General features: G+C 39.2%; 6 protein-coding genes, 2 long non-coding RNA genes and 2 other non-coding genes across 14 annotated transcripts; 5 read left to right on the forward strand and 5 right to left on the reverse strand.

Annotated features, from left to right (window-relative positions):
• The first annotated feature begins 14,348 nt into the window (after positions 1 to 14,348).
• LOC109412653 (prohibitin-2) lies at positions 14,349 to 40,656 on the forward strand. 4 transcript variants are annotated; one of them, XM_019686280.3, is made up of 6 exons: positions 14,349 to 14,490; positions 14,580 to 14,773; positions 15,497 to 16,155; positions 16,229 to 16,325; positions 40,328 to 40,474; positions 40,538 to 40,656. In XM_019686280.3, exons 2-6 carry the CDS (start codon positions 14,641 to 14,643, stop codon positions 40,549 to 40,551), a joined length of 1,050 nt encoding a protein of 349 aa, XP_019541825.2. In that variant the 5' UTR covers positions 14,349 to 14,490; positions 14,580 to 14,640; the 3' UTR covers positions 40,552 to 40,656. The 4 variants fall into 4 exon arrangements, with proteins under 4 accessions (XP_019541825.2, XP_019541827.2, XP_029714043.1 ...); XM_019686282.3 differs by having other exon boundaries at positions 40,328 to 40,471; XM_029858183.2 differs by lacking the exons at positions 40,328 to 40,474; positions 40,538 to 40,656 and adding exons at positions 16,756 to 16,800; positions 39,846 to 40,177.
• A 3,176-nt stretch (positions 40,657 to 43,832) lies between these two features.
• Positions 43,833 to 199,852, reverse strand: LOC109412683 (kelch-like protein 17). 2 transcript variants are annotated; one of them, XM_062850624.1, is made up of 10 exons: positions 199,656 to 199,852; positions 119,719 to 120,303; positions 97,092 to 97,284; positions 96,726 to 96,822; positions 80,472 to 80,593; positions 80,267 to 80,381; positions 57,945 to 58,051; positions 47,796 to 48,271; positions 47,217 to 47,729; positions 43,833 to 47,157 (listed from the first exon to the last, which is right to left on the reverse strand). In XM_062850624.1, the coding sequence occupies exons 2-10, from the start codon at positions 119,742 to 119,744 to the stop codon at positions 46,947 to 46,949; spliced, it is 1,860 nt and encodes a 619-aa protein (XP_062706608.1). In that variant the 5' UTR covers positions 119,745 to 120,303; positions 199,656 to 199,852; the 3' UTR covers positions 43,833 to 46,946. The 2 variants fall into 2 exon arrangements, with proteins under 2 accessions (XP_062706608.1, XP_062706607.1); XM_062850623.1 differs by lacking the exon at positions 199,656 to 199,852 and adding an exon at positions 173,008 to 173,772.
• LOC134285923 (uncharacterized) lies at positions 88,977 to 89,540 on the reverse strand. Its single transcript, XR_009996802.1, has 3 exons — positions 89,316 to 89,540; positions 89,166 to 89,232; positions 88,977 to 89,107 (listed from the first exon to the last, which is right to left on the reverse strand). It is a non-coding gene; the product is annotated as an uncharacterized LOC134285923 (long non-coding RNA).
• LOC109412699 (nucleosome assembly protein 1-like 1) lies at positions 128,623 to 129,671 on the forward strand. The gene has a single exon (XM_019686321.3). The coding sequence runs from the start codon at positions 128,648 to 128,650 to the stop codon at positions 129,629 to 129,631; it is 984 nt and encodes a 327-aa protein (XP_019541866.3). The 5' UTR covers positions 128,623 to 128,647; the 3' UTR covers positions 129,632 to 129,671.
• LOC115255073 (uncharacterized) lies at positions 151,368 to 151,685 on the forward strand. The gene is made up of 2 exons (XR_009996803.1): positions 151,368 to 151,520; positions 151,588 to 151,685. It is a non-coding gene; the product is annotated as an uncharacterized LOC115255073 (long non-coding RNA).
• LOC134286228 (uncharacterized) lies at positions 160,851 to 162,851 on the forward strand. Its single transcript, XM_062847813.1, has one exon. It carries the CDS (start codon positions 160,851 to 160,853, stop codon positions 162,849 to 162,851), a length of 2,001 nt encoding a protein of 666 aa, XP_062703797.1.
• Positions 162,958 to 166,383, forward strand: LOC134286229 (uncharacterized). Its single transcript, XM_062847814.1, has one exon. The coding sequence runs from the start codon at positions 162,958 to 162,960 to the stop codon at positions 166,381 to 166,383; it is 3,426 nt and encodes a 1,141-aa protein (XP_062703798.1).
• Positions 199,853 to 236,353: 36,501 nt separating the features above from the next.
• On the reverse strand, positions 236,354 to 236,480 carry LOC115267681 (U5 spliceosomal RNA). The gene has a single exon (XR_009998474.1). It is a non-coding gene; the product is annotated as a U5 spliceosomal RNA (small nuclear RNA).
• A 1,193-nt stretch (positions 236,481 to 237,673) lies between these two features.
• Positions 237,674 to 237,800, reverse strand: LOC115267682 (U5 spliceosomal RNA). The gene has a single exon (XR_009998478.1). It is a non-coding gene; the product is annotated as a U5 spliceosomal RNA (small nuclear RNA).
• An 11,717-nt stretch (positions 237,801 to 249,517) lies between these two features.
• Positions 249,518 to 259,819, reverse strand: LOC134286230 (uncharacterized). Its single transcript, XM_062847815.1, has 2 exons — positions 259,794 to 259,819; positions 249,518 to 250,748 (listed from the first exon to the last, which is right to left on the reverse strand). Exons 1-2 carry the CDS (start codon positions 259,817 to 259,819, stop codon positions 249,518 to 249,520), a joined length of 1,257 nt encoding a protein of 418 aa, XP_062703799.1.
• Between the last annotated feature and the right edge of the window lie 8,930 nt (positions 259,820 to 268,749).

Genomic DNA, 268,749 nt, shown 5'->3' on the forward strand with positions numbered 1-268,749 from the left:
AGTACTGTTTACCATACTGTTCACAACTGTTTACTACAGTATCTCCATAGTACCGTATAACATCCAAAGCAACAATAAATCAACAGTACCATAAACAGTTTCAACAGTATGGTAGATGGTTATCGAGAAAATTACAATATGGGAGATAGGCGGTTAAGTTATGTTACAATAAAAATTTGGCATTTTTCTCGAACAAAATTTTCGTAAAACAGTATACCAAACTGTGGACTTACAATCCATTTTTCAAAGTGATAACAGAGAACCAAACTGTTACATAATAGTTTAACAATAAATTAAACGGAAATTTGTAACCATCAATGAAACTGTTGGTTTATTGTGTAATATGGTATTTTTAACAGCATGCTATACTGTGTGGTTATATTTTCACAATTTGAACTTTTTTTTCCAGAATTGGCTGTTTTCTTATAACTTCTTCCCAAGCAAAGAAATTTCACCAAAAAAATGAGCATTTAATTTGATTTAAAATCGCCATGAAAATTGTTTGCTTGCGAAAGTAGTTATTTGGAAATAGCGAAATGATTTGGATATTATTACCATAGCGATAGGCAGAAAAGTTGAATGTGAGTTTCGTATATTTTATTGAACGCAGGAACAAAGTAGCGATACTGAAAATAGGAAAAACACTTCCGGAATCCTAATGCGCCACAAACACGATCACAACCATGAATGGATCGGTCCGCAAGATGCCCAAGTAACCATTAAGCCGTAAAAATGGCATTAAGTCGGCTCTATAGTCAAATGTAGAACCTGGCTAACAGAGCTAATTGGTTTTATATCCTCTTATAGCGCTGCTCAAAAGCCACTTTTGGCGAATTATTCGGCTGATATACGGCCAACTTTAAAATATCGTACCAAGTCTCTGGAGCGAAAGTTGTCAAAAGTGAGGCAAAAAAAAAGAAAAAAATTTGTTTATCTTCTGTTCTTTTCTAACTTCCTTCGCTTCCATTGAAGTTGCTTTTTTGCTACTTCATCCAGATTTTAGCTGTTGTCCTCCGAGTTCCTGATCAAGTCCAAATCCGTTGCCTTTCTCATCTGCTCCACCAATGCACCATGGGAATGGTGTGATCAAACTAGTATTTAAACCATGAAAAACAAAAAATAGTTTGGGCATTTCGAGGGTTGAAAATGATATGGGATGAGGATGATTCAGTGGTAAGGTTGGTGGTGACGAACGCAGGAATTGATGCAGGAGAAGCAATGTTTATATAAATGGTCGGGAAACGTTTCACAAGAAGAGGGAAACGAGCTGGAGTTTGTCTTGATTGAAAAAAATGGAATAATCAAGACAACCAAATTCCATTATGTATTTAACAGAAGAAGCAATGTTTATATAAATGGTCGGGAAACGTTTCACAAGAAGAGGGAAACGAGCTGGAGTTTGTCTTGATTGAAAAAGCAACTTCAATGGAAGCGAAGGAAGTTAGAAAAGAACAGAAGATAAACAAAATTTTTTCTTTTTTTTTCCTCTACCATTCCGATAAACATGCCAACAACAAAAATAATCCCGTTTCGTCAATCCCGTCCGACATGGATGTTTAAAATGTATTGATCATGACCGACTCGAGTCTGTTTTGGTCGAAATCTATTTTGATTGATATAAACGTCATGTGCTCCAAGCCCTGTGACAGCACTGACAAACTTCTTTACAGCTTGTAGGCTTTATATAGGCTTACAGGGCTTAATTTAGTTCTTACTGGTTATAGTGCCTATAAGCATTAGGAATGCTTATATAGAGCTACTTAGCACTGAAAAGCTGTTTAATGGCCGTTTTAATGCTCAGAACAGTGCTTAGTGGTTACCTGGGTGGTTACCGAAACCGGATGGTTTCCGGCCTACGTCTATTAATGACTGCCGCAATCAGATCATGCCTTGTATCCAGCTGCCGCAGCGGCTCCTGCTACTGTTGTTTCTGGATGGATTGTTGCGACGGAAGTTCCCAGGATCTGGCAGGGAGTGCATTTCTTCTTATTGAGAATTGAGCGACGGTCCACCCTCTAAACATCTACCGACGGCGCGCCTCTTTAGTGCGTGCCTCTTTAGTGCGCATCTTGCGTGCACCTCTTTTATAGCCTCTTTAATATTGTTTACCTGAGTTCATTCAATAAAAGTTGTTAACCGTGACCGCGCGTGTTTGAATTCTTGTCCGGTATTTAATCCGAAGTTCTGTCCGCTATCTTTCGCCAACCACGTTGTTCCGTTGCGTCGGAGTGTCCTCCCAGACCCACAGGTTTTGGTCCCAGTGGAGGTTGCGCGGAAGTAGTGATTTCGGTACGGTTTAAACGCGAAAAAGTGTTCGATCGGTTCGGCAAAGTTTTGCCGCGGAACGTGTCAGTGCGTGTTCGTGTGTGTACACAGGAGGATGGAGGCGATCAACAAATTCACCAAGCTGAACAACCAGAACTGGGCTTCTTGGAAGTTCAGAATGGAGATGATGTTGACCCGCGAGGAATTATGGTACGTCGTCGGAACGCCGAAGCCCGAACCCATGCAAGCCGCCGCCGCGGCACAGTGGGACAAGGACGACAGGAAGGCCCGCGCTACCATGGGGCTGTGCATTGATGAAAATCAGTACAGCCTCGTGAAGACTGCTGCTACTGCCATGGACTTTTGGGAGCAGTTGAGAACGTACCATGAGAAGGTCACCGTGACGTCAAGAGTTTCCCTCCTGAAGAAACTTTGCAACGTGAACCTGCTCGAAGGCGGCGACCTGGAAAGCCACTTATTCGACGTAGAAGAGCTCTTCGAGAGGTTGCAGAATGCCGGTCAAGCCCTGGAGGAATCCCTGAAGGTAGCTATGATCCTGCGAAGTTTGCCGGATTCATACAGCAGCCTGGTGACCGCGTTAGAGAGTCGCCCCGACGCGGATCTGACGCTGCAGCTCGTAAAATCAAAGCTACTGGATGAATACGAGCGGCGTAAGGATCGTTCCAGTGGATCATCGAGTGACAAGGCCATGAAAGCGGGGGTGAAAACGAGTTCTACTGTTGCTTCGGAGAAGACATGCTTTTTCTGCAAAAAGAAAGGGCACTTGCGTCGGAACTGCCGACTGTTCCAGGCGCGGCAGAAACAAGACAGCGGTGAAGGCCAGAAGAGCGAAACCCCGAAGGCGAAGCAGGTGAGCAGCGCGGTGCTATTTATGGTCGGATCGAACCACCGCAGCAAGTGGATTATTGACAGCGGCGCTAGCAGTCATATGACCAGCGACAGGCAGTTTTTTGCAACGTTGGACGAGTCAAGCGCTCCTGATGTGTTCCTGGCAGACGGGACTGCTGTGAAGTCGGCCGGTTGCGGCGAAGGTAAGGTGTACGGTGTCGATGGATGTGGTGGCACGGTGGAGATCACGCTCACGAATGTCCTCTACGTGCCGTCACTGAACTGTGGATTGCTTTCTGTGACGAAGTTGGCCTCCAAAGGATTAACGGTGGTTTGCAAGGACAACTGCTGCAACATCTGCGATGGTGACGGTAAGGTCGTCGCCAAGGGAGTCCGTTCGGGAAGTTTGTACCAGCTGAAGATCGTCGAGACGGTTATGCACGCTGAAGCTACAGGTAAGCACCACAATGATTTTTGCCAACATCGGTGGCACCGCCGATTCGGTCATAGGGACCCTTCCGTTGTGGATAAAATTTCCAAGGATAAGCTGGCCGTTGGGTTTGAGGTTAAGGACTGTGGTATTCGACTGACGTGCAAAGCGTGCCTGGAAGGCAAGCTGTCGCGCACACCGATCCCGAAGAAAGCGGAGCGGAAATCAACACAGATCCTGGATTTGGTCCATACAGACCTGTGTGGGCCAATGGAAACGCCAACACCGAGTGGGAACAGATATCTCATGACGCTTATTGACGACTACAGTCGATATTGCGTTGTGTACTTGCTGTCGAAGAAATCTGAGGCCGCAGACAAGATTGTGGAGTATGTGCGTTACGTGGAGAATCGGTTCGGCAGGAAGCCACGCGTCATTCGATCCGACGGTGGCGGGGAGTATGCGAATGACAAGCTGCGGAGTTTCTTTGCGAAGGAGGGGATTCGCGCGCAGTTTACCACCGCGTATACGCCCCAACAGAACGGCGTAGCCGAACGGCGTAACAGATATCTTCAAGAGATGGCTCGAACGATGCTCCTGGACGCGGGGCTGGACAAAAAGTTCTGGGGAGAAGCGACGCTGACAGCTGCATACTTGCAGAATCGGCTCCCCTCGCGCTCAGTGGACGTCACCCCCTTCGAAAAGTGGTTCGGCCGGAAACCCAACTTGGATCATCTGAAGGTGTATGGTTGCAAGGCGTGGGTGCACATTCCCGACGTGAAACGAAAGAAGTTCGACAGTAAGGCGCAGAAGCTCACTTTCATCGGGTACTCGGAGCAGCATAAGGCCTATCGGTTTGTGGATCTGGCTACGGAGAAGGTTACGGTGAGCCGTGATGCGAAATTCATGGAAACGGACGGCGAAGTTGCGTCTCCGGAGAAGGCGCGATGCGATCCCGTCAAGGACGAGTTCCAGTGGATTCCGGACGAAATTCCGAAGCGTAGTGCAGGACCAAATGCTGAAGCGGACGAGGAAGCGGAGCCGTTGCAGAGCGATGAAGAGGCTGAAGAAAATGAGTGTTCTGATAAGTCAGAGAGTGAACAAAGTGAGACTGAACATTATTTTGACGTGAGTGATTCTTATTTGATGGACGATCCTCTTGACATTAAAAGTGAACCGAACAATGACGTTGATGCGGATAGCGTTTCGGCGGGCAGGCAGACGACGAGACGGAATCGAGGAAAGTTGCCCGGGCGCTATTCCGACTTCGTAGTTGGAGTGGCTACGCAGTTGATGGCTGAACCAGTGAGCTACAGCGAGGCGGTGAAGTGTCCTGAAAGTGAGTCGTGGAAGCGTGCGATGGAGGACGAACTCCAGTCGCACACGCAAAACGGTACTTGGGAGCTGTGTGACCTGCCTCAAGGGAAGAAACTGATCGGAAGCCGCTGGGTATACAAAGCAAAGTGCAATGAAGCGGGCGAAGTTGTAAGGTTCAAGGCACGGATTGTGGCGCAGGGATACAGGCAGCAACACGGCTTGGACTTTGAGGAAGTGTTTGCCCCTGTTACCCGACATGCCACGTTGCGGACGTTGCTGGCGCTGGCTGGGAGGAACGGGTTGCGTTTGATTCACCTGGATGTCAAAACAGCCTACCTCTATGGCGACATCGACGAGGAACTGTATATGCGTCAGCCACCAGGTTATGCAGTTCCAGGGCAGGAGGAGAAAGTGTGCCGCCTGCGTCGCAGCATCTACGGTTTGAAGCAAAGCGCGAGATGCTGGAATCGGAAGTTGACTGAAGTGTTGAGGAGCTTGGGGTTCAAGTCAAGCACAGCGGATCCCTGCTTGTTTGTTGCTGACCGGAATGGGAAGAAGACCTATTTGATCGTGTACGTCGACGACTTCCTTGTTGGCTGCGCGGATGAAGAAGAAATTTCCCGGATTTTCGATCAGATGAAGCGACACTTCGAAATCAACTGGCTGGGTGAAGTGAAGTTCTTTTTGGGAATGGAAATCGAGCGTGGTGCGGATGGTATCTACAGTCTGAGTCTAAAAGCGTATATCGACAAACTCATTGCGCGGCTGGGATTCGAACAGGCAAAGCCGGCCAAGACACCTATGGACCAGGGATACTTGAAGGACCGTTCGGAGAGCGAGCCTATGGAAGACGGCACGATGTACCGTAGCATTGTCGGTGCGTTGATGTACTTGGCGACTTGTGGACGTCCTGACATAGCTACGAGTGCTTCCATCTTGGACCGCAAGTTTAGCAAGCCAAACGACCAAGACTGGACGGCTGCAAAACGGGTGGTCCGTTTTCTAAAAGGGACTATGGACTGGAAGCTAAGACTCGGCGACGGAAAGGGCAACGTACTGGAGGCTTTTTCGGACGCTGATTGGGCCGGTGATGCCCAAACACGGAAATCGATGACCGGTTTCGTGGTGTTCTACGCTGGAGGATTGGTATCGTGGACCAGCAGGCGCCAGAACTGTGTCAGCCTTTCAACAATGGAAGCCGAATATGTGGCACTCGGCGAGACATGCCAAGAAGTACTCTGGATGCGGCGTCTGTTGGCAGATCTCGGTGAAAATGTGGATGAAGCTACAGTCGTCTACGAGGATAATCAGGGGTGCTTGAGTTTCGTGACTTCCGAGCGTACCAGTAAGAGGAGCAAGCACATTGAAACGAAGCAGTGTTTCGTCCGGGACCTCTGCGAGCGGCGACTGGTGCAGTTACGGTACTGTCCAACAGAAACCATGAAGGCAGACATCTTGACTAAACCGCTCGGGGCGGTAAAGCATCGTGAACTGGCAGAGTTGCTGGGACTAGGAGGAGTCTGAGGACTTACCGTCGAGGAGGAGTATTGAGAATTGAGCGACGGTCCACCCTCTAAACATCTACCGACGGCGCGCCTCTTTAGTGCGTGCCTCTTTAGTGCGCATCTTGCGTGCACCTCTTTTATAGCCTCTTTAATATTGTTTACCTGAGTTCATTCAATAAAAGTTGTTAACCGTGACCGCGCGTGTTTGAATTCTTGTCCGGTATTTAATCCGAAGTTCTGTCCGCTATCTTTCGCCAACCACGTTGTTCCGTTGCTTCGGAGTGTCCTCCCAGACCCACACTTCTGACATGATGCACTATTATTCAGGGGTTTGCCTCCAGCAATTGATTGCAACCCGGCAGGGAGCTTCGACGTGTATCCTGAATTCCAAAGGCAAAAAGTTTGAAATTGGTGGACATTGTAAGATCAGAGCGATCTATCAGAAAGCTTACTCACCTCTAAGATCCAATTTCGTCCGGTCCGATGCTGGATTAACCCAATGAAGCCATTGGAAGTCGGATTTTCCCGTGGTTTTTCTGCACATGACGGTGCGAGACTTTTGTTTTGTTTCTATGTTCAGCAACGAAGGCGACGAACGATACTGTAGTGTATTAACACGAACCGTCCCGACTTTCTGGCATGCTACGTCATACTAAATTATACAACACCAATACTGGTAAAGATACCAGATGTTCCTACCTTATATAGAAGGCCTTGATTGATACATTGACAGATAGCGAAAGGTAGAGAGAGGGGAGATTAGTCAGTGACAGACGGGCGCGGAGGTGAATACTACAACTGGCGAACGAGGATGGATTCTAAACAGCACGGTGGGTTGTTGTTGTTTTTCTTCTTAATGAACAGTTTCCGGATCAAGTGGAGGAACGGCCAGGAAAGGAATCCATTTGCATGATTTGGATTTGACCAAGAATGGACGGTTTTCGGTAGCCGGTGGAGAAATGTTTATTTTGATGCTCGTGATTTGCACGATGAGCGGAAGTTATCCAGTAAAGTGTTTATTTTTACTCATTGTGTGGCTTGCATGCAAGGAAGGGAAGATTGCATGCATTTGAATGAAAAGGGAGAAGTGGTCAAGTGTGCGCAACGATACCTTTTGAGCGTCTTATTGCTGCGCATCTTTTGATTATATCGGAGTTGCGAGAATCGTAAGGATTCTCCGCGTTTAGAAAATCATTAGGATTTCTTGGGTTGCGAAGATCGGAAGGATCTTCCAGTTGCGAGAATCGTAAGGATTCTCCATGTTCAGAAAATCAGGAGGATTTTCTCGGATTGCGAAGATCGGAAGGATCTTCCAGTAGCGAGAATCGTAAGGATTCTCCGTGTTCAGAAAATCAGGAGGATTTTCTCGGATTGCGAAGATCGGAAGGATCTTCCAGTAGCGAGAATCGTAAAGATTCTCCGTGTTCAGAAAATCAGGAGGATTTTCTCGGATTGCGAAGATCGGAAGGATCTTCCAGTAGCGAGAATCGTAAGGATTCGCCGTGTTAAGAAAATCAGGAGGATTTTCATGGGTTGCGAATATCAGAAAGATCTTCCAGTTGCGAGAATCTTAAGGATTCTCCGTGTTCAGAAAATCAGGAGGACTTTCTTGGGTTTCGAAGATCATTAGAATCTTCCAGTGGCGAGAATCGTAAGGATTCTTCGTGTTTAGAATACCAGGAGGATTTTCTTGGGTTTCGAAGATCAAAAGGATCTTCCAGTTGTGAGAATTATTTAGATTCTCCGTGTTCAGAATATCTGGAGGATTTTCTTGGGTTACGAAGTTAGAAAGGATCTTTCAGTTGCAAGAATTGTGAGGATTCTTCGTGTTCACAAAATCAGGAGGATTTTCTTAAGTTGCGCATATCGGAAGGGTCTTCCAGTTGCGAGAATCACAAGGATTCTCTGAATTCAGGAAATCTGGAAGATACCCGGGTAGTGAAAATCGGAAGGATCTTTCAATCGCATGTATCCTAGCGATTCTACGTGTTATGAAAATCAGGAGGATTTTCTTGTGTTGCGAAAATCGAAAGGATCTTTCAGTGGCGAGTGTTTCGGGGATCCTCAGTGTTTCAAGGTTGCTAAGATATGAAGGACCTTCCATTTGCGAGAAACTTGAGGAGCCTCCTCGTTAAGAAAATCTTGAAATATCCTAAGTTTGCGAAGACCGGAAGGATTTTCCAGTGACGAAAATCTTAAGGATTCACTATGTTACGGAGGGCGGAAGGATCTTCTGCAAGAATCGCGAGGAATCAGTAAGTGTAAAGAATTTGCCATGGGCATGTAGAAGCGTATAAGCTACGTAAATACAAGGAACGTCATTGGGTGGCAAAGATACAGGATAATAACTCAAAAACGGATTCTTAAGATTTCATCCGACGTTTTGGTCACTATATAACCAACAGTCAAAATTCGAAAAAAAAGAAGAATGTTCCAGTTAAGATAATCGTGGTTATACTGGAGGATCCATATAGTCGATGTGGTAAACGCTGGAGTATTTAACTACACCGAGAGTGCCTGGGGTTTATTGCAGAATATTCAAGTAACTTTTAATATGGAATTTTACTTGACATTCTTGAACGTAAAGTGTATCCATCACACAATAATGTGGCATGTTACACGATGGGAGAATACAAAAAAAATGTGATTGGCGAAGAGAGGTCTCTGAGAATATATTATCGTCGCAGCACTAAATCGAAGTCGTGACTCGCGCGACATGTGAAGTTATAGATGCGAAGTAAATTTGAACAAATGGTGTTAGCATTGCGCATCATTCAGCTAGCTAAGAGCTACTACATGCACTCATGCGAATCGAGTAGTGACACATTAAAGTGAGTAAAAACCAGGGTAAAAACTCAATTTTCGCACCCCAGTCCACTTCGGATTTCAAGCAACAGCATAATAGTCGCAATGTTCATGTTACACTGAACTGAGAAACTAGTTTGGTCCCATTAGGACCGTCACGCCATTAAGAAAAGGAATCGAAGTGAGGATTCACTGCACTTTTGGGAATTAGCAAGGAGTTGTACGTTTGTGATTGTTTTATATTTACGAAAATACTAATTGTTCGTGTTTACAAAAATACTAAGTATTCGTGTTACTGAAGCTGAAAGAAGCTGCCGAATTCGAGAAAAGATAGAGGCAATGAACGATAGTGCTAAGATTGGATCGTTGATGAGTCTAAGGGAAGTGGTTTATGAGATGACGGCCTGCACATGATGTCTGTGTAGCTTTGCAACATGGAGTAGCTAATAATCATGTGGTGAGATTTCGGTTGAATTGCTGAACGGTATATGAATCAGCTGATTTGAAAAGGATGAAATAAAAAAAAAATATCCAGAAGAATGGAGTCAGTTGAGTTGTGTGAAATAGTGAGAGATGAAGATGAACAGGATGGATCAGTATCCCAACTGATATGGAGAGTTGAGAGTTGAGAATCGTGACGGTCAGCATACCTTATTGTCATACATGCTCGCCTCATTCGTTTTGTCAAATTGGAGACTGCAGGTTACATTCCCGTTCCGGTCGAAAAAAAATAAAAGAATTTCGGCTTCATTGTGCTTACAACACAATATACAATTTCACGCAATGGCAGGTGGGAGGAGGCACTTCAATTAATAACTCTGATAGTGCACAAAGAGAACGGGGTTGAAGAAAGACAGGTCGGGTTCTAGTAAGTGTCAGGATTTCAAAAGAAGCAAAAGCATCAACTAATGAATTGATTCGTTTAGTTCTGAGTGAAAATGTCGAGAATCACAGAACACACTTTTGGTTGTCCTACTGTTGTGTTTTGTACTACTCAAAAAAAAAATCAAAGTATTAAACGCAGCTCTAACGTGTTGCTGCTGACCGCATAACAACCGAAAGGTTGAGTGAGTGTATTATAGGTATGTGACCCACAGAGGTGAATTACACTTTGAAAACTTTACGGCCTATTTAACTAATTCACAAACTAATCATAAGTTAAACGAAAAATCAGCATGGATTTGAATATCTGATTGCTGTGGATGCGTTGATTCTGGTCACATTCTTGATAATTTCAGTAACTAGCGACTGGAATAATCTTTCTTGGGAAACGCTGTTCTCGTTTTCCCGTACACTGGGGACAAACTTCAATATAGTATCCGATTACTAATTTAGAAAGTTTGAATTCAAAGAGTGTTTCAATGAATTATTTGGAGGCCGTCACTGTGAGATTGATTATAAGGTGTCAATCCTAAGTATGGAAGTACTTGTGAGCCCAATTCTGATCATGTTTTGACGGCAAGCGCTGTAACGAATAACCGGAAATAAGAACTGTTATATTCTTCAGATAAAGAAAAGCAAGGCAAAATGTTTGGTATGTTTGAAATATAAATGAATTTCAACATATATCTACTTTAGACAGGACGACATTCCCTTTTTCCGAATAAACAGCTGATCCACATGTATGTAAACTTCGAGTTGTTTCGATGATAGAGATAGAGTTAATTTGGCGTAAGCGTATGTGGATTGAGCTCGTAACAATAGTATTGATGTCTCCGATGTTAAAAATAATAATTACACGGAGCAATGAAACTCGATAAATGTAAAAAAATGAATTCATGTAGGTGCAACGTAACATGAACTAATGTTTCGAATTGGAATGGTATTGCCATCGTTTAGGATAAGTTTGGTTATATCGCACGTGACATTTAGAACAAGAGAAGGAATTTGAAGTGGTATGAAGAAAATAGTTACTGCATAGATAGCTACAGACGTCTCTAAACAAAAATAAACTAAAATAAAAAAGTAAGGGAGATTATGGCAGAATCAACGTACAGTAGACGTAAAATAACTGTAACATGTTTAATGATCGAGATAATGAGGAGGATAGGTCAAAGGTTGGACTTGTTGTTAAACGAATCACATGCTTCTTGGATGATCGTATTCGTTAGATTATTCAGATTTTAACTGATCTGAAGTGATTTCAGAATATGTAGTCAATCATATGGGACTCGAAATAATTGCAACTTTTCTTCGGTATAAATGAGTTACTCTAACATGTTGTACGGCGCTTTTGGCCAAGATTTATGTATTAATATTCGGCTATAGTAACGAGCACTTTATTTATTGTTGAGGGGGGATTGTAGTGTATTAACACGAACCGTCCCGACTTTCTGGCATGCTACGTCATACTAAATTATACAACACCAATACTGGTAAAGATACCAGATGTTCCTACCTTATATAGAAGGCCTTGATTGATACATTGATAGATAGCGAAAGGTAGAGAGAGGGGAGATTAGTCAGTGACAGACGGGCGCGGAGGTGAATACTACAGATACGTTTCGTGATCCAATCAAATCGTTTACAGATACAAATAAGTTTTACTATTTGTGATACTGTTCAACAAATGTAATAAATAGTGAAATGTATTGGTCTGGGCACAGACAAACAGACGTAACACTCTGATAATTCACATCGTACACCGATTTAACGGTCTTTTTCAAAATTTGATAGTTGGCCAACTGCCCAACCGTGGCGCTCGCATCGTTTTTGTTCGAGTTTGACGTTTGCTCACTACCGCCACCTAGTTGGTAGTCGGCCAAACATAGGCCTTTTAGCATTGGGCGAATATGTTTCCGTGACTATGATTTGAATCGAAAAATGTTCGAAGTGTTACGTCTGTTTGTCTGTGGTCTGGGTGTGTTGCGGAAACATGAAAGCTCACCGTTTGATATACTGTGATCCCATATTTCTACCATGCCATCTGAGTTTGCATCCCCGAATCATTTAAATAACATCGTGAGCACATTATGCTATACTGTTATTCTTTGGTATGTGTTATCGAAACTGTAATTTATGGTCAACAGTTTTGGAAATCAAATTGTTGAACATGAAAGCAACAGTTTGCGATACATTAACCTTACCCTTTGGAACTAACTTATTGTTGTAAGTGTATTGCGATTTTTTTTTCGACTTAGACTTTAATGCGATAAATTTCGTCGTACTCATATTTCGCTTTCGATTTCGCTGTCAATCTCAGTCGCAGGGTTTTTGCAACTCGCCCGATAATGTGACAGTTTTCGCCGGCCGTCTCAATGTTTACCATTAAGGTCTTTTGTTCTCGGTCCACCAGCTGGTCATGTTTACACAACAAAACCAGCTGGTTTACCGATGTTTACGTTCATCCTCATTGTTCTCGGCTACCAGCTGTTTATGTTTTCATAACAAAATCAGCTGGTTTCGCCTGAATCGGGGAAAGAAGGCGAAAATGTGTCATAAATGTTAGGTTAGTACCAGATTAGAGCGAGTTCAATTTCGTCGCCAAAGTCTGATTATTCGTAAAAAATACAATATGCCAAACTGTTTTTTTCTATGCGGGACGGCTAATAACAAGACAGACAGCTCCCACCCTGTTGCAGGCGACATGGTTGAAACACAGACAAACAGACATAACTCTTGAAGGAAATTCATCAAAAACTTTTGCCCGGTGTCTTTTTCATGAGCACACTGCCACCTGTTGGTATAACCGCGCGAGACACTGTCGGCCATGATGGATTTCGATTTGACGTTTGCTAACACGCACACTACTACACAAATCGCCTGTAATTTTCGTTTGCATCATTCAGCAGCGTGTACACAGGCAAACGTCAAATCGATCGAACACTAGCGCCTCTGGTGGAAGGATCGCGCAAATCAAATGTAATTTGAATTGATCGTTAAATGCATGTGCCAAGCTGTTTTGAAGAGTGTTACGTCTGTTTGTCTGTGGTTGAAACGTCCTCAAGGATTCACAGGAACATTAAAATATGATTGTGTGCGTGTACATGCAAATACGTACACGGAAATTATAGCATCGCATGCACACTCATTCATGATGTTGTTCCCTGGAGTCGTTCGTGGCTCTAGTGTGCTTGTAGCTCCCAAGGTATATGGAGCAAGAGGGTAGATCAAGGGGTAGATGTCTGTCTTGTTATTAGCCGTCTTCGGTTGAATATAATCGATTTCCGTATCATAATGGTTTCGGAACGGAAAACGTAAATTTAATTTTCACCAAGGGGTTGGAAACTCTGACTGAAATAATTTCTTCGTTGTTTGTTTTGATGTTGATTTGCCCGATCAACGCTGGCGGTGGGAAATCTAAACGGTCGGAACCCTGGTCGGAACGATCTTACATCTTGCAGGATGTTGCGGTATTCCGGTTCCGGTAAGCCAGAAAAGCTGTTTATTTCATAAAGTAATTATACCGTATTACCCCGCTAATACGACACCGACTGTTGTCGAATAACCGGGGTAAACTTTTAATTCGACAAACTGGCCACCCTACACTATCATGCTCATTGAACTTTGGCAACTCTATTTTTGTTTTTGTTTTGATTTCCGGATTTGTTATGCAACATAATTGCAACAAATATTGCGGTGATGCGAATGAAAAGCTCGTTCTTTCTACGATTATTGCCATCCTCAGTTCATTCCGGTTGGTCTCCAGCCGGTTTGGGTGTAGAATAGCACCAACTCAGAACTTCCGGAATTAGCGGCTGCAAGAGGAGCTGCTGCGGGTGGGAGTATAAGCGCAATATCAAACTGTTTTGCATTTACAGTGTACATCGCTGTGACATTCGAACACTTTTTAATTCGACATGTGTCGAATAAGCGGGGTACGAATTAAAAAGTGTCGTATTAAAACGTGTCGAACCAACGGGGTAAGACGGTAACATCTAATATTTTTCAACAATTTTTATTTCAGGATTCTGAAGCTGTCGATCAGATGATTGAATCGCCTAAAACTCCCTCGAAAGCAAGAGCGTTTGCCCAATTCGGGACAATGCGTCGCCAAAAGTTCAAAAGCGCAAGCCTTGGCGCAAGCGGAACGCTCAAGAAAACCACGCCGAAAAAGCAAATTTAAATGGATCATTGAAGCCGACTTTTCCGCTACTCACCGCTTCAAAACAAAAGCGCCACCGTTTATGTGCACCGTTTTATGTACAACCCTGTTGAAGCTGTTATACGTGTTATACAAATGTTGACATTTTCATTGATTCAGCGCATCTGTCAAATGGTTGCTGAATTTTGGATTGCTGCTGACTGAAAGAAAAACTTCAGAAAGTGTGAGATTTTCATTGCATTCGTACGTGCAGTTGTTGGTGTACGCGTTCCAAAGTAGGTGTAAAAAAGACCTGAATTCTACAAAATTTCATCACATATTCCGGCGCGGTGATTGTGCAACTCTATCCATTGGTTCTTTCCAGCTCTAAAAACTCCATTTGAAAAGCGTAGTTTTTACGCATTGTCTGCGTCGGCGGTTCCAAAATGGCTCAGAGCAAACTGAACGATTTGGCCGGAAAATTCGGTAAGGGTGGACCACCCGGATTGGCGACCGGCCTGAAGCTGCTGGCAGCTGTCGGTGCCGCTGCCTACGGAATCAACAATTCCATGTTCACAGGTAAGTTTGGGTTTTGGTTCTGTGAGGGATTTTAAGCAGTTTTGAAGTCTTGAATGTAGAGAACATAACCTTCAAATACCGCTGGAACTTGATTGGGGCTGATTTCACATGGAGATTACACAATATAATACGGATTGACATAATCCGGGAGGATACTCTCTCTTTATGGATTCTGGATATATTGAAAAGTTTGAAACGCGTTGGAAGTGCATCAGTTTTACAAAAACTTAGCATATTCAAAAGAAAACATATTGGAAGCTATTGGAAGTAGCTAGTTATTGTTACATAACATGCCGCTATAAGAGAGCCTGTGCATCCATCCATCATTGACATATAATTAAGTACAAGTTTTATTGAACATCCTTCTAAACTATTCTACTTAGCTAATAAGAAAAACATGTCAACATCTTCATCGATATGCGATCGAAAGGTCTTAATAGGATCCTACTTGAAAAGATTGCATAGTACCGCAAAAAGCGTGTCAGATTTGAAAACTTTTAAGAAGCCGATCCTTAGGGTTTCTGTTCCATGTTGCAGCTAGGATCTACTGCCTCCGATACTATTTGTGAAGAAACATTCGACAATGTGACAAGAAAAATGCTACAAAATTTTCCATCCTTTCAAATATTGAATTTCGACTCCGCAAAACTTACACGCGATTGAGCCCCGCGAAATAGATAAAAACATCTCAATTATTCTGACACTGTTTCATTTCTTTTTCAGTCGAAGGTGGCCACCGTGCAATCATGTTTAACCGAATTGGCGGAGTCGGTGATGACATCTTCAGTGAAGGACTACACTTCCGAGTTCCGTGGTTCCAGTACCCGATTGTGTACGACATCCGTTCCCGCCCGAGGAAAATCTCGTCCCCAACTGGTTCGAAGGATTTGCAGATGGTCAATATCTCGCTCCGAGTGTTGTCCCGCCCAGATGCCCTCCGATTGCCCACGATGTACCGTCAGCTTGGATTGGACTACGACGAAAAGGTGCTGCCATCGATTTGCAACGAAGTGCTCAAGAGTGTGGTCGCCAAGTTCAATGCCTCCCAGCTGATTACCCAGCGTCAGCAGGTTTCGCTGCTTATCCGCCGGGAGCTGGTGGAGCGCGCGAAGGATTTCAACATCATTCTGGATGACGTTTCGCTTACGGAGCTCAGCTTTGGCAAGGAATATACGGCGGCCGTCGAAAGCAAACAAGTGGCCCAGCAGGAAGCCCAGCGGGCTGCTTTCCTGGTGGAGCGTGCCAAGCAGGAACGTCAACAGAAGATTGTCCAGGCCGAGGGAGAAGCTGAGGCCGCAAAAATGTTGGGTCTGGCCGTTAGTCAAAACCCTGGCTACCTAAAGCTCAGGAAGATCCGCGCCGCACAGAACATTGCTCGAACGGTGAGAAGACAAAAATATCTTTCATTTATTTACAATACAATAATTAAATCTTTATGTTTTTTTTAATTTTCAGATCGCCAACTCGCAGAACCGTGTCTACCTCTCCGCCAACAGTCTGATGTTGAACATTTCCGATGCCGAGTTCGACGACATGTCCAAGAGGGTTTCAAGTAAGAAATGATATGCCCATTACCCTACATTTAAGATGATGATCAAGGGGATTTGGTAGATACAGTTAAGGCCAAAGACGTGCCGTTATATTGCATTTCTTTGAATATGTATATAGTTATCAATACCACAAATTAAAAGGAAATGAAATGCGTCGAATGGTGATTCCTCCTAAATTGAGCATTGATTTCAAATTGCTTTAGGGAATTTCTGTTCCGATTGGTTTCAAATATAAGGGCAGAATATGCGATTTTGATCCAGGAATATTCGGAATCACCGCTTGGATGCATTTTAATTTGTTTTTAGTAATCAGGATTAGCAGCGTTTTATTTTGTGTTTTTTTTTGTAGCTTCATGAAACGTTGAAATAAACATGTAAGAGTAAATGTATGTCCCACTTGTATCGCTCTTCTATTCTACTTTGACACGCCAGCCGACGTGAAACTGGATCACCCGGGTCTGTTGGGAACTTTGTTAGGTAAATCATTCAGTATAATAGATAGGGTGGGGCGGGGCAAGATGGGTCGCGGGGCAAGATGGGTCAGTGCCATTTTCGGGCGCATTACTCATGTTTTGATTATGTTAATAATTTTGTTAGATGACTAGCATGAATATACAAAAGTTTGGGGCATTGATAGAAAAATTATTCACTCTCATTGGAAATAAAAAATAAAATGGTTTTTAGCCATTTTTCTTATGCGATACATTCCATATAATCTCCATATAAACGGCCGCGGGGCAAGATGGGTCACCTTCAATTTTGAACGTATTTTTGGAGCATTCAAAAGTTATTTATTTTTTATTACAAGACTATCTCATAAATGACTTCAATCAAGCGGAATGAACGCTCGAAATTATAACATAAAATTATGATATTTTTTAAGTGAAAACATCGATTTTCAAGTCGCCTTAGGACCACTCAAATTGTAAAGTTTTTTATAGTCCAAATAAATTTATAAAACGTTTACTAGTAGCTCTTGTTTACTCAGTATGGATATGGAGCATATATGAATGCGGAACAAATCTTTTATTTTGACGTTTTTCGTTGAGAAAATGTGAATTACTTAAAAGGTGACCCATCTTGCCCCGCACTTTTTTCACGGCGCAAAATCGATCACTTTTTAAAACTGCTTGTTTAACATCATATTTTGTATTTAATGAACTTTTTATCAACTTTTAGTATAGCTAACTAGTGTATTAAAGAGTAGCGGACGACTACAAACCAATACGATTTGTATTTACAAAGTTATGGTGGTCCATCCTTAGGCGACCCATCTTGCCCCGCCCCACCCTACAACCAAGTAAACCAAAGAAGATTGAACAATTGGATACCAGAATTCTACCAATAATCTTACTCCGAGATGAACGACCTGTGTAAGAAAATAACATTAAGAAAGTAGGGTATTTTAACCAATAGTGGAGCCCTTAGTAGCTGAAATTTGTTCTGATCGTGAAAATATTATGATATCCTAATTAAATTGTCTTTACCAATGGTTGCACAACAAGATCTATATCTTTCCTACATATTGCACACAAAAACCAAGCGAAAACACCTTATATTTCTCATAAAATAATTATTTGAAATCTCGATCAAATTATCCTATAGTGGACCTCGCGGGGTCCACTATTGGGTTGTTGGGGTCCACTATTGGGTAGATCGTATTCTCTTACAATGTTAAATCGGTGACAATAGTGGACCCCCCTTAGATTTAACCTATAGTGGACCCCCAAACTTGTTTACATTTACAAATTTGTTCAAATAATCAAATTATCGCTTTCCAGACTAGTTTTATCACATGGAACTGCTGTCTAGGGACATGAGCCATGGTCTCCCAGTGGAAGTTTACCGGTAGAAGCAGATTTGAGCGGGAAATTTGAGAATAATTGCTAGGGGTCCACTATAGGTTAAGGGTCCACTATTGGATAAAATACCCTAATTCGTAGATCCCAAAAAGTAAGAAATTTGAAAAGAAAAACTCAATAATCGAGTTGTTTCCTTGGGATTCCAACAATCATCAAAGAGAAATTTTATTTGATGTTTTGTCGGTTTGATGTTTTGTCGGCCGTTTTGTTCTCTTCGTCATGAGGGGTTTTTTAAACCTGTTGAGCTCAAAATTGGCGTCAAATCTTTCCCAACCATGATGAATTATGCCGTGTAGGCACCAATCTTTACGCATTTCGGTGATAACCACTCCTTCAAAGCCAAGTTTTTCTACATTCATATTTTCTCCACATGCCCAAAATCACTAGATAGTATTCCGTAAAACAAAAGTTCTCATTATGCATCAGCAATATTGTTTAACAATTTTTTGAAAAGTGCACAAAGTATGGTGCGTTTACGGTACGACCAAGTTTCATGCATTTCGGCCGGGCCGACAAAAACCCCTCATGACGAAGAGAACAAACCTGCCGATAATGCCCAAAGTCACCCTATGTAAGTTGTCGAGGAACACAGATTCATGTAGGATGTAGGTACTGTCGTTCTGCGCATGCTTATCCCATGCTGTATGGGAATCCCTATGCACACGGGACAATTGTGCGTAGAACGGCAGTGTACTAACCAAATTCCGATGAAGTAGAAGAATCTTGGTTGGTACATACAAATATTTTTGAAAATGATACGCCTGCATGAGACTTACCTCCCTGGGCTTGGTTTATATCTTCCAGGAAGCATTGATTTTCGTCATATGACCATTGTGCTTTGCAGTGTTGATTGGTTGAACTGAATGTAGATTCAATGGTAAATTTTAAAATCAGATAATTCAATCCTCTGATATAGTGATTCCAATTATACTACGGCATAGTGTAACGGCGATTCTATAACATTCCCCAGAAAACCATTCCCCAGAATACCAATCCCCAGAATTCCATTCCCCAGAAAACCATTTCCCAGAATGTACCATTTCCCAGAATGTACCATTTCCCAGAAATCCGTTCCCCAGAAATCCATTCCCCAGAATGCACCATTCCCCAGAAATCCATTCCCCAGAATGTATCATTCCCCAGAAAAGCTTAATATACTCTGCTAAAAAGTTTAATTCGATACACAAACAGTAAAATGTTGATCAAAATGATATGTTATACCCCGGACAGACATGTGATACGAGTATTATTCCTGTACAACGGTACGCAGTGTCAAGAAAATTCTAACTCATTTCAAGCGCAATTGTACAGTGATTCTTGTATCACATGTGTGTCATAAGTATTAAAGGCAAGGATTTTAACATTATAGTGTTATTACGAGCAAATATCTATTTCTTGTACGGTATATGAAACAAATTAAGGTAAAAATGTATACATACATACATATCCATAAAAATATTCTACAATAGTAAACGTTTGAATTACCATTGTACACAGTTGCATGTTGATCTTTAAACCTATCTTGAAAGTTCACAAACTGTTAGTTGCGTTGCTATAAAATGTTTTGTTCTTGACAGATTTGTGAAAATTGTGCAGCACTTGTTTTACGATGAATAACGTTTTAAAAGTGATGTGCAAAATTTACAGAGAAAACGCATATTCTTCTGATGTTGTTCAGTGTACAAGATACTTAAGACTCAACTGACCACGTTTTTCTTTGCAAACGGTTGGAGGGATCCATCCCAATGGCTGTTCCTAATTATTCGCTTCAAAGGCTCTTCATTCATGCGGTATGAGAAGGGCTTTCATCATTATTCCAATACTATGGAATGGAATAGAAAAAGTGAACATATAAGCAGTTTGAATGCCAACAGAAGGGAAAAAGTATCATTGTTTTCCTTTTGGCATTCAAAAACCCAACAATGTTCCTTCTTTTTAAACAATATTCTTCTTAAAATTAAGGCAATTAGTAAAAAATTTTAAATTATAACTGCTTACATTTTCAACATAGATTCTCCCTTCTTTTCTACATAGGCTGTTCTTTCGAATTGCACTTTTCAGGAAATTATGGGCATTATTACAACCACCGGTGTTAAATTGCTGTTATATTTATTATTAATTTTTTTTTTTCAAATTTCTAAACACCTGTGCTTGTGGTGCCGATTGTAACTAGCCTAAACATTGTAACTCGAAAGAACAGCCTATGTAGAAAAGAAGGGAAAATCTATGTTGAAAAAGTAAGCAGTTGTGATGCCGATAATTTCCTGAAAAGTGCAATTCGAAAGAACAGCCTATGCAGCAAAGAAGGAAAAGTCTATGTTGAAAATGAAAGCAGTTATAATTCCAATAATTGTACCAATTGCCTAAATTCTAAAAAAAAAAGCTTGTTTAAAAAAAGGAACAGTGTTGGGTTTTTGAATGCCGCAAGGAAAACAATGTCACCACAGACAAACAGACGTAACACTTCGAACATTTTTCGATTTAAATTTTAGTCTCGGAAATAGGTTCGCTTAATTCTAAAAGGACTGAATTTGGCCAATCATCAACTAGGTGGCAGTAGTGAGCAAACGTCAAACTCAAACAAAAACTATGCGAGCGCCGCGAATTGGCAGTTGGTCAACTCTCAAATTTTCAAATAAACCGTTAAATCGATGTACGATGGAAATTATCAGAGTGTTACGTTTCCTTCTTCGTTAAAAAAAATGTTTGAGTCGTTATAAGAATTGTTGGCATTACAACTGCTTATATGTTTATCAAAAATTTTCCCTTCTTTTGCATAGGCTGTTCTTTCCAGTTGCACTTTTCAAGAAATTATCGGCATTGCAACTGCTTACTTTTTTAACATTGATTCTCCCTTCTTTTTTGCATAGGCTGTTCTTTCGAATTGCACTTTTCGGGAAATTATGGGCATTACAGCCTCCACCGGTGTTAAAATTGCTGTTATATTTATTTCATATTTTTTCTAAATTTCTAAACACCTGTGCTTGTGGTGCCGATAATGACCTGAATAGTGTAACTTGAAAGAATAGCCTATGCAGAAAAGAAGGAAAAAACTACGTAGAAAATGTAAAAAGTTCTGATGCCGATAATTTACTGAAAAGTACAATTCGAAAGAACAGCCTATGCAGAAAAGAAGGAAAAATGTATGTTGAAAAAGTAAGCAGTTGCGATGCCAATAATTATACCAATAGCCAAAATTGTAAAGGCAAATCATGCTTATTTCCGAAGTCTTTCTTGTCAAATAAGAATTTTTGGCAGGATGTTTCTTCCGGTGATTTTTTACGAATAAATATTTGATTTTTAGCTATTAATATAAACCATTCAGAATTAAAGCAATAGTTTTATTTTTTTCTGGGGAATGGTACATTCTGGGGAATGGAATTCTGGGGAATGGTACATTCTGGGGAATGGATTTCTGGGAAATGGTACATTCTGGGGAATGGGTTTCTGGGAAATGGTTTTCTGGGGAATGGTACATTCTGGGGAATGGAATTCTGGGGATTGGTTTTCTGGGGAATGGTTTTCTGGGGAATGTTATAGAATCGTAACGGCATGTTGTCGAAATCACTTATGTACCGGGAAAATATAATTCCAAGCTAGTGAGAATATTACCACTGAGGGGGGTTATGAGCCCAGTCAGACCCTTGATGGGACAATAATGTGGGATAGTATATGGGAATACCATTGAAGGTGGTAATAATCTCCGAGGCTTATGAAATCCGACAGGGCGCGTGCATTAGGCTGCAGATCTATGCTAAGGGAGATCAGTAGCATCTGTTTGTTATTAGTAGAACAAAATGCCGTTCTATGAAAACGCAATGTGAGTGATCTCCTATGGTGCTGTAGTACTATAAATGATCTCATTCTCTGTGAATTCTAACTTTGGCTATCTAGTCAGTAAATAGTAACATTATTATGAGCTAAACCTTAAAAGTAATCATTTTCAAAATATGACAAGGTTTTGAAGGCAAACATGAGATGAGTATCAGATTTTAATCTTTTAATGAGTCATTAGCATAATCGTATGTGAGACATAGGGTCATGTCGAGCAATTGATTCAGTACTACAAATCCACGCGGACAATTTCATTACAAACTATTGGTTTTCGTCAGTCTTATGACGGAAAGGCTCAGCTATGCTGCAGATCCATATAAGGTATTGTACCATTTGGGCAGGTGTACCTATTTTGGGCACTTGTCGCTAACCCTAAGTCAATTTCAAACCGATTGATTTTAATTATTGTACAGAGTTAGATACTGTACGGGCCTAGCTCTGGACAAAATTTCAAATCAATCGGTTTGAAATTGACTTAGTTATAGCGGTGCCCAAAATGGGTACACCTGCCCAAATGGTACAAGACCCTATTAGAGTCCGTTCATAAACATACAGACCGAACCCTCATAAAATTTTGTCCATGCAAAACCAAAATTGCATGAAGTTACAACTTTGCCTCTCCTCATGAAGTATATGTGATTTATGAACGAACTCCTAGTTGAATCAAATTAATGGATTTTTATTTCTGGGGCACCCATTGGGTATCACTTTGTTAAGCCATATTAAAATAATCACTATCATTATCAATGAATGCTATCCACTCAAGATCTTCGCTACATTAAATTTTGAATTACTGGAGGCTCCACTTATTAACAAATTTACAACAAACACGCTATAACAGTATCTAGAGAATCGTGGAGGGTGAGAAACCTGAACTAGTAGCAGTATTCATATAGATCAACAATTATAATCTATTATTCAATCATTGCAACATTATACTAATATGTGCGGGCCGCCCATTTGCGGAGTTGTGCGGCCAATTATTCTCTTTCCATTCCAGAAACGACCGTTTTGAAGCAAGAAGTGTCCCAATGGCCAACACAAACGGGACTTGTCCGAAACACACAAGATAGGGTAGGGCGGGGCAAGATGAGCACCCTAAGGATCACGTTGAGTTTATTGAAGGTTAACACAATTTTTCAAAGTACCTCTCAGTAGTTCTTTTCTATATCATGTTTTCTATCACCCATAAACATGGGAGGGTTCAAAATTCACAATAAGAATGATTTATTTGACTAAACAAAAAAGATGTTTTATGGTCAGTTCGAACATGGTACGGGGCAAGACGAGCACCCCTACGGGGAAAGAAGAGCACTTCATTAAAATCCCAATATTTTAACAATAAATTGGCCATACAGTGATTGATATAGTAAACCTTGTTTATAGCTATGGTATCACGTTCTAAAATTATCAATTTTTTCGATTATTGAAAAAAAAACCATACTTTATACAAAATGATCCGAAAAACAATAAATGATTATTAAGTTGCTTATTTTTAGGAATTTACGCAATCAAATAGTTGCAGAGGTTACGGAAACCTATGGTCGGTACTATTGAGTGGGTTACAATAATTTCAAAATATTTTCTATATTCCCCTGATGGGGAATAATGGGTGCTCATCTTGCCCCACTATAGTTAAATAACTAAAATTGAATAAATTTTAATGTTTGTTTTTAGAAAATATTTTCTAATGTAAATTAAAATGCTTTGCAATAAGCTAGTAATGTTGGCTAATAACCAGAATTATGGTAGAAATTTGATTCTGACATAAAAACCTTATTTTATTCTGATGATTTCTTATAAGAAAATGCTAAAAATCCATGCTATTGACTAATTTGACGATATTTTTTAATTCGTTCATTATGAAATTCCTTTTATCAGGTTTACAAACAGGATGAACATTATTCTAAAGGATTATGATGTTGTTTAGACAAAATTCATCATAAAAGTAGTAAAACGGAGGGGTGCTCATCTTGCCCCGGGTGGCTATCTTGCCCCGTCCTACCCTAAGTACAACAATTTTATAATCAGGCACCCTACTCTTTCTACTACTTTGCTAATAGATAATGCAATATGCATACTTCAATATCAATTATTTGTTTGTTTGCGCCTTTATTTATGACACTATTGAAGCATTCGTGTCACCGCGAAATAGTTAATAATTTATCTTATTCACATTTTTCAATTCACTTTAAAGTATCTAACACTGCTTTTACAATTGTGTATGTAAACTTGTATCTTAATTATGTTCATTATTAATAGTAGTCTGATAATCCAAGTCTAGTGATTTTTTTTTCCCAAGGAATAGAAAGAGTTGGTGTCATAATCAATACAATACTTGAAACTGGAAACTCCTTATTTCCCCCTATGGGTTATATATAGGGAGGGGCGGGACATTCGAGCCTACTCATCAGTGGAAAGGACTTGATATGCTAATCGGTTTAGCATAGGGCAGATACAAGTCTAATGGTAGACGTATCGCCCAGCGAAACAACGCAGATTGGCCACGGCCCGGGGGTGCGTTGATTATAACAGAACAGAATAGATACGCCTGCATGAGACTTACCTGTTGTAGGTATTCAATTAACCCTTTACTTTCCACGACTTTGAACGACTATTTCTATACCAAGAAAGTGTTTCCGAAAAAAGTGCTTGAACAAAAGTTATTGCAAAGGAGACTGGGCGAATCTGGGCCCGGAATGTACACTAATGACCCATAGCTCTTTCGAAGGGTCTAATTGAGACAAGAAAAAATTGCTATGGGGCCAAAAATATTCATCATGGGAGAAAAAAGTTATTTGTATGGGACGGATTTTAGTTGTTTTTGTTGTAATTATTTGCATTATTTTTTACAAGCAACCTATCTCAAATAAACCAAATGTCTCATTTGTCAGAGTTATTGGGCATTGCATTGTTTTGATTTTGTATGGGATTTTGACGTTTCTTGGCCTTGTTGTTTACAAAATTTCTGTAAGAGTGAAAGAGAAGGAGATAATTTGATGCAGTGCCCTATACACAATAATAAGTCAATCTATTACAAAAAGCAGATAGGTACTAATGATTTCAGGAACATGCCTGTGCATAGAAAAGATTGGGGTTTCTGCAAGTTTTTTGGAAAAAGTGGAGGGGCACGTAGTGTATTAATCTACACTGAGGATACTGCAACTCCGAAAATCATACGAATCCACTATGATTTTTTGCCACAAGAATTTCTTGCAAAAATCATAGTTTACGAACTATGATTTTGGATTCAAAGCATCAACTATTATTGTCATACTGTTTTTTTTTTTTTTTTTTTTCAAATCGTTTATTTGTAAGGCTCAGGCGTGTATTACACTTGACGGAGCCAAAATCAATATGTTTGTTACAAAATTTCAATAAATTATTCTGTATAAAAATCAATTTTATCTACTTCTAAATTCAATGCTGCAGCTATTCTAATTTTATCTTCTGCTATCAATTGGCGTTGTTCAGTTTCATCATCAATCCAATCATACGACGCCACTCTGCATCTCTGTCTCCTAGGAGAGTCACGAGTGGCAGCCAGGTTCGCTCCGCTGCATGTTGATCTGTTTGCGTTCTTCTTCTTTTGTGACCGGTTGGACTCCAAATCCGATGAACGTTGTCGCTTCACGTCGGGCTTACTCAATTTCTGCTTCATTGTTCCTTTGTTTTGATCAGTGATGTCCGGCTCTGCATTGTCTGTTTTAGCAATAGCTAGGTCTTCTTCCTTGTCGTTGCACACGGTCTCAATAATACCGTTCGCAACTTCAGCTGTTGGTCGGTTTCTACAACCACTGCGTCGATCTTCAAAAATGGGACAGGACTTTTTCAAATGTGATTCCGACTTACACACAAAGCACTTCGGTTTCAATCCATCATAATAGATCCTCCCTTTTCGGTTGAGGAAGAAGAGAGTCTCCGGGATGTCTTTTTCAACCGCCATGTAAACGCCACGGACTCCCGTGAACATGTCGAGCTGATACTCTGGTGGGAACCGTTCACGTACGGTTCGCTTGATTCTTCCATATTTGGCCATTACGGATGACAATTCTGAGTCGGATATTTCGGGAGGAAGGTCGAAAATCCGCACGTATCGATTGTTTCCTCCAGCGACGGACATTTGCACCATTACCTGCTTACCATTACTGTAATGGAAAGGCAAAGTCTTTGGGTTGTTTATCAACGTAAACTGCATTGCGTCCTCGTTTTTAAAACGTATAAATACTGACTTTTCCTCAGATATCTTATACGCTGTCTCCATCATGCACTTATCACCTTTCAGTGATTTGATAAAACGTCCCATATCAACCAAGCTTGGTTGAATGGCATTTTCCTGGGAACAAAAAAGCCAGAGTGTTCTTTATCACCACTTCGCTGGACATTGTGACCAGTAGGTACGAACGCCGCGCAAAGTCAAAACCAGCACCGAAAATAAACGGATGAGCAAACAAACGCGTCTGTTCGCCTCGAAGCGTGACCGTGTACTGATGTCATACTGTTACTGTATAAATTTCATAACACTCACGTATGAAAATCATACCGATAACGTATAAAAACTGAACTATGTCTTATGACTATCATACATATTTTTATGGAATATTTTGCACAAATTAAAAAAAATCGCAACCTGGAATCGAACCAGGAACGTCAAGGTTACCGAGTGCGTGCTTTACTCATTCGCCCATCGACGCTTTGGAAGTTGAAGTGGTTAGAAGCCAATTAAAGGTTTTGTTGTTTTTTTTGGCAATGATGTTTCATAACACATCTTATGATTTTCATACGATGCTTCTTATGAGATTTTTCATACGACTAGTCTTATGGATTTCGCTTTTCAATGTATGAAAAACATACGAGAACTATGAAATGATCAAAAAAATAAAAATAGCTGATTCATAAGATGTAAACTATGATAAACATACGAACAGTATCCTCAGTGTATGTATTGATATTATTATAGTGGAATGGGTATAACCAAAGGCATTATACCTAAAAACTCTTACCTTGAGCAAGTGCTTGTGCAATGTACGGATTCTAATGTGCTGAAACACAGTGAAACATATCAAAATATAAGGGGAGTATGAAAAATAAACATTTTGAGTCAAGTGAAACTTGGCATTTAATTAAGGTGTTTTAATTATGTATGTGATGCACTAGGTTCTATGAATAATATTCATTGCTGTACCGTGAGGATACCAGAAATATTGTGACTTTAGGTAGACGACAATGCTTTCAATAAGAAGCTCGATTACTTGGGATGTTTGATCTCAGCAAAAACATTGTAACCTTGGGAATAGTAAGTAAATTCAATATACATACAGGGGATGGCCAAAATGTTTGGGATAGGCAAGTTTTTGTCTCCCACAAAAAAATTCAACATGCTGTAACTTTTCATAGAGTGCATAAAAAAATCTCAAATTTTGACTGTTTGTCAACCTATTATATGTGCATCATTGGTACAAATTTGGGCTCGATTGATTGATTTTTCTCAAAGTTAGAAACATTCGGGTGAAACACTGTTATTTAGACAACTAGTTTTTGAACTGTCATATCTCGGAAACCAGTGAACCGAATCGAATGAATTTTTTAACGTTTATCAACAATATATTGATACTTAATACGACGTTATAAAATGTAATATTTTCTCACGGCGAATTAAGTTATACCGGATTGAAATTTTTACCCATATAGAGGAAAATAATTCAAATTTGCAATACCACACAAAAATTACAAAATGTGTTTTTTCTTCAATCTAAATAGGCTCTAATATATCTGATTAAAGATAACTTGAGAACAGAAGTAGAAAATCTTTGGACATCAACACTAATTTTTATTGATATTGACGTAAAAAAAATACATTTTTTCGAGAAAAATCCAAAAAGTGTCAATCCATGATAACTTTTTTCAACGTTTAAAAAGTACATATGTTTTAATAGTTTGTGAAACATTTACATATTGATAGTGTACGTTCAAAATTTCATTCAATTCGGTTCACTGGTTTCCGAGATATGACACCTCAAAAATGAGTTGTCTGAAAAATAGTGTTTTACGCAAACGGTTCTAACTTTGCGAAATATTAATCAATCGAGCCCAAATTGATACCAATGATGCACACATAATAGGTTGACAAACAGTCAAAATTTGAGATTTTTTGATGCGCTCTATGAAAAGTTATAGCTTGTTGAACTTTTTTGTGAGAGAAAAAAAAGTTGCCTATCCCAAACATTTTGGCCATCCCCTGTATAATGGATCTAAGAAGATTCGGATACCGAGAGAAATATCTAGGGCTATTCCAAAAATAAAACGGGATTAAAAAAAAAAGCTGGCGATTTATGGAGCAAGATGCTAGTAAAAAGCAAAGAGTTAGTGGAAAAGGCTGACTATTTGAGCAAAAAGCTCATATTAGAGCAGGAAGTTGAAGATTCTGGGAAGAAGCAGATGAATACTATAGAAGTCGTCGTAAACCTCAAGAAACTTAAAAAAACTGGGTATTCTGGAAAGCAACCGAGGGCTCTAGAAACATGCTGGTGGTTCTGAGGAGGAAGTGGTGATTTCAAGGGAACTAGAAAAAATAATGGAATTCAAAGATAGAAGCTTTGGATTCTAGCTAGGATTGGATAACACTGAAGGAAACAAGGGTTTCTTAGGGACAGCTGTTTGTGTTTGAATATACTGGCGATTAATTGTGATATGATATCACTGATATCGAGAGGCACAACAGCAAGCTTTGTAGGCGATGTGGGGACGAATATCATAAGGCAGGTCAAACCATCCCAAGTGCTTGATTTGTTGCGGGAAATACGCGAACAACATGTACAGCGGTCCTAGTCTTCAAAAGAACTTTGATGATAAGTCACAGTACAAACTACTGTGACGCAAACCAGCAACTGATAGATTCAGACAGTCGCTGAGTGGGAGATGGATATCGCCGTCATAAAGGACCACCCGAATACCCCTCAGTCAGCCAGTGATCGTATAAGATGTTGCATAGATGTTAAAGTGGAGGCCATATGCGTGTATGCCTCCATTTAGGCGCATGTAAAATGTGTTGGAGCTAGTCCACCGTGACCACGCAGGCCATAGCGAGGCTAGCTCCGTCGATGCCCGTTTCTTAATAATAAATAAAAAGAACGCAAGACATCTTCCATTCAGGTATATACAATTTAACAATCTCCTTCCATAATAATATACCTCTGCCATCTCTCCAACAATTGTACCTACCAACAATACTGCCACCGTTCACGTACCTGAAGGTTCGACGCTACCCGAGCGTTCAACGCTACCTAACTTCCAACAAAATGTACGCATATCGCCTCCACTTTAACATCCTATGCAATATCTTATACGATCACTGGTTGACTGGGCCACCGATATCGGCAACTGGATCGGCGATATGAACAACGGGTGAATACCCCGTCCAGGAGTAGGTGTTGGAACAGTTCACTCAGATACTGGACTGTATGACCGCTGAGCTGATAGGGCAAAGACCGGGTGACAGGTGATTCCAATGCTTGGATCGTGTAAAAGAGATGCCGTTTCACGAACCAGCTTGGTCAGACTCTGCTAAAGGCTCTGATCATACTAGGTTTCGCACTGGCTAATGTCGGTACTGAAATGCCTTTAGCCGGAAAGGAGACGATTATTGACTATAAAGATTCATCCATGTCAATGAGTACTTGTAGGCCGCGCCTTTGCAGATTTTGTCGTGCTTTAGCACGAGGATATTTTTTTTTTCGAGTGCGGTGGCTTCAGAGTCCGTGAACTTGGCATCGCTCATCATCGCCTTCAAAATCTCTTAGCGCTCAGACTCGTTTGTCTGGATGACGAGGGTGTCTTCCTTCTTGCCGTAGCGTCCCTAAGCTCATGTTCCTCATTCTTCTTTCTTTTCTACTTCTACCTGTCCACAAGCTCCAGAAAGCGTTCTTCCCCTTACCCGCCCTAATCTGTGGTCGCTGAGGAGGACCTACACATAGTCGCAAGCCCCTGCTCCCTTCGATCTGGGTCGAGCCGGCCGATCAAGGCCCACTCTTCCAAGCTTGCAAGTATTACTGATCTTCACTCTCCGGGTTAAAAACCGGCCTTACGAACGCCGCCTGGTAGCACCTCTCCTGTCGGCTGCGCAGCCACCTCCATTTTTCTGCACTCTACTCATCCTTATTTTTGTTATGGTCTTCATTAACCATGATTCATCCATGACCTCTCCCGACATGCTAATCAGGAAGAAAATGGGGTTCCCTGGGTTCTCTATACTGGCACTTCGCACACAGCTACCTCATACTGTCCCTACACTGCTTAAAGAATTACCTAGCTTACCCGCTTCTTGCGAAGAGGTTAAACCCCAGACAACCAGGAGTCGCATAAGAATGCACGCAGTACATCGTAAAAAATACTATTTTAAGCATCTATCGCATACATGTATGGCGGAGGAATAATTTTCATCGCATATGATGTTATTTTTGTACTTATTGCGATGTATCTGGAAAAGTCGCATTAGAATACAAATCAACTTTTATATTTTTTTTTTAAATCGTATCAAATAAATTCGCTTAATAGCATACTGCGATGATTACATATACGATTTCTCTTGGTACTTGTCATATTATGCCAGTTTAACTCGTATTGGTGTACGAATGAAATCGCATGAATGAACGTTAAAGGGTGCATAACAACTCGCATAAGCTAGAAACGTTTACGTTGACATAATAGGGTCTTGTACCATTTGGGCAGGTGTACCTATTTTGGGCACTTGCCGCTATAACTAAGTCAATTTTAAACCGATTGATTTGAAATTTTGTATAGAGTTAGGCATGTACAGTAGACCTGTTCACTTTGAAACTTTTTTTCTCCGATTCTCCGTGACACATCAAATTATCAATCCACATGTAAAACCAAGTCTTCAGTCCAAAATTGAGCCAAATTGATGAAGATTTAAAGGTGTATCAAAACGATTTTGTGTTTTTTTAGCCGTTTTCACAGAAATTTACTCAGAAATTCACAAAATTGCTCCGAAAAGATGTCGGATATACCGTTAGGATATAGTTAGAACAATACTCTACAACTTTGCCGAAGACACTACGGTGTTTAAATTGCGTATTTCGAAGTTATTCAACAATTTTAGTTAAAAAATCACGAAAAAACACGATATTTTTACGATTTTACATATAAAAGTCATGTAATTTTACATTGTTTTAAGTGACTAAATTTATTAGCGATTACTCCTTTGTGTAACGAACATTTCGTCCATACACCGTTTTTGTGTAGGAATTCGTTTTCATTGACTAATTATCAAAAGTATGTCTCGTTGAGACTAAAAATCGTACAGAGTTACCAGCACGAATTAAAACAAAGTTACCCATGATTAAGACGTCATGCCATCGTATGCTAATGTCTTTTGATTCAAGTATCAGAAATGGTGTATATGGTAAGGCTCGAGCCCGTGGATCAGAAGGTCCCAGGTTCAAGCTCAAATACATGATAAACTTTTTTTTTCTTTCTTTGTAGCAGTTAGGATGATGAATCTGCCATGACTTACACGCAATCTCCCAAATAATAATGATCGGGACCTGCCAGTTAAGCCCATTCCAGGACTAGCTAGATATTGAGTTTATACTTGTTGACAATAAATCGTGTCGACGAGATCATCTGGGCGAAATATTGAGCATCTGTTTGATAATGATCAATTTAGCTGAAACAATTCAATACGATGATGGAATGCTTCTGGATGCAACATTTTACAGACAACTGTGGGTGCCGCTTACTTGTTATCTATCTACCCACAAATCAGAACAACTACACGATGAAGGGAAACTTCATTCTTACTATACACTCTACGGTTTCGAAACAATGCTATGATGCCAAATTGCAATGAGATGCAGTGCGTAGATTCATCAACTTATAGCAGGATCGAGACGCAAAAAAATGCTATTCCAGGACTCGAACCTTGAATCTTCGAATCCACAATCTCATGCTCAACCATCTACACCAAATTTAAACTGATGCAGATGAGACAAAAAAGTGTAATAACGTTTAAATCATGGGTAACTTTGTTTTATTTTATGCTGGCAACTCTGTACAATTTTTAGTATCAACGTGACAAACTTTTGATAATTAGTCAATGAAAACGAATTTCTACACTAAAATGATGTATGGACGAAATGTTCGTAACACATAGGAGCAATAGCTCATAAAATTAGTCACTTAAAACAATGTAAAATTACATGACTTTTACATGAAAAATCGTAAAATTATTGTATTTTTTCGTGATTTTTTAACGAAAATTGTTGAATAACTTTGAAATACGCAATTTAAACACCATAGTGTCTTCGGCAAAGTTGTAGAGTATTGTTCTAACTATATTTTAACGGTGTTTTTGGTACCTTTTTGGTGCAATTTTCTGGATATTGATGTACATTTTTGTGAAAATGGTCGAAATAACACAAAATCGATTTGATACACCTCTAAACCTTTATCAATTTGGCTCATTTTTGGACTGAAGCCTTGCTTTTGCATGTGGATTGATAATTTGATGTGACACGGGTAGGTCAAAAAAAGTGAACAGGTCTAATGTACAGTATCTAACTCTGTACAAAAATTCAAATCAATCGGTTTGAAATTGACTTAGTTATAGCGGTAAGTGCCCAAAATAGGTACACCTGCTCAAATGGTACAATACCCTACGATTTGATATGTGAAAACATTGAAATATTGAAAGAGGTGCTGTTGGACTGTCCATGCAGTGCCAAATAACTACAAAACAGTGAATAGTCATCGTTATGGTTATAAACTCATGAGTTTTGTTTTGTGGCTCTGATAATCAACAATAGATGGCGCTAGCCAGAGAGGGGAAGTGGAAACAGTGCGGGAAATCACGCTTAGCCGGATTTTTTCTCCTGATAGTCTGGCGAACACGCTCGTAAAGTGTGGCTCGATAATTCAATGGTCATTAGTTTGACACTGAGATGACAATAATTGTTTTTTTTTCGAATATTATAAGGTCGCATAAGGTGTTATATTACGTCGCAATAAGGCACACCGTACTTCACATAAGATGTAGCTTCAAGTCTTATGGCGTTATTGTTGTCCTACCAATGCACGTATATGGGCTCCACTTTTGCACGCATAAGGCACTTTTGCTGCATCGTATGCGATGTAACTTAACTGCTAAAAGTACGTATAATACGGTCATAAACTTCATTATACGTGCCAACTGGTTGTCTGGGGCTCGCCGCTACCGCCACTAACTGATTTTTGATTATTGTTGTTCTCAGTTTGCAATCCCACGAGTGGCAGTGGAAAAACGTCCACCACGCCATGCTTCGTTAACGATGGAGCACCTTCTTCACCACTTCGATCATGTATTCCTTAATTCCAAGTTATCCAAGATATTAAAAGTTTTTGACCTTCTCTTCTACTCTTCCAGCTACTGTTAAGTTGGAGGGGTAGTCCGTGTTGACGTATAATGATTTGGTCTTGCTGACATTGATAGTTAGACCTGCCGCAAAGAAACGTTCGGCTAGGTCATTGAGCTTACTCTGCTTGACAAAGCACCATTGGTCTAGTAGGGCTACATCATTAGATAAATGGAAGTCATTCAGATGCTCCATAATAATGGGCTGCTAATGTAGCCTACAATTCGATGCACGGTCAAATGCCCCCACAAATATCTCGTTGATTAAGATAAGGAACAGTAGCGGTGATAGTACATCCTTGCCTCACAACCCTTGCGACAACCCGGTTGGTCGAATAAAGCTTGACTCTAATCAAAGCGATTTTTTTCATACTCCCCTTATATTTTGACATGTTTCACTGTGTTTCAACATTAGAATCTGTACATTTCACAATCACTTGCTCAAGGGAAGGGTTTTTAGGTATAATACCTTTGGTTGTACCCATTAATACATAGATTAATACACTACGTGCCCCTCCACTTTTCCCAAAAAACTTGCAGAAACCCCAACCTTTTCTATGCACTGGCCTGTTCCTGAAATCATTAGTATCTGCTTTTTGTAATAGATTGACTTATTATTGTGTATAACACTGACAGATGAGACATTTGGTTTATTTGAGATAGGTTGCTTGTAAAAAATAAAGCAAATAGTTACAACAAAAACAACTAAAATCCGTCACATATAATGTCAAATAACTTTTTTCTCCCATGATGAATATTTTTGGCCCCATAGCAACTTTTTCGAAAGAGCTATGGGTCATTGGTGTACACTCCGGGCCCAGACTCCATACATTTTTGCCCAGTCTCTTTAGCCAAATTTTACGAAATCGTCGAAAAAAAAATTTGGTTGTTATTCAATAGGTTTTTGATTGTTTATCAATAGTTCCACTATTGAAACAAGTAGTTGGCAGTTGGGTTTACCTAATGAGATTACAATCATATTCTAAAACCTATTGCAATATATTCATCTAATTGAGGGGCCCAGAATCAAAGGGGTGTAAGTGACCATTTTGTCGATTTTGAGCTGAGCATATCATAAAATTCTTCAAATTTCAAGCTTTCAGGAACTTTTTTAAGATTGTTTCTACGATGATTAAAAAAAATTACAATAAATCAGAGAAATTGGGTTGATTTTGAAACTCCGTACATTTTGTATGGGAAGAAAAATTGGTCAAAAACTTTAAACCTCATTTACTCGAAAGTGGGTTTTTTTCACTTACACCCCTTTGCTTCTAACGCCCTCAATTCTGTTTGTCACGAGTTCGTCGAAAATCGATGGTGCTCTAGAGCAACCATGGGAAGTAGAGGGTTAATAAAAGCGTCACCAAATTGGCTAGCTGCAACGCTCGTCCGTTGAGTGGTACTTCTCTTCTTCTGATTAAAATCTGCATGTCTTCCAAGAAAACAACAAAGCCGCTGGAGCAGATCAGCTACCAAGCGAGCTTCTAAAATACGGTGGAGAAGCACTGGTGAGAGCACTACACTGGGTCATTACCAAGATATCGTGTGTCCCATCTACAAAAAGGGCGACAAGTTGGATTGCGGGAACTACCGCGCGATCACACTACTGAGCGCTGCCTACAAGATGCTCTCTCAAATTTTATGCCGCCGTCTATCGCCGATTGCAAGAGAGTTCGTGGGGCAATATCATGCTGGATTCATGGGTGAACGCGCTACAACGGACCAGATGGTCGCCATCCTCCAGGTGTTGCAGAAATGCCGCGAATACAACGTGCCCACACATCACTTGTTCATAGATTGCAAGTCGGCGTATGATACAATCGATCGAGAACAGCTATGGCAGATTATGCACGAATACGGATTCCCGGATAAGCTGATACGATTGATCAAGGCGACGATGGATCGAGTGATGTGCGTAGTCCGAGTATCAGGGACACTCTCGAGTCCCTTCGAATCTCGCTGAGGGTTACGGCAAGGTGATGGTGCTTGCTTTAGAGGGTGTAATTAGGAGAGCGGGGATAAACACGAGTGGAACGATTTTCACGAAGTCCGTTCAGCTGCTTGGTTTCGCTGATGTTATTGATATTTTTTTTTACCAGTTCGTTTATTTAAAGGCTCACCCGCCGAAAACAGCTTTACAGAGCCAAAATTCGAATATAATTATACATAGTATAACTAAAACTATTTCGCTTTTCTATTTCTAACTGCAAAAACTTTTTCTTGCGACAGAATGTCGATAACGCGATCCGCTCCATGACCCGTGTTTGAGGAACACTGCTCATTGCAAACTTTCTTTGTTTCATTCTCCTCATGTTTTTTCGATCGCCGTCGCTTGTGTGTTACCACATTATAGTCCGCCGAAGAGTTCGTTTCATTGTCATCAATGTCGGTCCAGTTGTCGTCGTTCTGTTTTCCTTCCTCTGTCGTAGGTACGCGTGATGGTGCACTCGGTAGAGTAGGTGATGATTTGCGCTGCTGGTTTATTGGTGGAAAATCGGTGTGATCAAACAAACCATCGGCTGATGATAATGATGGTGATGCTGCTGATGGAATATTATCAACGGTGTATGAATCCGTGCGCTTCTCTGTCGGCTGGGATGGACCTCGTGATTTGGGTTGGTTTGGGTAAACGACCATTGTAGTTTCATTTTGTATCGTAATGACTGGAGGAATATCGCGGAATAAGTTCATATGAAGTACCCGTACTCCGTTAGACATGCCGGGGAAATAATGCTTCCATTTTTCTTCCCTTATGGAGATTACCTCCCCAAATTTCAGCATAGAGTCGATTATGGCTTTGTCACTAACCGACGGAGACAAGTCCAGTACTCGAACGGTTACAGCGTCGCCATCTTCGTGCACCGGAATGCGGAACGCTTTGCCGCTACAAACCATTGTTCTTTTCAGATTATGATCTGACTGGTAGCGACACACGACTTCGGTGGAAACCATTTCAATAAGCAGGCAGTTCCGTATGTGATGGAGCTGTATGCTCCTGACATCGGCATATTGAAGATTTATTTCCTTCTCCAAAAAATCTTGAACTTTCCCAATTTCAGGACGAATTGGGAGAACACTGAAGTCAACCACTAATGTGTTTTTTTCGCACACCGTACATTTTACACATGCAGCGGTCGAAAACAAGAAACTCGACAAGAGATCAAAAAAAAAGCGCGACTGTCGTATACGATGTGTGGCTGTGAACTGGATATTGATATTATTGCTCGTAAATTTGAGACGATGGCGGAAACGTACATCCGACTAAAGAGTGAAGCTAGGCGAATCGGATTAGTCATTAATGTATCGAAGATAAAGTACATGATGGCAAAGGGCTCCAGGGAGGAATCACCGTGCCCGCCACCCCGAATTTATATCGACGGTGATGAAATCGAGGCGGTTGAAAAATTCGTGTACTTGGGCTCACTGGTGACCGCCGACAACGACACCAGCAGAGACTCTACGATCGAATAAAGTTCGCCGTAACACGAAATTAACTATCTAAAAAACGCTGATTAGGCCGATCGTCCTTTATGGGCACGAAACATGGGCCCTACGTGCAGAGGACCAACGCACTCTTGGAGTTTTCGAACGGAAGGTGTTGCGTACCATCTACGGCGGAGTGGATGTCGGATAGCAACCCGACTAAAATGGTTATCGAGAGTCATCCGACCGGTACAAGAAGACGTGGTGCGCAGCGAGCTAGGTGGGTCGACCAAGTGGAGGACGATCTGCGGACCCTACGCAGAGTGCGGAACTGGAGACAAACAGCCATAGACCGAGTGGAATGGAGACGGCTACTATGCACAGCAGAGGCCACCCCGGTCTTAGCCTGATCGGTAAGGTAAGTAACACTCGTCCGTTGAGTGGTACTTCTCTTGAACAAAATCTGCATGTTTTCCAAGAACTGCTTCAGGGATTTCTCCAGAAGTTTCGGCAGGAGATTTTATTAATGTTAATTCTAGGATTCTCTAGTTGTTCCCTCAGAGATTCCTCCATAATTTTTTTCTCGGATTCCTCCAGGAGTTTCCTTCGGGGATTCCTTTAAAGCTCCGTCAAGAGTTTGTCCTGAAGTTCATTCAGAAAGTCCTTCAGAACACCGCTAGGCATGGTGGTTTCTCCCAATGGCGGAAGGTTCGAAAGAATTTGAAACTTGAAACTATTGGGGAATCAGCAACGCTACAGGTCGTAAGCCCTGGCAAAGTGTGGATCGTTTTGATGGCTGTGATCCCTGATCATCATGTAATCAAAACCCCAGGGATACCCAAGTGACTATACTGTTGTGGAGTGGGGGTTGGATGTGTGGGGCGCATATATGGACAGGCATTACTATGGACCGTTAGGGCTGTGTAGTGTGTATGGGCGGGGCATGGATCTACGATTGTTGAATTGCGATTATACTGGTATAGTAGTGATTCAGCAGTGGTGGCGCTGTTTTCCGCTTTTGTTCGGCCTTGGTGGTTTGTGTGGAACGGTGCGTGTCGGTGTGTGTGCTTCGTACGTACGGTGCATGCGGATTCAGCAGTGTGGTTACTTGGGTAGTGTGGGATAATTGGGTTTGGTACTGAGGGGGTCGTCGTTTGTTTGGCCGACACCATTGAGTGCTCAATGGTGGCGGTTGTATTGGTGACGACTTCTTCAGCTTAATTGAGTTGTCCAAAAAAGTCTCACGAAACCTACTGCAAGCCTATCCATATACGCGAGAACAAAAGATGTTTACAAAGTTCTTACATATAGATTAACACGGGAAATCTGAACACAAACCACTACCACACAGGCATTTGGATTGGTCAATGATCTCATTTATACCACCCACATACTTTTGGGTAGAGGGACCGCTTTGTAATCCAAAAGAGGGATTTAAACTCTGCGTTACAGGTTGGGTGAGGTCATGCAGATAGAAGCAACCCAGGTGACCGTGCGACTCGGGACATGATGCATGCGTGAGTGCGGTGTGTTTAGGGCGTGCGTTGTCCTGTGTGTGCAGTTGGAGTGGAGAGGGGCCCTTCTCAACCCTAGATCGGTTTCGGTTGTGCATGCGGGGTAGCGTTTGCCTTATTTGTGCCGTGTTATGCGTATTTTACGGGCCGAGCTGCGCCCAGACAACCAATTCACACGTAAAACGAAGTTTACGACAATGTTATATGTGCAACTAAGCGTAAAAGATACATCGCATAAAATGCAGCAAATATGCCTTATGCGTGCAAAAGAGGAGAAGATATGCGTGCATTAATGGAATAAGAATAACGCTATATGAATTGAAGCGATACCTTCTGTGATTAACGATGTGTATAATATTGCGACGTAATCAATCATATTACGCGCCTTTTTTGTATTAAAACTAAAAAACAACTGACGTCGCTGCCAGTGTAGAACTTAATACTTCTGAATTAACAACCGATACCTTTTACTTCACACCGCACAATTCTTACGAAACAAGTCGACAAATCGCAATGACATTCTAACTATTCTCACTATTTTCCTAAATACATAAATCAGACTTACCTATGTCGTGTCCGAATATGGGATTGATTACCAAACACAACCTGAAGCAGAATATTTTCTGCCATTTTGTCTACTATGGCCAGGTCAAAATCCTTCGAAATTCAATCACCGCTGAAACAGCTCACGAAAGATCACAAATTATCACAATCAATAGCTTTTCCCTTTCATTAAGGAGAAACTTCAAAGAACACAAACATGGCTGCCACAATGGCCGACTTGATCCCCTACTCGCGTTTTCAAGAGCACCAATCTTGAAAATTCGTAAACAAATGCGCTCGATTTGGAAAAGCTCCCTTTTTTTGCAAGTGAGCAAAGCCAGGATAAACAAATGCGGCTTGGTTTGATGCTTCTTTCGTCAGATTTGTGCCTCTAAAGTTTGTATGCAAAATTGCAAAGGGATTTCTTGATGTTTCACCTTGAACTCTCGTAACCGATTCACACCGCAATCAGAACCAGACAGCAACCTTTCTCCTTGTTATCACATTTCAAATCATATTATGTGAGTTTGTATGTAAACGTAAACAAATTTGGTTATGCATTTGTGCGAGTCGATTGACACATTTATGCAAGTATAAAGGTAATCACGTTCAAATGTATGCGTGCCTTTTTTGTAGATGTAGTTGTGAAACTGCGAGGAAAATATTTGCACTCTTGCCCCGGACGTTAGTTTTATCATTATTTACCCGTTTTACCCAATTCGATTGGGTAATATTTGCATATGCAATCTGAATAGCCTTTCAATCGGCATGCACTTTTGTGCGAGGAAAAATTTGCGCTAGTGTTCGTGTGTTGAAATGTGTGTTGAAATGTCACTTATCTCTATTTTATGTAGATTTAAGTCCATTTCAATATACAAAGCATAATGATCCACTTAAATCCTAAATGTGTGTTTTCTCCTTCTCGTTATTTCTATCCAGATAAGTAAGTCATCACCCCGTAGCGTGTATAGTGTAAACTCTGTACTGCCTTTCGAGAGGAAATCCGATCGCCTTCTTCGTTATTCGTGTAAGCACACGGTGGTGCAGCGCGGCGACCGTAAACTAGTTGATAATTCTGTTTGGTTTCGGTTCACACTGCGCACACACCTGCTTGCATCGGAACTGGGAGATCACCATAGTTATACAATGATAAAGCAGAGTGGAATCGCAATAGAATGAACCATTTTTTGGCGATCACCCCAGCATTTCGTTAGAAGTTAAGCTCATATTCCAAAAAATAAATGCTCTCGTGCAGATGTTGTTTCAACAGATATCTCTCGGATTTCTCTTATTCTCGGCGGTCTTTGGCTCTTATCTGGATCTATTTTAGGTTTTCAAACAATAATTATTCAAATTATTGATTAAATTTTATTTTTTTTCTTTTTTAATTTTTCTAAACTTTATGTTTTTTATGAATCAAGATAAGGGCCAAAGTCGACCGTTTCGAGTGATTCCAATTCCGAAAGCCTCCATTTCTGCGAAAGCAGAAGCTGATGACGACGAACAGGGGTATGATGAGAGTCTGATCAAAGTGATCGCGGAACAGACGGCGGAAAGAATCAGTGGTGGTGCTAGCCAGTAAGAGCTCGAATATGCGACAGAATGACTGTTGTTGTTTTTTTTACTTTCAGAACCAGAGGTATAATAAGCATTTCATGAGAAAAACGGAATTCCGTTGTTTTAGAAATAGGTGGTACATAGAGTTGATGTGCATCTAACATTGCATTGAATATAGATTATTTTTTATGAATTAGATATTTGATTTTTGGAAATGAAAGAAATCCATGAAATACTTTGAGAATCATTCCAAAGAGCAATAGACAACGTGACGTCACTGTTGTGTTATTACACGTTCAGAAGACAGCCTATCCCTACGACTCATTGATTTCGCCGCCTCCACAAATATGGCCATACGTAGCACATTTTTCCAACACAGCCTCCCTCATCGTTACACCTGGATACCACCCGAATAAAAAATACAGTAGAAAAACCGAACGTTGTATTGTAACAGTACAATTTAAAACCATATTTTTACAATAGACTCCACTGTAAGAATAAAAATACAAAAACAATAAAATGTAATGTAGACACCATACAATAAATTGTAAATAAGATTTTTACAATATACTATACGGGTGGTAAGTATCGTAACAATATAAAAAAATATTTTTCTCCATATATATTTTTTTGCAAAACCATACATTATATTGTAAATGAATTGTAATAAATACTGATACGTGGGTTTTAATAAACCGTACATTGTATGGTACACATATGGTTTCAAACAATAAAATGTACCGTAAATATATTGTTTTTAATTGTAGTTTCACTGCTGGTTATACATTTTATTATATGGTTTTGGAATGGTTCTCTTTTGTTATGTTGTATTGTTTTACATTACATAAACCATATAATGTTATATTATCTTGTCATTTTCCTCATGTTAATGGCATCTTAGGCTTACTAGCATTATGAGAATGCGCTTTGGGAATTCTCCAGAGCGTTTTGGATAACCCTTCATATATTGGATCGCCATCTACATAAAGTAGAGATTACCTCATCATTCTTGGATCTGCAGTTCTTAAGACATCTGGTTTACTACTTATTTAAACATTTTATTGACTTTAAATTGATGTTTCAACTTATTCACTTTTTTCTGTCCTTTCCGTTGCATAAAAAAAGTCACAAACATCAACAAAACAAAGCACGGAAAAAATCTAAAACTGAATAAATAATTTAAAATGCACGGGAAAATAATGTTTCGGAAAAGTGAATGGTTCAAACGTAAGAAAAACAGTATAATATATTGTTACATAAAAATCGAATGTAAATGTATAGTAGCTACAATGAGCGAAGCTTTTACTGAACCATTTCATTACAATATACATTATTGTAGCTGGTACACTGTATGGTGCAGGAATGGTTTCCACCAAACACCCTATGGTTAGTTTTTATCCGGGCACCACAGCAGACGGAATCGCAAATCGACCACGTTCTGATTGACGGACGGCACTTCTCCGACATTATCGACGTCAGGACCTATCGTGGCGCCAACATCGACTCCGACCACTACTTATTGATGGACAAACTGCGCTCAAAATTCTCCATCATTAACAATGTACGGTACCGGCGACCGCCACGGTACAACCTAGAGCGACTAAAACAACCGGATGTCGCCTCAGCATACGCGCAGAATCTCGAGGCCGCGTTGCCAGACGAGGGCGAGCTTGATGAGGCTCCTCTACAGGACTACTAGAGTACAGTAAAAGCAGCCATCAACGACGCAGCCGAGAGCACCATCGGGTACGTGGAACGGAATCGACGGAACGAATGGTTCGACGAAGAGTGCAGAATGGTTTTGGAGGAGAAGAACGCAGCGCGGGCGGTAATGCTGCAGCAAGGGACCTGACAGAACGTGGAACGTTACAAACAGAAGCGGAAACAGCAGACCCGCCTCTTTCGGGAGAAAAAACACCGCCTGGAAGAAGCGGAGTGCGAAGAAATAGAACTGCTGTGCCGTTCCCAAGAATCACGGAAGTTCTTCGTGCCGCGAGCTTCGTGCAGGGATAAGGACGGAGGCCTCTTGACGGACAAACGTGAGGTGACCGAAAGGTGGAAACAGCACTTCGATCAGCACCTGAATGGCGTGGAGAACGTAGGCACGGGATACCATGGCAACGGAGGAAACGACGACGCCCAGTGCAGCGGAGGACGGAAATGAACCAACTCCCGCGCTGAGGGAAGTTAAGGATGCCATTCATCAGCTCAAAACCAACAAAGCAGCTGGTAAGGATGGTATCGCAGCTGAACTAATCAAGATGGGCCCAGAAAAGTTGGCCACCTGTCTGCACCGGTTGATAGTCAGGATCTGGGAAACCGAACATCTACCGGAGGAGTGGAAGGAAGGGGTAATCTGCCCCATTCACAAGAAAGGCGACCATTTGAAATGTGAGAACTTCAGAGCGATTACTATTTTGAATGCTGTGCTATCCCAGATCATCTTCCGTCGACTGTCACCTAAAACGAATGAGTTCGTGGGAATTTATCAAGCCAGCTCCATCAAAGGACCAGATCTTCACCGTACGGCAAATCCTCCAGAAATGCCGTGAATACCAGGTCCCAACGCATCACCTGTTCATCGACTTCAAAGCGGCATACGACAGTATCGACCGCACAGAGCTATGGAAAATCATGGACGAAAACGGCTTTCCTTGAAAGTTAACTAGACTGATTAAAGCAACGATGGACGGTGTGCAAAACTGCGTAAGAGTTTCGGGTGAACTATCCAGTTCATTCGAATCTCGCTGGGGACTGCGACAAGGTGACGGACTCTCATGCCTACTCTTCAACATCTCTCTGAAAGGTGTAATGCGACGAGCCGGGCTCAACAGCCGCGGTACGATTTTCACAAAATCCGACATGAACATTATCGCCAGAACATTGGGAACGGTGGCAGAACTGTACACCCGCCTGAAATGCTAAACAGCAAAGGTCGGACTGTTGGTGAATACGTCGAAAACAAAGTGCATGCTGGCAGGCGGAACCGAACACGACCGGGTCTGTCTAGGTAGTAATGTGACGATAGACGGGGGTACCTTCTAGGTGGTGGAGGAATTCGTCTATCCTTACGACTAACAACAATGCTAGCCTTGAAATACGAAGGCGCATCATCAGTGGAAGTCGTGTCTACTATGGGCTCCAGAAGAAGCTGCGCTCTAAAAAGATTCACCCACTCACCAAGTGCACCGTGTACAAGACGGTGATGAGACTGGTGGTCCTCTACGGGCACGAGACATGGACCATGCTCGAGCAGGACCTGCAAGCACTCGGAGTTTTCGAGCGACGCGTGCTCAGGACGATCTTCGGCGGTGTGCAAGAGAATGGTGTGTGGCACCGAAGCAGGAACCAGTAGCTCGCTGCACTCTACGGAGCACCCAGCATCCAGAAGGTGGCCAATAACGAAAGGATACGGTAGACAACGTATGTTTCAATAATACCGCACAACAACCCTGCAAAATTAGATGTCGTCACATATCCGGTTGGTACAAGGAGAGAACGAGCGCAACGGGATCGGACCTAGTAGAACGTGATCTGGAGAGTATTGAGCGTGACAGAGGATGGATAACGGCAGCTACAAACCGAGTATTGTGGCGTAGTTTATGTATTATCCTAATGTGATGTAGAGCAATTAAATGGATGTGATGTTATGTTGCATCATAGCTGTCGCCAGTTTTAGTCCATTTTTGGCGCTAGAGCGGTTGAAAGAGTGATGAGATAGGAAATCAAACTCAAGATCATCCCCTTACTTATGAGCGAAAGTGCGTAGTTCATGGTTGCAGATGTGGCATGCATAGCAACAACCCATATTTGTGAGAGACACTTGAAGTCCCGATGTTGCCATAATTCTTAGAAGACCGTACAAGCAGTCAAGTACCCCGCGGAGACAATTCTCACGCATATGCAGCAGTGCACAAATCAGTTCGATGGCACCGAGCACATCATGCAATTTGACTATCTCGAATTACAACGCGACCCAATCGCACAGGTTAAGCTGTTACCAGGGCGCACCATATTTTGCCTTCTCCTTCACACACCCATACTAGCACATCGATACCAACTTCAAGTGCCTCCCGTAGGTAATCTGTAGATTAAGAATCGAACAATAAAACATTATCAGTTTAACAATCAAACTGTGCGTTTCGGTGTCGTCGGAAAAGAACGCCCTTAGTGAAACTTTCCATACAGATAGAGACAGACATGCCAAACAATAACTGAAAGTAATTCTTTCCATTCTACCGAGTAACGAAATCTATCGCCTGGGAAGTGGAATAAGTTTATTTTACTATGCTGGTTGTTTCTGGCTGTTCGGAATGTTTTTTTTGTTTCTTCAATAGTTTACAATTGTCGACTTTGAGAGATTTTCCCGTTGCAGTAATGTACAGTACACTTATACGAAAGCCATTATTGTATGGTTCTAATCCCTGGTAAGGGTTGTTCGAAAAAAGAGTCTTCCAAAACCTTGTCGGCGGAATGTGTACGTTTTAGTTGTTCATATAGTTTCGGTTTGTTGGTTGAGTGTAGATGTTTATAGCAAATCCGTACTTGTTAGGGTTCTGTAAATTTGTGGTCTGCTGTCCACCGTTATTATGTTTTGTGGTGGATAAAGATTCCCTGCGGCGAGACTAGTGTCGTTTTGTTGGGTTGGAAAACAAAATTGGTAGTTGATATTTAGTTATACCCCTGAACTTCTAGTTTTACCTTCAATATCAAGTGGCAGTGCATCGATTCCTGCTTAATCTTCTGAGTTGTCGTTTCTATTGGTTTATGTATATAAGAACTAATGAGCGTTTCCATTTGTATAATTCCTTTTTGTGTTTTTCGCATTATGCTTATTTTTTTCTTGAACTATCGATAAGCCGTATCAAAGCAAATAAATTAGTTTCAGTAATATGTAAAGTACGCTTTAAATCCGTCCATTTTGTCTGTTCTAAGTAACCTGTCTGGTGACCTTCCATTCCATTTGTTAACAATTCAATCGATCTTCGGCACGATTCGATGTTTGCGTTTTGCTTTGATAATATTGATATTTAGCTATGCTTTCTTATTTTTTTCTTTTGATAAACGTCGATAAAATTTACACTTCTTTCTTTTACTTGTTATTTCGAATATCCTAGTATTGTTTGGACCACATAGTGATATTTTCTTTATAATTTTCCTTTAATCTGAATGCTGTCTTATCGTTTCACCGATCGATTGTAAGGCGTATTGAATTTGAGTTGGGTTTTGCTTTCGAATGAGGCATCACCTATGATTAAATGCATGGAATAGCATGACCTCAGTTTATGGATTGAATCTGGTACAAGTTTTTAGGTGGGTTTTGGCTAGCATGAACAACGTTCTTTAAGTTTTAAGGAACATGGAGGTTTTGCGGAAAAGCAGGTGCTTAAGGATAGTCACAGGTAGAGCAAGAAGGTGGAATATCACAGATAGTAATGAGAATTCAAGAAGGGCTTCAAATGGAATGTTGAACGTGTTGATGTAGAATGCTTCGAAAGAATGATTTCAAAATTCTAGAAATTTGGTTTACTATAATTTTTCTATATAACTACTGTACTCCAAAGGTTCCATTAGTTTCTAGAAAGCTATTAATAATCAGAATCTAACATAAACAAAACATTATCACCAATAGAAGTACTTTTACGGTATATATATTTCTTGCTATAGACCGCCACGAGATGTTGATTATTATTACTGCAATGAATGCTTGATTTTAGCTATTTTTTAATTTCCGAAACGAAAAATAACGTTGATTTGACGAATATTTGAACAACGACGTCTGATGAAAGCATAAATGCTTGAGAAGTTTCCAGCTTTATGCAGCTGGTTTGTTTCCTCATAAACCTATCCTTGATTCCTTGACGATTTGTTTTTATCCTTGGGGAAATTGTTGCAAGTATTTTTAAACTTTTTTGAAAAAGGCCTTGTGAAAATTAAAAAAAAAATCAAAGATTTCTGGTAGTATTTTTGGATTTTCCCAGGGAATGTTTTCAATGTTTCAAGTTTAAAAAAAAAGTTCCCATAAAGCTTTACAAGAGCGGTTCAAAAGCATCTCATTTAGGGCTTGTCCATAAACGACGTAAACGCTAAGCGGAAATGCTTTGCATCGCCTCCGCAAAGCTAATCATGACGAATGAGCATACAAATAATTGTTATGAAAAAGTTCTGCCATGAATATAGAAAGACGTGGTTGTTCAAATAGTATCAAAGTCCAGCTACATGGCGACACAGATAAGAGTTTTCCTATATTCCTCTGACTAGCTAGTTAAGTTAAATTTGGAAATTTTCTATTTGACAAAACTGTGTTCTGCTCAAACACACTACATACTCTATTGTTTCACGTTACTTCGATTGAATTCCATTTAACAAACGACTCGCCTTTCTTCTTCACTGGGATCCATTGCTTGCGGAGGAAGTAGTGCTGGCAGCTGTCGAGTTGGCAACACTTCCACCAACCGGTTCGCCTAGATGTGCTATGACCGGTCATATACTGGTTTGTAGCAGGCCACGCTCCAGGTTGAAGCACTCTAGCACAGAAGCCCCTATAGAGCTGCGTCGAGTAAGCATCGATGTAACGATCGTCCATTTGTTAACCTTGGGTTCGTAGCGTTCCACGGAGTTCAGAGATGATGACCCGTCGTTACCTCCCAAAGCGTACAGATACCCATTCGCTTCGACGACCTCATGAGTGGACCTGCGAATTACATAAACAGTCAGGACGACTCAAGAATACAGTTATCCGAAAAGTCTTACCTTCTGGAATGCATAGCACTAATCGGCTCCCAGCTGTTGGTCCTCAAATTGAACCTCTCTCCCGTCTGCATACACATCGTCCCATCGCTGCCCCCTATACAGTACAGATACCCATCCAACGCCGCAACTCCGCAACTGCTTCTCCTCGATGTCATACTAGGCACCGCAGACCAATTACCTACCCTTGGGTCAAAACGTTCCACCGACGATTGGTAGTTACTCGAATCGAAACCTCCCAGTGCGTAGATACAGTTGTCCAGAACAGCAACTCGACAGTACCGACGCCTGGTATTCATCGCCGGACAGGACGTCCACACCGCCGTCAACGGATCATACCTTTCAACACTTGCCAAACAGGAAGCACCATCATAGCCTCCGCAGACGTACAGAAGCCCGTCGAAGGCGCACGTTCCCAGACATGACCGCTTCGTTCCCATAGGGGTTATGTTACACCACTCGTTGGTCAATGGATTGTAGCACTCCGCTGACGCAAGGTCATTCTCCCCGTCATACCTGAAATCCACATCAAGTTCATGAACCACGTCACATTATCGTCAGAAATACCCCAACCAAACTCACCCGCCAACAACGTACAGCAGCTTCCGCAGGGCCGTCACACCGGCCCGGGATCTTCGGGAGCTCATCGGTGAAATGGTCATCCAGGCGTTGGTCTTCGGGTTGTAGCACTCGCACTCATTGTGAATGGCAAACAGGCTTCCGCCACCAACCGCAAAAATATACTGTCGCATTCCCTCCGGACGCCTTTCCAGTGTGCGTTGGCTGACCAGCGAGCTACGCTGCTCCGGCAGTAGATGGTACTTCATCGCTTCCAGCAGGAGCTCCTTGCAGTGGAAGTCCTCCCGCACCAGGGGTTCCGTCTCGACGCAGGACATCAAGAATTCGCGGTTCACCAGTGGCAGGCGCACGTGCGACATCAGCTCGGAAATGTGCTTCTTGCGCTCGCTCAGATCGTGCTTGACCCAGTTCAGAACGGCAACGAATACCTTCTCCTCGGAGCAGATGTTCAGCTGGCTGTTGGAGATGAGGTCCTGGACCTGGAACAAGTTGGAAAGTGGTCGGAGAATTTGGTGTTACTCTAGATGATACTACGTTTCTACAGGCAGTATAGCATGCATGACCGTCAGTAATATATGAGTCACTCTAGGATGTTTTTAGATTACTCTGGTCATCCATCACACTTAAAAATATTCGCGGACTCCTCTTTTCGCGGACAACCGACTGCTCAGCAAACTTTCAAACTGATATCTCAGTAAAAACTACGTTTGTAGGCTGATTCTCAGCAAAACAGTTGCCGAATCTTAGTTTTGAACTGTCAAAGCTGCTGAGATTTCGGTAATGTTGTTTGAAGAGTACTCGGCTGTGCGGGTTTTTGAGGAAGTTTGAGATAATGCTGAGGTCTCTTCACTCCAGATTGAGTGTTATGGTTCTGGAGACCAGAGCTTCAAGTCTGCGCTTATGATAATAGCTTATTTGTTGCACTGAATAACATTGCATAAACAACTGTTTAAAATGAACCTCTCCACAGATCAATAGGCGTTGTTTTGCATTTACTTCTGGGTCATTTGAACTGTCTACGCTTGACTACGCTTCAGTCCACGAAATGAAATGTTATTAATTGCTTTCGTTAGACACAGCGAGAAATGATTTCAAGGTTCAGTGCTTACAGTTGATGGGTCATCTAAAGGAATATTCCGCCACTAGTCGGGGCTAGTGAGCATACTATGCTTATTTTAATTCTGTTGGTATATCAGGTTGCAGATTACTTATAGAGATGAGGTCTTCGGAAATGTTTTATGGTTAGTCATGGCCAGAATTACAAATTACAGATATTGTAAATGCAGGGCGATCCAGGGGGATTTCAAAGAGTTTCAGAGGTGTTTCAAGGGGTTTCATAAAACTTTTAGCGAGCTTCGAGACATTTAACCTTCCGTAACTCGCGCGGTCGGCCACCTCAGTCAGCACCTCGCTAATGCTGAATACAAAAAGCGGGATTTTTTCACCGTGTTGTACAAAATACAACAGCGCGAGTTCTCGAGGGTTAAGGGCATCGCTGGGGGGTTGGGAACATTTCATTGGGTTTAAGTGTTTTTTAGGGCTTCCACACACTTAATTTAGATTGTCTGGATATTAGTACTTTTTCAAACTTTTGTCAAGATTCGTACAGCACAGCAATCATGCCGAGATGACAGCAATTTTGACAATTGATATTCGGAAATCGTTTGATCGGTTGGTAACCAAACGATCAAAATTTTAAGCGCGAAACATTTTTTGGCTCTTTAGATTTGTGTTTTTTTTAAGAATTCGAGATGTTACTTCGTCATATCTTAACCTTAAAATTTTTTTAGATGAATTTTGGGTGCATTTCTAGGAGGTTAACTTAACCCTTTAGCAATAGTGGCAATACATTCCGGCTACAAAAGTTAAAAAGGAATCAAGTTAGCTTTAAGCAGATTTCAAGACAATTCTTGAAGTTTCCAGGAATTACAGGAGAATCTGAAGGGTACCAGAAGGACTGAACCAGAGGCACGTTATTCTCAATTTTAGATATTATTGTTGGTTTGAATGGGCTTAAGGGCTAGAGCCACAATTTCCGAAATCATCCGAAAGCAGAGCTGAATCTTCCGAAAATGTGTGATTCCCCTCGTGAATTCCGCCTGTAACTCTTACTATTAAACCTATTACAACGCCCTTTGTAGCCCCCTGTAATCCTTGAATCAGTAACCCCTTTAAATCCCGTGAACCGTTCCTGCAATTCCTTGAAGCACTATCAGGTTCAGTCATTTTTCACACTTCCCATTTAATTTGAATCTCTTTCAATTTCATTTTCTAAGAGAAATCAAAACATTTGTAACGGTAGTCGTGAACCCTGAAGTGTTGAACACTTGCTTTTCCAAGCGTTATTATAGAGTTTTTTCTACGTATTTCTGTAGTTTTGGTACTAACCCGTAACGTGGGTAGATCACCTTATAATGGTGCGTTACGGCGTAAGATCTACCATAACCAATTTTGATTTCAGGAATTTTCTAGCTTGGTTTAAATGCAGGAAAATTACAAGATCAAAATTTGGTTTACTTTTCTGTGTTTTGTTTTATTTTTGTATTTTGTTTATTTTCGTACTAATATACCATTTGTTTCCGTGTTTTTTGCTTGATTTTAACTTTAACTTTGATAAAATAACGATTTGTTTCAGCGCTGTTCAGGTAAATAAAGTTGTAATTGTAATGTAAGTCTATTAACATTCTATGTATCATAATCATAATATTTATTGTTTCAGGTAAAATCAGGTAATTTGTCAACTATATAATTAAACATATTCAAATTACATGATACTTGGGATGTTGGGAGGGGTAGCCTAAGGAAGCTAAATGAAATGGTTTCTGGACAAATGTTCGTGGGGTGGCCAGACTTTGTCACGAGATAACAACCATCGTGTTGTCTTCCGAAGGTCTCCAGTAAATTTAGCTTACCCTGCTACAACAAACCATCAGGTAGATCATTCCCTTCCGGTATGACTCTGCAGCCATAGGTAATCCTTGCGCTGATGGTAGGTACACAATCATCATCATCATTTCTGTAGTTTTGGTACTCAACAGCATAAAAAGGGAAGAATATGATGCAAATTTTTTTTTGATATCCTAGGTCATCCAAACTGTTCTTGAGTTTAGATACTAAAGTCTACGGGTGTAACAGTAACTTCTTTCATTATACAAGTCAAAGCTACGATTTGTTATCTCTCATGTTTAGTAAGTCTTTTAAAAGTTCAAAAGACAGTATAAGATCAGTCGGGATATCCTTGGTCATCGAAACCGTAATCTATTATATCCAGTAAATCTACTGAATGTTCAATTGACATACATACATTGCATTTATTTGTTCAACATCATTAAGACAAGACATAATCAACAATAGTACGCCACAATACTCGGTTTGTGGCTGCCGCTCTCCATCCTCGGTCGCGCCCAATGCTCGCCAAGTCACGCTCCACATGTTCCGCCCATCGTGCCCTCTCCGCTCCACGCCTTCTTGTGCCAACCTGATCAGTTGCAAACACCAGCTTTGCAGGGTTGTTGTCCGGCATTCTTGCAATATGCCCTGCCCATCGTATCCTTCCGGCTTTGGCCACCTTCTGGATGCTGGGTTCGCCGTAAAGTGCAGCGAGCTCGTGGTTCATCCTTCTTCGCCACACACCGTTCTCCTGCACACTACCGAAGATCGTTCTTAGCAGGTCCTCCTCAGGCATGGTCCATGTCTCGAGCCCGTAGAGGACCACCGGTCTTATTAGCGTTTTGTACATGGTGTATTTGGTGCGTGGGTGAATCTTTTTCGACCGCAGTTTCTTCTGGAGCCCGTAGTAGGCCCGACTTCCGCTTATGATGCGCCTCCGAATTTCACGGCTCACGTTCTATTGTCAGCCGTCAGTAAGGATCCGAGGTAGACGAATTCCTCCACCACCTCGAAAGTATCCCCGTCTATCGTAGCATTACTACCCAGACGGATTCGGTCGTATTCGGTTCCGCCTACCAGCATGTACTTTGTTTTTGAGGCATTCACCACCAGTCCGACCTTTGCCGCTTCGCGTTTCAGGCGGGTGTACAGCTCTGCCACCGTTCCAAATGTTCTAGCGATAATGTCCATGTCGTCCGCAAAGCACACAAATTGACCGGATTTTGTGAAAATCGTTCCCCGGCTGTTGAGCCCGGCTCGTCGCATCACACCTTCCAGAGCGATGTTGAAGAGTAAACATATGAGTCCGTCACCTTGTCGCAGTCCCCGGCGAGTTTCGAATGAACTGGATTGTTCACCCGAAACCCTTACGCAGTTTTGCACACCGTTCATCGTTGCTTTAATCAGTCTAGTCAGCTTCCCAGGAAAACCGTTTTCGTCCATGATTCTCCATAGCTCTGCGCGGTCGATACTGTCGTATGCCGCTTTGAAGTCGATTGAACAGGTGATGCGTTGGGACCTGGTATTCACGGCATTACTGGAGAATTTGCCGTACGGTAAAGATCTGGTCCGTTGTCCACCGGCCGTCGATGAAGCCAGCTTGATAACTTCCCACGAACTCATTCGTTTTAGGTGACAGACGACGGAAGATGATCTGAGATAGCACTTTGTAGGCAGCACTCAAAATAGTGATCGCGCTGAAGTTCTCACATTCCAAATGGTCGCCTTTCTTGTGAATGGGGCAGATTACCCCTTCCTTCCACTCCTCCGGTAGCTGTTCGGTTTCCCAGATCCTGACTATCAGTCGATGCAGACAGGTCGCCAACTTTTCTGGGCCCATCTTGATGAGTTCAGCTGCGATACCATCCCTACCAGCTGCTTCCCTAACTTCCCTCGGCGTGGGAGTTGGTTCATTTTCGTCCTCCGCTGCACTGACGTCGTCGTTTCCTTCGTTGCCGTGGGCTCCCGTGCCTACGTTCTCCACGCCGTTCAGGTGCTGATCGAAGTGCTGCATCCACCTTTCGATCACCTCACGTCCGTCCGTCAAGAGGCCTCCATCTTTATCCCTGCATATTTCGGCTCGCGGCACGAAGCCGTTGCGGGATGCGTTGAGCTTCTGATAGAACTTCAGTGTTTCTTGGGAACGGCACAGCAGTTCCATTTCTTCACACTCCGCTTCTTCCAGGCGGCGCTTTTTCTCCCGAAAGAGGCGGGTTTGCTGTTTCCGCTTCTGTTTATAACGTTCCACGTTCTGTCGAGTCCCTTGCTGCAGCATTACCGCCCTCGCTGCATTCTTCTCCTCCAAAACCGTTCTGCACTCTTCGTCGAACCATTCGTTCCGTCGATTCCGTTCCACGTACCCGATGGTGCTCTCGGCTGCGTCGTTGATGGCTACTTTTACTGTACTCCAGCAGTCCTCGAGGGGCCTCATCGAGCTCGCCCTCGTCTGGCAACGCGGCCTCGAAATTCTGCGCGTATGCTGAGCCGGCATCCGGTTGCTTCAGTCGCTCTATGTTGTACCGTGGCGGTCGCCGGTATCGTACATTGTTGATGACGGAGAGTTTTGGGCGCAGTTTGACCATCACCAGATAGTGGTCGGAGTCGATGTTGGCACCACGATGGGTCCTGACGTCGATAATGTCGGAGAAGTGCCGTCCGTCAATCAGAACGTGGTCGATTTTAAATTCCGTCTGCTGTGGTGATCTCCAGGTGTAACGATAAGGGAGGCTGTGTTGGAAAAAGGTGCTACGTATGGCCATATTTTTGGAGGCGGCGAAATCAATGAGTCGTAGGCCATTTTCGTTCGTATGCTGGTGGGCGCTGAACTTACCAATCGTCGGTCTGAATTCCTCCTCCTGGCCTACCTGAGCGTTCAAATCACCTACGATGATCTTGACGTCGTGACTTGGGCAGCGATCGTACTCGCGTTCGAGATGCGCGTAAAATGCGTCCTTGTCATCATCAGTACTTCCGGAGTGTGGGCTGTGCACGTTTATTATGCTGAAGTTGAAGAATCAGCCTTTGATCCTCAACCTGCACATTCGCCTCCGCATATCACCCATCACGATGAAAGCTGTTCCCTGCTCGCGTGTGTTGCCGCAGCTCTGGTATGATTATTTCTAAACGTTCGCACCATGGATCCTGTTCACTACGATGCCGAACCCGCGGTCCTCCAGTAGATCGGCGAGTATGCGGGTGCTCCCAATGAAGTTGAGAGATCGGCAGTTCCACGTACCGTAAAACGGGGTATCATTGATCAGCGGGGTAACATTGATCGGCTTGACCGACCTCATGAAATGTTCAAACAAGCATTTTACATTGAATCAGTTTCTGCTATCGAATGGTATATCGTAATCTGCTATTATTTAGCTATTAAATGATATGTTATTCTTGAAAATTGAATTTCATTAACATTAAAATAAATCGATTTTTCCATAACTGTGTTTTGTAACGCAATGAGATACATGGTCAAACATTCATGCATGGCATGAATACTAGATACAATATAAGGTTCGAAATCACTGTATTAGTGCCATATGATATCATAGAGTTGGATTAAATGAGCGAAACTTTTATGAAAATGTTCTTTTTCAGTTAAATATACAATTTATTAAAAGTAGGCTATCAAATCCTTAAGCAATTGCCTACTTTTGGGCGTTATTCGCGGTTTGGAGGATTTTAATCTTGAAATAATTCAAAAAGTACATAACTTGTAAGAATTTGGACAACATATTCGAAATCAGCGACCCCGAATTTAGTAAGTAAGGGTATTTTCAACACAAACGAACATTGATCACTAACATGATCAATGTTACCCCAAATCAACAAAATCAAAAATTAGATTAAAAAGTCTATTTAAACATGTTTTAAAGTTTTAAAATACTTTTTCGAGTTGCTTAACACATAATTGGAGGGCCAGTACTTATTTTAAAAATATAAAATATGTAACATTTGCTTTAACAAGAAAATTATTCATGAAAGATCGAAAATTCTGATCAATGTTACCCCGGATTACGGTACCGAGTTTCCAATCGCAAGTCCTTTTTGTTCGTTGGGGTCGTTGCCGTTGGTCTCGGTTCGTATTATTCTGTTGCTGATTTCCCATTACAATGTTTTTTTTACGGCTGGCTCGTAGGGCCTGACACCAACCCCCTACTTTCCGGAGGACCATAGTGCACAGTTGAGCTTAGAAGAGTCCTTCCCTGGCACTCGGACGTAGATCAGCCGCCCCTAACATAGGGATCAGGCGCTGTTGTGAGCCGCTCCTCCTGGAGAAAAGACGTTAAGGTTTGTCGAAGCAACCCCCCCCCTTCCCTGTCAACCTATGACCAAAATTCCCACCGGGGTTGGTTACCCGATCTTCCCTGAGGTTGCTCATAGTTTCCGGCCGGTACCACGAGCAGGTAGGGATAGGAGTTGCTGGGCAGAGGCTAATGCCTTCCTACAGGTAAGTAGCTGTTGATTTAGAAGATCGATGATTGGAACCCCGATTGCACGGGAATCGACGTCTTGGATGACCAAACTCACCTCATTTCGGAGGAACTTGACACTGCACTGCGTCGCGGTTGGGTTTCCGGGTAGGTGTTCTTGATTGGCAGCAATAATGGAACTATGAGAATCAAAATCTGATGCTTGAGTTTTGTCTTGTATTTTTTACGTACCAAACTGTTCTCATGCGAGAACAGTTGCTCTTGATCAAGAACGGATGATTGAATATAACTACAAGAGCTTTATAAAACTGAAAATAAGTTCAATAGTTCTTGTTGTGTTTATGGTTTTATGAACTGACCCTCAAGTATTCTTGAAGGTGTTTTTAAAACCACATATTGACGAAGAATAGTTGTGCTCAGCTGAAACTCCGATAAGATCAACTAGAATATGCAATGTTCCGATAAAACTATCATAAAAACAAAAAAAAAAATAGAATAAAGATTGTTACTTGAAGCAGGTATATTTTTGAGTACCGTCGTTCGAGGTGACATTGGGCCTAGAGGGTAACATTGGTCCATCGATCCTACGGATTCAATTTAAATCAGAGAATTTTTAGGTGGATGCCAAGTATCTTAGAATTGTGTGTTCTAGTAGTTTAGCACACAATATGTATTCCCGTCGTATTCTAAATATACGGAATAGTGGCCCAATGTCACCCCACTTTGGCCCAATGACACCCCGCACGACGGTACGAACCTTTTTGTAATAAGTCAAAGCAAACGTATAACAGCGCTCGGAAAAATAACATTCAGCTCGGGTTTTCCAAATGGTAACATGAATAATTTTCAATAGCGTGCCAAAACTATCAACCATCCGAACCACGTCAGTGAGCAATTCTTCACCCCAACATAACAATCCATTTTATTGTACCCTTGGGGGAACTTTTCCTGTAGGAAGAGTATACCTAGTCTCACGTTCTTCAAGGACACCAAATAGCATGGAACTAGCTATACATATAACAAACTTCCTGTTATCCTCCCATTCGTCCATCACCATAAGTTTGCTTCATCGAGCATGCTTGCATCAAGTAAATCCCTTTTCCTGGAAAATTTGCTCTTTATGGATTCAACCGCATGTGTACCCTTCAACTTTTGGGGGTAGTAAATTTAATGTTCCACATGGCTAGAGCTTTTGTCCTTTTTATATATAGTAGGGTGTACCGAATTTCACACGAATATTCGTGTTCGTTATTTTTCCTTTAACATTGGTTGGACAATATCAATTTTAGGCAATATCATTTTGATTGCAGTCAGAAAAAATAGGTACAGCTGAGTTTTATTTAAAAAACATCAGTCACACCCTATGTAAGCAGGAGAATCAACATTTGTTTCAAGGATACTGCTTTATGTATATTAGAGTCGGAGTTGTACCACTTGAACATTGACGAAAAACGCTGACCTAAGACCATCAAAAAGACCATGCGACCCTTCTACACATAAAGCCTGTATCCGCAATAATCGGGACACAGAAGTATGGCTGTAGCTCTGTAATGAATCGGTAAAATTGGCCAAATAATTGACTGAGAACTCTTTGGTGTATGTTTATTATTTGTGCCAAATTTCATAAAAATCGATGCATTACTTTTAACTGTGGATGAAAAACAAACAGATGTGGTTTTAAGCATTTTGTACAATCATGGCCAATTTTCATTCGCATAGTAGATGGTTCTTTTACGCTACAGTTCAAAGTTCTGTGATGATAATTATGAAATTTCGTTAGCAGTTATGATACTTATAGAGAAACTTCCTTGCAAAATTTCATCAACTTTTATCGATTCGTTCGAAAGCTACTGCTGTTGATAAGGGTGAGTTTTAGTGAAAATTTTTCATGTTTTTCATGTGCGGTGTTTGCCTATTCATAACTTTTGAATTTCTCTACCAATTTTCATGAAATTTTCACAGAAGGTAGTTGATTATGTGTATATTATGTCGGCAAAATTTGATGATTATTGGTAAAGTACTTTCAATAGTACAATCGATACAATAGAGGGTGCTGACTAATTGCTGTCTGAGGGGCTAAAATCACGTTCAGTCCCAATACATGTTTCGATTATAAAATAGTTGATAGTGCATCGATTTTTTTGAAATTTTGCCCATGCAACAAATGTAGATTGAGAGGTTTGTGTTGAAAATTTCAGCCATTTCCTTTGACGAATTCAAAAGTTGCAGCGCTGACAAGCAAAACTAGGGGCTGTACAAAATTCAATGGCGCACATTCTACTCTTTCATTGCTACAACAAAAAGTACTGCACCGATTCACATGAAATTTTGTAGGTGAGATGAACACATCTTAAGATTTTATTAGGTCAAAATTGAGCAATTTTAATGTATCTATTACAGAGTTACAGCTGTATTTCTGTGTCCCGATTATTGCGGATACAGGCTTTATTCCTGTTCTCCTTCAGATGTGGATATGTGTATAAACGGATATGAATGTTCCTGACGGTAAATGGAGCCTCGTAGCCGTGCGGTTAGGGTCACCAAGCTTATAATCGCACCATGCTATGGGGTGAGGGTTCGATTCCCGCTTCGGGCGTTGAAACTTTTCGTGAGAATAGTTTCTTCCCCGTTTCCACTGGTGCATGCTCCGTTGTCCGTTGTCTAATATTAAGTTTAAAAACAGTCTGTACAGCCGAAAGCTGAAGACGTTGTCCGTGTCTTTAAATCTTACTAAGGATTCTGTTGTCGCTTCCTTTCTCGTTATATGCGTGGCGTGACGTAGCATTCACACGGGTCACCGAATACGTAAGCGGAAAAGTAGATGTTTACTTACCTCATTGAATCCTAGCAGTAAAAATTCCTCCGTGCCAACAACTTGTTGAAAGTTTTGCAAAGCATAACGGTGCGAACGTGAGTGAAGCTCCTTGCACGAGTGGGCATCTGTAAATGGGAGAAAGATAATGGTTCAATGATGTTACAGTTGGGGAAGAACACATGGCTTTTATCATAAGTTAGGTTAGGTTAGAGGTTAGACGGAACGCGATGGAGGTTTGCGGTATGTAATACGGCCATTACGTGCAAATATGGCGATAAAACTGTTGCCACACTGACTAAGAGGAGGACGGCAGACAATGTCTGACCTGGCTTTGCGGGGCATCCAACATAATGTATGGCTGGGGGTCTCTCAAATGAATCGCACGTGATGTGAAGCTAACTACGTCTGAATAGTACATGAGCATACCGAATTTCCTAAACAGAACGGAAATGGGAAAATCGCATGCACGGTGATGATCCCGATTCTTTGGTGATGTGGTGGATTCACCATAATCGGCCGGAAGCGAAATCGATTATACGCTTTGGTGGAAATTGATGGGGTTTACATTGATGGCAACATGTAGCAAATTTGTTGAAAAATATGACCCCAGAAATGGACGGATATGTATGGATCTGTGCCTGGGAATTTTATTTATACTGTGTTCAGGCGGGACACGGAAAAACATATTATTCAAAGTATAACGATGAATGGCTTGATGCCGTTTCTCTTGGTGATTACACTAGTTTACAGCTTTTTTGAACTCGATAAGCTGATGATCATTTTTGGTGTACACTCAGTTGCAAAAAAAAAGCCGAGTTGAATTTTTCTTCCAAAATCCGTCATGTTCAATCTACTGCAACTTTGTCAATTATCAATATTTTTGGCTGAAAATTTTACCACTTCATCATCAATATATTGATAATGTATGGACAAAATTTCAAATTGATACAAATAATATATTTTGAGTTATAACAACTTATATGAAAAAATCCATTTTTGGACATACCTTTTTCAAAAATCCGTATTTCAGTGAAAAATTTAAGTAGCTTCATAAAAATTTCACTGCAGCATCAGTAAATATAGGAAATGTTGTGGTCAAAATTTAAATGCTTTCATCAAGCAGTTTGGGCCACAGAAATCGTCAAAGTTGAAGTACCACTGTCGGTGCCTACAGTTTTCACTCCATATTGACCACGCTGAAACGCCGGTGCAGAAAAAAAGCCGAGGTCAATTCGTTCCATTTATGTTTAGATCTAAGTTTTAATAAACAATCCATATTATATGACATATTTTTATAAATTTTCGTGTGGTTTGCTAGTTGTTTATGACATTCTACACGTAACACATAGTGCGTTACGCGTTACCAGTGGCGTAGCCAGAAATTGTCTCTGGGAGGGGTTTTCAACGGTCAATGATACCTTTTATGATTAGACATTTACATTATTGTAAAATGTAATGAGCAATTGTATTCGTAGTTTGAAAATAGCGGCGCAGCCGAAAATTTTTTTCGTCACAGAGTGCTTTATACTGAAAATTTGTTCCACAAATTTTGGCTCTGGGGGGGGTTTTAACCCTAAAACCCCCCCCGTGGCTACGCCAGTGCGCGTTACACGTAATGCGTTACAAACATACATATGTTAGTGAATATATACAAGTAGTTTGTATAATTTACAAATTTTGACAACTGTAAAAAATAATTATGAGTAAACAAGTTGTGGGGTATAATTAAGAACCACAAAGTATGATATAGAAAGGCATATTACATCACTTGTTTGCATATGTTAAGGTTTTAACAGTAGCCAAAATTTGTAAATTATACAAACTACTTGTATATTCACACGTCAGTAAATATAGGAACTGACGCTGCAGTGAAATTTTTATGAAGCTACTTAAATTTTTCACTGAAATACGGGTTTTTGAAAAAGGTATGTCCAAAAATGGATTTTTTCATATAAGTTGTTATAACTCAAAATATATAATTTTTATCAATATGAAATTTTGACCATACATTATCAATATATTGATGATGAAGTGGCAAAATTTTCAGTCAAAAATATTGATAACTAGCTGTCCCGGCAAACTTTGTTTTGCCAAGCTGTGGTGGTTTGACAACAGTAGGGCTTAAAACAGCACCGCACTCTAGATTGGTTTTATTTCGATCATGTTGATTTTCTTCCCAGTTCATCAAAAATCAGTACTTTATCAATGTTCTTACTTTCTTAGTTGATTTTCGTAACTTTTTGTACATCTAAACACAGCCACTACGAATACGAACCGAACCGTGCAAATGTCATGCTGATCGGTTCATCCGTTCTTGAGTTTTGTTGCCTCAAAGGAACTTCAAACTCATTTTTATATATATAGATTGCCAAAGTTGCAGCAGATTGAGCGTGACGCATTTTAGGAGAAAAAATCGCCTCGGCTTTTTTTTTGCTACTGAGTGTAGAATCATGCCCTGAGTTCGAAAACGCGAAGGAAAAAAAAACAGTACACATAGCGGAAATTTTTTCGATTTTCTATTATTCCCGCCGCAGCTGTCAGGAAAAGTTTTCGGCTCTGTCACTGGATGTCGCATGTTTGTCCGTTGTCTAGTGTCGTGCTTCCTTAAAGAGCGAATAACTTACTGGAAGTACTAAACGTGTCCGTGTCTTTTTAAGGTTGATGATTTGAAATCGATTTTTGTTCTATTTTTAAGCAAAGTCGCTCACTTCACACGTCTCAATCTCCGTAAGCAATGCTCCGATTGAGCTGATTTTTTTACTGGAAGTCGCCTACATATGATATGTCAAATAAACGTTGAGAAAGAATTTTTATATTGTTTTTTTCTTATTGAAAAAAAAAAATAATCTTCATATATTTTTGGAAATTTTGCTAATCGCCCCCAATCGTCCCCAAAACTCGCCATTATCTTGAATTTCATCAATCTGCGCAAAACCTGCATTCAGATGATCGAATGGTACAGTGGTACAAATTCGTTTAAACGCACATACTTCTCAAAACATTCTCTTTGTGTTGCTGCATATTAAAATTTATGATAATAAATTTCTGGAGAAATCCGTGGAGGAATTTTTGGAGGAAGGAATACCTGAAGGAATTCCCGGAGGAATCACTGGAGGGATGTTTAGAGGATTTCCTGGAGGAATAACTAGAGGAATTCCTGGAATTATCTCAAGAGAAATTTCTGAAGAAGTTGCTGGAGAAATTCCTGAAACAAATCCTGATAACACTCCTGTAGAAATCCCTGGAGAACTTTCTCGAGGAATTCCTGGAGTAATTCCCGGGAGAGTTCCGGAAGAAGTTTCTTTAAGATTTTCTGGAGAAATTCGAGGAGGAATTCTTGGAGGAATCCCTGTAGAAATTCTTTTAGGTGTTTCAGAAAGAATTTCTGAAGGATTTTTTGTAGGGATTAATGGAGGAATTCCCGAAAGAATTTTTTGAGGTATATTTGGAGACATATTTTAGGCAAGTATTCTAGGAATTCTTCAAGCAATTTCTGGAAAAATATTTAAGGCTTCCTGGAGGAAATCCTTGTCGAATGTCTGGAGGAACTCCTCGAAGAATATGTGAAGGATTTTTTGAGGAATTTCTGAAGAAACTCATGGATGAATCTCTGGAGGAATTCCCCAAGAAATTTCTGGATAAATTACTGGGGGAATCCATGGAGGAATTCATGGAGGAATCCCTGGAGGAATTCCTAGAGGAATTCTTGGAAGAGTTCCGAGAGAAATTCCTTTAGGATTTTCTGGATGAAACCGTCGAGGAATTCCTGGAAGAATCCCTGGAAAAATTTTGGAGGAATTCTGGCAGAAATTTCCAGTGAATTTTCTGGAGGAATTGCTGGAGGTATTTCTGGAGGATTCCATAGAGGAATTCCTAAAAGAGTTCCGCGAGAAATTGATTTAGGATCATGTGGAGGATTCTGTGTTGGAGTTCCTGGAGGTATTCCTTAAGAAATTCTTGGAGATATTACTGGAAGAGTTCCGGAAGACATTCCTTTAGGATTCTCTGGAGGAATTCTGGCAGAAATTCCAAGATGATTTTCTTTAGGAGTTTTTGAGGAATTTCTGAAGAAATGCATGGATAAATCGTTGAAGGAATTCCTGAAGAAGTCCTTGAGAATTTCCTGTAGAATTTCCTGGAGGATTCACTCGAGGAATTCCAGGAGGAATTCCTGGAAGAGTTTCGGGAGAAATTCTTTTAGGCTTTTCTGGAGGAATCCGTGGAGCAGTTCCTGGAGGAATCCCTGGAGGAAATATTTGAGATATTCTGGCAGACATTCCTAAAGAATTTTTCCTAGAAGAATTTTCAGGACAAAGCTCTGGAAAATTCCTGGAGTATTTACTGGAGGAATTCCTGGACGAAGTATTGGAGGAAATTCTGGAGAAATATATGGGACTTTCTGGAGAAATTTCTGGAGGAATATCTGAAGGAATTCGTGTGAAATTTTCTGAAGGATTTGTTTAAGGAATTTCTGAAGAAATTTGTTAATGAATCCTTGGAGGAATTCCTGAAGAAATTCCTGGAAAAAAAATCTGGAAAACAAGAGCCAAGGGCTGAAAGTCTCTTTAATAAAGACAAATCAATCAATCAATCTGGAAAATTTCCTGGAGGAATCAGTGAAGGATTCCCTGGAGGAATTCCTCGAAGAATTCCTATAGGAATTCTTGGAAGAGTTCCGGGAGACATTCAGTAGGTTGGCTCCAGAGGCACGTTGTCCTTCGGGAGACTTCCTTCAGAATTCTCTGGAGGAATTCTGTCAGAAAATCCCAGAGGATTTTCTGGAGGAATCCCTGCAGGAGTTTCTTCCTTGAGAAATTCCTTGGAAGCTCTCATAACACTGATCAAATACAGTATATGTTTTGAAATAAATTGTCCTTTATCCTTTTGTAATAATTGCAAATGTGTCTCAAGTTCCTTTCGTCACGCACGCAGCTCCTTCTTTGGTATTCCGTCTAGTTTTCAATGAATAATGGTGTTAAGTTGAATCTAATTAGGTTATTGTCCTCAGCATTAGTGGTAGCAACTATTGCCATACAAAATAATCTATAAGATTCAGATAAGGTTAAGTACGGAGTCATTATATCTTGGTCCTTAAAATTGCAAAAATTGTCCCTGTACCTATTTAAATGCTTTTTGTTGTGTAAAAGGCAAGGCTGCGTCGTATCTCAGTTCAACCTATTATTATCTTTTCCAAAACTTGATTATGATCCAATTGTGGCAAATTTTGACTTAAATTTGCTTTATATAATGTATTTATGCCTTTTTCATAGCAACAAACACAAATTTACTATACTTGCAAATTTATCACAATATCATCACTGAAATAGCAGTGTAAAGCTCTTGTCTATTAAGGCTGATACAAATTTTATTTTTACTTTTTGTCTCCCCCTTCAAAAATTTTTGGCTGGATTTTGCATTTTGAGGGGGCAGATAAAAAAATATTTATCAAAATATCGGGTCTTGCTAAAAATTCTTTAACAAATATGGTGAGTTTTTAATATAAATTTCAGATTCAATGCTTTATTATTTTTATCCCCCCCCTCCCTCGACCAGCCAAAGAGTGGTGGGACAAAAAGTGAAATAAATATTTGTAACGGCCTAATTAAGATATTATAATTTAGTATAGTGAGATGTTAACTCAAAATTCAACGATTTAGACTGATGTAGCATGAGCAACTTTTCGAAAATTATTCTAGCGTGCCGGAGCCAAAAAACTTTAGATACTTCTAAGGCTTTAAAAAAGTAGAAAAAGACTTTATTCAAAACCATATGCTGTATTTGATCAGTGTTATATGACCTTTCAATAAATACATGTACTTTGAAAATCTGAATTACAGATGTGAAATTTATTCAAGTTATATGGTGTATACGAACACCGTGATGTATGAACCCTAAGAGCAATACCTGTAGAAATTCCTTTGGAATTTCTTGAAGAATTTCCTGGAGGAATCCATGGAGGAATCCTTGGAGGAATTTCTCTAGGAATTCTAGGAGAAATTCCTGTAAGAGTTTCGTGAGAAATTCCTCTAGGATTATCTGGAGGAATCCGTGGAGCAATTCCTGGAAGAATCCCTGGAGAAAATATTAAAGGAATTCTGATAGACATTTCCAAATGATTTTTCTCAGAAGAAATTTCAGGAAAAATCTCTGGATGAATTCTTGAAGTATTTACTGGAGGAATCCTCCAGGAATTAGTTGAGGAATCTCTGAAGATATATATGAGGCGTCCTGGAATCATTTCTGGAGGAATTCCTGGAGGAAATCCCAGGAGGAATCCATGGAGGAATCATTGGAGGAATCACTCCAGGAAAAGTTCCGGGCTAAATTCCTTTGGGATTTTTTGGTGGAATCCATCGAGGAATTCCTGGAAGAATCCTTGGAGAAAATATTAGAGGAATTATAGAATTTTCTGGAGGTATTTCTGGAGGATTCTATGTAGATTTAGCTCAAGGAATTTCTAGAAGAGTTCCGTGAGAAATTGATTTAGGATTATGTGGAGGATTCCGTTGAAGAATTCCTGGAGGTATTCCTGGAGGAATCCATGGAGGCATCCCTGAAGGAATTCTTGGCAGAGTTCCAGGAGACATTTCTTTAGGATTCTCTGGAGGAATTCTGGCAGGATTTTCTGGAGGAATCCCTGGAGCAATTCCTGGAGGTATTCCTGGAGGAATTTTTAAATTAATGGATGAATCGTTGAAGGAATTCCGGAAGAAGTCTTTGAGAGTTTCCTGTAGAATTTCCTGGAGGAATCACTCGAGAAATTCCAGGAGGAATTCCTGGAAGAGTTCCGGGAGAAATTCCTTTAGTATTTTCTGTAGGAATCCGTGGAGCAATTCCTGGAGAAATTCTTGGAGTATTTACTGGAGGAATCATTGGATGAAATTCGAGAGAAATATATGAGGCTTCCTGGAGAAGTTTTTGGAGGAATATCTTGAAGGAACTCCTCGAGGAATTTCTGAAGGAATTCGTGGAGGAATTTCTGTTTCTTTAAAAGGAATTTCTGAATAAATGTATTAATGGATCCCTGGAGGGATTGTGAAGAAATTCCTGGAAAAAAACTGAAGAAATTCTTGGAGGAATCCGTGGATGATTCCCTGGAAGAATTCCTCGAGGAAATCCTGGAGGAATTCTTGGAAGAGTTCCGGGGGACATTCATTTAGGATTCTCTGGAGGAATTCTGGCAGAAATTCCCAGAGGATTTTCTGAAGGAATCACTGCAGGATATCCTGGAGGAATTCCTGGAGTAATTTCTGGTATTCTTCCTTGAGAAATTATTGAAAGAACGCCTAGCAGAATTTCTGAAGGAATATTTGAGGAATTTCTGAAGAAATCTATGGATGAATCCCTGGAGGAATTCCTGAGGAAATTTCTTGAAGAATTTCCTGGAGGAATTCATGGAGGAATTCCTGGAAGAGCTCCGTGAGAATTTTTTTTAGGATTACACTAGTTTACAAAATAAAACGTAAACGTAAATAAATCGTGAACTTCTGTCAACGACCAAAATTTTTGAAGCACAATTTAGTACTGATTTCGGAACCGTGCTTCAAAAAATTTAAAGTAGAGCAGTTTTTGAGTTTTAGCTAAATATCGAGTTTTGCAATTTTTACAAATATGGAATTTACTAAAATTCAAATATCTTGCGTTTTGTTCAACAAATGTCAAATCTTTTTCCATAAATTAAAAGCTGAATACAATAGCATTCGATCATCTGAACGCAGGTTTAGCGTCAGATTAATGAAATTCAAGGTATTGGCGAGTTTTAGGGACGATCTCCTTAAATTTTAGCCCAATTTCCAAAAATATATGAAGAAATGTATTTTTTTTTTCAATAAGAAAAAAACAATCTAAAAATTCTTTCTCGACGTTTATTTGACATATCATATGTGGGCGAGTTACAGTAAAAAATTCAGCACAATCGGAGCATTGATTACGAAGAATGAGATGTGTGAAGTGAGCGACGTTGCTTAAAAATAGAACAAAAATCGATTTCAAATCATCAACTTTGTATGGAAAATCGAAAAAATTTCCGCTCTACTGTATTTTTTTTCCTTTGCGTTTTCGAACTCAGGGCATGATTCTACACTAAAAATGATCATCAGCTTACCGAGTTCAAAAATGCTGTAAACTAGTGTTATCTGGAGGAATTCCTTAAAGATTTTTCCGAGGAGAACTTTTAAGAGGAATCTCTGTAGGAATTCTTAAAGTATTTACTGGAGGAATCTTCCCGGAATTAGTTGAGTAATTTCTGGAGAAATATGTGAGGCTTCCTGAATAAATTTGTGAAGACATTCCTAGAGGATTTTCTGAAGGAATTCTTAAAGAAATTTCCTATGAAATTCATTATTGAATCCCTGGAGGAATTCCTGAAGAAATTTCTGGAGAAAATCTTGGAGACATTTCTGGACGATTCCGTGGAGGATTCCTTGGAGAAATTTCTCGCGAAATTCTTACGGGAGAATTTCCTCTACGATTTTCTGGAGGAAGTCCGTGGAGGAATTCCTGGAAGAAATCCCTGGAGGAATGTCAAAAGGAATTTCTCGAGGAATTTTGGAAGGAATACTTAAAAAAAATGTTGAGGAATTTCTGAAGAAATTGATTAATGAATCAATGGAGGAATTCCTGGAGAAATTCCTGGAAAAAATCCTGATGAAATTCCTGGAGGATTCCGTGTAGGATTCCCTGGACATATTCCTCGAGAAATTCTTGGAAGAGTTCCGGGAGACATCACCGGGAAATTCTGGAAGAAATTCATAAATGATTTTCTGGAGGAATCCTTGGAGGAATTGATGGAGGAATTTCTGGAGGAAATATTGCGGGTATTCTGGCAGACATTCCTAGAAGAAATTTCAGGAGGAATATCTGGCGCATTCGTTGAGTATTTATTGGGGGAATACCTAGAGGAATTATTCGAGGAATTTCTGTAGATATACAGGGTGTTAGGTTCCTGTGTGCAATCTTTTTGAAGGGTGATAAAGGACCATAAATGGTGAAAAAATTTGTTCTAGGCATATGGTCAAATCTCAACCGTTACGTAGTTATTGAACTTTCCATGTTTTGTACTAGTATTGCGTTAACTGGCTATAACTTGAAAATGGTTAAACTTATCGCAGTTTATTCACCCGTATTCGAAAGATTATTGAATTTTCTATCAAATGGCATCGTTGAACCGATTGGTTTAGTTAAATAACTAAGTTTTCTAGAGCAAATAGCTCAAAAGAAGTGTGTTTTAATTTGTTTTTGTCAATTATCTTTGATTTTTTTTTTTGAAATTCTTTCTTAGGAAAAGTTGCGGCCCCTGCTCCATTCTACAATTCATTCTTTGACATCAAACTTCTATCTCTTATAGTTTTCTTGCAATTTTAATTGAAACATCGCATTTCAAATCATAAATTTGTAACTGTCATGGTAAGCACTTTTTTGCGCACTGTCAAAATTGCAAGAAAACGATAAAAGCTAGAAGTTTGGCGTCAAAGTATGAATTGTAGAGTGAAACAGACGCCACAACTTTGCCAAAGAAAGAATTTTACTTAATTACACATGTCTCAAAGATAATTGACATAAACAAATTAAAACACACTATTTTTAGCTGTTTTGCTCTAGAAAACTTAGTTATTTAACTGAACCAATCGATTCAAAAATGCCATTTGATAGAAAATTCAATAATCTTTCGAATAAGGGTAAAAAAAACTGCGATAAGTTTGAGCATTTTAAAGTTATAGCCAGCTAAGGCAATAATAATCAATAATATGGGAAGTTCAATAACTACCCAACGGTTGAGATTTGACCAAATGCGTAGAACAATTTTTTTCACCATTCATGGTCCTCTATTACCATTTAAAAAGTTTGCACTCAGGAACCTAACACCCTGTATAATTACATGCTATTCATGTTCTCTTATTTGTGTTGTTTTTGAATGTTTCATACCTAACCAAAATTTGAACACAACAAATTTAACTACATGAAATTACAAGGGCATTGCATACTTTGAGGCACAAATTTATGTCCCAATTTACAAAATTGGTTCCAGTTCGTAAAAACACACTACGTTAAGGTGAATATAGAACGAAGCCACGCCTCGAATTTCCAAAAGCACAAATCTGAGGAACCAAATGACGGATCGCCCTGAAAACTTGATCAATTGGCATTGGCGTAACTAGGATTTTTTTCTGGAGGGGGCCCAGGGGGGGCCTGACCTGAGATGAATTTCAAGCGGGATGGGCGCCCGATTTGTGGATATGCAAATCAGTATTGTAGTTTTGAGTAATCAAAATGACTGTTTCAGATTTGTTCATAGTTTTGTAAACTATATGAGTAAGAACAATTCCTCCAAGATTTTTTTCCATAGCTTAATTCAGTGATTCCATCTTGGCTTCTTCCAGAAATTCAATCAAGAATTCAGTAACAAATTTTGAAAACGACGTATAATCAATGGTGTAGCATTGATTATACGTCGTTTTCAAAATTTGTTAATGAATTCATCTAGGAATTCCACTAGACATTTTTTCGGGGATTTGTCTTGGGATATCTTTAGAGGTTCCTCCAGTAATTGTTCCTGTGCTTTTTTCGAAGTTTCCTTCAGGAATTTCTCCAGAGATCCATTAAGGTATTTCTGCAGGTATTCAGAGATTTCTACAGGGATATCTCCATATATGCCTTCCAAAATTCCACTAGAGATTGCTCCAATAATTACATCTGGAATGATTCGAAGTATTTCTGCAAGAATGTATTCCAGAAATTCTTTTAGAAAATTTTACTTAGAGATTCTAAAAAAACACTCCAAGAATCGCTTGAAAAATTTGTACAAAAAACCTTTAGGGATCCTAGTTTTTTTATCTGTATTAACGAGAGTTTTAGCCCTAGGCTAGTTCATCTCGGGACCCACGCTTTACTTCCCTTCCGAAGGAAGAACTCACATTTTGCGAGTTTGTCGGGAGTGGGATTCGATCCTAGGTCCTCGGCGTGATAGTCAAGTGTTCTAACCATCCCACCAGGTCCGCTCCAATAGGGATCCTAGTATTCCTTCAACAATTACTGCAGACATTGATTTCTTCATTTTTTTATCCAGGAATATTCCTACAAAAATTCTTCTAGGTATTCGCTAAGAAAGCTGTCCTGAGATTCCATAAAGAGTTCCTAATGGGGCTTGCTTCCGGGATTCCTCATCGGGTTTCTTCAGAAATTACTTCAAGAGTTCCTCCAGGGATTCACCGGGAATTTCTTCTGTTATTCTTACAAAAACGAATTCCGAGATTATTTTAAACATTTCTAGAAGAACTCTTATTGGGATTCCCGCAGAAATTAATCCAGGATTTCAGGATTTCCTCAGGAATTTCAGCGGTTTCTTCAGTATTTCCCCTGAGAATTCTAAAGAAAATGCTCCTGGAATTCCCTCAGAAAACGAACTTTGTATTTTATCAGGAATGAATCTTGAGATTCTTCCAGGAACTCCTTCGGAAATTCTTCCCGGATTTTTTTCAAGAATTATTCCAGGTATTTCTCCTGGCATGCCTCTAGGATTTCATTCAGGCATTTCTCCAGAGACTTCTGCAAGAGTTCTACCAAGAATTTCTCCAGGTATTACCCCAAGTACCTCCAGGAATTCTTCCATGAATTCCTCCGAAAATTCTTCCAGGAATTTCTTCTCTAGGGTTTCCTCTGCACCTTCCTCCAGGATTTATTTCATGGATCCCTCCAGGAATTCCACCGATGATTCCTGCAGTAATTCCTCCAGAAAATCCTCCTGGAACTCCACCAGAAACTCCTTTCTGAATTCCTCTAAAATTTTCTCCAGGCATTCCTTCAGAAATTTCTCCATGGATTCCTTCCAGTATTCCTCTAGAGATTCTTCCAGGAATTCATTCAGGGATTCTCAAGATATTTATTTAAAAGACACGGACAACGTCTTCAGCTTTCAGCTGTAGAGACTGTTTTAAACTTAACATTAGACAACGGACAACGGAGCATGCACCAGTGGAAACGGGGAAGAAACTATTCTCACGAAAAGTTTCAACGCCCGAAGCGGGAATCGAACCCTCACCCCATAACATGGTGCGATTATAAGCTTGGTGACCCTAACCGCACGGCTACGAGGCTCCACCTTAGGGATTCCTTAGGGGTTCCTCCTGCAGTTCATCCATGAATAGTTCCACGGATTTTCCCCAAGATTTCCTATAGAGATTTGTCCAGGAATTCCTCCTGAGGATCTCCCAGAAATTGTTTCAGGGATTCCTCCTGGTTTTTTTTAGCAAGAATTCCCCCAGGGATTCTTTCAAGTAATTCTCTAGAAATTCCTTCAAGGATACCTCCAAGAATTCCTCAAGAGGTTACTTAAGTATTACCCCAAGAATCCCTTCAGAAAGACCTCCAGGAATTGATCCAGGAACTCCCATAGGAATTCCTTCAGAAATTACTACCGCAATTCCTTTAGGAATTCCTCCTGGAATTCCTCCAAAAATTCCTCTAGAAATTTCTCTTGGATTTTTTCCAGAAATTTCTCTTGGAGTTTCTTCAGAAATTTCTCTTGGAATTTCTTCAGAAATTCCTCCATTAACTGCTTCCAGAATTTCTCTCGAGATTCCTCCAGGAATTCATTCAAGAATTCTTCCAGGGATAGTTCCAAGGAATTTCCACAAAAATTCCCTTACAGATTAATCCAGGAATTCTTCCTGGGATTCCGCAAGGAATTTATCCAGAACTTCCTGCAGGAATTTGTGCAGAACTTTCCAGGCATTCCTCCTGAGGTTTCTCCAGAAATTGCTTCAGGGATTCCTCCAGGGATTTTTCCAAGAATTTTCCCAGGGATTCTTCCAGAAATTTCTATAGAAATTTCTCTAAGGATTCCTCTAGGAATTTTTCAAGAGGTTTCTTAAGAAATTTCTCCTGGGAGTTTCTCCATGGACTCATCCCGGGATTTCTCCAGCAATTCATCTAGAGATTGTTTCGGGAGTTCTTCTAAAAACTCCAAACTCCACTAGATTGCTCCCAGAATTCTTCTGAAAACTCCACCAGGAACTCATCTAGAAATGTATCCAGAGATTACTCCAGGCATTAGTCCAGGAATTTCTCCAGGGATTTTTCAAGGAAATTCCCCAGGGTTTCCTTCAGGGATTTCTTAAGGAATTTCTCGAGAGATTCCTCCAGGAATTGATACAGGCATGTCTCCAGGAATTTATCCAGGGGATACTCCAGGCATTCCTCCAGGCATTAATCCAGGATTCCTTCAGAAAGTACTACCGCAATTTCTCCAAGAATTTATCTAGAAAATCCTCCAGGGATTCATGTAGAAATTACCCCAATAATTCCTCCCGGAGTTCCAATAATTCTTCCTGGGATTCCTGAATGATTTCCTCCTGAGATATCTCTAGGAATTCCTTTAAATATTTTTTCAGGAATCCTCCAGGAAATCCTCAAGGAATTCTTTTAAAAATTTCCCCACAAATTCTTTCTGGAATTCATTCAAGAATTATTCCAGGTATTCCTCCTGGCATTCTTCCAGGATTTCATCCAGGCATTCCTCCAGGAGTTCTACCACGAATTTCACCAAAAATTACCCCAGGTATTTCTTCAGGAATACTTTCGGTAATTCATTCAGGAATGGATCCAGGAATTCCTCCAGGAATTTCTTCGGAAATTCGTACAGCATTTCCTTCAGGAATTGTTCCAGAAATTCTTCCAGAAATCCTTCCAGGGTTTCCCCCAAGAATTAATCCAGGAATTTCTTCTCCGCGGTTTCCTCTACACATTCCTCCAGGAATTATTTCATGGATTCCTCCGATGATTTCTCCAGTAATTCTTCCATAAATTCCTTCTGAAATTGCTCCTGTAAGTCTTCCAGAAATTCCTCTGGAAATATCTCCTGGAACTCCATTAGAAATTCCTCTCAGAATTCCTCTAGGAATTTCTCTAGGAATATCTTTAGGAATTTCTCTATGAACATATTCAGAAACTTCTCCATGGATTCCTTCCAGAATTCCTCTAGAAATTCTTCCAGGAATTCATTGAAGGATTCCTCCAAGAATTGATTAAGGGATTCCTCCTGGAATTCATCCATGAATAGTTCCATGGAATTTCCCCAAGATTTCCTATAAAGATTTGTCCAGAAATGCCTCCTGAAATTCCACCTGGAACTTGTCCGGAAGTTCCTCCAGGAATCCTTCCTAAGGTTCCTCCAGAAATCTGTTTCAGGGATTTCTCCAGGGTTCTTTCCACGAATATCTCCAGGGATTCTCCTCTGGGAATACCTCAGAAATTACTACCGCAGGGGCTCCTCAAGAAATTCCACCAAGATTTACCGTAGGTATTTCTTCAGAAATTCCTACAGGAATTTCTTCAGAAATTGATCCAGGAACTTCTTTGGAAATTCCTACAGCATTCCTCCAGGAATTTCTGCAGGAAATCCTTTAGAGATTGCTTCCGATATTCTTTCAGGAGATTCTTCAGGAAATTCTATAGGAATTTTTCCAAGGGAATGCTTAGGTTTCCTCTAGGAATTAATCTATGAGTTTCAACTCCAGGGATTCCTCTAGAAACCCGTCCAGGAGTTATTTCACGGGTTCTTCTAGAAATTCCACCAGGAATCCTCCAAGAATATACCAGAAATTCCTGCAGGGATTCCTCTAAGGATTCTTCCGTGAGATTCCTCCAAGAATTCCTCCTGGAATTCCTTCAGAAATTCCTCTGGGAATTCTTCCAGAAATTTATCTTGGAATTTCATCAGAAATTTCTCTAATGCTCCAGGTATTACTCCAGGAACTTCTCCAGGGATGCCTCCTTCAGAAATGTATCTATTAACTTTGGAGCCAAGGGCTGAAAGTATCTTTAAAAAAGACAAAACAATCAATCAATCCATTAACTTTTCCAGGGAATCCGCCTGGAATTTGTCCAAGAAATTTTCTAGGATTTCCTCCAGAAATGCATCTTGGAATTGCTGAGAAAATTTGCTTATGATTTCACAAAAAAAATGTGCCTATGATGCTTCGTTCTATGATTTTTCATAGTAGGTGGTATCTGTGGAAAATGTTTGATTTTCACTGGAGTTTTCCGGAAAATTAGGCGACCCTGATTTTTTTCAATTTAAATTTTCAAATATATATGATTCCTACCTAATTTCATTAACCTTCAGAAACTTCATACCAATTTGTACGATAATAAAAAAAAATCCATTAATGCTCCAGGCATTAGTCCAGGAACTTTTCCAGAGATTCCGCATGGAATTTTTCCAGAAGGTTCTCCCGGATATCCTCCAGAAATACATCTAGGAACTTCTCCTGAGATTTCTTGAAGAATTCCTCTAAGGATTTCTCCAGGAATGCATCCAGAAATTCCTCCAAGGATTCATCTAAAAAAATTTCTAGAAATTTCTACGGGAATTTCTGATGCGGATTCTTCAGATTTTTTTTCCTGAAATTCCTAGCATAATTGCTCTTCGGATTCCTCCAGGAATTCATCCAGGGATTCCTCCAGGTATACTTTCACAAATTACTCCAGGGATTCCTGCAGGTATTGCTCCGAGAGTTCTTGTAATGATTTCTTCCGAAATTTCTCTCGGGATTTTTTTTAACTTATTCAGCGGTCAGTTCAAAAATTACAGTATTCCGTTCATAATGTTTTTCAGGGATTCACCTCAGGGTTTTCTTAGGATAACTTGTAGATTTTTTGAATAATTTGAAGGATTTCTAGAGGAATTCCTCCAGCGATTTGTATTGAAATTCTTTTAGATAATTTTAGAGGGACATAGAAGTCAAGAAATTCTCCAAGAAGTCATTCAGGAATTCTTTCACAATTATCTCATGAATACCAAGTCTTTTACAAGTCCAAACATGAATACCTTCAAACTTACGATTACATCTTGCAGCACCAGCTTTTAAATATATTAAATAAAAGATTCTTAAAGATACCCATCCAAGAATTTCTGGAAATTATCATTTAGATTTAATATCTCAGCGATTTTAAAAAAAGATGTACAAAGTATTGCTTTTTATATAATTCTGATTATATAATATTTTCAAACAAAACTAACTAATTACATAGACCATTTTGGACAATGATCTTGTAAAGACTGACAAGTTGAGAATTGTCTCCAATATAGACTGTTTCAGAAATTATAAATACACTTTGTTTATTCAATTAAATGAACTGTTCTAATGATTTTTACCAACTTGTTTCAGAGTTATAGCATATTGTACTCCATATTTTTATATATCCTTTCAATTGTCTTGATATTTTAAAGAACAGTCGAGTTCTCTATCAAATAACTTAATTTTCCAAATTTGCATTTGCACAAAGGTGTTTTTTAATGATTTCAACATGATTTATCACTAAATACCAAAAATTATCTAAATTTTTATCACATCCGCTTTCTCAACAAGTTGTCTAAGTAATGCCTTGATCAAAATGAGGGAAATCGATAAAGGCATTCCCACAACATTTTTTCGGAGATCAAGTTTCTTATTTTTTAAGGTTTTCTACGGAACATAAGAACTACCACACAGTTTCTTAGCTTTCCTGAACACATTTAATCTAAATAAACTTATTTTTTCAGCTCATTCGATCCTTCGGATGGCAAAGCATGTCATACCATAAAAACGAATGCAGTAAGCAGTAATTAAGACATTCGTTTGCTTAACGTTTGTTGCTACTGGTGTTGTTGAGAAATTTGAAACAAAAAAAATTGTATTGAGACGGCCCGTAATTGTGGTTCTTGATCAAATACTCCAGTAAAAAATACTCTTACCAATCGAGAAATATCTTTTATTATTGATACAGCCATTTTTATTGTGTTTGGAAATTAAATATTTTATCTGGGAGATTTTTTTTCTTCTCTACTATGCTACATTTTTTGACCACTTTGTGCAACTTCAAATTTTGATCATCTAGTTTACAGAGCCCTATTTTTTAACTTTTACCAGAAACATCAACAAAATTGGTATCATTTGCTTCGTTAGCATGTTTACTATAAGAGCTAGAAGAAACATTTTTGGATATTTTGCTCAAATTGAAAGGGCAGTTAATCGTTAGTGTATTTATAATTTCTGAAACAGTCTATAACTGTCAATTTAAACACATATTATGCCAAATAAATTTATATTACAGTACGTGCAGTTGAAACCCGGAATTTTCGACTAGTGAATTTGGATTTTTCTCCAAATCCGTGCGTCGGACCTAACTTCGGAAGTGGTGCGCTGTATAGCTGTTTGCTATACAGCGCACCACTTCCAAAGTTAGGTCCGACGCACGGATTTGGAGAAAAATCCAAGTTCGCTAGTTGAAAACTCCGATTTACAACTAAATTGAGAATATAGATCTATGTTTGTCACCACGACAGTGGTTTTCAGATTTTTTTCTAATTTCCATATATAAAGTCATAAAAAATTTCTGGGGGGGGCCTGGCGGATTCTGGGGGGGGCCTGGCCCCCCTGGCCCCCCCTCTAGTTACGCCAATGTCAATTGGTCACGACCAGCAGGTGACCAATCGATCAACTTTTCAACGCGATAGGATATTTGGTTTTTCAGATTTGTGCTTTTGAAAATTCAAGGTGTGGCTTCGTTCTATATTCACCTTAAGAGTTTCAAGGTCATATATGGAATCTACTATGATGGATCTACCGAGAATAAGAATAAAAAAAAAAATAGTTGAAACGAAGTCGTACAACAGATTGTTTGAAGCAAGGGTCGGTATATTCGCCTCACTCCATTCATTTCTCACTCCTCTTTGCTGCAACGAATCGAGAAAGATGCAGCAAACGGATAGTCGTGATCAAACACGTAAACCCATCACCAGTGGGAAGCGATGCGCAAATTGTTTGACATGGATATTCGTTGACGCGGCCGTTTGTCGCAGTTTGGATCGCACACGAATGAATGAATGGCGAATGGTGAAGAATGCTGGTGATCGATCGAAGCGGCTATGATCATAACTAGAAGAGAATTTTTGCATGTAATGCATACATTTTTAGTGTATTGTTGTTGAAATGCTAGATTAGCAAAGAAAATAATAAACATTTTTTGGATACATCAAAAATTCGTATCATTCACGAATCGCATCACCGCTCGATCGCTTGCGATGCGAATGTGGACGAATGAGTAATTTCCAAGCGTGGCTTCCCTCCGTTCACCGGAGTTTGCTGTCGTCGCTGACAATCAAACACACCAACTAAAGCGACAACCGTTCGCCGCTGACTGTCTTCGAATGTGGAAGAAAATGAAAAATGGAAATCAGTAACCCTGGTTTGAAGGGGTTGTCAAATGACAAAAATATCAACAATTTTTATTTTTTTACCCAAAATGTTTAGAACAAACTTGGTTTTGATGAAAATATTTCTAAGATAGACTTTCATATGTATAATTTTGATCCACGTTTGCCTTTTCCTTAACTGATTGAAGGAATCATAGTTATACGATCAACTATACAATGTCTGTCGTACTTTCAAAGTTACCCGCATTATCAAAGTTACCCCGTTTTGTAGAGAAGCGAAAGAGAGAAAGTAGATAAAAAGATAAAATGTATAAGGAGAGAGGCGGGCCAGGAATTGAACCCTGGACTCTCTGCATACGAATCAGAAACGATAGCCACTATACCACCAAGCCCGTCTTCACAAGGGTCGAATCGCTTTGCGATCTTCGTCAAACTTTTTTGAAACAATATTTCAACATCATAGTTTAGGAAAAATATAAATGAGAAAAATGCGGAAAATAAGTTTTTCCATGCCAATTTCAATCGCAATGCGAAAGCTAAGCCCATTAGAGCCTAAGAAGTTCACCAGCTATATCCTTCCGAAGAAACCCAACGAGATCAGGTTCGATGACATGGTGAGCAAGTTGAAAATCTTATTCGGAACAACAGAGTCTGTGGGCAGCAGACGGTATCGGTGCTTACAAGTCAAGAGGCAAGTCACCGAAGGCTACAAGACGTCTAGTTTGCCTGCCGTGTGATCAAACTGTGGGTCGAATTCGAGCTTGGGAAGCAGTTGGAGAACCAGTTCAAGTGCCTCATGTTCGTTAGTGGACTGGAGGCGGAAAGTCATGCGGAGATCAGGTTGTTTAGCCGCATTAAGGCGGAACGTTACGTCGTAACCGGAGCAGATCTGAAATCCTGCACGATACGGCGATGATCGAGACAGCCAGCGCCAGCGTCTTCGCCGGCAGCAGTGTGATCACTGAAGAAGCAGCATGGCAGGAGGAGTTTCCGTTCCTGGAGAGGATCAGTAGAACTAAACGGTTCTCAGAAAGGCACCGGAGCAGCAAAGCCTTGTTGGAATTGCGGTGCCATGCACATTTCACGAGAGATAGTCCGTTTCAGCAAACCCGGTGCAAGAATTGTGGTCAATGCGATCACACGGACGGGGGCTCCAGCGTGAAGAAGATAAAGTTCACCAGCGAATGGTGCTCTAGTGGATCAGTGTTCGTAGTTTGCCGACGCCTGTTGTAGCATAACCATATCTGTTAAGAATCATTTTCTAGCATGTTTTGAAAGATCATAAAATATTAATCTTGACAGTTTACAACTGTCCATTTTCAAGTAGACTTTCCCGCACATTTTCAAGATATCTTTTCCACATGCAGGACTGATGCGTCTGCATTCTTTCAAGTGCATTCCTCTCATGTTCCCACGTTCAATTATGGAACATGTCATTCACACCTAAACAACTTCGATTAACCTCACAAGTTGTGCAACACACTTGTTTCCCATACTGTGCTCATGCTGAGTACGCGCATCAGATTTCATACCCATAATATATGCTCAATTCCCTTTTCCACTTGAAGCGCTGACCTAACTTAACAGCGCACAGTTGAAACAAGCATTTGTGTACGTTTACGTAGTTGTATGGTAAACGCCCCTTTTAAGATTATCTTCTCTCTTTGGATTGGCCATCGTTGCTGTCGGATGCATCGATTGGCTATAGATATGCATGTTGTTTCAGCCTTCTCCTGCAGTACTAGATTAAGCAGTAGGTTAGGTCTAAGTTGATTGAAAAATAAAGTGACATTCGATAATCAACAGTCTTGTAATCAAGTCAATAAGAGTCCGAACCCCAGACTGTCAGCCCCCGAAGGCATGTTCAAGAGCAAACTTCTTCTTAGCTCGAACCATCATCAAGGTTCACGGTCATTCACTCTATTCTCCGTCACGTCCACCTTTATTACCAAGTTCAGTGCCATCCGTTCCGGTTGCACAGATGCCACCGATGCTTTCTACACCTTCCGAATATTCGATTCCATTACTTGTTACGAAAATAACGCGTTCCGTGTAGTCTGTTGGTTGGCACACACGGAATCATCACAATAGTGCTGCTGGATTCAGTAAGTATTTGGTCTAGTCCCAGCGCAATAGGAACACCACACCAATCGTGCTGTCGATTGGAAGATTGTGCTGACACCAACATTTGGTGGCTCTAGAGAGGAGCTACTGCCACCAACAGAGTCAAAGAAACAAAAGCATTCTAAAGAAGGATAATACACTAGAATGCATTAATTTCTCTGGATACAACATTCAACATGAGAGGAGGAAAACTAAAGAACTACTCTCAATTAAAAAAAGGCAAACTTGTTAGTATTAGATCTCTTATTTTCAACATTATTTTTTGCTTTCAATAATGTGACTTTTTTCAGTAGGGGAATTTTCCTTCTTATGTAAATAGCCGTTCTTTATCGGGACTAGCAATTTAGATATCTACAGGAACTCTATTGCTTGTCCCGATAAAGATACAAAAGAATATACAATATACAAAAGAAAGACAATTCCCCTTACGAAAAAACATCAATTTTATGGAAGTAAAAGGTTCTTTTCTGCAAATCATCCTTGTGTACATGCTGTATCCAGAGAAATTAATACACTCTAGTGTATTAGCCTTTTTTGGAATGCTTTTGTTTCTTTGACTCTGTTGGTGGCAGTGCTCCTCTTTGGAGCCACCAAATGTGTCAGCAAAATTTCCCAATTGGCTGCACGATTGATAGCGTTAAGCTTCTGATAGAACTTCTGCATTTCTCCAGATTGGCGCAGCAGTCCCATTTTTTTCTCCTGAAATGGGCAAGTCTGGTGCTTGTGATTCTGTTTGTTCTATCGGGTTTCATGTTGCAGTATTGCATTACCGTACGTACGGCGTTATTCGCTTCCTAAATCTCTATGTGCTCTTCGACGAACCTACCGTTCCATCGACTTCGTTCCACGTACCCGATAACTTTAGTAGTTCTTGGTCATAAATAGATGGCCGTTGAATAATATCGAGAAAAGTAAAGTCCATCAATTTGTTTAAAGTTTTTCCTGTACATACATTTAGTTTCCCAACATTAACTCAAATCATCCATCATCGATTAGTTGAATGTCAGATTCAATGACATAAATCAACCTCACTTTCAACCTGCATAACAAACAACCATGTTTGTAGCAATCGTCCTGACAAGTGTACCGATTAATTACAAGTGTCAATCAAACGTAATGCTCTGCAAAAATCTCCCCTATTAACTCGCATGAGGGACGCAATGCTTCATCCTTATACATTCATACAAAAGCCAATACATGGTGTCGACAGGAGCACTTTCACCATTCATCAGCCGACTGACGACGGATTTTCCGATGTTTTTGCGCTTTTTCCCGCAGGGCTCATAAATGGTGTGTACAGCCCAGTTACCAAACGAAATGGATGGAGCCTCTCCTGTGAAGCTGCCCATCCAACTGAAAACGAAAACACATGCATTATTCAGTTGAATTTTGTCCGTGATGTGATTTACTCAGGATTGCCTGTTTTGCTGTCAATCTCAATTGAATTCGACAATTTTCCAAGGAGGTGAAGAAGGCAGGCTGTTTGGGGGTTCTGTTCGTACCTACTGCATTTTCCATTATTTTGAGTATTTATCATCAACAACAAGAAGATGATAAAACCTTATTTTAGAACTATGAATTGATTCAAATATCAATCAAGAAAAAAAAATATCAAGCTATGTGATGTTTAATATGTAATCTGAGATTTGTATCTTAGTAACAGCGGAACAATAACAGCGGATAATTTCACTGCCTTACTCGGCCTCAATATCTAAGGAGCTAAATCTGATACTTTAATGGATTCTGAATTGTTTTGTTAGCCGGCGATAGTAATTCAAGAGCCCTTAATTGCCAATTAAACGACCAAAAAACAACGGAATTCGCTATGGCGACAACTGGAAGTGAACCGTGTATAATAAACACGCAAATTGCCCCAAATTATAGAGATATCCCCCCCAGGGACCGACCTAAAGGGGGTAGGAGGATACTCAGATACCGTCGTTTGTAATTATTAGTCCGAAACACGATAATTGATTTATGGGTTTGGGATATCTAATAGACTTTAGGCGAAAATGGAACCAACCTGCAAAGCTTCGAATCCCCAGGCAGTTCGATGGGTGCAGTTGGCGTAGCAAAAACTTGCAGCAGGCTTCCCGCACCGATTGAATCTGGAGCAAGCTGGATGCTGGGAGCAGGACCTAGATGGGCACCGGAGATGGAATCAAACATGAAAATCGGAAGAACAATAGGTGCCATGTTCTTCCCTCCATTTTTTTTCGTTACGTTACCTGTACGTTTTCCTCGGTGATGGTGATCTCGCCACTGTACGCATATTCGATGAGTTGTTTGAGCGATGATGGATCGATGTCGTGCAGGGTGACAACGTCCCGGTTCCGTTCCAGCATGTCGTCTGAAATGAGGGCGTGCGAAGGAAAGGAAAATCATTGGAATTGGATTGGCCAGGAATTCGATTTCGATTCAGGACGAGTTAGGTGTGATTTGTACGTTGAACCCAGCAAGAGTTGAATGGAACGGTGTCAAATAGAACACCCCGCAGCTCAGCTAGGGGTTTGGCTCAAATAAGAAAATTTGAGCTGGAATCAATTTTTATGCAATTCAAAAGCATAATTGTTATTTTATGTAACTCATTTCAGTGTGTGTCAGTATTATAACGGCCTACACTTTTCTGAACTGATTTACACTTACACACATTGCACAATTATGGGTCACTCAAGGAACAATAATTTCATAATATGAACCTGGAGGCGAATGAATTAAAATTAATAAATTTAAAGCCTCACAAAAAAAAAAAAAAAAAAAAAAAAAAAAAAAAAATATGAATCGTTTTTCATACAAAAAAAACTTTTTTTTATTTTATATTCTCTACATTGAAACTCCTTTTTATTGTTTTATATAAAAATCTGCTTGTTTAATTCACTTTAGACGGTGAAAATTACTAAAATGTTGGTGAATAATGAAAACCACAATAATGGGTCAAAATTGGCTGTGTAACAGTTATGGGTCAATTTGTTGCCTGTTATGGGTCACTCAAGAGGAATCGGCTCAACAATAATGTTTTGTCTATTTTTTCAATGAATGATCACTTATTCTCGATAGATCAACTATAGTAGAATCTAAACCATGGTCTCAAATCTCTTAACGAAGCGTGTTTTCACGATTTGGAATCATTTTTTCAAAATTGGGACAAAACCTCCAACACAACCACCAATAAACGCCTAAAAGTATGCAATGCCCATGTACGCAGAACTCTCAATATTATGCTGCACAAAAAGTGACCCATAATTGTGTGATTTTCGGTGTTCCTTGGCACAATAATGAGTCACTTAAATTTTGGCTGAAATAAGCTTCAATTAGCTGCAGTCACATGAATTTCTACATTTAGAACGTAAATTATACCTTTATTCTGGTGACGATACCATTTCGCACTTGTAAAACACTAAAGCTCGCTTTTACAGAGCTTACGAAAGCAGCGCACGCACTTTCCGATATTCACAATTGAAGCGTTACTTTGACAGATGGTTTTGCACCGAACAAAAATTATTGAAAATATGTATGTTTTGACGTATGAGCCTGTGTGCGATACGTATAGAGAAACAAAAAAAAATCAACTTATGAACGAAAAATGATAATAGCTAACAAAAGCATGCAATCAGTTAGTATTTATCTATTAAAGTGGAAAGTGACTAATAATTGAGTGTGACCCATAATTGTGCAATGAGTGTAATTCTGTTTTTTACACGATATTTTGTTTTGCGTTTAAAAAATCGTGTAATAGTACGAAGTACGTTTACGCAACAAGGTGCAGAATGAAGATTTTTACATCAAGAGTCGTACATTTATCCAACGAGGCTTGCCGAGTTGAAAAATTATGACGAGTGTGTGTGTGTGTGTGTGTGTTTTCCATCTAACACCCACTGTCCGGCAGTGATATTATGGAAGAAAACTGTCTGCAATGCTGTTCTGAGCTGTTTGTAGATAGCTTTAGTCCGGGAGTTAGAAGGTGATAGCTCTATTGCAGATTCAGTGACCCATCTCAGAATGGCTGGAGAGACACGTCCATTCAGAAGTCACTTCCACTAACAATAAGCCCCGCATGCATATAATATCATTATCAAATGGATAAGGGTAATAATGGCACACTTCCTGCTCCAAAGATATTCTCTTTGATGCTGGCACGTATTTAGTATATTTCAGTTGTAAAACAAAGTATAATCAGAACAATCTCACCAAAATTTGTCCAAGGCGACGACATCTGCTTTCATTGAGCCTCTTGGTCATCGCTAGGCCATAAATCACGCGCTCAATATGTAAAATTTCCCGATAAGTTTCACGACGCCAAGCTATCGCAATCATCGGGTGGCGTAGGGCCGGGTGTCACGCCACCAGCGGAATCGCGAAAAATTTTACAACCTCGACGGGAGCAAACTTTTGACGTCCGCACGCGAGGATGGCTTGCTACGATCCTTTCGAGCAAGTCAGAGTTGAAAAATTATGACGAGTGCTGTAAAAATCGTGTTCTGCACCGAGTTGCGTGCAACGTTTTTTTGCAATTTCATATTTAAATAAACACTTCAGTTTTCTGCGTTTGGTGCTGTCACATTTTACCTAAATATTTTTTTTTCTGAAATCCTCGTGAAGCGGGAATTCAAGAAATTCCTACATTGAATGAGCCCGATAGATTTCGTCAGAAGTACCACAGGAGAAAATCATCTAGCGGATCTATGGAAGATTCCTGGGTTTAACAATGCAGGCCTTTCCTTCAAGATTTATCACGGAGTTTACGGAATTTAAAATTGAAAACTTGGTGAGAAAGTTCTATTTTATCTTATCTTATAAAAGTAGCTAACAAATTCGTAATATTTTCTAACAGTATTTGTTAATTTATGGGTGGTTCGGTAAATGAAACAAATTTACTAGATGTATTTTCCCATTGCATATTGGCCATCTCAACCAAATTTTAACCACAAACCTAAGATTAGCCCATTTTCTAGGACATTTCCTTAATTCGAGTTGCACAAGAATGCGTTTTGAAGTATTTGAGCTCAAACTCTATTCTTTTTCGGGCGTCCAGGTTTAGAATCCTTTTTGAATGAGTGACGTTCACTCCTCCAAACTATGAAAATTCATTGTTATTTTGGAAGAGTGTAGCAAAATATTAATTTTAGACCAAAACATTGTAATTAGCAAAGGTTATAGCATTTTAATTTTAATCACATGCTTTGTTCAATCCTTTCCTTCCCACCACAACTTTAAACGACTCTTTGTAAAAATGGCGATTCCGAAAAAGTGCTTAAACGAAATGTTTTGATAAGTGATTGACTAAATTTTTCAAATCAATGGAACAAGTTTAGCTGTGCATCAATTTTTAATAGTAAAGGTTCAGGAAGAAATTGTTTTTAGTAAATCATGATACGGCTTTATGAAATTATATTTTTTTTTATTTTAAATAATGGTGTATTGGTTTCAATTCCCTAATTTTATTTTGCTTTTTATATAGGTTTATTTTTCTGTACATTCGGGGAAGGGATCATTATACTTTTTTTCTTGTTTCAGAGAGCGAGTAATGGCGCTTAAGTTCAGGATTTGAAGCCAGGGCACATGGGGAAATGCCTGTGTCCCATCCCAGGAGAAAAGACCCCAACTATAACGGAGTGTGTATTAACCTTCTTAGCAGTACCACTCCCAACGATGTCCAAACGATATCCAAACACCATTCCCCTAAAACGAAGCGGTTGGTATGGTTGTCCCAGTTTTTTCCTTCATTCAGTTCAAAAAGGTTTGTCAATCATGTTATTCATAAGTGGATAATCTGATTGTCTTAAGTTTTTGAATTATCTTCCAACCCATTAGTCTGCACAGTGGGCCTGGCCGTTTTAATATTTGTGCCACATCATGTGCTGCAAATATTAATGCTGACAAGAAAATATCAGAAGAATACAATATAATACTGGCTGTGCAAGCACTAGAATATAATAGACTAGAATAGAATTTCATAAATAACCACTTCAGGATAGTTTTGAACAAAACATTTTCATCAAACTGCACACTGATGTTCATAGCCATGTTTAAGAAAGTCTGATCATAGCAGGTTGTGCTGTACAGCTGTCAACATTTTTCAAACCTTTGTCCAGAAAGCATCAAGAAGTTTATCAAAACTGAGAACAGTGCTGTAATGGTTCATTACGCAACGCAAATAAACCATTACAGCACTACTAATTTGGTGTGTGAATGTAGACCTTTTCCTGGCAGATTAGGGTGAGGTAACCCGGGCAAAGGTTAAGTAGTGACGATCGAAACGTGCTATTGGTTTGATTGATATAAGAGGTAAAAGTACTGAAAATAATAGCAAAAAATGTTCCTAGGACGTCTGACCAATAGCTAAATTTGTTATGATGATGTTGGTCGAGGAGTAAATTTTAGCTATTGTTTCCAGTAGAGGCTTTCCTTGAGGCTTTCCACGGACCAGCACGAATCCATTTTAATCAATGTTTTTTAATCTACTTGATATTTTTGTATACTATTCCTTTTTATGTGAGAAATCATTTTTTCATATCAAAAGTTCATATTTTGTCTCGACTAACTTTCAAATAGGGCCTATGAAAAAATGGAACACAAGCAAATAAAAAATTATAACTCGGAAACGGCTTGTTCGATCGGAAAGGTGTCTTTAGCAAAGTTGTAGAATAATACATGGCGGATCTCAGAAAAATACACAATGAAAAAATTTATTTAGTTTTTCTTCTGAAAAAACTGAATTTTGTTACTGAAAATTAAATATCTCAAAAAGCTATTTTTTTACCTTCGTGTTTTTTTTTTGTGAGAATAAAGTTCATTCTGTTTAACAGAATGTTGTTATCTCTTGACAAAGTCTGGCCACCCCACGAACATTTGCCCAGAAACCAGTTCATTTAGCTTCCTTAGGCTACCCCTCCCAGAATCCCAAGTATCATGCAATTTAAATATAATTATATGGTTGACCAATTACCTGATTTTACCTGAAATATTAAATATTATTATTATGATATATAGAATTTTTATTGACCTACATTGCAATTACAACTTTGTTTACCTGATCAGCGCTGAAACAAATCATTATTATATTAAAGTTAAAATCAAGCAAATAACACTGAAGCAGTGAAGAAACAAAATACAAAAATCAAACAAAACACAAGAAAAAAAAACAAATTTTGATCTTATAATTCTCCTGCATTTAAATCAACCAAGCTGGAGAATCAAGAAATCAAAATTTGTTATGGTAAATCTTACACCGTAACGCACCATTATAAGGTGATCTATCCACGTTACGGGTAAAATCAGAATACCAGATATGTTACACAGAAATTCAGAATATCAACCAGAAGTCGAATTTCAACTTAAAAGTTTCCTTATTCATAGGAGAATGAAATAAATACTTTGCATTAGATAGACTTGTGAATCAAACATATGGAGCTATGTTTAATTTAATATATGAAAATATCTGTAAAGAACGCCCTGGATAAAAACTTTTGTTTTCACCTGAAGAGAAACACGCAAAATGATGACATGAAGTATTTGTTGTTAGGAACCGTTCATTAAAGACGTAGCATTTTAGGGGAAGTTTATGATATTGCTAGGAACCTTCTATTAGGTATGGGAGAATATACTTTAAGGGGAGGAGCTGTCAAAAATGTTCTACTAATGCTACCGTGATTTCGAATGCAGCGATATGGTCAAACTCAAACATTACAGAATCCTTGAAAAAGGTCCAATAAGGACCGAAACGTCGGGTTAAGAAAACATATAGTTGTTTTGATTGACCAAATTAGACTGAAATGCAAATTAAAGATATCATCCAACGTACAGTCGATCACACAAAGAAAGTCAAACTAAAAGCAATAAAACAAGTACGACCACGATTCTCATCAGTCAACGAGATTGATACTCTAACTACAAATCATTTTATTGCAATAGGTAAATATCATTTAAAATAAAAAATCAATAATTTTGCTTTCGGGATGAAATTGGTCAGTAAATGAAATACCTTTGCATGTGCCAAAAATATGTTTTCCACCTGAATTAACCACCCCAGAATGCGAAATGCTACGCAAAACTTTTACGAGTTTTCTCAATTTTTAATTATTCAAGTTTAAAAATTTAATAAATTTCATGAAAACGCCGCATACTTTAAGCACTTTTCATACTGAAAAAGTGATTACTTCCGGAAAAGTGCAATTTTATGTATAAATTTGAATATCTATAAAACTTTTGATGATGAAATCGTGTTTAGCAAATACTTGGCAGCTAAAAGCATCCATTTGAATATTCATTACAGCCACGGTAACAAAAGTTTGAAAGGGTATTTGAGATTCTCCAAACACGCAATTACGGAAAATATTGAATTTAATACAGAAATATGTGACTAATTGACTGTAAAACATGTAAATCATCATTCAATAATCCTTTAGCCGGATGATGGTCATTTTCTACAAATTGTTTTAAGTTTAAAGTAATATTTTTAACAAATGAAAATGACCCTCACGTCGATCAATTTCACCCCACTGATCAAAAACTAAATAAATTTTTCAATGTGTATTTTTCTAAGAGCCACATTTATTAATCTACAACGTTGCCGAAGACAGTTTTCCGATCAAACAAGCAGTTTCAGAGATATGATTTTTCATTTGCATGTGTTCAATTTTTTTCATAGGCCCTATTTGAAAGTTAGTCGAGACTCCATAAAAAGTTTAAATATGCTGATATTTTTTTCTAAAATCTAAAACTAATACTCTTTTTTTGGGGTGGCCCACATTGATAAGAAAAACAAAAAAATGATAAATGCCAAGTCTTACCACCTGAATCGGTTGTTTTGGACTCCCAGAAGCTACGTTCAAAATTTGAGCAAAAAAGATTAAGCCTAAGGAGGCGCTCAAAGTGCTTGAAGTTTGTATGGAAAAACGTGGCCAAATGTACGCAGAAATCTGAAGCTTTCGATTTTTAGCTGCTAGGTGGCGCTGTAAGTGTTTAGTGCAAAAACCCTTTGATATTATTGTAGGTGACTACAGTATGCGGCAGGAAAAAATGCGAAAGTGTTTTTCAACTTCAAACCTCATTTTCGTCCATTTGACATTAACCAATCTATGTTTCAACGTTCCATGATCTATAATAGGCTAGTTTTCTGAAAAGTTAATTAAAAAATTTCCCATTTTGGTCACTAACCTTTACAGGGCGGCGCCTGAAGATGAAGACAACCAGAATTTTCAAACCGCAGAAAATCACACAGGTCGCTAAATTTCGCATCTGATAAAACAAAATTTTTGATTTTCTCTACAATATCATCAAATATATGTACTTATTTCATCTGGTATGTGACACTACATGGCTCTGGATCAGTGTGGTCTGGTTGTTCATCGAATTTGAGCTAATTTTGTTACTGTTATAGTCATTTTGTTTAATGACCATTGGGCGCGCAGTTTATTGATATCTGCTTATTAGGCCTACATTATCACATGTTAAACATCAAATGTGTTCATTTTTATTTTTCAGTGCTAGAATATAGACATTGACTGATACACTGTCATGAATAAATAGTCATATATATCCCATATTTAGCGTGTAATAGTGCCTTGAACTTTTCGCATTTTTTCCTGCCGCACCCTGTAGGTATATGCCAAACAACTTTGTCGAAGACCGCAAAGTGATCGGACGCCTGTGAGAAAAGTTATACCCTAGGCAAAGTGAGGCGAAACATTATGGTTGTTTTTTTTTCAGTACATGTAAAGGAATAATATCAATAATGAAATCTCAATGCTTCATTACTAAGAACTATTCAAAGCATTCCCTCCTTACGGTCATGGAGAATAGAAAGGAATGTTAGTAAGACAATAGTTGTTATGGAGAGCAAAAATCTCTGTATCTCTACGGTTTTCTCAGGAAGGATTTTGTTAGTAGGGTAGGGTACGTTGTCGATCTAGGAGTCACTTATGGTTGATGATAAACCACCATCACTTTTCCACGCGAGTCAAAAAGAAAATCCAATCGCGCCTCTCCGCCCCAGCCGACCTACTGATACCCCCCCACTAAGGGAGCGTCCATAAATAACGTAGCATTTTTGGCCGATTTTTTACTCCCCTCCCTCTTCGTAGCATATTTTCTCATACCTAATCATGGCTCGTCACACAATCCTAAACTCCCCCTCCCCCCTAAACTTACGTCATTAATGGACGCTCCCTAAGGAGTAGAATCCTGAAGTCCATTCCACACAGGACTGAACGGAACGTGACGCTTAGCTCACTCAGAAAGAAAACAGAAACTACACTTCACGTTAATATAAGAGCGTTTAAATTTTCATTTAATTTCGTTCGATTTTACATAAAAGAATTTCTTGCACGCAAAATTGTAAGCAAGTTCCATACTGCAAGACATTTGTTATTCTACAATTCTATGGAGAATTGTGTTCAAAGCGATGGAGGTCATTTTGTTACTGCGAACACGATGTAATACTTTTGAACTGTGTAGTTTAGACTTACAAAGTAATGCTTGTTAGTAGGAAACGTATTGTTGGGTCAGTAATCAGTATGACAATCGATATTACTTTTTGGTTTACAATCATGTTATGCAGACAATCGATCACCCGCGTCCAGTGAAGCAAAATTCAAGCATCGCGCAACAATAACGACAATGTCGCAACCTGAATTTGTTGCGACATTCTACCCAATGCGACATAGGTTTGTCCCAACTTGAACAGAATAGGACAAAGATCGCACACCACGAGTTCAGAGATTTTTAAGGCTTGCATTGTAGGAGGTATACGACTGGGAGGAAATGTTGAACTGTTGTGGCTTTCTCAGTCTAAGAGCATTGAAACGGCTAGTTTGGCATAGCCCGACGTTTCGGTCCCGTGTATTGGACCTTTTTCAAGGGATAACTAAAAATGATATGCAACATTAGAACATAGACACATTACAAATATACACTAAACATACGCAGTCAACCGTCTCTCGTTATGCGGTTTTTGAATGCAGTTTGAGAGTTGGAGCTTCTTGTAATGCCCTAATTTGTACAAAGAAATGTTATTAAAAATGCTAAAATTATCGAACTGACTATCTACATGGTAACAATTATCATCGACTCACATTTAACATAAAACACATAAATTTTTCTTGATCTTTTTGGGACAACTTGCACTGCACACTACAGATAACAGCGAGCGACATACATCTATCTAACATAAACTGTAGGTTTGAATCATGGCGGCTATCGTTTGATCGGCTATTCGGTATGATTGGTAGTGTCGACTGCTAAATGCTGTGTATTACGGCGGGATTGTTTTCGGCCAGTAAGTGTGCTTTTCACTGTGTGTAGAATCCCTGCGTAAGTAGTGTGCACACACCAAATTTTTTTCGCTGAAAATCAGCAAAGTTTTGCTGAATTTTGCCGAGCTGAAAATTCAGCAATCCGTTCAGCAATAAAAAATACTGAAAATTTCAGCAAAGTCAAATGTCAACGCAAATGTCAAAAGTTTACTGAAAAAATCAGCAAATTGTCGAAGATTGCTGAAAATTCAGTTATTTCGACCGGCGTGGAATCCGGCAGCCCATTGCTGATGGATTTCAGCAAATTGAACCAAAATAATTAAAAAAAATGTATTTCTTTGTTTGCAATTAAATGATTAGTAACATAAAATTCGATTTTCACAGATTTATTTGAAATTAATGAAAAAAATATAAATATTGGCTGTCGTCAATGGATCCTGATGTGTCTGAAACCTTCCGGGAAAGCCGCACAGGATAAACTGATGAACATTTCCCGATGGTTGAGCTATCGTCTGGAAGAAACAAGTTCCGTAAATAATATTACAGTTATTTATTTATACTTTGATACCTACCTACCAAAAGGTGTCACATTAAGTAATGATTTATAAGAATCACTTTTTCGATGAAACAACTTTTTAAGTAATACTTAAGTAATAATTCAGTTTAAAATTTGCGATACCGAAAAACAAACGATGTACAACGCCATTTGTTTTTATTTTTTCACGGTCGGCGAGCGGTCGGAAAAGTTTGCTGAAATTTCAGAAAGTCAGTCCAGTTTGCTGATTTTCAGCAAACAAAATTGGTTTGCTGATTTTTTCAGTAAAGTGTATGTTTGCTGGTTATGGTTCAGCAAAGCATTTTGCTGAAACTATCAATCGATTTTTGGTGTGCAAGCTATCTACATCTGTACGGAAATTTACTGTGTGTGGTGTGTTCTGGATATGACACATTTCTAACATTGGTAAGGCTGTGGATCGGAATGTACGATCGACTATTTTCGTGCCTTCCAAGTTAAAAGTGTGTTGTTCCTCAATCATGTGTTTGATCAATGCAGTTTTTGCTTGTTTTACATCAATGTTGGATTGTGTTAGTTTGTTTATATTGGATCTATGACCACTTAATCGCTTTTTGAGCTGGTTGGTGGTCATGCCAATATAAACCCTATCGCAGTCTGTACAGGGAATGCTGTAAACAATGTTATTTTGATCTAGCTGAGGGACTGGGTCTTTGACTGGTCTTAGAAGAGTTTTGACACTCTTTTCTGTTTTAGTGGTGATTTTAACTAACTAGTAATCTTTTTTCAGGATTCCGATGATCGTCGGCGTTAGTGTTGGGATGTTTGGAAGCGATTTGTATGTTGCGGCGGTTGCTTGGACTTCGGTTGGAGGAACTTCTGATGTGTTTATGTTGGCTGGTGGCGGTGGAATTGGAGGCGGTGGCGGTGGTTGCGGTTCGAGCGTTGGGTGGTGGTTGGCAGGTGGCTGAGGGGATTGTTGTGGTTCTGCTTCGGCGTGAAATGAGCTGTGAGCTGTGTTTGGTGTTACTGCAATTCGTGTACGATTCATCAATCGGTTGATGAGGGAAGATGGGTAGTTATTTTGCCGCAGATTCTGGAAGATGATGTGTTTCTGCTGTTCAATGGGCATGCTGGTAGTCAGTTGTGTTACACGTTTGATGAAGTTGGTGGCTACGTTCAGCTTCATGTTTGTTGGATGGTATGAATGGTAGTTCAGCAGGCGACCAGACGAAATTGCCTTCGAATACCACCTGGTTTGGAGCGTGTGATCGTCGGTGTTGTGGATGACTAGCGTGTCGAGGAAAGGGAGTGCGCCTTCCTTCTCCAATTCCATGGTAAACTGTAGGTGTGGGTCGTATTGGTTGAAGATTGCCAGGGTGTGCTCGACCTGGGATTCGTGTAGGACGAGGAACAGGTCGTCTACGTACTTCTTTATCACCGGAGGGGTGAATCCTATTCTATTGATGACCGTCCCGAACAAATCCTCCATAACGTAGTCTGCAAGTATCGGCGACAGGGGACTACCCATGGCAGTTCCAAACGTCTGCTGGTAGTATTTGTCTCTGAACTTGAAGTAGCTGTTGTCCAGACGTAGTTCTATCATTTCTAAAAACAGATCCAAATTGATATCTGTTCCCTTTTTGATATCTGTCCATCGAAAAATGATACTGCGAATGATGAGGTTCTTCGGAATGTTGGTGAATAGGGAGACCACGTCAAAAGAGACGAGGACATGTTCCGACGGTATGGTGATTGCGTTGATTTCCTGGGCGAATGTAAAGCTGTCCTTGACGTTGTATTGGCTGGTGAAGGTGGTTTGTAGAATGTGAGCGATGAATTTCGACAACTGGTACGTGGGGGCCGTGATGTTAGGCACAACGGGACGCAACGGCAGGTTTGGTTTATGCGCCTTCGGTTGTCCATATATGCGGGGGCAGGTTGCTGATTGGGTTTGCAATCTGCCGAGCGTGGATCGGTCAATCAGCTTGAGACCGGCCAGCCGTTTTGCCATGTTGTTCGTTTTCTTCTGAAGACTAGCAGTGGGATCGTTTTGTAGGACCTTGTATGCAGAGTCGTTAAGGAGCGCGAGCATTTTGTCATCGTACTCCTGGACAAGCATTATCACCATCCTTTTGCCTTTATCAGATTCTAGGACACAAAGCTGTGGGTTTTCAGCAAGAAACTTACTATGGTTGCACGTGACGCATTGGTACAAAATCTGTACCAAGCATTTTTAATAACATTTCTTTGTACAAATTAGGGCATTACAAGAAGCTCCAACTCTCAAACTGCATTCAAAAACCGCATAACGAGAGACGGTTGACTGCGTATGTTTAGTGTATATTTGTAATGTGTCTATGTTCTAATGTTGCATATCATTTTTAGTTATCCCTTGAAAAAGGTCCAATACACGGGACCGAAACGTCGGGCTATGCCAAACTAGCCGTTTCAATGCTCTTAGACTGAGAAAGCCACAACACACACTTAGATTTTTTTTACAGTATACGGTAATTATTTACCGAATTCTCAACAGCTGAACGTTCGGTAATCCGTTCGGTAAACCAAACGACTACCGAACATCCGGTAAATGATGTTTTCGAAAGGCTGTCACATATTACCGAATTTCTCCGGTAATGTGAATTAAGAATTACCGTAGGATTTCGGTAATATATTGTTTTCATTTGGATGTTGTACAGATTTTCGGTACTTCTAAGAATGAAAGATGCAGGCGAAGGCTCATTGGATTTTTATTTACGAATTTTCAAATAAATTTGTTCATTTTTATAAGCAAATTATATCCACTTCACTATTTTCTTCTCGGCATTGATCCGTAGCTTGAACGCGACGCGAGTTTCCATCCATTGAATCATGTAAACAGCGGACAGCCTGAAACGGAATGTTGATTATTTAAATGGGGGAAGGCCAGAAAAAAATATGTATGATGAATACTTACCATATTCCAGCATATGTGATGTTCCGTTCACTATAATCATATTGCACAGGTCACTAAACTAGATTTTTGGAGGCCACTATAACTTCGAACTTTTGAAACCGGCATAAAAATGTAACACATCACCAGTTTGACATTTCGCAAGCGTCACTAGAAACATTACGGAATTTTGGTAAAGTGGGGATGGTTAACAAACTTTTTCGGTAGTATATCTTACAGTATACGGTAAAAATCCAATTTTACAGTGCGTACTGTAAACTTTTTGACAGAAGATGCTGTCACAGTATCAAATTACAAACGAATCGGTAACAAAATTACCGAAATATTGTAAAATAAGAAATCTTTACCGAAAAATGGTAGTTTTTCCACTTTACCGAATTTTTCCTGCAAAATAATTACCGAACAGCGAAATTGAATCTGAGTGTGCAGTTCAACGGCTTGCATTGTGATTTTCGAGCGGTAACTTCGGGTCGGTGAACTCCGCAACGCTGCTGAAGATGTATCATCCAAAAAGTTCGATTTTGGGTCGGTAGTAATTGATTATTCACGAGTTGAAAAGTAAGCAACAAATTCAGCTTCCGTTCTGTCTGCATAAAATTTTTTCGAGATCATGTCATTATCTGTTACCATTTGGGATAAAGAGTAATCACCGCGTCTTCTTTGTTGCTTGTATTGTGCCTCTTTTGTCTAACAATTCTCTTCACTGCCCGCGTCAGATGGTCGTTCAATATTGAATCTCAAAACGAAATCTACTCTGTATAAACATTGTGAATTTCAAGTTAACGCCGTTACTTGAAATGAAGGACTAAACAAAATGTACTTCAAAGAGTATAAAAAACACGTCACATGATCGTAGTAATATTATATTAAGATTTAATGTTATTTTACAATGAACGTTCTTTAAATTTTAGCAGTAAAACAACAACATACAATGAACTCACTCATTTGTGTTTCTCCATTTATTTCTCCATTGTTGGTATGAATATGCTAGTGACTTTTCGTGGTTTCCGACTACCAAGCTGCCGTATTTTACGCTAAAATCACTCTTTTTCTCGCTCACAAACTTACACCGACACCGGCCGGCACTGAACGAATGCGAATTTGACAGCATATGTCTGGGCATCGTACGACTCCCACAACCACTTTCCCTGAAATATCAGCCGGACTTAACGAACTCAAAATCAATCACTTGGATGCTGCAGCAGCGGCCTGCTGCATTCACTTTCCCGAAACGCCAGCAGAACTCTCCAAGACTTTCGTTTGAACACCTTTGAGTCTTACTGGGATTTCTCCGGATTGTTTTCTTCTGGAAATCAATTAGATCTTATTTTTAAAATTCCTGCTGGAGTTTCTATGAGGATTCTTTCACCAGTTTTGCCGGAAATTGGATGTTTTGAAGGAATTTATTCTGAAATCTTAGAATTCCTCTAGCTTAGCAGCTCCTTCGTATGTATACTGTTCGTTTGAAATTCTTGTGGGGTGTTCTCCAGAAGTTCCTATGGGTATTTTCAAGCTGTTTTTTTTTCTAAAATTCTTACTGAAGTTGTTCCCAAAATTGCTCCAAAGGGATATTTTTTCAAGATTTTCTTCTGGCATTCTTTCATTAAAACTATTTGAAATTGCACACTGAAAACTGTAAGGCTGAAAAAAAAAACCAAAAGTATCCTTCTTCGTATTATGCCCATATGTTCTTCCTACTTCAAAAAAACAAACGATTTAGACACTGATTGTATTCACTCTTTGTGTTATAATGCTTGCTCACTCCTAACAAAAACACAAAAATAAAACAATTAGTGCTGTCTAGCTTCGTTTTAGATAGGATGAAAATGGGAGCACTTTAGTACTTTACTTAAGATGGGTTCCGTATCCGTGATTCTGGGATTCGTAGGAGTCTGGTCTGGTGTAAGAGTCGTACATTCCTTGCTGAGTGCCTTCTGAGAATCCTGCAGAAGTTTTTTTTTCTGGAATTCCAGCAGCTTAGTAGATTTAGCATTCCTGCAGCAGTTTCTTCTGGAATTCATGCTTAAATTATGGATTCCACCACGAGCTTCTGCTGGATTCCCTCCAGAGTAGTATTTAGAATTCTCCAGGATTACCTACAGTGAATAGATAAAATGATCGCGAATGGCAACATTTTCTCTTTTCAAAAAAATGAACAACTCTACCAATGGTCCAAAGTTGTAATCGAACTTTTCTACATGAAGTTAGAATGATTCTGTAGGACTATAGATTCTATAGAACTATAGTAAAAGGCCACTGTTTCATCTCCGGATTCATTGTACCGAATACAATGACATTTTGAGTATTCATGGCTTATTATAATGAATTGAAAAACATTTGACTTGACTTGAAATTGTATATTGAAGAAAAAAAAAAATCTGCAGCGCTTTAATTAATGAAGTTTTATGTTTTAGTAAATTGGTCTACTCTTAACATGCATTCTATAACTTTTCTAAATTTACTGCCGGTATTTTTTTCATTTCCTTTAAAAACAAATTTATAAGAATTCTTCAGGAATTCTTTTGTGTTCCTTACATGAAACTTCCAGTTTTTCTTTTTAAGAATCCTTCGATAGGTCTTTCTGAGAATCTTCCTGGAGTTTCTTTTGAAATCCCTCTAGGAATCTGAGCCTGAGTTTCTGAGTTTCTTCTGGAAATCCCTAGATCGAATGCCTAAATTAATCCCCCCAAAGAATTTCAGAAAAAAAACTTTTGTGAGAATCCTTAAATAAACTTCTGAAGAAATCCCCAGGAAGGCCTGGAGGAATCCTCAGAAGGACTTCTTGGAAGAATCCTCAGATGGCATTTCTGGAGTAATCTAGATGGAATTCAGAAGATGAAATTTCTGGATGAATAACCAGAAGTACGTTTTAAAGGAATACCCAGATGGACGTCTTGGAGAAATCATCAGATGAAGCTTCTGAAGGAATTGTCAGAACGAATTACTGGAGTACATAGAGGGATTTGCTGGAGAAATTTCAAGAATAAACAACAGTTGCACAAAAAAGTTAAAAGGATACGAAAAAAAACAAATGGTGATTATCCTGATGATTCGATTATCCGGAGAGAAATTTATTTCCAAGTCTCTGGATATGTGAATCCGAACTATTTTTCAATACTGAAATATGCAAGAAGAAATGCATCTTATTAATCGTTATTTGTCCAACAACCCTTTTGCTTTTTTCAACACCATGCTTTCTCAATGAGTGCTGGGTACCTGGGTACCACATAAGGGTTAAAAACAACTCTATTGCTGCTCTACGCACGCAGTCTAAGGCATTCAAAACGAGTATTTTTCATTCATCAACATCAACAAACGATCACAGAATCCGCTGTCTCCATTTTTTGGTTATCATGCTCCCTGGTATAATTAAAAAAATCAAAATTAAGAAACATCACAAGCGGCGCATCGGATCTTTGCTTTGAATATGATGAAAATAATAGCAACTTGCTGAACAGTTTGACGTCTGCCTAATTGATTTTCCATCAGCTTCATTCGTTTCGGAACATCAATCAATAGTTACTGAAACAGTAGGCACAATGGAGACGCATAATACTTTACTAGGTATGTTCGGTACTTCAACCATGCTCGGTCCACATATCGCATGTAGCACGACGGCTCCCTTTATTCATTCACCACTTGTAGAACAAGTGCTTTACATGATTTCAAATAAATTCCACAATCGGTTTTGTGTGCAAATTCATACCGACAGATACCCATTTCCGGCTGTGTTCTCGTCGTATCTATGTGTTTGTATACTCACCATTGAACATCGCATAGAAATACGGCGAAACCGAAGCCAGTATGACCTTATGTGCATTGATGGTTTCACCTCCGACTTCCAGCGTCACATCGCAGAGCTGCTCCCGTCCGGGCAGACCGACACGAAACGAGAACCGAGCACCGAGAAATAGAAATGGAAATTGGTTTTGCATAAATCAGAAGAATGGCTAGACCAAGAAGGGTTTGCGTGTGCAAATGTGCGCCAACCAACCAACCAACCGACCAACAGGGAAAGCGAGAAAAGGTGCTAATTAGACTGTTGATCGGTCGTTGTCAGCACCACACTCTCGCATTTGCACGGGGCAGTGGCGGGGGATTTGTTTGTCGGGGAAATTTGTTTGCTAACCTGGGCGTTCTGTCGCATGCGGTTAATTGCCGAGAACGATGCTATACAGTGGCCAGGATTTTGGTGGTGAGCCTGCGGCAGTATGTCGTCACCGGACATGTTCGGCGGGCTGAGATCGCTTGGGGTCTGCGTCGAGTTGCTGGTTACAGTGGCGACATCCTCTCCATTGGTTCCTTCGGTGGCTACTGGGGATCTGTGGGATAAGAAGGAAGAAGAATCCGTTGTATATTTTCAGATAGGACGCATAATGATTAGACATTAGAAAAGTTTTCCATCATATCAAATAAAGAACATTAATACTATATATTACACAAGCATGAGCTTTGATTAGCTTTGTTTCTGCTATTATATCGATAGTTACTATTAGTATTTGGTGAACCAGCAACTCTAGTTATCTAACTCTAAAATGAAGATATTTTCAAATATGTAGGTCTGAACTGTGAACAGATATTTTACAAAGAATTAGTTTGTAGATCAATGATCAAATTTTATTCCTCCAGTTCGATATTTTTGTTGATTTCAGTTGTATTCAGGAACATATTCTCAGTGTATATGCAAACAAGGGCCAAAGTCCTGATCTGTATGTATGTATGTATGTATGTATGTATGTAGGTAGCCACCATCCTAGCTTGAGTCTTGCTCTGCATGCAGTTCCACTTAACAGTGAAGAATAAATTTCATTACCGAGGGCCAAAGTCCTGATCTATGTAAATATCCATCACTCCCTACCAGTGCTGAAAATGTCATTTCGACCAAATTTCGACATATTTAAATTCAATCACCTACAGCTTATTTTAGAAGCTGAACCTGAACCTGAAGCTGAGCATAAGGTATATGAGCATAAGGGTGCGAAAAATATCAAAAACTTTTTACCGCGTTAACTGTGGAAGGTTCAGTACACTCATTGCACAATTATGGGTCACTCAAGGAACACCCATTTCATAATATGAATCGTTTTTCATACAAAAATAACACTTTCATTATTTTTATTTTATATTCTCATCATTGAAGCCCCTCTTTATTGTTTTAAATAAAAATCTGCTTGTAAAATTCACTTTAGGCGGTGAAAATTACTAAAATGTTGGTGAATAATGAAAACCACAATAATGGGTCAAAATTGGCTGTGTAACAATTATGGGTCAATTTGTTGCCTATTATGGGTCACTTAAGAGAAATCGGCTCAAAAATAATGTTTTGTCTTTTTTTTTCAATGAATGATCACTTATTCTCGATAGATCAACTATAGTAGAATCTAAAACTGGTCTCAAACCTCTTAACGAAGCGTGTTTTCACGATTTGGAATCAATTTTTCAAAATTGGATCAAAATCTCCAACACAACCACCGATAAACGCCTAAAAGTATGCAATGCCCATGTACGCAGAACTGTCAATATTATGCTGCACAAAAAATGACCCATAATTGTGTGATTTTCGGTGTTCCTTGGCACAATAATGAGTCACTTAAATTTTGCCAAAAATAAGCTCTAATTGGCTGCAGTCACATGAATTTCTACATTTAGAACGTTAATTATACCTTTGTTCTGGTGACGATACCATTTCGCACATGAAAATCACTGAAGCTCGCTTTTACAGAGCTTACGAAAGCAGCGCACGCACTGTCCGATATTCACAATCGAAGCGTTACTTTGACAGCTAGTTTTGCGCCGAACAAAAAAATATTGAAAATATGTATGTTTTGATGTATAAGCCCGTGTGCGATATGTATAGTGACACAAAACAAATCAACTTATGTGCGAAAAATAATAATAGCTAACAAAAGCTTGCAATTATTTAGCATTTATCTATTAAAGTGGAAAGTGACTAATAATTGTGTGTGACCCATAATTGTGCAATGAGTGTAGTACATACACTCCCGATCAAAAGTTTGGAGTCACCCCCTCAAAAACATGTCACTTTTTTAGGCCCATATCTCCGCCAATTTGCGTCCGATTTCAAAAACCTAGGTCTTATTCAAAAGATAATAAGTCAAAGAAACTTTGAACATGATCTAAAAGAAACTTTTTCAAAAAATTTTGTATGTAAACTTAACCCAAAGTTGCCAAATTTTCTAAAAAATGAATATAAACTTACGGCAGTGTCGCTGGAAATTGGGTCGGCCAAATTTTAAGATGAGAGCGGTAATATAACCCATTTTCTATTAGCTTTCAACTGCTTTTTACAGAACTTAGCTAAAGAACCTAGAAAAAAAGTTATTAAGTATATTAATTCTTCATCTTATCGACCAAAAGTTTGGGGTCACCCCTCAAAATGATGAATCGGCCAAAAGTTTGGGGTCACTATCGTAAAACATGGAAAAGTGATTTGTTGATATCTTTGTCATCTTTCATTCAATTTCAATTCTTCTTGGCTTATTTGAAACAAAATAAATGATACTTACTGCATAGACATTGAACCACACATATTTGTTGAAATTTACATACTAAAACTTAACGTAAAGTTGCCTTATTTTTTGAAGTGTGTTGAAATGTGTTAACTTTTCATAACATTTTTATATACAAAAATCGTTAAATACGTTAAGTTAAAGAAATCAAACGTTAATTTAGTTAATTATCTTTGAAATGAGCCAAAAAGAATTAAAACTGAGCTATAGATGACGAAGATATCACCAATGAACTTTTCCATGTTTTACGAAAGTGACCCCAAACTTTTGGCTGATACATCATATTGAGGGGTGACCCCAAACTTTTGGTCGATGACATGAAGAGTTAATTTACCTAATAACTATTTTTCTAGATTTTTTAGCTAAGTTCTGTAAAAAGTAGTTGAAAGCTAATAGAAAATGGGTTATATTACCGCTCTCATCTTAAAATTTGGTCGACCCAATTTCCAGCGACACTGCCGAAAGTTTATATTCATTTTTTAGAAAATTTGGCAACTTTGGGTTAAGTTTACATACAATTTTTTTTGAAAAAGTTTCTTTTAAATCATGTTCAAAATTTCTTTGACTTATTATCTTTTGAATGAGACCTAGGTTTTTGAAATTGGAAGCAAATTGGCGAAGATATGGGCCTAAAAAAGTGACATGTTTTTGAGAGGATGACCCCAAACTTTTGATCGGGAGTGTTCAAGCTGTATTAGCAACGCCAATGGTTGTCAAACTAACATTCCTTCCCTCCCAAGTTGACCGTAAGGATGTGGTCGGTGCCATTATTGACCCAATAAAGTTAAACATCTCAGAACGTGTAAATTGAGGACCGTGTGGTAATCGCAAGCGCCATTTATTGGTTATCAGTAGGGACAATGGAAATTCGCGATTTCGCGGAAGCCGCGAAATCCGCAAAAGTGGGTCTTGACCGCGAAATTTGAAATATCCCGCGAAATGCCGCGAATTTTGGCAAATTTGAGAAAAGACCCTACAAATTTCCATTTATTTTAAACTTTTAAACAAAAAAAAGGTTGTTAACTTTGGACAGTGTAAAGTAAATTACGATTCCTTATTTGCAAGATAAAAATATAATGCATTATAAATCTATGCTTTTATCTGATTTGTTACTTTTTCGATGAATTTATGATTACCCTCACAAGATTCAAATGAATTCTTCATTTGGTGTTCAAAATTCAAGTTTTTCTCTACAAAATGGTCAAAATCATGAGTCCGCGAAATTGCCGCGAAATTCACAATCGTAGCCCGCGAAATTTGGGAAATTTTGCCGCGAATTTCCATTGTCCCTAGTTATCAGCATAATTCCTCTGGCTCTGTTTAATGACGGAATAGCAACTACGAAGTTGTACGGTCACCAATGATCATTCTCATGCTCAGCTTTCCAAAATTGAATAAAATGCAACATTTTTCGGCTAAATGCCCTAGTAGGGGGGTGAGGGTAAGACGGACCGGGTGGGTCAGACCGGTGAATAGTTCCACCACTTAAGAGCTGAAATTGGGCTTTCTTTTACGATCAACCCTCTCTTTTTATCTGTTGATGATTATTGAACCACTATATGATAGAATGCATATGTCAAAAGTGCAAAAAAAATAAGCAGTATAGTTTACAAGACTTCACACATTTGTGATGGGATCTAACTTTAGGGGGCAGTATATAGGCTTTTTAACATTAAAATGCTAAGTTTTCGCATTTTATATTGTGTTTCCAGTTGTTTTTAAACTGTTCCGTCCCATACACAACGAAATTCAGGTAAATTTCATTGATTATGGAAAAAGGCGGTGGAACGAATATTTTGGATTGTGTTGGGGTAAAACGGATCCCCTTGCGGATGGGTAAAACGAACGGTTTTGGGAGATTACTTTGATAGTGCTATGAGAAACACATTATTCACAGATTGACATCTATGGAGTACAAAAACGATTATACATAGAAGCCGTGTAAAGCACATCGTATTGATTATTTGTATAAAAAAGTATTATATTGGAATTCAAGAAGTATAATCTGTTGCTAGTATTTTGTATACTAGCAACAGATTATACTTCTTAAAATTACCATGGCATTGCATACTGTTAGGCGTTTATCAGTGTTTGGTTGTTTTTTTAACCCAATTTACGAAATTGATTTGTAGAAATTTGTACAAATACTTCCCGCTAAGAGATTTAAAGCCAAATTTAGATTCTACTATGATTGATTTGTCGAAAATGAACGGTCCTAAATGCAGAGGTGCTCTCGGTCTTTAGTAGCAACAACCAACACACTCAAACATTCCTTTCCCTTCCCAACTGACCGTTGTTGACCGCCGTTTTTGATCAAGAATGTATGAGCTGCTTAAATTGCACTTTGAGAATAAGTGGAGTGTTCCAGCCCTCATTCATTTGGATCTCAGTGCAATTGGTACCAGCTCAGATCAATCACGGAGGAGCACCTATTGACATGTACAGTCAGATTTGATCGTTGAATAAACGGCCATAAACATCATTTAACACAATTAAAGGCTTATTATAGCTAAGTTTCCACACTCTACCTGTCCGTTTCAAACACACCACACTGGTTCCAGCCATGGCAGGGTGGTCATAAATATTATTTTCTCTAGTTTTATGGTGAAACCGCTAAATTTGATGCATGTTTAATAAAAATGGACTCAATCAAGTTTTTAGCTTTACGGAGCCGAAATTTATTACCGTAATCTGGGGGGAAGTTGATCACTGTTGCTCTATTCTTTTGAATAAAATCAAGTACAATGCACATGCCTCTAAACAAATATTTTTAAAACATGTACTGAGTGGACCTGTTTCAAGTTCCGTAAACGAAATTCTTACAAGAAATTGCTTAATTTTATAAAAATTGCTCAAATGGCCAAATTTGAAAACTTTCAATCCGGGATGAAGTTGATCAACCAATGACATAACATTCTAAGAATGGAAAATTATTGACCAAACTAAATTTGATGATGCTGAATCTGAATAAGTTTTTAAAATTCTTACAACTGGTGTAATTTGTATGTTAAAAATAAAATAAAGTCTAGTAAGTTACAGAATGACCCACATTAAACGCCTAAAGGTATGCAATTACCTTAAAAAAAATCTCACTTTCGCACAAATATGCTTTTTTGAAATAAAACTTTGTTGGAAGTTAGGTAGCGTTGAACGCTCGGGTAGCGTCGAACCTTCAGGTACGTGAACGGCGGCAGTATTGTTTTGGTAGGTACAATTGTTGGAGAGATGGCAGAGGTATATTATTATGGAAGAAGATTGTTGAATTGTATATACCTGAATGGAATAAAGAGTGTGACGGTTGCAGATTGAGGTATCAGTCGGCAGCCGTCTAGTTTGATGGAAGATGTCTAGCGTTTTATTTTCATTGTAATTTAGAAACAGGCATCGACGGAGCTAGCCTCGCTATGGCCTTTATGGCCATGGTGGACTAGCTCCAACAGGTTATGGGCCCAGGAGCGTGTTCCACAGCACGTATCGACTGGGAGAAGGATCGGCCGCATAAGTCGCGGAGTCGCAGCACGGGATCCTTGGGCGGATGGATTGGCTGCAACGGAGGACAGGATCCATGGGAATGTTGGCGATACGGGTCAACTGGATGACTGCTGGCTGGTCACCGGACGGAGCTCGAGGTTTGTTGGATCGGATGCAGCTCGGTGGTCGCACCCGGACGAAGAGGTTGGCGACAGGAGGAGTGATCCGGAAGACAACATGAAGGTGGAGCTCGGAGATGGACCTGGTCGGAGCTCGAAACTGGTGTAGAGATGGTGCAAGCGTCGGAGTTGGGCCACTTGCCAAGCGTTGGAGTAAGGAGGAGCTTCGAGCCAGGAGGAGGTAATCGTGGTTTGAAGGTTGCGACGCTAAGGAGAAGTGTTGGAAGTTAGGTAGCGTTGAACGCTCGGGTAGCGTCGAACCTTCAGGTACGTGAACGGCGGCAGTATTGTTTTGGTAGGTACAATTGTTGGAGAGATGGCAGAGGTATATTATTATGGAAGAAGATTGTTGAATTGTATATACCTGAATGGAATAAAGAGTGTGACGGTTGCAGATTGAGGTATCAGTCGGCAGCCGTCTAGTTTGATGGAAGATGTCTAGCGTTTTATTTTCATTGTAATTTAGAAACAGGCATCGACGGAGCTAGCCTCGCTATGGCCTTTATGGCCATGGTGGACCTGCTCCAACAAACTTATGTGTTAACATCGATTTTAACTCAAAGCTATGTTCAATAAGCCTACCATGAATAAATAAAAGTGTTTTGTGAGTCATCTGATAAACAAGGCGTTGCTGGGAGGCGATTTTTTGAAAGGCAATCTTGTCAGCGAGTTTCAATACACATCCAAAAAAGTCGATATTTTTATGTAAAATCTGTCACAATTGCCATAAAAACCTTAAAAAATTCTTCAATTATATTCACACAATCGATTTACATCAAAAGTTCTTCCATTGATACAGAACTGTGGCGTCCTCAGCGGTTGAAGGATGTGGATCCCAATGTGATCAACTTCACCCCGCTGATCAACTACCCCCCAGATTACGGTACCAACTAATTTGTATAAACTAATGTTTGTTTAGGCGGTCCACGGTAATCATAACTGCTCAAGAATAGTACAACACACATACATAATGTGATAGATTGAGATGGTAAAAGCTGGGAAAAGTGTTCCCTGCAATGAGGAAGATATTTGTTTGTTTTTGAGTATATTGAAGGTACGACACTTACGTGACTACCACCAATCTGATCGCAAACGGTCGCAGCTGAATTCGCCAGTAAATGATTGTCTTAGATTATAGGAAAGTTATATAGATGAATGTTCGAAAGGGTCAGAAGGGGAAACATATTTTTCGGCTTATTGAAAATTTTAAGTTTTGCTATCCAGCAATTTATGAGCGGTAATGGCCGCCACAATCATGCTCACTATCTGGTAGCTGGTCGATAAGATCGATCATAAAACTTATCGATCATCTGTCAAACGACACAAGCCAAACGTCAGATCGGCCTATCCCTACCAGAATGTGAGCATGATTGTGGCGGCCATTACAGCTTGTGAATTGCTGGACACTTTGCGGAAAAAGCATCTAATTCAGTCACATTTATTCAAATAATAAAGAATGGTATCTAAATTTATGATAAACATCGATTCAAACTATGCAAGAATCGAACATAATCAACCAAATACATGTGTAGTGGTTGATACTTTTTAATAGAGTGATGAATGCATAGGACTGAAATTAGAAAAATTCAATTAAATTGTCTCCTCAAGAACTACTACTTTCATGAGATTTACGGAAAAGTTTCGGCATACATTTAATAAAAGTAATGATTGACACTAGTTATTAAAGTATAAAACTTTATGTTACCGTAATGATATCACAGTTTCATTGTGGTCAAATTTTTGGATTAATGACCTATGGCGGAACAACTGTGCGCACCGTTAAAAAACATTAATTTGGAGAACACATTTTGATTATCCTAAAAGTCATGGAAAATCAAATTTTATTGCAAAATTGGTTTGTAGACTGTAAAGTATCTTAGTTGATGTAAATATGTAGTATGAAGTTAAAAATTTAACTATCGTATTGTTTACACTGTCAACATTGAGCGTTTCCTAAACATGTCCGTCTTACCGCCAACCCCCCCCCCCTTTTGGTAGGTGAATATGTCTAATTTAGATGAACTGAACAGTATTGAATTTGATAGTATTTCTTTAGTGTTGAGAGATCTTAAACCCCCAACTACGTCACAAGTTGGTGAATATGTCAGCAAGAATTTCCCAGCAGACATTTGTGGGGGAATACGATAAGGATTTTTCAAAAGATTTCCCCATCGATTCCTCCAAGAGCTCTTGGTTTTTCTCCGTGGATTTCTCTAAGAGTTTCTTCAACAATTCCTCTATTTAATCTTTTAGGAATGGGATTTCTACAGGAAGTCTCTTATATGAGGCTTACTGGGATTTTTGAAAAGTTCCTGCACAAATTCCTCTTAGAATGTCTGCATGGTTGCCTTCAAAACATCCTAATGAGCTCTTGCTGGGATTCCTCTAATTATTTTTGACGGGATTCATCCTGCAATCCCAGAGAGGATTGTTATAGAGGACTCTATATGGATTCCTTCAGAAATTCACCCAGAGATTTTTTTCAGGGATAACTTCAAAATTTCATTTAGGACCCTTCTTGGAATTCCTCTTCGTTTTTTTTACTTGAAATCCTCTTCAAATTCCATTAAGGATTTCTGTAGAGTTGACTACTAAAATGATGGTAGGATTTTTCCAGGCATAAGTGTTTGCAATCCTCCAAGAAGTTTTACTAGGACTATTCAAGCAATTCTTGCTGGAAATCTTCCATGAATTCCTGGAGGACTTTTATGAACAATAACTGCAGAAATATCATCTGCAAGTGCTTCAGAAATCTCACCAAGAATGATTGGCGAAAAACTAGCCGAAGTTCATGCTGAAATCCCAGTAAAAATTTCTGGAGGTATCCCGAGAGGAAATCCTAGATGAATCCTTGGGGAACTCGCTAAAGAAATCACCGGAGCAATTTTATGAGGAATCCTTGGAGAAACCCAGAAGAAATTTCAAGCAGAATCTCATCAGGCTTTACTGGAGGAATTTCAAAAAAAAAATTCTCAAGAGATTTCTCCAGCAGTTCCGAAAATTCCTCTTATGATGCCACATGAAGATCTTCTGGAGGATTTATATCTGAAAGTATCCTTGCATAAATCACTGGAGAAATTCCTTAAGGATCTTCAAGAGGACTCCCTGAAGGAATCCCAGGAGAAAATCCTAGAGGAATTCTTAAAGGTATTTCATTAGCACTCTTCAGAAATGTCTAGAGAATACTATCGGGCATTCCTGGGGACAAACCTAGATTAATCATTGGAGAAATCCTTTTGGAATGCCTACAAAATGCCTGATGGGATTTTTATAAAGTTTAAACATCCTGATTGGGATAGCTTCTGAGGACTCGGCGTGACAGACGTACCTTAATCTTAACTATTGAAGCTCCTAATTATTTTTACTATTAATATAAGAGCACCGTTTCTACTGTTCAGCTGGGTGCTCCATTTTACAATACAAAACAAAACATTCAGATGCCGTTTGTTTCCTATTTTTCTTGTATTTCACTGCCAAAAAATGAATAATATGTTGTTTCATTCCATTTGCTAATGCAAATTACCTAGAAGATCTTTCAAAAACCAAAAAAAGAACTAAAAGTTATGACAGTTTCGAAAAAATAGAAAAAAAAATGTCTTGGCTAAACGAATGTCTGCCACTGTATATAAAAATAACCGAGTATACACTTCATCACACTTTGCGTAGGAGTTGGCACCCGTTCTGGGAACAATAATCCCGTTAAACACACGAAACAATACCCTACCGAACCGAGAAAAGGAATTAGACAGCTCCTTTGCGCTTCTTATCGCTATTTATATGCCGCCACCGCGCCGAGGGATTGTGTTTCCGACCGAACTGAAATGGGCACCCGGAAATCGTTTTAACGCCTGCCTATCAAGGAGCATTGTCCCCACGGATAGGCGACAGGGTCGAATCAATACGTTACGCAACCCGAACGTATTTACCGATGAATGGGAGCTGACATCTCGGTCAATGTAAAAACCTTACAACAACAGCATGTCCGCTGGTGCATTTGACCCAAAAATTGAACTACCCAATTTGGCAAGAGGCACACCGACCTCTACGGAAATACACGTAACCGGACACGACCCCAACAGCATAAATCCTACCCTGTTTGACCCGCCGATATGGTGGCCAGGCCAGAGTCTGGTGATTCTACTTCCTTCGGTCTAGCTTATGTTACGACGATATTATAAGCAAGCATGGAACTGTGTTTTGTGTTCGACGACAATGGCACCAGTAGTGCAGTGGGGTGTGTCATGCTAAGGCGCTCTGACACCCGCACTGACGACGACGGGAGTTGTCGCCTTCGGAAAACATGTCAATGAACTTTTTTCTTGCTTTCTTCGGTGACGTGATAGATATAGAAGAAAGTACAAACAATAGCGAATGCCCGGGCGTCATAGCATTAGCATATGTAGCTAGGTATTGCCAAGCTTCCTAGTCGATTTGATGGGGTGATAGAGACACTTTTCTTTAAAGAATATATAAAGAATAAATATTCTGGCGTAATATTTTAACTGGCACGTAATCTGCTCCTTAGCTTAGTGTTGATTGAGCATTTCCACAATTCTCGGATACTTTTTCAAAACGACGTATAATACACGCAAATCCTATGTTGATACGCCGTTTTGAATAAGTATCCGAGAATTATTAACTGTAACTGTTACTATAAGATGCCAGTGGGCATGGCATTCCCGATCACAAAGGAATTAGAGATCAATAAGTGGTAGAGGTATTATTTCACAGTATGATAACGGAATGTAGTGTTGGTAAACTCACACTCAAAGCACACTCATGAACCGCTCCTGCGTGAGCAAACTTGCGCGCGATCCTGAATCGTTTTCTCACGCGCGAGTTTTTCATTTTGCATGCTCTCAGTCAAGCGCCGAAATCTCGTTTGCTTGTGAAACGAATTCAAATCAATTTGACCGACATTCAATGTTGCTGAACGCTAGATATGCTTCTCTTCTACCATGCAATCCTAAAAACTTCGATGTAAATAATAACAACAACAAGAAATACAGCAAAGTGTGAAATCACGAGTCAAATCATGCATGATTTTTTCGGTGGTGAGTTTGGCGAGTCAAGAATCGCGCGTGAAACAACTCAACCATGAGATTGGAGAATATGAGTTTTTACCAACACTGACGGAATGAGTTATTAAGTTAGCCATTTTGGTGTTAAAATAAAAAAATATATAACAATAATTGGCTATCACATTGGCCATATCACAATTATAACAGGTCTTGATACAATTTTAAGAAGTAAAAATTAACTCATTTTGAGGTTATTCTGTCTTAGAGTGATGTTTTGTTTTTAGTAAAAAATAATTGGCATCAAACTCCTCAAAAAAAAAAAAGATTCGAATTTAGGACACCTCCAACCTGGCACAGGAACTCGTCGGTTTTATTAGTGAGTTCATCTGAGCACTTGAAGCAAGGATAAGGAAATGGTACTCATCTTAAGCAAAGTTCTATCATTTTCATTCTATCGAAAATAGATTTTCTTAATTTTTGTGTTTTGTTGTAAGGAGTAAGCACGCATGATAACAATAAATTATGAAAGCAATCGATGTCTAAAACGTTTGTCTTTGAAATAGGATTAACAAAGGGGCTCATATTCTAGAAGAAGAAGGGTACCCTCCCACCATCATCATTCATCAATGGCTCTTTGGAGTATATGGTGATCATAGACTCCCATTTATCCTAATATGATTTTTTTTAACGCATTCGTCGCTTCTTCCCAATTTATATCTTGCTCTTCCTGTTCTATCCGCCTAAATTAGGCGTACTGGAAAAACTTGTAATAAGAAGGCACGAAATGTTGCTAATTGACAAATTGAGAGATGAGATTTGTGAAAAAAAAACGCGTTCTGGTGGGATTCGAACCCACGACTCTGTATGTGCTAGACCGGCGCTTTAACCAACTAAACCACAGAGCAAGTAATGATTCTGCAGAATAGAAAGCCAAACTGACTCCGCAGCAACACCTTGAACACTCCTATTTCACAAACTCATCTCTCTTTCGGCTTAGATGCCAATCCACAAACTGCCTGTTTGTGCCCACTAACTACAAGTGAGAGCGAATTATTTTTATGAAGCAGATACTTACCACATAACATAAGTGGAATTCTGGCTCAAAAAGTTGATGCCTTTCCGAGTTCGTACGCTGGTATACAGGGCATCGAAATGTCAAATGCATTATAACATTATTGTCATACTATTTTTCAGCGTGTATACCATTTCTCATTGCTGTGAAGTTAAACAAAGACCTCATAGATCTAGACTGGCAGCACGTGGAGATCTAAAATAGGGCATAAATTATAATAAAACTTTGTAAACTCAAGTCGAAAGTACGTTTTATGGCTTTAAATATAAAAGGAGATCGATATGTGGAACGTACATATGCTATTTCGAAGTTTTCAATGAATTTATGACAACATGAATAAGTGGATTTTCAGAAGCAAGTTTTGCGCACATTTCAGATACCAATCTTTGTTCCTGTATTCTTTGCCAAAACTGGAATACTGGTTGGATCAGATGTTTTTTGTTTACCAAAATAAGTGACAGTTCGACGCCTTTTATGAAAGATATAACAGTTTCGCGTGCTGGAAAAGGATACAACTTTTTCCTTCGCTCTGACCATGAAGTTCCACTTATGTTATGTGTACTTACTCTCGCACTCCGCATACCTAGCCACCACACGCAAATAAAACCGTTCCAGAAAACGTCAAACCCCAGTCACGAACTCGTGAACAAGCTGGAACAACGTTTACAAATATACACCATGAATCAAAATCACGGCACCAAGAACTATCAGGAACTGTGTTCCGCAAAGTATGCGTAACGCCTGCGGAATGAAGCACTCTCGCTAAGCAAAAATCAAGCTAACGTGATTTTTGTTCCTGCAAGCATCGGTCTGTTCGTGAAAATGAGAACTGTGTAGACAGAAGCGAGAACTTTGTTCATGGTTATGTTCCGGTAATCGTGATTTTGATCATGGACGTAGGAACTTACATCACGGTCTGGTTTTCGTTGAAGATGTAGTTTGCGGCATTTTTGTGGATCCTGCTGTATCATTTTTACACCATACTTACATTTGCACATACCACAATCAAATACGTGACGATTGTGAGGACGCTGATCACTAAATCTCATGAATTCAATAATAAACTATCGCCATACGATGATGAGAACGAACCAATAACGATTATACCGGTCTGTACTTGCTGCTGCAGTTTGAAGAGCTCCGGCCCACCAGAACACAGCTAAGCAGCTCCAAAACATTCACAAAAACTATATTATTTTGACAACAATTGCTATTGCTCACTTGGTTGCTGAATGAAGGGGTTTTTATTTATTATATTATTACGTATTTGAATATCCATAATTTGGCAAAACAAACGGATTTTGTGTAAGTGAAACGACTATGTGGAAGGTGACTACCGGCTGGACGTTTGTTTTTGCGCGTGCGTTACTAATAATGACAGCGAGCACGATTGGAGTTCACGCAAACAGGAAAGAAATCACGAATGTTGTTTTTGGATACCTCAATATCGTGAATAAAGTTCTTCTTTTTGAGAAGCGTTACGGAACGGGTAGTTCTGTAGAGCCAACATGATTTGTGTTCTAATATTTAAGATAGTTGATCACGGAAACTGGATGGTCTAATCACGTTAACTAGAAATCAATCACAAATTTGAACAGGCCATTGGTTTCGCTTTTCATGATTATTTGTTCCCGAATATCGGAACGGTTTTATTTGCGTGCAGGCAGTTTGTTTTGCTATTGTCTAATTAGTATATTTCAGACATAGGTACCAGCAAATCTGGTAAAATGCCAGTAAAATGGGTAATATGTGTCATTGTATCCTTCCTTGCGTCAGTTCGGTCGTCTGAGCGTCCGACCGTGTCGAGCTCTCGAAGCGACACCAGCAAAACAAACTGCCTGGTGGCTGGGTATACGGAGTGCGAGAGTAAGTCTCGGCTTCATAAAAATCGCTCTCACTTGTAGTTAGTGGGCACAAATAGGAGTGTGTTGTGGATTGGCATCTAAGCCGAAAGAGAGATGAATTTGTGAAATAGGAGTGTTCAAGGTGTGGCTTCGGAGTTAGTTTGGCTTTCTATTCCGCAGAATCATTACTTGTTCTGTGGGTTAGTTGGTTAAAGCGCCGGTCTAGTGCATGCAGAGTCGTGGGTTCGAATCCCACCAGAACGCTTTTTTTTTCACAAATTTCATCTTTCAATTTGTCAGTTAGCAACATTTCGTGCCTTCTAATTACAAGTTTTTCCAGTTTGTTTCAGACATACCAGCAAATCTGGTAAAATGCCAGTAAAATGGGTGTTCGCGAAGATGCGCTTCCAACGTGGGCAGCAGCATGCTGAGATGCGCAACCAACACCAACCATCGCATCGGAACCGTCATCGATGACCGTCACGAAGCACGCGCACTCACCCGAGCCGACGGGACAGCAGCGACCAGCAGCGAGAGAGTGAGTGCCGTGAGATCCAACCGTGAGAGCAGCAGCGAACGCCGCCGTCGTAGCCATCATCATCATCATCGATGCTCGTCGCTCTGCAGCTAGCGACGGTTCCCGAAACGTCGCGTGGGTTCTAGGCACGCGTGGAGCCTTCCACGTGATTCTGGAACATTGATTTTTCGATATAAATATGCGACCCGTTTGCAGTAGCGGGTCAGTTTGAATTTGAAGTTACAAGCGTTCGCGTGGCTTCGACAACGCGAAGTGATAAATGTAAAGTGTAAATAGCAGTTAGAGAATAAAGTAGTGAAGTTGTGAAAGTGCTCAAGTGAATTTTTCCTCGTGGTCCGAAATCCCCCGTTCTCTGCTATACCCTGTGCCATACAGTCCAGTGCTTTCGCCTAAAATAACTTGTGTTCATTGCCGAACACAATTTGGTCCTTCGAGCCGGATAAGGATCCGGTAGTGTGTGAAAGCGTTCCGCGTGGCTTGAACAACGCGGTAGTGTGTTATTTAAAAAGCGTACCGCGTGGCTTCGACAGCGCGGTAGTGCGTAGTTTCAGAAGCGTGCACGTGGCTTCAACAGCGTGCTGTGCAGTGAATAGCGTGGACGTGGCTTCGACAACGTCCGTATCCGTGTCGGTCTGCGAGTGTAAACCGCGTCGTCGCATAGTGACTTCACCCGTCGTTCCGGAATTCGTGTGGTGCCGATTCCATCCGGTCCGACAAACGCGTCGATTTTCGTGGTATCCCGAGTGAGTCCGCCGTCGCGTAGTGCTACCTTCCGTCACTCCGGACATTCTGTGATAGTGTTCCATCCGTTGTGACAAGCGCGTCGGTTCCCAGCGAATAGGCGATTGATTCCATCGTCGCGTAGTGCTTTGTGTCCGTCGCTTCGGAATCTTCAAGTGATTTCTTCCGTCCGTGCCGACACACGCGTCGGTTCCAGTGATCGTATCCAGTAAAGCGAAGTTCCCGTTTTCCGTCGTAGTGTGGGGTATTGCATCCATCGCTTCGGAGTCCGTGCTCTGTTCCATCCGCTGTGTCAAGTGCGGCGGAATCCCTGTCTACATTTTCGTTGCTGACCCGTGAGAAACTCGATTAAGATGCCGCCCAAGAGAACACCAGTGAAGAAGGTGCCAGATTCAACTGAGGACGGAGAACTGAGAGCGCTGTTCCTCAACCGTGGAGCTGCTCAACGAAACGTGAACCGAATCCGGACCATCCTTCAAAAATCAGAAGCGGACAACGTTGAGCTAACCCCAGCCCAGATAAAGGTGTACCAACGAAGCGTCGAAAATGCCCATGCAGAATATACCAGATTCCATCAACAGATCATCGCTCTGTCCCCATCAGATGGACTTGAGGAGCAAGAAGAGTGTTACCTCAAGTTTTTGGACCTGTACGAGGAGGTTTCCGTGCTGCTCGAGAGCCGGAACGAGAAGTTGACTGCGCCATCAACTCAGCAGCCTTCGTACGTCTCCAACCAACAGCCGATCATCGTTCAGTCGCAGTCATTTGGTGCTCCACTGCCAACCTTCGATGGTCATTATGAAGCATGGCCCCGCTTCAAAGCCATGTTTCAGGATCTGATGCAGCGCTCATCAGATTCCGACGCGGTGAAGCTATACCACCTGGAAAACTCCTTGATAGGAGATGCCGCTGGTGTGATCGATCTGGAGACATTACAGGACAACGACTATCAGCGCGCATGGGACATCTTGGAGGAGAGATTTGGCAACAAGCGGCTAATATTGGAATCTCACATCCTGGGCCTGTTAAACCTAAAACAGATGGCAAGGAGATCGTCGAAGGAACTCCGGAGGCTCGTCGATGAATGCACCCGCCACGTGGAGAACCTCATCAAGCTTGGTCAACCGCTTGCAGGAATGTCGGAGCTACTCGTGGTGACTGTGCTCACTCGTGCCTTAGATGGCCAAACCCGTGAGTTGTGGGAAGCTTCAATCGATCAGACGGAGCTACCAGTGTACGAGCAGACGATCGAGTTCCTGAAGCAGCGATGCGTCATTCTGGAGAGATGCGAGAACAGTGCACCCATTGTATCCCAGAATCCTAAGGTCTCCAACCAGAAGCCGACGGCGTCCAAGTTAGTGCCTCCCAAGTCATCAAACGCAGTGTTCGTGTCGTCGACATATGTGTGCGACTTCTGTTCTGGACAGCACCAGAATTTCAAGTGTTCCGTGTTCCAGAAGCTGTCCATGGATCAGCGTGAAACCATGGTGAAGGAGCTAAGCATGTGTTTTAATTGTCTGCGAAAGGGCCATCGTAGCTTAGCGTGTTCCAACAGCAAGTCGTGCAGGAAATGTACAAAGAGACATCACACGTTGCTCCATTTCGAACGCAAGAGGAATCCAGTAGAGCGCGTTGATAAGCAGAAGCCTCCTGAAGCCATCCCAGAATGTGTCAACCTGGTTCGCGTTTTACCAGGCAAGGACTACCAACCAGTGCCGGTTGGAAAGATTGCGAAGAACATCGTCGATTGTCCACGAAGCGATACACGGATAGCCAGTAACGTGCAGCAGCCGGAGCATACTTACCAGCAGTTCGTAAGGACATCGCCTAAAGGACATGAGCAACAAACGACCATTAGAGTTGGAACTGCATTCCAACGGGCGGGAGTATGTTCGCGAAGATGCGCTTCCAACGTGGGCAGCAGCATGCTGAGATGCGCAACCAACACCAACCATCGCATCGGAACCGTCATCGATGACCGTCACGAAGCACGCGCACTCACCCGAGCCGACGGGACAGCAGCGACCAGCAGCGAGAGAGTGAGTGCCGTGAGATCCAACCGTGAGAGCAGCAGCGAACGCCGCCACCGTAGCCATCATCATCATCATCGATGCTCGTCGCTCTGCAGCTAGCGTGGTGATGGTGGTTCCCGAAACGTCGCGTGGGTTCTAGGCACGCGTGGAGCCTTCCACGTGATTCTGAAACATTGATTTTTCGATATAAATATGCGACCCGTTTGCAGTAGCGGGTCAGTTTGAATTTGAAGTTACAAGCGTTCGCGTGGCTTCGACAACGCGAAGTGATAAATGTAAAGTGTAAATAGCAGTTAGAGAATAAAGTAGTGAAGTTGTGAAAGTGATCCAGTGAATTTTCCTCCCTATCCGAAACCCATCCAATTCTCTATCTGCCGTGCCAATACAGTCCAGTGCTTTCGCCTAAAATTTCTTGTGTCCATTGCCGAACAATGGGCAATATGTGTCATTGTAAATTAGGCGTTTTCTTTTTTTATTTATTTATTCTTAGATAAGGGTAACCTGCGTAGTGTAATTATAATTCATTCCAAGACTCTCTGAGTGTATTTCATGATTCTTTTCCTTTTTTCGCCTTGTAGGCAAAAAGTTGGATCACTGGGTTCCCAACGAAGTAAAACAAGTCAATTTAATATGAAAAGAAACACGGACACGTTTGGTACATCCAGTGAGCTGTTCGCTCTTTGAAGGAAGCACGACACTAGACAACAGACTGGCATGGAACCGCCCAGTGGCCTAGCCGAAAACTTTTCCTGACAGCTGCGGCGGGAATCGAACCCGCGCTCCTTAGCACGATGCGACTAAGTACTTGGTGACACTAGCCGCACGACCACGAAGCCACACAATATCAACTTCAATCGAAAGAAAGAACACCACATGGCGACCGAGACAGAACCCGAACGTGCTATCTTTAAATACTGTCACGGTCGCCATGTAGTGTTCTTTCCAGTGACAACCACTTTCGATTGAAGTTAATAATATGTTGATTTTTATTATTTAATTACTTTCAGTTTTGAGCACACATCCATGGTGGTGCAGATTGCCGAATTGAAAGATCTCCATCCTGGGCGCTTTCCAGCCATCGCCTTGACCTGTCGCCAGGACAAATTTCTGTCGACTTCCTTTATTTCCTTGAGGCTGCACTGCCATGAGCCGCTGAGTCTGTCTCTGCTGCGATATCCTGCGTAGAGTGTGGCCACCCTATCTCTACTTTCGATCCCGATTTTCTGTCGCTATCGGCTTTTGATAACATCGACGATGGAGCTCCATGTCGGAGATCCAATTGTGAGGCCACCATGCACGAATTATATACCGCAGGCATCTATTGATGAAGACCTGCAGTCGTTGAGTGTTCTCCACTGATACACACCAAGCTTCACTGGCGCAGCACAGATTTCACGTTTAAGTTGAAAATTCGAATTTTGGTGCGTCGACTAATCTGATTGTTTTCCATACATTTCCTAAACTCACAAAGATAGCCCTCGCCTTCTTGATCCGTCCACTAATGTCGATCTTGGTGCCACCATCGGCCGGTATTTGGCTACCAAGATATTGGAAGCCTTCAATATTGTCTATTACTTGTCCAGCTACCGTGAAGCTGGAAGGGTTGACCGTGTTTACATCCAACGATTTGGTCTTGTTTACGTTGATGATGAGACCTACCGCCGAGGAGCGATCGGCAGGATCGTCGAGCTTACTCTGCCTATTAGAGCGCCGTTGAGCTAGAGACCAATGTCATCAGCCAGTACTAATTCATTTAGGTGCTCCATGTTTAGGGGTGCCACAGCAACGCACGATTTGGTTCTCGATAATTTGCATCTACAAGGATCTCGTCGATTACGATCAGTAACCACAGTAGCGGTGATAGTATACATCCTCCCAAGCAACACCTGCAACATCATCCAAAATGTGGTTTTCTATGCTTTGGTCTAAAAGAGTTGCAATAAAAGCGCAGGCAGTATTTTGCCTTTGTGTTCGTGAATAAGAGTCGAGGTAGAACGAATACAAGCGTGGAGCGAAACCGCTGTGCCTTGCGACATTCGTCGCGAAACCATGAGAGCGAGAAATCGGCTCGGCAACAGTCATCATGCAAAAAAGACTCTCTTCATAGGCACTCATCACTCATTCTCTGCTGCGCTACGCTCATGGATTTGGTTTTAATCCGAGTGAGGTCGGGCAGTTCCATCCAAACCGATGCGAAAGTCGGACGTCGGTGTCGAGTCTCGCAGGCAGGACAATTTTGACCGGATTCTATGACATTCGCAGCGGCAGACCATGGCGGGTGCGCGTTGTGCCTGTGCAACAGTCGTCAAAAGGGGAAAGGGCATGAAAGTTCCCTACAGCGCTGGATCGTTCCGGATGATTTTGAAGGACGAAAGGACCTCCAGAGAGGGAAGCTGCATGCAGGCATGATGATTGGGGTGTGCATCGAACATCGAGTACGGAAGAAAGAAGAAAAGAAAGAAGAAAAGTGCGTGCACGAGTAGGAAAGATAGGGAAAATGAGGAAATAAAGTGAAAGAAAGAATGATTGGCGTCAACTTATTTTAATGGGGAAAGCCTGATAATTTTTATTGTAACATTGTTCAGATTAGGTTCCAAAAGTGTTGCGGAAAACTTGCGCGTCTTTTTATTTTGACAGCTTTCTAACTTGTGGCAAAGACGGTACAAGGAAGTAACGCGTAACTTTAGTAGCTTTTATGGTGGATTGAGCAGCAAATCTTTCACAGAGCTTCTGGTGTAGTGTGTAAGGTGAGTGATTAATACTCCTGGTGTCCATGGTTCGAGTCTGAATATATTTTTTTCATTTTTTTATCATTTCCCCTAGCTCACGTTGCACAACGATTTAAAATTTGCGCTTTTTGCGTTTTAAAGAAGAAGCAATTGTGTACTGTTGTCCTTAATTTGAACAGTGAATAAATTGCATTGATGTTGCTGGTACTGGCTTTGGAACAAGTCGTGTTGCTTGGGCTTGTCTCACTCCAGCATCGACCCGGATGGGATCGAACAAGACACCGTTGTGCAGTACTCTGCACGAGAATGCCCTGTACTGTGCTTTTATGAGGCCGATGATTTTCTCAGGGACACCTTTCCTTACGCCTGAGAGTTTTCCACATGTTTTCGTGATACAGACGGTCGAAAGCTTTTTCGTAATCAATGAACACCAGGAAGAGAGACTCTTGGAACTCATTGATTTGCCTCAGAATGATACGGAGCGTGAAAATATGGTTCACACCGGATCGGAAATCCTGCTTGCTACCGCCGGAGAGTTGCGACAATCTTCTCCTGTATCCGGTTAAAGATCACTTTGCAGGGGACTTTGAGAACGCTGCACAGCAACATGACACCCCGCCAATTATCTCATACATACTGTCAGGTCATACTTTTTGGGCACCTTTACTAAAACGCCTTGTATCCAGTCGGCTGGAAATGTCGCGGTTTCCCATGTATTGTAGAATAATTGATGCAGCAGTTGTGCAGATACAACGGGGTTAGCTTTAAGCATCTCGGCTGATGGCTGTTTCTATCTCCTGCAATGATGGAGCTTCGGTGTTGACACGGGTAATGCTTCGAACCCTTGGCGGATCATGCTGAGCTGTTGGCGGCGTTGCCAACACTTGATAAAATATTAAAAAATGTTTGAACCAGCGTTTCAACTGGTCAGCCGGGTCGGTCAGTAACTGTCCAGACGTGTCTTACGTGCTTATAGTCCGAGTTGTCGGAACCAACCTTCGCGTTGAAGTCGACAAAGAGGATCATGATATCACCTTCCGGAAGCTTGTCCACGACAGACAGCATTCAGTTGGCTGTATAAGTTCTCTTTGTCTTGCAAGTCAAATCGACCCAACTGTAAATAGTAGCTCTATCTTTCTTCTTTTAAACAACATTTCGTTTGGAGGTGGTTTGCAGAAATTTTCGAATTATACAACAGTTCAAATGCGCCAACATTTGACCAAAATCGAGGAGTCCTCAAAAATGGTTGTGGCTCTAACAAGGGGTCCATCAATTTGAGTTACCAAATGCATTTTTCTTACTTTTTCGGCGAGTACTTTCAGAAAATCGCCACCTTAGGAATTTTTAAAAACAAGGTGTAAATAATGGGCCGGTCTCAGCGAAAATTACTCTAAGTCTTACATTGCTGCTAGCTGAATGAAGCATATTTTGCATAAATGTACGGATCATGCAAATTCAATAGTTTACAACTTGTGCGTTTTTGAATAAAATCATGTATTGTCTCCATAGGACTACCCAAATTTTGGATTTTGTGTTTTGCATCTGAAAGAGTTTGTTTAAATGGCATGCCAGGTTACACTTTCACCATCTTTTTTAATTCCATTTTTTCTCTTAGTTTTTCCAGCTGGCAGCATCAGTAAACCGTCTCAAGTGTTAGGTACTCTTTGATCCTCTCGTCACAAGCACGTGCTCAGACATAGTCTGTTCTGATATTCAAACGCCGTTTCACACTCTTGAAAACGCCGACCATAGGCATGTTGAAAGCGCAGCTTTTGAACCTGTTCGGTTTTTTTCTCGTTTCTTTCGGTTGGTCATATTTCAGTCAACTCCGCCTAGAGCCACGTCGAGCACTACGACGGTGGCTCTTGGGCATACTAAATCCTACTTGATTTCAGATTAATGTTTCCGAAGGTGGTAAAAAAAAGTGGCGTGGAATTATGATTCATGTAGTACAATGGCCCGGTTAGAAGGAAAAATAATTTTCACTTGCCACGAGATTCTTTTAGTAGAATATGGACTTTGACCAACGGACGTAAATATCACTTGAAACCATTTTACAGTCAATCTATGTTCTTGAAAACTTTTCCATCGAATGCGAATCACACTGCGCGTTTGGGAAAGTTACTGTTAGCAATCTTTTTTTTTTACCAAAAAAAGTATGATAGGTTAACGATGGAAAGTCAGGCGTTTGTTTGTCTGTGATATGGAAAAAAGGGGGAATTTGTAGAATAAGTTTTCCAATATACAGTGTGGTGTGAAACGAACTGAAGGAGAAAGTTTTTGATCGATGGAATCATAAGCGGAGTTTGTGGGTAACCGATGGTGATTCGATTTTGGCAAAGTAGATTATTTCACTCTTTGAATAAATAATCAGTAAGGAAGGAAGAGGTATAGAGCCACTGGATTAAAAAAATGACAATTTTTAAATAAAGTTTGTGTCGACTCAACACTAATCCAATAATTTTTTTTCATGTGAATCAAACTAATAAATCTGAGCACGATTCACATGATTTTTTTCCTATTATTATTTCCCCTAATTGAGAAAAAAAAAATCATAAGTTTTGAAAGATTTAAAAAACTTATTAGGATGATACTTACGTATTGGATTTCACTGGCAGAAACATCTTCTTGTTGCACGCGACTAGCTTAGACAAGTGTTTTATGAGGAAAATCTTCACCCTCAAAGTGCATATTCCTCTGGTGCTAACAAGCTGTCCCGAACTGCTGTCCCCTTCGTCAACCTCTTCCTTCTCCTCGGTGGTTGTTGTAGTAGTGCTGCTACCTTTACTGTTGCTGCTGGTGCTTTCGCCACTAGGTTTACTTCTGGTGGTGATAGTCGTGGTTGTTGTGCAACTTGTGAGTGATTTCAAGTGCGTGATTGCAATTTTTGGCTGCTGCGGTTGCTGTTGCTGCTGACGTGCTGATGAAGCCGTTGATGCTGATGCTGCTACTGCTGTTTCGACTACGTTGGCATCCGGCTCGGGTTTACGACATTCCGAGGCCGACGTGGATTCCCTATTTTGCCCGGAGCTTGCCACTTTCACGCACGCACATGTACCGTTTATTGATTTAAGTGATTAATCGAAATAAATATGTGTTCTAGATTTTATTTTTGAGACTGTATGCAATTATTTTAAATTTTCTACGATGACAAAACGATACTCCAACAGATAGATGTTGCGTCTGAAACATAGGAAGAAAAATAGGATAATAATTAATAAAGAAGGCTTTTGGTTAAAGATGATGCCTTCTTGTTATATTACAAAAACGAACAGCAGCGATAAAACCCAATCGGTGTCGATTAACCCGTAAACACCCGGGACGATCTTCTTTTGGTAGAAATGCAATATCTTCTTTGTTTTAAAACATTTTACCTTAGAGTCTTTTTATAGTCAAGGGGAATAGTTGTGCAATGCTTAGAAATGCATGGTACCTTCCTTCTTTGGACTCTCCCGCCTTTTGCTGGTAGCCGAAAATACGTTGTTTTTCGTAATTTTTGTAAATTCTACATATTTTTACTCAATTTTCATCATTTTGCTTATCATCATTAGTTTTGACTGATCTTCGACATACATTGTATTACTACCCTTCATAGTCTGTTGATGTTTTCATACCAGAGCTATTGTAAGGCCGCCAAATTACTCCGAAGTTTGTGTCACAAATCAAACATTCTATGCCAAATTGTGTACACGATGAAAGATCTCAAAACATACTCTACGGTACTCAAAAAGCCTCAAAGCACCGCTAGAAAATCCATGGTCCATGAATTTGGTGATCTAGATCATCCAAACTACTCTGGAATTCATGTTCTTAACCCTAAAAGGGATACCTTCATGGCCTCAGTTTCGTCACCTCGCTGAGTGTGTTCCATCAAAGACGAGCTCTGAAAGGCGCCTGGGGTCCAATGGACCCCAGGTATCCCTTTTAGGGTTAAGATCTACAGGATCTATCATCATTTGTGTTCACTTTGTTCAAGAAATTTGGTCACGTTGATGATTCACAATGCTACGAGCAACTCGATATTGTGCGAGTTGGACATTCCGTGAAATACATATGGCCTCAAATACACTTTGAAGTTGGTTTACGATATCTACATACTGTATCATGATTTAATTGTAAAAATATGATGGAGCACCAGTGCACAACTATAATGCTTTTGGTATATTCATGGGATATTCCAGGCATTCCAAGCTAGTCTGGAATTAGGACCTCCGAGGTCTACAGGCTGTACTCTTGTTTCTCTTCACTCTGGAAACACAGGGAAAAGTGTTTCTCCAGCAAAATAATGAAAACATGTTCTCCCGCCACCGCGAGAATAGCTTATTTCGTATCGCTAAAACGAAAATTATGGCCGGGGCCCGTGGCGTAGGTGGTCACACGTTCGCATCATATGCGGATGGTCATGGGTTTGATTCCCAGCCCCGGAACTTGCAATTTTTCGTCAGTTGCTCTTCACTGAGAGCGGCTGACACTGACCCTCTTCTGAGCCCCATGGCTCAAACGGACCCGGATACCTGGACATCGGCGAATTGCTACTCATAATGGACCCCCAATCGGACTGGAAAGGAACAACGGCCACCTATCATCCTTGTGCTCATCATTCTACCATGTAGAGTAGAAAAGTGAAAGCAGCAGAAAGGCAACCAGTTCGATAAAGTATAATACAATACATCTAGGCTCTGTACAATACTATAGGTTCAGCTGTCAATTGAATTCGCTCACGTAGTGCCCTAGTGGACAATAGAACTGTAAATTAGGTTAAGTGAATAAAAAAAAACGAAAATTACGAACCCTGCCTTCGCTACTTGTTGCAGAAATGGATCGCCTGGCAACACTGACCACAGTGAATAGACCGGACTCAACGTCAGCTTTGAAGCGTCAGGGTGAGAAACAATGACAGACATGAAGAAGATGAAGAATATGTACACATACACATAACACATCAATGAACTAGTAGATAAACAAAACACTGAATTTGTACCATGCGGGCAGAACATTTATTTGTGAATTGTAAATTCCCTTGAACCATTATTACAACAAATTGCATTTTGTAAGTACACTCTTTTCAACTAAACGAATACAATATATAATAAATAGATAATTAACGTTAAACAGGACAATCACAGGACAATAGCAGGACTAGTTAGACACGGAGGAAAAACAACGAAAAGGACTAGAACTTGTAAGTAAACATGTACTAAAATTAGGACTGAAACGAGACTTACACTACTGAATTACAGCTTAAAGCAAACTCCACTGCAATTCCGAGATTGCTAAATAGAGGGTCCGAAAATCCGTGCCCAGGACTGGCCACAACACTACTTCTAGAGCCTCAGAGTGCAATTCTGATATCTTAGCAACATTCACTTGGTGATCTAGGTCATCCAAAATATTCTGGAATTAAGACCTTCAAGCTCTACAAGTTCTTCTCCAAGATATACTCCAAGATATATTCCAAAAATTCCTCCAGCTAATACTTCAGAAATTCCTACAGGAATTACTCTAGGAATTCTTCCAGGAATTACTCTACGAATTCCTCCAGGAATTGTTACAGAAAATCCTCTTAGAATTGTTCCGGGAAATACTCCAGGAATTCCTTGAAGAAATATTCCAGGAATTCCTCCAGGAATTACTGCAGGAATTCCTGCAGGAATTGCTGTATGAATTACTACAGAAATCCCTCCAGAATTTTCTCCAGGTATTGCACCAGGAATCCCTCCAATAATTATTCTAGGAAGTCCTCTAGGGAGTCCTGTAGGAATTCCTCCAGGAATTATTCCAGGAATTGTCCCGGGAAATATTTTAGGAATTTCTCCCGAAATATTCCAGAAATTCCTCCAGGAATTATTTTAGCAATTCCTCTAGACATTACTTCATGAATTCTAATAGGAACTACTCCAGGAAATCCTCCAGGATTTTTTTCAAAAATTCCTCCAGAAAAAAAATCACTTCAAGAATTTCTCCGAAAATCCTCCAGGAATTCCTCTAAGAATTCCCCCAGGAAAATCTTCAAAAATTTCTACATGAATTCTTCCAGAAAGTACTACAGGAATTCCTCCAGCATTTAATTCAGAAATTCCTTCATGAAATTCTTGAAGACATTTCTGGAAGTATTCTTGTAGGAATTATTTGAGAAATTTTTTAAAAGAATTCTTCAAGGAATTCCTGGAGAAATTTCTAGATGGAGTTCTTGGTGAAATTCTTAAAAGAAGTCTTGGAGATATTTCTGAAAAAGTGCTTCAAAGGGATTATTGGAGGAATTCTTTGCGAATGTCTAGGAGGAATTCCTGGAGGATGTTTTGAAGGCAACAGGCAGATGTTGCGTCTGAAACACAAGAAGAAAAAAAGAATAATTATTATCAGTGAAAGCTTTTCTCTGAAGATGAACAATGCTGTAACACAAATGAACAGCATCGATAACAGCAAATCGGTATCTATTATGGACAAACGTCTTGAAATCCCGCTTCAATAGTGCATCAGAACTTCAGACGCACAAATCTCAATAAGCAAGCTTCAAACAACAGTGCATTTTATTATTCTGTTCTTGCTCACTTGTAATAAGCCTAAAATAAGCAGATCAGGTGCGCTGGTTTTGTTAACGAAGAGATTTGTGCGCTCAAAATCGTGAGTAGTTGCCAAAGTCAGCCATTGTGGCGGCCATTTTGGGATTCTAATAAGTCTGTCCTTAAGACCCATCAGTTTTCTTATGATTTTCACAATGTTGGATCACAACGACTATCCTTTTCCATATTTTTCAACGAAAGTTTAACTATTTTTACATAACATATAAAAAATAAGAACTGTTCTTCAAGTCGTTTTTGAGTTGCATTTTGTTGAACATTTCAAGTTTTTTGCACATACTTATGCGTATGGAATAACCATGCGTCTCCATCACTTTAAAAATGGCGTTTATTTTATTTATTTTTCCTATTTTTATGTACTCATGTATACAGCTATGGGCTACTGGAAGAACTCCAGTTCAACGGATTCGCCTGCTGCAGATTGATAATCCTCCAAGAATTGCTTTAGGCATTCCTCAGAAGTTTCTTCTGAATTCCTCCATAAATTCTTTCTGATTTTCGTACGGAAATTTTTTCTCAGATTCCTCCTAGAGTTCTTTCTATGATCCATTCAGGAGTGCCTTCAGAAATATATCTAAGAGTTCTTTCTAAGATTTCACCAGAGGTTCCTTCGAGGGACCCCCAGGAGTTCTGGCTGAAATCACTCCAGTAGTTTCTTCTGGTCCTCCAGGAATTAAATCTGGGAATCCTCAATAAGTTTCTTCTTGAATTTGTCAAGAAATTCCTTCGGATTTTTTTTTTCAAGAATTTCTTCATTGTTTCTTTCGGTAATGCTTCAAAAGTTTCTTCTGCGAATTTACAAGGAGTTTCCTAAAAAAATTCTCAAGGAGTTTCTTAGAGTCTTTCTTCTGAGATTTCTCCAAGATTTTCCAAGATTGACCAGATACTGCTTCTGGGATTTATCCAAGAGTTCCTTCAAAGATTCGTCCTTCTGGGAAATTCAATCGTGATTTCTTCCGGAATCCGGAATTCATTCCTTCCTTTCAGGATTTCTTTAAGAGTCTTCTGAGATTTTTCAAGGAGTTTCTTCTGAGATTTCTCCTTCTAAAATTCTGAGATGTTTTTCGACAACGACGTTCAGGAGGCGTTTATAGCGGAGAGCGACAGGGAGGTTACAGGGGCGTTTCATGTGGGGTCCCAAGGAGTTTCCGCAGGGTACCTGGTGATCTCAGGGGAATTTCAAGAGGATCTCCAGGGGTTTCATGGGATACAGAGTACAAGTCACAGAGACGTTTAAGTGGGTCTCAGGGGGGCCTCAGGGGGTTCCAGAGGGGCTTCAGGGGGTTTCAATGGGGAATCTGGAAGTATCAGAAGCGCTTCAGGGGAGTACCTGGAGGTCTCATGAGTGATTCAGGGGGTTCCATGAGGTCTCAAGTGCGCTACAGGGGATCTCAGGGGCGTTCCAAGTGTTCTTAGGAGTGTTCTAGGGGGTCACAAGGGCATTTTAAATGGTCCAAGGAGGATTCAGGCAGTACTGGTGGCCTCAGACGTTTTCTCCTGAGCTACCATGAGATCTCAGGAGCACTTCAGAGGGTCTCGGGGGTTTTCACAGATTCAATGACGTTTTAGGGGTCTTAGGAATACTTCAGGGTGTCCTACAGGGTTTGAGGGAGTACCCGGAGGTTTCAGCGATGTTTCATGAGTCCTAGGAAGTACCTGGAGGTCTTAGGGCGTTTCAGGATTCTCGGGTGGTTTTAGTGGGTCGCACGGGGTTTCAGGGGGTTCCAAGCAGTGTATGTGGTGTTTCATACTATTAAAACGCTTCGGACAACCCCGTAATCCCTTTAAAACGCCCCTTAAGCTCCTTAAACCCCCTCAAAAACACTCTTGAAACCCCTTGAAATACCCTGAATAACATTATCTTATTGAACCCTTGAAATCTCCGTAATCTATTTCTATTATCTGCTGCGAACATCCTTAAAAGGTTCCGGATACCCCTTTGATTCACTCCTGAAATGCCTCAAAACGGCCTTGACATCTCCATAAACCTATAGAAACGTCCTCGAAATCCCCGTAATCATGTTGAATTGAACCCCTTGAAACTTCTTCAAAAGCTCCAGAAGCCCTCTTAAAACGCCCCTGAAATGCTATCAAATGCTCACAAAACCTTCCGGAACGCCCTTATAATGTTCCTGAAACTTCTTAAAACCCTCTGAAATGCCCCTGAAACTCCAAGTAACTTCTTTCAAAAACTCCTGAGACCTTACCTCTCGGATGACTCTGCGCCAGATCCTTGAAAGATTCTAGAAGTGCACTAGCGTATCATTTGTTTATTGATTTCAAAGTGGCATACGATTAAGTAAAAAAAGAAAACAAATTATGACAGATAATGCTATGGGAGCGTATGGGATAGCAAGGAAACCGTTTTTTCGAAATTTTACTGCAGTTAGGCTTGAATTGTAGTCCAACAAGTAGGAAATTATCCAATCAAGTAAGTAATATTGGGATACCGTTGGATTATCACGTCAGCCAAGGGCTGAAAGTCTCTCTAATAAAGACAAATCAATCAATGGATTATCACGTTGCAGCACTGTTCTACACACAAAAGCAAAAAATTAAGCCTGTACGGAATAACAAGAGGTTCAACTGCTTTCAACAGCAAATTAAAGATAAATACATAATAGTAAAGTTGGGTTAAAGTAGGTTGTTTCTTTCTTTTTCATCACGCTATCTAGAACAACCGTAGAAAAACTTTTCTATTCCGGCAACAGATGGGCACTGTACCTAAAAGCTTTATTTGTCACTGCTGGGGGGGGGGGGGAAAGTTTGGTTCCCGTGGTTTGATGCTACACCTGATTCTAGTGCTAGTAGAATCACTTATACGGTAAGTGATATTCACACAATGACGTTGTAAAACGAAGTTTCTCTTTGAGCCGCGCATTTCACAAGACGAGACTTGTCGAGTGAAACCCGGGAGCGGTCGCGTCGTGTACTGAGTAACACGCACCATGAAAACGCGTTCCACTCGTGTTTATCCCCGCTCTGCTAATTACACCCTCTAAAGCAATGTTGAACAGCAAGCACGAAAGACCATCACCTTGCCGTAACTCTCTGCGAGATTCGACGGGACTCGAGAGTGTCCCTGATACTCGAACTACGCACATCACTCGATCCATCGTTGCCTTGATCAATCGTATCAGTTTATCCGGGAATCCATACTCGTGCATAATCTGCCATAGCTGTTCTCGACCGATTGTATCATACGCCGATTTGAAATCGATGAACAAGTGATGTGTGGACACGTTGTATTCGCGGCATTTCTGCAACACCTGGCGGATGGCGAATGTCTGGTCCGTTGTAGCGCGTTCACCAATGAATCCAGCCTGATATTGCCCCACGAACTCTCTTGCAATCGGTGATAGGCAACTGCGATAACCAGATTTGAATAAGTAGACCCATCCGGATCGCCGTGACAGGTTCCGCGGGGCCCCATTGGGGACACTTATGGTTTTCAACCTAAACATATGTCTTCATGATTTCGAATGACTGAGTCAGAAACGATAGACTGAAGTCTGTATCAACTAATATGGCCACCCCGGAACATCTAGCATAGGTTCCACGGGGGTGTCATCGGGGACATATCTGATTTGCAACCAAAACATGCCTTACGAAGTATCAATCTTCATGATTTCGAGAGAATGGGGCAGAAAAAATTGACTGCATCAACTGATGTGACCGTTCCGGAGCACCTGGAACAGGTTTCTCGGGGGCCTCTCAAACACAATAGCACACAAAATAATCACTATTTTATGCCACAATAGTCCAGCCTATTGGACGCAGTGGCTTAATTTCCCCAACAGCGGAGGAAAAAAATCACTATTTGCCATTTGGCAAAACAGACGCCTACCCCACCCCCTGCCTAAGTACAATCCGGAATATCTCCGGAATGGTTCCGGATATTACATGGCCACTTGAGTATAATATACTGGTACCAATTTATGATCGATTGAGGGTGATTTCAAAAAAATCGGATGAAAATTGACGAAATGCGAGCATTTTGGAAATGAGTTGTCGGGTTCGGGTACGTGAAGGTTAAGTATTATTTTTTGCGTGTAAAATTTCGCTTCACTTCGCGTGATGCGTCTACTCTGGTCGTCACCTGACGCATTTGCGAGCGTTAACCATGGAGCGAACGTGTACCTGGCAAACAAAACTATTTGTCTCTCTCGAAAAACGAATGGTCCACTGCACGAATTTATTCTGGCCTGCTTACTCTCACTCGAAATTTGACGTTTGAGCGGTGTCGGCACCGCTCAAACGTCAAATTTCGCGTAAGAGTAAGCAGGCCAGCATAAATTCGTGCAGTGGACCATAGGGACAAACAGAGCCAAACAACTTGCCAAAATGTATCTGTCAAAAGTGGTCAAATATTTGGCGTCTGGGCAAAGAGTGTAATGGTCCACTGCATGAATTCATGCTGGCCTGCTTGCTCTCACAAGAAAATTGACATTTGAGCGATGCCGACACCGCTAAATTTCGTGTGAGAGTAAGCAGGCCAGTGGGAATTCGTGCAGTAATCTATAGGGCACTGCATTGCTTTGATTTTGTATGGGATTTTGACGTTTCTTGGCCTTGTTGTTTACAAAATTTCTGTAAGAGTGAAAGAGAAGGATATAATTTTATGCAGTGCCCTATAGCACCCATAGGTCACTGCATGAAATTCTCTCCTTCTCTCTCACTCTTAAAGAAATTTTGAAAACAACAAGGCCAAGAAACGTCAAAACCCCATACAAAATCAAAACAGTGCAGTGCCCTATAGCGCACTGCATTGTTTTGATTTTGTATGGGATTTTGACGTTTCTTGGCCTTGTTGATTACAAATTTTCAGGAAGAGTGAAAGAGAAGGAGAGAACTTCATGCAGTGCCCTATAGGTTACTAGCCTGCCTTGTGATCTTTATGCCGTGACCCTAGCATTCACCTTATTTAAATTAATATCACAGTAGCCATGAGAAACGAACTTATCAAAATCGATCTTCTTGCAAGTGTCATTCAAAATCTGACCACCACCATATCTCCATACGCCACGGCCAGTTCTTCCAAAGCACAGCCCATATTCCAACTGCTTCCAAACCTATCCATAAAATTCAACCAACTTCAAGCGGTCACAATGCTTCCACCAAGCATCAACACCAAAATTCAAGCTCTCAACAAAATCCAACACGAACTGCTTAGCAAGGAAGCCGAGTTCCACAAGCACGTCCACTCGATGGAAATGGAGTTCCAGAAAACGCTGGGCGCACTGTACGAGAAGCGCAAGCAAATCGTTTCCGGCTCGTACGACCCCATCAAGAAAGACCTCCTCAATCCGGAGGAGTTCGAAACTGGCCCAGCCGAGGGTCAACCCAAAGGCATCCCAGACTTCTGGCTCAACGTTTTTAAGAAGACGCCCCTTATCCAATGTATGATCTGGGAAGCGGACGAGCCGGCCCTGAAGCATCTGGTCGACATCCGTGCGGTCATGTTCGATCAACCGAAACAGGGTTTCACCTTGCAGTTCGAATTTGAACCAAACGACTATTTCAGCAACGAAGTTCTCACAAAGCAGTATTTGATGGAGTGCGCCCCGCATGAAGAAGAGCTAGCCAAATTCAACGGATTTGAGATCTACGATACAGTTGGATGCGAAATCGATTGGAAGGAAGGGTTCAAATTAACTGCCCACAGTCCACAGACGGGGCAAGAACGGAAGCTAAGCTCATTTTTCAACTTTTTCCAACCCAAGAAAATGCTAGAGGATTGCGAGCCATATGTTAGGAAGCAGCTTTTGGAAACGGATTTCGAGATCGGGTATTTCATCAAGGAGCGATTGGTTCCCCGGGCGGTAATGTTCTACAATGGGGATATATCGGATGACGATGAGGAGGATGAAGAAGAAGAAGATATATCGGACGATGGGCAGTCTATTCCAGAAGAACCAAAACCAGAGTAGGTCACAGTTATGTATATTTTAGAACGTGAATAAAAAGGATGTTTTTCACTTTACTATTACTTTAGAGCTTTTAGTAGAACTTGTTACTTCAGACTCTAGTTTAATTTAAAAACACTTCACTAATACTTTACTTTTGCAAAAGAAAATAAAAAATGAATAACTCTTTTAAAGAAAAACTAGAAAGGACGAGCAAATTCCTTTTAATTCTACTACTGTGCTTATCTTCGGACAGATAGGCCTATTTCGTCTGAATATTCGATTGGACCGGTCTGACCACTATGGGAAGCACTGGGAATATGTCCTTAGGGAACGTCCATAAGCTACGCCACGCAAAAGTTAGTCATTTTAAACCTCCCTTCCTCTCTGTCGTATATTTTGTATGTATTACTAGAAGACATTTCTTTAACATATTATAGCAAAAACATCCTTCAGACTCTAGTTAAATTTAAAAACACTTCACTAATACTTCACTTTTGCAAAAGAAAATAAAAAATGAATAACTCTTTTAAAGAAAAACTAGAAAGGACGAGCAAATTCCTTTTAATTCTGCTACTGTGCTTATCTTCGGACAGATAGGCCTATTTCGTCTGTGACTTACAGACTTCTTCAGTGTCAAGTGCTCGACTGAAGAAAACCTCGCATTCGTTGTGGTATTTATACTAGGAGTGTATGTGTAGGTACGTGTGTGGGTAAAAGTATAGGTATAAAAATGTAGGTACAAAATTGTAGGTACACAATTGTAGGTACAGGTTTGTAAAAAAAGGGGGTGTATCTACCTGTTAGAAAACAGGGTGTCAATAAGATACCTAAAGCTAGGAAAATTCCTACCGATTTGGTAGGTAGTCAATTGGTGTTTGTTGTGTTATTTTTTTTTTCCTGCCGATTTCGTAGGTAGTCAATTTGTGTTTTGTGTATTGTGTAATGTTTTGTGTGTGTTAGGTAAAAATTTAAACAGCCACGTGTACCCATTGCCCTGATCCTTGTTAAGTAGGGTTTGGGTACTAGTAGTGGACCCCCTAAGCCATCGACATTTACTTCTGCGGGTTTTTAGCTGTGTTACGTCAGTGGACTGTTCCAAAGTGGAATTTTATGACAAGTTTCATGTCCCCTCTTTATGTTAAGATCGTCAAACATACAACAATAGCAAATTATTCCAGTGAAATACGCATTTGAAAATATGCATCGATGTTGCCCATAATGGACCCCACCGGGGTCCACTATAGGATTGTTTACACATATCTCGGCGCCTATAGTGGACCCCCCATTTGATTTCCATGTTATCTGTCATGCTGCCGACGGAGCCTATAGTGGACCCTCCTGAATGTGCCCTATAGTGGACCCTTTTGAGTGTTTACATTCATTAAATAGTTAAAATAATCGATTTTTGTGACCACTTGGCAATTTGTTTGTCAGGAACAGCTGTGGAACATCGTAATTGATGTTCCCCCGGTGGAAGTTGCCTCGAATCAGTTGATTTGGGCATTTATATTTGGGTTTTTCTGTAGGGGGTCCACTATAGGCGCAGGGTCCACTACTAGCACACAACCCCTAGTTTTTTATTGTTTTGTTTGTAAATTTCTAAACTTTCTGCAACATCAAGTTTCCATGGGTTTGTAATGTGTCGTAAGAGTTTAATATTTGAAGTATTCAAAAAATGTCCTTCATTGAAAATATGTTCAGCAACTTTAGATTTAAAATGATGAATGAGTCCCTTGTCTGTGTCTTTGTGTGCTTTTGATACTTCCGTTATGTGTTCTTTGAATCGTGTGTTGAGTGTGCGTTTTGTTTGTCCTATGTATATTTTGTCACAGTGATTACATGTTACTTTGTAAACACCAGATTTTGTTAAGTTGTCCAACGGGTCTTTCGTAGATCCTAAGAGAGTTTGAAGTTGGTTAGCTTTGCTTGTGAAAACTAATTCAAAACCAAACTTTCTGAGAATTGGTCGGAGTTTTTTGGTGTCATTGTTGTAGTTCACAGTTATCCGTTTAAGTGTAGGTTCTGTCCGTGTCAGTGTAGTCAAAGAACGTCTGTATTGTTGTTGTGTCTTTTTGTTGATGATCTGTTGTATTGTTTGTTTTGTGTAACCGTTCAACTGTGCTGTTTCGAAAATGTAATTAAGTTCTTTCGTTTTTCCTGTTTCACTAAGTGGAAGTGTCTGCATTCGGTGTATCATGTTATTGAAGGATGCAATTTTGTGTTGATGTGAGTGATTTGATGAATTTGGAATAGTGCGTTGAGTGTGTGTTTTGTGTAAATTTCGAAGGAAAGTGTTGATTCTCGTTTTACGATGAGTATGTCCAAAAATGGTAGTTGGTTGTTCTGTTCAATTTCACAAGTGAATTCGATGTTTTTGTGTGCATTATTGATATTGTTCAAGATTTCAGGTAAAAGATGTTTCTTAACAATGCTAAACACGTCGTCAACGTATCTCCACCAGACTTCAGGAAGCTGTTTGTTGTTTTCTAAGCGTTTTTCCAAATTTGCCATAAAAATTTCACTTAAAAATGGAGAAAGTGGATTGCCCATGGGGGCACCATTAAGTTGTTTGTAGGTTTCATTTCTGAACGAAAAATAATTTTCTTCCATACAAAGTTTAGTTAATTTGATGTATGTACGAACTTTCTTAATCCAATCTGAATCTGAATCTTCATATTGGTTCAGAAGCCAATCTTCTAGTAGGTTAATGGCCTCTTTAACTGGAATGCTTGGAAATAGTGATTTAACGTCGAATGAAACTAAAATTTCATCGTCGTTAACGGATAAATTCTGTACTAGTTCTGTGAATGAATTACCTACATCGGCTGTTTTCCTACTCTCCGCATCGACCAATGTGGCGCTAGCTTCTATGCGCGAAAAATCGCTAAAAGTAAATCGCAAAAATATTGTATGGCGAATACCATCTAAAGGCAAATTCTTCAAAGTGGAACACATTATTCGAAAAAATATTTGGTACTGGTTGTGCACAATGGTGACCACTATTAAGCCTACCAAATATTTTTTCGGGAAAAGCTTTGTATTTCAAGTAATTCAAGTTTAGATGCATTTCGCCATACAAAATTAAATTGATTTACTCCTGCTGATCAACTGTGGCTGCGCGCAAAGCGGGTAGTCCATTGTTCGGAATTCTTGACAGATCTACTGTGAAATTTTTTAGGCATGTTTTGGAATTCTTGTAGTAAATATTTGGCAATTTTGTGTGTAGGTGAACCAATGGCTGAAACAATCTCACGCATTTCATTTCCAGGTTTATGAACTTTGGGAAGTCCTTTTATTCTTGGCAATGAAGGGTTAGATTCTTTCAGGCTTTTAATGACGCTTCCTAAAACTGGTGTAGACTCTTTGAGAGTTTTGTCAACACGTCTTACTAATCCTGGAAGAGGATTAGTACGTTGTTTTCGGTAAGGTTTATTTTGAATCTTGTTATTCATTATTTCATCATAGTCCTCTTTGTTCATGATTACTGTTTTGTTTCCTTTGTCAGCTTTCAGATAGAAAACTGGTTTCTGGTTAAGTTCTTTGATTATTCGTTGTTCTTTCAGGTGTTCTTTGTTCAATTTGTTTTGTTGTGTGTTTTGAATAGTGTTAGCTGTTTGTGTTCTGATTTCTTGAATCTGTGGTGTCTGTAAATTGTTCGTGTTGATAGCTGTTTCAATGTCGATTATGGTTTGTGTTGAATCTGGTTTAGAGTGTACTGCGTAGTTAAGACCTTTGTTGAGAAGGGTCAACTGTTCTTCCGTAAACTGTTCGGAAGAGCGATTGACCACTAACCCAGTTAGTTCTTGTGTTGTGTTTTGTGGTTGTGTAGAAGAACATGTAAACTTCGGATTTTGCATCTTTAATGCTTTAAGTTTTTTATCTAGTAATTTCCTTTTTCTTTCTGATTCACAAAATTCTGCAACTTTTACTTTTGTTAGAAAATTAGGGAAAGATTCAGGATAATCTTTCGCTAACTTTAAATGGAGAGAATAACATTCCAAAGTTTTCATGTTGATCTTGCTGTGTAGTTTTTTGATGCTTTCTTTGATGAGTGTTTGTTCAAGTGTCATTACTATGTTGGGGTTTGTGGCTGTTTTAACTTTTACCTTGTGACTTACGGGAGTAAGCCTGTACTTTATACACTTCTTGAGAAACGCGATATCCTTGTGTAATCTTGCGATGGTCTTTTTCAACTCGATGAACTTATTCGGCTCTGACTTTGGCTTGGTTGCCATCTTCACTTTACTATTACTTTAGAGCTTTTAGTAGAACTTGTTACTTCAGACTCTAGTTTAATTTAAAAACACTTCACTAATACTTCACTTTTGCAAAAGAAAATAAAAAATGAATAACTCTTTTAAAGAAAAACTAGAAAGGACGAGCAAATTCCTTTTAATTCTGCTACTGTGCTTATCTTCGGACAGATAGGCAGAAGTCTGTAAGTCACAGACGAAATAGGCCTATCTGTACGAAGATAAGCACAGTAGCAGAATTAAAAGGAATTTGCTCGTCCTTTCTAGTTTTTCTTTAAAAGAGTAATTCATTTTTTATTTTCTTTTGCAAAAGTGAAGTATTAGTGAAGTGTTTTTAAATTAAACTAGAGTCTGAAGTAACAAGTTCTACTAAAAGCTCTAAAGTAATAGTAAAGAGTTTAGGTTAGTTTGGCTAGAATTGCCATTATCGAAGGAACATGACGAGATAATATAACATTATATGGTTTATCTAATGTATAACAATACAACATAACAAAAGAGAACCATTCCAAAACCATGATTAAATTTATAACCAGTAGTGAAATTACAATTAAAAACAATATATTTACGGTACATTTTATTGTTTGAAACCATACGTGTACCATACAATGTACGGTATATTAAAGCCCACGTATCAGTATTTCGAACAATTCATTTACAATAAAATGTATGGTTTTGTAAAAAAATATATATGGAGAAAAATATTTTTTTATATTGTGACGATACTTAACAACCCGTATAGTATATTGTAAAAATCTTATTTACAATTCACTGTATGGTGTTTACATTACATCTTATTGTTTTTGTATTTTTTATTTTTACAGTGGAGTTTATTGTAACAATATAGTTCTAAATAGTACTGTTACAATACAACATTCGGTTTTTCTACTGTATTTTTTATTCGGGAAGTTTGCTGAAATTGTGGAGTCGCCAACTCTGTTCCTCTTCGCTTCAAACCATACAATGATACATATTTACTGTTTCAAGGGGTACCAGGAGTTCTTAGGGGCGCTTCATGGGATTTCAGGGGGTTTCAGAGGGGTTCCAGGGACATTTCAGGGAGTCCCAGAGGGCTTCAGGAGCTTTCAGGAAAGTCTCATGGAACATCAGAGGCGTTTTGAGGGAATACAAGTACCTGCAAGTTTCAGAGTGTTTCAGGAGGTTCCAGGGGGTTTCCGCGTCGCCTTAGGAGGAAGTCTCAGAGGTATTTGAAGGGGGTCGAAAGCGGTATCAGGAGGTACCGAGTTTAGGTCTGAGATGGCCACAATTTGTTCTACATGTCCCTTGATGTTATTTTTTACATGGGAAGCGATCCAAAATCCAATTCAATTTGATTAGATTCGAATGGGACTTGCCACAGGTAAGAGCTTATTTGAGAATATTCATTGTCTCGATACCAGTCCACGTGCGCGAGCAATTAAAATGAAGGACAACATAGCCACCTATGATGTAGCGCGCAAGTTTCGAACGGCAAACACGTGCTGCATGTAACAATCGAGAGTGAACGGGGGCAGATGTCCTCATAAGGGCCCATATAGCCGAGGCGGTAAACGCACGGGTATTCAGCATGACCATGCTGAGGGTGACGGGTTCGATTCCCGGTCGGTCCAGGATCTTTTCGTAAAGGAAATTTCCTTGATTTCCTTGGGCATAGAGTATCTTCGTGCCTGCCACACGATATACGCATGCAAATTGGTCATTGGCAGAGGAAGCTCTAAGTTAAGGCTTTTTATGGCATCATCAGCTTCGGCAGCCATGTTGGATATGTGGCTCGAAATTTCAAAGTGATAATTCTCGGCCACTAAAGCGAATAGTCGTATGAAAAAGTGTCATCCTATTTGCTCACTCGTAGTGATTGCGATGATACTTTTTCTGCTGCGTGGCTGCAAGATTGACAGTTTTTTATCACTTCAAAAACGCGAGGCAAACAATCATTGAAAATCAAATAGTCGATGATTCGTATGAGAGCTTGGTGATGCATCATGACACCTTAATAACTGTGGAAGTGCTCATAGAACACTAAGCTGAGAAGCAGGCTTTGTCCCAATGAGGACGTTACGCCAAGAAGAGAGAGAGATGTCCTCATCCTGCTTTCGTTAGCTCAAACCCCAACTAAATTAAGTTTTATCATGATATTTTTTTCAATTTTGAACCAAATCCTGACGAGTTGGATCTATTGTGCTGAAATGAGAGACTGGAAGGTCATCCAATTTCTCATATATTTGGACTGCAAATCCCTTACAAAGGCTTCAACTCATTTGCGCCCGCTCAGTTTTTAACCGATTGAGCTGAAACTTTCACAGATTGTTCTTCTCAACCAAAGGCACGATTCTAGAGGGTGTCCCGTGAATTTTGACGAACAATCCCCTAGAACTTCTCTGAAATCATGATTGCGCTTTCGGAATATATTATGATTTTTCCAGAGGTTTTTTAGAGTTCTTTCTGAAGTTGTCAAGTTGTCTCTGGTGTTCTTGAAGGAGTTTCTTATCGAGGAAACTAGATAGGCATTCCTTGCGAAAGTGCAAAAGGATATGTCTACGAATATGTTGGAGGAGTTCCTCAAGGAAGTTCTGTCGAAATTTTAGAACAACCTCATACAAGAATGCCATACGGAACTGCTGGAATAATTCCATTAAAAAAATCATAAAAAAGACTCCTGAACGAATTTTGTTTGAAACTCCTGAAGGATTTTCAAAAGGAATATCAGAGAGAATTCTAGAACGAACTTCCGGAAAAATTCCAGAAGAATCTGCAAACATTGCAGAAGGAATTCCTGGAGGATCTGGCGTTACTCTTAGAGTTCTTGAAGGTATTCCGAAAGAATTTCCTGAATTAATCCCAGAACAAAATTCTGGCAAATTTTCAGAAAGAACTCATGGAGTAATTCCGTAAAGAGTTTCTGTAGGAAACCTAGAAGAAGTTCTTGGAGAAATCCTCCCGGAAGGTTTTTCTGGATAAATCTCAGAAAGAACACTGGAAGAGATCCGAGAAGGAACTCCTAGAGAAATCACAAAATGAACACCTAAAGCAAACCAGGAATGAATCTCAAAAATGAACTTTTGGAGAAATCCCATAATAACTTCCTGGACGAACCTCAAAGAAATCTCTTGAAGGAATCCTAGAAAGACATCGTCATTTTTATTTATGATCGAATCCACTTTTGAACGTGAAACGTTTGCATTCCTGTTCACGTCATCAAATCATAAGGAAAACGGATTTCAGCGAACCAAAAACGTTCAAATGTGAAAAGGTGCGTAAACAAGAATGAGGGCGATCCCGCAAAGATTTCCTGGGTGAATCACCGAAAGAGTACCTGGACTAATTCCGGATCAAACTCCCAGAGGGATTTTATTTGGAACTCTTGAAAGAATTCCCAACTAACTTTTATTGTGAATGTAAACGTCAACAAAGCGTCCTCAATACGGCTTGATGCTAAGTTACTGTGTTGTACATATGGACGGAAACTTATATACAAGCCCTATACAAATGAATCTGGCGAACTTAATCCACATGTATATGCTGTGCGAGCAGCTTCTATGCCACCAAGTCATAGCTCTCTTCTCTGCTCCTGTGTAAACACTAACTGAATAACATCTTTTTCAGCCTTTCCACAGTTGTTAAATAATAGTTATACGGCATCACCAAATTAATCGATTAAATATAATTAGGTTATGGATACCGTGACGCAATATATGTGGAACTGGAAATATCGCTTTTAAAATTGAATCATTTTAAGTACTTGCCGCTACTTGGAATCGAACTCCCGATCTCCGTATCCACTGGTTCCGATGATGTCCTCGCTGCCACACTGCTATATATAAATAGCATATCAAATTGCCCGTTTTGTCTTACTCCAGACAAGGCTTTATAATTGGTCGGCGTTAAGTCAGAGTGGACTACGCGATTTTTTGGGCAGGTAAAGATAAGCGAAGCAATTCGATAACTCTGAACTTTTTGACGATTCTTTGATGAAGATTGGTTATTACATAAAAGAACTACTGTTTTTCAGAAAACAATGCGCTCAATTTGATATCCCAAGTGCATGCAGGACATTTCCCCAAAATAATTGAAAAACAGATGGTCCGGTCTGATTGAACGCCGACCAATTGTGCCACAAGAAACTTTACCCAACTTCATCTTGCTGGAAAAGCTTATGAAACGTCAAACTTATTATAATGTTTACATTGAGCAAGCTGGGTGGTTGCGCCAACAGGTTCTTCATCACAGCTTCTAAATAGCTGAAAGAATGTTCTTTAAACAGCTACGAAGCGCTGCTATTTTGTGTATTGAGCAACATTACAAAACGTACTGTATAAAAGCAGCTGTTTCATTAGTTAGGCCTCTTATTCGATTTGCACATCTTCCGGCAAATCTTCCGGAGTTGCATTAAAGTGCAATAAAAGCAACCTAAATAATTTCAGATCACAGAGATGGATAGCTGTAAAGTATTTGTGTAGTAGCTATGTATCCCGCTTAAAGTTAGTTTTGACATTATTGTTTACATCCGGCAAGCCGTGTTGGTGTAACATCAGTTTCTAGCTGTAATGACATCGCATAACGGCCTTCAAAGCGCTGCTGGTTTGTGGATTTGTCAGTATTACGAATTGTGCTGTATAGTAGTGTCGTAACCGCTGCGGCTATTCTTACAGCCACAACACCGACCGCAGAGAGGAAACTCTTTAAAACCTCTCTGTGGTGGACTGCTGTGTACTGGAAATGCCATTGCTGTTGCCTTTTGGTGCGTCCGTTCGTATTCACTATCGTCTATCAACTGACTTGAATCCACAATGCGCAGCTCTTTTTGTATGTTCGCTTTTGTTGTTCATTCTAGCTTTCCACTGAGTCGGCCAATCAGAAGGCGCATATTTTTCGCTTTAATCATTCTCTTCTCTGTCTCTATTACTACAAGTAGCAGCTGTATTGTTAGTGGGGATTCCTATTTGATTTGTTGAAGTTTTCACATCTTCCGGGAAATCTCCCGGAGTTGGAATAGAGTGCAGTAAAGGTAGCCCAAGTGATAAGTGATTGATATCAGAAAACCGAGTTTGGTAGTTGTAACGTGCTTGTTTAGCAGCCGTATATTAGCTTATAGTTTATGTTTGACTAGCTTCCCTTTTATTCAGCGTTGACTGCTTCAATCCGATTGTTACTCAACAGAAAGCAAATGACTGAAGCTTATAGCGCTGAAAATGTTAGTTGGGTTCCGGAAGAAATTCTTAGAGGAATCTCGGAAGGAATCGCAGAGGGAACTCTTTATGGAATCGCAGAAGAAAACCCAGGAGGAAATCCTGAAGAAAAACTCATGAATAGATCCCAGAAGGAACTCCTGGAAAATATTTGTGAAATTCCGGGCTGAGCTTCTAAAGGAATCGTAGAGTTCCAGAAGAAGCTAATCGAGGAATCCCAGAAGGAGCTTGTAGAGGAATCACTGAAGAAACATCTGGAATAATATCAGAAAAAGCTCCTGAAAGAATCTCAGAAGGAACTCCTGGAGAAATTCTCAAAAAGGAGAATACTAAAATAAAACTTCTTGAGAAATCCCTGAAAGAAGTTCTTTAGAAATCTTTGGTTTCCTTCAGAATTTTTATCTGAGATTCTTTGAAGAGCTCCTTCTGCGATTCATTCAAATATTCCCCTAGGTATTATGGAATACTTTCTAAGATTCATCCAGCTCGCACCCACACAGTTGTCGTGAGCTTCCTTTTAGCGTAGCACACAATGATTTTGAAGAGCTAGGAGACAATTTCGTGAGAGGCTCGCTGTCACATTTATGTACACGTGAGAAATGGGAAACTATGAGCTAGATAGATATAAGAGCTAGATGCGCTTCTGAAGTACTCTGCACCCCGACCTTCAGTCAATAAAGTAGACTTTACTTTAGTCCTGCGGTATGTTGAATAAGTATTGACCCGAACATATCTGATCCCCCACTTGGTGTGTTACCACCCTATTGGCCACACTTCGCCCCCTTAATGCTAGAACTAGGTAACTCGTTTTGAAAAGTGCGAATAAAAATGGTTGGTAAAACTTATCCTGGTATAAAAGAAACTCTTTGTTGGTCTTAAAAGTTGAATTAATGTGTGTTTTCGGATTTTCAATTGACAAACTTGTATTTATTGTGGTGCACGTTCAGATATAAACAAATTTCTTGCAATTTCGCAAAACCAGTTACCTAGTTCTACCATTAAGGGGACGACTTGTGTTTATGTTAAGGTTTATCTGTTGTTTTGATTACATTTTATCATATATTTTATTTCTCCATATATTCATCTCCATGATAGCTAAATACATTACGTCACTAGCGTGCGCAGCCTTTTCTTTTTCTTTCTGAAGTGCCCCCTCTTTTATCTTTCTCTTTCTCGTGTTTGTTTACGAGAGTGAGTAAGAAAAAAGAAAAAGCTGCGCACGCTATAGCATTACATATACTTATAAACTAAAAGACAATGACAATGGACCATATAGCCGATGCGGTAAGCTTAGACCATAGTGATGCTGACGGGATCGATTCCCGGTCGGTCCAGGAACTTTTCGTGAAGCAAATTTCCCTGACATCCTTTGGCATAGAGTAGCTTCGTGAATGCCACTAAATATTATATTACTTAAAAATCTTTGCTGCCAAAAAGTGGTCTTTAGCAGAGCAAACTCTTCCTTTTACAGTCTGATGAAATAAATCTCCATGTGTTTTCCTTTCACGCTTTCCAACCTAACGAATGAACGAGTGAACAGTAGGAGAAAGTAGGGTAAGACGTCATTTTTCAAACTTGCTTCGTTTTCATATTACACACTTATTTCTGAATTGCCTGTTCGGTATTTTTTTGACGAGATTATAACAGCAGTACGATCTCGGTAGTTTCGGTAATCGATTTTACTGAGGCTCAGTAAAACAACTGTCAAAATCGTATGGAAAAGGTAAACAATGCATTTTTGCTGAACGAGTTCGGTGATCAGCAGTTTTAATCTCGTCAAAAAATTACCGAACTCGATAATCAAAATTTAATGTGTATAGGCTTTCAAAGTGGTAACAGCAACTAGACAATATTTCTTGATACTTATGAGCAAAAAAATACTCATCAAACTAATGCATTTTCATCGAATTTTAGCGATTTTGAAAATTGGTTCGTAAAACAGAAGTGGTGCAAAAAGGCCATCTGTCCCGCTTTTTTCATATATTCAATACATGGAGTGTCGTTCCCTCCCCGATAAACGATGGTCGTCATATTTGAATAACCCCTAACATGGATAGCGCAAACATCAACAACCATGCGCCTCCATGTGAGTCTCAATCTCCTTGGAAACACTTGGCAGGTAATAAAATCAGCAGAAAACCTTAGAGTGCCATTACACTGTTTGTCATTATGTCCGACATTTATCAAAGGTTGCTGTGATTCACGTTGTGTTGGTCATTTTTTGGGCTCCTTTGGCCAAATATTTGTCATGTCTAACGGGACCTTCAATTGCAAGCACGAAAAACCGGAAGTTGTCAATTTTCATTTAAAAATCAAAATATTTTCCGTGGATTTGGAGACCAAGCTATTAGAAGAATGTTATATGCAAATATATCTTGACTCCATTCACCTATTATAATGATAATATGACATTCAGGAATGATTTTATGAGTTGGGCCATTCTATCTAATTATGATATTTTGGACTTTGTTCCCTAATTGTGGAAGCTCTTATACAGTGTATGTCCACATAGCCTGTGACATGAACCACGTGCTGGCCCTGCTCCAAATATTGCCCATCCCACGGTTCCTTACTTCCCGATCGTAAAATTAATGGGTCAAACCTATAAAACCAAACTAGGTCAACGTAGCGCCGTCGTCACGCTACATATTATGGATTCTTGTTTGAACATTCCTTGTTCGTGGGTTGGTTTTTCGGTCGATTGTGGTTTCCACTAATAAATATCTTCGGAAAACATGAGGGTGCTTACATACTCCCATTTCCTTAAGAAAATGGAGCGAACACTTCGCTCGTTTGAAAAAAAAAAAATGATTCTATATTTGGAACAGTAACAACAGTTGGTAAAAAGCTTTGATTTAGTAATAATAGTGACATAACATTGAAATTTGATAAAAAGTTTATATTTGAGAAAATTCACAATTTTCACCATCATACACTTCACATGTTACAAACGTTCGAGAAAATTATGCATATAAAAGTGCACACACAGCTCTGATCCGTTAACGACAGCCCTCTGATCTGATTTCAATCATGACGTTATTCTCATTTTCACGAAATGTATATAGCAATGATGAACCCACCTATGTCGCGTATAAATAGCCTGAACGTGCCTTCCTATGATCCTTCGAATCCCCACGGACTAAACAGTTTAATATCCTGTAAACGAATGAAAGCTAGTGTAAACACTCGAAGGCACCCTCATGAAGCACGGCGCGCGTTAGATCTATCCGTACCGATATACCACGGTGGTGGCACTTGAACGGGCGAGCAAATGGGTAAACCGACCGACCAGCCACAGCGTATATGTAGCTACGTACGATATGTAAGCCAAACCGGCAGGCAATAATCTGTAAGGATTTTCACCTTGTCTTGCTTTCACTTTCGACGTTTCATTTTCATTATAACGTCCTCGTCGTCAAGAGTTACGTAATAGCAATTCCTCTGTGCCACCCTTGTGTCCAACCCCCTGCCACTGACTTGTTGTATCAGGCTATGTGCGGAATGGAAGGCTATCTATAATCACGGAAGTACGGCTATCTACTAGATCTATGCTTTCCGGGAGGGGACATATGACCGAAGATTGTTACCGTATGGTAGGATAATTTATAGTAAGTTCCTAAGTGTCTGTTAAGACTAAAATGTATACACTATTAAACATGTGCTGAATCGCGAAATAGGTTTGAGTAATATAATAGCCGTCTACTGTTCATGTTCAAGTTCAAAGAGGGTTTGTAGGATAAAAACGCAATGCTGATGTTAATGCTACAGTATGTATCCCAACAGGACGTGGAGTGGTATGACGAAAGCAGAAGACAAAGCAAATCGCCTGCCGCCTCCTTTGAAAGAAAGCAAAAATGGAGAGTTTGAAGAAATGGAACTGATGTGTTGCTATCAGAAACAAGAAAACTAACTAAATACCTCGTCTGATCTCCTACTCATCCCGCTCCTACCTTTCAAGTGCGAAAACTCACTCAAAAATAAATCGTAAAAATGCTGTAGTGTTTGGGTGCTAGTTGGACCCCGAAGTTTATTTCTGCGGCTTTTTTAGCAATGATACCTATCTCAACCTTTGAAGCTGGAATTTTTCCAAGCGTTATTATAAAGTTTTTTCTACGTATCTCCGTAATTTTAGTGCTCAAAAGCATAAAAAGAGCAGAATATAATGCAGCATATTTTTTTCTCGATATTCTAGATCTAGATCATCCATACTGTTTTTGAGTTTAGATTCTAAAGTCTACGGGTGTAACGGTAATTTTTTTCATTATTCGAAGCTACGGTTTGTAATCTATCATGTCCATGTCCAGTAAATTTTCTGAAAGTTCAATAGACAGTATCAGATCAGTCGGGATATCCTAGGTCATCCAAACCGTTCTTGAGTTTAGATCCAGCATGTCCAGCAAATCTTCTGAATGTTAAATGGACATCATCAAATCAGCTATCATGGATTAGCTATTAGCTTAAACTATCATGGAGTGGCCCTTGAGGAGTTAAGAGGTCCATGGATTGGTTGTGTAACATTAGTATTTAAAACGAAAATACCTCATGTAACAATGGTTGTTTTAATCAACTAAGCTCCATAAAAGTAAGGATCACCCACAATATCCCAAAAATATACAACAACGCGTACTGTAACTCGAACTACTTTGGTGGATACAGTTGATTATGTAACACTACTTGAATAACGTAGTGGGTAAAATCCATTATTACAAGTGTAGACCTGAGGCTGTGATCTCTGGGGTAGTTTCGTTGATCTGGAATATCTCAAAAGAATCTTGGAATGGCTATTACGAAAATAATGATACACTACAAATGCATATTAATATATAACATATAGCAGTGGAACCTTACAAATGCGTAATAAACTAGAACATCACATATGGACACATACAACACAGAACATGTATTTTGCCCTGCTACCCTAATGGATGACAATTCCGATCGCAGGATGACGTCGTTTCGGTTACATTTAGGGCCTTCTTTAGGGACTCAATTTTTGCCGATTTTTCGCCCAGTGTTGTTTTATAGAACAATAATTGTCGGACGGATGGAGTTTTCCCGTACAGCAGTATTGAATTGTATTTGAAATTTGTCAAGACTGGAGAAGCCATATGAAACGTTACTCAGCATAGCAGATATGGCTTGTGTTACAAGTGCAGACCAGCAGTTTGGAACTTCAAGGTAGTTTGGCTGACCTGGAATAGTGTTTATAAATGACATTTGAGATTTCAAGAGCTTCACGGATCTTAGCAGATTATGCAATGCTATTATTTATAGGAAAACACATACAGTTATTCTTGTAGATTTGAAGGACTTCATTATAAGATAGTTTAGACGACTCTGAATGCCCCAAAGGTAAACAGTAACATCTATAGTAGACTTCAGATTGGTCCAGTAACCGCGGTTGATTATGCATCGTTACTCAGTATAACATACATGGCTAGTGTTACGAGTGTAGACCTGAGGTTTTGAACTCCAATTTAGTTTGGCAGACCTGGAATATCCCTATAGTATATAAATGACATGATAAATTTCATGAGCTTCACGGATCCCAGTAGATTATGGAATGCTATTATTTATGGCGATAACACATAAAATTATTTTTGTAGATTTGAAGGATTTGACTACAGAACAGTTTGGAACACCTAGAACATCCCAGAATACAAAACACCTTTTGATGCTTTTGACGAAGGTTAAATAAATACGTATGCACGTAACCCATATCCAAATTCTACTTTTAGAACAACTGGTATTTCAATTATTTCGTTTCTCCAAACTTCATCGTGTTCAGGATGTTCTGGAACTTCTGGGTTTTAATAATGTTCCAAATACAAAAATTTCTATTTTTCCATGTTAGAGGACTCAATTAACAACAACTTTGCTAAAGACAGTGTTCTGTTTTATTAAATGTGTGAATTTATACAAGCGTTAATGGATTGTTCCAAATTGAAATTTTAGGGTACATCGGGGCAAGTTGAAATGGATGGGGTAAGATGAAACAGCGAGTTGACATGATGTTTTCTAGTGATGGCATACAGTTTGAATGTCATATCACATAGTTTTTGATTCCCGGTCGATGCAGGACTTTTTCTTTATGTAAATTTCATGCACTTCCTAGGGTATAGACTATCTTCGGGCCTGCCACACGATGTACACTAGAAAAATGGTCTATGTTAGAGGAAGTTTTCCGTTAACTCTCGAGCGATCGCGCTGTTGTATTTTGTACAACACGTTGAGAAAATCTTTTTGTACTCAGCATTAGCGTGGTGCTGGCGGTGTTGGCCAACCGCTCGAGTTTCGGAAGGTTAATAAATAACTTTGGAAGTGCTTATTGAACCCTGAACTGAGGAGCAGGCTTTGCCCCAGTGGGGTCGTAACGCCAAGTTTGATTGGTTGTACAGGTCGGACTCGATTATCAGGAGTCAAGTTCTGAAGCTTCCCAAACATATATCTGGCAAACGAAATGATGTTTCATATACCAATCGACTCAGCTCGTCAAGTTCAGATGATGTCTGTAATTATGTATGTGTGAGTGTATGTGTACAAAAAAAATCACCTAACTTTTAGATAATAAATATCAACCGATTTTAATGATCGATGGCTCATTCGACGCGGAATCTGGTCCCATTGTTTCCTATTGAAAATGGTTCGGATCGGTCCAGCCGTTTCGGAGCCATATAGGTGTTCCGGACCGGTACCCATGGAAAGGGTAAGACATGACAATGCAACAAACCCATACATGCGGCACATCAAATTATGTCATTTTCGATGGTTATCATGAAAATAATCCGGTTCTGAGTGTCCCGCCGAAAGTGGACAAATATAAAAGTGAACCAAACTCATGCATACGACATATCAAACCGCGGCTTGATTTGATAAAATAATGAATGTTAGCAAGAAAATACTCTCAGACCATATCTGAACCGGTAGTGTTCCGGAACCGGTTCCGGGTGTTCTTCCGGAAGTGGCCAAATATAAAAGTGAACCAAACCCATGCATGCGACATATCAAACCTCGGCTTTTTTGTTAACCTGGTTCCGGGTGAATGCGGCATATCAAATGCATGCAGCACATAAAATGGCGGAATTACAAAAGTGAAAAAATAAATTCTAGCGATTGATCAAATTGTGGCTTTTTGATAGCCTGGTAAATTTTGGGTAAGATTAAAAATTGTAAATTTTGGGTAAGAGAACAAAATTGTGACCAAGGCGAGCACATCAAATCACACCATTTCAGATTCCTGCGGTCGCGGTGTTAATATATAGTAGGATGGACCAACGTTTAATGGGAAAGTTGTGATTTGATCGCGGTGTTGATACACCGAATAAAGTTTTTTTCAATTTCCTCTTGCGGCTGAAATTACTGCGCAAAATTTGGGAGCGGCTGGATGAGCCCTCGCTCTTCTGATTGCGATTGAAATTTTGATGTAAAATTTCTTTTTTTTTTATTTTTCTCACAAGAAGGTAAAATTTCACATTTATTTATTTATTTATTTATTTATTTATTTATTTATTTATTATAATCCATCTGACTACAAAGTCTTAATGAATAAAAATCCTAACATTAACACAAGAACAAATTATAAAACAGACGATTGACTTATCTTATTTTTGAAACGCTCTAATGTCTCTCCGAAGTCAAAAAAGCTCTCTACCAACGTAAACGTTCGAACCATTGATGTCATCGGTTCATTATAACCGTACGTAGTTTGGTGAAACCTGCACTGTAGTAATGACCAATTCCGTAGAGATCGTTGTGGAGCACGAATGTCCAGCATTGACAGCAAACGAGGTGAATCAATGTCATTCATCAGCAGTTTAGCTACAAACATCGCTTGTTGTATTTTCCGCCTTTTCGCAAGGGTGTCCATGCCAAGCAGTCTGCATCTAGCTGGATATGCTGGAAGGTTAAATGGATCACGCCAAGGTAAATGTCGTAGAGCCAATCGGATGAATCTTCGCTGAACTTGTTCAATCCTCAAAGTCCAAGTAACATCATTTGGCGTTCAAACAACAGATGCGGTTTCGAGAATCGGTCGTACCAACGCACAGTACAATGACTTCAAGCAGTGAGGATCAGTGAAGTCCTTGGCGATTTTAGCAATGAAGCCCAACTGACGATTAGCCTTAGCTATTATCGATGAATAGTGCTTGTTGAACGTCAATTTGGGATCCAGGGTCACTCCTAAATCTGTCACTTCTTCCACCCGTTGGAGAGTGGTTCCATTGATATGGTAATCAAACCGAAACGGATGTTTCAAACGATGGAATGACATAACGGAGCACTTTGGAATGCTGACTGTTAATTTATTCAGGTGGCACCACTCAACAAACTGATCGAGAAAATTTTGCAAACGATGACAGTCTTCTAACGATCGGATTACCAAATAAATTTTCAGATCATCAGCATAGATGAGCCTGCAGTTTACGCCTAATTTCGAAGCAACATCGTTGAAGAACAAAACAAACAGCAAAGGGCCCAAATTACTTCCTTGGGGAACACCCGAAGCGTTGCAAAATGTCGACGACACGCAGGAATCAATTTTAACACGAAGTTGTCTCCCAGTGAATCGTGTTACCAAGGATAATATAATATAGCTTAAAGTATGAAAACTTTGTCGAAGATCGTAAAGTGATCTGAGGTTCTGAATAAAGTCAAGGTGATCAAGCATTCAACTGAGCGGACTGATATTGTTCAGCTCTGTTTTGTCGTTGAACATAACATCGGAATGTGTGCCATCAATGAGTTTCAGGGATTCAGGAACGTTTCAGCTAACGTCGAAAGAAAGATCATGAGTACATATTTGATGAGAAAGGCACTATCACCACTAGGTGGATTAATCTGCGTTTCCCTCGCTTCCCTCAAAACGGCTGAAATGTTCAGGGATAAGGACAGGAGCCTATTGATGGTTGAACGTGAGGTGATTGAAAGGTGGAAGTGGCACTTCGATGAGAATCTGAATGGCACGGAGAACGGAGGCACTGGGGACTAAGGCAATGGATGATAAAATGACTACGTCAGTAGTGCAGCAAAGTGTGGGAATGAACTATCTCCTACATTGAAGGAAGCTGAGGATGCCATTTACCAGTTCAAAACCAACAAAGCAGATATTAGTTCCAAGCGAGGTGCCCATTAAATTAACCCAATCTAAGAAGGTTTCATCCTTTTTAACCATATTCTAACTAATAAGAAAGCTCAGACCTTACGTGAATGGCGGTCTGGTTTCAGCGAGAATTACAAAAATGTAAATTTGGTCGACTTTGGGTCAATAATGAAGCGACACGTCAATGCCAAAATATGAAATGAGCATATAGCTGAATATATATTTTGTATGTACTTCAATTTTTATAAAGTGTTGAAACAAAAATAAACAACAAGAAAAACTACTTCATCTCAAATTATGTTCAATACTTTATCTCGATGATGCTTGCTATATTGGGTAAGGGCTAATTGACCGTATTACTTACTAAACGCGCGTGTATTATTATTCAAATTTTGGCACAGATTCGTGATCGAGTTCATATGCGGTTTACTTGCTTGGTGCACGAAAACTACGCGTGCTAAAGCCTGTATCCGCAATAATCGGGACACAGAAGTACGGCTGTAGCTCTGTAGTGAATCAGTAAAATTGGCCAAATAATTGACCGAGAACTCTTTGATGTATGTTTATTATGTGTGCCAAATTTCATAAAAATCGATGCATTACTTTTAACTGTGGATGAAAAACAAACGGACATGGTTTTAAGCATTTTGTACAATCATGACCAATTTTCATTCGCATAATAGATGATTCTTTTACGCTACAGTTCAAAGTTCTGTGATGATAATAATGAAATTTCGTTAGCAGTTCTGAAACTTATAGACACTTTCTTGCAAAATTTCATCAACTTTGATCAATTGATTTGAAAGTTACTGGTGTTGATAGGGGTGAGTGTGATTTAAAAATTTTTCGTGTTTTTCATTTGTTCATGTTTGCCTATTCATAACTTTTGAATTTCTCTGCCAATTTTCATGAAATTTTTACTGAAGATAGTTGATTATGTGTATATTATGCCTGCAAAATTTGATGGTTATTGATATAGTACTTTCAATAGTACAAACGAAACAATAAGGGGTGCTGACTAATTGCTGTCTGAGGGGCTAAAATCACGTTCAGTCCCAATACATGTTTCGACTATAAAATTGTTGATAGTGCATCAATTTTTTTGAAATTTTGCCTGTGCCACAAATGTAGATTGAGAGGTTTGTGTTCAAAATTTCAGCTATTTTCTTCGCCAAATTCAAAAGTTACAGCGCTGACAAGCAAAACTAGGGTCTGTACAAAATTCAATGGCGCACATTCTACTCTTTCGTTGCTACACCAAAAAGTACTGCAACGATTCACATGAAATTTTGAAAATGAACACATCTCAAGATGTTATTACGCCAAATTTGAGCAATTTGAATGTATCTATTGCAGAATTACAGGTGTATTCCTGTGTCCCGAATATTGCGGATACAGGCTATATAATGTCGTGTCTATGCGGTGGTGAATGATACGTGCTAGCTTGACCAATAACGATTAATCGTGGTAAACAAGCAAATGTAGGGTTTGTGCGAAGGCTTGTGCTCTCTTCATTCCTATGTGCACTATGTATTCACGAACTTGTGACTTCAAATGCATCAAACTTTTCTTCGCGATTTTCGTGACTTGATCATTTTTAGGTAGTACAGGAGGTCGTGTGTGCATTATATGGACTAAACTCTCTTTGTAAATACTTCAGAAGGGGAAAAAATACACCACTGCAAAATTCTTCATCCACTTGACGTCCCTACTGGGACAGGCCCTGCTTTTCAGCTTTCACAATGATTGACTAATAACTTCCATTGACAATGACTATTTTGCGTGTATTCCTCGTGTGGCAAGCACAAAGATACTCTAACCTCAAGGAAGTCAAAGAATTTTCCATTACGAGAAGTTCCTGGATCGATTGGTAATCGAACCCATCACATGCACAAAATGGTCTTGCTGAAAACCCTTGCGCCTACCGCATCGACCGTAGGCCCTTGATTTGCTAGTATAAACCTTATTTAAGTGGTGCTCATCCTCCAAGCCTTAAGCTGCGGCCCGCGGAGTACTTTAAGACGAATCGAAACTTATGAACGATTTTTTGAAATAACTTGTTAAATTTATTAAGAAATCAAACAAAAAAAATTAAAATAACTCGTTAAATTTATTAAGAAATCAAACAAAAAAATAATTGCTGATCAATTTTTACAGTGTTGAACACAAACTAAATGATAAATAAACAAAAAGAACAATCCGTTCTGGTAAGATTCTAAATCGCAACTCCGAAATATTACGGCATTTCAGTTAAATCACGAAGCCAGTTTATAGTTATTTATAAGTGGTACGAATCAAATGAAAGTTTTTAAAAATGTAATCATGAATCATTTAAAAATTAGTTGCAGTTTTTAAGCGCCGTCAATGCAACGCTGAGCAAATATTTCACATTTCGCCTTTCCAAAGAACATAAAAACACAAAGCACGAATTTTTTGACAAAATTCTCAACAAATCTCAACTTGGTTGCCAATATTGTTTAATTTTCACTGCTTGTTTAAATTTCTATTATAAGACTCACACATTTTTCGAAACAAAACTTATGAATCCAATTTGAATTGTCCAAGCGGAACTCCTGAACGAACTTAAAGAAAAAAAATCTCAGGCGAGATAAAAAAGCGTCTCCTGTGCCCCTTTGGAAAATCTTTTGGATACATTTTTGGAGAAACTTCAGGAAGTATTATTGGAGAAAAATTTTAAGCAACTCTAAGCGAAATATATGGAGAAACTCAAATCATCCTGGAGAAAATAAACCTGAAGAAACTCAATGAGTAAGTTGTGGCGATACTGCATGAAAATTATAGGAGCATCTCCTAAAAAAATGTTCTGGTGCCAGTCTAACATAAATTTCTTAAACAACTTTAGAATAAATTGCTCGAGCAACAAAAAGAGAATTTTCAGATCGGAGGAATTTGGCACTCTCAGTCTTACAAAATCAAACGATTTATTTTAATCTGCCCGACGTTTCGGCCATGGGATGTGGCCTTTTTCAAGGGAAAACTATATTTGAAAAAGAGGGCTTTGGTTGGTCACAATTACACTTCTGGGGATCTTAAATTAGTCTTACTTGGTCTATCGTTTTCGTCCTAAATTGTCTGTTTTTGTGGTTGTCGGTTGGTCATGATCTGGGCTTCTAAGGGTTAAATTAAATTAGTGGTCAACATAATTAAACTTTTATGGTTTAAGCCTACTTTTGTGGTGATTTTGTGGTAACTTGATGGAAAAAGTTACCACAAAATCACCACAAAAGTAGGCTTAAACCATAAAAGTTTAATTATGTTGACCACTAATTTAATTTAACCCTTAGAAGCCCAGATCATGACCAACCGACAACCACAAAAACAGACAATTTAGGACGAAAACGATAGACCAAGTAAGACTAATTTAAGATCCCCAGAAGTGTAATTGTGACCAACCAAAGCCCTCTTTTTCAAATATAGTTTTCCCTTGAAAAAGGCCACATCCCATGGCCGAAACGTCGGGCAGATTAAAATAAATCGTTTGATTTTGTAAGACTGAGAGTGCCAAATTCCTCCGATTATCATAGTTCCAGTCGTCCGCCAAAAACAGAAAATTTTCAGAAGTAACTACAAATAAGATTCCAGGACCAACTGCATCAAGACACAAAAGATGCCTAGATCACCTGAGGAAAATTTGAACAATAAATTTGAAGTAACTTATGCAGCAACTTTAGAAGATAATGTTGAAGAAACTTCCGGAAACAGTTGTTAAAAATCTAATTTTTGAAGAAATTTAATGATGAAGTATTTCATCAACTTTAGAAGAGACTTATGGAAAGAATTTACTAAAATCTTCAAGAAACTACTGGAAAATTTTCGGAAAAATCCGGAAGATATTCTATGAGAAATTCTTGGAAACGATTAATGAGGAATTCCTGAAGTAACTGCAGGGCAGTTCCAAAGGCAAATCTAAGAGGAGCTCTTGGAGGTGTTCCAATAGAATTCTAGAAAAACTAAAAGAAACTTCAAGCAATTTCTCGAAATCCTTCTGGAGCAACTCCACAAGAAATTTCAGGAGAAAATCCAGCAAACCTTTTTGGAGCGATTCAAAAGAAATTCTTGTAAAAGCTGCTTGACAAGTTCTTCAAGTGGCTTCAAGGCAATTCTAGGGGCAATTTCAAAATTGTTTGTATGAATTTCAATTTGTAGCTCAAACGTTTTTCTCAACCAAACTTATGAATCTAAATTGAACTCCACAAAGGGCAATATATTATAAAGTTTGACCTTTACACAAGTTCTGAACAGTTCAGATCTATATATATAAAAATGAGTTTGAAGTTGCTTTGAGGCAACAAAACTCAAGAACGGGTGGACCGATCAGCATGACTCTTGCATGGTTCGATTCGTATTCGTGGTGGCTGTGTTTATATGTACAAAAAGTTACCAAAATTATCTAGAAAAGTATGAAAATAGTCAAATTACTGATCTTTTATGAGCTGGGAAGGAATTCAACATGATCAAAATAACCCCAATCTAGAGGGCGGTGCTGTTTTGAGCTCAACAGTTGTCAAACCACCGCATCTTGGCAAGACAAAGTTTGCCGGGACAGCTAGTTTTTAATAAATATGCATCAGAATTGTTCTTTTTGTTGTTTTTGTGCATCTATGTTTTATGCGGCCCGCAGGTCGATCCCGAATTGCAAATTTGGCCCGCGGTATCCTCCAGCCTGAGCACCACTGCCTTATTTTATTGTACATATCGGTTGAAAGACTGGGTCACCAAGCGCTTAAATATTTTTTATACAACCCAACAAAATCAGGTGTTTTTCTGCGTGTGTTTTGTGCAAAGCAGCTACACCCGTATCCACTTATCCGCGATCGGTAATGGCGGCGGCGGGCATATCCAACCGGTTCGGAATTTGACGTTTCTTGGGGGAAAGTCAAAACAGTTTCATTCTCCTCTTCACCCCTTCACCCACCGATCGGTGGCGCCAACCGATTGCGATCCCCACGAAACGTCAAAATTCGAATCGGTTGGTTGTGCCCGCCGCCGCCATTACCGCTCGCGGATAAGTGGATACAGATTGTTCTTTTCGGCAAATAATGACGTGGTCCGTTCGTTGATCCACTCTCGCTTTACCGCATGAACGACTACGGGTCGGTCAACCAACCAAACCAACGTAACGTCGACGTTCGCCGCACGTTCGCACGCGGTGTGACGATCTGAACCAATGAGAGTATATTACAGGTGGGGAAGAAGATACTTCGTGTGCGTGAGATCCGTGTCTGGTGCAAAACATGTCACTACTACAAGCAAAGCGAGCTCCCATAAGAACGCGTGTCAAATAGTGACGTCACTATTTGTGTTTACATTTTTCTTTGCTTACTAATACATAGCCATCTCTTCTTCTTCCTCACCTGTAATATACTCTCATTGGATCTGAACTGGAATTGTCACCGTTGTTGCCGCCGCCACTGCCGCAAGTAATTTATTGAGGCTACGTGATTTGTTAGCAAATATTGTTCGAGCCCCCCGGCTCAGCTATGAATACTGATGAGGGATGCCCAACGTATGGCCCAAGGGCCACATTTGGCCCTTTCGAAATAATGATGACTTTTTAAGGATTTCAACGATTTTGGCTAAACTTAAATGATATCAGTAAAGATATGGCCGAAATTCCCAAAAACCAGGGCGATATTTTATATTTCAACAGTATCTATGATGTAAATTTCAGAACACAGTTTCAACCCTTGTATATGGGTTTCAATAGAAAACGATATAAAGAAATACCATAAAATGTTGATCAAGTTGAATATAAAGAAATGCCAAACTTCGACTTTCTTTGATCACAAAACTAAAAAACTTGGAAAGAAATAACTCCTTTATATAAATCTTATACCATTAGGTAAGGTGAATATGAAGGAAAGAAATAAATGGGAATCATGAAGACGCTTTTATTTATTTATCAATATTGAAAATCGTCCCTTTCCTAGTTTTTATAAAATCAAACATTCGGCCATCGGCCAAAAAAGGTTGAGAAATCCTGCCGCAGACAGATATTCATCATATTATCCAGCGAAATTGTACTGCTGTTTGTTTTGGTGATACAGAGAGAAACCAACCACGCCGCCTAGCAAGCCCCATGAATACCTAGTGGATGATGTAGCAGTGGCACTCCGTCTCTTTATCCAAATGTATATTTAGTCAAATGAAATTTAGTTGATCGATGTCTGGGTGGGCCAATTGCAAAGACTGACGGGAACTAGCTGCGATGCGTTTGCAGTTTCACTCCATTGTGAACTGTGGGAAAGCAATTGCGCGTGCCGAATGACCACAAGTAGTTGTAATGGGAGTAGAAAATTTGATCAATTACCCAAAAAAAATTGCCTCTGTAGTATTAAATTATGTTAGACAAATTTGTCTTCATCAGTGGCCCCCCATTAAAAAGACAATCTATCAACGTTGGATAAATACGGATGAAAACAAGAAACAACCGAAAACTTTTTATCGGAAGCTTCGAGAGATCATGATAATGATGTTATCTCCTCCCTCACTCAAAGACGATGATGGTTAACAAGAATAGGCCGTTTTTTGTTAATTGGCACCATCAATCACGGCTTTAAATAAAGAGCCCAGAAAAGTGTGGAGTTTGAATTGAAATTCTCCGCATAGCAAGATTTCGCACAGTTGCATAATCGAATGCGCGTAAAACAGTATTCATGCTCTGAATTGTTTCACAGAATAATACATTGGGGTATTGTATCATTGTTCTCAGATGTGCCGTATGAAGGTAGTACCAGCCGAGTTAACACCTGAGTATACCCAATAAAACAATGATAAGAATCAGAATGCAATTAGTGCGAATAAACAACACATAATGATTTGTTGATCCACTATCAATTTGTTCCTTTATGTATAACCCTTCACGGAACTACAAAAAAATAATTAAATTTAAGGAGCCAAAATGTTTGAGATAGGTAACTTTTTTTGAATGAAATTTTGAACGTTTATCGACAATGTATTGATAATTATTTCGACGTTATAAAATTTAACATTTTCAGACGACGAATAAAGTTATAGTGGTTTGACCTTTTCACTCATATAGAGGAAAATAACTCGAATTTACAATATCACTCAAAAACTTATTATAGATATTTTGAGAACAGAAGTACAAAATCTTTGGATATCGAAACTAAAAATTAATCACATTGATGTTAAAAAATTACGATTTTTAGAGAAAGATCCAAAACGTGTCAATCCATCACAACTTTTTTCAACGTTTCAAAAGTACCTATGCTTTTCAATCATTAGTATATTGTTGATAAACGTTCAAAAATTTATTCAATTCAGTTCACCGATTTCCGAGATATAGCAGTTCAAAAATAAGTTCTCTAAAAAATAGTGTTTTACGAGAACGGTTCTAGCTTCACGAAAGACTAACCAATCGTGCTCATATTTGTACCAATGATGCACATATGATGGGTTGACAAACAGCCAAAATTTGAGAATTTTTGATGCACTCAATGAAAAGTTACAGCTTGTTGAATTTTATGAGAGAGAAAAAAAAGTTGCCTATCCCAAACATTTTGACCACCCCCTGTAGTTATTCTTGTTTGGTTTACAATTTCTTTAAAAAAAAATATGGACCACTCTTATTTTCATGTACATTCAAAAGAGGATCTTATCATTAAGCTGTCAGTACACAGGGTCAAATATTTGTCCAAAAAGAAACCAATGCTCAAATATCTTGTTTGATTCGATCATTTGTTTGAATTTTCATTAATGTCAAGCGGAAGTTGTTTCTTCAGTTCTTTTGAAATATTTCTTTAGTTCTTTTGAAATATTTGACCCTGTGTACTTCAGGCCTTAGAAACAAATTTGTAGAAGACTATTTTTGTCTCAAAAAAATGCATACTGTTTCGTAAATCTGGGTGCTGGATCCAGACAATGTGCCATGGGACCCAATTGGATCTCTGTACCCAAGTAACAATAAATGCTGAACAGTGAGGGTATTAACTGAACATTGGCCGGTCAATGGTGTCAAAGGCAGAACAAAATGACAGATAAATAATGGTCTGAAGTATGACTTGTTTAACCTCTTTACATAGATGGCTCAGTATCAAGTTGAATAGATTACACTAGTTTACAAAATAAAACGGAAGTCGTGAACTTCTGTCAACGATTAAAGTTTTTGAAGTACAATTTAACACTGATTTCGAAACCGTGCTTCAAAAATTTTTAAGTAGAGCGGTTTTTGAGTTTTAGCTTTTACAACTTTTAAAAATGTGGAATTTACTAATATTCAAATATCTTGCGTTTTGTTCAACCAATTACAAATCTTTTTCCATAAATTAAAAGCTAAATACAATACCATTCGATCATCTGAATGCAGGTTTTGCGTCAGATTGATGAAATTCAAGATATTGGCGAGTTTTAGGGACGATCTCCTTAAATTTTAGCCAAATTTCCAAAAATATATGAAGAAATGTATTTTTTTCAATAAGAAAAAAACAATATAAAAATTCTTTCTCAACGTTTATTTGACATATCATATGTAGGCGAGTTACAGTAAAAAAATCAGCTCAATCGGAGCATTGATTACGGAGAATGAGATGTGTGGAGTGAGTGACTTTGCTTAAAAATAGAACAAAAATCGATTTCAAATCATCAGCCTTGTATGAAAAGTCGAAAAAATTTCCGCTCTACTGTATTTTTTTTTCTTCTCGTTTTCGAACTCTGGGCAGAATCCTACACCAAAAACGATCATTAGCTTACCGAGTTCAAAAATGCTGTAAACTACACACTTAAAAATTCTTAATTTTGATGGAGATGTACTGGAAAAAAACTGACGTAATCCACGACGACACAAACGAAAAAATGTTTTATTTTTAAGTCTTTGGTGACACAAACACAAAACTTATCATCGGCGGATTCGTTTAAGACATTTTAGACATTTGAGCGATTCCAAGAAACAGCATCAAAATTAAGGAAAATTTTTAATTCATGATTTTCTATTGAACTGAAACTTTGCACAGTTTTTCAGTTCCATCTAAATCGCCATTTTTCGATATCAAATTTTTATTTAGAGCCACGACTAACTTTTCAAAAGGGTGTATGTGAAAATGGTTCAAAAATATTCAAAAATATGCACAGCAAAAACGGATTGTTCGATTGTTATGAATTTTTCAGCAAAGTTAGATAGCTAAATGGTGATTTCTAAGAAAATATACACTGTGAAAAAAAATCTATTTTATCATTGAAAAACATCATTTTTGTCACAAAAACTCAAATATCTCAAAACCCTATCTTTTTACCAACTTGAATTTTTTAGGGAAAACGGTCCATTGTATTAGCAATCTACCATAAAAATTTGGTGATGGTAAACTAATAAACAAAAAAGTTATAACATTTCAAAAATTTCACAATTTTTACATTTAGTAAAAAAAATTTTTCTGTGTAAATTATTTCGGCCGGGAATCGCGATTTGATGCTGATTTTATTGTTCAGCAAAGTTAGATAACTAAATGGCGATTCCTAAGAAAATATACACTGTGAAAAAAATCATTTTTAACATTAAAAAATATCATTTTTGTCACAAAAACTCAAATATCTCAAAACCCTATATTTTTACCAACGTAATTTTTTAGAGAAAACGGTCCATTGTATTAGCAATCTACCATGAAAATAAACAAAAAAGTTATGACAATTCAAACATTTCACAATTTTCACATTTAGTAATAATTTTTTTTAGTGTAAATTATTTCGGCCGGAAATTGAAGTTTGATGCTGATTTTATTGTTAATGGCCTTGCGTGAGTAAAACAAGTTGTTTTTATTATATATTATATATACATATAATATAATATACTATGTACCGTAATGTTCCGATTTTATCACGCCCTCCGCGCATTAGTCGTTTATTCATTAATTTGCTGTTACATTTGAGGACAAGTGTTTTCCCTCTTCTTCAAGATGAATGTTGAAAGCGTGTTTTGCAACGTTAAAAATATTGAAATGGGTATAGATGTTGAAGAATATTACAGGGCATTTTTGAAAAGGGGCGTAATTAAATTGTTTAAACAGATGTCGCTGATGGCAATTTCTCAGTTGTTGTCGTTTTCGAACTTCCTGCGCCCTGCTTTACCGATGATATACAGATGGCTCGTTTGTCAAATTCTAGACGGCAGGACGTGCAAATGCGTAATTTTGTACACAATGTGGACATTTGGGCATAACCAGTCTCTTTCAGTTTATCTATGGTGCTTTCGGTGAGATTTCGTAACTCTTTTGAACATTTTTTTTCATCAAACGGTCTACAAGAGAGCGTTGAGTTGAAGACCTTTGAGAAAGCGACTGTTCATCTTGTTCGTTAGATTATAATAAACAAAATCACTTATTAATTTTAACTTACTTGTTTGGTGTTGGTGGCTGAAGAAAAAAAATACTATACAATTTTTAATATTCATAGCGGTAGTATTTTTTTGTTTTTTTCGTGAGCATTGTCAGGTATGTATACAGACAAACAAACATAACACTGGCGAAATTTTCATTGACCACGCCTTCAACGATCATTTTGAATCTTGGTTGTGGCTTTCATAACAAGAAGAGCGCCCATCGTTTTTCTTTGCGTTTGACGTTTCACACTAGCGCCTTCTGATGACGATATTGCACAACGCAGTGTTTCGTGAAACATTTCCACCAGGTGGTGATAGTGTGAACTGGGCGATGAATTTTCACTAAAATTGTTCTAGGCGTTTCGTCTGTTTGTCTGTGGTATGTACCTCTTATGCATTTGTTGTTGTTGAAGTTACTCGCATTCTTCCGATCATAAAGTCTGTTCTCTACACACTTAATTTTGATTACCGAGTTCGGTAATTTTTTGACGAGATTAAAACTGCTGAGCACCGAACTCGTTCAGCAAAAATGCATTGTTTACCTTTTCCATACAATTTTGACAGTTGTTTTACTGAGCCTCAGTAAAATCGATTACCGAAACTACCGAGATCGTACTGCTGTTATAATCTCGTCAAAAAAGTACCGAACAGGCAATTCAGAAATAAGTGTGTAAGAGGGATTTTTTTTGCGGATAAACTAGACGTATACGCGTATAAAAAAACTTTTATTATACAGCTTTTGTCTTAAAAATAAATTCAATTCCATTTTTCTTATAATCAACAGCTTTTCAACACTATCAAGGGATATTTTCACCAGTCACGTACAATAAAAAGTATGACAATCTCAATATTTTTGATCACAACACTGGATCGCGTCTAAGTTTCAAATAGATACTATAGTAATTACGAATAATCAAACTAAAGTATCATGAAAACAACTTGTTTAATTCAGGCGGTAGCCTTTACAATAAAATCAGCATCAAAATATAATTCTCGAAATAATTTACACAGAAAAAAATTTTTTTTGTTACTAAATGTAAAAATTGTGAAATGTTTGAAATGTCATAACTTTTTTGTTTATCAGTTTACCATCACCAAATGTTCGCGCACATGCGCTCCCAATGAAGGCAGCGGCATGCGAGGCTGCGCGGGCACTGACACCAATCAACGCATCCGAGTCGTCATCGACCACCGACGCGGTGCTCACACACTCACCCGAGCCGACGGAACAGAAGCTACCTGCGCTGCGAGAGAGTGAGTTCCGTGAGCTCCAAACATTGAGTTCGGCAGCAGACCGCTGCCGCAGCCGTCATCATCATCATCATCATCATCGACTGTCGTCGCTCTGCAGTTAGCGTGGTGATGGTGGTTCCCGAAATGTCGCGTGGGTTCTAGGCACGCGTGGAACCTTGCGCAGAAGCTTCCACGTGATTCTGGAATATGAATTTTGTGATATAAATATGCGACCCGTTCGCAGTAGCGGGTCAGTTTGAATTCGATAAGCGTTCGCGTGGCTTATGACAACGCGTAGTGTTAAGTGAAAAAGTGAAGAGAGAAAAATAAAGTAGTGAAGTAAAAGTGAACCCAGTGAATTTCTATCGCGGTCCGAAACCCTCCCTTACTGTGTGAAACAGTCCAGTGCTACGCCAAGTGTTCTTGTGTTTATTGCCAAACACAAAGTGGTCCTTCGAACCGGATAAGAATCCGGTAGTGTTTAAAAGCGTTCCGCGTGGCTTAAACAACGCGGTAGTGTGTTGTCTAATAAGCGTACCGCGTGGCTTCGACAGCGCGGCAGTGCGTAGTTTAGAAGCGTGCACGTGGCTTCAACAACGTGCTGTGCAGTGAAGAGCGTGGACGTGGCTTCGACAACGTCCGTATCCGTGTCGGTCCGCGAGTGTAAACCGCGTCGTCGCGTAGTGACTTCATCCGTCGTTCCGGAATTCGTGTGGTGCCGATTCCATCCGGTCCGACAAGCGCGTCGATTTTCGTGGTATCCCGAGTGAGTCCGCCGTCGCGTAGTGCTAGCTTCCGTCACTCCGGACATTCTGTGATAGTGTTCCACCCGTTGTGACAAGCGCGTCGGTTCCCAGCCAATAGCTGATTGATTCCATCGTCGCGTAGTGTTTTGTGTCCGTCGCTTCGGAATCTTCAAGTGATTTCTTCCGTCCGTGGCGACACACGCGTCGGTTCCAGTGATCGTATCCAGTAAAGCGAAGTTCCCGTTTTCCGCCGTAGTGTTGGGCATTGTATCCATCGCTTCGGATACCGTGCTACCTTCCATCCGTTGTGTCAAGCGCAGCGGAATCCCTGTCTGCATTTCCGTTGCTGACCCGTGAGAGACTCGATTAAGATGCCGCCCAAGAGAACACCAGTGAAGAAGGTGCCAGATCCAGCTGATGACGGAGAACTGAGAGCGCTGTTCCTCAACCGAGGAGCTGCTCAACGAAATGTGAGCCGAATCCAGACCATCCTGGAACAAGCCGAAGCAGACAACATCGAGCTAACCTCAGCCAAGATAAAGGTGTACCAACGAAGCGTCGAGAATGCTCACACTGAGTACACCAGATTTCATCAACAAATCATCGCCATGTCTCCGTCAGATGGACTTGAGGAGCAAGAAGAGTGTTACCTCAAGTTTTTGGACTTGTATGAGGAGGTATCTGTGCTGCTCGGGAGCTGGAGCGAGAAGCTAACTGCGCCCCCATCCCAGCAGCCACCGTGTGCCACCACCAACCAGCAGCCGATCATCGTACAGTCTCAGTCATTCCGTGCTCCGTTGCCAACCTTCGATGGACGTTATGAAGCATGGCCACGCTTCAAGGCCATGTTTCAAGATCTGATGCAGCGCTCATCAGATTCGGACGCGGTGAAGCTATACCACCTGGAAAACTCTTTGAAGGGAGAAGCCACCGGCGTAATCGACCTGGAGACGTTGCAGAATAACAACTACCAGCGCGCATGGGACATCCTGGAGGAGAGGTTCGGCAACAAGCGACTAATCGTGGAGTCCCACATTCTAGGGCTGCTGAATATGAAGAGGATGGCTAAGAAGTCGTCTAAGGATCTCCGAAGCTTAATCGATGAATGCACCCGCCACGTGGAGAACCTTGTCAAGCTTGGCCAACCACTGCTAGGAATGTCGGAGTTGCTCGTGGTAACCGTGCTCACTCGCGCATTGGATGACCAGACCCGCGAGTTGTGGGAGGCTTCGATTGATCAGACGGAGCTCCCGGAATACGAGCAGACGATCGAGTTCCTCAAACAAAGATGCGTCATCCTGGAGAGATGCGAGAAGAGTGCTCCCATCGTGTCCCCGAATTCCAAGATCTCCAACCAGAAGCCGCCTGGGTCCAAGCTCGCGCCTTCCAAGACTTCGCACGCAGCGGCAGTGACTTCGGAGTATATGTGTGATTTCTGTTCCGGTCAACACCAGAACTACAAATGTTCCAACTTCCTGAAGATGTCTGTGGATCAGCGACAAGCAAAGGTAAAGGAAGTAAATCTTTGCTTCAACTGCCTAAGGAAAGGCCATCGTGGTGCAGCGTGTTCCAGCGATAAGTCGTGTTCAAAGTGCTCCAAGAAACACCACACGCTACTTCATTTCGAACGTGAGAAGCCCGAAGTGAAACCCACTGATGCGCCGAAGACTCCAGAAGGGAAGCCGGTACCTGCAGTGCAGCCGGTGAATACATCGTGTTCCAGCAGCATTCCTCCACCGGGTAAGCAGGTATTCCTGATGACTGCAATGGTCAACCTGACCGCCAAAAATGGCCAAGTTCATCGTGTGCGAGCCTTGTTGGACTCCGGATCGCAGATCAACGTCATTTCCGAGTCTGTGGTTCAAAGATTGAAGCTTCCGAAACAACCAGCGAATGTTCCCGTCATCGGCGTCGGAGGTAACAAGTCCAAGATGCACCACAAGGTGGTGGTGCGGATGACATCGAACTACAGCGATTATGCTGTCAACGTTGAATGCCTCACTACTCCGAAGGTGGCGGGCACGGTTCCGCCGGTGAGTGTTAACATCGATGCGTGGAACATCCCGCCTGGTATTCTGCTAGCCGACGCCGCCTTCCATTGTCCAAACGAGATCGAGATGTTGATTGGAGCTGGTCTGTTCTTTGACGTTCTTAAGCAAGGTCAGATCAGATTGTCCAGCACTCTGCCGACCCTGTACGAAACCCAATTCGGATGGGTAGTAGCTGGTACGTACGATGACCAGGACGATGATCGCCCTGTATGTGCCAACATTGTCGTCCAACGATGGATTAGAGGAGTGCCTGAAGCGATTCTTCGACCAGGAGGAAATTGTCGAGCCTGCAATGACAAGCACCGAGGAAGAACGGTTTGAAGAGCACTTCAAACAAACATACCGACGTGACGACACTGGAAGATTCATAGTACAACTTCCCTTTCGTGATTCTGTGAGCCAGCTAAGTAACTCCAGATACCTCGCCATGAAACGGTTCTTGCTCCTAGAGAAGAGGTTGGCGAAAAATCCAGAACTCAAGAACCAGTACACAGAGTTCATCGATGAGTACCGAGCCCTGGGTCATTGCCGGGAGATACACGAGGATGAGGACCCACCTGGAACTCAAGCCTACTACTTGCCACACCATTGTGTCCTGAAACCATCCAGTAGCAGCACCAAGCTACGTGTTGTGTTCGATGCTACAGCGAAGGCGAGTGGTTTATCCCTAAACGATGTGCTGATGACCGGACCGAACAGCCAAAGTGAGTTGTTCACCATAGTGATGCGCTTCCGGACCCACCCCATCGTATTCTCTGCGGATGTGTCAAAAATGTACAGGCAAGTACTAGTGGACCCTTCGCAGACCCGATACCAGCGAATCTTCTGGCGAAACAACCCATCGGAAGCGCTGAAGGTTTTCGAACTGTTGACCGTAACCTACGGAACATCGGCAGCGTCCTTTCTGGCTGTGCGCTCGCTTGTTCAACTAGCACGGGATGAGAGCACGAATTATCCCACGGCTGCCGAGATCATCTTGGACGACTCTTACATGGACGATATCCTTTCTGGTGCGGATTCGGTTAATGAAGCGATCAAACTTCGGAGCGATATCGAGGAGCTGATGCTGAAGGGTGGATTTCCCGTCAGAAAGTGGTGTTCAAACTCCGAAGAACTCCTTGACAGTGTTCCAGAGGAGGATCGTGAGAAGTTGGTACCAATTCACGACTCCAGTGCCAACCAAGCTATCAAGGCTTTAGGACTCATGTGGGACCCACGGCGAGATTTGTTCCTGTTTTGCCAATCCGCTGATACGACCAACCCCGAAGCAGTAGTGACCAAGCGACGTGTCCTGTCCCAAATAGCGAGGTTGTTTGATCCACTGGGACTCGTCGCGCCAGTGATTGTGGAAGCGAAAATGATAATGCAATGCTTGTGGGCCAGCAAGTTAGGATGGGACGATCCCCTTGACGATGAGCTACTCCAGCGGTGGAATACTTTCCGGACTTCCTTGGATCATATAACAGATCTTGAAATTCCCCGGTGTGTCGTGGATACAGAGAGGGAGGTATTGGAGATCCATGGATTTGCCGACGCTTCCAAGAGTGCATATGGAGCGTGCGTGTACATCCGTTGCGTTAGACGAGATGGTTCAGCGGTAGCCCATCTATTATGCAGTAAGTCCAAGGTAGCTCCCCTCCGTGAGATGACCATACCTAGGTTGGAGCTGTGTGCTGCCTTACTACTCGCCAAGCTAGTTGCCAAGGTAGCTCCAACGCTGAAGCTGTGTTTCGATGGAGTCAAGTTGTGGTCGGACAGTAAAATAGTACTGGCCTGGATCAACAAACCCCTGGATCGGTTGCAGGTTTATGTTCGTAACCGTGTAGCCCAAATCAAACATCTGACCGATCGTTACCAATGGAGTTACGTGAATACTTTGAATAACCCAGCTGACATTGTTTCACGGGGAATGCCGCCAGACTTGCTGAAGCAGTGTAGCTTGTGGTGGAATGGACCAACATTCCTCAGCACAACCGAGTACGAAGTGGAGGCGATTACAGAGATTCCTGAATGTGAAATCCCCGAGCTGAGAGAAGTGACCATCGCAAATCCAGCCATAGAGTCGGAGCCGGTCTTTGAACGGTTCAGCTCATTCACCAAATTGCAGCGGGTTCTGGCACAGGTGGTTCGATTCGTCCGACTAGTTCGAACACCTAAGGAGCAAAGGATACTATCCAGTGCCTTGACCGTTCAAGACATGCGAAGAGCCGAGATTTCCATCGTTAGAATTCTGCAGCAGAGTGAACTTCATGAGGAGATCCAGAGTATCCAGCGAGGCGATTTCCCGAAACGAATGGCCAACTTGCAGCCGTTTATCGACGACGAAGGATTACTACGAGTCGGAGGGCGCTTGCAAAACTCCAAGCTACCTTTCGAAGCCAAGCACCAGTTGTTGCTTCCTCGGAAACATCGTGTTACGGAAATGCTGATACGCAAATACCATGAGGACCGTCTACACGAGGGCCAATCCGGATTATTGGCCGCCATTCGGCAGAAATTTTGGTTGACGAATGCACGATCCGCTATTCGCAAGGTGATCCACGATTGTGTTAAATGTTTCCGGACGAAGCCACGGAGCATCCAGCCTCTGATGGGTGTGCTACCTGAAGCACGGGTCACCGAGCATGCGCCATTCGAGCTGACCGGCGTGGACTATGCCGGACCGATACTTGTGAAGGAAGGCAAACGCAAGCCGAAGGTAGTGAAGGCGTACATCTCACTATTCGTATGCCTGTCAACGAAAGCCATCCACCTCGAATTAGTATCCGACCTGACCTCTGATGCTTTCCTTGCCGCTCTCGACCGTTTCATCAATCGCCGTGGTCTTGTCCGCAAGCTATTTTCGGACAATGGGACCAATTTTGTTGGGGCTTTGAAGGAGCTTCGACATCTACGTGATATGTTCAACGACCAGGTGGAGCGGAACAAAATCAACGACTTCCTGATCGGCCGAGAAGTTGAATGGGAGTTTATTCCGCCGAGATCACCTAACTTCGGAGGATTATGGGAGGCCGGAGTGAAGATAGTGAAGTCCCATCTCACCAGAACTCTCGGGAATACAACTCTAACGTTCGAGCAACTCAGCACTGTGTTGACCCACATCGAAGCGATTGTCAACTCTCGACCGCTATATTCCACATCAGATGATCCCAACGACCCCCAACCGATATCGCCTGCACATCTAATGCTTGGTCGACCAATGGAACCGGTGATCAAGCCATCGTATTTGGATGTACCAGCAAACCGCTTAACCAAATGGCAGTATCTGAACCAGATGAGAGACCACTTCTGGAAAAAATGGTCTCGAGAATACCTTTCAACTCTACAATCGAGAGCAAAATGGACAAAGAAACAGCCCAACGTAAGGGTCGACACCGTCGTTTTATTGGCCGAGGATAATCAACCAGCACAGACTTGGAAGCTTGGAAGAATCATCGCCGTCTACCCAGGAAAGGACGGTGTCGTTCGTGTTGCTGACGTCAAGACAACCACTGGTGTATACCGTCGTGCAGTAAGCAAACTAGCGCCGCTTCCCTTGCAAGAAACCGACGAGCAACAGTCATCTAAGTTGGAATTGCATTCCAACGGGCGGGACTATGTTCGCGCACATGCGCTCCCAATGAAGGCAGCGGCATGCGAGGCTGCGCGGGCACTGACACCAATCAACGCATCCGAGTCGTCATCGACCACCGACGCGGTGCTCACACACTCACCCGAGCCGACGGAACAGAAGCTACCTGCGCTGCGAGAGAGTGAGTTCCGTGAGCTCCAAACATTGAGTTCGGCAGCAGACCGCTGCCGCAGCCGTCATCATCATCATCATCATCATCGACTGTCGTCGCTCTGCAGTTAGCGTGGTGATGGTGGTTCCCGAAATGTCGCGTGGGTTCTAGGCACGCGTGGAACCTTGCGCAGAAGCTTCCACGTGATTCTGGAATATGAATTTTGTGATATAAATATGCGACCCGTTCGCAGTAGCGGGTCAGTTTGAATTCGATAAGCGTTCGCGTGGCTTATGACAACGCGTAGTGTTAAGTGAAAAAGTGAAGAGAGAAAAATAAAGTAGTGAAGTAAAAGTGAACCCAGTGAATTTCTATCGCGGTCCGAAACCCTCCCTTACTGTGTGAAACAGTCCAGTGCTACGCCAAGTGTTCTTGTGTTTATTGCCAAACACCAAAATTTTATGGTAGATAGCTGATATAATGGGCCATTTCCCCTAAAAAATTGAAGTTGGTAAAAAGATAGGGTTTTGAGATATTTGAGTTTTTGTGACAAATATCATATTTTTTCAAAGTAGAAAAAGAAATTTTTTACAGTGTATATTTTCTAAGGAATCATCATTTAGTTATCTAACTTTGCTGAAAAATTTATAACAATCGAACAATCCGTTTTTGCTGTACAGCTTTTAGAATATTTTAGAACTATTTTCGCATACACCCTTTTGAAAAGTTAGTCGTGAGTGAATATGAAGGTTTAATATCAAAAAATGGCGATTTATATGAAATTGAAAAACTGTGCAAAGTTTCAGATATTTTTGAAATGGTCGCTCAGGATCGACTGACATGACTCCGTGGAATTCCTCATTTGTTTAAGTGTGCGCCAGCAACATTGAAACATTAGATTTATTTTTCAGTTTCATGTGCCAAACAATTACACGTACTGTAACGCAATTGAACCATACAATGTTTGTTTACAACAAAACGTCAAACGACGACTGTGATTTGTGAAACCTTTTCCATCCGCGTTACGTTTTTCGATAACAATAAGTGAATTCATTACCAATTAAAGCAATGATTCAAGTGAATAAACAAAGATACACGAAAGAGGGTTGGCGGCCAGTACAGATGCGTGAAGTTACGACTTCTACGGATGCAGCAGGCAACGGCGTGGAAGTGTCCAAGAGAAGTCCACTTTGTGTCCAAGCGCAGTAAGGAAACTTCCGGGTAAAACGATTTTCCAGAGTGCAAAACAGTTTTGTAACCAAATGTTTATACCTAAATTAATGATAACACAGCGCAACATTTCTTTGTCTCAAGAGCATATTTTGCCCTATAAATTGAGGTATAGCTCAAAATTGTGACGTGTTGGAGCAAATCTGAGCCCGGATTCGGATTCAGCGGCCCAAAATCCTTCGGAGACACATAAGTTTGCTCTTAAGACAGACCAAAAGTTATTTTTTGTTACGCTGTGTAATTGAATAAAATATATTTGATGAGAGATGTGTACCTAGTTTTTTATTAAACTTATAAGAAAAAAACCCTGGGGAGTCTAATCAAGAGATTGAGGTTAGGTTGATAACAAAAGGCACATGCAGTAAAATTACAAATCCGCTTGAATCGGTCTCTTGTAAAAATAAAATCAAACTTAATATTGTGTCATTTTACTCGCTGCCCAAGAAACACAGCTTGTTACAATAGTGTATACAATACATGTTTAATACAAATGTCCATGTTTTGTTCCGAATGTGGAAAACGTATTCTCGAACGCTTATATCACCGAAAAAGCGCAAAAAATGGCAGCTTATAAAACATCATTGATGTTACTAAAGATGTTTTTCAATACATTCTTATAACATAAAATTAAGTTTTGAATATGTTCTCTGCAAACATCGTAAATACATACTTGTTCCTACCAGGAGATTCATTATTTATCAAACGCATACTGTGCAAATAAATCGGACACCTATCATGTGTTAGCATGTAATGGCTCAAAAAATGTTCAAGCCTTACGTTTCATTGGTAATTTATCATCCCGATGTTTGGTCACTATGCCTTAATTTCATGTGCGATTTAAAATGTATGGTGAAATTAACACATTTACTCCCCATGAATTCATTCGCCCTCCATCGGATTGGAGACAAGAAGGAGGGTTTTTGTTATTTTTATGCTTTGTGTGAAATTGTCGAACAAATTTTCAGACGTGCAACATGGTGGCTTCTTGCCACAGTTGCGTCTGTAGGTTTTGAAATGCTATTTTCAATAATGTTATATTCATGGTGTTCTTTAAGACTGTATAATTTGTATTCGTTTTTGTATGGACAAAAGTCTACGAGGGGAGAGGGGGGGTCTGAGATGATCAATTTTTGGTCTACGTGGTTTATGAACAGCCCCATAGAGAATATCAATATACCCGTTTACCCGTTTAGCATCCTCGTAGCGGGATCAACGAGTGCAAAGCTAAACATAAAAGTCTTGCTTTGTAGTTAAATTTCCTTATATTTTCAAGTGCAAGCAAGTTTCATAAATAATGATCAAGTGCTTGAGAAGAGATAGCGAACTAATGAACTTGTAAATTAACGTATTTATTACGTAAATATAACGTATTCGTAACATGTTCGAACCCAAAGGTTATAACTATGTGTTGCTGATGTTTTGCATATCTTATTCAATTGGAGGAAGATGATGGTTCGAAAATCTTGTGTAATCAACGTTAAATTTACGTTTTTTTAGCTGGTAGTGAGGATTAATAGATTTATCACTAGCTTGTTATTGCCAAACATAGTTAAACACGATTTCAACACAAGATATGTACAGATACAGATATAGTACTGAATTACAACATCTTTTTCAAATTTCATTTTCAAAGATGTTTTCTGTGTTACTTGGGTGTAATATGTTGGGGTAAAATGACACAAAATTACATGAATTTTTCGGAGTGTGTAGTGTTAGTGTGCAGTGTGCAGTCGGACTCTCGACGGGTCGGACCTCGGCCGACCGTAGCATCTTATAAATGTCAATGATCTTGATTTTGAAGGAATAGAAGCACCCGTCTAGTGAATTGGGAGTCGTGAGTTCGAGTCTCACCGGAGTACGTGGATTTCTTTTCATAATTTAAATCTCAATTTGTTCATCGAGCACATGTTATGTTTTGCACATGGATGTCAATGCATTTTCAACAGTGTAATTTCCCACATGGATTAGTCAGCCAAAGCAAAATCAAGAAAATGACATTTAAAAAGTTTTTTGATAATTAAAAATGATCGGGACATTTTATCTATACCTTGTACTTATCTGTACAGGGTGACCTAGGGTACTATCGGCAGGTTGGTTCTCTTCGTCATGAGGGATTCTTGTCGGTCAAATTGTCTGAAACTTTCGTATAGTTCAGCTTGGTTGAGATTTGAGGTGAACTACCAGTTCAACAGGTTATAAAACCCATGACGAAGAGAAAACAACAGCCGAAAATACGAAAGTTCTTCTATATAAAAATGAATTTCTGTCTTTGACGGCTGTTCGGGTTCGTTTGGAAGTTGACCATCAATATTAACTTCTTTTCCCGATCAGCCTAGATAGCTGTGTAGTGTCGGTAGCGGTTGTCTCAATTGGCTAAGAATAACACTACGGACCGCCTGATCCAGTGGTAAGAGTCCACTAAACAGGTGACCCCTAATTCATGGTGTTATGCGGCTTTATGCTTACCGTGCCAAAGAATGAATGGTTAGGGGGGTCTAATAAAAACCTAACCACAAACGGAGCCTATGGAGAATTAGGGCGTCCTCCACAGTATTACGCCCTTACTGCGCTAACCGGAGCAATGGTGCAGTGGACCTTGCGTTTCTCCGAGATAATCAGTTGCCCTTCTTAAGTCTCAAATTTGAGGCTAAATAAGGGCGGGGTTATTCAAATGTTGTTAATTAGCTTATATTACTGCCTATATGGGTTCGCTTAATGCGTTTTCGCCATTGGCGTTTTTCAATTGACCACAATTTGGTTCGTCGTTGATGTTTCCTTTTTGTGCTGTGATTGTGAAGTGCGTTATCCTGTCTAGTTTGGGTAGTGACTACGGCAAGGAAACCTCAGATCAATTTTCAGCGTAAAAAGCGTATGTAGCCCAAGTGGATCTACTTCAAAAAGTTCATTTTCGTAGGGTAACTTCTGTTTAGTGTGAACCCAGCTTTGCTTTTTTCATTATAGATGAACTGCCGTGCCTCGAGCATGCTCTATTTTAGAATAACGTTAACAGTATGTTTCAACCTTTCCTTATGGATGCCTTCAAGCAAGCTCTTGTTTTCAGCATCTCTTCGCTGATATTTGGCATCTGAAGTAGCTCAAACATTGATTAGGTAGTACAGTTCATGGTTAACTTAACATAGAATTGCACCTAACCCAACTCTGCATGAGCAGAATTTGTCATGAGTTGACTAATTGGCATGTGTCAGATGAGGACTGTCCATTTGACCTTTTTGCACTTTGGAGTGTTCCTTCGCAAACTTTGCGTATTCAGGCGTCCCTGCTCAACAAGCTAGGGAACCTGTAATAATTGATTGCGATCACATTTTATGGATAACTCGCTTCCATTGCTACTCCAAGAGAGTTTCATTATGGTTTTGTTATTACAACGCCCTTCATTGTGGTATACCATAGCTACTGCTTTGAAAGAAGCTTGTCCTCTGCGGTCTGTGCGAACCGCAAGAGGTATTCCTGAATAGAACTCGGACCTGTTCAAGTTCTAAATATCTTCGGATAAACCAGTCTTTTGTATAGCTACGAATCTTTAGCTTCTACCCCGAGGATTGTAGCTATAGAATCGATTTAGTGAGCACTAAAAAGCTCTGCTTACTTCAAATCTCCTGGAGCAAATGGGGCTTTATCCAGAGGGATTTGAGTTTTTCAAACATGTTTTGAACTCTTGTAGTTTTCTATTTGGTATTTTCATGGCATGAAATTACTCTGTAGTTTTATCCCGAAAGGGTGCGTGCGTTGTAAAAAGAAGGAATAAGTTCCAGATTTATCTGGTTACGTCGTTCTTTCTGAAATGCTCGAAACGCATTGTCGATTATCACATCTGTGATGTTTGTCTGGCTAACATGCCTGTTCATGTGAACTCACATGTCTCCCAATTTGGGATGTCCACAGTGACTCTTTTACATAAAGTTGTATACGTTTTCAAGAAAGCACTCGCTCAAACGTAGTTTTTGCTTGGGTGATTTCTTGAATATTGAGGATGCTTTTGAAGACGTGCCTTTCTATGTCATATTGAAAGTCGCATGACGTCGCAAGCTACCTCCAATGAGCTATAGGCTCTTTGTACGCTTATGCGTTTTACAGTGTCCTTTTCAGGGCACTGATTTACCCCGTTGTGGTATGAGCTATGAGCTCTCGTTGCGCTTATGCGTTCATTCCCTCTTCTAGGGCACCCCTTCCTATTTCATCACCTTTCCCTTTCCCAATTCCCATCCCTTGTCCCATTCTCCCTCAGGTAAATGATGAAATAGGCTCATATGTATGGCGATGGCACAAATGTCCCAAATGGAGGATAACGTGCCTCTGGAGCCGGCCTTCTGATACCTGATACCTGATACCAGTTCAACAGGTTATAAAACCCATGACGAAGAGAAAACAACAGCCGAAAATACGAAAGTTCTTCTATATAAAAATGAATTTCTGTCTGTTTGACTGACCCTTATAAACTCGAAAATTACTGTACTGATTGGCGTGAAAATTTGTATGCGAGGCTTTTTAGGGTCGGGAAATGCAGAATGGTTACTTGTCCTGTGCTTTGTTTGGTTAAAGCGCTGATCTAGCGAATACGGAGTCGTCGCTTCGAATCCCACCAGAACGCTTTTTTTTCACAAATTCATCTCTCAATTTGTCAACTAGCAACATTCTTCGCCTTCTAATTAATTACAGGTTTTTTTTTAATATGACCCATTGAGGCAAACGGTTTCCTGCCAAATGGTCTATTAATGGTTAATTTTCGCAAATGATCCTTCAGCAAATGTCATGCAATCATACGTCTTGAATCCCGAATTTGTTTTGTTCGGAGTGCATTCAGCAGGTACCGGGTCACTTGGCCGAATGTCGTATGGCCGAAAAAAAAAATAAGTGAACTTAAGTGATCAACTGATCATGTTGAAATTTCCTACACAATTATAATGGTGGGTACGCTGATGGAAAGATATTTCTTGGGCTATCCAGAAGAATTTACACAAAAAGGTAGAATTTCATAAAAAATCTCAGGAAATAAGTCAAACAGATAAAAATAACTGCTAATTTGGTGTGGGAAAGTAAGCCCTTTTTACTGTGTATGTTACCTTGAGAAAGTCAATATTCCGAAGCAAAATCATCCCCGTCGTAACTCAACCAAGTATCTATTTGACAAGATTAAGTTTTCTTCAGAAGAAAACATAAACGGCAAACTCAGTATCAGTAGTTAAAAAACAATACTTATACTTTTCTTTAGGCTAAAAAATCTGCACTGAAAAGGTAAAGTTGACCAGATATTAGATATTATGTTTTATTTCTTGTGGGGGTTTCCTACCATCTGAGCCTACATAATCTGCAAAAAAAAACCTGCTGCATAATATAATTCACCGATTTTACAACCACAACAGTTGTGAGCCGAAGTTGAAAATGCCGCAAAACATAACAGAACCGAGAAAAAGCAATACGTTTTATGAAAATGAAAGCTAGGAACTTCAAATCCTCCGAATTGAAATTTAAGAAGTAAAATTATTCAAATCACGTTCTGAACTTACCTCACTCCTTTTGCAGGTGAGAAGTGTTAATATTCACCAAACATATACCGAGCAACAGCTTAACCGGCTTCCAGTGTTGCTTCCGGAAATCACTGCCTAATTCAATTAGCGCCAAACGCCACAAACGGTCACGTCCCATTCACCTACAATCTGATAAGCGACAGCCTCTCCTCGGTATCGACCACAACAGATTTCAACCATAAAATATCATTAAATTTCAATTTGATTTTCACTTTGCTCCACTTCTGCGGAATGGCGACAAATTACACAGCGCTCTCTTCTGTATGTGCGCGGAAGGTCATCGAACTCACCTGCCTTCTACATTCATTCACACTCCACGCGAGAATCACCCAAATTTCCGACGTACCTAGATTACGCGTGTACCTCTACAGTACACACTAGCTTTAATTTTGGGGATCCGCTTAAAGTCGCGTAAGCAAAGCTCATTACCATCTATTTCCGACCGACACTGCACTTCCACCGTCAACTCAAACCGCTGCTCATTATTTCATGTCGCCCAACACTCCGTCTATGCTTCAATTAAGCAACCAAGCTGCACAATTTCCACTGCTGTATGCCCAAAAATCACTTCTAGAGCCTAAAACAGTCAGTGTGACACATGTCTAGCGAAAAAAAAAACCACCGCCCGTCGTGCCTGGAGGGAAAATTTCCGTTCCAGAATTGCGACCAGCGCCGTCGAGTTGCTGTTGTCAACTGATGGTGATTGGGAAGTTGTGCGAAAGTTTACCCAGAGTAGCCGAAAAGTGCCACCCAACGCCCGCACCCACGATTTGAATCCGCTGCAGGTTACACACAGTCATCAGTGTGCGATATGGCAGTGGTTCCAAATCGGAAATGTAACGCGGCTCATTCAGAGTTCGTTGAAACATTCCTAGATTAGTGATTATAACGTACTTGCGAAGCTTTTGGAAACTAACATTTTTTTTTTCAAATGAGAGTGATCAACTACACAAACAACATAAATTGAGCTCACCATTCACAATTTAAAAAAAAACATTAATAGGCAGACATGAATATAGGTTATTTCATATGAAGTGACCGAGACAATGTGACCGACCGCGTCCAATCGACCAGCAGGGATTTAAACCAAATTAGGCTGAAATATTTGTTTAACTGGAGAAAGGAAAAAATCCAAATTTTTATACCCCTCGGTCCGTGGCAGCACCCCTCGTTTTAGCCGATATGGAAATTAACCTCTCTTTTTTTAACTTTGAAACTATTCCATATACACATTTTAGACCTTCGGCTTTTTTGAAGACATCGTTCAGGAAATCCAGAAAAAAATATTATTTTTTCAATACAGTGTTGCCAGATATGACATTTTTCAATTTTAAAAACTAAAAAATGATTTTTATCAAAATACGTATATTTAAATTTTAAAATTTTTGATTCCATCGTGTTATCAGATGTTTTCCGACCGAAAAACCTGAATTTGTGCCGTTCTCAAAACATAGTGTTTTAAAGAATGAGATATTGATTTTTTTTCATATGAAACCCGACGTTTTTTATACTTTTCGTGAAGAAAAATTCTACGATGCCATGGATTTTTACGGATCTCCGTGAAAATTTGATTCGACGAAAAAAGTATTTCAATTTTTTCAGTGAATTTAGCTTATTTATTACTGAAATGTAGTGCTTATATGTAGGGGTCTGTCCATAAACTACGTGTACTCTGAAGAAGGGGGGGGGGAGGTGAAACTCGGGATCTCGTTTCAGAGAGCGAGTAATGGCGCTTAAACCTAGGTTTTGAAGCCAGGACACATGGAGAAATGCCTGTGCCCCATCCCAAGAGAAGAGATGCCAACTAAAACGGAGTGTGTATTAACCTTTTTAGAGGCACCACTCCGAACGATTTTATGTTCAAAAACCATTCCACTAAAACGAAACGGTTGGTACGGTCGTCCCCGTTTCTTTCTTCATTGAATTCAAAAAGTTTATCTATCATGTTATTCATAAGTGGATAACTTGATTTCCTTATTTTTTTTTTTTTAATTATCTTCCAGCACATTAGGCTGCACAGTGGGCCTGGCTATTTTAATATTTGTGTCGTGTTCCTAACAAGCTGCAAATATAAATGCAGACAAGAAAACATCTAAAGAAATTTTGATATTTTCAGGATGCTTTTCAATACGGCCTGTGCAAGCACTAGAATAGAGTAGAATATAATAGAATAGAAAAAATATACGATGCCAAGTAAAAACGGATTTTGCTGATTTAAACTAAATCAAATATAAATAAAGTATGAACAAATGTGACAGTGTTGACAGCTCACCAATTATGAGTCTACCAGTACGGACTAGATAACTAGAATATCTGTTGAAGTAAAATATGTATCCAGTGATATAATTGTTTCTAAAGAAATTTTATCTATTTTAACATCATCTGAACGAAAGTGTTGCCAAATATGTAACATTTTTTGTAAAAAATTATATTATATAAGATTTTTTTATAGAAACAAATAAACAGGCCAAAAATTAATAATTTTCAAATAAAAATCGGGTTAAGTACTGTTCCTTTTAATTCCACTAAGAATTTGCATCCTTTGACAGATACGTATTTCGACCTCAACTGTAAGGTCACAGACAAACAGACATAACACCTTGAATGATTTTCATGGAATCCCCATCGCCCAGTTCACACTACCGTCACCTGGTGGAAAAGTTGCACGAATCACTGTGTTGTGCAATATCGTCAGCAGAAGGCACTAGTGTGAAACGTCAAACGCATAGAAAAACGATGCGCGCGCCTCTGGTTGTGAAAGCCACAACTGTGAAAATTTAAAATAATCGTGGTAAATAAAGCGTGGTCGATGGAATTGCCAAATTTACGTCTGTTTGTCTGTGGTAAGGTCTTCTTTAGTGCCTTGTACTTAAATCGACTCGAGATTCGTTCTGTCAAAGGATGCAAATTCTTAGAAGAATTAAGAGGAACAGTACTTAATCCAATTTTCTTTTTACTTGCAGGTATTCCACTTGCAAGCCGAGGTTCATCATCATAATATTTTTTGTTTATTCTTTCATATGCATTTGGCTCATTTGGCAACACCGAAAAATATATTCAGGAAAACATTTCATGGGTATATTCAAGAGAAATCGAGCTTTTCTGATACCCTTTGAATTTCCTCAACTCGTCGCACAGCCGGCAGTCCAAACTTCGGGATTTTTATATTATCTTTAAAGGTGCAATTCCTCATAAAAATACTTTAAAAAATTCCATTGGTTTATTTTTACGGCAGTGTTGCTAAATAGTATTGCGCGGGAATGTAAACAATAGATGCGCGGGTGTCACTTCTATATATGAAGGGCATCGCAGAATAATAGATCATAGCCGTTATTGTTCTGCAAAGAAAAGTGAACAGTGTTGAGTGTTGTGTTGTCTATTGATGTGATTCCATATGGTATGAGTTTTGTTTGTGCTTCTTTGCGTTTAGTTCACTTCTGAGTGGAATGAATTAAATGCATTTGCTCTGTTCTGTTTGTTTTCACGCAAGAAAGGTCTATGAGGCAAGAAACATAGAGATGTTGAGATTTTTTTCAAAATCGGTTTCTCATGTAGTTTCCGTACTGGGACTTGGTATTGAAACGCCAAAAAATAAAGAAGGCAAGACAAAGTTTTCCGGGACAGCTAGTATATTTATATAAAAAAATATTTTTTTGTGATTTGTTTGTTTTTTTTTTACAAAAGCTCTTATTTAATTCCAGAGCGTTCATGATTAACGAAAAAATAATCATGATTAATCATTGATGATTAAAATTTCAATTTATTTGATTAATGATTATGATTAGTGATTAAATTTATTTTTAGGATGATTATAGATTATGATTAATGATTAAATTTGGTTTTATCTGTGATTGGCGATTATTATTATTGATTAATTTTTTATATTGATTAATAATCATGATTAATCACGATTGATTTATCACAAAAAAACTGGAAATGATTAATGATTAACTACATCTGAGGTCTTTAAAATAAATTTCAAGTTGCATAAGTAAAAAGGTATTTCTACATTGAAGATTTTTGAAAAAGGATCATGAATTAAATGATTAAGACCACTATTCGGACGAATTCAAGATCGGCCATATATTTTATATGGTAAATATTTTTTGACGATGAATGATTGATTAAAAATAAATCTTGTGATTATGATTACTGAATAATGATTAAATTGCGATAGCAGTGTGATTAAGATTAATGATTAATGATTAAACGAGAAATTTGAGTGATTATGAATAATTATTTTTGATTAATCTTAATCATTAATCATTAATCATGATTAAATTTATGATTAATCATTAACGCTCTGTGTAATTCAGATGCTTACAATACAAATCACATGTTTGGCAACAATTCAGCCCACAAGAATCCTGAAATAAAAATATCAATTGAAATGAAGATAGATATATTTTATATTATAATAATTGATTCTTATCTTTTGCAATATACCTATATATCATTGAAAACTTAAACTAACAAAAACTGACAATTATCGAATCATTTTGTCAGTCAAAAACACGGTTGGTAAAGGAGATATGATCTGTCTATATCTTGCTCACACATCTTGCAACATAGATGGCGGGATATAGATATGTCAAAATGACCTGTACATTATCAAACGCTTTAAGGTTAGATATGGTATAATGAAAAAAAAAATGGTGAACTGGCAACACTGTTATTTTTATTAATTCATTATTTACTATAAACCTTAAACCAAGTCAGATCAAAGCACCTTTACAGTTTTACTAGAGCACAATTCCTGTCTAGAGTGCCGAGACCGGAAGGGCTCTGATACTCGGAATCCCCTGACTTCTTGTCTAGCCACGGAAGCCGTTCAGAAGTGGGCTACACCGGCCTCTTCTCGACGTCGGCTTAGCCAACGGTGGGGAACGGATGATCAAAATGCAAAACAGCTTGATCGGTCTTTTTTGTACACTTTATTTTCACTCTACTTAGACTTCGTGTGTGTGGTGCACTGGCGTACCCTGGCGTACCCCTCCCTCAGCCAAAATTTCTGGAACAAATTTCCAGTATAACACGCTTTGTGATGAACATTTTTTTAACCTACGGCTCAAATTCAGTGTACAGGGGATGGCCAAAATGATTGGGATAGGCGACTTTTTTTCGCTCACTAAAAAGTTCAACATGCTGTAACTTTTCATAGAGTGCATCAAAAATTCTCAACTTTGACTGTTTGTCAACCTACTATATGTGCATCATTGGTACAAATTTGGGCTCGATTGGTTAATTTTTCGCAAAGCTAGAACTGTTCTCGTAAAACACTATTTTTAGACAACTAATGTTTGAACTGTTATATCTCGGAGACCAGTGAACTGAATTGAATAAAATTTTGAGCGATTATCAACAATATATCATTGCTTGAAAATCACTCCAAACATTGGTACTTTTTAAACGTTGAAAAAAGTTACGGTGATTTGACATTTTCACCCATACAGAGGAAAATGAGTCAAATTTACAATACCGCACAAAAAATACTAAATGTGTTCTTCCTTTAATCTAAATGGGCTCTAATATATCTTATTATAGATATCTTAAGAACAGAAGTAAAAAATCTTTGGATATCAAAAATAAAATTTAATGACATAGATGTGAAAAAAAGATATTTTTTCGATAAAGATCCTAAAAGTGTCAATCCATCATAACTTTTTTCAACGTTTGAAAAGTACCTACAAAGACCGAGATATGTCTTTGGTACCTATGTTTTAAAGAATTTTCAAGCATTCATATATTGTTGATAAACGTTCAATATTTCATTCAATTCGGTTCGCTGGTCTCCGAGATATAACAGCTCAAACATTAGTTGTCTAAAAAATAGTGTTTTACGAGAACACTTCTAGCTTCGCGAAATTTGTACCAATGATGCACATATAATAGGTTGACAAACAGTCAAAATTTGAAAATTTTTTATGCGCTCTATGAAAAGTTACAGCATGTTGAACTTTTTTGTGAGAGAAAAAAAAGTTGCCTATCCCAAACATTTTGGCCACCCCCTGTATATATTTGCGAAATGTGTGTGTCAAATAAAAAAAGGTATTATTGAACATCGAAAACCCCTCCCAGAGCAAATTTCTGGCTACGCCACTGGTGTGGTGTGTGAATGTGTAGAGTGTAGTCCTGTTGGCCGGCCGACGTGATAGATCGGAAACCTCTGGGGAGCAGGATCGGATGTCGACGAATGCTCTCGTCGGATGAAGAGAAAGGTGCTTCTCCGGGGCGCCCGGATCAACGCTGGACTCTCTCGTTGGATGAATGATTACATTGCGCAACATTTTTTGTCTCAAGAGCTTATATGTCTCTGACAGATATTGGGCCGCTGAATCCTAATCCGGGCTCAGATTTGCTCCAGCACGTCACAGTTTTAAGCTATACCTCAATTTATAGGGCAAAATATGCGATTTTGGGCTTTTTTGACAGCCAACTTTTAGGTAGGGAAATATTTTTTTAAGGATAAATTGGTCAATTAATATCTAAATTAACGACTCATGCAAAATATTTCGTTTTGCCAAATCAAATTTTATAGTTTTAAGCACTTTATGTTAGTAAGTAAACTTCCATGCAACTTTTTGAGGGTGACTTTTTATTCTTGATCACTTAACCAAATTTACTGCTCTATTGTCCACTAGGGCACTACGTGAGCGATTTCATTTGACAGCTGCACTTACATTTTGTACAGCAGCGCCTAGATATATTCTATTCTATTCTACTATATCGAACTGGTTGCCTTTCTGCTGCTTTCACTTTTCTATTCTATGGTAGAATGATGAGCACAAGGATGATGATTCCTTTCCGGTCCGATTGGGGGTCCATGGGGCTCAGAAGAGGGTCAGTGTCAGTCGCTCTCGGGAGAAGAGCAACTGACGAAAAATTGCAAGTGCCGGGGCTGGGAATCAAACCCATAACCATCCGCATATGAAGCGAACGTGTGACCAACTACGCCACGGGCCCCGACATATTTGAGGGTGACTTGTATGGGAAATATCGTACCTAACATATATCATTTAAAACTATCAAATTCGATTTTGTAAAACGAACTTTTTGCATGAGTCGTTAATTTAGATATTAATTGACCAATTTGCCCTTTAATCGCTTAAAAAAATATTTCCATGCTCAATGGCTTGCAATCAAAAAAGCTTCCGCAACTTTAAGAAATTTTTCAAGAAATTTGGAATTTGTTTATAGATTCATCCAAGAATTCTATCGAGAATACCGACAGAGGGTTATTCCTAGGTTTATCCAATGATTGTTTCAGGGATTCCTCCAAAGACTTCTTTTGATAATATTGATCTTTTCACATAAATAAAAGACGACGCTACACCGTATTCAATCTGAGGTTGCACAGACTAAACAATCACTAACACGAAACAACAGACAACACACGAAACAGCCAGTGGTCCAGTGGAGAATTTACCGTTTGACGAAAAGTTTTCAACGATTGGATCGGAAATCGAACCCACACTCCGAGGCTTACGAAACGGCCAGATGACTGCCTCCCCTAACCGCATGGCCACGAAGCCCACAACGACTTTTTGTTGGCTGGGGGCAACCTTTCGGAAAAGAAAGCATTGGCATTAAAAACTGTGGGATACAATTGATCGGATAAACGCCGATTTCCATGAAAAATTGTCAACTTTGAGATGCAATAATTATATCGATCGAGCTTTCTCAAGTTTATGATCTCAGTAACTTTGTAATACATCGGAGCTGTCTAGCGCCAAGTATTTATGTAGTTGGTGTACCCAAGTAACCAAAAGTTCAGATAAAAGGGTACTTTATAGGCTAAGCAGCTTGTTCGAGGTCGCTCATTAGCCTTCTAAGCAGCTTCATTTTTAAGTAATTTTGGAACTTGAAAGTTCACATAAGCACGCTGGATAGCCTTCTAAGCAGCTTCTGACAGAACTTTGACAAAATTCAGGCAGAAACAAAAATGTGTTTTTCAGAATCACAACCCTTGGTGGGTTTGTGATTCACGTCTCGAAATTGCTTCTGATAATCATGTCGCTGCTATGTAGATTTGAGCTGGATCCTCCTGCGTGATAGCCTCCCGACTTACCGCTGCGCTGCTGAAGACGCTTGACAAAGTCAAGCTAACTTCACTACTGTACAAATGTGCAAAACTAGCTGCCGACAGAAAATCGATTTGCTGTCCACTCAATCGCAGCTGTAGTACTGTGGTAGAGCGTAGGGTTCTCACGCAGCGACTATCGGTTCGAATCCGATGGGCGGCAATTTTTTTTTTCTCAAGCCTAGTATTCATTGATTTGATAAATTCATATTTGTCTTTTATTCGTGTACACTTAAACAGTTGTTTTCTGTAAAAGTAATAAATTTAATGTTCATTGAAGCACAATGCTACTGAACTGAACTTCTATAAACTTGAAAGTTCCGACAAAGTTCCGACATAGCATCTTAAGCAGCTTTAAAGTTCCGCAAAGTTCAGATAAAGTTCCGAATGGAACTTTCTGGCTGCTTAAGAGGCTAACAATGAGCCTTGCCGGAACTTGTGACCGAAGTTCCAGCAAGGCTCATCGTTAGCCTCTTAAGCAGCCAGAAAGTTCCGTTTGGAACTTTATCTGAACTTCGCGGAACTTGAAAGTGCATTTTGTCATGGAAGGCGGAACTTTTGGTTACTTGGGTAGTTAAGAAGCACACTGTTGCCACGTACCGGTGGATTAGCCTACCCACATGTTCACATTTTGAGTGCCATAACACTATTGAGCAACGGTTATGCTGAAGACATAGACTTTTAGCAAAGAATAAAAATATCAAGAAAGCCCACTCCGCTGATGCTCTGGGGGACACTACCGCAGCGCTATCTGCGGATGAAAGTTCAACCTCCATGCGGTAGTGTGCGTTACTTATTGTATGCGGATACCAAAACATACGCACACCATCTTCTCTTATAACGAATCACGAACACTGTTACATAGAGCTTCCACCATGAAACGCTTAGAGAGCGCCACTTATCTTGTCACTTGACGTTTACATAAATAAAGACAAGAGAGGGCATTCTTTCTATTTTTATTCTTTGCTTTTAGTCTAGTCTATCCTAGTCTGTTTTAGTTTAATCTAGACTATTTATTAAGGTGGTTTAACAAATCGGCTTTGTTCCACACCACTTATTCAGTTCGTAACCAGATTCTTTGCCTTCTCCCAAAATTTAAGCTTATTTGGTTGAAAATTGATGTTGATGGAATGACGACCGTTTGGATGGTAATTAGCAATTACAGGCGCGTTTTCGGTCATCGGGTTACTTTATAAAACAACGGTTTTAATTATAGCCGACGTTTCGAGCGTTTATTCACTCATCTTCAGGGCAAACTACAATTTACATACAAAGTTTGAGTAGTCAAGTCATTTGTTACATAAAACATAAAATTACTCACATTAATGGTTGTTTTTAGGTCAAGTGGGTTTGAACATGGACAATTTGAACGGTTGACAACATTACACTGAAATTATAATCACACATATAAATTTCGGACCTAATGACTTGATTCATTTTTAATTAACAAAACTTTGAACGGAGCACAAACTTACACAGCTTTCACCAAGGCACATCTAAACAGGTTTGAATCAAAATGTCTGTGAGTGGAGACGTCAAAACGAAACGATGGAACAGAAAAGACATTAACATTAACAGAAACAGAGCATCACAGCGTGCTTTGACGATGTTCTGCTATCTCTCTCCGTGCGTGATTGAGTGCAGAAGACCCGAGTAAACAACACTCAGATTGCTTGTGTCGGTTCTATAGTTAACCGTTTTGGTCACAAAAAATGTGACACATTTCAAGGATCTGAAGTGCGTTTAAACGATTGTCCTGGTCAAGAATTTTTGTTCCAGGTAAATCGAATTGGTGCTCGCACTCAATCACGTGGACCATCAGCGCCGTCTTTTTGAATTCTTCCTCCCTCTCCGTCGCTCTATTCGGGTCGGAAGATTTCCAATCTGTGTATCGGTTCATGAGAGACCGATGCCCAGAGAGACGGTTTTTCAACTGCTGCGTCGTCAGCCCAATGTATGCACAGTCGCAGTCGGAGCAAGGAATGCGATAAATAACATTTCTTTTCTCCAGCTGCGGCGTTGCATCTTTAAGCTTCGAAAACAACAGTCTGTTGGTTTTGACGCATTTGAAGCCCAATTGAACATTGGGAAAATTTCTACTTATAACTTTTGCGAGAGCCGGTGTGAGCATTTCTACATGGTGGAGAGACCGATATACTTTAGGTTCGGGATTTGTATTGCTGTTGTTCTCTTCTGTGTTGGTGTTCTTGTTGATACATCGGTTTATCAACCGATTTATCAATGAACTTGGATAGTTGTTGTTAAGCAAATAATCACAGACATTTTGATTCAAACCTGTTTAGATGTGCCTTGGTGAAAGCTGTGTAAGTTTGTGCTCCGTTCAAAGTTTTGTTAATTAAAAATGAATCAAGTCATTAGGTCCGAAATTTATATGTGTGATTATAATTTCAGTGTAATGTTGTCAACCGTTCAAATTGTCCATGTTCAAACCCACTTGACCTAAAAACAACCATTAATGTGAGTAATTTTATGTTTTATGTAACAAATGACTTGACTACTCAAACTTTGTATGTAAATTGTAGTTTGCCCTGAAGATGAGTGAATAAACGCTCGAAACGTTGGCTATAATTAAAACCGTTGTTTTATAAGTAACCCGGTGACCGAAAACGCGCCTGTAATTGCTAATTAGTTGAAAATTGAGACTGCACAAGCCCCTCAAAGTTTGCATGGGAATTACTATGGGAAAACGATGTTTTTCATTGAAACGACCGTAGCATTTCCCCAAGTGCCCTAGTTGACCCTTGGTGCTCCTGAGACAGGCGATTTGAATGCAGTCTTCGGCAAAGTTGTAGCTGATAGAAGATAAAGCTTAGGAGTACCAAGGATCAACTAACCCTCTAGGGCACAAGGGGTAATCCTACGGTCGATGCACATCGTTTCCCATAGTAATTCCCATACAAACTTTGAGGGGCTTGTGCAGTCTCAATGTTCAACCAAATGAGCTCAAATTTTGGAAGAACGCATAGAATCTGGTTACGAATCGAATAAGCGGTATGGAGCAAAAACGATTGTTTGAACCACGCTACTATTCCTAATCAATAGTATTCACTGTACATTATTTCGAAAGGATGGTCTACAAATAAAAGTTTGAGAACCTCAATATCACGCACACGAAAACCTGTCGATGGGTCATTCGACAGGCGATTGGAAAAACAAACAATCGTTCTCGTCGACAGCTAGCAGTTGCGAGCGCTTACTCAACATTTTTGGTAGCACGCGGTAGCAAAATACAGAGAGAGCACCAACTAGCACCGAGAAAGTCTCCACAATGTATGCGCCCGGTGCTCCCCAGTTCACCCACCTACACCCAGCGAACAGAACCTGCCTCTGTCGAGGCACACGCAGCTGTCGCGGTATGTGCCTGCCTATGATGCAACATCGTTGCTGCCTCCCTCCGGCCAGAGAGTATTGACTATGACTCTGTATGGGTGAGTTGGATTTACTTACTGTTTGGTCCCCCTTTTTACGACATCCTGTTGGTCCTGCCTGGCGCGAGGCGAGTAGTGAAAGGATGAAGGTGGGGAAAGTTGTTTTCTTCCCCATTGTTGATGAAATACGATTCCGGGGAAAATTTTCTGTTTTGTCAATTTGGATAAATAATTGGCTACATTTCAATACGATGGAGACCAATAGTCAAGAGTCATAACTACGGAAATGCGTTTGCTGAAGTTTGAATTTAATCTAACAATTTGTCCTAAGTAAGAACGATTTATTACTTGGCAGCTAGAGGAGTCCAAAAAACACGTCAAGTTAAACTCTGGATGTGAAACTATTGGATTGTTACTGCGTAGTTCTCAAACATAAAATCCCAAGAGACTTTATTACGACTCATTCTTCAATTAGTATTACATGTGGAGCATAGAAACGGAAGCTATTGCGCTTCATGGTCAGATTAGGCTACTGACGATTATCCTCATATACTTAATGACGGTACAGAATGCACTGATGGGGTAAAATGGCTCAACAAATGAAACTTTTCTGTAACATATTGGTCATGATTTTGTCATACTTGTCAGTTGAACCCAAGGACATTCTTTTAATTTCCTCAAATAAATTAAAAACTTTTTTTTTCTTCCTTGCTCATACATAAATGGAGACGCTTGGTTGTTGATGCCAGTGCTCGCATATGATTTTTAGTTCAGATGACATTTTAATCCATATTCGTGTTGTACAACTTATGAAATCACAAAAACAATGAAAATGCTTCAACTGGAATAATCGGTTTATTTTCTGCGGAAATTATGGAGACATTGGTGGGAAACTCTTATAGCTCATTCTGATGGAATTATTTGAAAGCAGTCAGTGAAAAGAAAATGGCCAAGTTGAGACGAGACGCTGTAACTGTGATTTGCTTTGATGGATTGAGTTCAATTTTTGAAACGGAACTGAAAATATGCTGAATTTAACGTGTACGAAGTACACAATGTTTTCGTTTACAGCTCTAGGCGTGATAAGGCGTTCAAAATGTGCGAAAGTGAGCGGACAGCGGCACGCATATAAATCAAAAGGGGAATTTGAAACATTTGAAAAATCTTCAGTTCTTACTAGATAACAGATAACTTTACTGCTCGGCGGTCCAAAAGGGAAAGATCGAAGAATCGTTCCCGGTTGACCAAGACAATTTTTTTCATAAATAATTCGAAAAGTCCCAGTGAAGAAACAGGGGTGCAAGCAGTAATAAATAACAAAAGTTCCATAAACAAATAGAAAAATGCATAAATAAATCAAAAGTTTCCATAAATAATTGATTTTTGAGCAATTAACAACGTCAAAAATGCAATGAATAAATCAACTGTTGCAATAAAAAAGCCAATTTTCCCACCAAATAACTTCGAATTTTCCATAAATAAATCCGATTTTTCCATAATAAATTAGAAAATTCACAATAAAAAAATATCGAAAAAGCAATAAAAAATTCAAAAAATACAATAAAAATGACGAAATTACCCATGAAAAACAAATTCAGGAAAGTATGAGACAGTGAAATGCTGAATCGCACTTTTATGACTGAAACGACTGAAAAGCTTGCGTAACTATGATTGCAATTTACCGAGCAATTGCTTGCTGTCCGAACTCGCTATCGCTCGTCGGACCTAAAAAAGGGATAAATCTATGTTTGCATTATACCGGGCAAATTCTTGAATCTGTGGTTTGCCTAGAACCGAATCGATGCGGTTGCGGTGCATCGGATATCAGAAACTTCGGCGGCCTTCTTCCGTTTCAGTTCCTCAATCCTCTATGCGGCTTCGCCGCATGGTCCTCCTCTCTCCTCTCTCCTCTTCTTGGCGTAACGTCCTCACTGGGACAAAGCCTGCTTCTCAGCTTAGTGTTCTATGAGCACTTCCACAGTTATTAACTGAGAGCTTCCTCTGCCAATGACCATTTTGCATGTGTATATCGTGTGGCAGGCACGAAGATACTCTATGCCCAAGGAAGTCAAGGAAATTTCCTTTACGAAAAGATCCTGGACCGACCGGGAATCGAACCCGTCACCCTCAGCATGGTCATGCTGAATACCCGTGCGTTTACCGCCTCGGCTATATGGGCCGCATGGTCTATATAATTTTTGGCTCAAAATGCATTGACGTTTATTGCTCGTTTTTTGATATTTATTGATAATTTATTTTTTTGTTATTGCACTTTTTGAATTATTTATTGCTTTTTTGATATTTTTTAAATTTATTATGGAAAAATCGAATTTATTTATGGAAAATTCGAAGTTTTTCGGTGGGAATATTTACTTTTTTATTGCAACAGTTGAATTATTCATTACATTTTTTAAAAACGTCAAACGTCAATCTCAAAAATCAAATTATTTATGTAAACCTTTGATTTACTTATGCATTTTTCTATTTGTTTATGGAACTTTTGTTATTTATTACTGCTTGCACCTCTGTTTCTTCACTGGGACTATTGGAATTATTTATAACGAATGATCACTTCCTTATGAGTCGTTTATATTTCAGACTTTCATCAGATCTTGTTTTAATGTAACTTTGAATTAGCATTCTTATACAATCTCGTCTGTAGTAGTCGCGATTATATTGTAATCTATGGTGTATGATTGTTTATAAGTTCATACTTGTAAATCTGAAATTATACATGGAAATATGATTGCGGTGGAAAGTGAAGATATCATTTCTTACCTGGGCATTTTACTTCAACGCTGAACAAAGCCCGTGCTGGCCGTATTAAGTTTCTCGTATCTCGTGTCTGGAATTTCAGGTAAGGTTTTTCTTCTCCCGGACGATCCTGAACATTAGCTTTTCCATCATCTCCCGCCGTCAGCATTATTAACATCGTCCATAAAGTCAAGTTCAGTTCGGTTTTGTGTTTATTTTTTTTTCGATTTCATCGCCCACACTAAGTATCAACTGGCCCGTCCGAAAAAATAATTATATTTGCTAAAATTCTACACCCTACAGGGGGTGGCCAAAATGTTTGGGATAGGCAACTTTTTTTTCTCTCACAAAAAAGTTCAACATGCTGTAACTTTTCATAGAGTGCATCAAAAATTCTCAAATTTTGACAGTTTGTCAACCTATTATAGTGCATCATTGGCATAAATTTGAGCCCGATTGGATAATCTTTCGCTAGAACCGTTGTCGTACAACACTATTTCTTAGACAACTAATTTTTGACCTGTCAGATCTCGGAGACCAGTGAACCGAATTGAATGAAATTTTGAACGTTTATCAACAATATATTAATGCTTGAAAATTCTCTAAAACATAGGTATTTTTCAAACGTTGAAAAAAGTTATGATGGATTGACACTTTTAGGATCTTTCTTAAAAAAATCTAATTTTTTCACATTAATTCTGGTATTCTGCTATTCTGCTATTATCAACGCATCCCCTGGCTTTCGCCCATCTGCGTTGTCTTTTCACTAGGCAATACGTCTACCAATTGATGTTTATGGGCTTGCCGGACCAAGTCATGTAGCTAAGCCAAACACCCCACCTACAACTGTTGGGTAGGCACCATTGTCCCGCCCACTGGTGTTTTATAGCTAGTAATTTTTTTCACATTAATGTCATTAAATTTTATTTTTGATATCTAAAGATTTTCTACTTCTGTTCTTAAGATATCTATAATAAGATATATTAGAAGCCATTTAGATTAAAGGAAGAACACATTTAGTATTTTTTGTGCGGTATTGTAAATTTGACTCATTTTCCCCTATATAGGTGAAAATGTCAAATCATCATAACTTTTTTCAATGTTCAAAAAGTACCTATATTTTGAAGAATTTTCAAGCATTAATATATTGTTGATAATTGTTCAAAATTTCATTGAATTCGGTTCCCTGGTCTCCGAGATATGACAGCTCAAAAATGAGTTGTCTAAAAAATAGTGTTTTACGAGCACGGTTCTAGCTTCGCGAAAGATTAACCAATCGAGCTCAAATTTGTAGCAATGATGCACATAAAATAGGTTGACAAACAGTCAAAATTTGAGAATTTTTGATGCACTCTATGAAAAGATACAGCATGTTGAACTTTTTTATGAGAGAAAAAAAAGTTGCCTAACCCAAACATTTTGGCCGCCCCTAGTACATCATCAAAAGAACGGCTCAGTGGTAGAGTATCTGGACACGAAGCTGTTGGTCGAAATATTAAGACTCGCAAATCGATGTTTTTGTTTTTTTTTATGTTTAATTGTTTGTAAAAAGGAATTCATATTGGTATCCAAACACAGTTAGAATTGAAGTTATATATTGCGACAGATCAATTCATCTGCAGTTGTATATGACAGAGTGATTTTCGTGAAATGTAAGTATATGACCTCCATATTTGTTCGAATACAGCAAATCTGTGCATTTTAACCTATCTCTCTTAATCTAGTAAGGGTTCACATAGCAGAGTTGTAGTTGTGTAATATGAACCAATTTGTTGGCTGGAGAAGCTCCTTCAAGGATTTCCTCAAGAGTTTGTTTATGAATACCTCCTTGAGTTCCTTCTGGGATTCCTTCAAGATTTCGCAAAATTGACCAGAAGCTGTTTCTGGGATTTATCCAAGAGTTCCTTTAAAGTTTCCTCTGTCTGGGAATTGAAACCGTGATTTCCGGAATTTACTCCTATGATTATGTATCAGGAATCGATCACAGTAGTTGAGGTGGCTGCGTGAGGTGTTTTCATACCCATTTTACCCTAGTTCCGTAGTTTTATAAGAAATCAGACCCATTACCTGCAAGATACTTATGCGTGGTTTATTAAGAAGTTTTTCTCTGAAGGAAACATGCCCATTCTGCTTTTAACCCTCGTAGGATGTTGGGGTCCATATGGCCCAGAAGGGCACGCTGAACCTAATCGTGGTGCAAAAATCCTAACATTTACGAGGGTCTATCTAGTTTCAATGCATCTCAAACATGCTTTACCGTAAATGTGAGACCATAACATGACAGTCCAGGAGCATTTGGAAAGGAAATTTTCTTGATCTCAGCAGTAAGCTTTGTTCCAGTTATGACGTAAAATCAAGAAGAAAAATAACATCATGGAAATGTATTCATGAACCATCCTTGGTGATAGAACGTAATGCATTACCCAAGCAGTACACAATTATTTCAACATTAATGAACGGGTCGATGTCCTCGACAATCCCGAAGACAGGCTCTTCCTTATTGCATTAACATACCTACAGACAAAGAATTTTCATTCAACCAGCGAAGCAATACATTCTAACCTATACACAACACACCCACACAGACTCACAACTCCACATGCTCCTACACACGGGTGAAACCTACAATCATGAACTTCACCAGAGCGCTCCACGGTTAACATCATTCAATATTCATGCTCGCCGACAACGACGACGTCTGTCGCCCCAAAGCACCCAAAAACAACTTATGTCCTCGCCCATGAGCCCAACCAGTCCTTTTATACTCCCAAACATATAATACCCTTCTAACAAAGAGTCCAAAGTTGTTGGGATCGTGCCTCACTTGGTTTCGCTTACATCAGGTAACCCATCCCACTTTTCCCGTATTCAATCCTGTCTGCAATTGACCCACAACGACTCCATCCACCCCCCAGGCCCCGGCAACAGCCGAAACAAAATATGAATTACTGTGGGAGAATTTTATCCTTTCTTGCGTCGACGACGCGACGTACGGACGACGAAGATGGGTCTGACTCTGCTGGTTTTGAAGAGGAAGAAGAAGGGAGGATGTTGGTATCCCGCAGTAGAATGAAACGTTTCTCTTCCTGATGGTGTCGTCCTCGCTCGCGCTTGCCTCTTTGTGGTGAGGAAGGTCCGCCTCGCATGGCAACGTGTATGGGATGAAAAAGGCTCATAGGCTGAGTTCAGCACTTCGGAATGGAGGGGCTTTGCTCATTGAGGATTATTTCATTTATTACAATCTGACACTCGCGAATTATCACGAATAATATTGCCACATCGTTTCTTGCAATTTTGATTTAGACGTCGCATTTCAGATTATAAATTTGCAGCTGTACAAGTAAGCATTTTTTTACGCACTGTGCCGCTGGAGCTAAATCGAAATTGCGAGAAAACGATAAGAGGTAGAAGTTTGGTGTTAAAGAACGAATTGTAGAGTGGAATAAGGGCCACAACTTTGCCTAAGAAAGAATTTTAATTTATTTTGCATTTTTTGAAGATAATTGGCAAAAACAAATTTAAACACACTACTTTTTGAGCTACTTTGCTCTAGAAAACTTAGTTATTTAACTAAACCAATCGATTCAAAGATGTCATTTGATAGAAAATTTAATAATCTTTCGAATGTGGGTCGAGAAACTGCGATAAGTTTGACCATTTTCAAGTTATAGCCAGTTAAGGTAATAATAGTACAAAAATGGAAAGTTCAATAGCTACACACCAAAAGTTGGTTTGAAATTTCAGCAAAACGATTTGCTGAATAGAAATCAGCAAACGCAGACCTTACTAAAAAATCAGTAGTTTGTATTTGTTTGCTGAAAACCAGCAAACTCGTCGGGTTCTCTGAAATTTCAGCAATTTTTTCCATCCTCAACCACGTCGGGTAACTGTCAAAAACAAAACAATTTTTTACTTTGTGCATACCACATCGTGCCAAAAGGTACATAACTTTTCATATTATTAGCCGCTTATTTATTACAGAATTTGGTAAAAACATCATTAAATTTTGATTTGACATCCCATGGATCATATAAACAGGCAAGGTAGGTGTCCAAATCATAAGTAACTAAAAATCCAATCAATCAATTCTTCCCACAATAGATACGATCTTGGATACGATCACACGAATGACAACCCCGTTTAGACGTCTGGAAATCAAGCGATGCGGCCAAAGCCGCTCTTGGACGTTTTTCCTACGATCCTGCGTTTCCAAGAAAGGTTTCCAACTGTTTTGTGTTCGGACTCGTAATAGGCTTAAAGTGATAAACATATTGTTTTATAGTGTACGATGACTGTACGATGACTTTCTTTCAAAAATATTGTTTTTAAAAGAATTTAAACAAACATTTTTAATATTTTGATTCAATTTGCTGAAATCCTCCAGCAAATTGCGCTGGCAAACCCCACGTCGGTCGAATGTACTAAATTTTCAGTAATCCTCAAGAATTTACTGATTTTTTCAGTAAACCCCTGTCATTCACGGTGACATTCGACATTGCTGAAAACTTTAGCAATTTTTTTTTACTGAACGGATGGCTGAAATTTCAGCTCGGCAAAAATCAGCAAAAGTTTGCTGATTTTCAGCGAAAAAAATTTGGTGTGTACGTAACGGTCGAAATTTGATCATATTCGTAGAAACTTTTTTTCACCATTCATGGTCCTCTATCACCCTTTGAAAAGTTTGCACTCACCAACCTAACACCTTGTGGATGCTATCGATTGGTAATTTTGTACTTGGGGGTTTTCGGCCTTGCAGTCTCCGGTGCAGTCAAAACGACATATATTTTCGATGCCCGACGTTTCGATGGACTATGCCATCTTTCTCAAGGGTTCTATTTAAACAAACTGGACGTAGTACATATTAAAGACAAACAGAAAAACTACAAAGGTTAACACAACTTACAGAAATATCGTTCTTCGTCTGGTGGTATGAATTGCACATGAATTATAGTCAAATTTTGGACGGACTTCATCAATTTCCTACAATTTTACAAACAATGATAAAAATAAACAATTTTACATAACATTTAAGACATTACTAACTATTTTTGTCAGAAAAAAACTGGGAAGTTTTGTATGGTGGGTCACTATTCTGATAATCACTATGCTATTCTAATTTTAAACCGTCAATTTGATTCCAGTCAGACATTTGTTTGAATGTTGCGTACAAGTTCTGTGGGTTTTAGTTTCCTATTGTGTGTCATTGTCGTTAGTGTTAGTGATGTCAGTTTTTTGCCTATCTTCGTGGTTTGTTTTGGTTCTTGTCTTTAGTGTATGTAATATTCCTGCATATATCATACTTATGCTGTCGCAGTCGCTTCGTTTGTTTACCGTCCTGTCTGTGTTCATAATGTGGCACACTTCCAGAACGGGGAGAGCAGAGAAACGTCGATGGCAGTCGAGTATCTCCGTTCTGTCCAAATAGAAACGATGTTTGTTATCGGCCGAATGCAGCAAGAGAGCTGTTCTCTTTTTTAGTCGGCCGAGTTCATAGCTGTTGTAGTTGTCGTCGCAAAACGTAACGCGTGGAATGTGTCAAGTATACATATAAACTTTATTATATATTACAAAGAGATGTTTAAAGTGATGCGAATAAAACACGACCGGCTGCGGTGGGCTTGACACGTAGCTCGTATGCCGGAGGAGCTACAAGCTGAGACTATTTTCAGCAGAGAATCAGGAAGAGGCTGCCGACTTCGTCGTAGGCCGCACACGCATTGCTGTTAAGGTGGACCTGAGGACTCTAAACGATCAGGGCGACTTGAAACGATTGGCACAGGACAAAGATCAATGCAGTGGAGGTGATTGCTTCATTCAGCGTAGACTCACTGCTACGAATAGTAAGTCATTAAGTATCAAGCATCAACACATGGGCCGGGACCTACGGTTTAACTTCTCATCCGAAGGACAACGTGGTCAGATTATTTTTGTCTCAGAAATACTCAGATATAGGTTTAATTTGTTTGCTGTTTGTTTTGGTGATAAGCTATTGCCGCTTCATATTCAAAATAAATAAAGCACAATAATACTACAATATTGACACTTCACTAATGAAATCACCGCACTGATGAAATCCGACAATTTATATACTCGAAGAAGGATGATGAAAAATTTGAAAAGCCTATTTCAAAACCATTTTTCCTGACGCAGGAAAAAGCAACGTAAAGAGAATAAGATAAGGAGTACACACACACTAAAATCTCTTTATGCAATTCAGTATCATAATTTCTATTTTATACTACTCATTTCAGTATAATAATCTCCTGCTTTTCCGTACCGGTTCAAGCCTTGTTGGATAAATGTACGACTCGTGCTGAAAAAAACATTTTTTTGCAACTCGTTACATAACTATTTTCAATAAGCAAACCTCGAAGCAAACAGGCCTTGCTCCTGGGCATTTGAGATGAAAAAGAGGATTCCAGGAAGACCTCAGCAATCTCAAAAGGGGGGGGGGGGTTCAAATGTACTTCAGGGGTATTGAAGGGATTGTCAGGGGATTCCTGAAGCCATTCAACAGTGATTTCATTTCATTTTATTTATTTATTTCCTAGTAAATGTTTCGAATGAAACTTTTCTGGAAGCTTAAGAAGCTAACGATGAGCCTTGCTGGAACATCAGTCACAAGTTCTAGCAAGGCTAATTATTAGCCTCCTAAGCCGTTTAAAAGATGCTTAAGATGCTACTCGAAATTTTATCGGAACTTTCAAGTTCATAGAAATTCAGTTCAGTAGCATTGTGTTTCAATGAATTTTAAATAGCATTAAATTGCAGAAAACAACTGTTTAAGCATACACGAATAGAAGACACATATTAATTTATCGAATCAATGCTTTATACGCCAAAACCAAAAATTTGACGCTTACCGGATACGAACGGCTGCGTGAGAGCCCTATGCTCTATGTATCACAGATATACAATTACGATTCAATGAAGTCTGAGTTGAATCAATTTTCTGTCGGCAGCTAGTTTTGCACACTTGTATAGTAGTGAAGTAAGATTGCCTTTGTCAAGTGACTTCAGCAGCGCAGCGGTCAGCAGGCTATCACGCCGGAGGATCCAGTTCAGTTCTACATAGGAAGCGACGTGTGTGAAAATATAATTATCGGAAGCAATTCAGACATTGAATCCATACCACAACCCCACAATCACAATAACAACAAGGTTTGTGATTCTGATAAATATATTTTTATTCCTGCATGAATTGGGTCAAAGTTCTGTGAGAAGCTGCTTAGAAGGCTATCCAGCTATCTTATGTGAACTTTCAAGTTTGTTTAAAAATGTTTAAAAATGATGCGATGATACGAAGCTGCATAGAAGTCTACTAAGCAACCTCGATCAAGCTGCTGAGCTTATAAAGTACCCTCTTATCTATACTTTTGGTTACTTGGGAAGACCCTATAGAATACCCCTGAAATCCACTGAGATCCTCTGAAACGCCCCTGTGACCACTTGAAATGCTCCTGAGACGTTCAGGAATCCCCTGGAAACCACCAGGGATCCCTAAAATCCCTGGGATCCTCTGCAACGCTCCTGATATCCCCAGAAACGGACCTGAAGCACTCCTGACACCCTCTGGAACTCCTTTGGAGCACCCTGGACCCCCTCAACTTTTAAGGATGCCATCAAGCAGCTGAAACTGCACCGCATTTGCGCTGTATACGACGACCCAACTAACAATTGCAAGTCACAAACAAGCAAGCTTGCTGAATTGTTGCTTAATAATGGTAATGATAGCTGAACTAAAATTATGCTCTACACTTTACTGTTTAAATGATTTTTCAATTGAGAAAGTAGTCAATGTTCGACTTTCCTCATCGGTATCAACAATGATAAATTAAAGCACTTTTCAAAAGTTTAACAAGTAATTTATTCGACAAGCATTGATTCCTTAACAAAAGAGTTTAACAAAACATTTGTCTGCATCTTATTAAGCTGATGTATCGATAAGCATATGCTCCTGAACAGTGTGCCTTTCACTTGTCAAATAAACGCCTTCAGCCCGTCATAGTTTGACTCGGAACTTTGTTCGGATTATCGGATAAATCATGGCTAAAACTGTTTAGACAACCAAGTTATTAAAAACCATTATTTTAAACGAATCACATAAAATAAAACAGGATAGAATTCCAAATGTAGTTAAACATTGAGTACCAAGAGACGTAATCATCGTTAAAATGAGGCATTTATTTATTATTATTAGTCTGTAACAAGATATCTTGTACCTTGATTATTATATGATTTATCTTCCGCAGCAGTACGATTGTACGAGTCGCTTGGATCGATGCATTTAACATTTCAGTGCTGTCTGTTTACTGAATATTGTTCCCACAGTTCCCTAGACAACCAAACAGCATTCAGAAGTCGACACATTTCAAGTATCCTTTTTTTTAGTTTTTATTAACGTGTATTTTAACTTAAATGCTAATCCTACACTCATTTCAAGTATCCCTAAACATCCTTATGCACTATTTATTGAACACAACATCAAGATTCCATGACAAAAGCATAAATAAAAAAAAAAGCTTTTTTAATGATGATATTTAATAATAAAAATAAAAACATATTCATATCGCAATTAGTACGTCTGGAAACAATATCTTCAATAAGGACCAACAGTTTTTGGCCGCATTCGATACAAGTTTTCTCACCGTGCGATAAAAATACTGACAGCGGAATCAGAATGGAAAACACGTGTTTTGGGCTGAGCAGCTGTTGAAGTATAAGGCGTTTCAGTTGATTACCACGTGCTGTGCGAATTCACCACTGCTGAACACAAGTTCAGGAGTGATCATTATTGAGTCATGGGAAGATTATGTTTTGCTTTGGGTGCTGCATCTCACCATCTCTAGGATGGCGCAGATAGGAAGGCAAGCGGCTGGCAATCGACAGGTCTCGAGTTCTAATCCGGGTTTAGGTAATTTTATATGTAATTCTTATGTAATTCTTATTTCATAAAAGGTGTTCTCAACATTAGAGCGCAAATAATTACTCTCGTGAGAGTTCAACATTTTTGCATTTTATTGATTTTCTATCATTTTTGCCAAAGCTGAATAACAACTTTCCTGTACATTTGTAAAACGCTTTGAACAACAAAAAAAAAGTTGGTGTACAACATGATGCTTTATAACTTCTCCAAATTTGTGTGAACAAAACCCGAACGTAGGTTGTATGTGAAAATAATTCAAATGTTATTCAACATTATGCTGAATAAATTCGTCATAATGGTGCCTGTTAAATGAGTGATTGTTAGTTGGGGAGCGAGTTTTTTTTTTTTGGTTGTGATGTACCAACTCCCTTGAAACGCTCCTGAGTTCTTCAGGTACCCCCTGAAACGCCTTTGAAACTCCCTGAGATCTTTAGGAACCCCTTGAACCAAGCTGTGAAGAAACAAATGGAGCTGGCCACACGGTTGCTCAATTGCCGGTCTATCGCGATCTGATTACGTTGGGTGCTGCGTGGACAGATCAAGGGAGGAGATAGAGTAGGATGAAAGAAAGAAAGGTAAACAAAAATAGATTTGTGATTCAGCAGAAAGTTAGTGCGGTTTGTGGTTTCTAAACATCAAATAAATTAGTGAAATTGAACTACAGTTAGAATTATTTGAAGTTGAACAGTGAACGCAGATGTTAAAGAAGTGCAAGTAAAGTTTAAACGGCTATAAGGTATGATTAACGGTCTAAAAGATGAGCGAAAATTATTCTAAATGTAATTGACAAAAATGTAGGTTATACGAGAAGTAAATCCAATCCTTAACTGCAAAATTCCATCAAACTAAGTCAAGTGGTTAAATAACTTGAGTAAGTATTATTACATTGGTAATTTATGAAGGCCATTCGATCTAAAGCATAAAAATTATATTCAGACTAGTGCTTGGAATCGTGGAGTATCGAGGCAATTGGGAGGCATTTGTTGTAAGAGGGCCGAAGGAAAAACTGTCTTTGTAAGTACAAAACATGATTTGTTTAAGTCTCAAAAAAAATTATAAATACTAAAATAGCAGTTTGAGCTGCTGATTACGAGCTGCTACAAAACGTTGGTGCATTCCTTTCCAATTCCAAACACAAGCAGTGTAACAAAACATCATTTGAACAGTAATCTACCAATCTTTTCAGTTTTTTTTTTACTACTAATCATGTTTGAAAAGATTTCATCAACAAGAAAACTTTTCAAATGAGAGAGATTTCATGTGACTTGAATGCATTGTTACTCAACTGAAAAAACCCTCAAAAATCACACCCGACAAACTTTACCGAATGTTGGGCCGCTGTTAGACCTACTCTGAAACCCCTTGGGACCCTCTCAAATGCCCTCTGGTTCTAAATACAGCCATTTCATAGAAAATGGGAATAGTGCGACTCCGAATAATTAGAACCGTTTTTTTTATTTAGCCATAAGGATGACAAATTTTTAAATAGGGTGGTCTAAAAAATCAAAAGTTTTTCAATAGCAAAAAATGCAAAACATGATACTATCTCGGAATTATGTTTTTCCAAAAACGTCGTTGCGGTGACTACGATTGCGGAAACAGTTCTCAACTAAATTCAACCATTTTTTTTCGCTATTTTGCTATTTATGTGTCAGTGTTATAATTTTTTTCGTACATTTTTGCATTAAAATTTCTTTTGGAAAAAAATCGTCCCCGTTTGAAAACTAAAAACATTTTTTAATATTCTGATCGTTCAAGGACACCACAAGGTCCTCTAGTAACAGTTTTCTTTGGGTTTGTGCTTCCAGTTGAGCTGTTAGACTGTAACTATAGTCACGGCAAACCTCTTTAAGGTGAAACGGGACGCCGTATTATTTTTCCTATCTTGCATCTCTTTCCAACAATTTGCCTCGCGATTTTGAAGATGGTAATCTCGAGTTCTATCGCACTGAAGATGCTGAAAAACAATCAGCATTTACACTGCAAAAGAGCATACACAATGATAGGTTTTGTTGCAAAATATGAAGTAGAATCTGGGATTACCATCTTAGTAGCAACAGAGCAATGGTGGATATTTTCTCGACCGTCCCGTTCGCCCTTAAAGACAACACGTTTGACAGAAAATGTTATAACTTTGGTAATTAGTACCAGTGCTGAAAATGTAATTTCTACATATCTAATTTCAACCACCTACAGCTCATTATAGAAGCTGAACATGAGGATTAGGTGAATGAAAAAAATGTGCGACTAGACCAGTTTCACAAGAAAGTCACGGAAACCCGCTCTTTTTTTCGAATGTTTTAAGTGAATGTCACGGACTACCTTCAAAAAATGCATATTGATATTCACCATGAATTTGAATTTCGACATTTACCGTGACATTTACCTTAAATATTCGAAAAAGAGCGGTTTTTCGTGATTTTATGTGGAACTGATTTAGCCGCACAATATACCCATATTCTACCACATTCTCAGGTTCAGCTTCTAAAATGAGATATAGGTGGTTGAATTTAGATATGCCGAAATGACATTTTAGCACTGGTACAAATAGGATTGATAGAATTGTGGATGTATTTGAAGATGCGGCATGAACAACGAAATTTGCATTTCCATGGAAAACTAAGAAGCCGTGTCTTAACTAGCTCGGTTGCGTCACAGAATTCAAAAACACAACTAAATTATTGAAAGATTCTTCTTTAGACGCACAATAAAAAACATGCACAATCTGTCCTCACAATTTTGGTTTCAGAGAAAATAGAATGGTCTATCACTGCAGATTGGAAACCACTGAATTTTGAGAATCTGCTGTATTCCTGGTAGTGCTGCTTGAAACACAAGATCTTAAAAGATTTATCTGTCAGCTTGGAGCAATTCAAGTGGGCGTAAATTTAGGTTCCAATGACTTAAGGTGAGTATATAACGAAGCAGCACTTCGAATTTTCAAAAGCACAAATCTGAAGAACCGAGGGTTGGCTTGCGCTGAAAAGTTGATCGATTGGTCACCACCAGCGGGTCACCAATCGATCAACTTTTCAGCGCAAACCAAACCTTGGTTCTTCAGGTTTGTGCTCTTGAAAATTTGAGGTGTGGCTTCGTTATATACTCACCTTAAGAAAACTTAACTGCTTGTCCCATATTGCCCATTCTTGTACCACTCATGGATAGTCGCACTAACACAAGTTAGAAATGTGGGAGTATCGCATTCGCAACACCATCACAGGAAGAGCAAAGTCCTTTTTTGACGTAATCGCGTGGCTCGTAAACTGGGTGTTCTTTATCTATCCAGAAGGAAACTGAATTTTCCTTATGAGATCGATGCAAAATCGATTCGAAAATGTTGAATGAAATTGTGAATGAATCAGAGTATAACGAAAGCCGAAGACCGCAGTGATAAAATAGATGGTTTTACTCATGGTTTGGAACAGCTGGGCGTCTTCATTCAGCAGGAAAAAGTTTGTGATATTTAATAAGTTATTACCTTTTTAGTGGATTCAACTATCCGAAAGCCTATAAAAACGATCACCTTCCACTTATTCCAAGTCTAAACCACTACTCTACAGAGTTTCTTCACTACAATGAACCAAGATTCTAAAACTCCACACTACACACTAGAGCTAAGAGAACTACGCCCGATTTTCACACGATGAAAGCTCCCGAAAGACTGACTGGACTGAAAATTCCAATCATACGCATACGCAAAAGAGGGTGTAGATCCTTCGGTTCGGAACAGTGAGTCCTGCCGTGTTCGTAGAAAACGTGCAAGCAGCTGAGTAAACTCTCCGCATCGTGGCTGTTCCCCACGCGCCACTCTCTTTCTCACTCCTGGTGGATTATTTTCCGACAATTTTCCCTTGGTGGAATGGGAAGGAGAGCCAGACGAGGATTTGTTTTGGCATGTGCTCATGTCGTCGCTGTCTGTAGGTAGGTAGTGGGTGAGGGTGGGTGAGGTACATATTCCCGGCACTTTACATAGGGCGACGATATCGATGACGACGACTTGTTGTCGCGTCATGGATGCTCTCAACAACACGCGGGAATCCGAATCAGTCGTCACGGTGAACCTAAAAGCTCTTTTTTGTCGAAAAATGACACTAGACATGCATAAGAATGATCCTTACAATTTGTATCTAAAAAAAGGTTTTAAAAATTATGTTTACCGTGTTTTCGGAGAACTTTGGTTGAATTTTTAAGAACTCTTCATAATGATCATAACTAACCATATAAGCATTTAACCATATGTAATCCTCGTAAAATCTTGATCATGATTGATTAACCACTAACAGTTGTTAATCCATTATTGCAAGAACACGTGTGCTCACACGAGGAACCAACATATACTACTTGATATTAGCTGTACAATACCGTGCTAATTCGGGAGCCCATGTGGAAAAAAACTGAGGAAAATCTGCAAATATTGAAAATGTCCTTCCGATATCCAAGGATTATTTTAGTAAGTTAAAGCGGAAAGGGAGGGGGTAGTGTAGTAAGGATTGATACTAGGGGTTAGTGGGGAAGGGGACAAGAGATATGTTATGGGGAGATAAGTGCACACTGGTTCCAAGGAAGATTTCAGAGGATAATTTGGGGTGTTAAAGACGAAGACTACGCGAATGATTAAGGAGGCTGCCAACACCCCACAGGTCCATGGAGCATGGTGGTGTAGAGAAGGATGTTCCAAGATACCCTAGAATTCCCGCAACTAAAGGCTTTAATATCTACGAGCGTAATCGATGAATTGTTCTTACATGACTGAAACGGTACAACTTTCTACAGCTCTAGAGCATGGTTCTGTAGAGAACTACTTTCAAAAGATGATCTAGGTCCTCCAAGAACTCCGACGAGTTAAGGCCTTAAGATCTCCAAGCATAATCAATGAATTGTTGATACATTACGGATACGTTGTAACATCCTACAGGTCCATGGAGCGTTGTTCTACAAAGAACTAATTTCCAAAGATGTTCTAGGTCATCCAAAAACTTCCGTGAGTCAAGGCCTGGAGATCTACAAGCGAAATCAATGCATTATTGTTACATTACTGATGCAGTGTAACGTCCTACAGGAGCATAGTTCTGTAAATAAATAATTTTCAAACATGTAGGACCTCAAAGAACTTCCGCGAGTAAAGGCCTGAAGATCTACAAATATAATAAATGGTTTCTTGCTACATTACTGATACGTTGTAATATTCTACGGATCTATGAATCTTTGTTCTGTGGAAAACTAATTCCCAAAGATGCTCTAGGACCGCTAAGAGCTTTCGTGAATAAACGCCTTAAGATCTACAAGCGTACTCAACATCCTACAGGTCCATTGAGCATTGTGATGAAGAGAACTCAATTCTTAAGATATGCTAGAGCTTCCATAAACTTCCACGAGTTAAGGCCTCAAGATCTACAAGCGTAATCAATTAATTGTTCTTACATCACTGATATGATGCAAGATCATACAGGTCCATGAAGTATTGAGCTGAAGAGAACAATTCTCCAAAGATATTCTAGATCATCCAAGAACTTCCGCGAGTAAAGCCCATAAGATCTACAATCGGAAACGAACCAGCCTCGGGCTGAAAGTCTCGATAATAAAGATAAAAAAAAAGATCTACAAGGGAAATCCATGGATTTTTATTACATCTTTATTAGGTAATAAATTAGGTAATTTATTAGGCCTGAAATTAACTCTAGTCTGTTCTTCGACGCCCTACAATCGACAAAATTTATTATTTATTCAGGTACCTCGTGACTAAATATCCAGACACTTGTGAAATAAAAGCTAAAACTTACCTGTGCTTTCTAAACTCGTGAACCTCGTTCGGTGTGAGAAAACGACTTCAATCACGCTTTTAGAACTTAAGACCTATATTCGCGAGAGTATTTGGATGACCTCGAACATCTTTGAATATCAAGACTCTACAGAACTGTCTTCCATGGACCTGTAGGATTTTTTTTTATTCTTCAATCACGTAACCTAATTTACAGCTCTTTTTGTCCACTAGGGCACGGTGTAAGCGGTTCCAATTGACAGCTAAACTTACATTTTGTACAGCGCTTGCATGTATTCTATTCTAATTCTACTATATCGGACTGCTGCCATTTTTCTACCCTGTCCAGTGGAATGATGAGCACGAGGATGTTGATGTGTGGCTCTTATTATTCTTTTTCCAGTCCGATTGGGGGTCCATAATGAGGCTTTCCACGGACCAGCACGAATCCATTTTAATCGATGTTTTTTTGATCTACCTGATATTTTTGTATACTATTCCTTTTTATATGAGAAACCATTTTTTCATATCAAAAGTTCATATTTTGTCTCGACTAACTTTCAAATAGGGCCTATGAAAAAATGGAACACAAGCAAATACAAAATTGTAACACGGAAACGGCTTGTTCGATCGGAAAGGTGTCTTTAGCAAAGTTGTAGAATAATATATGGCGGATCTCAGAAAAATACACATTGAAAAATTTATTTAGTTTTTCTTCAGAAAAAACTGAATTTTGATACTAAAAATTAAATATCTCAAAAAGCTATTTTTTTACCTTCGTGTTTTTTTGTGAGAATAAAGTTCATTCTGTTAGCTATCATCTGTAAAATTTTTATAGTGGTAAAAAAATGTACAAAAAAGTTATGGCACTTTGAACATTTTTGGTTACGTGTTTTTTTAGAGTGCATGACGAATTTCCCGCAAACTAGATTTTGGGGTTGGCAGCACCCTCTCAGATTTTAATGAAATTGTGTAGGTATGAAGAGTATGCACTTTAAAGCAACGTTGCATACTTTGTCGTTTTTTTTTATTTATCTACACTAATATTTGAAAAGGGCTTAAGTTTTTGACCATTTCTTCTATACCAATGTAACTTAAAAATAACATGATCTACAAAAAAGTGTGGTATGTGTGACTTAGAAATTTGTGTGAACTTACAAGTAAAAAATTGAAATATTGAAAAAACGATCACGCTAAAAAAACAGTTAAAAAATAAATTGAAGTCAATTTGGAATACATGCCCATTTGGGAAATTAAATTAATCCTATTTCGGAGAACCAAACCCCACACCAACCATTAAGAATAGAATTCAAAATGGATCAAAGTAATTAAATTGCTATTATCTAAATCTAATCCGACATAAAATGTTTTTTTTTAGTCAAACCAATTTTTGGGTATTTTTATATGTGGATTTTCACATATTAATATTGAACATAGCTTTATATGTTTTAATTATAAATCTATCCAATACGAAGAATATAATTTAGGATTCTCTTTTGAATCAGAATACCAGATCTGTTACACAGAAATTCAGAATATCAACCAGAAGTCGAATTTCAACTTAAAAGTTTCCTTATTCATAGGAGAATGAAATAAATACTTTGCATTAGATAGACTTGTGAATCAAACATATGGAGCTATGTTTAATTTAATATATGAAATACAGATAAGAACGCCCTGTATAAAAACTTTTGTTTTCACCTGAAGAGAAACACGCAAAATGATGACATGAAGTATTTGTTGTTAGGAACCGTCTATTAAAGACGTAGCATTTTAGGGGAAGTTTATGATATTGCTAGGAGCCTTCTATTTGGTATGGGTACTTTAAGATGGGAGGAGCTGTCAAAAAATTTCCACTAATGCTACCGTGATTTCGGATGCAGCGATATGGTAAAACTCAAACATTACAGAATCCTTGAAAAAGGTCCAATAAGGACCGAAACATCGGGTAAAGAAAACATATAGTTGTTTTGATTGACCAAATTAGACTGAAATGCCAATTAAAGATATCATCCAACGTACAGTCGTTTTTCGGCTGTTCGAGTCCATATGAAGTTGATCATCAATATTAACTTCTTTTCTCGATCAGCCTAGATAGCTGTGTAGTGTCGGTAGCGATTGTCTCAATTGGCTAAGAATAACACTACGGACCGCCTGTTCCGGTGGTAAGAATCCACCAACAGGTGACCCCTAATTCATGGTGTGATGCGGCTTTATGCTTACCGTGCCTAGGAATGAATGGCTAGGGGGGTCTAATAAAAACCTAACCGCTAACGGAGCCTGTGGAGTACCAGGGCGCCCTCCACAGTATGTAGCCCTTACTGCGCTAACCGGAGCAATGGTGCAGTGGACCTTGTGTTTCTCCGAGACAATCAGCTGCCCTTCTTTAGTCTCACTTGAGGCTAAATAAGGGCGGGATTATGAAGATGTTGTTAATTAGTTTAAATTTTCACCTATATGGTTTCGCATTATGCGATTTACACAGTGTATTCTGTGTATCCTCGCCTTTGGCGTTTTCCAATCGATACCGATTTGGTTTTATTGTTGCTGTTCTTTGTTGTGCTGCTGTTGCGAAGAGTTTAATCTTACCTAGTTTGGGTAGTGGCTACGGTTAGGATAGCTCAGATCAATCTTCAGCATAAAAGAACAGCAACGATCAATCTTTGCAGACTTATGCAAAATGGTACAGCCCAAGTGGCCTTGGTACAAGAACCTTACTTTCGTAAGGGAAATTTCTATCTAGGAAACCTTGTGAACCCGGTGTTTGCCACTTTCAGTAAACATGAAATGGCAAACTCGCGTGTCATGCCTCGAGCCTGTGTGCTTGTCAACAACGCAATAGTTGCTACACTCATCTCTGAACTAACCACCAGAGATTTATGTGCTATCACAATTGATGTATCTGTTGGAAACCTCAACAAAAAATACGTCTATTGTTCTGTGTATTTACCACATGATGAACCATCCCCTACGGATGCTTTCAAACAAGTCATCGCATACTGCACTTCAAAAGGCCTTCCGCTAATTGTTGGCAGTGATGCTAATGCTCACCATATCATCTGGGGCAGCTCAGACATTAACTTGAGAGGCTCCAGTTTGATGGAGTACTTAAGTAGTACAGATCTTGCATTACTTAACATAGGCAACCGCCCAACCTTCATGGTATCTGCTAGAGAGGAAGTGTTAGATATAACGCTTTGCTCTAGCAGAATTAGTCACGAGCTGACCAATTGGCATGTGTCAGATGAAGAATCTTTATCTGACCATCGCTATATCTTTTTTGAACATTTAAATGTTACTTCGCAAACATTGCGTTTCAGGAATCCTCGGTCAACAAACTGGGATCTTTATACTGATTTGGTTGCAGCCAAATTTCATGGATATTCACCATCCATTGACACTCCAAGTGATTTAGATGATGCCGTTGATACTACAACGACCTTCATCATGGAAGCTTTTGAAGAAGCATGCCCTCTACGGTCTGTGAAGATCACAAGAGGAACCCCTTGGTGGAACTCTGATCTGGCGAAACTCAGGAAACAATGTAGAAAGAGTTGGAACAGACGACGTTCGGCTGGTTCGGAGGCTTTCAGGTCGGCTCGCAAGGCCTACAGGAAAGCTCTCCGGTCTGCTGAACGATCCGGCTGGAAAAACCTTTGTACAAATGTTTCCAGCTTGAGTGAAGTCAGTCGGTTAAACAAAATCCTTGCGAAATCTAAGGATTTCCGGGTGAACGAACTTCGTTTGCCAAATGGCGATCTGACTTCCTCTGATGAGAAAGTTCTGGAATGCTTATTCAGCACACACTTCCCTGGATGTGTGGATATTACATCTTCGGATGATCCTGATGTCTTTTCTTGTAGTTATGATTCTTTAGCTTCGGCTCGGAGTATTGTAACTATAGAATCGATTGATTGGGCTCTTAATAGCTTTGCTCCTTTCAAATCTCCTGGGGCAGATGGGATTTATCCTATTTTGCTTCAGAAGGGATTTGATTATTTCAAACATGTTTTGAAAAAACTACTTGTTTGCAGTTTTGCTACAGGGTATATTCCCAAATCCTGGAGGGATATTACTGTAAAGTTTATTCCGAAAGTGGGTCGTGCGTCGTATGAAGAAGCAAAGAGTTTCAGACCTATCAGTTTGACCTCTTTTCTTCTGAAATGCTTAGAACGCATTGTGGATCATCATATCCGTGATGTTCATCTGGCCAACGTGCCTCTTCATGTGAACCAACATGCCTACCAATCTGGTAAGTCCACTGTGACTCTTTTACACAAGGTTGTTTACGATATCGAGAAAGCATTCGCTCAAAAGCAATCTTGTTTGGGTGTTTTCTTAGATATCGAGGGTGCCTTTGACAACGTGCCTTTCGATGCCATATTGGAAGCCGCACGGGGTCATGGTATATCTCCAATGATTTCCAATTGGATTCACCAAATGCTCAAAAACCGATATCTCTTCTCGACATTGCGTCTAGCAGGGATTAGGAAATTGAGTGTTTGTGGATGCCCCCAAGGGGGAGTCTTATCACCGCTTTTGTGGAATCTCGTAGCAGATACGCTATTGAGGCAACTCAATAATAGCGGTTTTCCTACTTATGGTTTTGCCGACGACTACCTAACATTGTTAGTTGGTATGTGCATCAGCACCCTTTCCGACCTGATGCAAAACGCCCTTCAGGTAGTTGAGGGTTGGTGTCGCCAATATGGCCTTTCGGTTAATCCGAGTAAAACATCTATTGTTCTTTTCACGGAAAGGCGAAACCGTAATGGCGTTCGACCTTTGCGTCTCTTTGATTCTGAAATCGATGTGACTGAACAGGTAAAGTACGTTGGAGTCATTCTTGATTCCAAGCTTTCCTGGACACCTCACATTGAGTTCAGAATCAAGAAAGCTTGTATGGCCTTCGGGCAATGCCGGCGTACTTTTGGTACAACTTGGGGTCTAAAACCCAAGTATATCAAATGGATTTACACAACTGTGGTTCGGCCAATATTGGCTTATGGATGTCTTGTGTGGTGGCAAAAGGGTGAAGTGAGAACGGTCCAATCAAAATTAGGCCATCTCCAAAGGATGTGCTTAATGGCGATGTCTGGAGCGTTCTCTTCAACTCCTACGGCAGCGCTAGAAGTTCTCTTTGACGCTGCCCCACTACACATTCATCTCAAACAAGAAGCCCTTTCTTGCACTTACCGGTTACGGGTACTCGGTCTTCTAGAGGAAACTCCTGTGAACCGCACATCAACACACACCTCGTTGTTTCCACTTTTAGTGAATTGGGACAAAATTGTCCTTGCTCCAAGTGATCTTACAATTGCTTTTAATTTTCCATATAGGACATTTTCCACGAAATTCCCTTCCCGGGAAGAGTGGACATCTGGTTATCTGGAAAGAAGTATTTCAGACGGCATCGTATGTTACACTGATGGCTCCCTTCTCGAAGGTCGAGCAGGTGCTGGTGTTTATTCTCGTGAGCTAAGGCTGTATCAGTCTTATTCACTTGGTAGACACTGTACCGTTTTTCAGGCCGAAATCTTTGCTCTTATGTGCGGAGTGCAATCAGCACTTCAGCAGCACGTAATGGGCAAAGTAATATACTTCTGTTCAGATAGCCAGGCTGCTATTAAAGCACTTGCTTCGGCCAACTCCAGGTCGAAGATAGTTATCGCTTGTCGAACTCAAATCGAGGAGCTGAATTCAGCAAACGCTGTTCACCTTCTATGGGTACCTGGTCATTCTTCCATCGCTGGAAATGAATTGGCTGATGAGTTAGCTCGCTCTGGAGCATCACATGACTTCATTGGCCCTGAGCCAGCTATTCCGATATCGAAGTGTTGGATTAAGCTTCAGATTCACACCTGGGCTGTCACTCAACACAGACAATATTGGAATAGTTTGGAGTCATGTCGTCAAACCAAATTGTATAGTGCTGAGCCATCTCTACGGGTGGCGAAGTATCTAACTAATCTGTCTAAGCAGAATTGCAGCATGCTGGTCAAAGCATTGACTGGCCACTGCCGACTCAGCTATCACATGGCGAATATTCAGCAAGCTGATTCATTTGCCTGTGATAGCTGTGAATCCGATTATGGAACTTCGTATCATTTGATATGTAACTGTCCAGTTTTCGCGCAACTGCGTTTCCGAGTATTCGGTAAACACTTATTAAGTGAAACTGACTTCAGAAACCTGAATCTTCAGGATATTCTGTTGTTCTTAACCCGCTGTGGTAAAGAGCTATAGGCTCTCTTTCGCTTTATGCGTTATTACAGAGCCCTTTTCAGGGCGCTGTTTGAACCCATTGTGGTACGCTTGTGCGTTAGTACCCTCTTCCAGGGTATTTTTCCTATTTCCCTACCTGTCCCTATCCCCATCCAAATCCTTTTTCCTTCCTTTTCCCTCAGGTAGATGATGAAATAGGCTGTTATTTTGGCGATGGCACAAATGTCCCAAATGGAGGATAACGTGCCTCTGGAGCCGGCCTTCTGATACCTGATGGGTACTTTAAGATGGGAGGAGCTGTCAAAAAATTTCCACTAATGCTACCGTGATTTCGGATGCAGCGATATGGTAAAACTCAAACATTACAGAATCCTTGAAAAAGGTCCAATAAGGACCGAAACATCGGGTAAAGAAAACATATAGTTGTTTTGATTGACCAAATTAGACTGAAATGCCAATTAAAGATATCATCCAACGTACAGTCGATCACCCAAAGAAAGTCAAACTAAAAGCAATTAAACAAGTACGACCACGATTCTCATCAGTCAACGAGATTGATACTTTAACTACAATTCATTTTATTGCAATAGGTAAGAACAGAAGTAGGCTTCGCCGCGAACGGACGCGTTTCAATTTCGCTTGTCAATTTTTTTCACGTTCCCGTTTAGTGTTTTTTTAACTATAAATTCGACTGTCACTGCGCCAACTGGATATGAACTCCATAAAAAGAAATCAGATTTAGAATCTGGAAGAAAGTGCATCGTTTTGTCAGATGTCTTTCTTTGCAAGCAAGGAAGTGTTTTATTGAAAAGTTTCTTCCGCGATTCGTCCCGCGATCTGTGCGGTACTTCACCACCCGAGTAAAAAGTGAATCCCTGTGAAGTCCCACGCGGAAGTGCCGTAGTTTCGTTATGATGTGAACTCTTCTCTCCAATCATGCCAATCATGAGTCTGATTTTACGTCGGTGCTCTGCCTACAGCCGCCGGTTATGAGAAAAATAAATTTAGATTTATGTGAAAGATTCGCATATTAATGGATTTTATTGTAACAAATGTTGCGCGTTCTGTTACCAGAATAGTGTAATTCAGTGCTGGGTTAACATCGCTCGTCTTTGGTGAGCACTACGACGCCAACACGTCGCCATAGAAACGAAGACATCACAAATGAATTCGGTTGTCAACATCAGGCCACCAGATGGACGTCAGAAATATCATTTCTCAATCAATGGGTCCACGGATGAACAAACTTAATATGGTGAGAACGTTTCATGCTTCTATTTAATATTTAATTATTACATACCTCTATTTATACAACCATATAATTGATCAAATCTCGGAGCCTTTTGTACGGTATGTCCACGCATCCTTCCTCCCCTGTAGATTCGAGAAGTGATCCGATTTTAAACAAATGCTTAAGGAAATCGAATCATTTCAAAGAATCATCTTCGCGGTAAACACTACGCAGTAGGCCTGGCCGCTTTGACGCTTGTGTCATATCCTCGATATGCTGCAAGCATCAATATTTTTTTTTTCTTCAGAGCAATTCATGAATGAACTTTCTGAGAAATTCCCAGAATTCCTGCAAAAACCCCTCATGATATTTATTTATTTATTTCGTCAAACAATAACGTAGACTACATTTTCACTTATAGCTATATTCTATGGTTTCTCAAGGAATAAAGTATTTTTTAATATTTGTTCGAGACATGGTTATATCTATACATGCGCAGTGCTGATTATAAAGATTCATCATTCGATTTAAAGGACCAAATTTCGCATAATCTGTTCGATGACTGTTAAGAGCAAATAGATTACGACCTCTTAATGGTCTAACTGGAGTATAAAAATTGATGTTTGATAATAGATTAGCAGAGTCAATGCGATGAGATACTAAATCATTTAGAAATGATACCATGGATAATTCGCGACGCTCTTTCAAAGTTTGGATATCTATGAGCATGCATCGAGCCTCATAAGAAGGCAGTGGAAAAGTGGTCCAACCTAACTTTCGCAAAGCATATAGGAGGAACTGTTTTTGTATTGATTCGATTCGATCCTCGTGAGTTATCATGTAGGGAGACCATACAATGCTACAGTATTCTAGAACTGATCTTACATAAGCAACGTATAATGTTTTTATTGTGTATGGGTCCTGAAAGTTGTAGCCAAAACGCTTAATGAAGCCTAGTACATTAGTTGCTTTGTGAGTGATAGCGTTATAATCATCAGTGAAAGTTAACTTCGAATCTAAGATAACTCCTAAATCTCTAATTCTATTACATTTTACAACTTCTTGATTTCCTAAAAATATAGTAATTGGTGGTGTGCTATGTTTTCTGCTGAAAGTTATTGAATTACATTTTTTCACGTTTAACTGCAGTAGGCTTTTTCTACACCATTGATCAAATATGCTTATTTCTCTTAAAAAACATTCTCTGTCTTCTACATTTTTTATTTCCATAAAAAGCTTGATATCGTCAGCATATATGAGGATCTTGATGTGCTTAAGAATATACGTGATATCGTTTACAAACAATATAAAAAGCAAAGGTCCTAAATGTGAGCCTTGAGGAACTCCCGATGATACTTTGATAGGTTTTGAATTTTTTCCATCAAATCTTACAATCTGTAAACGGTCAGTTAAATACGATTCGATCCATTTCAGAAATTTTGACTCGATTCCCATTTTATCAAGCTTGAAAATCAACATTGGAATGTCTAGTTTGTCGAACGCTTTACTAAAATCGGTGTAAAGTGATTCAACATAGTTACCTCCGTCCATTGCACATAAGGTGTAATTAACAAATTCTAACAAGTTTGTCGTAGTTGAACGACCTTTGAAAAATCCATGTTGCGCATTAGTTATTCTTTGTTTTATTTGATTAAACGCACTTTTGTTTATAATAGATTCGAATAGTTTTGGTATGCATGAGATAATAGCAATTCCACGATAATTACGAACGTTAGATTTTTTACCAGATTTATAGATGGGTATAAGGAAAGATTTTTTCCAACCTTGCGGAAACTTTCCACTTTCAAGCGACATATTGTAAAGCCAAAATAGTGGTGCCGCAAATTCAGTTGCCAAGTTCTTCAAAAGAACCGGTGGAATTCCATCTGGTCCTGGACCTTTGTTTGGATCTAAGCCTTTTAGACCACTTAGAATGTCCTGTAACATGATTTGATTGATTCCAATATTGTTGGTAAAATCAGGAAAATGAGAGAAGTGTTCATAGTCACGATCAGAATCCAAAAATGTACTATAAGTTTCTTGGAAATAAGCCGCAAAAAAGATTGCAAATTTCATCGGGATTTTCTCCTACTTCATCATCGAATGACATTTTTGATGGAAAATTGCTTGACTTTAACTTAGTTTTAGCATAAATAAAGAAATTTTTGGGGCACGATTTTATTTCATTTTCGGTTTTTCTGTTATATTCTTCAAGTGCAGTGGAAATGGCTAGATTGAGTTGGTTGCAAATGAATAAATACTTTTCTAGGTTTTCTTGATTTTTGCGTCGTCGATAAACTTTATGAGCCTTCTGTTTCCGATTCTTCATGTTAATAATATGCCTGTTGAACCAGATTGGATTTTTAGAACCATGATTTCGTCGTTTTCTCTTCAATGGAACTTCCGAATGAATTATTTCCGTCAAAATGCTATAAAATACCTCAACAGCATATTCTATATCTTGACCTTTTAAAACAGATTGCCAATTGGTTCTATTAAGTTTAAATCTAATGTTGTCATAATTGGCTTTATTATAATCATAGACTTCCTCATAGTCACAGTTATGTGAGTTTTCATTCATATGGACAAATACGGAGTACTCTATGGCGGTGTGGAACACCTCATTTTTCCTTAAGGAGAGAAAGCTTCTTCCACACAGAAGTCCTCAAGAATATTGGTCAATAAAAAGTCTAAAAATCGATTCTGCTGATTTTTTACATGATTGATTTGGTTCAAACCTAAACAAGCAGTTTTTTCGAAAATCAACTGCAGCGTTTCATTTTCACCTACAACAGGAAGTAAAATACTTTCGTTTTCAGAGTCACATATGAAATCTGCATCGCGTTGATTAAAATCTCCATAAATATGAACCCTGATTTCCGGAGGAAATCGTGAAATAATTTCTTCAGCAGTATGGAAGAACAATTCATATGATGATTTGCAAGCTTGATCAGGTGGAAAATATACCGATGCAAAAACATGAGTTTCGCCGGCGATTTGTGCTTTAACCCAAACGTGATCGAATTCTTTAAATTTAGTAGAAACAATCAGCTCAGAGTTAAATTTTGTGGATATAGCAACTAAAACACCGCCACCAGACATTCTTTGGGTAAGAGTTAAATCTCGATCATCTCTAAAAACATTAAAATCATTACCAAAAACTTCTTCACTTTTAACGCTATCATTCCAACTGGTTTCAGTACCCAAAACAACCGAGAAGGATGAACTCAAGATTTGTTTGTGAATTTCGTTTACTTTTTTTGCGCTTCTCATGCGATTGAAATTCTGACAATAAACTAGAATCTCAAAAGCATTTGTTTTTGAAAAAGTTGTTGGTAATTCGTTAAGTTGAACAATATTGCTTAAAATTAGTGGTATATTACCAGGCGATGCTGGATTGTCTGCAACTTCCTCCGTGGAGTGTGTCAAATTAGATAAATTTGAACTGCATTCTTCATCCACCGATTGCGTCGATTCATCTAAAAACCCTGACAGGAGCAGGACGCACAGTGGTTATTTACAGATGGCTTTGCCGGCGGCCCGGTCGTCCAATTACGAGATGATTCACAATCAGCTGGATAGGGGTTCAATGTTTCGCCACGTTGAAACTTGATGAGGTGGCTATCGTCATACGCGAGGTAACCCGAGTTTCGCGTTTCTCCACTTTGAAAACGTACGGGCCTTCTAGAGCTCCCTGCAACGGGAGCACCGCAGCACGGTGGTTTAATTGTTGGACTATACGGGGCTGGGGATGGCCGCGAAAATCTCTCCTTTGCGGTGGCCAATAGCTCCCTATCCAATGGTAAAAACCTGGTGTTTCGATTACAGTTACGGTCCGGGTAGGCTCTGCGGTTGTCGAATGTCATGCGCGGTGTGCCACTAGCAGATTTGTTGTTGGATTTATTAACATTGTTGCTTAGACGGTCGTTTCTTTTCATAGTAGAATTTTGTACGGCGTTCCGCTTACGTCGTCTCCTGGCTTTTTCAGCTTGCTTTTGTTGATCCAAACGCCGGCGCTTGCGTGCGTCATATTCTGCCCAACTGGCCTTCCACACATTTTTTCCACCAAGATTGCGCCAGCCCGAGTCGTCGGGTTCAATATTGTTCAGCTCGAATTCCAAGCTTGGATGTGATTCAGTGACTGATGGAGATGGTGTTTGAATTGCGGAAAATTTCGCTGACAGGATTTTTAGCTCGTCAAGTATATCGACGCCCAAAAAAGCACTCGTGTTAGGTGAATAGCTTGCCACAGTGTCAATATATAGTTGATTTATTTGGCATATTTCATCATTAATGTTTTGAATCCCGGTCGATAATTCCTTCGCCACCGTTTTTAAATTTGAGTATAAATTTTCTTTAGTGGCCGTTAATGCTGTATCTAACAAGTTCGTAATGTGGTTCTTAATGGCACTTACACTGCCACTCAAGCTACTGCTTCTGTTTATTTCCGCCAGCTCATTCCTAATGCTTGTCATTAGGATTTCCATCCCATCAAACGCATCATGAACCACATTCGGCTGCTGGAGTGAACATCTGTGAATCACCTCGGTGTTTTCATGCAGTTGTTGCACAAGATTCTTTTGCTGCTCCGCAAGCTTGTTGAACTCCAATTTGGTTTGTACGAGCTCTTGGCAGTGTTCGCAACATCCCGGGTAGAGGTGAAGTACTGACGATCAAAACATGATATTGGTTTGATTGATATAAGAGATAAAAGATCTGAAAATAATATCTGATAAATGCTCCTGGAACATCTGAACAATATCAAAATTTGATATTTCAAGATCAAACGAATAGCTTGCTGCTATTGGTCAGATCTTAAAAGATCTAAATATGATCTGATGATGATGTGTCAGGAGCACTTTTCAGATATTATTTTTAGATCTTTTATCTCTTATGTCAATCAAACCAATATCACATTTTGATCTCAATATCAAAATATGGCATTATTGAGCTCTTTTCCTCTACCCGGGATGGTAGTACATAAGAGTTTATGTCCACTACCTTCTTATCTTTCTTCCGCAGCGAGCCCCTCTGTACAGTCACGCCAATGCAGGTAGCGTGGAACTTCCTGGAGCACCCTACACATGACCACATAATTGAGTCGGTGGAGGTGTCATATGCACAAACTTCACAGGTCATGGTGAAGTAGTTAATTGACCAACAATAAAAACAATATCACGCACGACGGTCGAAGCAATTTAAAGCTGACTTGATAAAAACGATTAAAATAAAAATAAAACACGCGCGTGGTACGGGAGCAATTAAAAAACGCGTCCGAACTGATCGACGACTGAATGACTTCATGTTGACATCATATTGACAAGAAAAATAATCGGGCGTAATCTAACCCAATTATTTTCCAGGATGCTTTCTTGTACTGGCTGCGTATGTGTTAGATTAGATTAGATTAGAAATCATTTTATTGCAATAGGTAAATATCATTTAAAATAAAAAAAATCAATAATTTTGCTTTCGGGATGAAATTGGTCAGTAAATGAAATACCTTTGCATGTGCCAAAAATATGTTTTCCACCTGAATTAACCACCCCAGAATGCGAAATGCTACGCAAAACTTTTACGAGTTTTCTCAATTTTTAATTATTCAAGTTTAAAAATTTAATAAATTTCATGTAAACGCCGCATACTTTAAGCACTTTTCATACTGAAAAAGTGATTACTTCCAGAAAAGTGCAATTTTATGTAGGTATAAATTTGAATATCTATAAAATTTTTGATGATGAAATCGTGTTTAGCAAATACTTGGCAGCTAAAAGCATCCATTCGAATATTCATTACAGCCACGGTAACAAAAGTTTGAAAGGGTATTTGAGATTCTCCAAACACGCAATTACGGAAAATATTGAATTTAATACAGAAATATGTGACTAATTGACTGTAAAACATGTAAATCATCATTCAATAATCCTTTAGCCGGATGATGGTCATTTTCTACAAATTGTTTTAAGTTTAAAGCAATATTTTTAACAAATGAAAATGACCATCACGTCGATCAATTTCCCCTCACTGATCAATTTTATCCGAAATCACGGTACCTCAGAAATGCTTTTCTTCAAAAGTGACCATCTTGCGATATATGGCAAAATTTTCAATAATTACAAAAATGTCATGTTTTGCAAATTGAAATAATTTTTCTTATTTGCATTTTTTTGACTTTTAAAGCGTATTGACATTTTTCAATGTTATGAAAGTTCACATGATTATCTAAAAGTCACCCATACATAACTTTTTGTAGGTAATGTCATTTTTAAGTTATATTGAGTAAGAAACGGTCAAATACCTTAGCCCTTTTCAAATATTAGTCTAGATAAATTAAAAAAACAACGTATGTCATCTTGTTTTAAAATACATAGTCTTTAAACCTAAGAAAATCCATCGGATTCTGAGACAGTTTTGCCAAACCCCTACGGCGAGTTTGCGTGAATTCGTCATACACTCTAAAAAACACACAACCGAAAATGTTCAAAGTGCCATAACTTTTTTGTACATTTTTTTACCATTATGAAATTTTTACAGATGGTAGCCAACAGAATGAACTTTATTCTCACAAAATATCACGAAGGTAAAAAAATAGCTTTTTGAGATATTTAATTTTTAGTAACAAAATTCAGTTTTTTAGAAGAAAAACTAAATAAATTTTTCAATGTGTATTTTTCTAAGAGCCACCATTTATTAATCTACAACTTTGCCGAAGACAGTTTTCCGATCAAACAAGCAGTTTCAGAGATATGATTTTTCATTTGCATGTGTTCAATTTTTTCATAGGCCCTATTTGAATGTTAGTCGAGACTCCATAAAAAGTTTAAATCGACAATGATTTTTCATAAGGGCCTAACTGACTTGATCGATTTCTCTTCGTCGACTCTCTCTTTCGCTAATAACTTGATCAAAACAAACAAAATCATTATTCTTTTTGTTTGTATAGCAACATGTAGTCGTTTTCTTCGCATTTCAACCAAAAAATCTTTGGAAAACTCAATACACATTCTGTGATAACACAAAGAGAGAATCGATGAAGAGAACTCGAAAATGTCAGTTAGGCCCAAATGAAAAATCAATGTCGAAATATGAAAAAATGGTTGTTTATATTGATTAGAACAGCTGTGCAAAATTATATGAAAATCAAAAATGCAAAATTAAAAAAAAAGTTTTTTTTTTTCGTGCAGCTTCGTGGAAAGCCTCTAATGAGTTGTCAATTAAGCCGATATCCATGTTTCCGGGTCCGTTAGAGCATATGCTTAGAAGAGGGTCAGGTTTCAGCCGCTCTCAGGGGGAAGAGCAACTGACGAAAAATTGTAAGTGCCGGGGCTGGGATCGAACCCATGACCATCCACTTAAGAAGTGAACGTGCTGCCACTACGCCACCGGCCCGGCTCCTGTAGGATGTTGCACCGCATCAGTAATGTAACAAAAGTCAATTGGTTATGCGTATTGATCTTAAGGCTATTACTCGCGGAAGCTTTTGGATTCCTTAGAACATCTTTGAAAATAACTTCTCAATAGAATCGTGCTCCATAAATCTGTATGGTGTAACTCCGTATCAGTGTTGTAACATCAATTGATTGATTCCAACATTCCATTATGATTATTTTAGACCTTACAGCCTTTACTTACGGAAGTTCTTGGATGATCTAGAAAATTTTTGGAAAGTACCGTAAACCGTGGTCAAATTGATCTCCGGGTCGAAATTGATCAGACGCTTTCCTATTAGATAAAGCATACTTTAAACAGTTTCCATACAAGTATCTTGCTGTTCGAATCTGATAATAAACGATATTTGGAAGGAATCTATTCCAAGTATGCTTTGTCTATCAGATGCTGATTTATCGACCGTATTCTATTAATAACTTGATGATTTTGTGGCTATATCGGTCTCTTTCTACTCATAGTATAAGGGAGTAGAGATCAAAGTGGATAATGAAATGATAGATATGATAGAATTCGCTAGGTAGCGAACAAGTGTGAAATTTTTTTTTTATAGAAGGTGAAATTAGGCAAGTAGGCCATGTATTGAACGAATACATCGAATGCGTGAAACTTCTGCCGTGCGACCTGTGCTTTTAAACAGATCGGCTTGGTTGGTAGTTTTCATACCACCTTACCAAGACTGGCAAAAGTTTCAGGCACCCGACTGCCTAATGTATTGTTCTGTTTTCATCACAAATTCTATCGATCGGTAGCTTTTTCGGAATTCGCACTCCGTTCATAGGGGTATGCCTATATCGCGGCGTGTTCTTCCTATTAGCTTTTTCGATCTTATAGGATAGAACACTTTTCTTTTTGAGCCAAACTTTTCATATCATATGCTGATTTATCGACCGTATTCTATTAATAACTTGATGATTTTGTGGCTATATCGGTCTCTTTCTACTCATAGTATAAGGGAGTAGAGATCAAAGTGGATAATGAAATGATAGATATGATAGAATTCGCTAGGTAGCGAACAAGTGTGAAATTTTTTTTTTATAGAAGGTGAAATTAGGCAAGTAGGCCATGTATTGAACGAATACATCGAATGCGTGAAACTTCTGCCGTGCGACCTGTGCTTTTAAACAGATCGGCTTGGTTGGTAGTTTTCATACCACCTTACCAAGACTGGCAAAAGTTTCAGGCACCCGACTGCCTAATGTATTGTTCTGTTTTCATCACAAATTCTATCGATCGGTAGCTTTTTCGGAATTCGCACTCCGTTCATAGGGGTATGCCTATATCGCGGCGTGTTCTTCCTATTAGCTTTTTCGATCTTATAGGATAGAACACTTTTCTTTTTGAGCCAAACTTTTCATATCATATGCTGATTTATCGACCGTATTCTATTAATAACTTGATGATTTTGTGGCTATATCGGTCTCTTTCTACTCATAGTATAAGGGAGTAGAGATCAAAGTGGATAATGAAATGATAGATATGATAGAATTCGCTAGGTAGCGAACAAGTGTGAAATTTTTTTTTATAGAAGGTGAAATTAGGCAAGTAGGCCATGTATTGAACGAATACATCGAATGCGTGAAACTTCTGCCGTGCGACCTGTGCTTTTAAACAGATCGGCTTGGTTGGTAGTTTTCATACCACCTTACCAAGACTGGCAAAAGTTTCAGGCACCCGACTGCCTAATGTATTGTTCTGTTTTCATCACAAATTCTATCGATCGGTAGCTTTTTCGGAATTCGCACTCCGTTCATAGGGGTATGCCTATATCGCGGCGTGTTCTTCCTATTAGCTTTTTCGATCTTATAGGATAGAACACTTTTCTTTTTGAGCCAAACTTTTCATATCATATGCTGATTGTTCGCTACCTAGCGAATTCTATCATATCTATCATTTCATTATCCACTTTGATCTCTACTCCCTTATACTATGAGTAGAAAGAGACCGATATAGCCACAAAATCATCAAGTTATTAATAGAATACGGTCGATAAATCAGCATATGATATGAAAAGTTTGGCTCAAAAAGAAAAGTGTTCTATCCTATAAGATCGAAAAAGCTAATAGGAAGAACACGCCGCGATATAGGTATACCCCTATGAACGGAGTGCGAATTCCGAAAAAGCTACCGATCGATAGAATTTGTGATGAAAACAGAACAATACATTAGGCAGTCGGGTGCCTGAAACTTTTGCCAGTCTTGGTAAGGTGGTATGAAAACTACCAACCAAGCCGATCTGTTTAAAAGCACAGGTCGCACGGCAGAAGTTTCACGCATTCGATGTATTCGTTCAATACATGGCCTACTTGCCTAATTTCACCTTCTATAAAAAAAAAATTTCACACTTGTTCGCTACCTAGCGAATTCTATCATATCTATCATTTCATTATCCACTTTGATCTCTACTCCCTTATACTATGAGTAGAAAGAGACCGATATAGCCACAAAATCATCAAGTTTTGTCTATCAGAAAAACGTCTGATCAATTGGCTTCTTTAATGGTGTTGAGATAATTTCATATTCTGAATCTGCATGCCAAACTGAGCCGAAATCCAAATTTTCATCAATTTTGGTGCCCGGGAACCTATTTAAAAATCAATTTGAAATTTGTATGGGAGCGATTTGTCGAATCACCCCTTGTCGCATTTTGTACTGAGTGGAGCTTTCAAGCAGTTGCCCAGCTGTCAAAAGGTGATTTCGAAAAATCTCTTTGAATTTGATTTTAGATATCAAAATAAAGTTCTAAAAATCTGAAAAAAATCATAGCGGCTCAGAAAAAGGTGCTCTTTCGTTTAAAAATAAAAAATCGTTGAATTTTTCTTAATTTAAAAACCCAATTTCGACCCGGAGATCAATTTGACCCGGCTTACGGTACTTCTCTACAAAACCATGTTTCATGGACCTATAGGATGTTACACCGCATGAGTAATGTATCAATAATCCATTGATTTAGCTTAAGGATTTTTAAGGCCTTTACTCGCGGAAGTTCTTGGATGCACTAGATCATCTTTTAAAATAGCTTCTCTGCAGAACTATGCTTCATGGACCTGTAGAATGTTACACCGTATTAGTAATGTAACAAATATCCGTTGATTACGCTTGTAGATATTAAACTCTTTACTCGCGGAAATTCTTGGATGACTTATAACATCTTTAGAAAGTAGTTCTCTATAGAACCATGCTCCATGGACTTGTAGGATGTTGCAACGCATCAGTAATGTAACAATAATTCTAAATTATGCTTGTTGATCTTAAGGCCATTATTCGCAAAAGTTCTTGGATTACCTAGAACATCTTAGAAAATTACATTTCTATAGAACCGTGTTCCAAAAACCTGTATGATGTTACTCCGTATCAGTAATGTAACAACAATTGATTAATTACGCTAGTAGCTTGCGGAAGATCTTGGACCTTGAATACTTTTACAGAACCGTGTGTCTAGTTTTTTTTACAAAACCATGCTCCATGGACCAATAAGAAATTACACCGCATCAACAATGTAGCAATAACCCATTGATTTCGCTCATAGATCTTAAGGCCTTAACTCGCGGAAGTTTTTGGATGCCCTAGAACATCTTTGGAAATCAATACTCTACAGAACTATACTCCATGGGCCTGTAGGATGTTACACCGTATCAGAAATGTAACAAAAATCTAATTATTACGCTTGTAGATCTTAAATTCTTTTATCGCGGAAGTTCGTGGATGACCTAGAACCTCTTTAGAAAGTAGTTTTCTACAGAACTATGATCCATGGATCTGTAGGATGTTACCCCGCATCAGTTATGCAGCAACGATTAAATGATTACGCTCGCAGATTTTTAGGCCTGTATTCGCGAAAGTTCTTGGAGGTCCTAGAATATCTTTGAAAATTACGTGTCTATAGAACTATGCTCGAGGAACCTGTAGGATGTTGCACCGTATCAGTGATGTAACAGTAATCCATCGATTACGCTTGTAGATCTTATAAGGCGCTTACTCACGGAAGTCGACAGAAATATCGCCACTTATGGAGATTTTTCAATTCGTACTGGTAATCATGCCCACACGTTTGAGGAGTAGTAGATGTAATTTCAAGTAATACTGAATAAATAGAAGATATTTTCAAAATCATCATAGGTCAGATTCAAATAGCAAATTTGGATATGGAGCAGATAACCATACCTGTACGTTTTGCATTCACATCCGACGATTATTACCAGGCAATATAACATAATGCTGAAATAATGATTCAGCAGGATAACTGCCCTTCCTCGATTCTGATATGCATGCAAAAAGCTATGTGTAGCACTAACACTTATACTAACTAACCTACCTCAAGCTAATCTACAATCATCAGTCTACCATCTGAAATGGTAATAACACATTTCCCAGCAAGAAGGCGGTAGACTATGTTATTATAACGCAATTAGAAAACCCACCGGTCGGTCTGGTAATGCGAACCGGCACGCCAAGTTCAACAGCCCCCAGACCAGACGGAATCAATAGGTTGTTTCTTGGAAAATTGTTTCTGGGCTTGTGGAACAATAAAGATAAATTTCCATGCGTTAATGTGGTCGTTATGTTGGGAAACCGTTCGTCAGTATTTTAGCTAGAAATCCATCAAAAGTTAATTTGGTTTTAACTGACTCAAGTCAGCATTGTGGCCAATTGGTTACTCATGCTTCGAGTTCGATTTTAATAATCTTCCTGTAACATTTCAAATTTTCCTTATAACGATTTTAAATCCTATCTGCTCTACTTTCAATTATGGGGACTGGGATACACATAAAGCATACATCGATAGGGTAAACGCTCCCTTAGTGGAGGTAGTACCGATAGTGGTGGTAGTGGCAATTTAGCACTATTTCGAACGAAAAGCTCGCAAATGGTATTTTTAATAGATCCATCACCAGTGTAGAATTAGCATTTAAGTTAAAATACATGTTAATAAAAAAAAAGTTCCTATAGTGGTTGGTCCCATAAGAATTCAATGCGATGCGCCACTATAGGAACCAATGTTAAATTTTACCACCACAATAGGAACCGTGTACCTATAGTTGGTACATGTGATTTATTAGAAAAAAAAACTGAAATAAACGACGGTTAGCAAGTTTAAATAAAAAACTACCGATTAACGTTTTCAGACTTTTTATTTTATGGTATTATCAATTTTATTCAATTATTTTACTACAAGCAGCTACTAATAGCTCCACTGTTGGTATGTTTACCCTTGCCATTTAGTTGTCAATGCTTCATTGGAAACACATTTTGATATTGATAATGCCTTCGAAAGTTTGACTAGTATCATAATCGAAGCTAGAGGTGCGTCCATACCAAAGTGTGTAGTCAAATTCGACTCAGTTATTATTGACGACGATCTGAAACTTTTGTTCCGTCTTAAAAATGTGAAGAGAAGACAATTCCAACGAACTCGAGATCCTGCTTTGAAAGTTATTTGGCATGATCTTTCGGCAGGAAAAATTTGAGCATGAGCATGAGCATTTGTGAAAGCGAGAAAAACAAGTAACATATGTCCTCTTGTTTTGATTTTTGTCATAAGAATTTAAAATACTGTCTACTGGCAAGATGTATGTGATATGTCGTGATTCCTTTGAAAAAGACCGTCCAGATATTTGTGAAATCATTTTGCCCCCATATTATATTAACATTTATGTTTGAGACTATATTTGGGATCTAATGCCGCGATTACACTCTTCAGAGGGGCAACATTCATCGATTTGACCCAACTGATTGAATGCTCTTACAAATAATTTTCATACCATCGGTTGCTGCTTAAGTATGAATGGTATTTCGTAATCTGTTATTGTTTAGCTACCAAATTTTATGAAATTAATCAAATCAAAATTGAGTTCCATAAACTTTCAAATAAATCGTTTTTTTTTCTAACTGTGTTTCGTATCGCTATCAGATACTTTTTAATCAAATTATGCTTGGCATGAATACTTAATACAAAAAAGGTTTGAAGTCACTGTAATAACTAAATATGATATCCCAGAATCAAATATCATGTGCTAAATTTTTATGCAAGTGATCATTTTCTTTTAAATAGATAAGTACGTAAACAGTATAAGTAGTCCTTAAATCCCTAATAAATTGCCTACATTTATAAGGCATATATCTCTCTGTTTAGAGTAGAGTAAGGTGGGGCAAAAGTTCGAGTGGGGCAAGAGTTTCTTTTGAAGTTTTTGAGCTCAATTCAAATTATTTCTTTCGGGTGTCAAGGTTGTTCGAACCCTTTTTGAAAAAGAGTCTTTCACTCCAAAAATTATGAAAATTGATCAATATTTCGAAAAGTTATGACAAAATGTTGATTATTGATCAAAAAATTGTAACATGCGATGGTCCTTCCAACGCATGTAATGGTGTTGGACTTCGATCCAACCGATGTTCCGAAATCATTATTCTCCGCTCAGGAAATGAATGAACACGTAATCCGAGTTGAAGGGAGAATATAATTTTCCTACCGGAGGCAATTAAAATACATTTCAAGTTACATGGAATTCATAATTTGCAATTACAAGTGCAACGAAGCAACTACTTAAACTAAGCTTTTCTATTTCAAATCAATTAACTTGCTACGTATGCCCGGTTCATGAGAACCCCTGGCATACTGTACACTGAAAATAATCGACACGCCTCATCCATGTTCTTTTACACATTAATGTATCGTTCAAAACAGCACGCTATATGGCTCGAACGTGTAGAATATTTTCAGTGTGGAATTGTAATGAAATCGAATTCGATGTTTTATTTTGGGGCGTAACTAGGTATATTTTGAAGATGTTTTAGCATGTATAACACTTTGCAAAAAAGATTTGGAAATCATATTTTACACATAGTGGGGCAAAAGTTCGAATTGTGGGGCAAAAGTTCGAGTCATGTGGCAACTTTAGGTATAAACCTAAAAATCTGCAAAATGTACATATTATTACTAAGAGTGATGGAGTTAGAGACACGGTGCTTCATTTACCGTTATTATAAAAAAAAATAGACCATCAAAACCTGAAACGCCAATCTCTTTCTTCATCATTCCTACACCTCTGGACAAATTTTAAAAAAAATCGTTAGACGAAATTTTCTAAGTTTCTATAGAAAAACATCATATTTTATAACAGAAGCATGTTTCTGCCATCAAAATTTGAAACGCCATTCTCTTTCTTTATCATTTCTACACCTCTGGACAAATTTTGAAAATAATCGTTAGACGAATTTTTGAGTTACGCCCTTTTAAAGGGCCTAACCCCTAAAAAATGAGGGTTTCTATAGAAAAACATCATATTTCATAACAGAAGCATGCTTCTGCCATCAAAATTTGAAACGCCATTCTCTTTCTTTATCATTCCTACACCTCTGGATAAATTTTGAAAGTAATCGTTGGACGAAATTTTGAGTTACGCCCTTTTAAAGGGCCTTACCCCTAAAAAAATAGAAAAATAGAATTCTATAGAATATCATCATATTTCATAACAGAAGTATGCTCCAAAGTCCAAAATAACGAACAGTATCATTAATAATGCTACAATTTGATACTATGTACTAATATTGAATGCATTGTGTATCAAAATTAGCCATAACGCCAGTATAAGGGAAGTATTCTTTAATCTGTAGGATACGGACGTTGTTGGCTTCATTTACTATTATAGCCAGAACAATGTACAATGAAAAACATAAACGACAGTTCATTTACTTTTTCATTTATATAGTTAATGCTCACCCATAAACTGAATTTCAAAAATAATGTTGGTTAAATTCTCCAGTTACGCCCATTTGAAGGTCATAAGTACTTATAGTAGAATAATTATACAACTTAGTTTCATTTGATCACGTTTATTCTTCGGTAACGTAGTTTAGCAGATAAATATAGAACTATCATTACAATTGATCATCTCAATCCCTAGTTTTGTATGTTTATTAATTGAAAACAGCATTCACCAAAAAATCTAACGAATGAGATAGGCACATGCCATCGCTTGTTTTGTCTTTAAAAAAGCAATACAAAAAACTTACGTCCCACGCTATGAATGGCAATTGATACAAACATGATTGCTTCCTACATGTTTGAAAATACTTCCCTTATATTAGCGTAATGGCCAATTTGTATACAACCCAAGTAGCACCTGCAACTTGATTAGAAATGATCGTTGTTGCTAACAAGTTGCAAATGAGTTTTCATGAAACAATGAGTTATTAAATAGTTATAATGTGATTCCGGATGTTTTCATTCGGCTTCTGAAAATTGAAAAATGTGAAACTATATTAAAACCTATTAAAAACCTGTCGTTCATGCCACACTCAGTTATAACATGTTTGTAACTGCTAATGAGATCAATATAAACGTCATCGATAGTTGAAACTTACGGAACCAATTTATAACTGAGATATATCTGCTTGTTGCAACCAATCTCAGTTACAACCAATTTAAAACCAAAACATTTATGTTGACTGTTATAATCTTGTCACACTTGGAACTAACTTAGAACATAACGAAGACTTTTGACAGGAGGGGCGCAAACTGCGGAAAGTATGGTAAAAAAAGTTTTGCGACCATAAATACTGCCAAAAAAACCAAAACTGCTGCAGGTAAGTGCGAACAATCCATTATGGATCTCTAAATCAATCTTTGTATTGAACTTTGTACTTTTTGCTTGCAGTGAAATACACAACGAATGTTGGTCATCCGGTGATTAGAAAGAGTTCCTCCGAGGAGCACCATTTGCTACATCTGGAAGCGGAGTAATCTGGTGGCCATCCTAGTGCTTATGTGACCCGGATGAAGCCGCTAGGTGACGTTCCATCATCGATGACGATCATGAGATGTTGTATTTTTTGAACGCATTAGGATGTGCATCAGCAGCAGCAAGAATTGAAACATAAGAAGTACAATGCCAGCCAGAAGGCACCGCCAAAACCACCGGAGAAATGAGAACGAGTTTACCAGTTTATTTGAACATTCCGTCATACGACAACTTTACCCACTATGAAGATGACGACGGCCTGGATGATGTGGCCAAGGCTGTGGATTTGTTTGTATCGGTCAACTTTAATAACGCCGCCCAACAAGACGACGCGGAACAACCGTAGCTTCGAGGCAAACGGGCTAAAAATCCTTTGAAATCATTGATCATCGGTGCATTGCAAACGGAACAATTCCCGAAGATTCGGCAGACCTGCATGTCGGTAATCGTTATATGTATTATTATTTCAATAAAAATAATAAATTGCTTCTTTCATTGATTTGGGTGTTATAATTTTTTTTGCCGTCTGCGAACTGCTCAAGTCATTTTGATGCGGAATCATTACTTGACCATTAATACTTGTCCAATCCTTTTGCACAGTACGCAGTGGAAACTAGGCCTAGGAGGGTCAACCAGAAAAAATGACTTAGTGTCGTATTTATATTATTAGGTTTAGACTTTTCTTAGAGTCTAAATGCAATGTTGTCTAGGTTAACCTCAATGCACATGAAAATTTACCATGTTATTTTATTTTAATTTGGCATAATGGTTGATAATTTCAAATTAATTAATTTTCATACATTATATTTTGATTGATTTATTGGGGAAGCCGTGCATAAATAACTTCTTCGATGTGGAGGATTTTCAATTTCAAATAAAACATTTTCAGCTTTCTATGAGAGCATTGAATAGGCTGCCAAAATGTACTCAGACAAAGCAACATGGCGTACATTTTCATCACAAATTGCATAAATTTACACTCCCAACATGACATGTACACTAAGGGGCGTGAGAAATATGGAATCATAAGGCATACTTTCACATTAAATCAGAAGCCGCATACAAATTTAACATTCTTTTTCAGTCAGAATTTCAATATATTTGTGCACTTAAATATTGAGAACAGAAATGAAGCCACTGATGCATGGTCACTAGCAATGACGAATGCCATGACTAGCTGATTAGTTATCGAATCGGTCACCAATTTTTAAGTTGACTGTTAGTTGTATCTCAGTTATAAAATGATTGCAAACTAGAACCGCTCATAACACGAACAGATGTTTTATATTGACTCCGCCTCTTGCGCTTTTTTCGTTGCAATTCAGTCGTTATTAAGACGATTGGTTCAAACGGCATAACTTTCAATATAGTTGTAAACAAATTATAGAAACTTGTTAATGCCCTCGTGTGTTGCTTGGGAAACATCAATACAAATAGCCAATATTAGCGCATAGTATCAAATTGTAGCATTATTAATAATACGTTTTATTATTTGGGACTTCAAGACATGCTTTTGTTATGAAATATGATAATTTTCTATAGAAACCCTGATTTTTTAAGGGCTTGGCCCTTTTAAGGGCGTAACTCAGAATTTCGTCTAACGATTATTTTAAAAAATTGTTCAGAAGTGTAGGAAAGATAAAGAAGGAGCATGGCGTTTCAGGTTTTGATGGCAGAAGCATGCTTCTGTTATGAAATATGATGGTATTCTATAAAACCCCTATTTTTAGGGGTACGGCCCTTTAAAAGGGCGTAACTCAAAATTTCGTCTAACGATTATTTTAAAAATTTATCCAGAGGTGTAAGAATGATAAAGAAAGAGTTTCAAATTTTGTTGGAAGAAGCATGCTTCTGTTATGAAATATGATGATTTTCTATAGAAACCCTCATTTTGTAGGGGTTAGGCCCTTTAAAAGGGCGTAACTCAAAAATTCGTCTAACGATTATTTTCAAAATTTGTCCAGAGGTGTAGAAATGATAAAGAAAGAGAATTTTGATGGCAGAAACATGCTTCTGTTATTAAATATGATGTTTTTCTATAGAAACCCTGATTTTTTAGGGGTTAGGCCCTTTAAAAGGGCGTAACTCAAAATTTCGATTTTTTTAAAAATTTGTCCAGAGGTGTAGGAATGATGACGAAAGAGAATGGCGTTTCAGGTTTTGATGGTATATTTTTTTTTGAAGCACCGTGAGAGACAAAATTCGATTAAAGTTGAAAAATATGTTGTTTTATCTGAATTCAGCGGAAAACTACTAATATTTGGTGTAGTAAATTTAACCCTGATTTGGGTAAAATGCAAATCGAATTTTAAAGTGTATTCCAGTTCTAATATCAAATATTAAGTGGTTTCAGGTATTCATATTACCAAAGTGTCAAAATAGTGTGCTACGGTTAGCGGAATTCCACAAACACTAGATTCGAACTTTTGCCCCAGTGCACACTGGGCCACGAGCGGGATCTAGCAAGTAAAAACCTCTAGCGTTTTGGGAGTACATTTTTTTGAGTTGGTGTCTTCTGAGACTTGTATTAATTGTACCTGTACTTTTATGTGGTGAAGAAAATTAGTTGGTAATTTTGCCGCATAGGTGGCGCTGCGATACTAACTTTTTTGTCTTACGTCCTAGAGGTTTCCCGTCTTCTGCAAAGTTGTAGAGCGTGCAAAAATAAGTAAAGTCGTCGAAGACACCAAAGTTGTGTGACTTCAAATAAAAAAGTTATATTAAAAATAGTAAAATTTACGTGAAAATCACGTTTTCATGACTATTTTGAAAGTTTATCGCAAACTTATCAATTTTAACACTTCACACGTGTTAATCAAAGTAGCCTGTGTCTGATGATATCAACTTTACAATTTTTTGGACCTTTAAATGGTTTTTTGGGCATACTAGTAAAAATTACTATGATTTTTACTAGCAGTTTTTTTTCCAAAAAGCTGTAAATTTCGGCTAAATTTGATGCTTGCTTCAAAATATACCGCTCAAGATTTATTAAATCTGAAAGTTTGCCGGAGGTATAATTTGGTGCTTTTGAGATTTCTTGTTTTAAAATATTGATGTTTTTAAATCTAAATTATTTTGAAAGAGAAGCTATTCTTTATTCCAGAGTTTTTTTTTGTCTGTATTATCGAGACTTTTAATCCTAGGCTAGTTCATCTCGGGATATTCCGGAGTTGTCCTGCCAGTAGATACTCACGGATCACTTTTCAATTAAGAGTTTTATGTTCACCCAACGCCAAAATTGACGTTTTGTGTTCAATTGTTTTGTGTACATTTGGGAGTACATTTCAATTCATATCAATTTGTTGAATCAACAGTGCTCATATATTTATTGGTCTATTGAAAGAAATAAATTATAATGGTTTTTGGCCCTGTGTGAGCGACTCACGCAAGTGCGAAGTTTCGTAATACCAATCCGCGTGGTCAATAATGATTTTCAGTTAACTCAACGTACATACGTAAAAATGAATAAATTAATGGTTATATTATAAAACAATCTTCAGCTCAAGATGAGATTTAAATTCACGACTGTTATACAAGTACTTTACTTACTAAGTCACAGTGCCAATTAATGACACGGCATTGATGAGCTAAGTTTTTTTTTCATAATTTCATCAATATCCATCTAAACATATGTACGTTGAGTTAACTGAAAATCATTATTGATTCCACGGATTTTTATACCGGAACTTTGCACTAACGTAAGTCGCTCACACAGGATCAAAAAGCATTATGTATATTTTTTTTATCAATAGACCAATACATATATGTGCATTGTCGATTCAATACATTGATGCGCAAGACAATTGAACACAAAACGTTAATTTCAAGTAATTAAGGCGTTGGGTAAACATAAAACTTTTTATTTAAAAGTGATCCGTGAGGATCTAATGGCAGGACAACTCTGGAATAAAGAATTGCTTCTCTTTCAAAATAATTTAGGCATAAAAACATCAATATTTTAAAACAAGATATCTCAAAAACACCAAATTATACCTCCGGCAAACTTTCGTATTTAATAGATCTTGAGTGGTATATTTTGAAGCAAGCATCAAATTAAGTCGAAATTTGCAGCTTTTTGAAAAAAAAACTGCTAATAAAAATCTTGGTAATTTTTGCTATTTTGCCCAAAATAGTTATTTATGTAACGAGTTGCAAAAAGTTGAATTTTTCAGCACGAGTCGTACATTTATCCAACGAGGCTTGCCGAGTTGGATAAATACGAAGAGTGCTGAAAAAATCGAGTTTTGCAACGAGTTCCATACAAAATTTTATGCAATGACTTTTTTCATAATGCAACTCATTTGAGTTGCATAATGTTCATAATGCAACTGAAATGAGTTGCATTATGAACATTATACAACTATTTTTCATTATGCAACTCATTTCAGTTGCATAATGGACCAGTTCGGAAATATTGGCCATTGTGAAACCAAAATGAGTTAGATAAAATATAAATTATGATACTGAATTGCATAAAAACATTTTAAACGTCCCGAAAAATTGTAAAGTTGGTATCATCAGACACAGGCTACTTTGATTAACACGTGTGAAGTGTTAAAATTGATAAATTTGCGATAAACATTCAAAATAGTCATGAAAACGTGATTTTCACGTAAATTTTACTATTTTTAATATAACTTTTTTATTTGAAGTCACACAACTTTGGTGTCTTCGACGACTTTACTTATTTTTGCACGCTCTACAACTTTGCAGAAGACGGGAAACCTCTAGGACGTAAGACAAAAAAGTTAGTATCGCAGCGCCACCTATGCGGCAAAATTACCAACTAATTTTCTTCACCACATAAAAGTACAGGTAAAATTAATACAAGTCTCGGAAGACACCAACTCAAAAAAATGTACTCCCAAAACGCTAGAGGTTTTTACTTGCTAGATCCCGCTCGTGGCCCAGTGTGCAGTGGTGGGGCAAGAGTTCGAATAAAACACACACATACAAAAAGTGTTGTAACTCAAAATTGGAAAGACATTTGGCGTAACTTTGTTCAGCAAAATTTTAGCTCATGGATGGTAGAATCACCACACGGTATTTATTTATTTTTGTCTGCTTCGATTTTTTGAAATAGGTTGAATTTTCAACTAGGGCCGAACTTTTGCCCCACCTTGGGTTTTAATCCTAAAATTAGGCTGATATAAGTTTAATTGTGACTTTTTGTCCCCCCCCCCCCTTTTCAACATTTTTTTGGCTGGATTTCGTCGTGCCCAAATTTAGATATCGCATATGGATGAGAATGCTTTTCAATTATTTGGGCCGGATTTACGGGGGGGGAGGGGCATGGCCCTGGGCCCCCACATTTAAGGAGCCCCACAAAATTTTACTTCCCGAAAATGTGAAACAATAAAATTTTGGAAGGATGTAAATGACATGTTGTGGTTTCAGGGCTGACAAAAATTTCGTTTTTTTCTAATGTTACTTCCTTCTTTGGAAAATTTTGGTCGGATTTCAACATTTCAATGGTGGTTCACAAATAAAGTCTTCAAGAAATTTTGAAAATTCAAGATATAATACAAATCGTCATGATTTTTTTTAACAAATCCGACAAGTTTAAAGATTTTCTTTAATTTTCATCAAATACATTTATTATTTTTCATCCGCCCCCCCTTGACGAATCAACGAGCACTGTGACAAAAGAAGAATAAAATTTGTTTCGGCCTAATTGGAAAGATCATAGCTTACTGTTCTGTGGCTTACACAAACTTCATCTAATACTTGATAACAATATTTCATAAATAAATCAGTTTTCTGCAATTGCACAAGATGTTTTACAACAGTCCTTGTAAAAATCTTCTTCTGAGTTCTGGAAACTTTCCAAAACTGTGTAGAATGGAGAGCCAAAAAGTTCCTGCTGAATATTCTTGTATATTTCTGTACTAGAGAAACTCTAGCAAGCACAAGAAACACAGACCGGAACTCTTACAAATAAATTGCATAAAAGGATTATTTCGAAGAGTTTCTGTCTGTATTTCTTCAGTTCTTAAGAGAAGTTATTTCTGAATGAGGGATGTAATTTTGGTGAACTTCTGACAATACTCATAGGAAATTTTTGAAGAAATTTGTGGAAAAATATTAATAGATGATGAAATTCTGATTTTTACCTTCGATTTAAAAATCGTCTTAGATCTCCACCAAACATTTTCTAGAAATTTCTCAAAAAATCAAAAAGAAGTACATAAATTGAAGTCAGAAGCTCCATCAGGAACGCATTACAGATTATCGCTAAAATTTCACAAACAGTCAGTGCCGGATTTAGGGGGGGGCCAGGGCCCCGGGCCCCCACATTTTAGGGGCCCCCACAAAATTTCACTTCTCGAAAAAAAAAAATGCGAAGCAAGAAAAAAAAGTAGTGCAAGAAATTTCGCTTAATTTGATTTTTGTCATAAGCACTTCGAATTACTGTGACATGGTGTATGTGATTCTTTTGAGTAAGACTTCAAATATTTGTCCATCCATTTATGAAATTTTAAATTTTGCCTCCAACATTTATTACCATTTTTTTTTTGTTGTGCGTTTCCTTAAGAAAAATCATCGGATATCATGAAAAAAAAAATCTTTGACTTAATTCAAGAGGAACTCTAAACCTCTTCAAATTACGGAATATTAAAGTTTCTGATAAATTTGCTTGTATGTTTCTGTCTATAGTTTTTGAAAACATTTTAAAAAATCTATAAAGTACTTGAATGAATCCAAGGGTTTTTTCATCGAAATTTAGAAGTATTTTTGGAACTCTTGAGTTTGATTTTACTTGGACAGCTTACGAATGCATGGCAAAATTAACTCCTAACGAAATGGATTGAGAAAACTTCAGTAGAAATCTGTGGAGAAATGGGCTGAAAACTTTGTCCGGGTTTTCCACTCTAAATTTTTAAGAAATTCAATAGAAAATGCTATTGGGCATTGAGTCATAAATTCTATCAGGATCTTTTTTTTCTTGTATTCATATAAATTTTCTCTACAATTTCTTCGGCATTATTTATTAGAATATTTTTTATCTGTATTAACGAGACTTTTAAGCCTTAGGCTAGTTCATCTCGGAACCCACGCTTTACTTCCTTTCCGATGGAAGAACTCACATTTTATAGAGTTTGTCGGGAGTGGGATTCGATCCCAGGTCCTCGGCGTGATAGTCAAGTGTTCTAACCATCACACCATGTCCGTTTCACAATATTAGAATATTCTCTTTGATACCAGAGTAATGTGAAAAATTCTTTTGCAAGGTCGATAAAACCTTTCCTAATTTATTTATTTATTCATTTATTTGACGTCAATCATTCGTAGACCGTTAGTTACATAAGTATGCACATTTTATATTGCACTATTCCACTTTACAATGTTTATTAAGTTCCTTGGTTTTGAGTATCATAAAAGTATTTTTTCGATTTTGTCCGAGTCATGGTTAGATCAATCCTTTCACAATATTGATTATAAGTGGTTTAGTGGACCGAATTTAGTGTAATTACTATGGTGAAAATCTACAGCAAATAAGTTTCTACTACGCAGTTGGCGAGTTGAAGCATATAAATTTAATTTTGACAATAGCAGTCGCGTTGGAACAAATTTTTGTAAAGTGTTCATTCTACATGGTGATCGACCAGCAACTTCTCTAGAGATTTCAGCAGCATATGAATTCTCTTTGGATTTCGCAAAAACGACACCACCGATTGCGCTACAAATTTTACTAGAAATTTTTCAGAAACATTTCAGCTATAACTTCTTTTTAAAAATTCTTCTTGCTGATTCTCTTTAAGCTCTTGCTTGAATTTCGACTAATTCTGGGATCCAATACGGTGAATACACTCTTGAAAAGATTTTTTGCTTTATATTATTACCATTGCTTTCACGCTAGAATTTCAAATCTGTAACAAATAACTCAGTGGATATTGACATTTTTCCTATTTAGTTCTGCTTATTGTTCTAGGTTCACCTTCCACAACTACATTCATATATTTGTAAGAAAGATTAATATTTTTTAGGTTTTTTTTATTTTATATGGACAAAATTTATCTTCTTTATTAAGGGCCCCCACAACGCCTGTGGCCCCGGGCCCCCACATCTGTAAATCCGGCCCTGCAAACAGTTACTTTATTACAACTATATTAGAATATAGCAAATATATTAGAAGTTCCTTTTTTTAATACCTCTATAAAATTTCCATAAAGTTTTACCAGAAGTTGATTTCAGAATTATGTCAAAAAATCTTTTGGGAGGTCGCTAAAAACTTCTCTAACTAAGCATTGCGCTAGAAATTCTTATTAAAGCTCTGCTATAAATTCTTCTTCAAATTTATCTGTCTTTCTGTCTGTGTTAGAAATTTTATGCCATGAGCATACTCGCGAAAAAAACGATTTTTACTTTACGTAATTTCTTGTAATATTGTTTTTACGCTAGAATCAAATCTGAATATTACTTATGAATGGGTAGCATTTTTTGTAATAAGATTCAAAATCTTCCACAACGACAATAGTACATTTTGTATGATTTTTTCACATTTTTTTCCATTCTATATAAGCAAAAATATATCCTTTAGAAGGAGGGCCCCCACAACACTGTGGCCCCGGGCCCCCACATTTGTAGTCCGGCTCTGGGTGCGTACCTTAGAATCGTTCAAGATGGCTTGGCCTGGTGAATATCAAGCAGTTCCATATTATTCAAAATTCGAATACGATGCGTAAAATATATTCAAATTCCAATGACCTCTTCATTCAAACAAATTTGGACTGGAATTTAACAATCGTAGAGGACATTATTGAGCTTGAAATTTGGGTTAGAAATATTTTATTACATGACAAACTCAATTAATTTCATAAAAAATGTCTTCAATAGTCCCAACATACACACACACATTATTTATTGCGAAACTAACTAAAATGTGATGAAAACAACAGTGGTTTTACGATTACTGATAGTAAATGGGGAATGTACTCATTTTTGGCTTGAATTTTCTTTTAGGGTTGCATTGTTTTGATCAGTCGTGAACTTAATCCATATTTTCTGCGTAATGCCAGCTTCAATTGTATTGATTCGTTGTACTGAAATATGTTTGAACTTTATTCAATAGAGTTATAATTTTTTCTACCTTGATATGACTATGAGGTTCTTTGAAACATTAAGTGAATGTTTGTACTGATCACAAAATATAAATGTATTAGATTTTTTTTTGTTAATTTTTACACAAGCTTCCCACGTTAGTACTTTAAAAAATCGAACTGATTTTCTTCTCAAAAATTCACATTCAATTATTTAGATCATAAGTGTAGCATTTCGAAGTCAAATTAAGGTAAAGTAGATATTTTGTTTTGCATAGATAACAATAGGAGCTTGCTTTTTGTAATTGAATTAAGAGAAAACTTCAAGGAATTGTATTATATACAAGGGATAGACAAAATAATCGGGACCGGCAAAATTTTCCCTTTTCAAAACGTGTTCAACTAGCTATAACATTTCGAAAAGTGCATCAAATATTCTCAAGAATTTTAAGTTAAGTCCATGGTTTTTCATAGCATTGGTTCATTGCATCCGAAGATATAACAGCGCAAAGTTGGCTAACGGATAATTTTACCTTTTTCAAGAATCTTTATAGCTTCGTAAAGAAAAGCCCGATCTTTTCTAAATTTGCTCCACTGATACACAACTTATAAACTTACAGTAAAAATTTGAGAATATTTGATGCACTTTTCGAAAAAATACAAGTAGTTGAATATTTTTTTTAAAGTAAAAAATTTGCCTGTCCCGATCATTTTGTATATCCCCTGTAAGGCATAGTTGATTCTTCTCGGAAATGTATCAATGAAATGGAAAGTCGTAATAGGCTGAAATTTGACTAGTTATTTATCAAAGTTGTTTCTCTGATCTGTGAAAATTTCAGTGGCGCACAAATTTGCATTTCAAAGCTATTGTTTTTCAAAAGTGTTTATGATAATTTCTAAAGTTCAAGTCGAACCTTCAAAAATGAATAAAATTCAAACTTTCTAAAATAGTTTCTAGGGGTGCCCCAAAACATAAAAAAAACATTTTTCTACATTTTCCATGCACTTTTATGCCCTACTAATGGAGTCTTTGATCACGGCAAAAGTTTTTTTTGTCGAGTAGTGTTATGGAAATATTTTTATTTTTTTATGTAAAATTTTATTTTTTGTGTTTTTAATAAAAAATATTTTTGGCGTTTATTTGACTCCTTTAAACTATTTTACTATGTTAGAATAATCTGGGAAAAAAATAAAATATGGTAATTTTAGCTATTTCATACAAAATAAACAATGGCTTCTGATATGGGACTAAAACATCAATTTTTAAATGATTTAAAAAAATGTAAATTCGCTTTAAAATACACCAAAAAACGTTTTGAGATATACAAAACAGTCCTTAATATCAGCCAAAAATATAAAAAAATACTGTCCACGAAACAAAAATTATAAAAATGCTTGAACTGACAGACAGAAATTCATTTAGATGTTTCAAGGAATATAGTTCTTCCATGTCACAAAATATTTGCAACACTTAGTCACTACAAGTTTCACATCATAACTGGACACAAAGACACAAGTTCCCGGGTCAGCTTTTGTTAAAAATATATATTTTTCTTCCATTTTAGTCATTTTATTACGTAAGGGCATTTTTGCGATTTTTCGACACCCCTCCCTTCTTTTGTAAGATTTTTTGTATGAGAATCCAAATATTTTTGTATTGCGCGTAAGATTTCTCAAACTTCCCTGATGCGTGTTGAAAGTAGGAGCTGAACCTAGATTTTTAATAGTTTAGGATCCAATCCCGGTATTAGCGGGACTGGACAAGACAAAAATTTATTTTAGACTCATTAGAGTGTCCCTCTCCACGGAAATCTTTAGTAAAAGGCGAAAGATTTATTCGACATTTGAAGAGAGACCAGAGTAACGAAAGATTGGAGTACGGAATCAAGTCACCGGAGTTGGTCCCGTTTAGCTAGTGATGAAAATAAATTCGTTATACGATTTTTATTTGGCGGAAAAATTCAAACTGGAAGTTCATGTAGCATTCACACATTCACATGCAATTCTATCCATTTCACCCATAAACTACACATGTAGATAATTTCCCGCTATCGCGCCAATTCTTTCTACGCATACTTGCCTACTACGCTCCTCTGTGGTATACATTTGTACTGCTTGGTCAACATACATAGGCAGTAGACACTTCCCCTGAATATTAAGCTTATACCCCTTATACCTGCACACACAAGCACAGTGGACGCGCGCTATAAACCCCTACTGATTCTCCTTCTTTCGTTTCGTTTTCACATTCCATAAATATTATAGCTTGACTCGGCTGTCTAGACTAATGTTAGGTTGTTTTAATGTCGCTGTTTTGTTAACAGAGAGAAATGAACAAGTTTAACAAGTTAACCTTTTGATAAGCTTAACTTAAGGCGAAACTGGATGCATTTCCTCATATTTTAGATTTGGATTTTTTATTAACGTTGAGCAATTCGTCGTTGAAATCATCGTCATCATCAAACATTTTAAAGCAGTTTTTTCGTTCAAAACAAAAGTTTTTGCTATGAAAATATATTCACTGTAGAGAAATAAAATGCAGTGAATATATTTTCATGGTCCTTGTTTTGATTTACAGCGAGAAATCTGCTTTTTACTTTCCGAAAAATGATGACGGATGCTTGAGCCTTAAATAACGAAGCAATATTTTCAAAATCTGTTTCCATACATATTTAGAGAAGGATCAAGGTATTTCCTAATTGTTTTTCCAGAGGGAAAATATGTTTCATATTTTACAAAAAAAAAACAGGTTTGAACTAAATTTCTAAAAAATAGTATTTGGGAGAAATAAAAACATTTTTCGCCAGGAAAAAAATATCAGCACCTTTATCCTTCGCATTTGCTTAATTCAAAAACATAATGAATATAAACAAGAAACAATTACTTCAATTCATTGCTTAAGGCATACTGAAAGAAAACTTCATCCAGAATCCGACTCATAAGTGATATGGTCGTATGATACCTACATGATGAAAGTATGAGCTGAACAATATCTATAGCATCGCATACATAGGACTTATAGTGAAAACATTTATTTTTTTTTATAGTTTAGGATCCAATCCCGGTATTAGCGGGACTGGATTAGACAAAAAAATATTTTAGACTCATTAGAGTGTCCCTCTCCACGGAAATCTTTAGTAAAAGGCGAAAGATTTATTCGACATTTGAAGAGAGACCAGAGTAAAGATAGACCGGAGCACGGAACCAAGTCACCAGGGCTGGTTCCGTTTGGCTAGTGATGAAAATAAATTCGTTATTGGATTTTTATTTGGTGGAAAAATTCAAACAAGAATTTCATATAGCATAAGATACAATTCTACCCATAAACTACACATGTATACAGTTTCCCGCTTTCGCGCCAAGTATTTCTCGCGTTACATTTGAAAAGGGCCTATCCCTAAAATGTAAACAAATCGATTTTGATACCTTACCATAGCACCCCCCAACAGTAACATACTGTGCAAACATCACCCGCCTAACCGTTAATCTTATCAAAATAAACCCCACCTTCAAAACGGCCGATCATTGCTTTTTTCCCAATCATTCATAAGCCCGTGCTCCAAATGGGCCAGTAACGGTAAAATTTTGTTTTCATTTGTTGGTCCTCTCGTTTAAAGGGCCGACAACCGAATTTTTTCCGAACGGCTCTCGGCCCGAGCGCCGAGAGAGAATTCTCTCTGTCAAAAACGGCCAAGCCTTGATACGATGTCAACAACGGACTCACTCGGGGGACCAATCCACGCTAAGAAAATTTGAGAAAGACTCACAATAAGGCCTACACCGCATGAAATTTTACAAATGAGCTTAACATGTTTATCTATAATTTTTCATACTTTTTTGATAATTTTTGATGCAATCTTGATTATTGATGCTCAGATACATTCAATCTTGTGTCATTAGAACGGAAAGCATGAAGAAAAATTCTTAAACTGTGAAATACGAATAGGAAATGTGATGGAAAATGTTTGCATCGATTTTTCTCAATGTTTACGTTCTAGGGATAGGCCCTTTTCAAATGTAACGCGAGATTTCTGCGCATACTTGCCTACTACGCTCTTCTGCGGTATACATTTGTACTGCTTGATCAGCATACACAGGCACTTCCCCTTAATATTAAGGTTATACCTACACACAAGCGCAGCGTACTGGCGCTATACACTCCTATTTCTCCTTCATTCGTTTCGTTTTCACAGTCCATAAATATTATAGCTCGATTCACTAGCATAGACTAATGTTAGGCTGTTCACGTGCTACGAAAAATTCAGTAACAAATTTTGAAAATGACGTATAATCAATGCTACACCATTGATTATACGTCGTTTTCAAAATTTGTTACTGAATTGACCTTTGTTATTTATTGACACATTCTACCGTGACGTTTTTATTCCTCCCCTGTTGGGGAATTTAAGCCACTGCGTCCAATAAGCTGAACTTTTGTGGCATAAAATTTAGTGACGTTACAACGTTTTGTCGCCTCTCTAGTCAGATTTTTCACTATAACTCGTAAACTCGACCGTAAACCCTCCAATATTATTGCATATTCGGATTCCTTGTAAAATTTCCAATAAATATGATCTGTTGAACAGTTAGTTTTCATAACAACGTTGTAACGTCACCCTACTTATTCCCATTTTTAACATACTTTTCCAATGAAAACTAACTGTTATAAAATAATATTTAAGGGTTTACGGTCGAATTTACAAGGTAAAGTGGAAAATCTGACCATAAAGGAGCCAAAACGTTGTATTAGCAGGTACAATATACAGCGCACTAGCAGTCTATTTATTAAAATTTAGTAGGTACCTACTTAATTCCACATATGTTTATTAGCCTGGTACACGGTATGGGAAAATACAAAAAATGGAAAAAACTCTAGCTTCTGTATACTTGAGTTCCACTTTGGTCCCATATCAACTGTGCCAAATTTCAGATCGATCGGGAAAACTATATTTTAGCGCCAGCTATTCTTAGTTTTTCATACGATTTACTATGGGGAAATTTTACTTCTGCAAAGAAAAATCGCTAGGAGTCACCCCTAGATCCCTAAAAATAAGTCGATGCATGATTTCTGTAGAAAACTTCACGAGGAATCAGACCTCCGAAGGCCGCAAACCGATGCAACGTTTGTGGAAAAAGTTATTAAGCCTCATTCGATCGATAAATTATCGAGATTTTATTAAATAAAAAGAAAATCACGTTAAGTACTGTTCCTTTGAATTCCACTAAGAATTTGCATCCTTTGACAGATACGTATTTCGACCTCAGCTGTAAGGTCGTAAGATTTTATTATTTATTGTTATTCCTTACATGTTGAACAGCGTCACATGCCTTAGATCGCTTTGCGGTCTTCGGAGAGTTAGTTCCTCGTAAAATTTCCAATAAAAATCATTAATCGATTTTTTTTTCGAGGTTAGGGGCAACCTGTGGCGATTTTGCTTTGAAAAAGTGATTTTCCCTATAGTAAATCGTATGAAAACTTAAAATGGCTGGCGCTAAAATATAGTAACTCCGATCGAGCTGAAATTTTGCACAGTTGATATGGGGCTGAATTGGAACTTAAAAAGTGTACAGGAGTAAAATGTCTTTTTGTGTCCCACGCTAATGCTTATCTTGCTTAACATTCAGTTTTCACATTCATTTCGGTTCAGTTCACTGTTAAAAGTAAATTTTATACGTTTTTGTAACGTCAGACAAATAGAATTAGTAGAATACTAAGCAATACGGTTATTAACGTTATTCATCCCTTGAACATCGAATCAAGCCGTAGTGATTCATACAGATTGTTTTACACTAGGTAGATAATGCAATATACATTCATTTGTGACAGAATACTTGTCATCCCTAATGCTTGACATACAAACATCGTTGATGCCATAAGTAAGCATACTAACTGGGGAGGAAATGTTTATATTCTACTTAGCGATGATTTGTCGACAATCCAAAGACAGCCCGGCCCAGGCATTCCAGATGTTGAAGGTGGCAATGTTTATCAAACAATTTCCAAGATCTTACTCACTTCTGAAACCAAAAGCAGCACAGTGAATAGTCTTTTTTTAGTCTTATAAGTTGTGTCAGAATCAGAAAGTATGGACACAACTTTGCAAGAAATAATAATTTTTTGAACGTGCAACTACTTTTGGTATTTTTTTTTTGGTATTTTTCATACACATAAAAGTAATCGCGTAGGGTATTGATTCCCTTCCTAAGCATGTGGCTCCCGTTTTCATCCTCCGAAAAACAAAGGATTGAAGCGCTGTTTGTTTTGTTTCATATTTTTGTATTTTTTGTCAGAAGTGAGCACCCATGAAAACAAAAAGAAAGGAATCAATCGGTGCCGTAATTGCTTGTTTTCGAATAGGATGAATATGGGAACGTGAGATTACTGATGGCACACATACCCTATATATTATATGGAAATCTTTATTCGGTGCACTCTTTTCGACCACTTGGTTGAACAAGTTAGCTCAAAAAATATTGCGGTTTGTACATAACACGTTTAACCCTTCAGCGCTAGTAAGGGGCCTGTCCATAAACTACGTAGACTTTTAGGGGGGATGGGGGGCTCTGGTCAAACTCTACACTCCATACACATTTCGAAAATTTTGTATGGACGAAAGTCTACGAGGGGGGGGGGGGTGGCTAGGTGGTCTGAGATGGCCAAAAATTAGTCTACGTTGCTTATGGACAGCGCCAAGAGAGCCTATTATAAATATTCGTCCTTGTCTAAATATGAAAAATTACTTTATTCAGCCATTCTATGGAAAAACGATACGTACATACTACATATAGAAGCCGTGCACAAATTACGTCACGCTTTTAGGGAGGAGGGGGGATTTTGCAGAACGTGGGGTGTACTTCATCGAAAATAATCAGACCCGTATATTTTTATTTCGTCATTAGGGTGACCAATTTTCTGATATGGTGGTCTTAAAAATCAAGGTTTCTAAAAACAAAAAAAAATTCAAAAAACCAAAATTTTTGAACTTGTCGAAGGGATCAAATTATATTAAGGTGCAGACAATATGCAAATATTTTAGTTTTTTCTCGTTTTGATTATATTTTGAATCCTTATAAAACTATGGATACCAAAAACATTAGGAATCACTCAAAAAAGCAATGCAATGTATCAGACCTGTGCACAGAAGTGACGCCAAGGGAGAAGTTTGGTCCCGAGACCATCAAAACGTAACAAAAACAAAATATTTGCATTTTTTTGCACCTAAACACATCTTGGCCACTTTAACGTATAATAGTTTTCAAACAAAAAAAAAAGTTTAAAATCGATCAACTGGTTCAAAAGTTGTGATTTTTGAAAAAAGAATAAAAAGAATACGAATCTAGATTCCATTAGTTTCAAATCTGTCGTTTGATTTATTTCAAACAGTTTTATATTTGTGGCCTAAACTAATTGACAAAATGTTTGATTTTGCCTCTAATATTTTAGGTTTTACCATTTATTTTCCTGCATGGATGAGTTTTTGACACAAACTGCAACTCTACAGTTTCCAAGCGGCTGTCACCTGAATACTACCCCACAGGAAAAAAGTGAATGTTTTGTTTTTCGTGTTGGGGACATAATGCCACTGCGACCATTAATTTGATCTACTGTGGCGTCATCCTCTTATTGTTTTTGTTGCCGTACTGAGAAGAACCGACACTATCAGGAGTGATTATCCTCACAGCAAATGGCGTTTGTCCCAATCAGGTACCGCATTTCGTATGAAACTTAGTACATGTTTGGGATGAGAAGCCCAAATTTCCCGAGGCCCCATTACGCCCCTTTCCAGAAATCTGCAGTGCAACACACCCGCACAATAAATGCTCAGAGGTTTCAGCCTCTAATTTACAAAATCGACATTTATCTTCTTGCAATTTACCAATCAATTTCAGATAGTATTTGCAAGGGCAGTGGCCAGCTATTAGTCCAACGTAAGTACTTAGGTAATTTTTATTCAGGTCTATAAGCCTAACACACTAAGGCGTCTGGTGTAATGAATCGCTTAGATTGACGAGAATCAGTTATGTTCATCGAGTTACGCTTAATTTTAAACTCTTCTAAAATCTTGAATTTTATTTTTAAGGCACTTGGAGCCAATCCAAAAAATGGCTCCGGTCCTATGAACTGAGTGGATGACCCTTGTTTTGCTAACTGATCAGCCTTTTCATTTCCTTCTATTCCGCGATGCCCAGGAACCCAATACAGATTAACCTTATTGCGACAGGACAATTGCTGCAGTAGCTTCGAGCATTCCAAGACTAGTTTCGAGGTATACACTTTGGACTTCAAAGCGTTCAATGCTGCTTTGCTTTCCGAACATATACAAATATTAGCATTTCTATAGGTCACTGCATGAAATTCTATCCATCTCTTTCACTCTTACAGAAATTTTGTAAACAACAAGGCCAAGAAACTTCAAAATCCCATACAAATTCAAAACAGTACAGTGCCCCATAGCGCCTTTTGAGACATGTCGGCACATTCCAAAATAGCATAGACTTCAGCCTGGAAGACAGTAGGCCACTTTCCCATTGGCAATGAAATGTTGACACCAGGGCCAAATATACCAGCCCCTACCAAATTGTCTTGTTTTGAGTCGTCAGTGTAAAAAACAGTTGGCTCCCCTGTTTCCCAATTGAAAAAGGCGAAATGTTTTTCCCAACAAAAAAAAAAATCCAAAATACATGGGCAATATATTTGCCCTAGTATAGCTCGTAATTAGGGTTCTGAAGAAGAGGTAAAAATGTTACTCGTAAATCACGCCAAAATCAAATATTTGGCTTGAAACTGATGCTGACTTCGAAAACATGGACGAATCGCAACCAGCTGATAGTTTTGAACTAGAAGGGTATCATGCACCGCACGATGCTGGAAATCAGTGTATTGAGCTCGTATTACCCCGTTGCGCTCTTTTTTGCATTTTTCAGAAAATCCATATTTATTTCCGACTGACGTGGTTTATGGTCGCATGGCCTTAACAATTGAAATATCTTCAAAAAACCTCGTCGTCCCTTTTAGTTTAAAATTTCCACATGCCTCTCCGCCCAAAATCGAACGCAATCAATAAGAGCAGGACTAGTCTTATGTCAAATTACCCCGAGTATCAATTGAAGCTTTCTGAACCATCGCACAACTGTCACCACTGAAATATAGCTGTTTTATATCAATATTCCCTACCTATTTGAATATATTTCTGCTTGGAATGAAATGTTTTCGATAAGTAGAACCGCATACAAACATACGCCTCACTCTACTCACTTTCCATCGTTCCCTTTTTTTTACTATTAGCTCAAATATTATGTAACTCGCATCGTTTTTATTCCTGTTTGACGTTTGCTCACTACCGTTATCTACTCAGTGGTTTGTGAAATACAATGTGGTTAGCATTGGGCGATTATGCTTTCATGACGATGATTTGAATCGTAATTTGCTTCAAGTGATACGTCTGTTTGTCAGTGGTAGAACTTTCCTTATGTGAAATTGCTAGGAGAATTTAATGCGAGTGGTTTGGATTGCCACATTGTTTCGATACGGCCAATTATACCCCTATCCCTTTTATTATTTTGAATATATCACTCATAGTTCTGCTTGGTGTGGAAGGGGGTGGAAGCTCAGGTAAAATATAATCTCCTGGGCGCCCATTAAAAACACCACCCCCGGCGAAGACTGGCGCTTGAGCCTAGCTATTTAGCACTGTAGTGGGGGAAATGCCAATGCAGTGGGTTAGTGGTTTGATGTCAGGCCCTGCGAGCCAGCCGTAAAAAGACTAGCACCGAAAAATCAACAAGAGAAGAATGCGAACCGATACCAATGGGACCACAGCGACGAAAAGGGACTTGCGATTAGAAGCTCGGTACGTGCAACTGCCGATCTCTTACCTTCATCGGGAGCACCCGCATACTCGCCGATATACTGAAGAACCGGGGGTTCGAAATCGTAGCGCTGCAGGAGGTGTGTTGGACAGGATCTATGGTAATCATACCATCTACCAGAGTTGCGGCAACACACGTGAGCTGGAAACAGCTTTTATAGTGATGGGTGACATGTAGAGGCGTGTGATCGGTTGGTGGCCGATCGGCGAAAGAATGTGCAGGTTGAGGATCAAGGGCCGATTCTTCAACATCAGCATAATAAACGTTCATAGCCCTCACTCCGGAAGCACTGTTGATGACAAAGACGCAGCTCGAACGCGAGTACGACCGCTGTCCAAACCACGACGTCAAGATCATCATAGGGGATCTAAACGCTCAGGTAGGCCAGGAGGAGGAATTCAGACCGACGATTGGAAAGTTCAGCGCCCACCTGCTGACGAGCGAAAATGGCCTACGCCTCATCGATTTCGCCGCCTCCAAAAACATGGCCATTCGTTAGCACCTTCTTCCAGCACAACCTCCCGTATCGTTACACCTGGAGATCACCACAACAAACGGAATCACAAATCGACCACATTCTGATTGATGCACGGCACTTCTCCGTCATTATCGATATCAGGATATATCGTGGCGCTAATATCGACTCTGATCATCACTAAATGGTGTTGGTTAAACTGCGCCCAAAGCTCTCCGTTATTAACAGTGTACAGTACCGGCGGCCGCCCCGGTACGATCTAGAGCGACTGAAGCAACCGGATGTAGCCACCGCATACGTGCAGAATCTCGAGGGAGCGTTACCGGACTAGGGTGTGCTCGATGTGGCCCCTCTACTCTGCTGGAGTACAGTCAAAGCAGCCATCAACAACGCAGCCGAGAGCACCATCGGGTACGTGGAACGGAGTCGACGAAGGACGCAGCGTGGGCGGTAATGCTGCAGCATGGAACCCGCTAGAATGTGGAGCGATACAGACAGAAGTGGAAGCAGCAGACCCGTCTCTTCCAGGAAAAAAGCGCCGCCTGGAAGAAGCGGAGAGCGAAGAAATGGAACTGCTGTGCCGTTCACAAGAAACACGTAAGTTCTACCAGAAGCTCAACGCATCCCGCAAAGGCTACGTGGCGCAAGCCGAAATCTGCAGGGATAAGGACGGGACAAATTGAGGTGATCGAAAAGTGAAAGCAGCACTTCGACGAGCACCTGAATGGCGAAGAGAATGTAGGCACGGGGGATCAAGGCAGCGGAGAAAATGACTATGTTGGTGCAGCAGAGGACGGGAACGAATTAACTCCCACGCTGAGGGAAGTTAAGGAAGCCATCCACCAGCTCAAACACAACAAAGCGGCTGGTCCTTAAAGGACGGTATCGCAGCAGAACTCATCAAGATAGGCCCGGAAAAGTTGGCCACCTATCTGCACCAGTAAGTAGTCAAGATCAGGGAAACCGAACAGCTACCGGAGGAGAGGAAGGAAGAGGTAATCCCATTCACAAGAAAGGCGACCATATGGAATGTGAGAACTTCAGAGCGATCACTATTTTGAATGCTGCCTGCAAAATGCTATACCATATCATCTCCCGTCGTCTGTCGCCTAAAACGAATGAGTTCGTGGGAAATTACCAAGCCGGTTTCATCGACGGCCGGTCGACAACGGACCAGATTTTTACCGTACGGCAAATCCTCCAGAAATGCCGTGAATACCAGGTCCCAACGCACTACCTGTTCATCGACTTCAAAGCGGCAAACGACAGTATCGACCGCAAAGAGCTATGGAAAATCATGGACGAGAACAGCTTTTCCGGGAAGCTTGTTAAGCTGATAAGAGCAACGATGGACGGTGTGCAGAACAGCGTAAGGATTTCAGGTGAACTATCTAGTTCATTCGAATCTCGACGGGGACTACGACAAGGTGATGGACTTTCCTGCCTACTATTCAACATCGCCCTGGAAGGTGTTATGCGACGAGCCGGGCTCAACAGCCGGGGTACGATCTGCACAAAATCCGGCCAATTTGTCTGTTTTGCGGATGACATGGATATTATTGCTAGAACATTTGGAACGGTGGCAGAACAGTACACCCGCCTGAAACGTGAAGCAGCAAAGGTCGGACTGGTGGTGAATGCGGCTAAGACAAAGTACATGCTGGTAGGTGGGACTGAGCGAGACAGGACAAGCCTTGGCAGCAATGTTACGATAGACGGGGATACTTTCGAGGTGGTAGAAGAATTCGTCTACCTCGGTTCCTTGCTAACGGCTGACAATAACGTGAGCCGTGAAATACGAAGGCGCATCATCAGTGGAAGTCGTGCCTACTATGGGCTCCAGAAGAAACTGCGGTCAAAAAAGATTCACCCCCGCACCAAATGTACCATGTACAAGATGCTAATAAGATCGGTGGTTCTCTACAGCCACGAGACATGGACGATGCTCGAGGAGGACCTGCAACATCCTGAAAGTGGCTAAAGCTGGACGAATACGGTGGGCAGGGCATGTTGCAAGAATGCCGGACAACAACCCTGCAAAGTTGGTGTTTGCTAACCATCCCGTTGGTACAAGAAGGCGTGGAGCGCAGAGAGCACGATGGGCGGATCAGGTGGAACGTAATCTGGCGAACTGACCCAAGTTTTTGCAACTGTGAATGATAGTTATTTTTTCGCTTTTCAACAACATTTATTTTTCAGGAAGCCTCTGATGAAACTTTCGAGTTATAACAATATTCATGAGTCAGCAATTGACAAACATCTAGCAATTGACAAACATTTTCAGAAAATCACCTCTTGAAATATTTAAAAAAACAAGGTGCAAATACTGGGCCGATCTCAGCGGGCATTATTTATGTTCAAACGCTAATGAGACTGATAATCCTTTCGGACACGAGAGATGGACTATGGTCAAGAAGGACCTGCAAGCACTCGGAGTTTTCGAGGATAACGAAGAAGGATGAACCACGAGCTTGCTGCACTCTACGGCGAACCCAGCATCCGGAAAGTTGACCGTGTTGATGCTCTCATCTGATCGAGTCAAGACACCCTTTCAACATCTCGAAGATCACGTGTTAATCAAAAATATAGTTTGTCTCCGGGGCACTTACTGGTGGCCAGGGAGCGATAATTATCCGGGAAGATTTAAGTTCGGGTCTTCGGATGGAAAAACTATCTTCTTCCAAAGCCGTAAAGATAGGGTAGGTAATCAAAATTTGAACCAAATTGCGGTTTTCTGAAGCAGTGCAAATTTTAAGTGATTTTTTCTCCCACATGGAAATAATTTACTACGGCAAAATCGTATGTACATGAAAGCCACGTGTATAAGCTTTCTGTTAAATAGCAAAAAGTTTGTATTTGCACCGTATTTCATTGAAATATTCGATTTTTCATCAACAATGATTTTAATCTTAATTTGAACCATCGTAATCATAATTTGAACCAATTTTAATCTTAATTTGAACTACTGGCGGCAGCAGCTCGAGCAACTCACAAAACACCCAGTTCCACAATTAAAAATCACATGAATCTGCTAATTCTCATACCTATTTTTCATTAGGCAGTGGAATCGCAACTCAGAATGTTCGAAATTCTTTAGGAATTTGGAAACTAAATTTGGAATTTTTCATCCCCCAAGAGTAAAGAGTGTGGCTTCGTGGTCGTGCGGCTAAGGTCACCAAGCCTTTAGTCGCATCGTGCTAAGGAGCGCGGGTTCGATTCCCGCCACAGCTGTCAGGAAAAGTTTTCGGCTGTGCCACTGGACGTTGCATGCTAGTCCGTTGTCTAGTGTCGTGCTTCCTTCAAAGAGCAAATAGCTCACTGGAAGCATAAAACGTGTCTGTGTCTTTAAAAAAAAAAACAAAGCAATCACTAGCGCAATCTACAGGCCAACACTAGAAGCTCACCCCCGTTTACTAGTTCAAATTTAGATTATAAATGGTTCAACTTAAGATAACATTCTCCAAGTAAGAATTACTTACATTTGATAATTTTATGACTAATAATGCGGAATATTATTCGGTTGGTCGATTCTATGATAAATAAGCTTTCATTTGACGCATTCACTTATTGCGGTGGTCCGGTGGTCCCGCCGGATGATGATATTGAAGAAGCATCCTAGTGAGCGAATGTCTGGCTGGTAAGACAGCTGGGTGTTTAACTTCTTCCGACTCTTCCGATTTACCGAGCCTTCCACCAACTCGAATGACACCATCAGTTCCAATGAATGGGTGAAACCATCGCAGACGTGATTTCTGGGAAACAGGACGTCCATGGGAAAGGGCATTCCATTCTTCAGCAAATGTTTCCTGCTGCACGAGACGAACCAGCAAAAACTCAGATTCTCTTAACTCCTCAGTCGACAGATAACCGTGGGAAACGAATCCAATAAGCGGTTTGACGAATTAGCTTGCTGTACGATGAGTATTTTCCGATGTAAAAGTCGTTGAAACTCTCCTCCTTCGCTGCTCCAAAGGCTACTGCAGCTTTTCTTTTTTCCGTTTGTTCCAAGTCCGTTGTTGAATTCTCTGGAGGAATCGGCCAGTTTACTGAGTCCTCCTTCAACCAGGCTGGTCCATGCCACCATAGTTGGTTTTGAATGATTTCCCTTGGCGGTATGCCTCTTGAAATCAAATCCGCAGGATTGAGAATTCCTGGTACGTGTCTCCATTGGCCTTCAGTCGTAATCGTCTGTATTTTTGCCACCCTATTGGCCACAAACGTAACCCAGGTCATCGGAGGCGCCTGTATCCACCGGAGCACACAAGTGGAATCTGTCCAAAAGTATACTTCACATTCTACGTTGATAGAATCCCGAACCTTCTCGAACAACTGCGCGCCAAGAAGCGCTCCACATAGTTCTAGTCGTGCAAAGTAGTTCAATCAAAACTCTCCCGACTGAATCCATGCTTCGTACATAGATGCAACAACCAAAAGCCTTCTCGGAGGCATCTGTGAAACAGTGTAGCTGAATGGAAACCGCATTTGGAAGAACTACGCAACGTTTCACCTTTATCTCGTTCAAAAGCGGCAATTGATCGTAATATTTCTTGAAGGTCTCACCCACCGTTGACGGCACCGGTTGGTCCCAGCCGAGATGGACAACCATCTCCATCTAGTAGCGTCCACAATCGTTGCATTATGACCTTGGCTGTGGTGATAACTGCTCCTATTAATCCCAATGGATCGAACAACATAGCGATAGCTGATAGAATCTGTCTTTTGGTGAGTTCTGCAATCGCCTCTATAACAGGAAAGTTGAACTCGAATCTGAAGACGTCTGAATTTGGCATCCAAGAAAGTCCTAATGTTTTGACCAACGGATCCAGGTCTAGGCTAATGCTGTCTGTCTGAATCGCCAAATTGTCTTCAGAGACACCCTCTAATACTTCGGAACAGTTAGAAGCCCATTTCCGCAATCTCATTCCTCCGCTTTCAGTCAGCTTTTCTAGTTGATGACGCAGATCCCTCGCCTCCTCGATGTTATTTGCTCCTGTCAAGACATCATCGACGTAAGTGTCCTCGTGGATTGCCTTCGCTGCTAGTGGGAAGCGATGTTCTTCATCTAAAGCCAATTGATTTAGTGTCCTGGTTGCCAAGAACGGCGCTGATTTGGTCCCATATGTAACAGTACATAGTTCGTAGGCACTAACATCCTCTGTTGATGACGACCGCCACAAGATGCATTGTAAAGGTCGATCCTCTTGGCGTAGGAGAATTTGCCGAAACATCTTTTCGACGTCAGCCACCATCATTATTTGCTTCGTGCGACACCGCAGGATTATCGAACGAAGATCCTCTTGAGTAGTAGGGCCACACAGCAAACAATCGTTGAGAGAAATCCCGGTGGACGTCTTGCAAGAGGCATCAAATACCATCCGGACCTTTGTCGTTGTGCTCGCCTCCTTTACGACAGGATGGTGGGGAAGATAACACCGGCTTGTAGAATCTTCGTTTGTAACCTTCTCCATATGACCCAACAAAAGGTATTCCTCCATAAAACTGGAATATTGTTTGGCTAGGCTGGTATCCCTTGCGAGTCTACGTTCCGTAGCGAGCAACCGCCGTAATGCTATGTTCCTCGACTCGCCAATCCGAGCAATCGTTGCGTAGTTCTTCCAATTGTTCGTCGAATTGAATTGGGGTTCCTTTGTACCGGCAACTCGACAATGGCTATTGTCCTGGCTCTTCAAATACGGCGTGGTTCCAATCGTGTCCTTCCGGAGGGTCTTCGAATCCGGCTCGAAGGACCATTTGATGTCGGGATCCAACGTACCTCGTATTAGTGGACTGTATGTGGGGGGATTCCTGTACCCAACATCAGTGGTGGTGCAAATGGCGAATTCCTGGGTGATGGGCTATTCGTCTGCCAACGGCGATCTCCAGAAGACCTTATGGTTCCTTGGGACGACTGGGAGCTTCAGAGGGGTTTCCGGCTTGGTTTTTACACACAATACACGAATTCACGATTTAAAACACACTGCACATATAATGAAAAGGACTACTGTATATCTTTAACATTTATTCCTTTAAAAACTACTGACACGCGTGCCCTACTCTTTGGATGCTTATGATTAACTAAACCTAAATTGCCTTACAATCTAATTCGTTCCCTCAATCTCTCAAGCAGCATCCCGATGCGATGTTTCCCGATCAGGAGATAAAGAGATGAGAGAGGCATGAGTTCATCCTCATAATGGGAATCAGCCGTGTGGAACCTATTGTAATCTCTCGTGCTCATCTGTCTATTTATAACTCGTCGATGGTAAAACAGATAACTGCCAGGGTTGTAGTTGGTGGTGAGCTACTCTCCAACACTATGCATGAGCTGTATGGGTGCACCGAAAATGGGCTTTCTCTGGGGGGAAATATGTGAAATCACAGTGATTTTTCAATTGCTTATTTTCGATGGCAAAAACGCTTTTTTTCAATGCTTTTGAAGCTTATGTTATCAGATTATATTACGGAAAACTGTTTAACATCTTTTTCGGGACAATATTTGTCCAAAAAGTACGTTATTTCAATGAATTTCAAAATAGTTCAAATTAAGATTACATTTTGACTAGTTCAAATTTTGATTTCTTACCCTACTATAGGAATACCGGACAATAACAATAACAACCGATTGGAATAGATTTGTTGCCTAGAAATTCTGAATCGCAGGATGCCTTAACCCTCTTCGTGGGTCATTATGATTCCTAAGCGTGCACTAGGTCAGCGAGGTGCGCGCAAGCTAATGCACGAAGAAGGTTAAAATGACTTCATTTCAATGAAATTTTAACATTTTGATACTACGGTAAAATAGAAAAAATCCAACGGGGTTGCGGTGGTTTCGACCGCCGCAGTCGTTCCGCAAACGTCAAAAGTGTTCGGTTCACGCTAAAAAGCTCTCACTCACTTGGTTGCCATAAAATTCAAAAATAATGAAAATAATTTTTCAATTATTGTTTCATTTATGGTTTATGTAATCGCAATTGCTGCCACAACATGTAACTTATTTCTAAACTATATTAGGTGTAGTTTTAGCACTTAAGTATGCAGCTGTACGCCATTAAACATAATTTAGATTCACAACTATTTATTTTTGTTTCAAGGTTGTGTGCATACTTTTTGAAGTGTGCAGCAGTTTGACGTTTGCGGAACAGGTCTTCTTTGTCTTCTTCACTCCGCCAGGTTGGAAGATTTCCCTGGATAAGCAATACGATGGTTCGATTGTATAGCACAGCCCATCACTCCACGGTCGACAGCAGATTCGACTGATATCAATAAGCAAAGGCTTGGCCTGTTTACAGCACACACATACCGCCACATTGAGGTCCATTCCTCTCTCTCAGTCCCGATTGCGCACAGGCCCTCTTCGCAACCGGTCTCAATATGCGGCACATGCTTTACAGCACACTATCCCCGCAGTCAGCGCCACGACACGACCTGAGACAAGAACTGTGCGGCCGAAGTCGCGATCGCCACCTGGTCTATCTGTTCGCGCACTTAATTGTAATTCGCGCATTTCTCCGCGCGCGGTTTAAGGACGCGCTTGCCGTCCCCAAGAAAGTGTGAATCGGTGAAATGAATCGCCAATCGTCGCGGACTTCCATCGCCATCATCATCATCGGGTGCAGATTTGTATAATTGTCTATGACGCTTCCCGTCGCCAATTCAGACGCGATTCAACGTTCGCCGCGATCAGATGCAGGACAGTTATTAGAAATCTATCCAGCAGGAATATACCACTTACAGGGACAACTGCTTAACGAGTTATTAATATTGATTCCGTGCTTAATTGCCAAAGGGCATACACAGTTTATTAATTTCGTGGATCGTGAGTGCGTGTTGGTGTGAGTTTTGGCAATCATTCGACGTATTCGAAGACTGGATCAAAACGGAATAGAATAGTGATCAAAAAGGGAATCAACCTAAATAGTCTCAAACTTGGGAATACTGATAGTTCGGTGCTACATACTTAGAAGAGGCGATAAAGTAACAAGTGAGTATAAGCCATTCAATAAAGTCTGATAATTTTGATAAAGACTCAGCGGACGCAATTGTATTGACTAGAGAATATCAACTTTTATCAGTTACTAATTCAACGACAGTCGGTAGGTACCTACGTGAAGGTCGTCTTCTGCCCACTGAATCTGGCAGCGGCGCAAACCAGTTTCACGCGTACAGCTGAGTCTGCTCACGAAGTGAAGGCGTAAACGAAAAAAAGATAATGCAAATTATTATGTGTGCTCAGAGGCTAGAGTGATATCGTGAAAATAAACACCGAGACTAATTGAAAACAGTATGTTTGGATACAATCTCAAGCAGCGGAAAATTGGTGTTCACACGTTCGCTCGAGAGAAGTATGGAGGAGCAATCAATCAAAATATTTGGAACCGATCAATATTTTCTGTGCAACTAATAATAGAATATGGAATGCAGTTTTTTTTTTTAAATTGAGGATTTGATGCACATCGTCTGGCGTTGAGTTGCTAACAACATCCGTTGGTCACCAATATCCCGTTGTTGATTGATTGATTGATTTGTCTTTATTAGAGAGACTTTCAGCCCTTGGCTGGTTCGTCTCTATCCCGTTGTTGTTGCGTCGTTGACATCACATGGAGATGATTGAAATTGAATACGATCGCTCTGTTGGATGCATGGGTAATTGGAAGACAACAAATACAGTGTATAGTGAAATTTAGTGAACGTTATAGAGACATGTAAGCAAAGGCAACTCTTTTGAGCCTTGGATGCAATTTGAAAGCTTTTATACCCAATTTTGAGTTCAAAACATAGAGTCTACTGCCGCAATAGTAACTTTCTGCATTCAACAAAATTGAAACATGATATTTAATCTTATTGTATGCCTATTAGAATTATGAGCATAAGTGAGCATTGAGAATAGATGACCATATATTTCGAAGTTGCTTCTGCGTGATTGACTAAAACAATCATAATTTCACATAAGGCATTGCCCCTATGTAGACTCATTTTTGGCTATTTCAGACCCCCACCCCTCCGCTCTCGTAGAGTTTTGTTTATACAAAATTTACGAAATTGGTATGGAGCATAGACTTCTTCCTCTAAGAGTCTACGTAGTTTATGGCCCTAATGAGCATGAGCATAAGCATGAGCAGATGATTGTTCAAGTTTCAGTTGCTGCTCCGTTCTCAACGCGCTCCTATGAGAGTTTTAAACTTTACTGAATCAATAACGGTGCCGGACACGTCCTCACAGTTATCGAGGAAGGGAAGGAATGGTAGTATGACTTGCATTTCTAAGAAGTTAATGGCCTTACACGGATCGAAAAAAGATAGTAAACTTCTGTGACATATGATGCACATGGTTGGAGCGTGGAATATTACAGAAGTTTACATGACATATCATATAAAAATAATAAAATATCATGTAAACTTCCATTATATGTCATGTAATTCAGCATGACTCTGAGTGTTTACATGACATATAACGCAATTTTACATGATATATCATGTAAATCATCATAACATTATGTTTACATAACTAAAATGAAGTTTACATGACTAAAATGAAGTTTACATGACGAGTACTGCCCATGATCGCATATCAGTCCCATATTTGCTGGGTTTCCTATTCATATGGGACAATTATGCGATCATGGGCAGAGTAAATCTCATTATTTTAAACTGTGTAGTCAATAACGGCACCGCCCACATTCTCCCGGCTGGTTCTCCTCTTTCTTGAAATATATAATAGGGGGATTAGGGGCATAATGGACTCCCTAAGCAAATGAGTACGTTAGGCCTGTATAACAGAGAAAAACTTCACATATTATCAGTTGACTTACAACTTTAACTTGTTTCCTACGTTTTTCAATCATTTACAGCAGGTAGAATGTCTTTATTGTGAAGAAATCAGGCTGACACAAATTTCGATTTTTTCTTATGTCTTATCTTATGCAATTGCTCCGAGAAATCCCTTTCAGAATTCTGAGAGACTCTTAATAATCAGAGAAAATCCCCGACAAGATTCTGCGAATATTCTCTTGAGGTTCTGGTGTAATAATTTAAAGTATTCAAGGGAAATCACTCTCAGAGTTCTGGGACAATCCCTTTCAGGAGTTTAGGGGAATCCTTGCAAAGATTCTGGGGGAATGCCTTGCAGGAATCTGCAGTATTTTTTTCTGTTTATGTGGGAATGCCTCTGAGAATTCCAGAGAATGCTGGGGAAGTTCATTCTAGAAGTTTTCGTAATCCCTTCCAGGTAGAATGCTTATCAGATTTTCGGAAAAATCCTTCTTAGGTTTCTAGATATATTTTTCTCAAGAATTTGGAAGAACCCCTCATACTATCCCTCTCAGGATTCCGGGGAAATCACTCGTGAAATTCTTGGGAATACCTTTCGGGATTCTGTCAGAATTATTCTCAGCTTTCTAAAGGATTCTACCCAGGATTTTAGGGGAATTCTGGGAGAATACTTAAAATGATTCTGGGGGAATTCTTCCCAGAATTCTGTGAGAGTATATCTCAGGTTTCTTTGGCAATCCCGCCCAGTATTATAAGGGATCCTTTCCTTCTTAGGGTTACAAGCTACCTTTTCAAAGATTCTGGATCATTTCTTTTAAATTTCTCGGGGAATTCATCTTAGAATTTCGAAAATATTTTTTTGTGAGAATCTCTCTCAGTATTCTAGATGAATTAATCTCAAGAATGTGTAAGAACCGCTCTTCTGATTCTGAAACAAACTATCACATTATTCTGGGAGAGTTCCTCTCGGGACTCTGGGACAATCCGCCTCATAGATATGGAGTAAACTCTCTCAGGGTTCTAGAAAAATCCTTAATAGAATTCAGAGAGAATTCCTGCCAAGATATCGGAAAAGTCTTACACACTGCGAGAGTTTATCTCAGTACTATATGGAAATACTTCTCAGAGTTCTGGGGAATATCAAGACCTCAAGATTTTTTTTTATCTGTATAAACGAGATTTTTATCCCTAGGCTAGTTCATCTCGGACCTCAAGATTTGTCTTTCGATTCAAAAAAAATGAATTTCATTTTTTGTCAGAATGCGCTGTTTCAACGTTATATCCATTTTTGAATCAGAGCCGCGAAATGTTCAATATGCAATAGGACAGATCGGTGAAGTACTAGATTTGTAGTAATAAGCTGAATTTTAGTATGGTGAGAAGGTCAATTCTCCGTTTCTGCAATGAAATTGTGCAAAAAGCGTGGGTATTATGTTTCCTTGCCTAATTTGATGCTGTTTGAGCAAAACTTTGGACAACAGTGTTGTTGTTTTCTCCATTTCTTGCAACATGAACAACATAGTTATCCAAAGTTTTGCTCAAACAGCATCAAATTAGGCAACGAATCATAATACCCACGCTTTTAGGACCATTTCTTTGCAGAAACGGAGAATTGAACTTCTCATCATACTAAAATTCAGCTCATTACTACAAATCTAGTACTACACAAACGTGCCCCATTTCAAATTTTGATACTGAATTTATTTAGACAAATAAAACATACCATGAACTTTTGAACTACATGCAGCAAACAAATCATCTTATAGTTTTGTAATATTTTATAATATCGAATCGATGTGAAAACATCCATTGAAAAGCATTCGATTATATCGGTGAATCGATTCTGCTGATCCGATTCGAATCGATTCACAAAAATCGATGTCTCAGCCAGATTTGCCTAATGCTAGTCCAGAACTTTTATGAGGGATTCACCCACAAAATATTCCAGAAATTCCTCCAGAGATTTTTAAATTATTAGGTTCGGTGATTCAGGCAGAATTTCATACAGAGATTCTTTCAGAACCTCCTCCATATATTCCTCGATTAGGCTCTCAAAAAAAAAAACGTTTTTCGAAAAGTCAAGGTGCTCAACCCTTAAATGAAAGATATACACATATGAAGCTTTTTTGTAGAACATTTCGGTTTTCCAAAAAAATCGTTTAGAGGTTCCGCCAGGGCTGGTAAAAGGTCTATTTTTTGAGCAATTTTCATCAAAATTTACTAAAAAAATATACGTACGATTTTTTATTTTCAACCATGATAACTGATAGAACCATACATATGCGTCATTTCTATATAAAAAAGATTTAGCATATTTGAAAAAATATTTTTTTTGAGATTTTTTTTATGAAAAAAGGTCATTTTCAAAAATTGCTCTTGCGGAACCTCTAAACGAATTTTTATAAAACCAAAATATTCTACAAAAATGCTTCAAATATGCGTATATTTCATTTAAGAGATGAGCACCTTTACTTTTCGAACATCGATTTTTTGGGACAGCCTAACCTCGATGTATTACCACAGAAATTTATCCAACACTCTCTCTTAGTATAACTCCCATAAATTCTCCATGATTTCTTTAAAATAAATACTCAAACATATTTCCTTTTTTTTTAATATCCCAAGGGTTTCTCCTGAGGATCTTTGCAGACGCTTTTCTATGCGTTTTTCAAGGTACTCATTCAGGATTTTTTTTCCAGAATTTCGTGCACAATTTTTTGCAGGAATAGTTCTAGAAAATAGGTTTTCTCTTATTCGTGAATTTTAACTTGAGCTAATTCTTTACACCGAAATTCCTTAGTATTTCATTAAAGGATTTCTCCACAGATTTTCCAGCATATTCCTCAATATGTTTTGACAATAAGTTTCTCTATGAGGTTCCTAAGAAGTTTCTCCTGGAATTCCATTAAGAATTTCCCTAGGATTTCTTCGGATATTCTTCCAAAGGTTCATAGTATAGTTCTTCCTAAGAAGACAAGGAGTTTACTAAAGATTTCTTCCATTGAGGAGATATTTTATTTTCTTCACAATTTTAGGAATTTCTTCAGAATTTTCATCAAGGGGTTTCTTAAAGTTTTTCCAATGAGTTTTTCAGAAATACTTCTAAAAATTTCTACAGCGATTGTTTCAGATGTTTTTCTTAGGGGTTTTCCAAGAATTGAAAAAAATCCTTCAATGATTTCAGCAGAAATTCCCATAAAGGTTTTTTTTTAATTTTTCTCTAGGACATACTTGTTAGTAAGTTAGAATCCCAAAATGGCCCTACTTACGGTTTCAGGCGCACAAATCTCTTCATAAACAAAACCAGCGCAACTGATCTTTTTTTAAGTTTATTACCAGGCTTCTTCGCACTGACCGCTTGAAAATTCTGCTCTTTGGATTTACACCATCAAGCAAAACATAAATTAGAAATCTTTTCATCTTATCAGTTAGGTGTTAGGGTCTGCTCCAATTGGGGAATTAAAATTAATTTTCACTTAAACTTGACAGTTCGATACTCATTTCCTTAGTAGAACTGTCAAGTTTAAGAGCCGAACTGTCAAATGTAAGTAAAAATTTATTTTAATTCGCCATTTGGAACAGGAAGGATGTTAAAATATCCTAAATGTAATTTCGAACTGTCAAAAATCCACACCACACTGACGCACGGGCCATTCAGAGTGAAATTCACTGGAGTGTTTTCAACCGGGTGAAAATCTCTTGTGCTCCGAGTTGCTCTGCGGTGCGGATTTTTGACAGTTTGAAATGACATTTAGGATATTTTAACATTCTTCTGTCTGATAAGATAAAAAGATTCCTTATTTATAATGCAGGATTTTCATGCGCTCAGTGTGAACCAGCCTGCTTATTACAAGTGAGCAAGAATAGAATAATAAAATGTTTGAAGCTTTCTTCTTAAAATTTGTGCGTCTGAAGTTCTGATGAAGCGGGTATTCAAGAAGTTTGACCTTAAATAAATTACGTCAAGATTTTTTAATCTTGCAGAGGTTTTGTGAACCGAATAGCTTTTAATTTTGTTTCATGATGATTTTAAGAACCTCTTCTAGTCCATTTGACAAAAAAATGAAATGTAAAAATGAAATGGAAATCCTGCCGTATCAATAAAACATCCTTCAGAGAACTACTGATTGCGTTGAAAAAATGATTGTTTGAAAGAATCTTTGAAGTAATATTAGGAAGAACTGGAGCAACCTCTGCAGGTACTCATAGAAAAATTTCTTGAAAAATCTCTTGAAAAATGCCGCTTCTTTCTGCAGGAATTGGTGAGAGAATCTTTGAATAAAAATAATCTAAAAGAAAGGAAGGTCTGAATGAATCCAAAGCATTACCTGGATGAATACATGAATACATTGGTCATAGAAAACTTCGAAAAGCTGCTCGAATAAATCTTCGATTTTGGATCTCTCTATGAATGATGAGATCACCAGTATACCAGAATCTTTTCGTTTCGAAGGTATTCCACCATTTGTGCAAGTAGATTCGGGCATGTTAGCGGGGACAGAGAGTTCTTTACAGATGGTTCAAAACCCGATGATTCGACTGGACTCGGTGCGCAACTTCCATGCATGAAATACCTTGTTCTGTATATGTTGCTGAGCTAGCGTCTATTTATTACACTTTAGAGTACATCAGCACTCTTCCACCTGAGCATTCAGACACGAATGCCACATAAGTGGTAAAATGTCTTTAATAAATATTAATAATATTAATAATAATAACCTGAGCATTACTTCAGTTTTACCGATAGTCCAAGTTCTTTGGTGACCGTTCGGTTAATGAAACCTCAATAGAATACGACAAGTCTTGAATGCTTTGCCCAAACACTCCTACACCATCATCATAGCTTGGGTCTCTTCACATTGCTCGATTCCGGGCAATGAGAAAGCGGACTCCGTTAGTCGCGTGGTTGACTATCTGCGACAGCACAGACAGCTTACGCTGAATACACTAAGCGAGGTTTTTTCAACGTGTTCAAAATACAACAGCGCGATCAGTCGAGGATTAAATATGTTATAGCTGATTTGTAACTGCCATGCTCTGTGGGTTGCACTTAGTAAGAACTGACCTGGAGAACAGCATGTTGTACAACATTGTGCAATGTCTTTACCTTCCGTTACTTGGTAACTTCGATAATGTCGACCTTTAAAAAAAACATGATTATGTACCTAGTTTGCCTCTGCTGACTCACGTCAATCAAATGTTTGACCTACAAGCATCCAATCGCGCTCTATAAAGCGAAGAACTGTGCTCAATCCAGAATTTTGATCTTTTTAATTTGAGCGGCACAGACAAATAAAATGATGAAACATATGCTTCAACCCGAGTCAGTGTTACCATGTTATGCCGACCCACCGCAACTCAAACGGTGGGAAAGTTGTTTTGCAATACCTTATCTGAGAACAACCTGAAGTGTTCACATTATGGTTCTCATCATTTTTAATTTTACGGTGATAATCGGGTCAGTGGTTCGTTCCTAGGTGCTGATGGGGTTCTGGAATAATTAAAACCGTGACTTTCTCGTTCGTTGTCACGCGTTTTATATACACAAGGAAGAAGGAAATGACTTTCAATCAATGTCAGTTATCATGCCCGTGCTTGATCCTTGCAGATGCTGCCATTTGAAACACAATTGGAGCCGTGCATGCTTACGTTTTGGTTAAGAATAATGGTTTTATTGAAGGAAGAATGCATTGGCGTGTAATAAGCGTTGATAGAGAGCGCATTCATGTACAGGGGATAGACAAAATGATCGGGACAGGCAAAATTTTCACTTTTTGAAAAATGATTAATTAGCTGTAACTTTTCGAAAAGTGCATCAAATATTCTCAAATTTTTACTTTAAGTTCTTCAACTAGTTGTGCATCAAATGACAAAATTTGGAAAAGATCGGACAATTCTTCACGAAGTTATAAAGATTTTCGAAGAAGATAAAATTATCCGATAGCCAATTTTGAGCTGTTATATCTTCGGATTCAATGAACCGATTTCAATGAAATTTTGACAATTCATGACTTATATAATGAATTCTGGAAAACATTTGACTTAACTTGAAATTTTTAACAAGCAAAAAAGTTATAGCGATTTTATTTTTTTCACGATTTTTTAGTAAATTGGCCTATTTTTAATATGCATCCCATTACTATTTCAACTTATTGGCGGCTATGTTGTTACTTTCCTTCAAAAGGCATTTATATATAAGTCAATTAGAGGGAAACTAAATGAACTATAATTTGCCTTTTGAATTTTGAAACGATGTTGATGTTTTGGATAATTTGGTGTTTTATTAGAAAAATAATCTAATCGTTATAATTTTCTTCCGTGTTAAGAATATTTAGTTAAGTCAATGGTTTTTCATAGCTCATTATGTAAGTCATAAATGGTCAATATTTCATTGCATTCGGTTTATTGAATCCGGAGACATAACAGCTCAAAGTTGGCTATCGGATAATTTTACCTTTTTCAAAAATCTTCATAACTTCGTGAAGAATTGTCCGATCTTTTCCAAATTTTGTCCACTGATATACAACTAGTTGAAGAACTTACAGTAAAAATTTGAGAATATTTGATGCACTTTTCGAAAAGTTACAGCTAATTGAACATTTTTTAAAAAGTAAAAATTTTGCCTGTCCCGATCATTTTGTCTATCCCCTGTAGCTCGTTCAAACGAAAGACTGTATTTTTCCATACAGTTGCCAAGATGAAGTCATGGGACTTCAACAGTGCGTATCACACAATAATACTAAACAAAAAGGGAAAACACGCAGACGGATGGCACAAGACTAGTATCAATAAAACAAAAGCAAAATGACATAACAGTTTTTGTTTAGAATGCGAACTCTAATCAACAACCAATCACACGCGTGTATGGCTCCGGACACGTGATAACGGACCGATGTTGTGACCGCGAGTACCCCACTCGAAGTCGCACCCACCCTCTCATGTGTTCCAAAACAGACACACACATAATATAATGCTATAGCCACTATAGTTTGCCCCCGATGACACTCAGCTGTTGGCAATCCTTATCAGCGTTTTCTGTTTTGCTCAATTGCTGCTTTGATTTTCTCGACATCATCCTATCAACGTGGTTCTGTTGCCCACTAAGGGATGGAGCACGTTGGCGTAGGAAGTGAGGGAATCAAAGGGGGGGCCTTTCGGGTGCGAACTGCTGTGTCTTTCTCAAGATACTCGGAAGTTCTTTAAGGATTTGAAATCTCTAGCATAGGCATCGTGCAGTAAGCTGAAATGTGCTGGAATAAGGATGGAATCCTCTAAGCTAGCGGACGAGAACCGATTGAAAAGTGGAAGCACGACTTCGATGAACACTTGAATGGTGATCACCCCTCCCCCCCAGTTTTTGCGCTCTCTAGTGCTGTCATGATTAAATCCAAGCTGGTTACTCATGATTTACAAATTTCAACGCACTTAAAATGGAACACCTCCATTGAAGTGATTTTAATATTGCGCCTAATTTAGAATTATTCCTGGAAACAGCTCCATGAAAACCTTGAAATAGTTTTTCACTTTTTTTTATCACTAATTCCTTCAAATTCTCGTGGAAGGGTAATTTAACAATTCCTCTAAAGATTACCCTGAGAGTTCTTTTAGAATGTATTCGAGGAGGAGAGATGATCTATAGGAAAACCGCTATAGATTCCTTTACAAATTCTTTCAGAGATTGTCAAAAAAAAAAAACAGAACTTAAAAAAGAGGATTCTTGGAGGATTTCCGAGAATGATTTCTGCGAGATTTTATCAGAAATACCTCCAGGTATCATCAGTATGTCGGCTCCAGAGGCACGTTCTCCTCCATTTGGGAAATTTGTGCCATTGCCATGAATATGAGCCTATTCATCATTTACCTGAGGGAGAAGGAAGGGAGGAATAAGGGATGGGATAGGGAAAGGGAAGGTAAGGAAATAGGGTCGCCATAATCGCATAAGCGTACCACAACGGGTTCAAACAGCGCCCTGAAAAGGGCATTTGTAAAAACCGCATAAAGCGTGAAGTAAGCCTATAGCTGCTTGCCACAACGGGTTCAGAACAACAGAACTTCCTGAAGATTCAGGATTCTTAGGTCAGTTTCACTTAATCAAGTGTTTACCGAGTACTCGGAAACGCAGTTGCGTAAAAACTGGGCAGTTACATTTCAAATGATTCAAAGTTCCATAGTTGGATTATAAGCAAAGATATACAAAGGAAGCAGCCTGTTGAGGCTTGTAATGCACAAAATCATATATAGGAAAACCACATTGAGTTATCTCAATTGCGTTTCTGTTATGAGTTTCCTCAAAAGTGGTGGCAAGACTCTCGCATGGGGGCATCCACAAAGACACAATTTTCTAATCGATGCTTGACATAATGCCGAGAAGAGATGTTGGTTTTTGAGCATTCGGTTAATCCAATTAGAAATCATTGAAAGATAAATAGGAAAATCCGTGCGGCTTCCAATATGGAATCGGAAGGTACGTGTTCAAAAGTATCCTGGAAATCCAAGAAAACATCCGAACGAAATTGTTTTTGCATGAATGCTTTTCCGATATCGTAAACAACATTGTGTAAACAAATCACAGTGGACTTTCCATTTTGGTAAGCATGTTGGTTCCCATGGATAGGCATGTTTGCCAGAAAAACATCACGGGTGTGATGCTCGACAAAACGTTCTAATCATTTCAGAAGAAAGAGGTCAAATTGATAGGTTTGATCTTCATACGATGTATTATCCACTTACGGAATAAACTTGACCGTATAATCCCATCTAGATTTGGGAATAGCAAGGCTGCAAACAAGCAGTTTTATCAAAACATTTTGGTGCTCGAGGCATGACACGCGAGATTGACATTTCAATTTTACGGAAAGTAGCAAGCATCGGTCAAACGCAAAATGCGGAACCATATAGGTGTTAATTAAAGCATTACATCTACATAGAAATCCCCCCTACGAAGGTTCTTGGACCAAAGCTGTTCTTGTATGCTAAAGATTGATCTGAGCTGTCATAACCATAGCCACTACCCAAACTAGGCACGATCAAACTCTCACAATCACAACACAAGAAAAAAGAGCAGCGATAAAAACCAATTCGGTATCGATTGAAGAACGCCAGAGACGAATATACATAGAGGACACTGTGAAGAACGCATAATGCGAAGAGCCATATAGGTATAATTACGACAGACAGACAACATACTTATAATCCTACCCTTATTAAGCTTCGCAGTTGAGGCTTAAGAAGGATAGCTGATTATCTAGGAGAAACACAAGGTCAACTGCACCATTGCTCCGGTTAACGCAGTAAGGGCAGAATACTGTGGAGAGCGCCCTAGTACTCCACAGGCTCCGTTAAGCGGTAAGGATTTTATTAGACCCCCCTAACCATTCATTCCTAGGCACGGTAAGCATATAGCCGCATCACACCATAAATTAGGGGTCACCTGTTTAATGGACTCTTACCACCGGAACAGGCAGTCCGTAGTGTTATTCTTAGCCAATTGTGACAACCGCTACCGACACTACACAGCTATCTCGGCTGATCGAGAAAAGAAGTTAATATTGATGATTGACCCGAACAGCCAGGCAAAAAAAAAAAACAGAACTTAAACAAGAGGATTCTTGGAGGATTCCCGAGAATGATAGTAACCTTTAGAAACAAGAACCCTTTGGAAATTTCTCCAGAAATTCCGTGAAGATTTTTTCCAGAAATATTCATTGGGTGTTCTTCAGGATATTTTTCTCAAAAAAAAAAACATTCTGAAACTAGTCCACTTGTTTCACGAGAAGAAATGCTCTTGGGCCTGGGGTTCCTTCAGTGATGTTTTAGGAAATCACTTCCAAGGTTGCTATAAGATCTCGTGCATGTATTTCTTGAAACATTTTCGAGGGCAATCCTTCCGAAACATTATTCGAATTTCCTTCAATATTTTTGTTTTTGATAATTCTCTCGTACTTCTTGTGATTTCTCCAAAAAATACTTCATAAGATGCAATTGTTGGGTAAACTTTTTGAAGATTTTTTTTAATTTTTGATTCCTCTGAGGTTTTCCTTTAGAAATTTAGATTTTTTTTAGGAATATTTTCAGAAATTATTGTTGGAATTTCTACAGAGATTCGTTCGAGTGTTACAACATATAATCAAAGATTCTCTTATGCATTTATTAAACAAGTCTTAAAGAAAATTCTTAAAAAATTCTCCTGAAAGGGTTCATGAGTTTTTTTTCGATAATGCTTCGGGGATTTCTCCAAAGATTTTATCAGCAAATTCTGCAAAAATAAGAATGCCTTCCTTGGCATTTAAAAAAAATGTCAAGAAATTCTTCTATGAGTATTGGCACACCACCTACCAGTTCTATCTTTTTCAGAAATTTCTTCAGTGGTTCTTTGAAGAATTCCTCCAAGATTTCTTTTTTGTTTTTGCTGGATTGCCTACAGAAATTTCTCCAAATAGTACTTTGAAGGTGTTTGTTTATTAATACCTTCAGAAATTGTATTAGAACTTCTTATGGAAAATTCTCAAAAAATCATTGAGAAATTTCCTTGGGCATTCCGCAAGTACCTTTGTTCGCATTTTCTGTACAAAATGATATCTACAGAAATCCATCTACGGATATCTTCGTGATTACTGAAGAGGGTTCTCTTTAGATATTTCTTAGGCAACTTTTACTTGGAATTGAAAAGGTATGTTAAGTAGTTTCTATACGTATTCTTTCAGGCATTCATCCTAAAATTCATCCAGAGCTAACTTTTACTAATTTTTTTGGGCTTTTTGTTAAAGAATCTCTAAAAAAAAAACTGTTTATGAGAAGCTCTAAAGGCATAGCTTGCAATGTATTCCTTCATGGATTCTTCTAGGTATTGTTTTAACAACTTTTGGGCAGTTTTTGGAACATTTCTAAAAAAAATCCTGGAGGAATATCTGAAACAATTCTTGCAGGAACCCCAGGATGTATTCGCAGAAGATATTTCTCACTGAACCGCAGGAGCAATTTCTAAAAAAATCTTTTGGAACCTTTGGAAGAATTTGCAAAAGAAGCTCTGTAGTTTTGTTTAAGGTTAGATATATTATGAAAAAAAACATGGAAAAACATTCTGGCCATTTTTAATAATTATTATTATATCTTAAGAAAGTACGAAATATTGCTAATTTACAAATTGAGAGATAAAATTTGTGAAAAAAAGCGTTCTGGTGGAATACCAGCAAATCTGGCAAATGTCAATAAAAGGCAGTATATGCCATTGTTCCATGGAAATTTTCTTGTAGAAATCTGAATAAATTCCTAAAATTCTGATTTTTTTTTTATCTGTTTTAACGAGACTTTTAGCCCTGGGCTAGTTTATCTCGGGACCCACGCTTTACTTGCCTCCCGAAGGAAGAACTCACATTTTGTGAGTTTGTCGGGAGTGGGATTCGATCCCGGGTTCAAATTCTGAAAAAATCGTTGGTAATATATTTGTACTGGAGAAAAAAAGCAAAAGAAATCCTTAAAAGAATCTCAGAAGGAATTTATGTACAACTATATGGCGAATCTTTACGAGAACCCGTTGATGGAATTCCTCAAAAAGTTTATTGAGGAATTTTTGAAAATCCCTGGAGAAATATTTTGACAAAGAGGATTTCCTGAAAGTATTCCTGGAGAAATCTTAGTACGCATTTCCAAAAGAGTTCCTGCAGAAACTTCTGGAGAAACACTTTTGTAAAAATCCTTCAAAAACAATAAGATTAAAAGAAAGCCCAGGCGAAGTTTCTAAGAAAATCTCTGGATGCATTTCTGAAGAAACCATTGAAACAGTTTCTGAAAGAAACCTTAATGGATTTTAATATCGATTTCTTGGAGTAATATGTGAAGGAATCAATCGGGCAACTGCACAAAAAAAACAGAAGACGTCTCAAAGGAGTTCTGGGACAAATTTATCGGGGTATCGCATAAAGAATTTGCGGAGCAATCTCCAAGGAAATTTCTAATTCTCTAAATGAATTCTTGAAGCAATTTCATCAGAAATTCTTAACTTAAAGTTTATTGAAAAAATCCGTGGATCCTGAACGAATTCTTGTACGCATTTATGAAAGAATCTTTGGAGGATCTTCTGAGGAAACCCATAGACCCTTTTCTTGGAAATCTTAGTAAATTTCAGGAGAATCTTCTAGAGAAAATTCTGAAACAAATTGAAAAGGATTTTCTTAAGGATTTCATGAAAAATGTTTCAAAGGATCTCTCTGAATGAATTCGCGTAACACTTTCTGAAAGAAATTTCTGGAGAAATTTCTAAAGAAAACATGGAGCAATTTTAGAAGGAATCCAAGGAAGGCTTTGTAATGGAGCTCTTAAAATAATTTCAGAAAAACCTTTGCGAGTTTTCCATTTTTGTGTATGCCCTCACACATGCACTCTGTGATAATAAGGACTTCTCCCAAAAAATCCCTCCGAATAAAAAATATATTTTTAAGATTTTTCCTGAAATTCGTCGCGGGCATCCAGGGCAGAAATTTATTTAATGATCATCTCACAAATTCCTCCTGAAATTTTCCACGGACTCTTTAAAAAATCTATCAAAGATTTATTCGGATTTTTTCTCAAGGAATTTCTTTAGTTAACATTCAGACATTTCACTAACTATTCCTTCAAAATTTATCAAAACATACAGATTGCTTCAGTAATTCCTCCATAAATTTCTTCAGAAGTCTTTTAGTAAATCCTTCAAAATATATTTATTTGTTCAGAAATTAAATCCTCTAAAAATCATCCAGGTATTTCTTCAAAAATTGCTCTTGCGATACCTCCAGAAAATCTTCCATGGAATTTCAAAGAAATTCTGCCTTTGTTTTTTTTCTCTGATATTTCATTCAGGAATTTTTCCAAGAATTCCCTTCGAAAATTCATAATGTTCATAAGACTTTTTCCACATTTTTCAAGAGATTTCTCTAAAAATTGAATAAGGAACTGTATACCGGACCTGATGTGATGTTAAAGCCCATGAATCAAATCCCACCCCGGCATGGTCACAAACATTTGAGTTCTTCCTTCAGAAGAGAAGTAAATCCGTGAGTCCCGATTCCCGAGGTGAACTTGCCCCGTGTTAATAATCTTAAGATCGTTACTAAAGAAAACAAAAAAAGAACTCCTTCATAAAGCCATCTTTGGAATCCTTCCGAAATTTCTCCATTAATTCCTTTCGAAAATCCTCCAGGAATCCCTTTCAATCCCTTTTGAAAGTTCTCATAGAACATCTTCTATCAATTGCCTCAGAAATTCCTCGAGAATTTACTTCAGAGTTTCTTCAATAACTCTCTTTTCCACTAGAAAAGCTTCCATGGATTTCCTCAGAAATTCCAAAATTTTCACTGGCTCCTTCAGGAAAAAAATCTTCCAGGGATTGCTTAAGATATTTCGTCAGGGCCACCATCAGATATTCCTCAATAAATCCCTGCAAGAACTTTTCTAGGAATATTTCTATGGATTCCTTCTGAAACTCCACCAAGAATGAATATTATACAGGAATTCCTCCCAGAGATTCATGCATCATTACTTTCAGTGGTTAAGGCAAGCTTCCTGCAGAAGTACAAACAGAGATTTTTTCAATATTTTTACGGCGATGAAACCGAGCATTAGAAACGTGTTTGAGTCCAACGAGGTTGCGGCAGTGAAGGCAAAAAATCCAGCTCCAAAAGGTTAAGAAATTCAGTCAGAAATTCTTTCTCAACAATCAACATCTTCTATGAATTCCTTTAGACTTTAAAGTGTCGTCCAGAAATTTCTCCAACTCATTGAAAAAGTCTTACACGGATAGCTTCCAAAAATGTTACATGGATTACTTTAGAAAATACTTTGAGAAATCCTTTCTAATTTTTTTCCAGAAATTCATCTACGCAATTCTTCGTTTTCTCCAGGAACTCCTCCAGAACTTTTAAAGCATTGATCTAGAAATCCTTCTAAGAACTTTCAAAAAATACTCCATGGATTGTTTTTTTTAAGAAAATTATACACCGATACATTTTGAATCAGAAACTCAAAAATCCTTGATTTTTTCAGAA

The sequence above is a fragment of the Aedes albopictus genome, chromosome 2 (assembly GCF_035046485.1).
Source record: "Aedes albopictus strain Foshan chromosome 2, AalbF5, whole genome shotgun sequence".
Classification (NCBI taxonomy): Eukaryota; Metazoa; Arthropoda; class Insecta; order Diptera; family Culicidae; genus Aedes; species Aedes albopictus.

Excerpts from the sequence above, each read along its gene's own strand:
- LOC109412653 (XM_019686280.3), top strand. The coding sequence starts at position 14,641 with ATGGCTCAGAGCAAACTGAACGATTTGGCCGGAAAATTCGGTAAGGGT. Across the intron at positions 16,156-16,228 it reads CACAGAACATTGCTCGAACG|ATCGCCAACTCGCAGAACCG; the intron begins GTGAGAAGACAA and ends TTTAATTTTCAG. Across the intron at positions 16,326-40,327 it reads CATGTCCAAGAGGGTTTCAA|ATAAGGGCCAAAGTCGACCG; the intron begins GTAAGAAATGAT and ends TTATGAATCAAG.
- LOC109412683 (XM_062850624.1), bottom strand. The coding sequence starts at position 119,744 with ATGTTTCTGCCAGTGAAATCCAATAC. Across the intron at positions 58,052-80,266 it reads GGGGATTCGAAGCTTTGCAG|ATGCCCACTCGTGCAAGGAG; the intron begins GTTGGTTCCATT and ends TCCCATTTACAG. Across the intron at positions 47,158-47,216 it reads AGTGCTATGCATTCCAGAAG|GTCCACTCATGAGGTCGTCG; the intron begins GTAAGACTTTTC and ends TGTAATTCGCAG.
- LOC109412699 (XM_019686321.3), top strand. The coding sequence starts at position 128,648 with ATGAGAAACGAACTTATCAAAATCGATCTTCTTGCAAGTGTCATTCAA.
- LOC134286228 (XM_062847813.1), top strand. The coding sequence starts at position 160,851 with ATGCCGCCCAAGAGAACACCAGTGAAGAAGGTGCCAGATCCAGCTGAT.
- LOC134286229 (XM_062847814.1), top strand. The coding sequence starts at position 162,958 with ATGAAACGGTTCTTGCTCCTAGAGAAGAGGTTGGCGAAAAATCCAGAA.
- LOC134286230 (XM_062847815.1), bottom strand. The coding sequence starts at position 259,819 with ATGTTGTACAACATGCTGTTCTCCAG. Across the intron at positions 250,749-259,793 it reads TACAACATGCTGTTCTCCAG|TCCACTAATACGAGGTACGT; the intron begins GTCAGTTCTTAC and ends CCCCACATACAG.